General features: G+C 36.6%; 18 protein-coding genes, 1 long non-coding RNA gene and 4 pseudogenes across 25 annotated transcripts; 12 read left to right on the forward strand and 11 right to left on the reverse strand.

Annotated features, from left to right (window-relative positions):
• Window positions 1-20,716: 20,716 nt before the first annotated feature.
• On the reverse strand, window positions 20,717-23,314 carry LOC115979458 (plant intracellular Ras-group-related LRR protein 3-like). Its single transcript, XM_031101508.1, has 3 exons — window positions 22,629-23,314; window positions 21,785-21,951; window positions 20,717-21,660 (listed from the first exon to the last, which is right to left on the reverse strand). Exons 1-3 carry the CDS (start codon window positions 23,091-23,093, stop codon window positions 21,012-21,014), a joined length of 1,281 nt encoding a protein of 426 aa, XP_030957368.1. The 5' UTR covers window positions 23,094-23,314; the 3' UTR covers window positions 20,717-21,011.
• Window positions 23,315-25,383: 2,069 nt separating this feature from the next.
• Window positions 25,384-31,012, reverse strand: LOC115979406 (protein MAK16 homolog). Of its 3 annotated transcripts, none has more exons than XM_031101435.1 (10): window positions 30,680-31,012; window positions 30,405-30,514; window positions 29,851-29,969; window positions 29,650-29,747; window positions 28,317-28,404; window positions 28,093-28,227; window positions 27,871-27,979; window positions 27,303-27,442; window positions 26,341-26,420; window positions 25,384-25,702 (listed from the first exon to the last, which is right to left on the reverse strand). In XM_031101435.1, exons 1-9 carry the CDS (start codon window positions 30,739-30,741, stop codon window positions 26,361-26,363), a joined length of 921 nt encoding a protein of 306 aa, XP_030957295.1. In that variant the 5' UTR covers window positions 30,742-31,012; the 3' UTR covers window positions 25,384-25,702; window positions 26,341-26,360. The 3 variants fall into 3 exon arrangements, with proteins under 3 accessions (XP_030957295.1, XP_030957296.1, XP_030957293.1); XM_031101436.1 differs by lacking the exon at window positions 25,384-25,702 and adding an exon at window positions 25,808-25,828; XM_031101433.1 differs by lacking the exon at window positions 25,384-25,702 and having other exon boundaries at window positions 25,924-26,420.
• Window positions 31,013-35,684: 4,672 nt separating this feature from the next.
• On the reverse strand, window positions 35,685-39,200 carry LOC115982461 (pectinesterase inhibitor 10). Of its 2 annotated transcripts, XR_004089626.1 has the most exons (4): window positions 38,901-39,200; window positions 38,265-38,802; window positions 37,474-37,558; window positions 35,685-36,758 (listed from the first exon to the last, which is right to left on the reverse strand). XR_004089626.1 is itself a non-coding variant. In XM_031105069.1 (2 exons), exons 1-2 carry the CDS (start codon window positions 39,055-39,057, stop codon window positions 38,312-38,314), a joined length of 648 nt encoding a protein of 215 aa, XP_030960929.1. In that variant the 5' UTR covers window positions 39,058-39,200; the 3' UTR covers window positions 38,087-38,311. The 2 variants fall into 2 exon arrangements, 1 of the variants encoding a protein (XP_030960929.1); XM_031105069.1 differs by lacking the exons at window positions 35,685-36,758; window positions 37,474-37,558 and having other exon boundaries at window positions 38,087-38,802.
• A 28,385-nt stretch (window positions 39,201-67,585) lies between these two features.
• Window positions 67,586-68,554, forward strand: LOC115982417. The gene is made up of 3 exons (XR_004089615.1): window positions 67,586-67,833; window positions 67,927-67,995; window positions 68,212-68,554. It is a non-coding gene; the product is annotated as an uncharacterized LOC115982417 (long non-coding RNA).
• Window positions 68,555-73,347: 4,793 nt separating this feature from the next.
• Window positions 73,348-77,324, reverse strand: LOC115982184 (F-box/FBD/LRR-repeat protein At5g53840-like). 2 transcript variants are annotated; one of them, XM_031104718.1, is made up of 5 exons: window positions 77,258-77,324; window positions 76,840-76,937; window positions 75,857-76,711; window positions 75,600-75,743; window positions 73,348-73,879 (listed from the first exon to the last, which is right to left on the reverse strand). In XM_031104718.1, exons 2-5 carry the CDS (start codon window positions 76,903-76,905, stop codon window positions 73,571-73,573), a joined length of 1,374 nt encoding a protein of 457 aa, XP_030960578.1. In that variant the 5' UTR covers window positions 76,906-76,937; window positions 77,258-77,324; the 3' UTR covers window positions 73,348-73,570. The 2 variants fall into 2 exon arrangements, with proteins under 2 accessions (XP_030960578.1, XP_030960577.1); XM_031104717.1 differs by having other exon boundaries at window positions 73,459-73,879; window positions 75,576-75,743.
• Window positions 77,325-82,557: 5,233 nt separating this feature from the next.
• Window positions 82,558-86,794, reverse strand: LOC115981145 (annotated as a pseudogene).
• An 18,363-nt stretch (window positions 86,795-105,157) lies between these two features.
• LOC115982462 (inorganic phosphate transporter 2-1, chloroplastic) lies at window positions 105,158-109,556 on the forward strand. The gene is made up of 3 exons (XM_031105070.1): window positions 105,158-106,176; window positions 107,934-108,125; window positions 108,560-109,556. Exons 1-3 carry the CDS (start codon window positions 105,409-105,411, stop codon window positions 109,382-109,384), a joined length of 1,785 nt encoding a protein of 594 aa, XP_030960930.1. The 5' UTR covers window positions 105,158-105,408; the 3' UTR covers window positions 109,385-109,556.
• Window positions 109,557-111,296: 1,740 nt separating this feature from the next.
• Window positions 111,297-111,843, reverse strand: LOC115982463. Its single transcript, XM_031105071.1, has one exon. It carries the CDS (start codon window positions 111,815-111,817, stop codon window positions 111,314-111,316), a length of 504 nt encoding a protein of 167 aa, XP_030960931.1. The 5' UTR covers window positions 111,818-111,843; the 3' UTR covers window positions 111,297-111,313.
• Window positions 111,396-129,671, reverse strand: LOC115981147 (transcription elongation regulator 1-like). The gene is made up of 17 exons (XM_031103323.1): window positions 129,064-129,671; window positions 128,694-128,742; window positions 127,242-127,463; window positions 127,026-127,163; window positions 123,912-124,264; window positions 123,614-123,814; window positions 123,337-123,525; window positions 123,072-123,146; window positions 122,928-122,994; window positions 121,720-122,800; window positions 121,582-121,638; window positions 118,858-118,945; window positions 116,185-116,516; window positions 114,629-114,881; window positions 113,776-114,549; window positions 112,942-113,188; window positions 111,396-112,595 (listed from the first exon to the last, which is right to left on the reverse strand). The coding sequence occupies exons 1-17, from the start codon at window positions 129,475-129,477 to the stop codon at window positions 112,156-112,158; spliced, it is 4,980 nt and encodes a 1,659-aa protein (XP_030959183.1). The 5' UTR covers window positions 129,478-129,671; the 3' UTR covers window positions 111,396-112,155.
• A 1,871-nt stretch (window positions 129,672-131,542) lies between these two features.
• LOC115981148 lies at window positions 131,543-132,010 on the forward strand. Its single transcript, XM_031103324.1, has one exon. It carries the CDS (start codon window positions 131,543-131,545, stop codon window positions 132,008-132,010), a length of 468 nt encoding a protein of 155 aa, XP_030959184.1.
• An 825-nt stretch (window positions 132,011-132,835) lies between these two features.
• Window positions 132,836-142,981, reverse strand: LOC115982465 (ABC transporter B family member 26, chloroplastic). Of its 2 annotated transcripts, XM_031105072.1 has the most exons (18): window positions 142,201-142,981; window positions 141,968-142,095; window positions 141,138-141,180; window positions 140,855-140,899; window positions 140,637-140,759; window positions 140,444-140,547; window positions 139,977-140,031; window positions 139,815-139,885; window positions 139,550-139,652; window positions 138,795-139,005; window positions 137,544-137,617; window positions 136,899-136,955; window positions 136,733-136,807; window positions 134,648-134,722; window positions 134,292-134,573; window positions 134,081-134,145; window positions 133,947-134,007; window positions 132,836-133,493 (listed from the first exon to the last, which is right to left on the reverse strand). In XM_031105072.1, the coding sequence occupies exons 1-18, from the start codon at window positions 142,651-142,653 to the stop codon at window positions 133,413-133,415; spliced, it is 2,106 nt and encodes a 701-aa protein (XP_030960932.1). In that variant the 5' UTR covers window positions 142,654-142,981; the 3' UTR covers window positions 132,836-133,412. The 2 variants fall into 2 exon arrangements, with proteins under 2 accessions (XP_030960932.1, XP_030960933.1); XM_031105073.1 differs by lacking the exon at window positions 142,201-142,981 and having other exon boundaries at window positions 141,957-142,058.
• An 8,045-nt stretch (window positions 142,982-151,026) lies between these two features.
• LOC115982467 lies at window positions 151,027-157,796 on the forward strand. 2 transcript variants are annotated; one of them, XM_031105077.1, is made up of 4 exons: window positions 151,027-151,682; window positions 151,793-151,945; window positions 152,084-152,289; window positions 157,007-157,355. In XM_031105077.1, exons 1-4 carry the CDS (start codon window positions 151,197-151,199, stop codon window positions 157,023-157,025), a joined length of 864 nt encoding a protein of 287 aa, XP_030960937.1. In that variant the 5' UTR covers window positions 151,027-151,196; the 3' UTR covers window positions 157,026-157,355. The 2 variants fall into 2 exon arrangements, with proteins under 2 accessions (XP_030960937.1, XP_030960936.1); XM_031105076.1 differs by lacking the exon at window positions 157,007-157,355 and adding an exon at window positions 157,401-157,796 and having other exon boundaries at window positions 151,028-151,682.
• Window positions 157,797-159,160: 1,364 nt separating this feature from the next.
• Window positions 159,161-160,148, forward strand: LOC115981811. The gene is made up of 2 exons (XM_031104172.1): window positions 159,161-159,538; window positions 159,725-160,148. Exons 1-2 carry the CDS (start codon window positions 159,240-159,242, stop codon window positions 159,825-159,827), a joined length of 402 nt encoding a protein of 133 aa, XP_030960032.1. The 5' UTR covers window positions 159,161-159,239; the 3' UTR covers window positions 159,828-160,148.
• Window positions 160,149-181,459: 21,311 nt separating this feature from the next.
• On the forward strand, window positions 181,460-183,280 carry LOC115982399 (annotated as a pseudogene).
• A 1,262-nt stretch (window positions 183,281-184,542) lies between these two features.
• On the forward strand, window positions 184,543-185,634 carry LOC115981149. The gene has a single exon (XM_031103326.1). It carries the CDS (start codon window positions 184,543-184,545, stop codon window positions 185,632-185,634), a length of 1,092 nt encoding a protein of 363 aa, XP_030959186.1.
• A 1,093-nt stretch (window positions 185,635-186,727) lies between these two features.
• Window positions 186,728-188,920, forward strand: LOC115981150. The gene is made up of 3 exons (XM_031103327.1): window positions 186,728-187,087; window positions 187,193-188,004; window positions 188,236-188,920. Exons 1-3 carry the CDS (start codon window positions 186,728-186,730, stop codon window positions 188,918-188,920), a joined length of 1,857 nt encoding a protein of 618 aa, XP_030959187.1.
• Window positions 188,921-195,719: 6,799 nt separating this feature from the next.
• On the forward strand, window positions 195,720-197,084 carry LOC115982398 (peroxidase 5-like). Its single transcript, XM_031104985.1, has 2 exons — window positions 195,720-196,146; window positions 196,314-197,084. Exons 1-2 carry the CDS (start codon window positions 195,931-195,933, stop codon window positions 197,082-197,084), a joined length of 987 nt encoding a protein of 328 aa, XP_030960845.1. The 5' UTR covers window positions 195,720-195,930.
• A 9,355-nt stretch (window positions 197,085-206,439) lies between these two features.
• LOC115981151 lies at window positions 206,440-224,162 on the forward strand (annotated as a pseudogene).
• A 621-nt stretch (window positions 224,163-224,783) lies between these two features.
• On the reverse strand, window positions 224,784-226,037 carry LOC115981152 (NAC domain-containing protein 82-like). Its single transcript, XM_031103328.1, has one exon. The coding sequence runs from the start codon at window positions 226,035-226,037 to the stop codon at window positions 224,784-224,786; it is 1,254 nt and encodes a 417-aa protein (XP_030959188.1).
• Window positions 226,038-239,566: 13,529 nt separating this feature from the next.
• Window positions 239,567-243,407, forward strand: LOC115979442 (annotated as a pseudogene).
• A 656-nt stretch (window positions 243,408-244,063) lies between these two features.
• Window positions 244,064-245,272, reverse strand: LOC115981153 (NAC domain-containing protein 82-like). Its single transcript, XM_031103329.1, has one exon. The coding sequence runs from the start codon at window positions 245,270-245,272 to the stop codon at window positions 244,064-244,066; it is 1,209 nt and encodes a 402-aa protein (XP_030959189.1).
• Window positions 245,273-260,673: 15,401 nt separating this feature from the next.
• LOC115979143 (60S ribosomal protein L27a-3-like) lies at window positions 260,674-261,421 on the forward strand. The gene has a single exon (XM_031101107.1). It carries the CDS (start codon window positions 260,781-260,783, stop codon window positions 261,219-261,221), a length of 441 nt encoding a protein of 146 aa, XP_030956967.1. The 5' UTR covers window positions 260,674-260,780; the 3' UTR covers window positions 261,222-261,421.
• A 7,345-nt stretch (window positions 261,422-268,766) lies between these two features.
• Window positions 268,767-277,834, reverse strand: LOC115982391 (protein DETOXIFICATION 29-like). The gene is made up of 9 exons (XM_031104975.1): window positions 277,764-277,834; window positions 276,925-277,120; window positions 276,270-276,811; window positions 271,927-272,013; window positions 270,192-270,248; window positions 269,839-270,077; window positions 269,551-269,669; window positions 269,211-269,297; window positions 268,767-268,844 (listed from the first exon to the last, which is right to left on the reverse strand). The coding sequence occupies exons 1-9, from the start codon at window positions 277,832-277,834 to the stop codon at window positions 268,767-268,769; spliced, it is 1,476 nt and encodes a 491-aa protein (XP_030960835.1).
• Window positions 277,835-284,155: the final 6,321 nt, after the last annotated feature.

Raw genomic sequence — 284,155 nt, forward strand, 5'->3', positions numbered from 1 at the left:
AGGGTCAAGTTCTCGCCGATCTGGTAGCTGAATTCGCTGAGTGCCCTGAGGAAATTAGTAGGAATCAAGATCACATGGATGGAAAATCGGTTGGCGTGATATCCGCCCAAGGAGGGTCTGTGTGGAAAGTGTACGTGGATGGGGCCGCAAACCAACGGGGGGCCAGATTGGGATTGGTTTTGATATCCCCTGAAGAGGTCATCATCGAGAAATCGTTAAGGCTAGGGTTATCGGCTACTAACAATGAATCAGAGTACGAAGCTTTGATAATGGGAATGAGCATGATCCGTAAAATGGGTGGAAAGGCGGTGAAACTGTTCTCGGACTCGAGGCTGGTCGTCGGCCAGGTTACCAGAGAATTGGAGGCCAGAGACCCAAGGATGCAAGGGTACCTGGACCGAGTTAGGCAAATGCAAACTGAGTTCGAATCTTTCGACGTATTACATATTCCACGAGGGGAGAATACCCACGCTGACTCCTTGGCGACCCTTGCCACCTCCTCAATACGAAATTTCCCTCGGGTAATTATCGTCGAAGACTTGGGTGCTCCCACTTCACCAGAAAAGGAGGTTTGCCAAATCCGTCAAGTTAATTCGTCGCCAAGCTGGATCGACCATATATTAAAATTTCTCGAAAGTGACGCACTGCCCGAGGATAAGGTGGAAGCTGAGAAAGTACGAAGAAAAGCACCTCGGTACTAGTTATCCGAGGATAAAAAGCTGTACAGACGGTCTTTTTCTGGACCGTACTTGCTCTGCGTGCCTCCTGAGACAGCAGAATCAATCCTGGAAGAGTTGCATGAGGGCATTTGTGGGAGCCATACAGGAGGGAGGTCTCTATCATACCGAGCACTAACGCAGGGTTATTGGTGGCCGAATATGCACAGAGAAGCGCAGGAGTACGTTAAGAAATGCGACCAGTGTCAAAGATATGCTCCGAATATCCACCAACCAGAAGGAGTTCTTAACCCTCTCTCAAGCCCTTGGCCTTTTACGCAATGGGGGCTGGACATTGTCGGCCCTTTTCCTAAAGCTATAGGAAACAAGAAGTACTTGCTGGTAGGCACAGACTACTTCACTAAATGGGTTGAAGCTGAGCCCTTAGCGAATATCAGGGACGTAGATGTGAAGAAGTTTGTCTGGAAGAACATTGTTACGCGATTTGGAATCCCACGCGCTCTTGTTTCGGACAACGGGCTCCAGTTCGATAGCAATGCCTTTAGGAAATATTGTTCAGAACTGGGAATAAGAAACAGATATTCCACTCCAACTTATCCGCAAGGCAATGGGCAGGCTGAAGCTGTTAACAAAGTTATCGTCAATGGGCTTAAGAAGAGACTGGATGACGCGAAAGGGAAATGGGTGGAAGAACTGCCACATGTGCTTTGGACATATCGAACAACTCCCCGACGTTCGACGGGGGAAACTCCCTTTTCCATGACTTATGGGGCCGAGGCCATTATTCCCCTGAAAACTGGATTCCCAACGTTAAAGACCAGTGCATTCTCTTCGAGTGATAACGATGCAATGCTGGAAAAAAGTTTAGACCTGATTGAAGAACGAAGGGAAAGTGCGATGGTTCGGCTGGCTTACTACCAGCATAAACTCAAGCAGGGCTACGACAGCAATGTGAGGATGAGGCCGTTAGCCATAGGAGATCCGGTGTTGAGAAAAGTCCTGGGGGCCACTAAGAATCCAAATTGGGGAAAACTGGGACCCAATTGGGAGGGACCATATCGGATTACTTCTGTAGCAGGAATAGGGGCTTACTATCTAGAGGACCTAGACGAAAAACCTGTACTCCATCCTTGGAATGTAAATAATCTCAGAAGGTATTATTATTAGTAAAAAATTTCAGTTCAAATATTCTCTTTTAACTTATGTCAAATATGCATCCTATAAATTTTGCATCCTGTCATGTCATACTGAATTGTTAAACAGAAACTAAGTTATGCCAGGTCCTCGGATCGCAAACTTAGTGGAAATTAACATCCTATCATACTGAATTGTTAAACAGAAACTAAGTTATGCCAGGTCCTCGGATCGCAAACTTAGTGGAAATTAACATCCTATCATATTGAATTATTAAACAGAAACTAGGTTATGCCAGGTCCTCGGATTGCAAACTTAGTGGAAATTAACATCCTATCATACTGAATTGTTGAACAGAAACTAGGTTATGCCAGGTCCTCGGATCGCAAACTTAGTGGAAATTAACATCCTATCATAATTGAATTGTTAAACAGAAACTAAGTTATGCTAGATCCTCGGATCGCAAACTTAGTGGCAATTAACATCCTATCATATTGAATTGTTAAAACAGACACTAAGCTATGCCAGGTCCTCGGATCGCGAACTTAGTGGAAATTAACATCTTATCATTCATGCTGTATTGTTGAACAGAAATTAGGTTATGCCAGGTCCTCGGATCGCAAACTTAGTGGAAATTAACATCTTATGATTTATATTAAAACGTGGAACAAAGGCTAAGTTATGCCAAATCTTCGGACCACAAACTCGGTAGAAATTGATCTTCTAAGTTGTATATTGAAGTACTAAATGATAAATATAATTGTGATTGTGATGAATTTTTCTAAATCATAAACTTAATGAAAATAATGCCCTACGGACACTCGTTATGGAGTCAGAAAGAGAAAGTTTCGAATGCAAGATTGGTGTGCAATGAAAAAGGTGGTTAAAATGAGCCCATACAAAATTACAACGACAAAGCAAATGATTGTGAAGGTAACTTGGAGCTGTCAGAACGATAAAAAAGTAAGTGATAAAGCCCTCCATTAAGTGTCTATTTAAAGTTACAAATCTACTTTTCTACTTTCAATTAGTAATACCCCCGGTTGATAAAACCGTGGAGTCCAATTCTTGTTGAAAACCCTGTGAGGCCGTCTCTGCCTTCGAAGCAGGGGTGGATTTGTTTGGGGAAGCTCCTGGAGGGGAATTGCGAGGCAAAACCCCCTCGTTAGGATTAATAGCTGGTGGAGGAGTATCAGCCTGGTACGGTTGAGGAGCTGAGGGGCGTATCGCTTCGGGGTAATATACGTTCTCTGGCTTGCGTAGCTCAGACGAGGCTTCAACCCCAGCAACGTTAAGAGCCTCGCTCCAGGTTCTCGCGCAGTAGATACGACACACCTCCGAAACCTCGGCTCTTAAAGCTTTCTCCGTTTCAGCTACCCCAATTTCGTAGACCCTCTGCTCGGCTTCATTCGTTGCCTGTTCGAACTTGTTTTTCGCTTCCTCGGCTCGTTCTCTGAGCCTTTCAGCTTGCTCCCTTAGCTTCTGAGTTTATTCTAAATGCTTCTTAAGAACAAGAACTTGCTCCTGAGTCTTCTTCAGCTCGGCATTCGCCTCACGCAGAAGCTTTGCTTGTTCGTCGGCCTGCTTCTGGAAGCCTTCCGATGTCAATTCAGCACTCTTGCGAGCTTCTTCTTCGACCTGTAGTTTCTTCCTTGCGTCGACTAAATCCTGTTCAGATTTGGACAAGGTCTGTACAGCCGTTACCCTTCTTTTCCTTTCGCCGTCTAGCTGATTGGAGCAAGCATTGAGCATCTCGTCTAGTTTGAAAGTATTTTGAATGATCTGTAAAAAATGGAGGGGTGAGGCAGTATTATGGATTAATAAAAAGTGCGCATGTGTAAGTAACAGTTATAGAATAAGGCAGTATAAAAGACAGCTTCTCACCATGCCCAAGTATCGTTTGTTGTCAAGGATAATTTGATTCTTCCTCATATTCTTTATCTCAGCCATATCCTTTGGGAGCAATAAGGCCTCCTCTATGGCCGAGGCTACATGACACCCAATGCCACCATTATAGTCCCTTATAGAGGCATCGTCTCACAGGGGCTCCCCGCCGAGCATGGGAACTGACAGCCACGCTTGTGAATCAGGATGTGGGGGATCGGGTTTCTCATGGCCCCGCGTGGCGGGATGCCTAGTTTTCTGCTACTTTGCAGCTCGTTGGACATCTTCCTCTCGAATGGGATGAGACTTGCTCGCGTCTGCCACCTCCTTACCCTTCTGATCCCTACTTTTTTTCCTGCTCAGCAGCGCTGGGCAGCGCTGGTTGTGGAGATGATCGAGGGGGGTGGCGAGGAACGGGAGGGGGAGACCTGGCTGGGAGAGATGAAGCCGGGGATGGTACTGTTTTGGTAGGTGCAGACTTTCCCAGTGGACCTTCCATCAGCTCCATCAAGCTTTTCTGGGGTTTCCTTTGTATCCCCATCTCGTCAGGATTTTCCTCGGGGCTTACGGGCTGATCGAAAATCCCGAAATCGTCCGCGGATTCAGATACTGTTACGACGCTTTCCTTGTCTTTTCCCCTTTTCCTTCTCCTATTGGTTCCCTTTTTCTTAAGGGAAAATGAGGGTGAAGAAGGTCCCGCCGAGACGCTGGCCACGAAAAGAGGTTCTGTGAGAGGTGTGTATTTGGGAAGTGGAATACCCTCTGGAACAATAAACCCTTCGTAGGCAACGCTGATACGGTGAAGCCGAGAATCACGTGCCCTAATCACGCACTTCCGCGCCTGAAAGCCAAAAGAAAGGGGGGTATAGCCAAGAATTAAATGTGCTGCCCGTAACTGGCCATCAGCCTCGTTCACGTATATTTCAGCTTTCAATAACCTATCTAGGTTCGCCTTATTGACTAATTTGAGGTTGGGCTTCGTATAGTGTCTATCTGCAAAACCATTGATTCTAAAGTTAAAATTATGATACACGAGAATAATAAAGGTAAGTAAAATGCGTTCGTGAGCTAACTAGCATAAGTCTATAACTTCGCACCCACCTGGTGTTCCCTCTACTGTGGGGCAAGGTAGACCATCATGCCATTCTCCAGAAAAAATAAGGAAATCCTCTTTTAGGTTCTTATTTGAAGTGGGGAGGCACTGAATTAGCCTTACTTCAGGATATCTCGACTTGAGATAATAGTCCTGGTCAGCTAGGCGGTGAAGGCTGTACACCCAATTCACGTCGTGATGGGTTAGCTTTAGATCCATTCTCTGATTCAGAGCGTCTACACTTCCCAGAATCCTAAACATATTGGGAGCACATTGAGTAGGGGATAGCCTAAAAAAGTTAAGGTAACCCCTGGTGATACTACCCATGGGAATAGTCATCCCGCCCTCGATAAAGGCAATCATGGGGATAACTACTTCCCCGGTTTGCCTGGCATCAACCCACTCCCCTTGGGCTGCATACCTCAACCCCACTGTTGGAGGAATCTTGTACTTGGAGTGGAAGTTTCTAATACCCTCCTCGGAGTCAACGAGACGTCGAAATGGATTCTTCTGTTTCCCCATTTTTCTAAAAAACTTAGTAGAAAAGACTTTTTGGCTATAAACAAAAGTGGTAGAAGCTTCAGGAGGACTTACAGGTTCAAGAGAAGGATCTCGGACAACGTACGATTATTTGCAATCGCCAGGAAAATAGCGAAGATTGGAAGAAGGCAGATTCGATGTATAAGCTCTGGAACCACGTAATCATCAAAGGTAAGGAGCAGGTTTAATTAGGGAACGCCTTTATAGTCATGAAAGGACTGTGAGCGGTAAAATTCCCGCTCACAAGATAAGAGGAATCCCTTGCCATTCGATTTAGATCTCACCGTCGAATGTGGGAGACAAGGGTGTTGTCAGAATTTAATGCTGCCAAAATCGAGGTACTGAAGCGTCAGGGGCATGCCCCAAAACGCGCTCAGGCGCAGGCTTATGACGTCAAAATCCATATTTTCTCCCGAGGAGTCAAAAAGTAGGATTTTGAGGGGCTATTGTGGGGACCGGTCGATTAATGGGCTCGTAGGGTTCGGAATTGATTCAGGGTTGTGGGGCCTGAGGCCCATCCAAGGATGCGTACCCATCCGAGCACGCCATACTCCTCGGCAGTATACGTCCGAGGATGATCGCGTCCGAGGACGATTAGGACGTGGTCTTACTGCAATCCGATCCCAGAATTAGGACACCGTAAAGGATAAGAGTAACCGACTACGGATGAAAGAGATAAGGTCAACAAATATCTGTAACAACAGCTGCCTCCGCATTAATGACCTCTCAACCAACTCTCTGGCCGCATTAATGTGGAGATGATACCTGAACAGTAAGGAAGCAGCCTTACAGCTGCCCATAGGAAGTTCCCAGGGGTGCGAGATGGGACAGAAAGAAATCCTCCGGACCCAACCTACACTGTGCGGTAAGGATGGAACGCAAAGGGGAGTATATAAACTAAAAGGAGAACATGAAAGAGGGGATCGAAATAGAAAAAGAAAGAAGAACAAGAGACGTAAACAAGAGAGAAAAAAGGGAAAAGAGAAAAAAAGGAGTTGTACAAGTCACCAGGGAAAAAAGATCCATTGTACCAACTGAAAAACTTTGAACGTTCATGAAAGTGAATCTTTGGAGGATAGACCACGGTTAACCTAGTTCTTTACACCCACGCTCTACAAATCATATTGTCTGGGCCCTTTACGTGCGAACCCAACACTGTTTTGGTTCGGTACTAAATCGTGTCCTTACACAACCTAATTAGTATTTGAGTTAAGAGATGTAAATCTTTTTTAGAGAGTGAGCACATAATTCTTCGAATGACATGTAGAAAAATTAAAAAAAAAATTAAAAAAAAAAAAATCGAATGCTATATGTAAGGACTCAATTTGTAACGATCCCAAACTAGTATTGGGTTCGTATGTTGAATGCCCAAACAATAAAATTTGTAGAGCGTGGGTGTCTAAGAACAAGGTTAACTCTAAAAGAAAAACGATTAAACCTCACGTTTATAGATAGATTAGCACAAATATAACGATCAATTTTTTCTTGAAACAAGTTTAGTTCTTTGGTTCATAAGGTTTTCTTCTGAGTATTCTCTATTTTTTTGATGTTCTGATCCCCTCCCTCAATGCTTTCTTTCATGTTATATACTGCCCTCTTGATATCATCTTCACCACACATGTGTAAGTTGGGTTCGGGGGATTTCTTTCTGTCCCATTTAACACCTTCTGGAACCTCCAACTAGCAGCTGTAAGGTTGCTTCATCACTATTCAGGCATCACCTCCACATTAATGCAGTCAGAGAGTTGGTTGAGAGGCAATTAATGCGAAGGCAGCTGTTGTTATAGATATTTATTTGCCTTTTCTTTCTTACCCTTGGTCCCATGTCCAACTTTTAGTGGTAACGTAGCTCCGAAGTACGTTTGTGACAAGGTGGCGTTCTGGTCGTTCTCGGACTCATATTGCCGAGAAGGATTTTGTCCTCGGACGAATACTGAACTCACCTTACGTGATATCTATTCTTCCTTTCGTTTGGTTACCCTTACAACCTGATATGAGCCTCCTTAGACAGCTTTACGTCCTCAGATGGGCCACAAGCCCAATTAACTAGACTTTAATAATTTATTGATTAACCGGCCCCCACACTATATTTGGAGAGTCACCATCCTAGCCCTCCCTTACCCATGTTTGAGAAGTTGTTGATCCATCAGCGTTTACTAATTTTTCGTGAATAGTACCTTTTTTTAGTCTCATTGATTCATGTGCGAGCAATTATGAGAGAAGTGATCCACATGGCCACAAAAATATTCATCTAGGCAATGAGGTACAAATGTCAAATAGACATACTTTTATAAGCAACCCTCTTTTGTTTCTCAAATATAAAAAAATAGGGTAAGTTGATATCTTTGGTAATCTTTGTTATTGACCTGGTTAATTAATTTAATTATCCAAATTGATTAATTAGGTCAAATTGTATGTAAATTATGGAGACACAACAAATCACCAAATAAACTAAGTGTAGTGGAAATTAAATAGACACAGTGATTTGTTGATGAATGGGAAAAATCTCTTGCAAAACAAAAACCCCACCAGGTGAATTTCAAGTCACCACTCCCAAGAATCCACTAATCAAGAACAAGCGGTTACAAGTATAAGGAATCTTACCACTACTAAGTCTATCCCAAAATATTAACCTACAGTTGAACATTTGCTCCAATCCCAAATTGGACTTGATCTTATAGAAAACTTCTTCCTTTGCACGGATCCCAGTACGTGATTAACTTTTTGCACGAATTCCAATACGTGACTAATTGCTTTGCACGAATCTTAGTATGTGACTAACTTCACAACAACCCTTTGATTGTTGTAATTCATTTGCAACTGCTTCATATAGAAACACTAATAAAATCTTCAATATTGATGCTAGAGACCTTGCTTGGTTACCAAACCCAAAGACGTACGAGAAACGTAGCAATATCTCTTTCTTCTGTAGGAGGAAGCTAAGGTTTCAAAAAGAAAACCTTATGAAACTTTCTAGGGTTAGGGGTTTCTTTCTCCACCTCCATATTTAAATAGGAGCTTAACAGGCATTTTAAAAGGGTTCGCTTATTCCTATTAGGTTTACACAAACCTTGGGCTCTCCTAATCCTATTAGAATTATACAAACCCATAAACAAGTAACCTCTTAGAATAAAATGTTTTGCTAGCTATATTCTGAAATCTGTCACCTTGATAGATCGAGAGGTGTCAAGCTTGTGTCGAGAATTCTTCATTAAGTCTTGATAGATGCTAGCATCGAGCTTATGTCGAAACTAGTGTTGAGCTTCACTTGTTTCTTGGTTCAATCTTCATGTCTTTAATGAGACTTGTTGATACATTAAACCAAATTTAGATCTACCCAGTTACAAGTAAAGTGCATTTTGTCAAAAGATATGCAAATATATAGAAAATATGACCCTAATAATCTATCCATTTCGCAATCCGTGACAAAACCACAAAAACAATCATGAGAGAATATGACCCTAACAATCTCCCCAATTGATTCATATAGAAAATAAGCCTAGTCTAAAAGATTTGAATCTTGGAAGTTGTTGCAAGAAGAAGGATCAGAATCTTGACTTGGCTTTAACCTATCTTCCCTAAAAGGCACTAAATAAGATGCATCAAGGTACCATGTGAAAAATATTGCCAAGTTAAATAAATAAGGTCAAGAAAACTTTTATTCACAATGCTAGCAAAATAGACAACAAGAATATCTCAATCATAGCATGTGAACCAAAGCATATAGATACACATCTACAAAATATATCATTATCAAGTGTATCAAACTAACTCTCCCCCTAAGTTAGTTACATCAAAAAATTTCTTCTCCCCTTTAACATGAAGTTCTCCCCCTAAATCTATTACTCCCCTAAGGAATAACATTCAAAATTCAAATTTCTCCTCATTTTTGACACAATTGTCAAAGGGCATAGAAAGCCAAAAAAAACTTGACCGGAGACAAACATAAAACTGACATAAAGAGTTATAAGAATAAAGATCTTGAAATAGAGCTCTTTTTTAGTTTTTATAAACTATAACAATCACAAGGTGACTTTCCTTGAATTCTGTTATGCCTGAAAGCCCATAGCTAAATTAAGGCCTAATGATCCCTTTTTGTGTCTTGGATGTGTGTGGTGGGCCTTTTTTGCAACTCTAGGTTGAACTGTCTCCTGCCACGTTATGGCCCAATGGTTTGGGTAGGAGAGTCGTGACTAGCTTGACTGCAACACACCCCAAGCCAGCTTGTGCATAAGCTAGAACCCTTTTGTTAGGACCTTGGACACGTGCCCACAACAGAGGATGCTATTACAAAAAAGTTATGGCAGGCAGGTGTAATATGAAAATAAGAAGAATATGCTTACTGTCAGCCAAAAGACAAAAAAACTAAATCATTTTCTTAGTAAAGGAGGATATAATACAGCGATATAAATGCAGCAGAAATGAGTTAATAACAACAATAAAAAGAAAATGAAATAATATTAATGCTTGATCAATGAAAAGAAGAAAGATTAGTCTGTCGTGCTTGATTTTTCAACGAAGTCAAGTCTAGGAAGGGAACCACTCTTCAATATGGGCAATCTCACAGGGAAGTCCTGCCACAGAAATTGCCCACTTTGAGAGAATGGGCCTAGATGGCTTATCCTCAAATTTCTTAATCCTCACTAGAGAATAGGCTATTAGAGGGAGAGAAGGGAAAAGTCTATTGGTCCATGCCTACTATCACACTCTTGCTCGCTCTCTGTTTTTCTTTTCTGATTCCTTTTTCCTTTCTAAGTTTCCTGTTTTCTCTCTTATCTTTCACTCCCTTTCTTACTTGTTTTTCTCTTGTTTTATCTCTCGTGTTTTCCTTCCCCTTTCCTCTGTTCTCCTTCATTGCCCTTACTATGCACAGCTAAGGCCCTTTTTATACTATCTACCATGATGGGTTTTTACTGTTTTACCCATTAACTGCTTTTATCTTGGTATAAGTGTCCTTCCCATATCACTCATTAGTCTGTCAGCTGCCTAGCCATCACCACTTACTTGTGCTGGCCATGCCCCATTCCATTCCCAAACAAAAGAATTTTATTTTGTTTTCTTGCTCTCCGTGGCATTCCCATTCGGATAAGGGTAGGCATTCTCTCTTACTAACCCCTATGGCATGCATCTAGTGATTCCAGCTCATCTTTCCATCTTTTGGGTGATGTGTCATTCTAGCAAGACATTTTCCCCAAAAGAGCTTGAGCAGAAACCCCAAAATAGACTTCCCCCCTCTCCCTACCGCTAAACCATACCCTTTCTTACCTTTGACTCATGGCCTACCACTCCTATATTGGTTGAGTACAAGTGGGTGGTGCTTGAGCCTTATGCATGCTCCACTTCCATATGTGTCCATGGCTTGTTTGCTGCTCATGCATTTTCCATGACCTGGGGGCTTGTCTAGTCTTTGCTGCACATTCTGCTACTCATTCTTGACCTCTTGTGGCGTGGATGAGTCACTAGGTTTTCATTCTTTATATATTGCTTCCTCCCTAGGTTGGGTCTTGCTTAGACATGGGCATTTCCTTCTTCGATCCAACCTTACCTTCTTTGTGGGTTGGCTAACACCTTTGCCATGTCGCCTTGTTTTTTCTACCATGTTATCATTTGACTTGTGCTTGCTAGGCCTTTTTTGGGCCTATTGTACACTTTCCTTCTCCTCAGTTCCGGTAGCCCAGTACTATCGTTAGGCTTGTACTATTTTGGGCTTCCTTGGCCCATTTCATCCGTTTGAGGATTCCTTGACCCATTTTATTCCTTTAGGCATCCTCGGCCTGTTTCATTTCCTCGGGCATCCCCAGCCCGTTCCAATCCTTCATTCCCATGGATTTTTGCTAAGTCTTTTGGGCTTCCTCGGACCAAATTACCATATCATTTACTTTTGGGGTTTGTAGGCTTTTCCACCAACCCCATTTACTTAGTTCCTTCCTTTGGGCTCCTTCGGCCCATTTTTGTTTTCTTTCTATTTCTCATAATGCCCATGGGTTTACTACTTCTTTTTTCGGGCTCCTTTGGGCCCGCTTGCTTTCTTTAAGGCCCTTTTACTATTTTGCAAGCCTATAGACCATTATTCCTGCCATTCGGGCCTAATGATTTTCTTCTCAATTTGCTAATTCTTCTTCTTTATTCCCTCCCATATTGTTGGGTTTTTTCCTATTATTGGGCCTCCTTACCAAAGTGGGCATCACCAATGTGGACCTGACCATGGTAGGTTTGGCATGTTGCCTTGAGGTAGAGAGGTACCAAGGCCACACATGCACGCATAAATAACCAAAGGTTAAAAAAAAAACAATTCCAACCCCAATGGGCCAACCTATTACTTTGGGTTTTAAGTTTTTGTTTCTGTGCTTAATCCATTGGCAATATTCACAGTAGTTTGCTTTGTTGTAGAGATTAGATGTAGTAAAGAACTATGTTATAACAAAAAACAAAACAAAACAACACCAATTCCAAACCCAATGGAGCTATAAACTAAAGACTAGATGTAGTAGAGAACTATGTTATAAAATTTGCTTTGTTGTGCTTTTACGGTTGTAGACTCAGTAGTTGTGAGACTATTTGAGGATGTATTTGGAGTCTTTATTTTCTCATAGTTTAGTTTAATGAATTGTTGAGAGATTTGATATTTAAATGTTGTGTTGATGATTTGGTTTAGTATATTTGGATATTTAGTTTTGACATGTTCCATTTTTAGATGTTAGTGCCTCAAAATCTACAAGTTTGTAAAGAAATGTTGTAACTCTTATCCAAGTTTGATATTTTGTTATGTATATTATGTGTCACTAAGTCAAAGTAGGACTTTTCTTTGTCGGTTATCACTGTAAATTTGCTGTGTTTTCAACAATTATGTGCTTATTTAATTGTTCATGACAAGCCTTGCTTGCTAAGCAAATATTAGTCATATGCTAAGTGCATGCTCAATGATTTTTTTTTTTTTTCTCAATTATGCATTTTCCAGTCACCGAAACACTTACGAGTATAATAAGATACAATAAAAATAATGAGATAACACACCCACAAACTCATTTCATTCCACTCCTAGGTATTTCAATGATTGGAAATTTCATAAATCCCATCAACAAAATAGAAATTATTTATATTATTTATATATGTAATTTTATTTTTATTTTATTTATAATTTATTTATTTTTATTGATACTATATTATCATTCCAAACATTTTTCCCCCCTCTTTTAGCACCATCATTGTTGACCCATCCTTTTCCTCTCTCTTTTTATCTAATCATTGAAGAAACTATCTGATTAAAAATAGCAAAGTAACTTCAACTTGCCCCGCACTCGCAATAAGGGTCAGAATTCAAAAGCCTATCAAACTCTATCCCACCCTATTGCCATCGAAGTTTGAATCTCTCATTTCTCTTCTTTTGGACAAAAGTTCCTTAGGCCCAGTTTACAAAATCAGCTACGCCCAATCTTAGCCCAAATTAATGCAGCCTTTACAATAATGGCTAGAATTCAAAAGGCTGTTGGTCTAAAAAAACGAACATGCGCCACGGGTTCTTTACAGAATATTCTTTTGAGCCAACATAATTAAAAGACTTCACAATATTTTTGTAATTAAGAAAGACATAAAGAAACTGTACCCAAACAGTCCCAAGATAAAAATTGGCCAAATTAGTTGAACTCAAACGGATTGAGAATATACTAGCTTGAAAAAAAGATGGGTTTATGATATATAGAAATGGAAATTGATAATTTTACTAATTCTAATGCTGGTTTGGATGGAGGTGGAAGGAAGGGTAGAGTTAACGAAAAATTTTATTTTACTTTTAAGAAAAGAACTTGTATAAAAATTAATATGCTCTGTCCCATTTTTTTTTTTTTAATGTTTCAAGTAATTAGAATTTATTCAATGAAATAGAGAATTACAACACAGCACCACAGTAGACAACGTGGAATTCCAACTAATTAATGAGAAATGTTATTTTATGCATTGAAATAAATCTCTCATTCACATTTGTCATTACATCTTTGTGGGTTTTTGAAATATCTCTCTTTTGGCCTACAAACAAGTCCTACTAACTTTCCTTGTGTCTATTGCCGAGCTTATTCCATTTCTTACATGTCATTCATAGAAATCACAACTCCATGAGAACCTTATGCAACACCATTCTTCTTTAATCTAGCGCCAATGACAATATTATTTTGTTACGCCTTTTTTCAAGATTACCTCTGTGTGGGCTTCATAGTCTTGCTGTGTGAGATGAACGCTTGTGTAGATTCCAAGTACGCCCATTATGTCCCCGCTCCAACTATGAGAACGACAAATTATTTACCCGCATGAATAGATTTGAGAGGAGTACAGGAACTGCTTGGTGATCCCATGTCCACTATATTCACGTGGGAGATGTTAGAAATGCTGGCCTAGGCCAACCTTATAAGTACGCTCACTATAAATCCGATCTACTCCATAATTAAGAGTTATCTCACTTGGTTTCCTATAAGTAATTACGCATAACTATCAATGTCGTAGTCTATAATTACGAGTACTATAACCACGGGTAAATACGTGAGAAAAAATTAAAGTAAAGCAATTGTGGAAATGAATTCTGGGCCGTGGATTCATGATTTCATGTGTCTTGCTCTAGTAACCAACATTACCATAAATAAAGGTATGGAGAGCTTCATCAAATTTGTCCATATACACAGAGATCATTGTGGACTTGTGGGTCCTCGTTCTTCCAGGGATTTGAAAGATTTTGTTGGTGCAATCACAATAATAATAATAATAACACAAACAGAAACATTTTTTATACCTCCACCCTTCTTCTTCTCTTTGCGCACGTATCTAGCATAATATCTGAAACAATTTATGTTAACCCATTAACCACCACAATTAAAGGAATAAAATAATATCTCTCTTTTCCAATGTGAGATTAAACATTTTCACTAACTCCCCATCTTCTACATTCACTCTCACATCTTTACATTTATGTTGTAATATTTATTCATTTTAATTAATTAATATTAAAATGCTCCAAAAATCCCCCACTCATTTTAATATTAAATTTTTTAGTTAAAGAGAGATTACTAGGCAAAGACGGGTCACTATGCATCATGAAGATGTGCTCTGCATTGAACCTTCACTTAGTAAAACAGCGATCTCAACTCCAAAGTCGCAGTGGTCTCTGACTTGAACTAGGACTGATTTAGGGAAATTAAGCATCACTGCTTACACATAACAACTTAGGTGTTGACATAAGCTTTTATAGCTAACACTTTGCGGCCATGTGCTGATCCCAGTTTCATGAGTGTATTTGAGATTAAGTCCAAATCTCATAGGGAGTGGCCCCACCCCTACACTCACATAGGTGAAATTTTGTCAAGGGTGCTCCTGTAATTCTGACATCCCACTCATATGAGCTACAAATTTTACTAAGAGTTTTTTACTCAACCTCTCCACATTATAGGATAAATGCACTTACATCATAGGGATGAACAATAAAAAAAATTATTTACAAAATAAATAATTAAAAAATAAATAAATAGTGCATTTCTTACAACCATCATATGATTCGTTTTTCCCATTGAACCCAATTTTCAGGATCTTTGGTCCTCGGGTTGGGTATCCTCATACATGACTCATGATTCTATGGACTTTAATCCCATCCCCCTCGATGTACCGACTTTATCTTTTGTCAAGGCCTTGGTAAATGGATCTGCAAGATTATTATTAGATTTAATATAATCCATAATTATGATGCCATTACTCAAATAAGATCACACGGTATTGTGCTTTCTTCTTATAAGTCTGGATTTACCGTTGTAGTAACGGTTTTTAACTCTACCAATTGCAACAGTGCTATCACAATGAATTAATATAGGTGGAATTGGCTTTTCCCAAAGTGGAATTTCATATAACAAATCTCTAAGCCAATTCGCATCTTCACTAACTGAAGCTAATGCTATTAATTCAACTTCCATTGTCGAATTAGCAATTATTGTTTGCTTTTTAGATTTCCAACAAATAGCACCACTACCTAAGGTAAAAATATAACTAGTGGTATAGAGAGAATCACCTAACAAAGTATTCCAATCAGCATCACTAAAACCTTCAATTACACCAGGGTACTTTTTATAAAATAAGCCATAGTTTTTGGTACCAATTAAATATCTCATAACTCGCTCAATAGCTAGCCAATGATTTTTACTAGGCTTGCTAGTAAATCTGCTAAGCACTCCTACTGCATATACAATGTCAGGTCTTGCACAATCAATAGCATAACGCAAACTACCAATGATGCTAGCATAATCCTTCTGATTAAAAATCTCATCATCATTATTCACAGGAATCAAAAGGAGTAGCTACACTTTTGTGATCAAGAAAATTATATTTTCTCAACATAATGTGATTGATCAAGAAATATTCCATCACATGTTTTTGTAATTTTCATGCCCAAAATAAAATTGACCACACCAAGATCTTTCATATCAAAATAGCTTTTAAGCATATTTTTTGTCTCATTTATAACATGCATATTTGAGCCAAAAATCAACATATCATCCACATAGAGGCTAATAATAACATGTAAATTTTTCCATGATTTAGAATAAATACATTTAGCACATTCATTTGATTTACAACCATTCTCAATCATGCAGGAATCAAACTTTTCATGCCACTGTTTTGGTGCTTGTTTTAAGCTATATAGGGATTTAGTTAGCTTACATACCTTACTTTCTTGTCTAGGCTCTACAAAGCCTTCAGGTTGATCCATATAAATCTCTTCCTCTAGGTCCCCATTTAGAAAAGAAGTTTTTACATCCATTTGATGAATTTTCAAATCAAAAATTGCAGCAATAGCAATTAACAGTCTAATAGATATAATTCTTGTTACCGGAGAAAATGTATCAAAGAAATCAAGATCAACTATTTATTTAAAACCTTTTGCAACAAGTCTAGCTTTAAACTTATCTATTGATCCATCCGTTTTCAACTTTTTTCTAAGGACCCATTTACAACCTATGGTCTTACAACCCGGTGGAAAATCTACTAATTTCCATGTTCTATTAGAAATTAGAGATTCCATCTTATCATTTACAGCCTCTTTCCAAAATATAACAACAGGTGATGTTAAAGCCTCTTTTAAATTTTGGGGATTTTCCTCAATGTTAAAAACATAATAATCAAGACCAAAATCCTTTTCAACTCTAGCTCTTTTACTCCATCTAGGTTCCATTTCAAAATTTTCTTGATTTTGTAAATGTGAAGTACAAGAACTAGGTTGTGATAAAATATTTTCTTCACCTCCACTATTTTTCAATTTAAAAGGAAATTTTTGTTCATAAAAAATTGCATCACCAGATTCAAAAATTATTTTGTTTTCAAGATCAAAAAATCTATAAGTTACATTATTAATTGCATAACCAAGAAAAAGCACAAGTAGTAGCTCTTATACCTAATTTAGGTATTTTAGGGTCAATAAGCCTTATATAAGCAAGACAACCGCATACTCTCAAATATCCCAAATTTGGCTTATGTCCTTTCCACATTTCAAAATGTGTGATGTATGACTTTTTATGTGGCACCCTATTCAAAACATGACATGCAGTTAAAATAGTTTCACCCCAAAAATGTAAAGGTGCACTAGATTCAATTAACATGGCATTTTTGAACTCAATTTAAAGTCCTATTTTTTGTTTCAACCACACCCTTCGAAGCAAGTGAATATGGTGTAGTAGTTTCATGGATAATTCCCAAAGACTGAACAAATGAGTTGAATGCACTTGATTCATACTCACGGCCTCTATCACTTCTTATTCTTTTTATTTTTCTACCGAACTGATTTTCAACTTCTTCTAAAAAATCTTGAAATTTTTCAAAAGCATCTCTTATTTTTCAACAAATAAATAGTTGTATACTTTGAGAAATCATCAATAAAAATGATAATATATTTATTTCCTCCATGAGTTAAAATTCCCTCAAATTCACATAAATCGGAGTGAATTAACTCAAGTAATTTGGTATTTCTTACAACACTTTTATGAGACTATTTTGTAATCTTAGCTTGACTACAAGTTTCACAGTTTTCAAAATCTTTTGACAATCTTGGAATTAATCCTAAACTACTCATAATTCCCACATATCTACTATTTATATGACACAAACGAGCATGCCAAAAATTAATAGAAGAAAGCATATAAACTAAACTAGTAGATGCTTTATTATTCTCAACATTCAATTTAGACATTCCATCACAAGCATAACCCTTGCCCACAAATAATCCCTTTTTAGTGATTACATAATTATCATATTCCATTGTTTGCTTGAAGCCAACCTTGTTAAGCAAAAAACTTGAAATCAAATTCTTCCTCATGGATGGAGTGTAAAGTACATCTTTCACTGTTAGCACACGTCCAAAAGTGAATTTCAATTCAACCTCACCACTCCCAAGAGCCTTGGTTTTGCTAGAGTCACCAAGCATAACAGTTTTTTCTTCTTCAAAAAGAGTGTACAACTTGAACCAATGTTTGTCATAGCAGACGTGCCTATTAGCACTAGAATCTACCCACCACCCTTCAACATATTGCACCATATTAATGTCTATAATCATAGCCACTAAAGTGTCGTATGGCTAGAACAACCTCTGCACAAAGTGTTCAAACCCAAAACTCCACCAAAAAGAACACCCTTCTTTGCCAAGAACCTCTCTATATTTTTGCGTGTATATTGCATATTGCAATAACTTGGATTGAGTCTGAATAAGTCTATTTATAGATGCCACCCTCCTCTGCTCCACGAATTCCTGTTTCTACATCACCTGGCTCTCCACCACGCTCTTGTCCGACCGGGGCGGTATGAATAGCCCTCGGTACGACTCTGATAAGGAGTTCTTGAAACCGTTCTCGTCGCGACATTGCTTCTGGCACATCGAGTAGTACCATCAGAGCTTTTGGAGCCCTTTTGCTTTGATCCGATTCGCGATCGCTTTTGGGGTTAGGAACTCGTTCTTCCCCATTCAGATTTGTAGCTGTGTTGTACTGTGATGGATTTGATTTCTTTGCCCTCAATGGCGGAATCGAAAATCAACGAAGAAACCCTAAAATCCTAATCCAATTTCCCTAAATCTGGTTCCAAGAGAAGAAAAAAAAAATTCAGAACCCAAATTTCAGAAAAAAATTTGGGTTTGGGTTCTGAAATTTTGTCCATGTAATTGTGGGTTATGATTTTGCTAATTTGGGTTTCCACCTTGTTCAGATTTGGTTGTAATTGTTGTATTCATGGTTTGCTGTTAGATTCAAAGCCCAACTTTAGATTTGTTTTGTTTCTTTTTTGTGTTTGAGAGAGAGAGAGAGATGAAGATGGAGAAACCAACGAATTACCATATCTGAATTCAAGTTTTATTTATTTATTTATTTATTAATTTGGTTTATGTATATATGTGGATTGATTTTGTTTTGTGCAATATTCATTTATGATTTTTCTGAGTTTGATTTTCTTGTGTTCTTTGTGTTTGATATTCTGGGTTTGTATGATTTTTTCAAGGTTGTGCTCTTCTGTGTTCTTGATGAAGAGGATGTTAGATCTAAATTCATGTGTTTTTTATTTTTAATTCTATTTTTTATTTTTTTTAAATTGATCAATTAAAATGGATCTGAGGTGGCATTTATTATTATTTTATTACTATTTTATGCTGACTTGGCATTTATTAAATAATAAATAATTTTTTAATTATTATTTTATTCGCCACATCAGCATTTACTATGTCAACAGTACACTCTGTTTGCCACGTCAGCTTTTTCTGTTAGTTGAGTGACAGAAAGGACTAAAATAACAAGCGTTAATTGGATTAAGAACTAAAAATGGTAAAATAAAAATGTAGGGACCAAAATAGAAATGACCCCAAAATGTAGGGACAAAAAGAGCATTTACGCCTAAAATAAATGTCTTCTTCTCAACAACAAAAAAATTTCAAACTCAAAAGTGATAATACATGATATATAAGCCAAAATAATAATATTTTTCTCATCTTATTAATCATCTAGCCTAATCAACTTCATCTCCCTAGTCTTTCTCAAAAAAAAAAAAAACTTCATCTCCCTAGCATAAGTTAGTTTTATCATTATTTTCATCATCTTGCAAAACCATTTCTTCATTGATATCTTCTTCCTCATTATCTCCAAAATTTATTATCTCTTCTTATTCTTCTATTTCGATAACCATTATATATATATATATATATATATATATATTTCTTCTTGACATTCAAGTTTCTTTGATTTATAACATTTATAACAAAATTAAAATATAGTTATATGGTTATTTAATACTTTATTCATAATATAAAAAAGAAATTGGTAAATGTGAAGGCCAAAAAAGTGAGTCAAGTGTGTGGTCCAAATTTTGTATGAGAGAGAAGAAATCATGGTTGGACATGTTATTTTATTGGGTTCAACCAAGTAATTAAAAAAAACTATTTAAAAAATGACCAAAAACTTGTTGGACTTAACTCAAAGCACATGAAAAAAAAATCAATCAATCTAAACCCACATGGCTATGTATTGTTAATACATACAATAATATAATACAATTCAAACAATATGCATATATTCAAAAAATATGCATATATGTATCATACAGTTTATGGGTATCATCAATACATACTTATGATAAGATATTTTTTCACTCAATTTGATACATAACATGTATTCTACAATACTAACGACTATGACACAATAATTGGTAAGGACTAGAAGATCAATGTGTTGGGAAGAATAATTCACTTTCCATGCCATTGAAGATCAAATCAAAATTTTGATTGCTAGATAAAATCATAGGAATGAAGGGATTGAAGCACTCAAACTAGAATTCAAATTCAAATAATCATCGGCTTTTGTGTGTAATCCCTATTATAAATATGGGGAAATTACACTTTTTCCCTCCTAAAATATACATCATTTTACACTTACACCCCTAAACTTTGAGAATGCATTTTTACCCACATAAACTATTCATATGTAACACTTGCCCCCCTAAACTATGAAAATGCACATTTACCCTCCCTAAACTATTAATTGTGTTACACTTTACATTGCATTCCATGGGTTATAGTTTAAGGAATTAAGTGTGCATTGCCATAGTTTAGGGGGAAAAGTGTAAAATGAGTCATAGTTTAGGGGAGTAAAATGTGCATTCTCATTTATTTATGAAAACAAATTTTGAGTATGAAATAAAGATTCACACAAGAAAAGTGATCACAACATTTCCCTTGTTTGTGGTCTTTATTAATATGGTGGTGGGTTGCACACTCCTAGAAAGTCTCTCAGATGCAGTTAAGTGTAAAATGTGTCATACTTTAAGACGGTAAAGTGTAATTTTCTCTCTAAACATTGATATTATTGTAATGTACTTTAAAGAAAAAGTAAAATGAGAAAATATAGCCACTTAATCTTTTGTCTCGTGGATGTAATGTTACACTTACAACTGGGCATAACCAATGAAAAAATACAAACAAATAAACCAGTTAATTTGAGTGACCAGTAGTAAGCGGGTGTATCTAACTGTTTCAGAATGGAAAACTGCACACTATACACCATATTACTTTTATGTACATATATAACACCATTATATCATCTCGAATGGACCAATAACCCCATTCAACTACAAAATATATATACACACACAGAATATTCTATAAATCCCAGGTCAAGAAGATGATCAAATCATAATTGTTGATCCAACCAAGGGTCTCTCGAAGCTTTTCCAGTTCCCACATATCCTGCAACACTTTGTGAAACCCCAGAAACTAAGTTATTCAACAAGGAAGTTCCCCATGCTAGCCAACCAGTCTGAGCTTGCTGCTTGTTTTCTTCAATCATGCTCCTCTGTTGCTCCTCTGCTTTGATATCAAGCCACCTCTTTGCCATGTACTCCTTGACAGCTTCAACCCCTTTATTCACAATATCTATGGGAGGTATTATGAGCGGATTTTGGTCCAAATTAAGCTTAGTTAGATTTTTGAGCTGACCAAATGTGTCAGGAAGAGCTCGGATTTGGTTGTTGCTTAAGTCAAGCTCCCTTAGGTTCATAAGATCACCAATTGTTTCAGGAAGCTGTGTCAAATCACTGAAATTACTGCTAAGGTTCAGAACCTCAAGATTTGTTAATCTCCCAATAGCATGAGGTAGGCCACGTAGCTCATTGAAATGAACATCTACATATCTTAAAGACCTCATTTCACAAATTGATGCAGGAAGACAACGGATTCTATTCAGGTGGATTGAGAGCCTTTCAAGATTAACTAGTCCGTACCCAATATTTGATGGCAAACACATCAAATTGTTAAAGCTTGCATCTAACTCCACCAGTGAACTAAAAGGAAGTAGGAAACAGTTAATGAATAAAGGACCTAGTGAAGATGCTAAGAAAAGAATAGGAAAATGCAAATTTTCTAGGGAACAATAGAAAGTGAAACACTAGTAAATGATGTCTTTACCTGCAGCGAGCAATCGAGTCAGGAAGGGAACTAAGTTTATTTCCTGAGACATTGAGGACCCTCAGGTTAAGCAACAGTCCAATAGAACCTGGCAGGGATACTAAAAGATTGGAAGAAATATCAAGCTCCTCCAGTTTCTGAAGCCCTGCTATCGAATCAGGAAGGACCTGTTTCCCCAAACGAATAAAGAAAATATCAGGAACTGCATATAGAAATTCTATAATTCCGGTTACACTTTTGAACAAACGATCATAGGTAGGTTCTTCACCACTCAAAATCTCGCATGTACTCTATGTCATGATGGTTCATCAGGGTTTCATATTATGATTAGCTCTCATGTTGCAATTAGAGAATAGCAAATGACCAACATCTTTAAGTTCTGTACGGCAGAGTCAGAGACCAAGTTTGGAGTAGACAACTAATATAATCAGAAGTCAGAACTTTTTTTTATTTTTCATAAATCTAATCAGAACAATATACCTAAAGAAAGAAGCCAGAATAATTTCCTATCCAGGAAGCATGCACAAATAAGGTAGTTCTTCACCCTCCCTTCTTTTCTTTTTTCCTTTTTCTTTTTTTTCTTCTTATTTTTATTTTTGAAATAAGTCCTTTACTTTCCACCTACTTGTTCACTCCTAGAAACGGAGTTGAGTAAAAAATATATAATATTAATCATATGCGACATTTGATACAAAAACTCACTTTAATAGCTTAATTGATCACAAAGTAGGGTCCCTGAATTGGAATTTTTTTTTTGGTTCATTCTTGAATCTGAGATAGTTTAATTTCCTACTTTTTTCTTTGCAGCCTTTCAAATTTATCAACAACAAAAAAAAGCACTAACCTCTAGCTGATTACGGGACAAATTGAGCACGAGCAACCCATGAAGCATCCCAAATGCCTCAGGAAGAAACCTCAGCTGACGCCCACAAAGCTCAACCCTCTCCACAACAACCCCACCTGCTGCCTCCTTCAATATCCCAACTACCTCATCACACACTTCCTCTTCCTTAAACCCCTTCTCCAACTCTGACACAACTGATCCATAAACCTCGACCAACCTGTCCTCTGCTTCTCTCAGCTGTTTCTCATATTCCTCATGCATCTCTTCCAGCCTCACCGACTTGGTGATCTGGGTGATATCTGGGATGGCTTGGGCTAGTGAGGCTAGGACTTTAGGGTGGTTGAGATAAGGCAACTGGGTCAGCAGGGTTTGTTGAAGTTGTGGAGGGAGTCGTGGATGGGAATTGGGGTTGAGTTGGGATAGGACATAGGAGAGAATTGGCAAGTCTTTGGGGTTTTGATCCATAAAGCAATGAGAAAGTCTAAGAAGAGTGGACTACAGATAGAGAAGATGGTGATGAGCATGAGAATGAGAGACGAGGAGCGTTTGAGGAGAGAAATATAGTTGGTTGGTAGAGAACGTAGAAGAACATACTAGACTTTGATATTGTGGGCTGAGAAAAACTGTGTATTGGATGCTGTTTCAGTTTGATTGGAGTGAAAAAAACGCAAATGCAAGATTAGAAGTTGGCACTATGATTTGGGGCCAAAATAGGTAACTAACAATAAATTTTCAACTATCTAGTTAAGAGGCAATGTTTGCAAACTATATTATTTACTAGCATATCGAGTGTAAGAGACTCGATTTAGGGTCTATAAATTGACTCTTTGAGGGTCGATTTTCATGTTTTGATCGTGTCTGAGTTGGCACATTTTCCACATGGCGTGCACCTAGAAATCGAGTCTTACAGACTCAATTTCTAACAATATAAAATACCAACACCAACAAAGAAATCAGAACAACAACACAAACATCAAAGCCAGGAGCCAAAAAAAAAAAGAAAAAAGAAAGAAGCCAAAGAAGAAAAGAAACCCACCAGATGTCCAGGCCGCAACCACCAGATGCGTGACCCAGGGGCGGCGCGAGCCCTAGGCGGCTCGACCCAGGGGTTGCACGCGAGCCCCAGGCGGCGCGACCCAGGGGCCGCATGAGAGCCCCAAGCGGCACAACCCAGGGGCCGCGCGAGAGCCCCAGGCCGTGCGGGCCCCTACTTCATCGACGGAAAATGGGCTACTGAGCTTGACTGGGTTTTTGAGATTTGGGGTTTGGGTTGAAGATGAGTATTTGAGCTTGAGAGCTTTTGGGTCGCTCTTTCTCTCACTCTGAGACTTCAAATTTTTTTAAATTTTTTTGGTTTGTAAATTGAGTGTTAGAGACTCGATTTTCATGTGAATGCCAAGTGGCAAATAAGCCACATCAGATCTGACCCAAACATACAAACCGAGCCTTAAAGACTCGATTTTGAGGCCCAAAATCGAGTCTTTGAAGCTCAAGATGCTAGTAATTTATAATGTTTCCAAACTGAGTCTATTAACTATATACTTACGATTTTATGGCCATTTGGTCATGATTTGGAGTATTATAAGTGGATAAATAAAGAAAAGCCAATTTGACCGAACAGATTTCATTCATGTAAAGTTCAAAAAACATTATCTTGACCCTCATGATACATGGGAAGAGTCCCTGCAAGAACAATCTCAAATATATATTTCGACCCGAGGTGTGGTTTGATGGTAGAAGTCCTTATCCAGTACCTAAAGAGGAGCGGTTCAAGTAATAACCCAGCAAGACTCATGTGGTACATGTGGTATTATTCATTATCATCGCATGGCATGGGTCAATAAACCCACACCAGAAACACTCTTTTTTCGTTCAAGAAAAAAAAAAATCCCAAATATATATTGTTGACTAATGATCAATTTTAATTGAGTACTCATCTCTTTTAATATTTCTGTTTTATTGGGATATATATCTTATTGCCTAACCATTTGGTTTTGATAAGATACTCTCCAAAACTTATGTTGATTGCTTATTTGAAAAGTATTGTAGGAAATGAGGGGGAAATTTTTCGCATGAGGAGCCTCACCAAAATAAGCTCTAAAAATCCAATTAAGATTTTTTTTTTTTTTTTTTTTTGGGGGGGGGGGGGGGGGTTTTAGCTTGCCAAACTTGCCAAACTAACTAGTTCGATTAAGGAATAAAATTCTGTTTTTCCCAACTCTTAATCTTCTATTTCATGCTCCACAAATGCAAATTCTATGTCTCACTTCTTGTATTACACTTTATATTTTATTAATCTAAACATATTACACTTACTCTTTTTTCCCTTATAAGGTAACCAAAATTTAAAAAGGGAAAAAAAATATTCTCACACGTGACATCTCGCTAATAAACCATAAAGTGGAACACTAAAAATTAAATAAACTTCAACAAAGCAAAAACACAATATCAAAATATAACACTATATTCAAATTATGGAATAAAAAATCATTTGTCCTACTCCTAGTATTTGATTTTATGATTCATTAATCGCAACATGTCACGACTCACGTATACGTTTTTTTTTATATAAAGTAACTAAAATAAAATCTAAAACTCTGTTTTGCAACCACAACTTCTCATAGGATTTTTCACAAGCTTCCATTTTAAATTCAAAACATCTTTTCTAACAGCTTATACATGTGATACACCCAATGAATGGTTAGATATCATGTCAATGAATTAAATCAATATATAACTTAAAATTTTTTTATTTTTTTAAAGCAAATCTTATCAACTTTAAAATCACATCTTAATCATCTATGTCTACGTGGAAATTGATATATGACCCACTGATCTGGTCTGATTTCCCATTATCTTCAAGAATCTTCTGGGGCCAAAAAGCCATTAAAATAAGTCAATGGGAAAGAGACCTTGATCCAACAGGGATTAAAAAATATATTCGAACAATCTCGGGCCACTGCTTACGGCCTCCTGTAGTATGGCGACGTTGCTACCTACTCTCTACTCTCTAGAGCTTGCCACAACCATCCACTAGAAAAGCTCGTATTATACGTCCAATTCAGTACATGTGGCTATTATTGGGACAGGTTAAGGGAATAAACTAAAGCAAGAACAAAGAAAGGTTCAATTTCAGTAATGATACAAAAGTTGAAGTAAACAAGTGTGACTAATAAATACGTCCAATTCAGTACATGTGGCTATTATTGGGACGGGTTAAGGGAATAAACTAAAGCAAGAACAAAGAAAGGTTCAATTTCAGTAATGATACAAAAGTTGAAGTAAACAGTGTGACTAATAAATAATCCATTTTCAATGGCCTCATTCAAAAGCAAATAACTCAGGTACAAGATTCATTCATTTCTGAGAAGAGGTAACATAAACGAAAACTCCAAGACTAGAAAAGACTCAAGAATGCTACTCTTGTACAGCCCCTTCTCCCACAAAGAGGAAGAGAACCAAAAGCTATAAGAAAACTATATAAAATCAAGGGAAACTACTATGATTAAGAAAATATGTCAACTACAATCATGAGATATCTATCAAAATTTCGTCTCCTTTAGTGACTTTCTTTCTTTGCCCACTGAGATTTGAAACATACTCTACACCCACAAAAATTTCATCAGTGTGGTTCACACACTATGAGAGGGAGGATGCATGCATCCAATGCATAAGATACCTTCTCTTACATCTGACCCCATAAAAAGGATACTTTACAAGTGAAGCAATATGCTACAAGCACTCAGTGCATACGATAGCCTTTTCTCTTTCATCAACATCTCCATGCTCAACCTGACAAATAAAAGAACAGATTTGAATTGTCTAGGATCTTGATTGAATGTAGCTACTGACAATTTACAGAAGTAGGAGGCAAGCAACTGCAAATTATTTGTATCTAAAGTGCCCATCTCCAGAAACAAGTTAAATCTATGAGAATTCATTCTCAAGAAATTTGAAGAAAATTGCAAATAAGAATTGCCTAAAAATTATGCGAGTGAATTTATTAGTTTACATAATCATCAAGAAAATGTGGTAAGATACCATTATCTTACTTCACTGTATCCACTTTTGATCTATTACTTTCTTATTATAATATCCATTTTTGATCTATTACTTTCTTTTTATAAGGGGACACCGGACACCACCAAAGTACACAATGAATTTAATAGTTCACAGTAGGAAAGAGTTTGGCTCCATAATAGTTCACATTAGGAAAGAGTTACCAATTCAGAATGATATTTGCAATTATCGTGTGCAATGCACATGACTCACTTAACCTAACCAGCCAAGTGAGTCACGTACATTGCACATAACAAGGCACGTGTCATCTTTCTATTGGTGGCTGGAGCCCAATAGAAAGATGTGGTAAGATAACATATCATCAAGAAAATGTGGTAAGATAACATATCTTCACTGTATACAAAGTAATGCTAGAACTGATTTAACTTTGTTCATCTATGTCCTACATCAGGTTTCCCCACCAAAATCAACTAAAAATATTTCAGTTTTTTACACATCAAAAAAAAAAAAAGAAAAAAAAAAGGGGTCTATGTTCTTTATGAATTTAGAATCAACCGAAGCATAAGAACAGTCTTTGTATGAATGGAAGGTACTATACATATCACTAACAATGTAAGAAACCTGTAAACAAACCAAAATGTCATTGACCATTACCTCAACAAGCACCCTTGCTCTCTTCTTCGATTTGGCATCAGGTTCATCTTTCACAAGCTTTCTTGAAGCTGGGGCAGTTTCCTTCCCCACTCTCTTACCAGCAAATGGCTCAACGTCTTCATCATCTCCAACCATTTCAACTGCATCATGAAACTCATTTTCTTATTCCATTTAAGAAACACATCTGAGAATCTGGTCACGTCTTGTCCCATTATTTTATAAAGCAAAGCCCCACAACTTATAATTTAATTCCATTATTCAATATGCATGTAAACTAAAAATGAACTACTTGGGATCTGCTTGTTGTAGTTTATTTTGTTTTTCAGCTAGGGCAGCTTTTTTAAGCTTCAGTTTTTTCTAGGTACAGTTGCACTTGTTCACAGCTTAGTTTTTAAATTTTAAAACAAGATATGATAATGAAAATAAGCTCATCCAAATATACTCTTACTTGATGCAAGTAAATATATGAGCTAGATGTGCACGCAAAGCCAGGCATAAGATCAACAAAAATTTATAATCAACTTTAAAAGAAAATGCTTGACACAGAGTAATCTAGTGACTGCTATACCATTGCCATCGTCCATCTGAGACCGAGCGATGGCAAGACCACCAAAATCTTCTATATCATCTTCTAGTTCGAGTTCTTCATAACCCTCAACATATTCTATCTCAGGCTCCTGCTTGTTACAAGAACAGATACAAGGGTATTGAATAATCCTAAAAGTAGAACCCTCAGCAAACATAAAAACAAATAATCCATATTTAAAACAATAAACCAGGAAGTTCATACCAGCTCTTCTTCATCTTCACTAGCAGCCTGCCCCTCTTCTATATCAAGAACTTTATTGTATTCTTTAACAGGATAGTTGTATATGTCACCATAAACTCCTTTCTGAAGACGTTCTAACAATTCTTTTTCAATGCTCTGCAGAAAAACTATAAAGGCTTAATGAGAGCTGTAGAGACAACACATAGTCGATGTACACCAGTAGCATAAGGCTCATGTATAATAACCTTATCCAGTGCTGCTGCCCTTTCAGCCTTTTCCTCTCTTCTAGCTTCTCTTTTTTTCTCCTTCCTTGGTGTTGTCATTATCTTCTCCCTGTTAGGCAACAGAAACAATTTCCATCATAATAAAGCACGCCAATGTGTGAGGACGCCATTTAACATATTAGGGTTAAAGCTGATGAGCTCTAGCACAATTGGCACTCCCTTTTCCCGTGATAATGGGTTAGAGGGTGAGGTCATGAGATCAATACCTAGTTTACCAATTATAGAAAAAACAGGTTACAACTAGACCCCTTTCAGCATCACCACACAATGTCTGAGTTGTCAATTCTGTGCATAACACCAACAAAGTTTTCACATTTTCTTCTTTCTTTTTTTGCTTTTAAACTAAATATCTTTCTTTTTTTGATAAGTACTTTTAAAAGGTAGCTTTTTGCTTAAATTATCTACTGTTTGTGGGTCCAACGCTACTTTTTTACTCAACTTTATTTCAAATAATTTAACTTTCAACTTTTTGAAAATAAGCTAGCTTTTACCTTTTTGTCTCACATTATGCAAATAAGCTATAAAAAATAAGCAATTCGCAAACAAACATTTAAATATCTCACAATGAATAAAAGATTTTCTCAATTAAAACATCCAACCCTCACTTCAATGAATTCCAGTCCGGAGCAAATTAAAGTATTGAACACCTACAATGCATTACCGACCCAATATCTAGATCTTTGCTGATCTAATTGATTTGTCCCATAAGCAAACCTAATTTTTCTGCTGATTAATTACCATTTTCTCATTACATACAAGGGATCTTATAGTGCATCTACCTTCATTTATCAAATGAATTATACTAATATTTTTTATGAAAGAAAAAATTGATTTATTGAAACCTGTAGACATATCTGAATAAGGCTATGCTTTACTGTATGCTTGCAGTTGAGAAGTATGGAAAATATAGCTTTAAGATAACAACAAACATCGCCAAAAAATTCTTACGGGGAGAGGAAATGCATTTGAGCCAAAGTTCATTGGGAAAAAAAATTGTTATTTAGGATATGATAGTGAGACTCAAACATTTGAAGATCTGCATTACTCCAAACCTTAAAATTTGGCCCATGTCAACTTAAAGGTTTATATATGTGTGTGTGTGTGTGTGTGTGTGTAACATCTTTTCTTGAAAACACAACTAGTAATGGTTCATTATAACATCAATTATTTTCCCAGAGAAACCAAGTAAAGTACCCAAGACAATCTTGTGGCACATTACAAAACAATATTGTCACATGAGTAAACATTTCTGGTAGTGAATTGAAATCAATTGCAAGCATGAGAAAAAGTGAACCTTGTTTTCAAAGCAAGCTTCCTCATGCGTATCCGCATTTGAGTCATCTTGGTCAACCGTTGCTTTGTTTTGTGCACAAGAGTCTTTGGCCAATACATCTGTCAACCCAAAAAGGTTAGATCAAATTAGCCTCTTCCAGAACTGATACTGAAAATCACATTACATATTCCAAATTTTCAAAAGCAATCTAACATTCAATACCAGATGTTTGTCTACAATCTCAAGTGCCTTCTCATAATTTCTGGGCAACTTAACTCTCTCCCACAATTTGTTTGGCATATGAGCTCTCTCTATGGATTTCATATAAAGATAGAACACTCCTGCAGCATACCAACACCACCACATAAAAATGCCACACAAGTCGTTTGTTAATACACACACACTAATCAATGTGGAAAAGCAAATCAGTCCACAGACCACCTACACATATAAACAACCCCGAATCCACTAAGATCAACTAAAAAGGCCACATATAGCATACATTTCCATACTGTTCAGTTTATACAAAAAGAAAGAATAAGGCTCAATTCAACAAATCCAAATAATCTTATTGAATTCAATTGGGTGTAAATTTCTGTTTTCTCAATTTTCATGACAAACACAATTCAACAGGTTGTTTCTCCTAAAAAAACCAAACAAACAATATACAATATTATAATGATTCAACTGCCTATATGTAAAAATCACCACCCAAAAAATAAAAAAGACCCAAATGACAGAACAAGCAGGAGGGTAAGAAAATAGTGAAAAAATACCATCATGGTCACGAATGGTGGCATAGCGACTATTAGCGAGCGGGCACGAGCTCCGGTTACAAATCCCGGTCACATTATAGGGATTTCTACAGAAATTTCCAGTGGCAATTCTACCAAAAAAAAAAACATACAAAAACCCAACCAAGTTTCAAAACCCACTGCAATACTAGCCAGCCACCATAAACAAATGGATAAAAAACAAAATTGATAAACTTTATAAGGAAGCCAAATAAGCAATGGTTTTTCAAAGCTTAAGAAAGAAAAAGAAGACTTACTTGGACATGAAACTGCAATGGTTGTGCCTGATAACCTGCCATATGACCTCGTCGTGCTGCATCTTTAACCAAAACTTTCAGTTTCTATTAGGGTTTTAGTCCTTTTAGCGCTTAGGATAAATATGAAAAAAAAAAAAAAAAAAAAAGAGGTATGGGGTTTAGGGTTTTAGGATTCAGGGGTTGTTCTTGTTAGATAAAAGTCATAAAACACTACAAACTACAAAGAGCTATAACGATGAGTCGGTTGCTGCTGTTTTTAACCATAATGCCTGTTTGGAAGTTCAAAGATGGTGGAGAGTAGAGGGGTACCGTTCCTCTATCTTATTTGGAAGTTTTTAAAATTAGTAAAGGGAAGAAAGTAATTAGCTTTTTCCTTTATTTAAGTGTTTTAAAAATTATAATAGAGAAGAGAGGAAATAATTAAAATAAACAAATTTATTCCTATTTAAAAATGAACTTGCAACATTGGTCTATTATTAATTTAGAAATGGTAAATTGAAAAATTTATCTAGATAATAATTTATCTACTCTACTTTTTCTATCTAAATCTCTCCAATTTGGAGAATTAAAAATGAGGGGTTAAAGGTGACTGAAACCCCTCCAAACTCCTCCCCTTCTTTCTTAAAAAATCTCCAAACAAAGTAATTGAATTACTCTCTCTCCCTCTACACTACTCTCCCTCCTTTTTAAAACTTCCAAACATGCTATAAGTCTATAACACTTTCTCGCCCTAAACTTTTAGACTATTTACAATATTCCCAAAAATTTTTTTTTTTTTGGGAGAAACAATAACCCCAAACTATAATGTGATTTATAATTTATAATCTCAAAAAATATAATAATGTGATTGAATCTTAAAGGATCCGAAAATTATGTGTAATTATTATATTCTCACATCGATTGTAATTAAAAACTCAATTTTCATGATACAAATTTTGAGAATTGAGGTGATAATCAATGCAAATTGATAATTTAAGAGGACATTATAAATTAGGTGAAATTTTAGAACGGAAAATAGTAATTTGTGATAAATAGTAATATCGAAATTGTTGATTAGCAACTTTTTTAAAATGAGAATACAATAATTTAAACTTTATAATTTTCGAGTGTAACAAATTCAACCATATAGTTTTACAAGAAACAAGTTAAATCCTTAAGTTTAAAAAAAGTAACAAATCAAACCCTATAGTTTCAAAAGTAATAACTTACACTATGAGTTTCAAAAAGAAACAAATTAAACCTAAGCTCATTGTGTTGGAGGTTTAATTAGAGTTGTCCAACTATAACTGCACCTGATCAAACTACTCGACCCAAGCCATCTGATTGGAAAAATGTTTTATCCAAGTAACACAATGGTTAATGTTGTTTATGTATCATGGAAATCCAATAGTCGCAAATTGAGTGGCGATTCTATGTCACAGAGATCCAATTCAACCAATTTGATTGAAAAGCTCCACCTCTCCTCCTTCTCCCCTCGTCACAAGCCATTTGTTTCCCTTTCTTATTGTTGACCTTTGCAAAATTTTGTGAGATTTTTGCCAAATCTAAAGAGATCTTCTCCAAAATTTGTTCCGCAATAGTGGGTAATGGCAAATTCACCATGACACATTGGCTCAACAATGCATAAGGCGATTTCAATTAATCCAACTAGATGAAATAAAAAACTATGGCAGTCGATTTCAATTAAAGTGGCGATCAACAACAATTCTTCCAATCTCCCACTAAACATTGTCAGGTCAGGCGAGGGTTTAACACCAAAACCGATATTTTTGACCAGTAAACAATTTTAAATTTAATTTTGACCCAAGGGTTTAATCTGTTACATTTAAAGTTAGATGATTTAGTTTTTATTAATTTTAAATATCAGTATTTAATTTGTTATTTTTGAAATTATAAGACTTAATTTGTTACACTCCTTAAACAATTAAACTACAGAGTTTAAAATGTATTTATTTTTATTTTTACAACTTGGTAAAACAGGCCTTGACCCAACCTAACCCAATTGAAATTTAACAAGAAATTTGGACCATTGTTGGGTGGTCAACCACAAAACACAGTATGGGGATAAGTTTGTTTGGGCCTAGACTGTCAACTATGCAACCTTAGCAGCTAGCATTCGACCTCTTGGTTTGCTTAAAATCTGACGTATTTGTTTGTGATGACCCATGAAGGCAACTTTGTTAAATTAATAACTGGGGAACGCAGGGCAAGTACATGGACCACTGTCTAAAATCTATAAAACTAGACAAATATGGACCCCCAAATAGGCTGGGCCACATTTACAGATGGTTACCCATCCCACCGACATTTGTTTGGAGAATCTCTAACAGAAATATAGCATGCAGATTCTCAATTGAAAAAGTGAAAAGTTCTCTTACCCGTAAAAAGAAAAAAATCTGCACTGAGTGGCTACTACAGCTTTGAGGTGCGGGACTTGTGATATGCACTAGAGTTACTGGCCTACAGAAGTGAGAAAGTACTAAATCATAACAGAATCTTGTGAGGCTTCTCATTCTTCGATACTCTTTTGTATCCTCTTTTTAGAGACACAGTTTTGGCTTATTCTAGTGATTGATTCATGGTGATGGTGGTATTAGAAGCACTTACGTTTGATGTGCCCTCCCATATCCATTGTCCCTCATCGATTGGTTAGGTGACATGGACCAATTCTTTGATCAAATAGGTTTATCAAATATCAAGAAGGTTAGGTTTGTCAACATGAAACGGATAGATGGAAGGGATTATTGGTACGGTATTGAAAACTTTCACCTTAGAAGGGACAAACCCGCCATAATACATTGGAACAAATGAAAGAAAAACTTTGTTCTCAAATCCTGTTAAGAGAAATATTTGACCAAATCCCATTAACGTCATTAACGTGACTTCATAGATTAAAGAAACAACATGAATAAGTGGGATAGACCCACTACTAGCGATACGGCACAATTGGAAGAAGATGACATTAGTGTTCGCACAATTTCTAATCTAAAGTCCACCCCAATAACAATGAAATCCATACAAAAGGTCATCCAAGAACTAAAAATTGCTAGTAATAATACATGACTAGACAAAATAATGGCTTCCGTCCAAAAATTATACAATAATCTCAAGTAGGAGTGTCCATGGGTCGGGTTTGTGCCCAACCAGACTCAACTTGACCACTTCAAGTGGGGGAGATTAAAACCCACTGCCGACTGTAAAGGGATGTTGGATCGGACTAATCATGCCCCATCAGATGTTAAGGGAGTGTCAGTTGGAGTTGAGTTTGTAATAAAAGACTAGGGAGTACATTTTGCCTAATCTGGCCAAAATCTGGCTAGATTTTTTGAGATCTTGTTGGATTTGGACAAGATTTCATTATATTGGCAGAAAGAGTTAAATCTTATCAAATTTTGGTCAAAATCAACGACTTGTGATGAAAAACTCACTGAAAAATGGTGGAATATCGGATGGGTCGGGTCCATCGGGTTTTGAAATTACTCACTAGTCACTCGAAACGACTTCATTGTATCTAGACATTCTAGAACTGCTGCCAACCGCCATGCCTATTGGAACTGTCAAAGTCCAAGTCAATTGACAATGGGTCTGTTGGTTCCATTTGGTTCGATCGGTCTTAGACACCCCTAATCTTGAGGGTAAAGCTTCACACATGAGAGACAATAATATTGAGGCACCAAAATGTTGTGTTGAATACAAGTAACAACAAATGTACACTTAATACAGCCTAAACCATGTGTAGTAGACCTAATTTAGCTTGTTGGAGGGCCACTCTTTGATGAGGCGAAAATTCAGCAAAAGAACGAAAAGGCAAAGGGTGCACATGATCTGAAAATTGAGTTTGATGCCTACTCTAATCAACCCTCCATGCTTGATGAGGTGGAACAGCTTGATATATGATGGTACTTCCTATAATAGAAGATAAGGTTGTATGATTTATTCCACCAAGTAATTTTGTCATTCCAAACGCAAGAATTCTTATCAACAATTCAAGACTCAAGAGTTGCTACAATTATCAAGTGCAAGAATTCTTATCAATCAACACTTCAAGACTCAGAGGTTGAATTTTCTCCAATTGGGAGAGTATGATGCAAGAAGCAAAACCAAAATTATTTAAAATTGAGAAATAATATGTCTACAACATTTTCACACTAAATTCTAAGTGGCAAGTTCTTACTAGTTGTTATTGTTGGGGCAAAAAAATAATCTTAATGGTAGGTTCAAATTTGAACCAATAACAACTAATCATTTATGATTTGTTATAAAAATATTTCAGATGTAACATTTCTCTTTTATTCTTTTGAGGTACTAGGTTTTAATTTTTTTTTTTTAATTATTATTATTATTAAACTTGACTTTTATTATGATTGAGGAACCATTAATGTAATCCCTAAATCCTAGTAAAAAGAGGCTTCAGAAATGGTTTGAACATTGCATTTAGAATAACTATGTTTTTATATAGAATTTTTCTCACCTTGGTGGTGAAACCTAAGGTTTTCCTTTTATTTCTTGCTTCCCTTCACTACATTTTGCATTAAAGTTCATCCTTTTTTGAGTCCCTTTAGTAGATGATTACATGTGTTTTTGTCGCGGGAAGAAATGTCAAACCTCTAGAAGTTAAATTTGTATTCAAGGAAGCAAATAACTGTGCATACGCCTTACCTACTCTGGGAAGAGGACCTCTGTCTTCCTGCCTGCTAGTTTCTTTGTATTCCTTAACTACCTCAAAAAGAAGAGGAAGAAGAATCCGTATTTTCTTTTTTTTAATGAATATATCCCTATTTCGAACATTAGTCTGAAAAACAAGTGAATAACAAGCACACAAGACTAACTGTACTATAGATTTTGTATGCCTATCAGAACTACATTCCTAATTGGAGAGGGGTGTCAGTCCAAACCAAGAAACCTTCCTCCACATTAAATTATTGTCATTTTGTTTAATGTGAAAGGACCATGATCATTCACATCATTTGGCAAAGCAGATTCACCATGGCACGGCACCATGCTATGCTATCACACCACATCCTTCCAAAACAATGAAGGCTGTGGCTTTTGCACTGAATATTCCCAATATATATATTTTAATACACATTTCGTTCGTTCCAACCATGTGTACTACTAGTCCAATGGTCCCAATCTCTCTCTTATCTTAAACATCCTGTAGTTGCTTTCAGTAGCACTCACACGCTGTGTGACCCATTACTAGCCTATATAGTTCTTGCCCGCTCACATAACAGCGACCTCACATTACATATAATCTTGAACGCCGATTAGACATTGGTAGTCATCGTGGGATCCATGGCATTGCCAACCTTTCCATACAGGATTTCATTACAGCCTGCCTCTCTCTATCTCTCTCTCACAGGTTAACCCTTTGTGAAAAGAAATGAATTCTTTTTGTTTAAAAGGATCAAAGAAGACACCTAAGGATCATGATTTTGGTGGCATTATTAATTTATATTATCAAAGAACTAATAGAAATTACATAAGGTGGGACAGGATAAATCTTAAACCACTTTTTCCTTTGTCTCAGAAGATAACAATGATTAAACTCACTTTAAATCTTGTTTGGCTCTTTTGATTAATTGGGGGTAATAAGATCTCATATAATCTCTCCAAAGTTGAAACAACAATGGGAATCTACCTTCTGAAGGCTACATGAGTGGAGAGCCTATCTTTGATTCTTTCCGCCAAAAAATCCCTTCTCTCAAAACGAAATAGGTCTCATTCCGATCCGACTATTTATTTATTTTTTTATTTTTTTATTTTTAGAGTGCTCTTACTTTATAATTTTATTTAGCAATTTATTTTAATTTTTATGGCTCAATCACTTTGTTCAATAAATTGGGATATAGAGGGCCTAGATGATTCCCAAATGGTCCCATCTCCCAACCGGGCCAACTCCAATACTTCCATCTTTATCTCCGTCGCTATTGGAATTATATATATATATATTTTTTTTAAATGTGAAAAGAACTATTTTGCTCCAGTGCCTTCGCAGCGTCAGTTGGTGGAATCTGGTCAAAATGTACACACCATACATCGTCACCAGTTTAGTCATGGCCCATCTAGCACACACATCCTGAAAAGGATAATAAGCATTAAATTTTGGAAACAGGAAAGACAATGTGGAAAATAAATATCATGATTTTTTAGTTTTCAGAAATCTATAGATATCGCTTAACCGTTTTTATTTTTTATTTTTTTTGGGAGAAAAATGGTGCCTTAATTTCTTTGAAGGCCCCATGATAAACCTCTTACTTTTTGAAGTCAATATTTCTATGAAGATTAATGTAATTTTTGTGATACTGTAAAGTCTAGACATATTATTTTACATGGCTCAAATTTTCTCCACAATATATGATAATTTTTGAAATCTTAAGAAGACGCTCATTATGAAAATTGTAATGACATTTGAAATGAATCAAATCTTCAAAGCAAGGATTTAAATACCAAACCTCACCAAATCATCTTGAAATCTTGCTATTTTTTCAGTTAAAAAAAAAAAAAGTCAAAGAGAAATTGAACGACAAATAAGCTAATACAATTAATATTCATACATGATCTTCCATCTTTGTACTGTTTTTAATCTCACCATTTCATAGTGAAATTTTCATATTTTTCAGGAAAATAAGATAACGATTCTCAAATATTTATTTAATCATGTTATCAGCAATCATATTTTTATTTCAGTTAAGGGCAACAATAGTTTATTTTTTCCTAATTAATACTGTATAATGTATAGTAAAAGATTACTGTAATTGAAGAAATAAATAAAGATAAAGTATAATGCATACCATCATCTAGAAGTTGAAATCACGTGATTTTACTGCCAAATCTTAATCATCCTCCCACTTGTTTCATTCCACTCTCTTCGTTAACCTGCAAAGCCAAAAATGCCACAAATGTCAACCCTTAATTAAAGCACCCTAGAAATTAAAATTAAAATTAAAATTAAGGCACCCTAAAACCCAAAAAAAAAAAAAAAAAAAAAATTGAAGGAGAAAAATGAAAGAAATCCAAAAATTTAAATAAATAAAACCCCTAAGACCCTGTAAAAAAATAATAATAATTGAATAAGGATGAAAATGAAAGAAATACAAAAAATCAAAATAAAAAAAATAAATAAAACGGAGAAATGACAAGGATGACACAGAACAGAACAAACGTAATGAACACGGATGACTGGATGAGAGGATGAGGATAAAGCCTCTGTACGTGCCACACAAAACATACACACATGCACGAACAACAACACATACGTGTGCATTCAGAGCAACGGTGACAACGTGGCACGTAGCACAAACACGCAAAAAACGGCACCTTATATTGTGGGCTACGGCGCTTAACGGAAGTTAATGAAGAAAGCTGCTTTGCAACAATAATGGCTTATCCGCTTATGGACTTAACTATGGAAATCCAAAACGAAATTGGACTGAAATTCATTAATAGCGATGGATCAAAAGCAATCCATCTCCACGATTTTACAGTCCGATTACATCACACATATATAAAATATGAAAAAATATATATTAATAAAAATAAAAACTCCCATAGTAATTTTGCTTTAGAGATTTGCTTCCCATACGTTTTTTTTTTTTGGATTTGTTGGATTTTAGTCCATCTGATTTGGTGCTATTGCCAGTGATTCCCGTTGTGGATGAGGTAGATGTTGCTAGGGTTTCCATGAGCACGGTAAGCACAGTGAGGCTTGATCTTCGCCGCGGATCTCTGAAACGGAACGACCGGCGGCGAGATCTGGCGGAGGCACACGTCGGCCACCGGCGCCGAAAACCTCGGGTTGGTGCCGGTGGGACTGTGAGACGGGGACGAAGTGGAACACGACGACGACGACGACGACGATTTCGATGAAGACGTCGAGGATTTAGGGATTGGAGGAGGAAGAGGAGGAGAAGAGATTGATTTTCTGGGAGGTTTCGGCGGCGAGAGAAACGCTCTTATCTTCAGAGACGAAGGCGGCGACGCGGCTTTGTCGTACTCCTCGATGAGATTCGCGAGGTCCTCATCGGAGGTGATCGATACCAGAGCGTCTAGATCCTCCGACGGCAACTGGCAACGAAGGCTCACAGGTGTACCACACAACTCTCCGAGCTTCAACAATAGCTCTGTACCATAAATCGAATTCAATTTCTAGCTAAAAATTTAAAAATTTTAAGAATTTTTTTTTAAAAAAAAATTCAAATTAAAACGGAGTCGGACTAACCGGAAAAGGAAATGGAGCGGTCAACGGCGAGGACACGGGTTTCGCCGCCGAGGTAACGGAGTTTACCGTCGGGATAACGGGGGAGGATTTTTCCGCCGTAGCTACAGAGGAATTTGATGGTGGTGGCGGTGGGTTTGATTGCGGTGTTGAGTACCATGCTTTTTTCGGGTTTGGGTAAATAGGAAGTCGGGTCCAGTTTTTTTTTTTTTTTTTTTTTTTGGGAAAAAGAGAGAAAGGAGTTTCTAGAGAAAAGAGAGGAGTTTGAAGAAGCTTGTGGAGGGGCGTCTTCAAGCCTACGTATTGTAGCCTTGGCCCGTTATTTATAGCTGTTTTTTTCACTCTACTGGAGAGTGGGAAGAATTGCGAGAAGGTCCGGTGAAATTTTTTTATTTTTAAGTGTTTTTGTCTGCTTACGTTACTTAGATTCTTTTGCACTCCAATGATAATCCTCCTAAAACGGTTGCTTTTGTTTGTATCTCAATTTTTTCTTTAATTTACATAAAAATATCCCCAAGTTTTTGATAATTCCATAGTTACACGGGCCAGTGGCGGAGCCAGGAATTTAGGCCAGGGGGGGCAAGATTAAAAGAGAAGATTAAAAGTAAAAAACTAATCTAAAAAAATTTAAATGTGAATATTAAGAGTATGTAATATACTTGTGAATATTTAAAAGTGACTCAATGACTTGAATGTTTTTAAAAACTCACCTTGAATGCTTTTAAAAACTCAACAGAAACTCTAATAGCTTATTTGAAAGGAGGGAGAGTAGAAGAGAGTAAAGTAGAGGGAGCGATAGTAAGTTTTTTTTTTTTTTTTTTTGATAAATAAGTTAAATTATCTTATTTGGATTTTTTTTTAAGGGAGGAGGGGGAAGGACTTGGAGGGATTCTATCTACTTCTAACCCCTCATTTTTAATTCCCCAAAATTAGAGAAATTTAGAGTGAGAGTAGAGTATAGAAATATTTGACCAAATGAATTACTAAATTTAACTTTACCATATTAACAAAATTACAAACTATGAAAAAACTAATTAATTTCTTTCCCTTGTTTAATTTTAAAAACATACAAAAAAAAATTTTATTTTTTATTTCTTATGGAAGGTGTGCTTTATACTGTATTATATATACACTGTTTTTTTCAGAGTTCTATTAGTATTAGGCTGCTGTGATTCCTATTCCGTATAGGCATATAGCATTAGCAGTAGGTTTTTTATTTTTTAATCATTACTAGATGGGACCCATAGTTTTATATTAGAGTTATAGTAGTCTTAGAGTTTATTAGTTAAGGCCGTGAGTTCTGAAACATGTAGCAGTAAATAGAAAAGTTTTTTTGTCTTTTGTGTAGAGGGGCAAAGAATACATTTCAATGCAATGTACTGTCATTATTAGTAAAAACTTTGGGAAGTTCAGGGGGGGCACCTGCCCCCCCCCCCCCCCCCCCTCCCTCCGCCCCTGACACGGGCTGATGTTGAGATATGAGACTCTTACCCCAAGTTTAATTAAAGTTTTAAATTTATGAAAAAATTTTATTCATTTTAGTTGGTTATTTTTGTTATTCTAAGCAATTATTGAGCATATAAAGTTAGAAATTATTACAAAATTATGCTTTCACCTTGAACTTGTTTATGAATTAATGTGGTAGCTACTAAACAAAGAGGCTATAGAGCGCAGCTTCTCTTAGAGTGATAAACTGATTGCCAGAAGGTGAAAAGATTGAAATTGAAATCAAAATAGTTTCATAAATTTGAGGCGTTGATTGATAAAATTATAAACATGTGATTTTATTTGAAACAAGGTACAAACTCTAAGTTTTATCCTTTATACTCCATATTGCTCTATAAAGATTTAAATAAATCTCTTTTATATATATATATATATAAAAGATTGTGAATAAGGAGATGGAATAGATTTTCAAATTCAAATAATTTCATAAATTCAACACTTTAAATGACAAAATTAAAAACATGTGACATAATCTGAAACAAGGTAGAAACTTTCTATTTCTCCTTTTGCCATGCTCCAATATTGCTTAGAAAGTTAGAATAACGTAAATGAGTAATTAAAACGGACCAAATTGAAATAGTTTCATGAGTTTAACTTTTTAATTGACAAAATAAAAAATATGTGACCTAATTTGAAACATAGAATAATCTTGGGGCCATTTTATGTAATTCCTTACCCCTTTTGTCCCTCTTTTGGGTGGTATTTTGATTTGAGATCGAGCTACTAATGATTCTTTTAAGTTTTTTTTTTTTTCTTTTTTTTTTTTAAGATTTTTTTACACTCTTAAGTGGCCAAAATTTCAAAAGAATATTGGTAAATTTATATTTTAAACATAGTAATTTAGGATGTAAAACTTAAATGTGATTTGCCCATGCGTAGTTTACTATACTATAATTAACGGTTTATCTCACATTTGCAAATAAGCTAGCCAAATGCACACAAATCTTAACTAATGTAAGAATATTATTAATTTTATTATATATTGTGGGGTCAGAGAACTTATGACCCGGTCCACTTTCCATTAAGATCCAGGGCCCGTGTCGAGGAGAGTAGTTGCCGAGAACCAGTAGTGAAAGACCAAATGGCCTAGAGATGCAGTCGAGGATGACCCTGTCCTCGACATCCCAAGACTTTAAAGGGAAGAGCGACATGTCGTCAAAGGCAGCCTCCAAAGCGCCCCCAGAAGAAAAGGCGAGTAGAATGGGACTCACATAGGGGTACGGAATGGGAGTGGTTCAAGGAAAAGACGTTACTTCCGCATTGAATGCGCCCACAAATGTCCTAGCCATATTAATGGGAAAAGACTCCTGAACAGTGTGGCTTCGGTTATTGCAACTAACAGAAAGTAGGGGGAGGCGGCTGATGGGATAGGTACTCGAATAGGTACCTGCCTGATCAACAGATGGAGGGTCAGGATCAACCGAAAAGGGTTATATAATGTAAAGGCTTATGCGCCAAGAAAAAGGGGGCCAAAAACCAGGGTACCCAAAAAAGGGAGAGGAAGAATAAGAACATTAAGCTTCATAGACAAGATCCACGGACAACCTTAGCTCGTCTCTACGCGTCCATCATGAGTACCATGGCTAACCACCGTCCGGTGACCAAGACCTAGTCTTTCAAGCCCACGCTCTACAAATTATATTGTTTGGGCCCTTAACATGCGAACCCAATACCAGTTTGGGGTCGTCGCAAATTGAGTCCTTACAATTGGCGCCGTCTGTGGGAAAGGCTTGTGCGTTGGTATAGGCGGTGGATCGAGAAAGTCCCTTCATCATTTCTAGCAGCCCGTTGTAGTGCCCTAACATAAAGTTCCACTAGGGGCTACACTTCAAAGCGTCAGTAGCGCGGATGGTTCTAGGGGCTTCCAACGTCAAATCAACGTCTCACACCTTGGCCGAGGGGCTAATCCTCGAAATTTAAAGAAATTATAAGTTTTGGACAGAACCAAGGTATTGCATGGTCCTCGGACTCAAACCTATGGGGAAACCAACTACTTAAAGAAAACCTAAGTTTTGGACAAAACCAAGGTATTGCATGGTCCTCGGACTCAAACCTATGGAGAAACCAACTACTTAAAGAAAACCTAAGTTTTGGACAGAACCAAGGTATTGCATGGTCCTCGGACTCAAACCTATGGGGAAACCAACTACTTAAAGAAAACCTAAGTTTTGGACAGAACCAAGGTATTACATGGTCTTCGGACTCAAACATATGGGGAAACCAACTACTTAAAGAAAACCTAAGTTTTGGACAGAACCAAGGTATTGCATGGTTCTCGGACTTAAACCTATGGGGAAATCAACTACTTAAAGAAGATTATGAGTTTTGGATAGAACCAAGGTATTGCATGGTCCTCGGACTCAAACCTTTGGGGAAACCAACTACTTAAAGAAAATTTAAGTTTTGGACAGAACCAAGGTATTGCATGGTCCTCGGACTCAAACCTATGGGGAAACCAACTATTTAAAGAAAACCTAAGTTTTGGACAGAACTAAGGTATTGCATGGTCCTCGGACTCAAACTTATGGGGGAACCAACTACTTAAAGAAAATCTAAGTTTTGGACAGAACCAAGGTATTGCATGGTCCTCGGACTCAAACTTATGGAGAAACCAACTACTTAAAGAAAATTATGAGTTTTGGATAGAACCAAGGTATTGCATAGTCCTCGGACTCAAACCTATGGGGAAACCAACTACTTAAAGAAAATTCTAAGTTTTGGACAGAACCAAGGTATTGCATGGTCCTCGGACTCAAACCTATGGGGAACCAACTACTTAAAGGAAATCTAAGCTTTGGACAGAACCAAGGTATTGCATAGTTCTCGGACTCAAACCTATGGAGAAACTAACTACTTAAAGGAAATATAAGTTTTGGACAAAACCAAGGTATTGCATGGTCCTCGGACTCAAACCTATGGGGAAACCAACTATTTAAAAGAAATCTAAGTTTTGGACAGAACCAAAGTATTGCATGGTCCTCGGATTCAAGCCTATGGAGAAACCGACTACTTAAAGGAAATCTAGATACCAGGCTCGGCCTAACAATACACATGACATCTCGGATGATGCCTATATCTCTCCAGAAGTATGTTCAGACATAAGTTCAACGCCCTATGGGCACGGGTAAGTTAGAATTCCGGGATATGATCCCAAATATATCATATGCACAACCATTCACACATGTTAAGATAACTAGTTCAAAAATCATGAGATTCGCAATAATAGTAAATATTGGCAAGGGCAACTAACATATAATTTAAAGGAAAAAGGAAGAAAAGAATTTCACATATGTGGTCAATAAGTTCAACTACAAGCAAACTATAAAGTTTTCAAAACAAAAGGGAAACTAGTTAATAATTAAGCTAGAAACAAATACAAAGGTTGGCCAGGGCTCCTACTTCTTCAATTTCGTTTTGGCCACATCCTGGGAAGGCCGAGCAGGACTAGCTTCGAGGCCTTGGGGGACATCCCCTTCTCAAGAAGGCTGAGCAAGATCAGTTTCGATGCTCTTGGGGACATCAGTGAGGGGAATGGTCTGTAGAGGCTGAACAAAGATGGCTGGCTCCTCAGCACCAGAGATCTGAGCACTGACCGTAGGCTCGGCACCCTCTTTAGGCATCTCGGGATTCAGACCTCCAGGTGCTTCCGTCGCATCATGAGGCTCTCCTCCTTCAGTCGACTCGCTAGGAGGGACAGTGATTTGAGCAGCTTCTGACTGAGCAGCTCCTGCCTCGTGTGGATCGCTCATAGCCTTAAAGCTGGCGGAGGTGGTCTCACGGATGGTTGGAGGATAAAATATGCTCTCCACCTTCCACAAGTCGGACGAAACTTCCACCCCAACTCGTTTGAGGGCCTCTTCCCAAACCTGGGAGCAGTATAGCCTGCATACTTTAGGGATTTGATCTTTAAGGGAGGCCTGGGTTTCAGCCACCCCTACCTCGTAACCCTCCTCATCGGCCTTGTCCCTAACAACTTCGGCCTCAGTTCTGGCAAACTCAGCCTCCTGCTTGGCTCTCACGGCTTCGTTCTTGGCAAATTCTGCCACGCCCTTAGCATTACTTGCCTCGATCAGTTGCTTCTTTAAATCGCTGATCTGCTCCTTAGCAATTTGCAATTGCTCCTCGACAGCAAGTAGGCGCTTTGTCTGTTCCTCGGCTTGATTTTGGGCACCAGTCAAACCTGCCGCGGCACTATCCCTAGCTCGGGCAGCCTCCTTTAAGTCCTCCCTAGCTTTCGCGAGGTCAGCCTCGGACTTTTTAAGGGTTCGCGCAGCATCAATGCATTTATCGCGCTCAAGCTCTACGGTCTTGCTCTGCCCCTTAACTTCTTCCTCCATCCTATAGGTGGCCTGGATAGCCTGTTAAGTGAGACAAATACATTGTGAATGAAAATCTGGGAGCAAGAGTTGATAGAGTCTTAGGTTTCAAGAGTCTTACCATACCCAAGTACCTCTTCACACTGAGGAAAGCCTTCTGCATTCTCATATTCTTCAACTCTTCCACATCAATGGGAATCAGCATGGTTTTCCCTAACGCGTTGGCCACATAGCCACCATCACCGTCTCCAAGGTCCCTCATGGACGCGTTTTCCAGCAATGGCTCCTCGTGGAGCATTGGGACGAGAAGCCAAGCACTCGGCGCGGATTGGGCTTCGGTCCCTTTCCCTTTGCTTTGGACGAATTGGGCTTCGATCCCTTTCCCCTTACTTTAGTGCCCAAGCTTTAACTGTTTCTGAGCTTGCAGGGCTTTGTCCCTCTCCTGAGAGAATTGGGACTTTCCCCCATCCATGGGCTCCTTACCCTTGGGACTCCTCTTTCTCTTTGAGTCAGTGGGGTTCGGCCGAAAAGGCAGAGCTAATTGGGGAGGAGCAGGAAGTTTAGGACGGGGAGATTGTGGTTGCAACTTAGTAGAGGAGGACCTAGTTTGGACGGGCTGGGGCTGAGGTGGCGGAGTTGGAGCGTTGGATTGCGGTTTTCCCTGTGCACCCTTCCCCGGCTGACCCTCGATGAGGTCGAACAAGCTGGTCGGGGGCTTTCTCTTAAGACCCATCTCGGTTTGGGAGGATATTCCCACTGACAACAGTTCCGCTTCGGACAAGTCAGGGTCACCCAGATCACTAGAAGGATCCTCGGATGGGTCAGCTTGGTCAAATGCTCCAAAACCCTCCTCGGACAGGCCCAAATTACCTTCGTCCTCCGCTGCCTGATGAGACGACGAATAGTCCACCAATGGGATGCCCTCTGGGATAGAAGATCCTTCGGAGATCAAAAACCCTTGTTCGACTACGGTAATTTTCGGAAGCCGACGATGGTTAGCACTGACCACGTGCTTTGGGTCGGCAAATGATTTCTGAATGGGATCGTACCCTAAGATTTTGTGAACGGCTTTGACTTGACCATCCTCGTCATTTACAAAAACTGCCGCTTGAAGAACAGCCTCCAAATCAACCCGGTTAACCAGATGAAAGTGTCAGTGAAAGGCGTTTGGATCTGCAAAAAGAGGCATGTACATGGTTAGTAACCGAACCACACCAAATTAAAATGGCGCAAAGGATTGGCACCCGTCTACTCTCTATACCCCACCTGGTTCTCCCTCCACCATTGGGCATGGAAGGCCATCATGCTATTCCCCGGATACGATAAGAAAGTCCTTGTTCAACCCCTTGTTGGAGTCAGGGAGGTACTGGATTAGTTAAACCCTATTGTCTCTCGTCTTCATGTAGTAGGATTTGCCCTTCAAATTTTGGAGATTGTAGCACCAATTTACGTCATGATGGGTTAGTCTTAGCCCCATTTTTTTTGTTTAAGGCATCCACACAACCCAGAATCCTAAACATATTGGCAGCGCACTAGGTGGGAACTAATCGGAAATGCCTAAACTAACTCTTCATTATCGGCCCCATGGGGATTCTCATACCCCCATCTATGAAGGCAAGAATGGGAATTACCACCTCGCCTGTCCTTCTCAGAAGATGCCACTCCCCCATCTTACAGTGCCTTAGACTTACGTTGGGAGGAATCCTATAATCGGCGATGAACTTTTCCATCGCCTCTTCAGTATCAACCAATTTTCTTAATTTAACCATCTCTAAGAGCTACTAAACAAACTCAGTAGATGATGGGAGAAGGAGAGGAACAAGAGAAAAATAAACCCAGAAAAGAAAAAGCACTAGTTAGTGAAGGCAAAGAACTTACAAAAAAGAGGAAAGGTGCCTCGGACAGGTTTTTTGTGCTGGAGATAGACTTGAATTTGGATGAAAGTTTGAATGAACCCAGGATATATGCGCTAGAACTCTTAAGTGCAAAAGTGAAGAGACAAATCAGTTCCAAAAATCATTTATACCTCCCATCGAAAGTAATTGCACGAATTTTCCCGCCCATAAAGGCAAGGAAATCTCCACCGTTAGATCACCATCGCGCCGTTGAACGTGGGAAGCACAGAGCCGCCTGCATTTAATGAAGACATGTTTCACCTTCCAAAGGCTCCAAGAATCTCGGGCAGACGAAAAATCTCGGGAACCGATAGGTGACAAGGATTGACAAGCTTTGATAAAGGCCTGATGTCATCAAAACCCTCCTATCCGTCCGAGGATTCGGACAGCATGATTTTGAGGGGCTATTGTGGGGCCAGAGAACTTATGACCCGGCCCACTTTCCATTAGGACCCAGGGTCCGTGCCAAGGAGAGTAGTTGCCGAGAACCAGTAGTGAAAGACCAAATGGCCTAGAGATGCAGCCGAGGATGACCCTATCCTCGGCATCCCAGGACTTCAAAGGGAAGAGCGACATGTCGTCAAAGGCAACCTCCAAAGCGCCCCCAGAAGAAAAGGCGAGTAGAATGGTACTCACATAGGGGTATGGAGTGGGAGTGGTTCAAGGAAAAGATGTCACCTCCGCATTGAATACGCCCACAAACCTCCTAGCCATATTAATGGGAAAAGACTCCTGAACAGTGTGGCTTCGGTGATTGTAACTAACAAAAAGTAAGGGGAGGTGGCTGATGGGACAGGTACTCGAATAGGTACCTGCCTGATCAACAGATGGAGGGTCAGGATCAATCGAGAAGAGCTATATAATATAAAGGCTTATGCGCCAAGAAAAGGGGGGCCAAAAACCAGGTACCCAAAAAAGGGAAAGGAAGAATAAGAACATTAAGTTTCATGGACAAGATCCATGGACAACCTTAGCTTGTCTCTACGCGTCCATCATGAGTACCATGGCTAACCACCGTCCGGTGACCAAGGCCTAACCTTTCAAGACCACGCTCTACAAATTATATTGTTTGGGCCCTTAACGTGCGAACCCAATACCAGTTTGGGGTCGTCGCAAATTGAGTCCTTACATATATATTAAACAAATTGATGTGTCACTTTTTAAACACATTTGTTAATATAAAACCAATTACATTCATTGTCATATCAATATTTAAAAAAATTTGTCATAAAATTAGAAATAACTTTAACAGTATCCTTCAAATTTAAATTTAAATTATATAAAAAAAAAATTACTTGTCCACTAGGGAAAAAAAAGAAATAAATTTAGTATTCGTTGAAACAAAAATCTTCAATAGGTTACTTGTCCACCTAGACTCATCTAAGGAATTTCCTGATTGACTAGCAAGAAAGAGAGATTAGATCGGAGTGGTATAGTCTAGTACCAACCTAGGAATCTCTAATGCTTAATTCAAAATTTTGTAGAATAATGATCAATTAGAGGATGAGAATTGTAATCTTTTGTTGTTTTGTTGCGTACTTTGGTCATATTAGTGGGTGAGTGTTATATACAGGCCTTTCGGGGTGATCATTGAAGGTTTCATTAATGGGGTGATCATGGCTTTGTTTGTAACATTTGGTGTCTTGATGACTAGTCGACGGCCATTGGGCAATGGTCGTCTATTATGGCCACTATTCTTCCATTAATGTGGGTTTTTAATGCTGAATAAAATTGTCCACTCACCGGGAAGATCTTATTTTTCTTGTACCTATTAGTTTTTAAAATTTAAAGTTGAAACCCAAATATTGAAAAAATTTTAAAAATTGAAAAGTTACTTTTATTTTTTAGTCATACCCACCAATGATGGATGGGGTTGGCTTATTAAAACATATGGATCAGGGTTTTCGACTCTAAACAATACCAACACTGGCCAACCACATCCCAAAGATCCTAGTCCTACCTTGAGAAATTCGATATGGATCCCATCACTTTTGATGACAATCCTATCTTACCAGGCTCAACGAAAATTCTTAAACTACTCAAAGAGAAAGAAATAAAAAAAGGAAAATAAAATAAAATACAATCTAAGAGTTTTCACTTATTCTATACGTTGAACACAATTGGAATCTAACGCATGCCTTCCAAAAAGGAATCTGAATCTTAACATATGATACATTGCACTTGGTACATTCACAAATAGTTGGCTAACTTTAATTTATTACCTGATTTTTTTTCTTCTTTTGAGCTGTTATTTCATAATAAGAACACAATTATCATGCTTCCTTCTTTCATAATAATGGAATTATAGACAAATTCATTCATTGAATTCCTATAATTTAATGATTTAAAAATTAAAATCTTTTTGAACATTTTTAAAAAAAAATTAAAAGCTTAAATGAAAAAAAAAAAAAAAGTTGTCTCCAATCTTTTGGATTTTCCTTGGGTCAATCTATCAAAAGGAGTCAAGCACATACATTTTCTACCCCGACCACACGGCAAGACTGGCAAGTAATTAGAGGGTTACCATAAAAAAAAAAAAATAAAATAAAAAATAAAAAAAATTAAAAAAAAAAAAAAAAAAGGGTGTACTCCATAGGGCCACACGGGTTTTGAATAGAACTTAAATTCCAAACCATCTTTTTCTTTTTTTTGGTGAGTAAATATGAGTAAATATTTAATAAAATGATAATTAATTTCACTTGTATAATTTCTTATAGACTTATATGACATGAGTTTTATGCAGCAAAGTAAAAATCATATATTGTGAGGAACCGATAATGTTTAACATTTATATTTTTCGAGCCTATTTACACTCGTGGCCCAAAGGAAACAAAAATGAAAAATGTAGACTCCGAGAAGCAAAGAAAAACATAACATTTATCTTCAAACGACCCTCAGCTGTAACTTTTTGTCTCTTCCCATCACAAAGCTTTATATAGGTCTAGAAAGTACCCCAGGTCTCTCGTCAGATTTATCCATACTTTGGTGCCGATCAGTATTACAGGGCATGGGCCCTATGACTAGTTTTACATATGATATTAAAAAGAATAAAGAAAGTAATGTTAATATTTATAGTCTGTTTGAATATCATTTATTGTTGAAAATTAAAAATTTATTACTGAAAATATTGTAGCAAAATAATTTTTAAATATGTGAATAGTACCGTGAGACCCGATTTTAAAACAAAATTTATGTTTTTTTATACTTGTGGGTCCCCTGAACAGTGCACAAGACTTAAGAAAAAAAATGCTAAGAGTAGATGTGGGTTGTTTTCAGTACAATCCAAACTCAACTTTAATAGGAATTAGAGCCATTAAAAACTTGTTAACCAAACTGTGATTAAAAAAAAAATTTATTGTGAATTTCTTTTATATTTGTAGCATTGCTTAAAATATAGAGGAATAATGTGAAAGAATATGAAGAGAGTTATACTACGTGAAACAATCAAAGGGGGTCCTATGGGACTCTTGTACTTTGTAGTTCCTTTTGTTTAAAAAATATATAAATTTTACTCATCAATAAAACCCATTAGAAAAATTGAAACTCCCTGCTACCAGAAAAAATATATCATGTTTCGGATATGAGTTTTCCTCTTCACAAGAGGATAGATTCCAAAAATACATCTTGTTTTGAATATTTGAATCCTGCTCTTCACATGAAAGTGGATCTCAAAGTCCATCTTCATGTGAGGGAAAAGATTTATACATTCGAAACATGATGTATCTCTTCCTGAGACTACCTTGTATCCATGTAAAATATCATGACATGATTGGATAGCCTGTGAAAAGTCCAAATCTTCTGTTCCATAATTGGATTCGCCTGGGAACCCCGAACCCGAACAAAATTAAACTTCATCTTATTGGTGTGAGTGAATTTTCGCTGCTTGTCATTGGGTAAACTGAGCATGTGGTCCTGTGATGGCCACGGTTTACCCATTTTATGGAGAAGTGCAATATAGATATCGGTTCCCTTGAGATACTAAATACTCATATAACAACAAAAATATGAAAATTTGGGAGAAACTGCAATCAGTTATTGCCAACCAACGTTATCCCAAACTATCTTTATTTATTTATTTTCAACAACCAAAACTGGTCAAATGTTAGTGTTCAAACTTCAAACTTCCAAGTTCCAACCCAACTACCTTGTGCTAGCTTAGTAGTATAAGCCATTGAATAACAATTTTTGTCCATTGTAAACAAATTATCATAATTTCATATGAAATCATGCAAACATCCACATGGCTTACTTGTGATTGGTGACAGCTGTTAATTAAAATATTTGGCTCGCTAAAGCTGGATGAAAACAAGGCTTAATTAAGGGAGGTTTTTATCAAGCTTTGGTAAGGTTCTTTGCTATGCATCCAATTAAACCACATGCTTCACCGCTTGTGCGGGCCGCTTGATATCTTTTATTAATTAATTAATAGGTCTGGTCTGGATGTTTTAAGACATTTTTTAATAAATTATTTTTGAAAAATTTTGATATTATTTTTATGGAAAATATTAAAACAATGCAAAAAAAAAAAATGTTTTTTTTTAAAATAAAATAAAATGTTTTTGTAAGTATTTCCTAAACGAATGTCCTTAGGGTATCTTTTATCAAAATCCTTAATTTATATATTTAAATTTTGGTACAATTTATTAGGGTTGTAAATGAGCTGAGCTAAGCTGAGTATTAAAAATTCAGACTCGTTTATTTAATTTTATTTTGAATACAAGCAGAACTTGAGTTCATTACTAAACAAGATTATATGTCCAAGCTTGGTTATTTATTACTCGTTGAGCAAGTTCAAGCTTGTTCACAAGCTACTTGTTTAACTTATTATTTTCCTATGTATAGTAAAATCATGACTAAAATATTTTACCACTTAAAAAATTTTGGATGAGCTCTTTGATAGTGACTTCTTTTGTTTGGTAAAGTGACAAAAGGTTACTTCAATCATGAATTTTTATTACAAATGGATTGTTCATGTTATGAATAAATTACAAATAATAATTTTATATCATATGAACCAATTTACAAACTTATACCACCTAGTTTCAAATCTATAAAAATATAATTTTAGACAATATATAGTATTATATATAGTTAATTCGAGAGCTTATGTTTACGAACACATTATTATGTTTGAGCTTAACTTATTTAATAATCGAATCTAAAATTGGGCTTGAGCTTAAACAAGTTCTTTTTTGAAGCTAAGCTTGAACGTTCATAAACAACTTATTTCATTTATAGTCCTACAAATTATTAGGTAGAGGTACACTGCGCAAAACAAGTCCCAATTAAGTTGTCTTTAAATCGTTGCATTCCAACTTTAAGATTTTAACATTCTCAAAAAAAAAAAAAAAAAAAAAAAAAAAAACTTTAAGATTTTATCATAATGACAAACTAGATGGAGATACATTATGGTGTACGTGGAGAGTGGCCAAAGGTCCCCTTAAGATTTTATCATAACGACAAACTAGCTGGAGATTAATTATGGTGTACGTGGAGAGTGGCCAAAGGTCCCCTACAGTCATTAGCAGCCTGAAGATGTCCATTATAGCAATGTCCAATTCTTGATCATTTCGAAACAATTCAAAATATGTGTTGCTAAAAATCTAGTTTATGGTCATCCTAAGTATTATTGTACGTAGCATTTATTACAAAAGTCCAAAGTTTGCCTCTATACGCATCATTGTTTCGTATAACACCGAAAGGTGTAACATCATGTTTAACTCTTCAAGATCACCACCATCACATTAAATTTCAAATTTTATAATAAATGACCAAAGTGAAATCAAACTGGTTTACTCGTTAGCATTAATTTCCCTTAATTATGTGCTCAAAAATGTCAACAATAATGTCATTTCGTCACATTGTTTTGATGAGGAGGTTGGCTGCTTTTTAAGGATAAGTTCTGAAGCTTTTAAAAACTAATATTCTGCTAATCTTTGCCTACTTGCCATGATTATGTTTATGTCATACAATAATTCAAGATCGCAGCTCCTTCAAACATGCCAAGGGTCCTACATCAGCTAGAGAACTGTATTTTCCTAACCAACATATCTCTCCATCAATTTGTATTATTGTATTAGCGTATTTTTCAAAAGGTAGTGAGCATATCCAGCTTTATCTTCTTATCCTTTAGGAGAAAGAATCATGCACTTTGCTAGGTTCATTCACATACATGTGGGTACCTTTTTTTTTTTTGTTTGATGAAGCACTTGAAACTATTATACTGTGTAGGTCCCAAATATAAGCTACAAAAGTGGAAAAAAAAAATTTTGCTACTTCCAATTATAACTATTCCATGCTCGAAGGTTCTTGCATCATATATCAAAACAAAAAATACTTAAATATTTTTTGAGTATAGTAAAATGATATTCATTTTTCTTATATACATTGTAGATCACACTATAAATTTAATAAATGAATCTATTGTGAATATGATGTTAGAGAAATGCGCATTATTTGGTGTACTCTAAGAATATCTAAAAATTATTCCATCAAATCAGCCAAAAAAAAAAAAAAAAGGGGGTTTCTAGTGGATTTATTAGAGAATAACTTTGTCCCTTCTTAAAGATTCGTGATGCTCAATTTGATCTTTGTATCTGTTTATTCTGTTAATAATATACACTAAGCTTTAGTATATTTTGGGATTGGATATGCGGTTTTAAAATCCTGACCTTACAATCTCTTCTTCAACGTGGCATGGGCCCACTGGGGACACTTGTGAATGAGATGCTGATTAGTGTTTGCTCGTCAAGGAAGCAAGCAACTATCCAAGTTGGAGGTGGTGGTAACCCTTACCCAGTTATGAGAGAGAGTCGGTTGTCATTTAGTGGGGTTTTTCAAATGCGTGTAAGGAGGTCACTCTCACACGTGTCAGCACCAAGGCCAAGATATCTTCAAATTTGACTTTTGTGAATATGGGATGTCGAACCCCAACTTGTTGTGGAAATATCATGTGCGCACCATTTGTACCAAAATATTTGATAGGCCACAGTTATGCACCACTCAAGGAGGTGGGTCAATTGTAAAAAGCCACTGTTTTTGTGAGTTTGAATAGTGATAAGTGCCACTATTAAAGATCGGGGTGATTTCACACAATGTTAAAGATTGGGTTTAGATAGGCCGAGCAATGACCACATAGTCCACACCTATGAATTGTTTATGTTTCAGGGAGTTCAAATGAACCTCCAACTTGATAAAAAAATATATTATATGCATAAAATAGTATTTTGTTAGTTTAATTTACCTTTAAAAATATTTTTTGCGCACTATGACTTAGATCTTGCACACATTAACATAGATTAATTTAGCCCAAAACTAAACAACAAGTCCATCCCAAAACTAACCAACAACATAAATCACAAATCTCTCTCTCATGAATCTCTTTTTTCTATGCCCATGGCAACTCCGTGTGGGCACACAACTAAGGTCATGGCACGTTTGCATGCACACTGCTTAGGCCACGGCAACCCAGCGTGGACACACAGCCAAGGCTATGACATGCTCGCATACACGCTATCTAGACTATTGATATTTCTAACTTTAAGAGTAAAGAGTGAGTTTTTGAGAGTTGTAAGTGTATCTCTTTTTGTTATAAATTTATATATTATTTATGTGAGTGTTTGTTTGATATTGCTTGTGTACTTTATTTTTGTGAATGTAATATAACTTTTTAATAATTTAATAAAGTTAATTTAATAAATATAATATAACTTTATATAATTTAATAATTATGAAATATAGATGATTTGTTATATGTGTGTGTATAGGTATCATGTTATAATAATATTTTGTTATAAAGTTAGTGATTAAAAAAAATAGTAAAGTTAGTGATTCTTCAACCATTTGATTGGTTAAGTAAATACATAATGTATTATTTATATATGTATGGATTTTTTTTGAGACTATTATATATGTATAGATGAGTGTGTTTTTTGGTCAATAATTAATACAATGCATGTGGGTTGAGTTTTGTCATTCAATTTAAAATATTTTTATAAAAACAATGTTAAATAGATAATGAAAATTGATAAAAAAAAAAAAAAATGTTATACAAATTTTACAAAATAAAATGGTTATACTTACCATATTGACAAAAAATAATGAAAATTCATAAAGATGTCAGAATATGAAAACTTGTAAAAGAAAATAGTAAAATGTAATGTATTTGCATGACTTTTTTTTAAATAACTCAATATATTCAAGTTTTATTTTACTTTTATTAAATTTAAATTTTTTAATAATCCCTGAAAAAAGAAAATTCCTCAGGCTGCCACAGGTTGAAGGTTCCATGACCGTTTGATTAGAATCATGGTACAAGGGACCCACAGATCAAGGGAAATGTCTCTGGTGCTGCCCAATTTTCTGACCTCATGACTTGTTCCAATTTTCCTGTATTTTGTTTACTAAAAAGTGGGCCAATGTGCATGGGTCCTAGAAAAATTATGTTCCGCACAATGCCAAGGTGGTAGGGAGAAATCAATGGGAACATTGACATTGATTCTTTTTGCATGGATTGACTGCATGCCACATGTTGATAATGAAGCTTATTAACATACATGGACCATTATTTTGATAAAGAATCCTAAGGAGTTAGAATTGATGGAGGGTAGGCAAGACCTAGATTTTTTTTTTTTTTTTTTTTGGGGTCAAATTCCCAAATGTGGCTCATCTTCATTGGCTACAGTTTGTAAGCGGGTTTGGCACGCTCTCTTTGATGTGAAATTGGTATGGGAATTGAAGAATTTGGTCTAGGATTTAGTCGACCAAACTTCAGCGAGTAGAGCCTTATTATTGTCACTAAGTGAAATACGCTGTCATCATTTTTACCCATTTTTTTTTCATAGAAAAATATTAGTAGACCAAACCTCTCTTCCTTGAAGACCAGGTCTAGTTAACGTTGAATTGTTTATCCAAGAGATTTAAAAATTTTGTGGGTTTTTACTATTTTCATTCCCATTTGGCTACAAATGGACTCGTCAATATTTGCGCTTTTAAGGTTCAAACTTCAAAGTTTTGAATTAAAATAATAGGAAACCAAAAAAGTCAAGAAGACATTTTGTGAAACTTTGAAACGTTTTAGTTTCCACACTTCTTTCTAGAGTGTTGATTAAGAACTCTTTGGATTTAAGAAATGTATAGAATAAAAGTATACAACCATTAAACCTGGGTTTATTCTGAATTTTCTTTTTGCACAATTTATTGGATTGATGTGTGTGAACAAGCATTCTTTCCAGTGTTCTATGTTAAAAAAAAGAAAGAAAAAGAAAGATGCTACAGCCTTAAAGAATCCCATGTTCCATAGCCATATTAAAAACACCTTCATAGTGAGAATCCCAGAATCCCACGAGTTAATTGTGCTTTCCAACTTCCAAACCCACATAAAAAAATACCTTCATCCAATCTAAGAGAGACAACTGAATTGTTAGTGGCTTCCAAATAGGAGGAATTTTATTCTAAGAATATTAATATTTTTGTAAAACTGAACCATGGCTTCATTGGCGGAGCCTTTTTTTTTTTTTTTTTTTTTTTTTTTTTGTGGGATGGGGTACGTGGAATTTTATATATTTGTTTTTAGGTATACAGCCTCATTTTTTTTTTTTTAATTTATATATATATATATATAAATCTTAACAAGAATTTGAATTAAGATATTAAACAGAACAACCTTCTAAGATGGATTGGATATAATTAAAAAAATTAATTACTAAATATCCTTGTTAATTATTAAGCGAAGAATTCAATCAACATTCATATTTATTAGTAAATATTCATTGTTATTTTCTGTAAAAGAAAAATTCATAACTTTTAGTAAAATTACTTAGATACTAAAGTCAAGAAAATCAAATTCTATGAGTATGACTTGATTTTAAAAATTTTATCGTGAATTACATTTGCACCGATGGCTACGTGAAGCAAATCTGAAGGTGGACAAACGTCTATTCGGTCCAAATCCAATTCAGTTTCTGGGCCCACTAAGTAAAAATATGGGCTAAATTTCAAGTCCATACTCTATACTGATACAAGGCCTAACACACACTCTCTGTGGCTGAATTCAGAAACAGACTCATTGGACTTGTGCTAGCAATATCCGCTTAAACTCATGAACCTCACTTATTTATTTATTTATTTATTTTTAATTATAGCTTCTTCTTATTATTTTTTATACAATATATAAATTCTACTCTAATCTAATTTAAGTATATATGTATGTGAAGCTCCCTCCTATAGACTTGAACCCAGACCCTTACGCCCCCCACCCCATAAGTACTTATACTTGTAAAATGACCATCATGCCAAAGGTACGCAGTGATAATTATAACTTTTTCTATTTCCCAAAAAAGTAGTATCAAAAATTTCTTTAAAAAAACGATATAAGACTCTAGGAGGATGCTTGGCTGAAGACTGTTACTTGGAATGCCCCTATAAGAGCATCATTATTGGTGGAGGCATATAGCTATAATGCTATTTTTGCCTCCTCAAACTACAAAATATTGTGCACATTGGTAGTGCCATAGCCAAAAAAAAATTGGTTACATGCTGCAGTAAACAAGTACTAGTACCTATTTGCTATAGTAAGAAGCCAAATGCCTTTAATATTTTTTTATTCTTTTCTCCACTTTTTCTTTTCTCTCTCTCTCTCTCTCTCTCTCTCTCTCTCTCTCTCTCTCTCTCATCACATACCATATCAAATCTCCTTTGTCTCTCATCCCTCTCTGCCTAGCTACGCCAACCTAAGCCCCAAGTTTCGCTGACCCAAGCCCTAAACTATCACTATTGCCCGTCTCTCTTCTCTCTTTGCTGTGATTGAGTTTTTGTGTGTGTTTTCATATGGGTTTGGTGACTGTGGTGGTGGTGGTAGTTGATTTTGGTTATGGTTGTGGTGGTGGATGATTTTGGCTTTGGTAGTGGGTTTTGTGGATTTTGGCTATGGGTTTTTGTGGTTGTGGTTGTGATGGTTGGTTGTCATGGCTGGTGGTTGTGGTGGCTGGTGGTGATGGGGTTTGTGATTGTGGTTGTGGTCTTTTTTTTTTTTTTTTTTTTTTTTTTTTGGGGGGGGGGGTGGGGGGGGCTTAAATGCACTTTAGTCCCTACATTTTGGCTTTTTTTTCCATTTTGGTCCCTACATTTTAATTTTACCACTTTTAGTCCTTAAACCAATTAACGCATGTTATTTTCGTTCTTTCCGCCAATCAACTGATGAAAATATATGACATGTCTAACGAAGGAATTAAAATATCATAAAAATATATGTTACTACTCAGCTTGTGCTTGCTGGGCCTCTTTTGGGCATGCCATGCACTTTTCTTTTATTCAATTCACGTTGCCCAGTGTTTTCTGCTGGGTTAATTCTTATACCATCTTAGGCTTCCTTGGTCCATTTTATTCCTTTGGGCATCCTTAACTCATTCTATTCTTACATTCCCATGTGCTTTTACTACGTCTTTTGGGCTTTTCCGGCCCAATTACCATATTCTTTACTTTTGAGACTTATTGGCCTTTGTACTAACCCCATTTACTAATTCCTTTCTTTGTGCTCCTCCAGTCCATTTTTCCTTGCTTTCCACTTCTTATAATCCCCATGGGCTTACTACTTCCTTCTTTGATCTTCCTTGGGCTCGTTTGCTTCCTCTGGGCCTTTTTACTATTTTACAGGCCTATGGACTATTATTCCTGTCATTCGGGCTTAATGGTTTTCTTCTCACTTTACTAACTCTTCTTTCTTACTCCCTTCTATATTGTTGGGCTTCTTGTTATTGGGTCTTCTTGCCAAAGTGGGCATCAACAATGTCAAATAAATGAAAGAGGATGAATTTCCCTAAATGATATTTTTAAACAAAATATTTAAAAATTCATGTGAAAAAATACAATTCACCCATAACTCGATTGACTCGAACTTTTTTTTTTTTTTTTACCTGAATAAATTGATCCATTTTTTACCCAAACCCCTTTTTAACCTGACTAGAAACCAACCCATTTGCCAAGTCTATGTATATTACATACTCTCTTCATCCCATTTTGTTTGGCTTGCATATAAAGGAACGTCATTTAATGCATTGTCTTTTATATAAAAATATGCAAGTTTTCAAAATGGGTTTGGCTTACTTCTAGTAATTTTTTTAAATGGAGGTGTCATTTTGTTTTAAATATACAATAGCAAGTGGTAGTAAGTTTCAATCTCCACATTTTATTTAGTTAGTGAGTGATGCGGCAATTTCTCATTAAAACAAAAAGAAATTCCAATTAAAAAAGTACTGGAGGTAAACCATACCCTTTTAAAACTACCCTCATTAATTTAAACTTTAAGGTCCATTTAGTTAGGGTGAAAATAGGGAGGATAGCAAAAAGGGGAAGAAAAATAGGAGAGAAAAGAGTTTTTGGGGTTGTTTGGTTTGGTGGAAAATTAGAGGAATTTTGGTGGCACCTAGGTATTTTCTCCCCAAACTTACCAAAATATTTTTTTTCTCCAATCCGAAGAGAAAACTCAATTGATTTTGCTGCAGCCATTCCAACGACTTTTCTACCCCTTAGTTAAGGTTAATTAGACATCTCTCTCACTCTCTTTGATTTTTTTTTAATTGTTTTTTTCCCTTCTACTCTCTCTCTCTCTCTCTCTCTCTCTCTCTCTCTCTCTCTCTCTCTCTCTCTCTCTCTCTCTCTCTCTCTCTCTCTCTCTCTCTTTGTTTAGTTTTTGTTGATGTCATTTACTTATTTTCCCTTTTTTTTCTTTCTTTTTCTACTTGTTCAATATCAATCAATCTCTGTACTCTATTTTTTTTTTCTATTTTTCTCATAAAAAAATTTAATAAATATAATAAAAAAGAGAAAAAAAAGTGTGGGGCCCAATAATTTAAGGACCAAGCCCGATTGCTCTTGGAAAATCCGAAGGCCCAGTCCGAGGAGAGCTGTGGCCCAAGCTCTACAGTACAGAGCACAAAACAATTTTGGAAGGCAGCCGAGGACAGTTTGGTCCTCGGCAGATCCTGAATCCCACCGAAATAAAGGGGTAAAACTGGTATAGGGACGAATTTGTAAGGAGATCCAAAATATCTTGGGGAAGTTATCCTTACTACCCTTCCAGATAAGACCCAACACATGACAGAGCCGTACTCTGCAGCCTTATCAACCATACCCAACAATTCTGGGATTAGACTGATGGGACAAATATCAGTCTTGTAAAGATTGACCCTACACGTGGACGAAGGACAATTAACACAGACGAGTATAAAAGAAGAAAGCAAGTAAATCTAAAGGGGGATCCCATCCCACCTCCGAAAAAGGAGGATCACATGGGAGAGAACATCTCAACAACACCGGACTTCACTGAAGAAAGTCCGTCTTTGGATAACCGGGGTTAGGCCTCAATGGTCCTCGGATCAACTCCGAGGAGTCCCATCCCATATGGTGCGACGTCTTAGGGCTTAAATGTTCAGGCCCAACACCTTTTTCTACCTGAATTCCTCTAAAACCAGGATCGGACATCGCCCCGCGACCAGCGGCTAGCTTTTTAAGCCCACTCTCTACAAATTATATTGTGAGGGATCTTCCGTGCGCGAGCCCAACATCCTTATTGGGCCGCCAGAGAATCGTGTCCTTACAATTGGCGCCGTCTGTGGGAAAGCTTGCGCGTTGGCGCAGGTGGCGGTGGAATCAACTCATTGGCAAGCAGAAATTTCTGGGATCTCCTCCGTCTCCGGCGACATATAGTTGTTGCTCCGACGTAAACTTCTGCTAGGGGCTACGCCTCGCAGTGCTAAGGGCGCGGGCGTCTCTAGGGGCTTCCAGCCCCAGGCCAACTGTCCCCGCCTTGGTGTAGGGGCTGGTGGTTGAAAAATAAAACAAATAAAAAGATCGTAAGTTTTGGACAGAACCAAGGCCTTGCATGGTCCTCGGACTCAAGCCTATGGGGAAACCAAGTACATAAAAGATCATAAGTTTTGGACAGAACCAAGGCCTTGCATGGTCCTCGGACTCAAGCCTATGGGGAAACCAAGTACATAAAAAGATCATAAGTTTTGGCAGATTCATGGACTCAAGATGGGGAAACCAAGTACAAAAGGATCATAGTTTTGGACAGAACCAAGGCTTGCATCTCGGACTCAAGCTATGGGGAACCAAGTGATCATAAGTGTATGGGGACTCAAGCTATGGGGAAACCAAGTACATAAAAGGATCATAAGTTTTGGACAGAACCAAGGCCTTGCATGGTCCTCGGACTCAAGCCTATGGGGAAACCAAGTACATAAAAGGATCATAAGTTTTGGACAGAACCAAGGCCTTGCATGGTCCTCAGGGCCTTGCATGGTCCTCGGACTCAGCCTATGGGGAAACCAAGTACATAAAAGATCATAAGTTTTGGACAGAACCAAGGCCTTGCATGGTCCACGGACTCAAGCCTATGGGGAAACCAAGTACATTCATAAGTTTTGGACAGAACCAAGGCCTTGCATGGTCCTCGGACTCAAGCCTATGGGGAAACCAAGTACATAAAAGATCATAAGTTTTGGACAGAACCAAGGCCTTGCATGGTCCTCGGACTCAAGCCTATGGGGAAACCAAGTACATAAAAGATCATAAGTTTTGGACAGAACCAAGGCCTTGCATGGTCCTCGGACTCAAGCCTATGGGAAACCAAGTACATAAAAGATCATAAGTTTTGGACAGAACCAAGGCCTTGCATGGTCCTCGGACTCAAGCCTATGGGGAAACCAAGTACATTAAAAGATCATAAGTTTTGGACAGAACCAAGGCCTTGCATGGTCCTCGGACTCAAGCCTATGGGGAAACCAAGTACATTAAAAGATCATAAGTTTTGGACAGAACCAAGGCCTTGCATGGTCCACGGACTCAAGCCTATGGGGAAACCAAGTACATAAAAAAGACCACAAGTTTTGGACAGAACCAAGGCCTCGCATGGTCCACGGACTCAAGCCTATGGTAAAAAAAAAGAGAATAGAAACTACTATCAAGCCTATGGGGAAACCAAGTACATAAAAAAGACCTTTTGGACAGAACCAAGGCCTCGCATGGTCCACGGACTCAAGCCTATGGGGAAACCAACTAAAAAAAAAAGAGAAAGAAACTACTATGGCATATAAACCTCAAAATCCATCCGAAGAGAACTTCTCGTTAACAGTTGGGTCAATCTTTAATTGCACGGGTTCCCCGGTCTACCCTCAGATCCCCAGTGCCAAAGGGGCTAATACGATACGGCACAGTATGTTACCCCAAGGGCACGATCCAAATCCATCACTGCTCGGCTACCCTCTCGGATATTCGTCTAGCGTGCATCACGCAGCGCTCAGCAGCTATCTCGGTTAGTTCCATGAATTCAATCTATTGAGGATTGCCATTGTTATACTTGATAATATTTGCGAGTTTAAACTAATAAGGGTTTGTATTAAAGTGTTCTTCCGTCCAGAATATTGTTAAAGGCAGGCTTAGACTTAATATTCAGACCCAAAGTGGTAGTTGCAAAAAAAAAGTATGTATAAAGAAATAAACACATCTTTTATTAAGACAAAAGAACAGTACAGTGTACAATAAAAGCTGAAACCAGCTTACATTAGAGTTAACTGCGTAAGCGAAAGAAAAGTACAAAAGAGTGAAGATGGTGCCGAGGAGATATCTCAGAGGAGAGGTTGGCTACTGTTCCAAGATGTCGTCTAAGGAAACTATTCCTCGACGCTTCTACATGCCCATAACTCAGGCAGCCAAAGAACCTGACCTCAGGCTAACACCATCTACGGAAAAGATGCAGGGAGCCGGAAGTTGGGAAGCCCCCGCAGAAATTTGCCTGCTACAAGGCAGACGGCGCTGATGGCGGAAATTCCTTCTTCGGGCATACCAAAAATCTGGCATGACCAGAACCTGCTTCGGATTTTGACTAAAAGAGGGAGAAACATCCTTTCCCCTCTCTCGAACTGAAATATTCTCTTGAGTCTACGCCTCCCTGGCCCGCACCTCACTATCTGGAGTCGCAGGAAGACACGACGCTTTCGTGGCGGAGAGAGCTCCTTTGCCCCAATCCTCGCCTCAAACATGATGTACTAAGAGGGGAGACTGAAGAATTCGTGTGAAAGTAAAGCAACCTTCTCTCCTATTTATTTAAAAGATGAGGTGATGGCATTTAATTCACGCAGCGTCCCAAGGAACGCTACAGACAAAATGTCTCCGGCTCGATTTCCAATGCCGTCTGCAACCCTGAGATTAAAGGAGCCTCGTGAAGACGCACCTCGAATACTGGGACGCCAAAAAGTACCGCGTGACCAAAGACTACGGAAATGCCTCTAAATCTGTGGGCCTAATAAATTCGCGGCCCAGGCCCGTTCTGCATGGAAGCCCGCGGACTATGGCCCACACCAAGGAATAACCGTTACCGAGGACAACTTCCTGCTCGGCAACTTATGAGACACCTGAGGAAAGACAGGTGCAAAGAGAAAAAGGGAAGGGCATAAAGTTTTGGACAGAACCAAGGCCTTGTATGGTCCTCGGACTCAAGCCTATGGGGAAACCAAGTACGAAAAGTTATTACTATTACAAGTTTTGGACAGAACCAAGGCCTTGTATGGTCCTCGGACTCAAGCCTATGGGGAAACCAAGTACGAAAAGTTATTACTATTACAAGTTTTGGACAGAACCAAGGCCTTGTATGGTCCTCGGACTCAAGCCTATGGGGAAACACAAGTTTTGGACAGAACCAAGGCCTTGTATGGTCCTCGGACTCAAGCCTATGGGGAAACCAAATACAAAAAATTATTATTATTACAAGTTTTGGACAGAACCAAGGCCTTGTATGGTCCTCGGACTCAAACCTATGGGGAAACCAAGTACAAAAATTATTATTATTACAAGTTCTGGACATAACCGAGGCCTTGTATGGTCCTCGGACCCAAGCCAAGGTGGTAAGTACTACTTTTTATTGGTCTGCCCTATTGTGCCAAGCACTCCTATTAAGATTATGGCAACATCTTTTTATTATTAAGTATTTTGGTCTTAGTCGTCATTGATTTAGATGCGGTATTATTGAGCCGAGCAGCACTTGCAAATTTATAAAAACAAAGAGACAGAACATGTAAAGTGAAATAGAAACAACTTTTATTAATATGAAAAATTATTACAATGTACAAAAAGAGGCTTCAACAAGCCTATACAAAAGAGGGGCTGCCGAAGCAATACTAACATCCACAGTACAGATAAGCAAACGATCAAGCGCCTTTTTGAACTTGTCTTCAAAGTCTCTCCAATCTCTGCCTCAGTGTTGCTCATACTAAAAGAAGAACTCACTTCAAAAAAAAAAAAGAGAACGAAGAAGAAGGAAATAGTAAGGAAGAAATCAATGAAGAAGATGGAGGACATGAGTAAGAGAAGGAGGAGAAGAAGAGTGGGAGAAATGAAAAGACAAAGAGAGGAGCAAAAGAGGGAGAAGGACAGCACCAAGGCGGAATTGGTGCTGGGAAGACTATAAGAGGAAGACGGAGGAGGGCACTAGTGAGCAAGGAAAGGGAGAAGCAGAAGCACTTCGCCCCTGCCTCAACCCTGACTCCTAACACACTGGTGCCATGTTAGGTACGCTCGTGAGGAGCCGAGTGGTGCTGATATTGGGTGTTCTCGACTCAGTCACGCCAAGAGTTTGACATGACGAGCCCCTGCTTCGGATTTTGGCTGAAAGAGAGGCGGGACAGATCTTAAGTCTACGCCACCCTTGCCCCGATCGAGCCATTTCAAGCTTTATCGGAACATGGTGTTTTGAGGAAGGGCATGGTTCCTTCATCGTTCGTTATGGTAGGCGTGTGCTGATATGGCGTATAACAAACGGGCTAAGCAGGCACTAAAGGAGGCTACGGGTTTCAGATCTCAGAGGGAAGGAGAGGAGTCTGCACGAAAGTGATGGCCTCCTGCTTGCCTTCTTATAGGAAGGGCAGAACGGAGGGTATTAAATGCATTCAAGTTTCCCAAAGGAATCTGAAGAAAAAAGAGGCGTCCGTTCCACTTCCCCACCTTATCAAATGAGCCGCCGGACATAAATGAGCCTCGTAAAGGGGATTCATTAAGGGCGCGTCTGGGACAGCCAAGCGGCAGGAGTAGATCACGAGCAAATTAAACGGAATCCCTAGAAAACCGGCTAACCTCCTGGACAGGTGGAAAACCGCTCACATAAATGCGGGGTTGAACTAAACAAACCGTATTAAGGGCCCGGGTTTGCCAAAACCCTCCCTTCCAACCCGGAAGTCGGATAGAAGGGTTTTGAGGGGCTATTGTGGGGCCCAATAATTTAAGGACCAAGCCCGATTGCTCCTGGAAAATCCGAAGGCCCAGTCCGAGGAGAGCTGTGGCCCAAGCTCTACAGTACAGAGCACAAAACAATTTTGGAAGGCAGCCGAGGACAGTTTGGTCCTCGGCAGATCCTGAATCCCACCGAAATAAAGGGGTAAAACTGGTATAGGGACGAATTTGTAAGGAGATCCAAAATATCTTGGGGAAGTTATCCTTACTACCCTTCCAGATAAGACCCAACACATGACAGAGCCGTACTCTGCAGCCTTATCAACCATACCCAACAATTCTGGGATTAGACTGATGGGACAAATATCAGTCTTGTAAAGATTGACCCTACACGTGGACGAAGGACAATTAACACAGACGAGTATAAAAGAAGAAAGCAAGTAAATCTAAAGGGGATCCCATCCCACCTCCGAAAAAGGAGGATCACATGGGAGAGAACATCTCAACAACACCGGACTTCACTGAAGAAAGTCCGTCTTTGGATAACCGGGGTTAGGCCTCAATGGTCCTCGGATCAACTCCGAGGAGTCCCATCCCATATGGTGCGACGTCTTAGGGCTTAAATGTTCAGGCCCAACACCTTTTTCTACCTGAATTCCTCTAAAACCAGGATCGGACATCACCCCGCGACCAGCGGCTAGCTTTTTAAGCCCACTCTCTACAAATTATATTGTGAGGGATCTTCCGTGCGCGAGCCCAACATCCTTATTGGGCCGCTAGAGAATCGTGTCCTTACAAAAAGTAATATGTATAATGATTTAATTTTTATAAAATGTTATTTTATTAATTCTAAATAATAAATAAATAATATTTTATTACAAATAAATTACTTCTTATATGAAATGAAATAAAGATATAAGTGTAGATTTATATAAACTACTTTTTTTTTTATCTTCCCACTTTTCTCCCCAACCAAACAAATTTTTTTCCATTTCTCCAACTCAACACACAGGAGGAAAAATTAAATCTTATCTATCCTCTCATCATTTTCTATCATTCTACTTTTTCATTTTCCCAACCAAACAACATCTTAAGTGAAATAAGGGTATTGAATTTTTAAATAAAGTAAGGAGTATGTTAAAAAATTTATTTGTTGACTTTTTAAATAGGATTTCATATTGACCCCTTTTCAATCGTCCCCCCTAGGTGAACTAAAGATCGAGACTAATATTTCGCTCATTTATTTTTGAAATTATCATGAGCAAAACTTGATCCCCAACCCCAACATTACATGATTCGTCATGCTAAATTTCTAATCCCAAAACTCTTAAGAATTCAACTCTACTCTCCTCTTATTTTATTGATTACATAACCTTAGGCCAATTTCTCATCCAACTAATACCATCCTAATCAAATTACCAGCAAACAGCCACAAATCTCTTGCAAGACATTTAGGCACTATGCAAGCTCATAGCAAAATGTGAAATGCACACATTATGAAAACATGTATGCATTGTCATTTATGCCATAAAATCGAGAAGAGCCCAAGAGCAACGCTCCTAAAACAGGAGGGACATAACAGATTTAACAAAAACATTACCCATATCAACTCGCTCCTCCTTGCTACTCCCATTCGTCTAGAACAAGACCACTGCATGACTGAGTCCTACCTAGCCATTTACACCCAAAGTGACTAGACCTACGTGTTACTATCTTTTTTTCTTTCTTGTCAAACATGCAAAAGCTTTAGAAGAATCATATAAATTTAAGCCTAACCATGCATCCATAATTTATGTTAATTTCATTGATATATTTTGAATTCACTTTTTTCACACTTTTGAATGCTTCTAATAAATGTTTATAATTTAAAATATATGTTTTTAACTCTACTGCAGCCAAATTATTTTGACGTATACTTTGTTATTTGATATCTTCAAATCTTTACTTATTGCGTTATTCAAGTAAGAAATTGTCTCAACCATTCATCTTTCATTTTGTTTGCATTTAGTTTTCTTAAAATCATTGTATTTAAATGACATTATATATATGACTTATCCAAAAAAAAAAAAATTTAATTGATTTAGAAATAATAATAATAATAACGTGCATTATTTTTGTCAATTGAGTTTGAGTTGTGCACGGTAAAGCCCACAACTAACAATTAAACCAATAATTACTAAATTTAAATTGAGTATATATAATTTTTTTTTAAAAAAAAAAAAAAAGGGGTTGGGTCACAACTCACGAGTTACCCAGGTCGGTTTGAATTGATCTAGAAAAAAAAAAGAAAAAAGAAAAAAGAAATTAGGCTCAGGTTGGGTCAAGTTAGGATAATTAGGATCTTATTGAAATTTGAATTCCTTCATATTCCATGTTATTTAGCGTTCAGATTGTGCATGTTTTTGTTGTATAACTTATCAAATCCATCCTTAAAAGTTATTATAGTTATTTTTTAGTGAAGATTGTAATGTACTTTTGTTTCTAAAAATAAAAAGAAGCCCAAAAATATGGTATCTTTTCAATAAGAGAAATTTTACGTTCATAACATTTTCACAACAAATCTTAAGTGGCAGGTTGTTACAAGTTGTTATTGTTGGAATAAAAAAATAATCTTAATGTTAGGTTCAAGTTTGAACCAATAACAACCAACTACCTATAATTTGTTGTAAAAATATTATTAAAATATTATAGATATAACATCTCTCCAAACAAATAAATAGTAAATAGATGGGATTCTCAAAGTCACAGACACTCTCGGTCTCTCACACATTCAGTCTCCAGCTTGCTTGAGAAGCAAGATCTCACCCACGTGCGAGACGGTTATATTCCATTCCCGCCAAGCACCAAGCTTAAATTGAACATCACACCCATTTTTCCATTCTCCAAATCAAAAAAACACCCAAACCTCTCTCCGATAACCTCACAATATGCCGAGTATCACCGCTGTGATTCAAGAAAACCTGCACTGGACTCTTGCAATGTCGAGGATGAACGGCGGTGAGTTTCTGAGGAAACTTTTCAATTTCTTCTTCTTTTTCTTTTTCTTTTTCCTTGGTTCTAAGATACCTGTTGCTGTTGCTGCTTTTCCAGTTCAAGTTCCAAATGGAACTTCACCTGAAGATCTGTTAGCATATTGCCAAAGCAGAGCACACATATTTGGTATATATTTTCCTTTTTTGTTTCCATGTTCTCTTTAATTATCAATTCACAATTGTCTGTTATCTAGGGTTTGTTTGTTTGTTTGTATGTGCTCTGATCCATACAGAATTTGGTTTGTAGATTCAATTGTCTTTTAATATGTCTATGTTGAGAATTGTTTCCTTATATATAGACATATTCATAATAATGTGATTTATTTATGAATATGCCAATCAGAGAGAGATGATTGGGCCGATGAACGTTTTACCCCTGGGAGAGCGATGTTGCTGAACCTTGACCTCTTTTATTGATGATGCTTTAGGGAGATGGAGCTTTGTAGGAGGACTTTAGAGCGACAATGAGTTGTAGTGTAGGTTTTAGTACATATTTCAGTTGTATGTGGATGCAAATATGTTTTTGTAAGTAAGAGCTGAATTGCTTCAATTGCATCTGCTTTTTGTGATTACAAGGTCTTCTGACCATTCACTTGTGAATTGTGATGGGATGCTTCCACTTGTTCTCCACCAGTAGGTTTGGAAGTTGGAACCTACTTTAATAAATACCATAACTATCTTGTTCTTTCACTGCCTTTTGGGATTTGGGTGTTTAAAATTTTTGGATTTAGGTTCCCTTTTGCAACATCCTCTGTCATGACATGGAATGGCATGATGGGTGCAGGATACAGCAGCTGTCTTTGGTTTTCGTTTTTAAGATTTCACTTCAATTGCATTTTATGTTGCCTATTGTGGGAGCATAAATCATAGCCAAGCTCAGTTTTCAATATATGAGCTCTGAATTCCTCGATTTAATTATGACATGTCACACTTATACATACTATGTATATTCTACAACTTCTCCTGAATTTCTTTTTGGATTTATGTGTATGCTGCAAGTTGTTCTTGTATTATAGGTTTGCTTTCATGTCAGAGATTATACCAGTTGCACTATTTATGGGGAAAAAAAAAAGTCTATAAGCATCTTGAAGAAATAGGTTATGTTTTTATTTCTGGTCAATTCGAACTATTTATTTCCTTATTTATGGGGAAAAAAAAAAGTCTATAAGCATCTTGAAGAAATAGGTTATGTTTTTATTTCTGGTCAATTCAAACTATTTATTTCCTTATTTCACATTGCTGCAAAAAATGGAGTATACATAACCTTAGTGAAGGAAGTCCACTAGTGAAAACTGATTGAAAGGGATGCACGCAAGTGATTGCAAGAAGCTAGGTTCTAAGCTTAAGGTCTGTAACATTTATGTTCCTCTTAACTCTCTGGTGTTAATAATGTCGCTCAATCTTAGATAAGAATGTGGTACATTAATAGGAATTAAATTTAAGAGCAGAATTTGTTCACAAATTGGAAAGAAGATATATACAATGTTAAAATAAGGAATGCTCTGGCACTACATATTAAACAGGAGTTTGTGTAATAAAATGTAGGTATCTAATGGGCTATATGAAACATGAACTTCAGATTATTCTATGAAGGCCTGAGTCTCAGTTCCCCAAATAGTTCAGATGGGGTTTGAAGTTGATATGATTGCTGGCAAAGGAAGTCTGTGTATTTGCCTCTCTTCATTACATTTTTTAAATTGATTGTGGTAGATTAAGTTTTCTCTTTTCTAAATTGCTTTGATAGTTGTCTTCTTCTGTTTTTCTTTTCCCTGAAAAGTAATAAAATTATATATATTGAAGACAAGGAGAGCTGAAATGGTAGAGCCTCCTAAAGAATTTTAAGGTAAGCCCAAATCCTAGTACAACATTCAAAACAGAAATACTAGAAAGTAGACTTGATCTTAATATATCTCTTCTAGCCTTCTTCTTGTAAGAAAAAAGAAAAAGGATTAAAAACCTATCCATGCCTTCTAAAATTTGGTTATTCTACAACAATAGCAATAACAACACCTTAGTCCCAAAATTTGGGGTTGGCTGTTGCTATGTTAACCGAAATTGTAACTGCTGTCAATTGTAAAAGTATTCTATGAAGCTTGTGTCCTAGTTTTGAACTACAAAGTACAAGATGCTACTTCAATGAAAATTTTTTAGTTTGTACAATCATTTCTGGACAAAGAGGGTTTTTTGCATTCACTTGAACCTGTGATTAATTGGTACACAAATAAAGCCTGGCCAGCCAAGCTACGTATAAGCAGAACTTCGTGACAGGCTTGCCTCAATCATTCTGTATGCCATTCTGTTCTGATTTCTAATCTTTCTCATCTGCATTTGAGACAGGAAATTGGAATTGGTTCCTTGTGTGTAATCTTCTGACAATGAACAAATATTGATGTGGAGGGGATTGGAAATCAATGCATGAAAAAGCTCCTTCAGCTACAACCCCCCCTGAAATCAGCATTGCAGGTGGTTCTGAAAGTTCAGCTATGCGATAGAAAGAGGGAATGGGACAAGTCACATTGCATTCACACAAATTTCTTTGAAACCATACTGTGCAATAATTGTTTGTTATAATGATGGGTATAATATGTGGCGCACTCCTGAGGCGAAATTGGATGACATTACAGGTTTCTGTACATTGTGTTTTCTTAACTGGGTTTTAGGTTCCTAAGGAAGTTATGCAAGTAACCCAAATGCACGCCATATAATTGGGTTTTGAAAGGTGATTCTGTTATGGATTGTTGAAATTATTCCTTATATTAGCAATTTAGCTTTCTCAAAACATTTTCCCCAGAAAAAAAAAAAAAAAAAAAAAAAAAAAAAAAAAAAAAAAAATCTCAAAACATATTTTGCAAACCGGCCTCTATTATTGTCTTTATTTGAATATTGCTCATTGCAGATTGTCTTGGGCACTAAAGCCTTTGGTCACGTCTGCAGACTTACAGCATTAGAGGTAATTATGCAGAGTTAATGGAATTATTTCTTTACACACAGGTAGGTTACTTTTGCCTTACCAAGTGCAGTACAAGTTACAACCACTGATTCTATGCATACACAGACACTTGTCACATTAGGGTGAGGAGTTTCTAAGCTTCCCACTATATATTAAACATTATGAAATTATTATCTTAGGTTTATTAAATAAAAAATCATAAGGAGCCTTTTGGTTTGGTTTCATTTACATATCTTGCTCTAGAATTTGAGGAGGAAGGTATTATTTTTTGTACTTATGGATGTCTATGAATTTGGCATTATTTTCTTACAGCTGATATCAAGAAGCATCCTCACTACCATACACTACCTAACACTCCATTTGATTTGTTGTAAAACATTTTCATGAAAATATTTTCAGATGTTTTGTGTGATATGTAATTTTTCAAACACAACCCATCAAACCGATGAACCCCGAATGGGTGGGGAGAGCCACAATGTGTTTTTGTAAAATATTTTACAAAGGATTTTACAATCAACTAAAAACGTTTTTAAATTTGATCAAATTTTACAATAAAACAAACACGATAAAAAGTTAAAAATATTTTCTGTAAAATATTTTATAGTGAAAAAAGCAAGGCATTCACCTGATGTACCTAGTTTGAAGGCTTTTTTTGAAAAGTCTTCTTTGGAAAAACCAGTCTTCCAATCTTATGGAAAAAAGTTCAACCTCATGGAAACAATTTTCAATTGAGCCTTGAAAGGATTTTGGAAACCCACTAAAGGGCCAACTTCCCTTGAAAACAACTTAAAAGCCCAACGAGTCTTTCAAAAACTTTAAAGGTTCCTATGGTTTTTTTTTTTTTTTTTTTTGATAGAAGATTAAGTTCAAGTTACCCCTAGTGTAACTTTAATGGCCTGTTTGGAAGTTTAGAGAGGGAGGAGAGTAAAGGGGAGTAGATGGGAGGAAAGTAGTGGAGAAAAAAGTAGAGGAGAATGGTTATCTTCTATCTTGTTTGGATGTTTTTAAAATTAATAAGGGAGAATGGAGTAATTAGCCCTTCCTCTGTTTTAAAAATTAGGATAAAAAGAAGAGGAAATGATTTAAATAGACAAATTTATCCCTATTTGAAAATAGACTTGCAAAATTGGTCTATTATTAATTTGTTATATTAAATAATTATGTAATCAACATTCTCATTTCATCAAATACCACTAATAAAAGTATAAAACTATTATTAACTATTATAAAATAATTTTTATTACCTCAAAAAAAATTATAATAAGTATTCTGATTAATTAGCTAGGTCGAGAAAGTGAAAATTTCAGAATTAGCGTTAATAGAAACGTGAATAAACGTTAAGTTCCTTTTCCCTCTCTTTCTCAGCTAATTTTCTCAAGAACCAAAACAAAATATCAACAAAATATACAAAGAAACGAAACCTGGATATGATTGAGAAATGATCTCGCAGAGTTAAGCTAGATTCAAAATCCAACAGATATTATCGAGAACCGATCTCGTTGAGTTAATCGAAATTTCACGCTCCGCCGAGGGACCACCGCAAACAATACTGATTCTAAAAACTCTACGTTTCTCCACCGCTTACTCTTCCTTCTCCGCAATCCGGTCATCCACAACCTCCAGGGAGGCGCGTGGAACTCCAACGCTCCACGAACAGCTTATAATTCTGTAATCGCATGAAATTCAGAGAACCAGAAAAGAAAGCGTTCGGTGAAGAAGTTCCAACGCTGGACCTCCAACGAGTCCTTCGACGTCATCCTCGACGACTCGTCCTCGTTCTCGTCAGTAACAAAGGTAAATAGCATGGCTACATATTACTCTGTTTGGTTGTCCAGAAAGTTGGAGCAATAAAATTAAAAAATTTCAAGTTATTAATTGATTTTTTATTAATTATTTTTTCATTTTCGTGGTCTTTCAATGGTTTTTAGCGAAAATGGCATGCTTAAGTGTGTAAAAAAAGTGGGTTGTTTAGCTTTAGTGTCAGTGAAATAGTGAGATTCAATTTTTTTTTTTTTTTTTTTTTTTTTTCATTCACCTAAAATTTTCTCAAGAAACAAACAAAGATTATTTATATAATCGGTTTGTAATTTTGTTAATTTAGAAAGGATAAATTGGGAAATTCATTTGGTCAATAATTTATCTACTTTACTCTCCTTCTAAATTTCTCTAATTTTGGAGAATTAAAAATGAGAGGTTAGAAGTAGTTGAAATCCCTCCAAACCCCTCCACCTCCTTCTTTAAAAAAAACTTCTAAATAAGGTAATTGAATTACTCTCCCTCCCTTTACTCTACTCCCTTTCCTTTTTTAAACTTCCAAATAGGCCATAAGTAATGCTACACATATAAACATCTAGTGCATGAATCAACTTAGTTCTTGATTCAAACAAAAAGAAAATTGAAACCCCCTATAGATGAATAAAGTTAAGAGAGTAAAGAGTGTTGTGCTGTTTTAGCATAATGAAATTTAATGTTAATGTTATCAAAATAAATAAATCCTATAAGATTCCTACCAATAACCCAAACATATGAATCTCAGATCCTTGGAAATATGAGTAGATTCATAATCAAGCCAAACATAGAGATAATTATATTTTTAGGGATCACATTCCAAGAAATTTGAATGTCATTGGATAATGTCAATTCCCTAAACCAAACGCTGTCTAAAGTTATGTACAAATAAACAAAACAAACAAAATAATTCCAAATTACAGTGTTGTAATGCTTACCATATTACATCGAAATAAATGCCCCCTTATAGTATCAACAATTCCACCCCTGGGGCTAAGCTTGTTTCTAATTTCTTCGCACAAGCTGTAGCTGCTGCTAATTTCTTCTTGATATAGCTAGAATCATGTAATATTTCTCCCAGACTTAGCCTTTGTGTATAAACAATTATCTTCTCCAATGACGTAGCTTTATTGATTAAATACAAGGCAAGCTGCATGTCAGCAAAACAGCCAACAAAACCAATCAATTCAACCACCTTGAGGCATTGGTGTGGACATGTATCCCTCCACACATTTATTTCTCCATCCATTTGGGGATCATTTAGCCCAACAAACTGTCACAGGGAAGAAGTAAAGGTGTTATGCTAGTTAAAAGATAGGCACACCATTGTTATTAACAATGTCATCAACAAAAGACTAGAAGTTTAGACTTTGCGTAGCCACAACTAATAGGTTGTCTACTTTATTATATTTTCATATTTGTTGAATATAAGTAGGCCATCACCTATGCAATGCCAACTGAGACCATTGCATGTTCCATAAGGCTAGAAATCAAGCTTATTTGCAAGGAAAAATTTTACCACCACACCAGTTTTGGGGAAATTTTCTCCAGCCCACTACGTGGCAGTCAAAGAGACTATCAACATTACTTTTAGTCACATGAATTGCTTAATTAATACAAGTGGATGGTCTTATAAATTACGAAAACCCTGTCCTATTTGCAAATAAACTTCAAAATATCATTACAATAAAAAGAAACATAAGCATAATACAACAAAAATACAAATCTTTAAAATATCATTACAATAGAAAGAAAACATAAGCATGCTACAACAAAAAATAAACCCCATTATGCTGACGCAATTTGGATGTAGGTGCTAACCAATTCCAGCTTCCATCCGTAAAGCCAAGTACTAGAGCTATTAATATGAACAGGGTAACTTTCCTAATCCATGGGCTAGAAACTATGCTGCATTCAACCAAACAAAAGTTGCAAAAAACTATATAAAAAAACACCACTTGAAATAGGCATATCATTTTTATCCTATGAATTGAATGCTATGCAATAAAGAATGGACTGATTTTATTTGCAACGAACACTCAAAAAAAAAAAAAAAAAAAACAATTTTAAGAGAGAATGATCCACAACTTGCAAGTTCCTTGAGGACTGATTCAATTTGCTAAAAAAATTAAAACATGATATTTGCTTTCAATAAAGGAAAGAAAAATTCTCACACAACAAACAAGTTGAGTGAGAGCCATAGCAATTCCACACCAAATTCATGACTGAATCTAACCAACAAAACATGAGTTAGATAGTTGTACTTCCACTAGACATGGTTCACAATACACAATAAGGGTGGAACAAATACACCAACATAGAAATGATTAGGACGAAGCAACATAGAATGTAACCCTTTATCAATGTTATGCAAGCCATGATAATTGTCTTCTATTTATTATCTAATCCATTAAAACATGTTCTATATATTTTTTTTATTTTTTTATTTTTTATATAATCGATAGTTGAGAGATGGGGGATTTGAACCTTGGACATCACTGTTGGAAAAACCATGAGGTAATAATTGAGCTACAATGCCCTTGGCATGTTCAAGGTATAATTTATATATAGTTAACTCTAATCACTTTGATATTGCAAGCATGCAGCATGATGATGTAATCAAACAATGCCAACAATGGATTAGTCAACAAACACATTCATTTAAAAGTTAGTGATATTACAATGATAAATGTTATACCAGGTGTGACTTAAACCAAGCCAATAACCTCTATAGACAGCAAAAAAAACACATAATAAAAATGACATCGTAAGGGCTGTTCAAGTAAATGACAGAAGGAGTTTGATAAACAATTGAGACAACAATAAAACATTACGTGGGACTTATCTACAATTGATACTTGATAGCAAAGCAAATATGTGGCTACATAACACATATGCATACTAAGATAATAAAATATACAGCTTAAGTGAAGATGTAGATAATAAAATGTCAGCACAATAAAACTTACCAACTCTAAATTTATAAGAGTTACCTTGAGCACAATTCTTTGCAACATAGGGGATGCCGTAAGAAAGGAAGTGCAACAAGGAATGCCATCCATGAAAAGTCGATGTATATCCAATTTCAGTAGCCTAAGATTTCTTAACTTTGGTAATTTGGGGAACCTGAAAAATCTCTGAAAAATTGAACCAAGAAAAAATAGCAAATTCATAAACAAACATTATCAGCATAAGAAAAATAAAATTATATATATATAAAGTTAACAATCATGAAATTTTTTTGACTAACCAAAATCATTAATTCAAGTGTCTCCAGCTGAGAGAAATAATGTGAAATTGGGCAACGATTTTTAAATGAATAGCCAACATAGCTATCCATCACAGACAGAGAAACAAAATTGGGAATATCACCTAGAAGGATCCTTGTTGTCTCACAACCAAAATATTTGAAAGAAACCAGATTTATAGCATGAATCTGAATGTGTTTGAGATTTTGGCAGTATATTATCTTTAAATGCTTTAGCTTGGGCAAAGGGCAAGAAGTCTTTAAATTCATTAGAGACCTTGATATCTCCACATGTAATATTTCAATGAATGGGCAATTAGATAAAATATAGTCGAGAACTTCCCCAGTCACTTCCACAGAAGTCAAAGAGAGGTCTGTTAAGGATTCAAGACTGTAACTCTGAAAAGGCTGACTAGTAAGAGAATATTTATGACGCCCAAGCGACAACAAATTCAATGAAAGCTTTTTAACTTTTTTTCTCCTTGAAAAGCTTATCCAATTGTCAAGTACCGCCGAGAATGTCCCATCCATGTCAAAGAAAATTCTAAACTCATCTATAGTATCACCTTGATGCAATTCCAATACACCATTCACCCAAACAATAAACTTAGATCTTTCAGAATACAATGCCGTCCTAAAGTCAGCAATAGAAATCTCATGACACTTATATTTCTCCCACACAGGTTGCAACCTTGATTTATCGAAAACCAAGTTACAAGTCACAAATGTCCACAAATATCTCCACCTTCTAGACAGGATACTTGTTCTCTGCCTTTCTTCCAACTTCAATAATGACAGAATCGAGACAAGAATTTCATCTGGCAAGTCACTTAACCGATCTTGGGACAAATTGATTCTCTGAATATTAGAGGCAGTGAATATTAGCAAAGAATATAACATATTTTTGTAACTTTTTAATCAAATACCACCAAAAAAAAAAAGAGAGAGTCAACAAAATTTTGACTTCGGGTAACGAAATTTATCACCTTTTGGTTTGTAATTTTTGAGCTGGGATGAACTATCTTTGCCAGGTTAGTCTGTCTCTTCGCCATCTAGTATAGGACTTTAATAAATATAATAAAAACTGCAGCACAAAGAAAGATCAAAACTTTAGTCGATATTCGCTGAGACCAGAGTCTATCAGCACATCCAATGTTTAAAATTAAGTAATGAAAAAATAGCTATCAAAATATAATAGAGAAAATAAAAAGGCAGGATTTTTAAGAACTACGAAAGTTATGAGAAGAACAAAGAAGGCATAGAAATAAATAAATAAAAAAAATCAAAAGACACCAATGTCGGAACCTAGATTCACATAAAAGCAGATACAACGAAGACAAAAAAAAATTAAATTTAAAAAAACAAATAAATAAAAGAAAAAATTTTATATAGAGACTCAGTCACCGGAGGTGGCGGAGTGCGACAGAGAGTCTATCGGCCTTGGACCAAGTGCCGCGCTGAACAACAACAGGGAATTTGGTGTTAGTGTTTACTATTTCTGAACTTGCTTATGCGTAGTGGACTGGATATGTTAAGACGGGCTTTAATTATATTTCTTTTTTTTTTGGGCCATAATGGGATGAGCCACTTAAATTGTTACTTCTCTAGAAGATCTGAGTCTAAATATTAATAGGTTTATTTAAGGGTATGTTTAGATATAGTTTATTTTGTTAAAATTGAAAATTTATCGCTGAAAGTACTGTAAATAAATGTAAAAGTTAGTTGAAATAGTATAATAGGACTCATAAATAGTATCAAAAAGTGTAATGAGGCCTAAGGGTGTGCAAGGGAGCCAAGAAACCACTACAACCAACCGGAGCCAAGAAACCGCACCACACCTGAAGTCGACCACAGGAGCCGAGGTCGGCAAGCGGAGACTAGTGGTCTTTCCGACGTCGGTGCGGTGATGCAATCAGAAATCAATTCCGATTACCGATATTTGTACCGAACTAATATGTTAATGCTCCAGTCCAGTTCTATAAGATGATGATGCTATGAATCTATGATTCCTATTTCCTAATATAGTAATATATGACTTAATGAAATAGAACGTTTCAGTTTAATAAGGCTATTTAAAAAATAAAATAAAACAACGTCGTTTTAGTTTAGGGTTACAAATTTTAACAAGCATATAAATTGTTCTTTTCACATAACCTACCTCAGAACTCTCTCTTTCTCTCTCACCTCTCTACTGCTGCAACACTGAAGCTACTGCTCAGTGCTCACCCCCTACCAGTCCACTGCAACACCACTGGTGAGTTTCATAGTCACAAACAATTAATCTATTTCTTCTCTCTCTATACTCTAAGTCCACGAGTACTGACATCTTCTTCTTTTTTCTTTTTTTCTTTTTTCCAGCAATTTGATTTTGAGGGAGACTACGAGAGTTATCACTCTTCAATCATTCACAGAGAGAGTTTTGAGCTTTTTCACTTTCTGGGATTTTAAGGGTTTTTGTTGTTGGAGGCTGTCACCTTTTGATAAGGTTGAAGTGATACGTGGAGGCCTAAGAACCTTACATTTGTGGATTGTACTAATATGGGAGTTTCTAGTACATTTGGGTCTTTTTCTTTCTTTATTTATTTTTTCTTTTTTATTGGATAAGAGTTTTCTGAAAATTTGTGATTTTTTTTTTTTTTTTTGTGTAATTTGAGAAAGAGTCCCAAACTTGGCAAGCAAGTTTCTATTTGGCATATTTTTTGACTTGGGGATTTGGAGCTACTTAGTGGAACTACTGTGGTACTACCATATTACCTATTAGGCATTGGATTTTGTTTATTTGTTATAGTATATGTTCATTGTAAAGCATTTCTTTGGTCAAAAAAATTATTTTTTTATTTATTTTTACATGGAAGTCGATATTAATTTTATTTGCATTACATTCTGATTTTAGTTGTTTAGGTTCTGCCTCTCTATTGAGTTGATATATGTTGAGATTGAGTAATGTATATTTTTAGTGTCTAATTGAGTAATGAGTAATTATGGTATAAGTATGAGTTGGAATATGCTTTTGTGCGTTGTCTGGATGTAGAAAAATATTATTTGGCATTTTTACTTTTTTTTTTTTTTTTAATTTGACTTTTCTTTTGCTTCTTATGCGTGACTAGATTTTTGATGGCTTGCTAAATGATAAAAAAACAGTATGTATTTACTTGAAATCTTGAACAAGTTGGTATGTTGACATTGGGCTTGAAAGCCCAATTTTTTTTTTATTAAAAAAAACTTTTTTTTTTTAATATTTCAAGCCGAGTAAACCAACTAAACCGACAACAAAAAACTGCACTGCTATAGATCGGCTAACCAACTCTAGGCGGTGTGCATCGGTTCCAATTATGAAAAAACCGATCTCTATCGATTCGGTAATAAATTTGGAAAAAAACCACACTGACCAAACCACGCACACCCCTAGTATGGCCCATGAATAGTAACAAAAATAAGCTGAATAATGAATAATTTATAATTTTCATTGGTTCCCAAACGCATACTAAATTGTTAGAGTGATAGCATCTAGTTTTTAGAAAATATCTCATTTTATTATCTCAAAAACTACTTTATCTATAATATAATATCATCTTACAATACACCTAACATTTCAACTTTTATTTTACCATATAATGCATTAAAATAATTGTAGGGACACGTTTTTCAACCCAAGCCCAAAATGTATGGGACCTTTGGCTAGTGAACCCGGTACAATGAATTTGTAGAGAGTGGGTCAAAGAGCTAGACTTTAGTGTATGAACAATAGTTAACATGGTGTTTTTCATGATCAAGCTAAGGTGAACTGGGTTTATCAAAGAGGGTTGGTCCTTGGCACGGTCCGAGGAACCTTTTCTGGCGCCTCTTGTTTGATAGGGGTTTCAGCCCCCCTTTCTGTCTCCCTCCACCCTCTTTTATAGTAGTTTCCTTCCTCCTAAATTGGGTTCTTAGTGCTGATACTTGTCCCATCAGCCCTTCCCTCCAGTTGTTGGGAGTGGTTGTAAAGGCAAAAAAACATGACTATGTCAGGTTCAAGGCACTGAATGCAATAATGGCAGCATTTCCCTCAAACATTTCTATTTTCTCTGTTGTCCTTTTCTGTTTTAGTACTTTTCCTGTTCCGTGGAATGACCACCAGTAGCAGGTTGCTCCCTTTGTCCTCGGCTACATCCATGGCCGAGAAGGGTTCTTCCTATGACCGAGGAGGGATTTTTCCTTGAATTGGGCCTTTGGCCCAACGTAGACATTGGCATGGTCTTCTCGATCTTGTACCTCCCACAATAATATATCTACATAATAAAATAATATAATCCAAAATCATCTCTATTTTCTCCCATTTCTCTCCTCTTACTAATTTTTGTCTCTCTTCCTCTGTCTCTCTCTTTCTTTCTCTCAACCACCTATCACCGCCAAGCAGCCCAATAGCATAGCACCACCCACCGGCACAACTACTGATTCAAACCATAACAGAAACACAAAGCCAAATAAATCCCTAAACAAAAACTTAATTAGCCAAGCAGAAACTCAAAACCAGTACCTAAATAAATCTCAAAACCCAAATTGCCACTGCAGCCACCTACTACCAACACCACGACAAAGAACAAACCCAAAAAAAAGCTACCAAAACTCAAACAAGCTACTACTAAATTAAACATTTAAACAAAAACCCTTCAACCCATTAAGCAAAAACTCAATCTTAAAATCAAAAAACTCCAACAACTAAATTAAACACTTAAAAACAAAAACCCATTAAAAGCAAAGCAAAAAAAATCATAAACTTCAAATAAATACCCCAAAATCCAATAATCGGCGAGGTTGAGCATCCCATCATTGGAGGAGAGGTTGAGCAACCCATCATCAGAGGTAAGCTTGACCGCCTCCATCATAGGACCATGTCGTCGAAACCACCAAACCTACGCTAGACCCACGACCCACACCAAGAAAAAACGACCACCATGAGAGAGATGTAAGAGAGAGAAGCCATGTTCTGGAGAGAGAGACAGATAGAGAAAATGAGACAATGAAGAGAGAGAAAGAGGCAGATATTTATAGGTGGGGATAAAAAAAATATTATTTGGGTTTTAGAACGTTGCTACAATACCATCATAAATTTATGATGGTACTATAGCACAATTGTAAATTTTTTTTAGAATTAGAAGACTGGGTATTGATGCTCTTACTCTCCCTCTCTTCATCAATACCAAAAAGCAATTTGGTGTTTTGGTCTGATGATAAAGAACTATCATTAGGAGCAGATGTCATAGGTTGAAACTCTCTAAAAAAAAGTAGTTTTCTCCTTCACACCCCCTACCCCAAAACACACACTCGAACACTCTCTTTTCTATTTAAAAAAAAAAAAATCTCGGACGCTACTTGTAGGCCACCAACATTTAAGCAATAAAGGGTTCTCTTTCAATATTCAATAGAGTGCACATAATCAAAGGATTTACAAAGTAGAGCTTTGAATAAATAAATAAATAAGTGATATGTTACTCCTTTTTTATGAACAAAACATTCATGAGAGAGAAAGAGAGGGAACTCAAATATGGTATTAAGGGTCAGCTTGGAGGTGAAAGGGTTGAGCTTCATCGGCAAAGCCAAAGACTGTCCAATCCAACCACCATGACTCTCAGCTCATTCGTCGTTTGCTGCCACTGCCACTGTCACCTTACCATTTCATTGAACTACCTTGACTTCTCCACCACTTGCTTTAACTTAAAAGGGAGGCTAGGGTTATCTTTGGTGTCTTTGGATTTGGGTTTTGTGTTATGGTAAGTCACGGCAACGAGAGAGAGGATGCATGGGTTTGTTGGGATTTTTATTTGGTGGTTTGGATTTTATTGGGTGGTTTTGCTGTTTGTGTTTGTGTTTTGATTTGGTATGGTGAAATTGAAAGAAACTTAGTTACACAAACCTTAGTTGCACAAACGAACTTTTATCTCTCTAAAAAGCCTCACAATATATGGATTATAGCGTCCTTTAAATATCAAATCAAATGGATCTCAAATTTGACTATGAAACATGTTGAGTAACGATGCAGCAGATTATCCTGCATGTTTCCTACGTTGCACAATTGCTGGCACATAAAATAGTGTGTTTGGTAGAGAAAAAATAGTGTGTTCATGTGAAAATCAAAAAATGTCAAGCAACTAATCATAGTTTGCCACATAAAATAGTTGTGATAAAAGTTGTAGCTTAGCTTGTCATACTAGATTTACTCTTACTACTTTATTGCTTCACACATGCATGCAACTGTTAGCTGCGGCATTTAGCCACACCAAAGTATCGTTTTTATTCTCCATGTGAATATGGTTGATCTCTTTTCTTAAACAGATTTATCTAATTGCTTGTTATACAATACAATATCACACCATATCCAAAATTCTTGTTCCACCATTAAATTTGAAATGATGAATTAATACAAGTTCTCCAAAAATGCATATATTATTCATTATTTAAGAAGAAAGCATATTAAATCAGTCCACATGCAAAGGCCTTCCCTTTAAACTTCAAAACATAAGGAGGACTACAAAGAAAGGGAAACTTATTAGCCAACAAAGTTTTGATTCTTCTATGGCAAAACATTATAATTAATTAAGGGACTAATTATAGGTTTAAATTGTACTAGCAATGTAAATCTTATATTATACAGAATTTGTTGAGTCTATAATGTAAGATTTACATTGCAAGTATAATGTAAACCTATAATTACCTTAAATAAGGAGTCACTTTGGTTCTCTAGGACTAATAAAAGATAGTTTCACGTGAGAATTAAGTAACTTAAGAGCTCCTTCAGACCTAATGCACCTTGGTGTTTTATATTGGCTGATCGAGGCCCCTTGATTGATGAAAAAGTCCATCAATTCTTCAAACGTGCCTGGTTCCACCACTCGAATCTCAAGGGGCCCTACAGACTTGTTATGTGTACGGCATATTCGATATGTGTAATCAAGCTCTTCTTCCACAATAATGCAACATTCTTGTAGCACCTTGTCATCGAGTGCTGCAATATTTACCAACTGATCATCTGCCTTTGATGATTCATGAAATCAAATTTCCCAATACAATACATAATGTCCTAGGCCTCCTGGCATAGTTGATGCATCCACATAGCAAGTGTAGTCCATGAGTAGAGCACTATAAGGCTCTAGCAATTTCTTGGCCACATTGATGCTCTTTTGCAAATCCTCTTCGTTGGTTTTGTCGTCATCTACACTGAGAATGATGTCTCTCCTACATATGTATCGAAATTGTGGGGCTCAATTGTGGAATCCGATCACTTGTAGCACGTCACCAACACAGTGACGATATAGTCCTAATGAGACATGTTGAAATTAAAAAGCTTAGTGTTAATGAAAATATGACACCAATGTATATATTAGTGCATAAATAACAAAATTGGTATTAAGAGAAGCTTTGAATTTGAATCTTTTTTTTTTAATTTAAATTAAGAAAAGGACTTTCATATCGTGATAATAGTGTCACACTATTTATAAGTAGGGTTTAAGCAAGTCAGGGGAAGTGAATTTATTTGCGAGTTCCTTTTTCTTTTTCTTTTTTTTCTTTTTTTTTTTTTCTTTTTTTTTTTTTTTTTTTTTTTTTTTTTTTTTTTTTTTTTTTTTTTTTTTTTTTTTTTTTTTTTTTTTTTTTGGCTTAGTCTGAAAACAAAAGAATATATTCAACCTTAAAATCAAAGTAAGGAAATAAGAATAAAAACATTTGTCCCACTTTCAATGTTTTGATTACATGTAATTCTTCAATTAGTTAAGTGTCCCTTTTTTTTTCTTATATAAGGTTGGTGTTGTATTTAGAGATCAGGCTGGGCAAGTCATTGCTGCTCTATGTCAGAATCTGGGCCAGGTTCAATCGGTGGATATGGCTGAAGCTTTGGCAGCTCGGAGGGCAGTGATTTTTGCAAGGGAGCTAAGTTTGTTTAATATTATAATTGAAGGTGATTGTCTTCATGTTATTCAGGCTTTGCAGCGTACAGATCCTTGTAATATGTTGTTTGGGCATATCATTGATGAGACTAAGAGGATGGGTCAGTTGTTGAAAGGTTGTAGGTTTCAGCATGTTAGGCGGGAAGGGAATAGCTTAGCGCATAGTGTAGCTAAAGAAGCAGTTTTAACTGCAGATACGGAGGTTTGGGTAGAGGCTCTACCTGAGGAGGTGGCTGATGTCTTTCAGTCTGATTACTCCTGAGTTTGCTGGTTGTATTTTTTGCAGTTTGTTTTTTTAATAAAATTTCGCTTACCTTTTTCTCAAAAAAAAAAAAAAAAAAAAAAAAAAAAAAAAAAAAGACTCACCACCAATTCATAATAACATCCAAGCCTAACTTGTACAAGGTCGACAAGCTTATCATTGGGTACTTCATCTTCTTCACCTACGTTCATCAACATTGTCCCATTCTCTCCCAAGGGTATAAATTCAAAATAACCCATATTGGGCAAGAGGGTATATGCTACATCAAAAGGGTCACATAAGGGCTTCAAGTTAACCCCAAAGAGACATTCTGATGAGGTATACATGTTTGACACCAATGGCAATTTCCCATCACTATAATACTCTAGGGCCGGTATATATTGTACCATTGAGCCAGTGATCGCAGCCTCAATGAACTTAGCTCTAGGCCAAAGTTGGCAAAAAATTCCCTTCCATGGCACACGGCTACAAATGTCCTCAATCTCATTAGCAAGACATGGGTCAGGAGATGAAAGCAAGGTAGACATTCATGAACGACACTCAAGGTCTGTGATGATGGGGTCTAGTTGGCCAGTACGGATATCATTGCAGAAGCGAACCCAATTGCGTTCAAGGGCAGAGATGACTTGGAGGAGAACTGAGGCAAACGCAGCTCCTAGCCTTTGGACTTGGTGGCGGTAGATTAGACCAGCTAGAATTTGGCAATACATGCTTTGACTGATATCACTGCACAAAAGGGCTTGGTATGGGCTTGTGTTGTTGTCATTGGAAGGGTCTTGTGCTAGGCGTTTGAAGTGTTTGCTCTTTAAGAGCCTGGAGATCGCAGTCCGAGCTGGTAAACCACAAGGAGTGGATATGTCTTTCTTGACAAAGTAGAAGTACATGCCCTTGCCCCCGTTAACACCAGGGACATACCTGGAATTAGAATGTCACACATGCTTAATTTTAAACAAGATGTATTCTTGTATAGCTAACCTGACCTTAATTAGTTGTGCGGGTTATAACTAATAACTTGTTATGAAATCTAATTCAATGCAAGCTTGTGATTATGGTTTTATGATTGTAATGATTTAAAGTCAAAACTTAGAAAAAATCTAAGTGGATTTTAATTGGAGTTTAATTTTGTGCCAACTGTTAAGTGTCCAATTTTTTTTTTTTTTTTTTGAGAAATAAGTGTCCAATTGAACTATTAAAATTTTGGTGAACCACAATAATGTCATTGCTTCAATCTCAATACAATACTTATTACTCAACTATTCTGGAGATGAGCACCCTACAAAAATGTGAGTCCCATTTATTATTCATAGATATTTATTTGTATTCCATTCATTGTTTATATATGTTTTACATAAGAAAATGAACTGGTGTAATAGTTCTTTAAAGAATAACCCAAATGTCATTATATACTTGTAATTGATGCTAGTCTACTTTTAACTTTATATCTTCGACTAATAGTTGTGCATGCTTCAAATCCAAAGTTAGATGTACGTTTCAATTTCATTACTACTAGGCAAAATTCTAAGGTATTTTTTCATTTTTTCATCTCTTATTTTCATTCTTTAAAATGTTATGTTGTCTACATGAACATGAAGTGGATATATATATATATATAACATCAATAGTACCATTATAATTGAACATGTCTATGTGCAATTACAAGGTAAATAGTAAGTGAAAGTCAATTTTCTTAACAACTTTTAAAAGAAACATTAATAAAAACATAAAAACAAAAAAGGAAATATTAAACAATGCCCTTAGGGGCAGGAAAATTATTAGGTATTTCCTGAGTACTATAAATGTGTACTCCCTCATCTCACATGAATGGTGGGTCGCACTAGACCTACCATTCACCCACCATTCATGTGAGTGGGACCCACCATTCATGTGAGAGGGTGAGAGGAGAAATTATGCATTTATGGTATTCCGGGAGTACGCATTAATTTCCCCTTAGCGCATTGGTTTAAGAGGTATTTTTAGAAACATTTTATTAGGAAAATGATAAAACAATAAATGTTATTGATAGATTTTTATATTTCTTATGAAAGTTGTGTTAAAACTTTTCTATTATAGTTTATTAACAATTACCTTAAAGGTATCGGTTAACACGACCCAAACAAAAATTATATTAGCAATTTTTATATCCCAAAAAGCAAGGAAAAAGGGTTATTAACCAAAAGAAATATAAAAATTTGAATAGGTATGCTTAAACATTAAAAATCTATTAAAATTTTTGGGCTTAGCCCCAAAAATGTATTGAGACCCCGTGAAAAATGGAGATGGAATTATCTAACTGATTCATGATTGGCGTGATGAGGCTAACGAAAAACATGATCCCATAAAGATCTTCTTCGATTGAGGGCATCAACTTTGGCTTTCCTTCTGAAGTCCCTGTACTGCAAGTACCATGACACAAATTAATTACTTCACAAAACAAAATACTATTGAAAACCCACAAAAAATGAGGAATTCATGAGAAAGAGTGTAAGACCTCATTATCATTTCAGTTATAGGGTGGCTAGTAATGAGAGAGGAATCTTCACCATTAGCAATTCTTTGGATGTAAGGACGAATAGCCTTGTAAGTAACGACAGGGACACTTTGCTTGAACTCCAACATATTTTTTGATCCTTTCATATACTTAATAAGATACGCGGTTGCACTATTTTGAGTTAAGATCTCTCTCAAAATGTTCTCTTGTACTTCATCAACCGTAGTAAGTCTCTCAATCTCCTTTAATGCCTCCTTGTTCTTCCCATCCATGTTATCAGATAGAGATGAGCAGAAAAGTTTGCAGCAAAAGGGCAATTTGAGTCTCAATATTCAGTATTGGTTTATATAATGAGTTTGGTTAAGTAAAATGCCTCTCTCTCTCTCTCTCTCCTAATTTTTTTTTAAATATATCAAAATTTGCCCCAAAATTCGGGAGCCTTTCTCTAGTAGGAGGCCCTAGACTCCTAGACAATGGTGTAAGTCTAGGGCCGACCCTGATTACTACTATTTCTTTTTGGATCATATTAATAGATGCCACAATTGTTAATAAAACATAATAGAAAAGTTTTGACACTACTTTCATAAGAAATATAAAAAATTGTTAACAATATTTATTATTTTATCATTCTCTTAATAAAATGTTTTAAAAAAAATGGTTCCTAAACCTTGGTTAACTTTTCTCTTTCTTTTTTGTTTGGAGGCTACATTAATTGCCCTAACAAGTTAAACATCTTTTTTCAAATAACCATTTTTGTTAGGAATGAACCATAACATTTAACAGCACATTTCGCCAGCTAAATGGCGTGCAAATTATGTAAGAAATGGCAATAACTAACTATTCTATCTTCAAATTTGACTTTTGTGAATTTGGGATGTCGAACACCAATTTGTGGTTGAAATATTATGCGTGCACCACTTGCACCTAAATATTTGATAAAAAAAATTTGTATCAGCATTACTCATGCTTCAGGGGGTTCAACGACTTGATAAAAAAGCATTATAGGTATAAAATATTAGTTTATTAGTTTAATTGACTTTTAAAAATATGGAAATATGGAGGGTTTATTATATGTGTGTGTAAAGTTATCATGTTATAATAACATATAAAGTTAGTGTTAAAATTCACAAGCTTAACAAGAAATCTCAGATCAGAAAAGAAAAGTTGCAGAAAGCTCAAGAAAGTTTGAGAAACAAAGAGAAAATTTTAGAGAGAAGAAAGAAAATTCATTGCTCTAAGTTTTTGTGTAATTATAGAGACTACTTATCTTACACACTAAGCTAGTATTTATACAGCAGTTGCCAAACCAAATGCGCGGGAAAGCTTAACTAACTCCTAACAGATTCCCTAATAAGGCTCCTCCAATAAGATTAGGCCAAGTGGCATTCCCTCTAACTACATAATTAACCAACTTCACTCACGTGCAGTGCACATGATATTTAACCACTTAATGCCTTAAGTAACTTCTTCAGCCACGCTTCAAGCCTCTTGTGATGCTTCCTGTGATGCTTTGCCTGTGCACTACCTGTCTTCAAAGTGGATTTACCTCCTTCCTTCAATCCTATTTTACTCGTTTGTTAATGATCATTTTCGGAAGCCTAATAAAAAGAAGAAGCCCTACAACATGGGCAGAAAAGAGTTAGTAAGTGGATAGAAAAACCATTAAGCCCAAGCGACAGGAATAATGGATTGCAGGCCTGTGAAATAAACAAATGGGCCTTGAGGAAGTAGACGGGCCTAAAGGAGCTCGGAAAGAGAGAAGAAGCAAACTCATGAGCAGTATGTGATGTAGAAAAGTAAGAATGGGCCACAGTAGGCCTGAAGTAATGAAAATAAGGAGAGTAAAGGGTTGATGGAAAGTCTATGAGCCCCAAAGATGAAGAATAAGGTAATTAGACCAGGGAAGCCCAAATGAGTTAGTAAAGACCCATGAGAATGCAGAGCTAGGAAAAGGGCCCAAGGAAAGTAAATGGGCCAAGGATGTCCAACGTAACTAAAAAGCCCAAATGACTATACTGAGTCATTGAGGGAAGAATAAGCAATAAGCCCAAAGAGGCTTAGCAGGCTTGGGTCAAATAACGTCACAGCAAGAATGGCAAAGCAGTACGGCAGGACATGCAAAACTGTAGAAAAGAGCAAGAGAATAGGTTGAAGGAAGAAAAGCCCACTGCCAAGCAAAAGCCCAACCCCGAAAGGAGCAGGCTTTAAAGAATGAGAAGCCAAAAAATGGCTCACGCCATAAAAAGCCAAGAATGGGCGGCAGGATGTGCAAACAAACCTCCAAACCACGGCAGACGCATGAATAGCAGGCAAATTTCTGATATAGATGGAAGTGAAGCACACGCAAAGCCCAAACATCACCAGCCTGTACCCAACCAATACAGGAAGTGGTGAGGTCATGGGTTAGAGGTAAGAGGGCATGGTCTGGCAATGGGGAGAGGGGAAAACCTATTCTAGGGTTTCTACTCAGGCTCTTTTGGGGGAAACGTCCTGCTAGGATGACATACCACCCAAAGGAAGTAAGGATGAGCTGGGACCACTAGGTGCATGCCATAAGGGATAAGAAAAAAGAGAGAGAGTACTCACACTATAGCATAACAGGTAAACAAACAAAATAGCATTCTTTGTCTGGTGTCACAGCCAACACAGGTAAGTGGTAGTGGCTGAGCGACCGGCAAACTAGTAAGTGGTCATCAAAGACACCCAGACTAAACAAATGTTGTTAAAGGCTAAAATAGTAAAATTTAGTCATGGCGGGCACTATAAAAAGGGGCCTTATCATGCACAGTTGGGAGATCACAATCACAAACACTGTAATAGCAACCTTTGGGAGAGAATTGCAACAAAATAAGTAAACACTGAGAAAGAAAAGGAAGAAAGAAAGAAAGAAAGGAAAAACTAGGAAGGATAAAGAATAGGGAGTATAGAATGGCAGGCATACACCAATAGGTTGATCTCCTCTCTCCCTCTAAAGCCCTGCTCTCTATCAAAAAAGACAGTGGATCCTCATTCAACATAAACCATTCAGATCCATTCCTTCAAAGCAATTAATTTCTTTCCCCTGAGAAATTAGTCGCATTGAGGAAGTGGTTTACCTTCTTGGTTTCAGCTCCGCAGCATTACTTGGCATGGCAAATTGATTTTTCCCTCTTTAATTCAATAACCCCATTATTATTATTCCTCATTTATTTCTCTACTTTCGGCCTACAAGGTTCCCCTTGTCGCTTCCTTTTATTCATTTTGTCTATTATTTCTTGTGTTATCTTTATTTTATCTGTCTGCCATAACTTACCCACAGTAGCTCTACCTACCAGGGGCCTGTGATCAAACCCTGGCAAACAGGGCATAGTTTGTGCACAAGTCAGACCAAAGTGAATTGCAGTTGGACCGATCCCGACTCCCTTACTTAGAACACTTGGGCATAATACCGCAAGAGGCAGCTCAACCCAACATTGTAAAAAAGACCCACAACACCGTCTTCAATTTACTTTTATCTTTAATTTCAGGCTTCTTCTTAACAGTTAGTAATTTAAAAATTAGTAAAGTTAATGATTCTTCAAGTATTTAATTGGCTAAGTAGACATATAGTGTATTATTTATATATGTATGGATGAGTGCGGTTATTTGGGTCAATAATTAATACAATACACATGGGTTGAGTTTTATCATTCAGTTTAAATATTTTATAAAAACAATGACAAATAGATAATGACAGCTGCATAAAAATAAATAATGTTATTCAAAATTTATAAAATAAAATGGTCATATCTACCTTAGCTAAACACGTTGAATTGCTTAACAAAAGATTAAAAAAAAAATATGTGGGTTTTTTACTTTTTTGCTCATTTCATTCCGATTTGGCTACAAATGGACTTGTCAATATTTGAGCTTTCATGGCTCAAAGTTTTGAATTAAAATGATAGGAAAGCAATAAAGTCAAGAAGACCTTGTGAAACTTTATAATGTTTTAGTTTCCACGCTTCTACGCGTTGATAAAGAACTCTTTGTTTGAAGAAATGGATAGAATAAAAGTGCAAAACCATAGGGTTTATTCGGCATTTTCTTTATGCACAATTTATTGGCATGTTCATACTTACTTTACAGTATGAACATGCATTCTTGCCAAAGTTTAATGTTTAAAGATGCTTCTGCCTTCTCGGCAAAAAAATAAATTAATATATATATATATATATATATATATATATATATGCTACAGCCTTAAAGCCCATGTTCCATAGCCATATTAAAAACACCCTCATAGTGAGAATCCTACGAGTTAATTGAGTGTTCCGAACCCGCATTAAAAAAAATACCCTCATCCAATCTAATAAGAGAGTCAACTGAATTGTCAGTGGCTTGCAATATCATTATTATAATATTTTGTAAAAATGAACCATGGGCTTCATTGGCTGAGTGTTTACTTTGGGTGGGTGGGGAGTGGCTTTTGAAAATCATCTGCCTTTATAATTTATATAGTTGTTTTCATAGGTATATTGTCTCAATTTTAATAAAGTTTAACTACAAAATTGGTTATGACCTATAATCTTGTTCAATATTATTTTATTAGAGGTAAATTTTGATAAATCCACCATTAGATTACATTTTCTTCTTATATCATCCATGCTTGCAAAATTTTTAGAAAATTAAAGATCAATAACTATATCATCAATAAATTTTTTAAATTGTAGGTTTTTGTAATTTAAAATTATGCATAAAATATAAGTTTATAAATCATATAGTAAATAATATTCAACTGACACAAAATTTGACATATGTATTAAAAGCATAAAGAACATGCAATCCAATGATTAAAATTTTAAAATATATAGCAGTTTTAATGATATTAAGTAAGGTTGTAACCTTAGACTAACCAATTTTGTAGCTAAACTTTTTTTTTTTGAACTTTTAAGTGTTATTCATACTTTGTGGGGTGGGCCTTTTTGTGTATTGGGCTGAGTTGCTCCTGTTGTACCACGACTCTGTGATTCTGGAGTAGGAAAGTCGAGACTGGCCTAACTAAGACACACCTTAGACCAACTTGTGCGCAAGTTGGGCCCTTCTTATTGTGTTGATGCGTCCTGGCAGGAATCTTGAGCATATTCATGTGCTCATGGCAGGAAAAATTGTTACAAGTGTTATAGTAAGTGTTGATGCTCATTTTGAGGGCCAATAGTAGGAAGAAGCCTAACAATATGGGCAAAGAAGAGTTAGTGGATGGTTAGAAGAACCATTAAGCCTGGATGGTAGGAGCAATGGTTCATAGGCCCATAAAGTACATAAATGGGCCCAAAGAAGCCCAGAAAGAGAAGTAGAAAACTCATGGGCATCATGTGATGTGGCAAAGTAAGAATGGGCCACAGCAGGCTTGAAGTAATGAAGTAAAAAAGTAAAGAGTTGATGAGAAGCTCATGAGCCCCAAGGATGAGGAATAAGGTAATTGGGCCAGGGAAGCCTAAGGGAGTTAGTAAAAGCCCATGGATATGCAGAATTAGAAAACGGGCCAAGGATGCCCAAGGAAAGCAAATGGGCCAAGGATACTTAAGAAGAAAGAAATGGGACAAAAAAGTCCACAAGCAATGAAATGGGTCAGGAAAAGCCTAAAGTAGCATGAGTATAAAACCAATGACCATATTAAGTCATTGGGAGAAGAATAGGTAATAGGTAACAGGCCCAAAGAGACCCAGCAGGCACAAGTCAAACAATACCACAACAAGAACAGCAAAGTGGTATGGCAGAAAATGGAAACAGGATTACAGAAGGAGTAAAGAATAGGCTGAAGGAAGAAAAGCCCATAATCAAGCAAGGCCTAGTCTTTGAAAGAAGCAAGCTGTAAGAAATGAGAAATAAGAAAGCAGTTCATGCCATAAAGGGTCAAGGGTAAGCGGCAGAATGCATAGACGAGCCTTCAGACCACGGCAAACGTTTAAGCAGCGAACAAGTTTTGAACGTACACAGAAGTGAAGCACATGCAAGGCCCAGACATCACCAGCTTGTACCCAACTAATACAAGAAGTGGTGGGTCATGGGTCAAAGATAAGAGAGAGTATGGTTTGGCAGTGGGGAGAGGGGAAAGCTTATTCTGGGGTTCCCACTCAGGTTTTTTTGGGGGAAATATTCTGCTAGGATAACATACTACCCAAAAAAAGTAAAGATGAGCTAGAACCACTACGTGCATGCCATGAGAGATAGAAAGAAAGAACACTCACACCGTGGCGGATAAGAATGTCACGGTGAGCAAGCGAACAAAATAATCTTCTTTGTCTGATGATGGGGAGTGGCGCAGCCAACATAGGTAAGTGGTGGTGGCTAGACAACTAACAAACCAGTAGTGGTTGACAAGGACACCCAGACTAGACAAAGGTAGTTAAAAGCTAAAATAGTAAAAACCAGTCACGACAGGTAGTATATAAAGGACTCTTGCTGTGCACAGTAGAGGGATCATCATCACGACAATAGTAACCACTAGGAGAGAATCACAACATTACTAGATAGGTAAGCATTGAGAAAAGGAAAGAGGAGAAAAAGAATTAGAAATAACAAAAACAGAGAAGAAAGAGAGAATCAAGAAGAGAAAAATGAGAGTGTAGAATGGCAAGCATGCACCAATAGGCTAATCCCTTCTCTCTCTCTAAAAGCCTACTCTTTGTTAGGAAAAATGACTCATTTGGGCACAAGCCATTCAGGCCCATTCCCTCAGAGTGGGTAATTTCTATGGCAGGATCATCCTGTGAAGTTACCCACGTTGAGGAAGTGGTTTCCTCCTTGGCCTTAGCCCCGTAGCACAATCAAACGTGGCAGACTGATCTTTCATTCTTCAAGTTTCTCACTTATTGTTATTGCTTCTCATCTCGTCTTTGTAACCTCACTCAGAATGTGTTTTTCTTTCCCTGTTTTGACTAAGGATTTCTCGTTTGTCTTGCCTTAACAGCAACTTATTTATTTAATCATTATTTTATCATATTTGTCTGTCATGACTCTTCTATAGCAACTGTGTCTGCTATGGGCACGTGATTAAAGTTTCGACAAACGGGGCATAGTTTGCGCACAAGCTAGTTCAAGGTAGGTTACAATTAGACCGGTCCCGACTCTCCTATCTAGAATACTTAGACCACAATACAGTAGGAGATAGTCCAGCCCAAAATCACAAAAGGCCCACCACAGTAGGAAAACACAATACAGCAGGATATCTGAAACACTTAAACTAAAATATTTTCTGCTAACAACAATAGTACATGAACAGTTCCACGAAAGAAAGAAAAAAAGATATCACAATGTGATTATGACAGAAATAGATTAATAGCAAGATGTCAGGTTAGTCATTAATCAACCATGACAAAGGAAAGAAGATTAGTCTTTTAAAGGAATGGGCTTGGCTCTATGGCAGATTTAAGTCCAAAAAGGGAACCAATTTCCAATGTGGGTAACCTCAGAGAGGAGTCTTATTGTAAAAGTTACTCACTTTAGAAAATGGACCTAGATGGCTTAATCTCAGATTCTTAACTCATTAAAGAGTGGGCTATTGAGAGGGAGAGAAGTGGGTAGCCTATTGATGCATGCTTTTACTCCTATCACTCATGTTTTTCTTCATTACTCTTGGTTTATTGTGTTCTTTCTTCCTCTTACTCATTTTCTCTGTTTTCTTCCTTTTCCTTCTCCACCTTTTTTTTCCTTCCCTTTACTGTGCATGTCTATGACCTTTTATATTGCCTATCATGACAAGATTTGTCATTTTTACCCCTTAACCACTTTTGGCCTATTGTGGGTGTCCTTCTAGGACTGCCCACTAGTCTGCTGGTTACCTAGCCACCACTACTACACTGTGTTGGCCGTGCCATGCCTCATTCCCAAACAAAGTGGTTTTGTTTTATTTTTTTACTTCCCCTTGATACCCTCATCTGGATAAAGGTTAAACTTCTCCATTACCAACCTTTATAGCATACACCTAGTGATTCCAACTCATGTTTACCTCTTTTGGATGAGATGTCATTCCAGCAGAACATTTCCCCTAAAAGAGTTTGAGCAGGAACCCCAAAATAGGCTCCCTCTTTCTCCCCACCGCCAAACCACACCCTATCTTACCTCTGACCCGTGGCCCACCTCCCCTGTATTTACTGGATACAAATAGGTAGTGCCTGAGCCATGTGTGCATGCTCCACTTCCATATGAATCCATTGCTTTTTGGCTCTCACGCGTTTACCATTGCCTCCAAGTTTATCTGATTATGCTGCAAGCTTTAGTGTTTGTTTAACTCTTGCAACATGAATGGGTTTTTGGGTTTTCATTCTATGCATCCCATTTCTTCTTCGAGATGGGCATTACTTGGGTGTGAGCTTTCTCTTCTTTAGTTTGGCCCATATTCTCTTTTTATCCTTTATCCGTGGGCTGGCTAGTGCTCTTGCCACGCCACTGCATTGTTCTTGCTGTGATGTCATTCACCCATTTTTTGTCTTGTTATTACTTCTAGGCTTGCAGGCTGAAGTGTCTGCCATACCAATTTCTCATATTATTTCTTCCTTTAGTCTTTACTGCCCAGCATTCCTGTTGGGCCAGTCCATTCAACACCTCGGGCTTCCTCGGCCAATTTCATTCTTTGGGTATCCTCAGCTCATTTCATTCTTTGGGCATCCATGGCTCATTTTATTCTTTCCTACCTCTTTCATTCCCATAGACTTTTGCTAAATCCCTTGGGCTTCCCTGGCCCAATTATCATGTCCTTTGCCTTTGAGTTTATTGGCCTCCAAACCAATCTCATTTACTAATTCCTTTCTTTGGGCTCCTCTAGCCCCTTTTTGCTTTTTTTCCATTTCTTACTTCTTATGATTCCCATGGGCTTACCACTTCATTCTTTGGAACTTCTTTGGCATGTTTGCTTTCTTTGAAGCCATTTATTATTTTGTGAGCTTGTGGATCATTATTCATGCCATTCTGGCCTAATGGTTTTATTTTATTGCTTTCTTTCTCTACCTTTTTCATATTGTCAGGCTCTATCTACCATTGGGCTCTTTTGTCAAAAAATAGGTATCAGCACTTTAATCCTTTATATTTTAGTAAAAAAAAAATAGGCATCAGCCCTTTTCAGAAAAGAAAAAAAAATATATATATATATATATATATATATAAATTTTAGTAAAATTACTTAGATATATATTTCTTTTGACTGATTTTTAGAATTTTATCGAATTACATTTGCTCCGGTGGCTATGTGAAGCAAATCTGAATGTGGACAAACGTTAATTTGGTGCAAATCCAATTCAGTTTCTTCATTTCTGCCCACTACGTAAAAATATGGGCTAAATTTCAAGTCCAAACTCTATTCTGATACAAGGCCTAATGCGCACTTTCTGTGGCTGAATTCAGAAACAGTCTCATTGGAAAGCCAGTAATATCAGACCTCACTTATGATTGTTTTTTTAAAGACCAAGTCTGGCATCAAATTTGGTGGTGGATTAAGATTATAAGTTTATTCAATATCTTTTTATTGGATATGAATTTTGAAAAATCTATCATTAGATTATATTTTCTTCTTATATTCTTCATGCTTATAATATTTTTAAATAATCAAAGATCAATAGTTATATTATCTAAATTACAAGTTTTTGTAATCTAAAATTATGTATAAAAAAATAAGTTTATTGATTGTATAGTAAATAATATCTGATTGATACAAAATTTGATATGTGTGTTAAGAGCATAATATAACATGCAATCCAACAATTTGATTTTCAAAATATGTAACAATGTTAATATTTTTAAAGGAAGTTGTAATCTTAGGCTACATTCAAATTTGTGCCCCCTTTTTTTATAACTTTTTTTTTTAAATTTCTTATAAAAATAGTTTCAAAACTTCCTAAAATAGTTCTTTAACAAATGCCCAAAAGGCACCTATTAATTGTACCTGTGGGGCCCAAATGATTTATGGGCCAGGCCCATCTACCCGGGGAGAATCCAAAGGCTCAAGCCAAGGAGGGCTATGGCCCAAACTCGACAAGATAGCCTTTGGATACCACCGAGGGCAGTTCAGTCCTCGGCAGACCCAAAGTACCCCCAGAAAGAAGGGTAAAAACGGTATAGGACTGAAACTTGGAAGAAAGATCTAAAATATCCAAGGAAAGCTGCTGTTACTGCCATTTAATGCTCTGAACCTGACAGAGCCGCATTCTTTGGCTTTTACAACCATCCCCAACGACTTTGGGTATGGACTGACGGGACAAGTATCAGCCTTGGAAAGGTTGACCCTATACGTGGATGAAGGATAGTGGACGCAGGCGAGTATAAAAGGAAAGATAAGGAACCTAGAGAAGGGTTGGGAAAAATGGCCAAAAACCAGAGCCTCCTAGCCCACCTCCAGGAGAAAGACTCCAGGGGTGAAGGAAAACTTAAACTTGTACGAACACCACGAAAAACCCACCGCCTGTCGATCAAGGCCTAGCCTTCCAAACCCACGCTCTACAAATGATATTGTTAGGGCCTTTTCACGTGCGAACCCGACACTGTTACGGTCCGCCACGAATCGTGTCCTTACAATTGGCGCCGTCTGTGGGGAAGGCTTGTGTGTTGGTATAGGATGTGGGTCGATAGAGTTTCTTCGTTATTTCTAACCGTTGGTTATAGAGTTCTAGTATAAAGTTCTGCTAGGGGCTACGTTTCTTGACTAGGGGCTTGGCTGAGGAGCTAACTCCCTTAAAGCCAAGGTCCCCCGTAAAGAGCAAACTAGGCACTTGATAGCGTTAATCATATGGATAAACTCTAGGGGCTTGGCTGAGGAGCTAACTCCCCTAAAGCCAAGATCCCACACAAAGAGAAAACTAGGTTTTGGACAGAACCAGGGCATTGCATGGTCCACGGACTCAAGCCTATGGGGAAACCAACTACTTGGATGAGGAAAACTAGGTTTTGGACAGAACCAGGGTATTGCATAGTCCTCGGACTCAAGCCTATGGGGAAACCAACTACTTGGATGAGGAAAACTAGGTTTTGGACAGAACCAGGGCATTGCATAGTCCTCGGACTCAAGCCTATGGGGAAACCAACTACCTGAATGAGGAAAACTAGGTTTTGGATAGAACCAGGGCATTGCATAGTCCTCGGACTCAAGCCCATGGGGAAACCAACTACCTGGATGAGGAAAACTAGGTTTTGGACAGAATCAGGGCATTGCATAGTCCTCGGACTCAAGCCTATGGGGAAACCAACTACTTGGATGAAGAACCAACTATTTAAAAAAAAAAAAAAAAACTATGGCCCATAAACCTCGAAATCCGTCCGAAGAGAACTCCGCGTTAACAGATGGGTTAATACCTTGATTGCGCGGATTACTCGGTCTACCCTCGGATCCCCAGTATCAAAGGGGTTGATGCGATACAGCGCAACATATTACCCAAAAGCACAACCAAAGTCCCTCGCTACTCGGCTACCCTCTCGGACGAATTATTTAGAGTTTATCGTTCTCGGACATCGCTCTAGCATGCATCGCGCAGCACTCAGCGGTTATCCCGGTTAGTTCCAAGAGTTTAATTTATTGAGGATTAACCTTGTTATGCTTGATAATATTTGTAAGTTTAAACTAGTAGGAATCTGTGTTAAGGCATTTTTCTGCCTGGAATATCATTAAGGGCAAGCTTATATTTAATATTCATGCATAAAGTAGTTGTTACGGAGAAGAAAGATATGTATAGAGAAATAGACACATATTTTATTAAGACAAAGGAACAGTACAGTGTACAATGAAAAGCTGAAACAAAACTTACATTGAAGCTAACTACGTAAGTAACGAAAAATACAAGAGAGTGAAGATAAAGCCGAGGAGGTAGCACAGAGGAGAAGTTGGCTACTGCCTCGAGACCTTATTCCTCCTCAATGCTTTTGCACGCCCATAACTCAGGCAGCAAAAGAACCCAACTTGGGGCCTGCACCGGTGAAGAAAAGGTGCAGGGAACCTGACCTCAGGCTAACACCATCTACAGAAAAGGTGCAGGGAGCCGGAAGTTGGGGAGCCCCCGCAAAAATTTGCCTGCTACAAAGCAGACGGCGCTGATGGCGGAAATTCCTTCTTCTGACATACCAAAAATCTGGCATGACCAGAACCTGCTTCGGATTTTGACTAAAAGAAGGAGGAATACCATCTTCCTCCTGTCAAGACGGAGGACTGGCTTGAATCTGTGCCATCCTTGTCCATACCATATCACCTTGAGGATTCGGTGCCTCTGAAGCGTGCGGAGACCTTTCATCCCCATCCACGCCTCAAACATCTTGCTTTGAGGCAGTGGCACTAGAAAGAGAGATCGCGGATATGGAAGAAATATGGTTCTGAAGGGAACAGGAGAGTTCATGTGCAAGTGAAGTGATCCCCTATCCCATTTATACCCAGAAGTAAACCGGTGGCATTTAATTCACGCAGCGTCCCAAGGAACGCTACAGACAAAACGTCTCTGGCTCGATTTCCAACGTCGTCTGCAACCCTGAGGTTAAAGGAGTCTCGAGAAGGCGCACCTCGAACACTGGGACGCCAAAAAGTACCGCGTGATCAAAGACTACGGAAATACCTCTTAATTTGTGGCCCAGTAAATTCGCGGCCCAGGCCCGTTCAGCATAGGAGCCCAGGGACAGAACCAAGGCCTTGCATGGTCCTCGGACTCAAGCCTATGGGAAAACCAAGTACAAAAAATTATAGTTATTACAAGTTTTGGACAGAACCAAGGCCTTGCATGGTCCTCGGACCCAAGCCTATGGGAAAACCAAGTACAAAAAATTATAAAATTACAAGTTTTGGACAGAACCAAGGCCTTGCATGGTCCTCGGACTCAAGCCTATGGGGAAACCAAGTACATAAAAAATTACAAGTTTTGGACAGAACCAAGGCCTTGCATGGTCCTCGGACCCAAGCCTATGGGAAAACCAAGTACAAAAAATTATAGTTATTACAAGTTTTGGACAGAACCAAGACCTTGCATGGTCCTCGGACCCAAGCCTATGGGAAAACCAAGTACAAAAAATTATAGTTATTACAAGTTTTGGACAGAACCAAGGCCTTGTATGGTCCTCGGACCCAAGCCAATGGGGAAACCAAATACTTGGATAAGAAAAGGTTTGAATTTCGTAAGATGGGTTACTTGATAAAAATGTCAGGTCACTTCATCCACGGCTTAAACACCATAAAAGGTTAAGGCCAATAAAGGTGTAAGGAAGGTGGTGGAACGCCCCAGCATTTAGTCGTATAAGAAGGCTGTTCATTTGGTGGGTGATATATCTTCAAATGGTTATTCCTCACACGGCATCAAACCTTCGTTTTTCTCCTCGGCTAGCATGGGGTAAGTATTACTTTTCACTGGTCGGCCTTATTGTGCCAAGCATTTCTATTAAAGTTATGGCGACATCTTTTTATTATCAAGTATTTTGGTCTTAGTCGTCATTGATTTAGATGCTATATTATTGTGCCGAGCAGCGTTTGTAAATTTAAAAAAAAAAGGCATAGAGACAAAACATGCGAAATAAAATAACAACAATTTTTATTAATACGAAAAATTATTACAACGTACAAAGAGGGGCTCAAACGAGCCTATACAAAATGTGAACTGCCTAAGCAACAATTACATCCGTAGTACAGATAAGTAAACTGTCAGGCGTCTTTTAAACTCGTCTTCAAAGTCTCTCCAATCTCTGCCTCAATACTGCTCATATTATGATAAGAACCTTCTTTGGGAAAAAATGAAGGAGAAGGAAATAGTAAGGAAGAAATCAATGAAGAAGATGGAGGAGATGAATGAAGAAGATGGAGGACATGAGTAAAGAAGGAGGAGAAGAAGAGAGAAGAGATGAAAAGAAAGAAAAAGGAGCAAAAGAGGGAGAAGTGAAAGCACCAGGATGGATCTGGTGCTGGGAAGACTAAGAAAGGGAGACGGAGGATAGCACCAGTGAAGGAAGAGAGGAAGAAGTAGAGACACTTAGTCCCTGCCTCGATCCTGACTCCCAACACACTGGAGCCATACTAGGTATGCTCATAGGAGAGCGGTTGGTACTGATGATGGGTGTTCTCGACTCAGTCACGCCGAAAGTTTGACGTGACAAGTCCCTGCTTCGGATTTTGACTGAAAGAAGGGTGAGGTTGATTTTGAGTCTTCGCCATCCCTGTCCCGATCGAGCCATAATGAGTTTTATTGGAACATGGCATTTATGGGAGGGGTTTGGCTCCTGCATCATTCGTTGTTATGGTAAAGTGTATCACGATTTAGTTTATAAACCAATGGGTAAAATGAACCCTAGGGGAGGCCAAGTATTTCAAATCTCAGAAGGATGAAAAGGGATTCTTTACAAAAACAATAACCTCCTCCCTTCCTTCTTATACAGAGGGTGGAGCGGGAGACATTTAATAGGTTCAGATCTCCAAAGGAATCTGCCAACACAAACATGCCGGTTCCGTTTCTCCACCCCATCAAAACAAACCGCCGAATTAAAGTAGTCTCGTAAATAGTGGTCATTAAAAGCACGTTTTGGATACCCAAACGATAAGAACGCATCAAGCGCGAAATCAAAAAACTGTCTCATAGACCGGTGCATTTCTTGGACAGATGAAGAGCCGCCAGCATTATTAATAGGCCAAATTGATTGGGCCGTAGGAAGAGGTTCGGCATCACCAAAACCCCCATTTCCAACCAAGAGGTTGGACAGCCGGGTTTTGAGGGGCTATTGTGGGGCCCAAATGATTTATGGGCCAGGCCCATCTACCCGGGGAGAATCCAAAGGCCCAAGCCGAGGAGGGCTATGGCCCAAACTCGACAAGATAGCCTTTGGATACCGCCGAGGGCAGTTCAGTCCTCGGCAGACCCAAAGTACCCCCAGAAAGAAGGGTAAAAACGGTATAGGACTGAAACTTGGAAGAAAGATCTAAAATATCCAGGGAAAGCTGCTGTTACTGCCATTTAATGCTCTGAACCTGACAGAGCCGCATTCTTTGGCTTTTACAACCATCCCCAACGACTTTGGGTATGGACTGACGGAACAAGTATCAGCCTTGGAAAGGTTGACCCTATACGTGGATGAAGGATAGTGGACGCAGGCGAGTATAAAAGGAAAGATAAGGAACCTAGAGAAGGGTTGGGAAAAATGGCCAAAAACCAGAGCCTCCCAGCCCACCTCCAGGAGAAAGACTCCAAGGGTGAAGGAAAACTTAAACTTGTACGAACACCACGAAAAACCCACCGCCTGTCGATCAAGGCCTAACTTTCCAAACCCACGCTCTACAAATGATATTGTTAGGGCCTTTTCACGTGCGAACCCGACACCGTTACGGTCCGCCACGAATCGTGTCCTTACAGTACCCTACATTAATGATTTTATTAATCATACCTAACTGAATTTTTTGAATAGTTTTTTTTTCTGTTTTTCAAAAAAGTAGTATCTAAACTTTCTTAAAATGGTGTTTTAACAAATGTTTTAAGGGTACCTGTTAACCAAACCCTACATGAAGTTATATAGATTTGTTGTTGCATGATTGAATTTATGTTTTTTCCTTTGAGCTAGCTAAATTTACAAAGTTTAGAATCCTTTGAATATAGATTTCCTATTGTCTTAAATGTGATTTTCCAACATGATTTTCTAAATAATTATTGTCTTTATTTTTATGTTCTCAATTTTTAGCTTATTATTGCTACACTAATTAGGCTCTTATTGAAATTTGATTTCCTTTAAGCTCATATTCCATGTTAATAAGTATTTAGATAGTGCATGCTTTTGTAATACAACTTACCTTATCCTTCCTTAAAAGTTATCATGACTTAATGTTTACCCTAAGTTTCGCTTATTAAGCCAATCTTGTAATGTTTACCATATTAAAACGAAATAAACGATCTCTTATAGTATCACCAATTCCACCCCTGGGGCTATTCTTGTTCCTATTTCTTTCGCACTATTTATAGCTGTTAAATTCTTCGTACATTCAGAAAATATTTTTCCCAGACTTAGCTTTTTCGTATGAATAATTGTTGATTATATACAAGGCAAGCTGCATGTCAGTAAAACAGCCAATGTCTTTATTATATTTCCATATATATTTGTTGAATATAAACTTCATCACCCATGCAATGACAACTGAGACCATTGTAGGTTCCATAAGTCTCGTAATCGGGTTTATTTGCAAATGAACATCAAAATATCATTACAACAGAAGGAAAACATAAGCATAAGCTACACCCAAAAACCTTGCTTCCATGGCCAAGTAGTAATACAATCTAATCACACATTGACACAAGTTGTGTCAAAGTACGTGAACAAGTGTGCATCGATAGAAGAGACTATTAAAGAATTTTCACTTAAGGATGAGTAGCTCTGTCTAAAATGATGGGTGTTGTAGAACCCTTTCTCTAGGTTTTCTTTTTTCTTTTTTCTGATTAATATCCTTACAATTTTATGAGTAATGAGGATATATATAGTATGGGTGAAGGGTATAAGAGTCACACTTAAAATTCCAGCTATTAGTGCATCTCGCGGGTCATCTCGCAAGTTTGCCAAGTTGCGAGATTACTAGTGAGATATACTGATTCTTCAGTTTTTGACATGCGCTCCTCATGTGACCTTCAACTGTCTTGATCAAATTTTCACCACTTAAAATTAAACTCATTACAATTAAATCCCACAAAATACAAGGAAATAAATTAATGAAATTACAACATTTTTTGTCACGGAATAAAGCCAACATAAATGTTATGTAAAAACTATAACTTAACATATTGTATAAACAATAATGACTCTTTTCATATGGTGTTCTTTTTTTCTTTTCTTTTCTTTTTTCTTTGCATTTAAATAAAATAAGTGATAAATCCATGTAAAACCCTCAATCTAGGGGAAAATATAATTATTTGAACTGCTATTTTGAGGGGTACCAACATGATCTCACAAATTCAAGTCAGTTTGGCTAGAAAGGAACCACCAAACCAAAGTTGCGGCCTCTCACGTGGGGTTACAACATACCTCTCATTTGAAGTCCCATTAAAGTTTAAATATTGTCACCCTTAAGAAAAAAAAAAGAAAAAAAATTAAAGATTATGAATCATAATTATCATTTCTCATCAATTTTAACTTTTGAGAGAAAATGATAGTTTAACTTTGATATTGGACCATGTACTATTTCGACTTATTCTTATTCTTGGTTTGAAAAAAAAAAGTTTGTGGATTCTGTAACATGGTGCACATTGGAAAAGAACTCTAAAACAAGGACGGGGCAGGCTCAATGAATTCTCTAGCAGAATGTGCATGCGAGGGATGCGACGATGGCCATTACAATCATTAAGTGCCTTGGCGATGCAACTTGGCATTCACTAAACCTTACCATCGAAATGAGAAGAAGATGCACTAGTCTGAGATCTCTTGGGGTCGACCATGATCCTGAAACGAATTGAAATCAAATGCAAAGGATCATCAACATAAGACTCAATGGAATGAGTGTGTTCATGAGGCTTCCCATGGATACATGCATGCCCAATAACAATGTAACAAAGTCAATCATGTCACTTGGACAATGATTTCACTCTCTCTGAGGAAGTAAGAGCTTATTTTTCAAAAAGTTCATCAAAAAATTAATAATAAAAATGAAATTTTATATAATAAATTTTATGTTCCATATTATAATTGTGTTAAAAAGACCTCAATTCTTCTTCTATTTTTCAGCAATTTTTTTACATTATTTATTTATTTTATAGAAAACAATAAACTCGGTACATTATAAGAATATAAGTTTTAAGTACATTAAAATTATTAACAAAGTTGTTTTTCAAAATGAAACTCTATTATCAAATTTCTAGAAGTTTGAAAATGATTATTCCAATTTAAATTATTTTATTAATCTTCATAAGTTTTGTGTTAATAGTAAAAGTTTGGTCTCACATGTCATGTTTTCATTTTAATTAATGTTTGATTTCATATTCATATGCCCTTTATGTTTCAAATTTTTTTTCATTTTTTAGCCTTTTACATTTGATTTAGTTTTTTTGTTTGTTCATTCACAAAAATGAAAATTTTAAAACATAAAATGTCAAACGTAAAACTAAACCGAATATAAAGAGCCAAAATGGAAATTTTGAAACATTAATGGCTAAATTGAAAATGAATAAGATATAAAGAGTTAAAATAAAAATTTTGAAACGTAAAGGGCTAAAATGAAAATAACTCCAAACTTTAAGAGCCAAAAGTTTACTTCGTCTTAAAATATTTTATATTGTTCACATGCATTTTTTTTTTTTTTGGGTTATTTTTTTCTCAAAAGTTTTATTTCATATTTTTATAAATCAATTGTTACACTAAGTGGAGATGAAAGATTCGAACCTTGATTTCCCTCAAAAGTTATACCATGCTTAAACACCTATATAAAGTATATTTTCATGCAAATCATCTTACTTTCTTAACTTTTAATTAATAGTCAACTAATCACTTAATTTTAAGCAATAAAAGTAACGAAAATAGTATGTAACTATGGATAAAGCAGTTTTTCTCTCTCTCTCTCTCTCTCTCTAGTCACAGTGGATATTGTATCTAAATTATCTAATAGACTAATATCCAGTTCTCAATTTTCTTTTATAATTTTTCAGAATATGGACGTGTGGATTGTGGTGGTGATTGGTTGAGGGGCTCTCAAGAAAAATAACCACCACTCGTTCCAATCGACCAAATGCAAGCAGCCAAATCCACTCACTTCTACCTCTCTTTCCCCACACACACACACACACACACACACAAAGAGAATCAAAATGGAAAAAAGAAAGAAATCCAATTCAAAATGTACAGTCCTCCATTCCTATTCCACCACCTAACCCTTCACCAAACTCCATGGCCAAGAATCTACCTGAATAATAAAACCTTCCATAATATTCCACTCTCTCATCCACTTATCTTTTGAGAAATGACTCCCTCTTATTGCTTATCTTCAACCAGAAACACTAATACATCTGGAGCAGCAGCATTCTTTCTGCATAATTCTCATCTCTACCTTCCCAAACATCGGTCTCTCTTGGTTCCCAATGAAACCCAACTCCCCAAGAGGGAGACTTTATTTCTCAAGCCTCAAGCACTATCACCCAAGTCTTGCTTTCCCACCTTGAGGCTAAAAAACTCTAAATTCATACACCCTTTTGCAAGCATATCGTCTTTTGCTGAAGCTGAAGGAGAAGAAGAACAAAAAGAAGAAATCAAAGTTAATGATCATCGTCATGAAGTTGCGAAAAGTACAAAGGAAGATGAGGATGACTTGCCTGGAATGGCTCAGGCCTTTCATATATCTTCAAGCACTGCTTCTGCTATAGCTATATGTATAGCATTTATGGCTCTAAGTCTTCCACTGTTCATGAAATCTTTGGGGGAGGGTTTGTCCCTGAAGATCAAGCTGTTATCTTATGTAACTCTGCTATCTGGGTTTTACATGGCTTGGAACATTGGAGCCAATGATGTGGCCAATGCTATGGGGACCTCGGTGGGTTCAGGGGCATTGACACTTCGGCAGGCTGTGATGACAGCTGCGGTGTTGGAGTTCTCTGGGGCATTGTTGATGGGCACACATGTGACAAGTACAATGCAGAAAGGTATTCTTGTTGCTACTATGTTTCAAGGAAAGGATACTCTACTTTTCGCTGGCTTGCTGTCTTCTTTGGCTGCCGCTGGTACTTGGTTACAGGTACATCGATATATATTGTGGTTTTTTAAGTATGTTACTCTGTTTTGCAATTTAGTTTTGAAGTTCTGTTGGTTGTTAATTACTTACTTTCTGGGATGATACATGGCTATCACCAAACAAACATGGCAATGGAAATTTAGTTAATCCAATGCTATATTTTCAGGTTATAAATGCTTATAAACGATTATGGGAGTCTAATGTCTACAGTATATGATTGTAAACACATAACTACATTGAATTTAAACTTATTGGAAATGTAATACTTATCATGTTTCATTGGTCAATGCAACTATGTTTGAATTTAATTGAAAAATCTAATGAATGAACCTAAATTTTATCCTAGTAATACGAATATATTTGTCCAAATCATTGAAAGTGCTTGCACACGTGCAGTCATGCTATATCATATTAGTATCTTGTTCAAATTAGTATGATATATTGTATTAGGTGGTTGAAATTCTATCGTATATTAGTATTTTGTTCATTACAATTCCCTGCATTGTTGTTGTTTATGTTAATCGTTAGATACTTATTAACAGTTTGGTTAGGTTGATTCTATCTTAGGCCATTTCGTTTGCTCTTAACTTAATGGAACTAATCACTCAACGAGACAAAAAGTGAATATAATATCAATAAGTCATTGTGGATAGGGCACAGATCTAAATGGGAACAAAAACTATGCGTGACTAAGAACATTTTGTTATATAAAAACTGTTCTCTATGGGACTAAACACAGTAGTTGAATGCTAGATATTCGTTTCTATTTATATGTGTGTGCACAGGAGTTTATTATACCGAAGGTAATGTGGTGCTAGTCTTCCAGCTATGTCTGAAATTCCTTAAATGAGCATTTCCTTTCAATTTCCATTAAAAAAATGTATCTACCTTTAAAGATATTTGGATCTTAAGAATATAAAGTTTCTTTAGTAACAGACTAAAATAGTTTACAATTTCTTTCATCTGAGGGCATTTGTATATATTTTTAGTATACTATTTATAGGCAAAGACCATAGAAAGGAGCATCCTGATACTAAGATGCATTTTTCTTCCCTTGAAATCATCAGCATGAAAAATTCCTTGAGATCTACATCTGAAGACAGACAGAAATAACAATGAAATTTGGTTAAATGATCTAAACAAGTTGCTTAGTACAGCTTGTTTTTCTTAGCAAGATATGTCCCTATTCAAAATTCCTCCAAGGGAGCTAGGAGTTTCATAATCTCATCGTGGCCTTGCAAGTCACTATTTTGGATATGAATTGCAGATTGATTTCTCCAAAGCTGCATGTATGATATCTTTAAGAAATGGAGAAAAAAGAAAATATATCTTTGAACTTTATGAAAGTAGAATATAATTTTCAACATTCAACACTGGCATTTGTACCAGAGACCCCGGGTTTGAATAACATTCTACTAAATTCTTGATTAAACTTGTATTCCTTTCTATAGTTCCTTTTCCATAGAATGAATATCCAGAACTAATGGCAACGAAGGAGGATGAACATCCTAAAATTTCATGATAAATAGTTATTGCAACTGCATAATAGTCAATCGCTTCCTGACTCACAAAACATTATAAAATTTGTACATTTCAGCATTACTCACCAGATCAACATAGAGACTTCTCTAAATTAGAAATTTTGCTCTTAGGTTTACTTGCTTGTTAGGTCACATGGGATATGCTAAATACGACTTCTCTTTAGTTTTACAGTTGAACTCTAGTCTTTGATTTATAATTATTTATCGGGTGTTATGCAGGTTGCATCATATTACGGATGGCCGGTCTCTACCACACATTGTATTGTAGGATCAATGGTCGGATTTGGACTTGCATATGGAGGAGTTGGTGCCGTTTTCTGGAGTTCACTGGCAAGGGTGATTTCTTCATGGGTGATCTCACCGATAATGGGAGCACTGGTGTCATTTCTTGTCTACAAATGCATCCGTAGGGTATGTTCTCAATCTCTGGGACTTAGATAATAAGAAGCTCACTGCCTTACACCCTATGTGGATTTACCTTGACTAACCTGCTGACAGCGCTTCTGTAAGGAAGCATAAATCCTGCTCCTTAGTTTGCTGACTTTGAAACCTGGAGTCATTTTAGGCATTGTATGGAGATACTTTGTCAACAACAAAAAAATTATATATCAAATGACAAGAGGCTTGAATCTTAAGACTCCTAAAAAAAATCATAATCCATAAGCATTGTGGGTGACTTGTTGTACCTTATGCTTCCTCGTTATAACTTTCAACAAGCGGCACAAGCCAAACATAAAGAAGATACTCCTTAATCATAAAGTATGTATAAGCAGCTATTAGCTTTCATTGAAACATGAGTTATTGACAAAATAATTACATTCTTACAATCCTAATTTCTTTTCCAGTTTGTGTACAGTGCTCCAAATCCAGGACAAGCTGCAGCTGCAGCTGCACCAGTTGCTGTGTTTGCTGGTGTAACTGGAATCTCTTTTGCAGCCTTCCCTCTTAGCAAGAGCTTGCCTTTGGCAACGACTCAGGCTTTAGCCTTCGGAACTGCTGGGGCAGTCCTTGTAAACAGGATTATCCGAAAACAGCTAGGCCATCTCCTTCTTCAGCCAACTACATCACTAGCAGAGCCAAAAGAGGAAACCATCCCCAGCAAAAATATAGGGTTTCTCTCTGATATTGCAGGTCCAAAGGGTACCCAGCTAGAGATAGTATATGGGGTCTTTGGGTACATGCAGGTACTATCAGCCTGCTTCATGTCATTTGCCCATGGAGGAAATGATGTCTCCAATGCAATAGGTCCTCTGGCTGCTGCATTATCCATACTTCAAGGAGGTGCCAGTGGAACTGAGATTGTTATTCCACTTGATGTTCTTGCATGGGGAGGATTTGGTATTGTTGCAGGGCTTGCAATATGGGGGTATAGAGTGATTGCAACAATTGGGAAGAAAATAACAGAACTCACACCAACTAGGGGATTTGCAGCGGAGTTTGCTGCAGCCTCTGTGGTTCTATTTGCATCAAAGCTGGGACTACCCATCTCAGCAACCCATACTCTAGTGGGTGCAGTCATGGGGGTGGGGTTTGCAAGAGGACTTAACAGTGTTAGAGCGGAAACAGTGAGGGAGATTGTGGTTTCTTGGGCTGTGACAATTCCGGTTGGTGCTATTCTTTCTGTTCTCTATACATGGATCTTGACCAAGCTTTTGTCTTATATTTTGTGAGCGTACATTCAAAAGATTTTAAGCTACCTGTGTGATTAATTAAATTACAAAAACTTTTTTTTCCAGTGATTTGTAGAATAATGTCCTTGTCTGAGCTAACATGCTTTCCTCCATATGGAAGTCAAGTGTCGCTATATATTTGGAACTGAGTAACAAATTTGGTTTTCTTGCATAATGTGTTCAAAAACCGTTCTTAATATCCTACACTGTGTGATATACCTATATATCGAGCACCTTTTAAAGGACCACACACACACACACACACACCCATATATATATATATATATGAAAGCTACCAATATATAGTAGCTATAACTGTCTAAAATTGTCATTCGAAACATTACATATGTTGGAAATTAAGGACTAAGAAGATATGACATCCATAAATGTTACATGGTATGTTATCAATCTAGCAAGGAATATGTTCAAGTATCTGATAGGTAAGATGAGGTATCTATTTATTTCTGTTTTAGCCTCCAAATACTGTGTTAAAGTCAAGAGGAATGACTGTCAGACAGCATCTAAGTTTCATTCATTCCTGTTTAGACAATCCTCTTTGTTTTCTATTCGACTTATGTACAACTATGACATAGTCACATAAAGGGTTTCAGCAGCAGTATGGTGCTTTGCGGATAACTGTTGTTATCAGAGACAGTAGTAATCTCTAAACTACAAGTTGATTTCATCAAGCTCATGCTCTATATACGGTGCAGAGCAAGCGGGTTCAATGGCCAGTAGAGCTAAGAATGTAGTTTTTGAAGTTTTATTTTGAAGACACTGGGAGCAGTTAAATAAGTACCATCTCAACATTGTTATCATTGCTAAAACCCTACTTTATTCACAAAGAGAAACCATTGTGATCACTGTTGCTAAGCATCTTTAAACTGCATGTCATTAAAATCCAGTAAAACTTGGTATTAAATAATGATCTAAATTCTTAACAAAATTTCCGTATATTTGGACTACTTTTACGTTTCTTGGAACTCAGATAAATTAATATAGGCAGACCTTGGAGCCATGCTGCAGGACCATATTTCAAACTATGGTACAAGAGAACAATTCCTAAATGAGATGAGCTAGTTAGTAGAAGCTAGTACACTAGGAAGCCAAGTCATAGCCACTAGGCTTTCATCCTAGGCAGAAATTTAATTTTACTAGATAAACTACCTCTTGGTCCAAAAATTTAAGCTCCTACTTTAATACTATGATAAAATACCACTAATCTCAAAAGCTTAAGCTAATAAGAATTGATGAATTTCACTGCATAACAATTTTTGTTAAATACTCCATTTTATATTTTTTGCAACAAGCAGGATAAGAAGACAAGGAATAACACTAGTAATATGTGTTATATAAGAACTACAATAGGAACAAAATGAAACCAAATAGAGGAAAATTAAACAAAAAGAAAAAGAATAAACACTTAGAGATCCAGTGAAATTTTGGGATACCAGAAGATTTTGACAAAATTTATCCGTAGTGTCTAGAAATATAGTAATAAATATTATAAATAAATAAAGAGTTTAGAAATATACTGATGAATCCTATAATCTAGGGTACAGAACCTTAAGCATATTATAGCACCGAAAATAATGAACTTTCAATTCATCATAGTGAGTACATTTCCCTCTCAGGTTTCTCCATGCATTTTTTTAAAAATCTGTATAAATAATCAGAATTTTATTCAAAAGAGGAGACTCCTTATGTACACAAAGCACATATAAAAGCTCTTGTAACCTTCTCCATGCAATCAACACATTTATATGAGCAATTCACTTGCTCGGCAAGACCACATACCACATGTGGAGAAGCATCTCATAGAACTAAGTCATGGAGAGAGCTCCTGTACAGAAGTTAGGCTGGGCTCCCATGGAAATCCTCTGAATGGTTTTGCCTTTGGGAGGGGGGGTACGAAAGGTGTTTTATTTCTTATACCTTTTCTCTTTGAACATTTTGACCACCTCTCCCTGGAGAGATAAAATTCTTTTGCGGAACAAACAGATTCCTCATACTTACTTCACCTGCATCAATGATGATCTTTGAATCCCACTCTTCTTCTTTGGAAATTTCTTTGACTTGGGCCTTCTCTGGGTATCTATGCTTCAGTTTCTGTACAGTCCTGGATGGGATTATATAATATTTCTGACCAGGCAAGAGATTCTCTTCTGGGTGTAAGTGGGACTTATGTGGATTTGTGAAAACTTCTGTCCTGGCAACAAACATCCCAGGATATTTTTCCATCAATCGAGATGCAGGAACCGCATCTTGATACCCTTCCTCTCGCCCACCTGCATGAACTATCCTCACAAAAATATTCTTTGATTGTAGGCTAATGTCCAATGATATGGAAACTCCCGATATTCTTCTAAATTCTGTGTCCTTGGAAGCTCCTTCCAAGTATTTCTTCCTTCTAGTTTCTCTATTGTAACCCATCCCCAGCAACTGAATACACCCCTTCATCATAGCCAGCAATCAAATGTCATATATCCAAATGTTTCATTATATTCCACTGGCAGGGAATACCAGAGGTATACTAGCACCAATGAGCATTGACAAATGTATATTCTATTTTATTTTTCATGGCCGGCTCTTATAATTAATAATTTCCAAATACGCAGCAGTGATGAAACCAAGGCTCAGCAAAGTCAAAAACATGGAAGAAGGAATGGCTTCATCTGTATCTCTTCTTGGAGTAATTTTTGTCTCTTCTTGGAAGTGAAAACCAAAAGTGAGCCTTGTATAAAGGATGATAAAGCATCACCTAGGCCCCATTAGCTTGTCAATTTGAAATTGTGCCAACTTTGCAAGCACATCCTTGTACTAGACTCATAATCCCATAAGCCTGACAATACCTGGCGTTCCAGCTTCTTCAGTCTCCCCCTAATCCAATTGTTGTGGAGAACAAGACAACCCTTCTTCACACAGGCAGCTTGAACATTTTTCTTCCTCCACAGATCTAGGTAAGCACCATTGGGGAAGAGGTCTCTGTCCAAAAAATAAACAGTCAGATTTGTTTCAGGTTCCACACATCTATTGTCACCCACACGATAGGATCCACCTTCCCCGCATAACGTGTCATAGAAGCTTGGCTGCTCAGAGAGGCCAGAAGTTGCTGCATGCTTCACCACCCTCTCCATAGCAACAATTGTTGAATCATCACAACGAGCAAAGTAGAAACCAGAGTTTAAGCGCCTAGGTAAGTTTATTGGTCCTGCATATTAGCAAAGAGGGATGAGCATGTCACACTAAATATAAATTAATCCTCATAATGGAAGAATCACTAAAAAGTGATCCCACTAAAAAATATTTCCGACTATGAAGAATAAAAATAAAAATAAATAAATAAAAAAACCTTCATGTATTTCTGTAAACCTACCAAACAATAGAAGAAAAAAAATAAGAAATTTGATTTGTAAGTGATCACACCAATGTCAACCAGATATTCAAGTTATCCAATAAATTATTATTTTCCTCCCTTAACAGTATTTTTGTATTCTGTACCTTTTACCAATCAGAATAGGAGTGATTATTTTAAGTTTGATATGCTTAGAGTATACCTGTTGTTTTGTATTCATCTGACTGTGCCACAAGAAAAGCAGGGCCAAAAGTGTAAAGCATTGGCAATGGATTTTCAAACCAATATACATCCACATCACTAAGCAGTACATTGTAACCAAGCTTCAGTATCGTCAAAACCATTCTGGACTTCACTTTGGTCACCCTTTGAAAGCATTTTGTTCCAAAGTGGCAATCATTGAAGCTGATGTTACTTGGAGCTAATGGATCCTTGAAAACTGGCAGGCCCTATCAGTAAATACAAAGTACTTAAATTTAGATTTCACACACCTTAGGGGCAATCTTCCAACAGAATGATGGAATGCAAGGCACAACTCAGCTATTCCATTTGGACCCATTAGAAGCTATTCCCCCCACCCCCAACCAGCTCCCCCCCACCAAAAAAAAAAAAAAAAAAAGAGAGAGAAGAAGAAGAGCAATTACTATGTGAAGATACAGCACTAAAGTAAGAACAGCTTTAACAATGATTACAAACATCAGATTCTATTAAAAATATGAAGACGTGGAGATTAGTCCCAAGCCCCAACAACACAAACAAGCTTCAAGATGTGAGATCAAGCAGAGTGTTCGTAGTAATATAGTACACAAGTTTCCCCAGACTTGGCTGCAATATGTTGTTCACCAAACTCACTCTGCTTGATGAATACACTAGATTCCTTATTTTATTTGCATGTGCATATGCATGTACATAAACACGTGCAACAAAAGAAGTTGGTTAGATAAAAAAGAAAGTCAATTAGCAAAATAATTAAATTTAATTATCAAAAAAGTGCATAAATAAATAAATAAAAAGAACAGCATTGAAGCAGAAATACCTGCAAGACAGAGAACTGATAGGTTTCCTGGTCAAGAGCACAAATCATAAAATTTGTAATCAGGAGGCGGCGTAACCTGCACACCCAACTCATTAACATGTCCTTGTAACTATATCCAGCAACTGCAAGAACAATTGTCTTGTTCTTGTCTGCAATAAAAGGAAGGAGAGACTCCAAGGAGAATGAAAATTCTAATGGTGTTGAGAGCTTCATATGATCCTTCAGAGAGCAATCCGGTATTTTTTCCAGTGAATTAATACCATCAATACAAGCCATGATCCTCCTTTTCCTCCAGGGATGCAAGATCCTTTCCTTCCATAATCTGAATGAACTCCGGTATCCATATGGATAAACAAAGTTTTCCGTTGGGTTGAAGAAAATATATTTTCTGTCACACTTCAATAGTTTTACAAGGCTAGAATAATTAGCTTCATGATACAACAAGGATCCATACAGTGCCCCAATATAGGAATTTCCAACATACTCCCAGCTTCTCATCTCAATACCTGAAACTTTGGAATTTCCGACTACTCCACTGGACCAAGGCTCTGGATCATATAGGTAGAAACTTGAGATGGTCCAACTGGAGTCAAACACAAACCTGAAATCAGATGACATGGCCTCATTAATAAGCCAATTGTTGTGAATCCCTTTCCCATACAAGAAAGGAGGAAGAACGCCAGTATGTAAGGGCAAATCCCCGCTGTTCCATGCCATAAGCATTCTCCCTTTACAATGATTCCACTGCCAACTTTGACATAGTATCTCCTGCAACTGAATGAACAGAGTACAATTAAATGGAGTTGTCTCACATGGCCCAGTAACTTTCAATCTGGAACAGGTTCTTTTGTACCTCCTGGGTTCTCATCCACTTGCCATCCCCTCTTCGCCAACGTTTCCCAGCCTCATCCAAGTAGAATGGGAAGTGGGAAATATTTCGTGAAGAAGCAACAAGGAGCCAATCACGGTCAAGTTCATAAGCATAGTTAAGAGTGGAAATGAAGTCATTGAGAAGAATGGTCTCAGGATCGATGAGAACAAAAATATCTGATGTGAATGACCGCGATCTTGCTATCATGGAATGGAAGAATGGAGTACCAAGAAACCTAGATACATACAGGCAGATCATAAGGCAATGTATTCAACGTTTTTCCTTGTAAATAAGGCAAGAAACAGTTCACTAACATGCAAGAGTACAAAATCATAACCATTATCTATCATATCTTCTCATATCTTCTTTAAAATGTTTTTTGTAAAGTTTAATTATAAAAATAAAAAATAATAATAATAAAAAATTGTAAAGAAAATCTCATAGGATGCTGTTCATTATTGTCTATAAGATTGTATAATATAAGAATCTGGACATTCAGTTCATACACCTGGTAGACTTGCTCACAGGATATATTGTTTTTAGACGTTTCATGTATTTGAAATCAAATTAAATAAATAACAAAATCTTTCCTAAAACAATACATATTTGTAGGAAAAAAAAAAAATTCTGGTATGTTGATTACATAATGGGGGAATTTTAGTTCAAAATGACACAAGGTTAAACTAATTGTGCAATAGAATCTGAACACCAACAGGCTTTTAAAATTATAACTATATAGTAATGTCATAATATTGAACAAAATCAAGTTTATTTTAAACATGCTACCTGCAGACATCTTCTCATGGACTACTTTGCCCGAGTATTATTATATAACCCATATTTGTTTATCCTTATATCAACACCAAATTGTTTTATGTATATACTAGGGTCTTTGAATGTAGAACCTAATACTGAAATTTCTATCAAACATATTTGTTTAACCATATTTGGACCACAGATTGATTCTGTTCCTGCTTTGTCTTTAATGAAACCTTAGAAACAATCTAAAGCAACCACAGCAGACTATCTGTGTCAAGCACATGTCTAATTCCTTTTCCACCAGGAATTATAGAAAACATAAAGGCTTTTTATCTTGAATCTTCTGATGTACTTAATATCAACTTCTATATTCATTGACAGAAAGAAAAAAAAAAGGTATCCAAAATCTTTTGCTGGAAAACAAATTACTTTCCCGTTTATAAAATATCAATTATCCTAAAAGTGGAAGCTGTTAAGAATTGGTAAATGTAATCATTTATAATACTAGAACAAATTACAAATTATCCCAAAAACTTAAGCAGTTAGGATGTAGTTAATTTAATCACCATTATGTTAACACTATACTGTTCCCAGTCAGATAGCAGTCTGCTATGTTAGCAACTAGAGGGAACTACATCCATATATAAACTCATCTAGTTGTTCTGAAGCCCAGCACAAGATACCAAATTGAAGCTCTATACATATAGCAATTGCCTTCAAATTAATGCAGTCAATCAACTTGATGGATAAAGAAATCAAAAACTAACTCATTTGCTTACGTGAAATCAATGTTGGGTTCAACCAAAACCCGTGAACCGAAATCACCAGCGAAGGAAACAACAGAAGGATGTTGGCTGAAGAGAACAACAGAAATTTGTGGGGACAGAGCAAGCCATGACCGAATAGCTAGACTCTGCCTAGCCCCAACAGAGCCATTAAATGGGCTAGGAGCTGAGAAAATGGTAATTCTGGGTTTTCCCAGATCACCAAGATTGAGTTTTGACACTTTGATCCGATCATTGAGAGAAGGTAACCTCTGAGTAACATAGAGGGAGAGAGCAATCAACACAAACCCAGATAGCCAAACTGAGCATAGTCCAACTTGGAATACCTGTGAAACAAAAACAAACTGCTTAGCAACAATGTATATGAACAAAAAAAAAAACGTAGAGAGAGAAGTGAAAAGAGAAAGAACCATGCCTTCATTGTTGTATTATGGAGAAGAATGAAATGAAGTTTGTGATGGGTTTGTTTTGTTTAGTTTATTTATGAAGCCGGTGCTGAGTTAGTGGGAGAGAGAGAGAAAGAGAGAGATACGGAAATGAAACTTTAACTGAAGCAAACAAAATGCACTAGTAACGAACTTGCCACTACTGTACTTTGACTATCAGCGCCAAGTCCGGGAAGACCATGAGCCATGTGAGGGCTTTGTCGTTGTGGACACGTCAGTTTCCACTTTCCATTGAAAAGTGAACCTTCTTTTTTTCCTTTCAATTGAATAATCGAACTGCATCAACTAAGTTAGAGACATACAGATTTTTTTGCCGACGGAAAAATGGTATAAAATACATCACTTTTATCACAACTCTGATACTCGTGAGTGATAAAGAAAAATTAGTAGGTCTATAACTCCACGCACAATTTGGCACATGAGTGAATAAAGCTGTGTATTATATTGTGATCCTAGCATTGTTTTTGTTTAAGGGATAGAGCGGATTTAAAATTCGGTAACGACCCTTGTTTTTTACTAAATAGCTCTTGTATTTGACAAAATAATGTGTTCGAATCTTCTCTACCTAAAAACTAATACTAAATCTTTTTACACCCAAAAAAAAAAATCTTTTTACATAGTTCCTAAAAAAAAAAAAATCTTTTTACACATTTCTTGTTGCACACTGTCTTACACTTTCTGTAAAATCATTTTAAAATTGTGAATTTTTGAACTTGTGTTTTAAAAACACAAATTTAATTGAAACACAGCAGTTTGTGTTCGGTGAATGCTAAAATATGTGCAATTTTGAGGCAATATCTTCATAGAGGTCATAGAAGAATAGAATGAATAAATTATTGATGAATGAAATGAGATGATATATTCAATTTTGTATGTGTAAGGGAATTTATAAAAGGAGATGGAAGGCAAATAAGTATATACTTTTTACTTTTACCATTATGCTCATTCTCAATGTGGATGCTTTTGAAGTCATTGTTCTTTGTATCTGCTACCAATGTTACTAGCCCAGTCTATTGTGGCTGATTGCAAGGCCATTGTCCAAGTTTTTAAGGAAGCCGAGACCAGCACTGCTACAGGGAAGTTAGAGGCCGCTGATGCCCTTGCCTGAATTGGTTTTAGGCAACCAGAATCTTTTATTGCCTATGATCACCCTCCTTTCGTGTTTATGGAGGCTTTACATTTGGATTTAAAAATACAAGGATAAAAGAATAATTTGATTACTTTCTCTCGAATAATGAGGGGGGAACGACAAAATTCTCATACAATGAAATATATGTAAACTATTTCCTAATAATTATTTCTCATTTCATTTTTAGGCCTTGTAGTGTTGCAGAGGTGGGTGAGGGGAGACTGGAGAAAATGAAAGTACAGGGACGTTGGGTCAAAGGGGTTTTGGGTAGGGCGTGGACCATGGGTCGCAAAAATGGATGTAGTAATTGCTACTGAAATTGAATGAAAAGACATTTTGAAGCCCAAAAAAATAATAAATGAAAAGATTATTATGATTGTGAATCAAAACAAATTTTGTGTTTTGTTCTTAAAAAAATGTCCTGTCCTAATCTCACACACACGCACACACATATAATGTTGGTTTTCTCCTTCAAGAACAATTTTTAAGAACATAACAAATCAAAATAAAATGGAAATACAATAACCAAAAACCTCTGGGAATGCCTTCCACGCTGTAGATACAGTTACAAATGATAAACACTAAAAAAAGTGCAATCCTAAAGACCACAAAACTGGAATACAAATTTCTCCAGAAGTAGGAAAGCTAAGAGATAGACATCTGCCTACCTTGATGCATCATTAACCTGTCTAAAATGTAATTTTCATGCAATTATACTACCAACTAAAGATTACAGGATACCAGGACTCATTCAAGTTCCCTCACATACACCCACATGATGTCAACCAAGTACATCATTTAACCCCTGATGCGCACCAGATTTACGAGTGCAACTCGAGCTTCAAGGCTGATCTAGAAAATATTTCCACCAGAAATTCCCATCAAAGCCCATAATCTTCCTTTTCTTCAATTATCTATGCCGTCGAACAGGAGATCTGGATCTTGACCTTCTTCCCCTGCATTTAAATTCATAGCATAAATAGACTAGATGATGTTAAGAGATAAAATTCAGAAGCCTAACACTTTCACCTGATTTGCTTATTGTTATGATGATGGGTGTGTGTGTCACAAAAATAACACAATCTTAATTTAAGAGACAACATACCTGGTGGTATCAAGAGAAGAGTAGGGAGAATGCCTGCGCTGAGAATGCTTGCTATGTGGGGACCGCGAAACTTGTCTAGAAATGAAAACACCCATCATACTGATTTGGTGAGTTAAACGTATTCAGAGGAGAAATGTTCAACCTTTTGCATAGTCAAACTTGATAAGCAGCTTCCAGTTAGCATAAAAATATTATGCTTCTAATTATATAAGACTGGAGATATATAATTAAAACACCAAAACGAAAAATGGGAGCATGTTGCCAAATCCAGGACAAGAATTGTAGATCCACCTACTGAGGATTTTTGGCTTAACAATCAAATGAAAACATGAGAAATTTGCTCCATAGAATCCAGCTTTCACATTTACTAAGAATTGCACTCACTTGCAACTGTCCATATATTTTAGCCTCAAGCACAAATGACACCTCCTTCCCTTGTAAGAGCAAGGTGAGGGTGACGTCATAAGTTTAAAACTCAAACGTGCGTGTATAATTACCAATAAAACAAATTGTCCATTTATTATCAGACAGAATAAACCACATACACGTGCCAGATGCATCAAAATGAAATGACGTAACTGTAGATATAATGTTGTCCATACCTGACCATATCACTAAATTTATGATGATCAATTTTTAAGTAGAAGAATGCAGTGAAAAGGTAAAACCATAATCAGTAGCACCAAGAGTGGTAGAAATTATAATAATAATAAGAGATTAATTGATTAAAGAAACACCCCAAATTCACCAAAAAATAAAGAGCGTCCTCTAAAATGATAAGGGGGAAACTGGCCTCATGCCTATAATGAGAAATTTTTTTATATTAAGTAAATTATTTCAGTAAAAAGTGCAAAAGGGGCATAACCATGGTTTCAATGACTGGACCCACCAGTTTGACCCGTTCAACTGTGAACCAGCTAGTATTCCAGTCCAATTATCAATAAAAATTGGAAATATCTCACAATCACTGAGAACCGTAGAATTTACAGTAGAATCATCAAAACCGAAAACTGGACAGGTCAAACAGGTTGACAAGGGAGAGTGATAACTAAGAAAATATCAGATAACCTAAAGTGAAGAGGATCCAGTGGAGAGTCAGTATAGTCTCGCCCTCCTTATCAAGAAAATCACAGTCAATCCCAACTGCATGGACTCTACCATCACTTGGAGAGTCGATCCAGAGGAGAATCAACTGCTATTACCAGAGATTTCTTGGATCTGTTAATTGGCAACACCTTTCTCAGTGGTGACAATCCCACAACTTCCATAGTGGTGGTGGCTTACCAGCATGCTTTGTGGAGTGCATCTGTGCACTGTGACGTTCAAAGAAACAATTGTGGCATCTCTAGAAATTAAAAAGAAGTTAACCTAAAGTCTTATTGTGGGTGGCTTTATATTGGCCATTGGAAAGGAGCGAGTGGGAATGGAGGGTGGAGACTAGGATGATACTGTATTTGTTTAATATTTTTTAAATATAACCATTTGTTATATATTTGTTTTTGGTTAAAATAAATGAGGATTTATTGTTGGCCACATTTTCTTTATTTGGACAGTTAGAATATATGTATTGAATTAAAAATATATATTATATTTCTAATGATAATTTGGTTATTTATAGTTAGTGTTTTGTTATTTCCACTCTCTTAAATTTAATAAGATTTAGGATTCACTTACAAAATTGTTTTTAAGTTTTTGAATTTTTTGGTAAATATTATTATTAATTGTTTAGTTAATATAGAATTATTTACTAATTATTAATTAAATTATTTTATTTTTGACATCACCAGTTCTATCACCAACCTTGGTTGAACCAGAAAACTGAGAGCCACTCTATTTTCCAGTTCTTTGTCCGGTCTATTTTTTAAAAACAGTCCACTCCATACAAGATATACACCAGAAACTAAGAAAAAAAATAACAAAGAACAAGCATTTCAAGTAAATTGAAGAAGAAAATTTTCCCTGAAGTGTTCATCCACTCAAATAAAGATTTGAATAATGAAAGTTTCAGGTCTATAATTGAACAGCTATAACAAGAATTTCAAGATTAATGTTGAGTGTTTATATATAAACAGAAGGGCATGGGTCACCACTTGCAACCAAATAAAAATAGAGAGGTAGGGGCGAGAGAATATGTATGGGAAAGAGAGAGATTTGACAACACCTTATGCAGAATTAACAAATATATAAGATATAAGAAAATGGTTAAGTCAACTCAACTAGGTCTTATTCATTTAAAACTAGGCATAAAGAAAGTGTTATAGCACAAACCTCACAACTCTCACAAATCAAATAACAAAAACTTCTTTTTTTATAAGTACAAATCGGATAACAAAAAACTGAGACCAATAATTCTGTTTTCATTATAATGTATCTCCATGCAAGATTGCACCACTAGCTGCCTCCACAGAAAACATGATTGATATCATAAATTAATGATAAATCTGGCTTTAAATAGAATTTAAAAAATAAACCTTTACTGAAAATTGAATGTGTATTACCACTAATAAATGTACCTTTAACTTCCCAATTTGAAACCACAAAAGAATTTGCACATAAATTAAGTAATATGCTGGATGTAAACATTGAACAGAGTTTTTAGTGCTACTTAAAATATGGGCTCAATTTGATATTCATAGGATGTCCAAACACTCCCTTGATGTTTCACAATGTAAACCTGGATAAAAAGTAAAGAGATCTTAATAAATACATACCTTCTCCTAGACCTGACAGGTGATGGTGATGAGTGACGTTTTCTCGATTGCTGCTTCCTGCAGTATATGATCATGTATAAGGACCATATAACAAAACAGAAAGAAGAGAGGCAGAATCAGAAGATTTTAATGGTGAACCTTTTAGAATTGTCTGAGGTGTCATCACTTGAATCATTGGCATGACTAACTGAGTTGTCTTTACTGTTTCTACCCTTACTGCTGATGGAAGAAGAACGCCTTCTTTTGTGCCTGCTTGAATCGCTTGCATTTTTATGTCTTGATCTATCTTCCTCCTCATCCTTTCTGCGTTCTTGTTTTCTTTTGGTATCTTCTTTAGCACTAGCTCTATGAAGCCTCTCTGTTTCTTTTCTGTCATCCTTGACCTCAAGACGGTCAGACCTTTTTCTTGACTCAGAATCCTTTGTTTTTTCCCTAGGCTTAGAACTTTGATCTTTCTTTCTCTCCTTTGACCCATCATCTTCTTTTTCCCTTCTTGAATGCCTTTCATCTTGTCTCCTGCGTTCATCTCCATTCTCATCTGACCTTATCTTACCACCATCTTTCCCAGAACTCTTTTTACTCTCATGTCGATCACTTTTATCTAACTTCCTTCTCATTTCACTGTGGTGGGGATCATCTGTTGATGCTCTCTTGACATTGACATACTCTTCAGGATGTTCAGATTCCATTACTCCTGCAGTGTTCTTCGATCTAGAGGAATTGGTTCCATCTAGCATTTTTCCACTAACATTAATTCCGTCATCAGTATCTTCAGAAACCACTTTGGAAGAATATGAGTGTCCCATATCTCTATCCACCCTATTATTATTCATCTCATTAACAGTATCACCATTGTTGCTCTCCTTTGTTTTCTGACTTCTATTGTCCTCTTTCAGTTCTACCTTAGAAATTCCATTCTCAGCGGCACCATGTGCATCTTCTGAAAGCTTTTCAATGCTTGACTGCTGAAGAACAGGATTAGAATTTGGTACACTGGAGCTCTTGATTTCATCATCTCCATCATCATCATCAGAAGCATAATTTGCAAGACCTAAAATATTTCCTGGGGAACTGGTACTAGATTTTTCACTGACACTTCTAGTGTCAGAATCCTTTGCTAGGGTGGGAATTAGAACTTTTGCAGATGGCTTAGGAACTGCGACTGCTGGGTGAGATGATGGCGATACCTTATGATTGGAAGTGACAGTGTTCTGGTCAACTATAACAACAAAAAATCACATCATAGTCATTTTTTTTTTTTAAATGGCAGAGTCAGAGAACTTCAAATCCAGCGTCAAAGATATATAGAAACTGACAGAAAAGTTAAGAGGTCATGATACAATTACCATCAGCTGTTAGATCATCTTCACTAAGAACTTTAGTTGCAATTTCCTCAAACAGCTCATCAGTAACCTAATAAAAAACATTAAAGTTAGCACTATGGTAGAAAGAAATTAAAAAAGACAAACGTCACTCTCAGCAGCTGTAACCTTTAAAAGAACTTCAGTTAGAACACGTTTTATTTCCTGGTTAATTGCTGCAGTTCTTGCTGCTTCCACGTAATCCTGCAGAGCAATTATGGAAAATCAATAACAAAAGACTAATGAGTGCAACCAATAACTATATTATAAAGGGGAAAAAAAAAAAAAACCCTAAACCAAAGAGGGAGGGAGGGAGGGAGGGGGAAAGCAAGGGAGTCTTTTTTAATATAAATAAACAACGGAGAATCACAAGGCAAAACAGGTAAAATAAAACCTCATCATCATCATCTTCTTCAGTTGACCTAGAAGAATCAACGCTTTTACTATCTGCCTGATCAGCCTTCCCAAAAGATTTATCAATGCCTTCATCCTCATTGGATTGTGTTTCCTCCTTAAGATGGTCTACAGAAGTTGTAATGACTGCTTTCTTTATTTCTTCTTTAATCCAATTAGGCACTGACGGCTGGCAATAATTCCAAAACATTTTAAATAGTGAAATAAATTCAATAACAGCTATGCCACTTTTAAAGCATTAACACTTACAAAATTACCTTTTTAGGGCGTTCAGGAATAGTTGAAATTCCATATGCATCAGCAGAGAAGGCTGTTGTAGGATGAAGTGCAGTTCCAGCACTTAGGGCAAAGGGTGCACCACCAGATGGAATTGTAGGCTGACCTGGTCCAGGGAATCTTCCAAATGGTGGTGCAGCATGTGCAGGAATGGAGGAATGCATGGCTATGGAAGGATCATGCTGCTACATGAAACAAATGTCAGCAAATTCTTTGATACGAAGGTTCTAGAGTCTAGAGTCTAGAATTGAAGGACAACTCAGAAAGCCAGAATAAGACCTGTGCCCCTGATGCAATATCTGGAGAAATTGAAGGATAAACCAAACCAGGTGTAACAGGGGGAGTCCAATTATTTAATTGCCCTGCTGCAACAGGGTCAACACCTCTTACAGGTCCAACTGAATCATGATGAGCATAACTGGATTGCATGTGTGAATCATAATCATGGTTAAACCTAGGCACAAAATCCAAAGGCTGATCAGCAGGATTAACTGTGGAATCAGCTGACTGATTGCCATACATGAAGGGTGCAGGCAGTGGATGCACATGGTGCTGTCCCTCCTGAGCTGAGGAATTTGGAGGAGGCAACAGTTTGTATGACTGCTGATTTTGATCTGCAGTATCTTCTTTACCTGCCAATTAAGTGAGTAGTCAAAAAGCAAACAAGAAAAAGTGTCAGTGTGTGCACGTGCCTGTATTGGGTGGAGTTATGGGGGATTGAAGTTCAAACGGCTATCAAGAATCACAAACATAAGGGTAATGCAGACAAATCTTGGCTTTTTTAGACTTCAAATTTTGATGTGATTGAAAGTCAAGTGAAGTAACCATCCTCTAATGAAATTCTCTTATGTAGGCCAATAGAAGCTTACACTGCTTCTCATCATAATTACAGCAAAAGTTGTAATTAAATTTGAAACATAAAATAATTTCTTTTATAAGTGTAAAGTCAAAGAATATAAAAAAATGGGACAGATGGAGTATATTAAATATATACCCAGAAGATCCCCTTAGGCCTCATTTGGAAGGAGGGAATGAAATAGAATAAAAAGAATAATTTTAAAATATTCTTCTCTTCCCTTGTTTGGGAGTTTAAATGGAGGGAATGGAAAGCTCATTCCCTTGTTTGGGAGTTTAAGTGGGAGGGAATGGAATGGTTAAAAAGGAACACTCATTCCTCTCTATTCCCTTAAAACCTCAAATTTTTATTCCCACCAAAATTGGAAGGAATGGGAGGGAATGGATTAATAATTTTTTTACTAAAACTCCCAAAATGCCCCTATATATTCAATCCTTTATTTTAAAATATAGGTTTAATAGTAATATTGTCATAAAATAATTCAATTCCATTCCCTCCACGATACTCTTAAACAAGATTACTTACATTCCATTCATTTTCATTCATTTCCATTCCTTTATTTTAAAACATCCAATCAAGGTTACTTAATTCCATTCCTTTCCTTTACTTAAGTACATTCCATTCCTTTCTATTCCCTTATAATTATTTCATTCCATTCTCTTATGAACTCAGAAACAGAGCCTTAGTAGTCAAGAGTACAAAAGAGTCAATAAAATCGTACAAAGTTGGAGGTCTACCCCTATCCAAAGATATCCAAAAGAAAGAGAACAAACAAACTGAGATTTCAATCTCTCTACAGACAACTCTTGCCCCTCAAAAATCCTCATTTTCCTCTTCCACCAAATATGCCACATCAAGCACAATGGCACCACATTGTATACTCGACTACTGAAAGATTTAGGACTACAACAAAAGCAATGAAGCAATTCAAAAACCAGTCTTCAGCATAACCCATTTCACTCCAAAAATTACAAAGACAAAGGCTCATAGCTCCCTTGCTATTGAGCAATGCAACAACAAATGATCAACAATCTCACCACATTACTTACACATACAACTATGATTCACTTTTTTTTTTTTTTTTAATTATGATTCACTAAAGGCATAACCCATTTTACAAGCTTGTTTATAGTTAAAATCTTCCCCAATGACGCAGTCCACAAAGCTACCCTCGAAGGAACCTTCACGCACCATATTGCCTTCCATGGAAAATCTAATAGGGTAAGACCCTCTTAGCAGCTCATACTATGATCAAACACTAAAACAGCCAATTTTGCTCAACTTTCACCACATATCTTTCCTCTCTATTCTTGCACAAGCTGAATACAACACCTAAAAAAAATTGGCACAAATCCACTTCCCAACAGGCCTCACAAACATAAAATAATTATAAAAGAAGGCAGGTCTCTATAATCTGTATGACCATTTACATTGCCATGCATCAAACACAGCAATTTTCCCTTTTTTTTTAAAAAAAAAAATTAATTTAAAATTTAAAATTTAAAATAAATAAATAAATAAAACACTAATGCACCATTATTCCATACATTCATAACTCTTCATCACTAGCTGAGTCAATTCCACATGGATAATTTTTTTCTAGGAACAAAGATCAGTCTTCACAACTTTGGATGTTCTAATATAATGCCAGTTAACAAACTCAATGCTTTTTACAAAATAAAAATTGTCAAATTATTAAATTTTTTTTTTTTTTAATAAGTAAAATTATTAAATTATTGTAACAAAAAGGAATCCACATATGGGATGTAGACCTGCAGAAGAGTATGTCAATGCAAAACATCACAATGCACTAGATAACATGATATCACTGGTATAAATTATTCTACAAGAATTTCCAATTGTAAAACTGCATGTAAAGAAGAGAGCATGAATCACACAGAGCACAAAGAGAACTAAAATTAATGCAAATCATTCAATAAAAGAAGGGCAGAACTTAAATACAGTATTTAGGTGCTATTACTTAGATTCCCTTTTTAAGATTCTGCCATGTGGATTTTTTCTCATAGGATAGAAGTGGATTTTTTAATTAAGTAGCTATATGGTCAAATCTTAAGAGAAGAACTTAACGAACAGCACCTAATGTATTGTACCTAAGTTTTGTCCATAAAAGAAAATGTCACAAGTGTTTAGGACAGTAACAGAGAACTATTATTTCAAACAAACTTTGAGAAAGAAACACTTCATACCACAGCTTAGATATCTGCTAAACAACCACTAGCCAATAACCATATTAAAAAAGGGACGGAGTGATAGAAGGAACTACAGCAGGAGAACCAACATCACCCCATCTCCAAAACCCACCAAAAATAAAGGTGAAAGGAAATTCCAATTAAATATAACATACATGCAGATAAGAGTCTTGAAAGTCAAAAAATTCATGCGCTTCAATGATTGCTCTATGAAAGTACCCAATTATGGATTAATGACAGAATTGGAAATATAGAATTAATTAGTAATAGCAGCATTTCTTCAAAACAAGTTTCACATGCAAGCTCAATATGCTAGTGAATTATTACCTGTAATAGAAGAATAACTAGAAGGTACCTCCTGCTGATGAACAGATGAACTTGCGGGCATATTTCCTTGTTGGTGAAACATAGCACTTGAATCTCCAGCCAAAGTCCCGTCTCTAACACTGTAAGGCAGATGTGCATCTGGAACATGAGAAAATGGTTCAGAACTGAATGCATTCTCCTGGGTATGAAGTACTGATGGCCAGAGTAGAGGCACACCTGATACTGGAAACTGTTGATAGCTTGATGCAGGATGAGCTTGATTTTGAATATCCGAATAATGAGAATCAACAGATTGTGGGTACTGATCATAATAATGACTTTGGTCTTCTATCCTGCCAGCTGGTGTAAATTGAGACTGTGAATGCTGATTGTCCATTGCAGTTTTAGCATCTGCCCATGCTCTAGCCCTAGCAGCCCAATCTTCTTCATTGCTAAGGACTGTCATTATAAAAATCATGAAAAGTTAAAGCCAATTTCATTGACATACAGAAGGGGATGCTCAATTTGAGATAAACTTAATAAAAGTATTACTAAAAAGGTAAGATATGGCTCACACTCAAACCATAAGTAGCAAAACTAGATAATTGTTTCACATTAAGAGTCTAACAAATTGCATGTCAAACCACTTATATGTATTGGTTATTGTGATTAGAAATTCTTTTTTGATAAATAGGATTCTCACTGTGAGAACCTATAAAAAGTAACGTGTATGATGACCATCACCACTTTAATAATCAAGCCCTCTCTTTTACCTATCAAAAAACTAAAACCCCACATACTTCCTTCTACCACATAAACATTAAAAAACTCATCAAACCACTTATTAATTCCTAACACAACCACGAAAACACAATCTTTCACAATACTAAACTTTAGACCCACAAGTTCTCCTAACCCTAATTCCACCCCAAGCACACAAAGACAAATTTCCCTTTCCCTATTTGTCCTACATCAAATCAGGGACATCTAGAAATTCTGATAACATTGGTGCAGTGCATATGCTCACCATCAACACCTTAAACACATTGCATACCCCTAAAACTTAAGAAAAGAAGGGGTACCAGAATATGTCAATCATTCATTTCTACGTAACCAATTACAAATTTAAAAACCACAGATATCAACCCAACTAAAGAGAAGCCAATTTAGCAGTCACGCATGTTATATACATCACTGACGCTCATCTCAAATGATGCAGCCTTCACCTTCTCAATTTCATTCAAAACAGAACAACTATCATTCAGTCATTTCAGAACAAGCTACCGACACATCAGTCCAGATGCAGAGTTAAGACTTGAGACAATCCAATAGTGAAGTTACTCAAAGGGCCCAAATTTGACACCAAAATTTATGTTTTCCATTAACTTGCAAGTTGGTCAAAGGAAAACATGGTGAACAATAACGAAGCAATGCATTTCCATGTGAACATGGTGAAACAACTTGTATACAACAAATTACCAGGATAATTCCACAATTTTTGGTCGAAGGAAAACATGACAGACAATAAAAAAAGCAATACATTTCCATGTGAAAATGACAAATAAACTTGTATGCAACAACTTACCAGGATAATTCCACAATTTTTGGTCGAAGGAACATGACAAACAATAAAAAAAGCAATACATTTCCATGTGAAAATGACGAATAAACTTGTATGCAACAACTTACCAGGATAATTATAAGTTTGTTGTTGACCCCAATTTGAAGTGCCCCATTCCTACAAAACAAGATTATGAGTTAAAAACCAGTCAATATGAGAAATTACTTACGATTCAACTAAAAGAACTAACAAATCTACCATCAAAAAAATGGCAACTAATCACAGCTCAATAAAGTTCATTATCAATTTATCTAACATGCAAGTATAGAGATTGATAGATATAAATGACAGACTCCTTAACATACATAGCATTATTAAAAAAAAAAATGGCAAAGAAAACTAAAACCCTAGAAAGAGAATCACAAAGGCAAGATTAGAATAAAACCAAAACGAAAGGCTAAACGACAAAAAGACTTTAAAAGAGAAAGCAGGAAGTACCTGATTGGCCTGAGGATAAGACTGAGGGACCTGGGAATGAGGTGGCAGAGGAGGAGGAGGAGGAGGGAGCTGTGGACGAGGAGGAGGAGGAGGAGGAGGGAACTGGCTGTGGTGGACGGGGGGGTGCGTAGGATAAGGGTTAGGTGGAGGTGGAGGATAAGAAGGAGGAGGAGGGAGGTGGTCGGAGTGAGGAGGAGGAGGAGGAGGAGGTGGTGGCCACTGTGGCGGAGGCGACGGGGACTGGGAAGGGTGGTGGTACTGGAATTGGTTGGGGAACCACGGGGCTTGTGGCCTTTGCGGCTGGAATTGTTGGTGGTGGTGGTGGTGGTGGTGGGGATCCGACGTGGATGGCGGAAGTGGTGGCTGTGGCGGCCTCATATTCATGTACATCTGAGACTGTTGGTACGCGTCCATGCGGTTTCAGGTTTTTTTTTTTTTATACTGGGATGGTATGGCTTGGAGGGAAGGGTTTACAGGAGTGGTAGTGAAGGTGGTGAATGGATGAATGAAATAACGAAGGTTAAGGCAAAAAGGGATATTAGAGGAAGTGAGGGAGCAGGGAAGTTTCCAGTAAGGTTTACGGTTTGGAATTACTACTCTTTTACAACTTCGGAGGACTTTTAGGCCTACCAGGTCAATGGACCAATTTTTTGGAATCCAATAATCACCTCTTGGATGTTAAGGATTGATTGATTGATTGATTGATTGAGTGAGTGAGAGGTCAAATTACTTTTTTCCGTGATAATCTTTCACCCCATTGCACCTAAGTTGCGTTTGGGCTCAGAGTTGAAAGTGAACTTATTTTACTATTCAGATTCGTTTGAATATTATTTATTTTATTGAAAATTGAAAATGAAAAATAATTAAAAAAAAGTTATTGATCACATGCAGCTACTCTTCATTGCCCTAAATGTAGTGTTCATGTCCCATGAACAGTGCAAGAGGCACAAGAAAATAATCTAAATCCAAACGCATACTTAGTTTATTTTTGTTATTATTCAACTTATTTTTACTACTGTTCATGACTTCCACTATACTTTTTGATATTATTCATGGATCTCACTGTACTATTTCAATTAGTTTTTACTTTTATCTACTATACTTTCAATAAAAAAAATTTAATTTCAGTTAAATAAACTATCCAGACAAACCCTTAACTTTCTAGAATTATCCACAATTCAACCAAAAAAAAAAAAAAGAATTATCCACGATAACCTTTTACCTCATCACACTTAACTTTCTAGAATTATATGAGTTCTAATTAGTTTAACTAATAAAGTATCTTGTTGTCCAATAAGAGATTTGGGATTCGATTCCTACTTACACCAAAACCAACTGGTGTCTTGATGTGATGATAGAAAGCAATCATTAAGAACAACATAAGTCAAAATTATATCTTTTAAAATAAAATTTATAGAATTAAAGTTATAACTCTATTTTGATGTTCCCTACATTTTTATTTTGATGTTAAATCTAACACAATTGATGTTAAATCTAACACAATTTAGTATCGAGAAACCAAATTACCCCTCTTTTCCTCTAAAAATTAAAAATAAAATTTACCCCTCTTTGTCTTAGTAAAAACGTGACTCATTAAAGACAAATGATGTTTTCATCAATTTATCACCTTAATTACAAGTCTTACAAAAATGCACGCGCATGCACGCGCGCGCACACACACACACATTTATATATATATATATATATATATATATATATATCCCTACAAACAAGCATGTTCATGTTACCAATTGCACTATGTGATGAGATGACTTCAATGGTTCGTAAATTCTGGTGGGGGCAAAATCAGAAGTGGTCTAAAATAGCATGGCTAAGTTGGGACAAGGTGTGTCTACCTAAGAAAGAAGGAGGTTTGGGGTTTCAAGATTTAAGGGCATTCAATATTGCCATAAAGCAAGGCTAGTGTTTACAAACATGCACAAATTCTTTGGTTCACCGAGTGTTTAAAGCTAGATACTTCCCTCATGGTGACTTCCTATCTGCTGAATTAGGTCACCACCCATCATATGCTTAGAGAAGCATTTTCTCGCCTCAGTCAGTTGTCCATAATGGTCACTGATGGCAGGTGGGGAATGGGGAATGTATTAGGGTTTGACATGATAGATGGCTTCCAAATCCATCCACTTTCAAGCTCACTTCACCACCGGTTGGACTCCCTTTGGATGCAAGGGTAAGCTCCCTCATTGACCCTTTGGATAAACGCTGGCATACAGACATGGTTAGACAAACTTTCTCTCCTGATGATGCCACCTCAATCTTAGGCATCCCCCTGAGTGCTAGATTATCAGCTAATCGATTAGTATGGGCTTATTCCACCAAAAAAAAAAAAAAAAAATTCACGGTTTGCAACGCATACAAGGTTGCTTTATCCTCTACTTTCGGTTCGATTCTCAGACCTTCTAATGGGCAGAACAGTGGAGCGTTCTAGAAATCTCTGTGGGGCCTTAATGTTCCTAACATGATTAAAAACATTGCATGGCATGCAAGCCGTAATATACTTCCAACCAAAGCCAACCTTTGTCATCATAAAGTCTTAGACAAACCAACATGTGAGGCTTGTGGAATGGAAGCAGAAAGCAGTGAGCACCTATTTTGGCAATGTGACAAAGCTCGAGAAATATGGACAACCTCTAGAATTCCGATTGACTCAAGTGGGGTACATTTCAATGAATTCGTTGATCTCTTATGGCATTTAAAGTTTGTGCAGCATTTTGGCGATGAAATCCTAGAATTAGTCATCACTATTGCTTGGAGCATTTGGTTCAATCAGAATCAAGTTTGGCAAGGGAAAGCTGATCAATCGGCTAATATGATTATTCACAAAGCCAGATCAATGATTGAGGAATTTCAGGTGGCAAACTTTCAGCCTTCAGGATCATCTATGAAAGAAGTGGAACTGTGGATCAACCCAAAACCTCCATGGTAGAAAATCAACATAGATGGAGCGGTTTTTCTTCAGCAGCATGCAAACGGGTGTGGCCGTAGTTATTCGTGATCATGAAGGCAGGGTGGTGGCTGCATTAAGCAAGAAGCTTCATTACCCTTTGGGGCCTTTAGAAGCTGAAGCGAAAGCAATGGAGGAAGCTGTGGAGTTTGCCTGGGATGTTGGTATTCAGGATGCGCACTTTGAGAGCGACTCACTTATACTCTCTAATGCTATTCAAGGCCTGTGAAATCCACCAGTAGCCATCTCTAATGTTGTCACTAGGATTTGTCATAGACTGCAAGTTTTTTGATTTGTGCTTGTTTCCCATGTTAGGCGTAGCTTTAATAAACCCACGCATATTTTAGCTCAAAATGCCAAAGGCATTAGTAGTTTTTTTAACTTGGTTGGAGGAGAATTCAATTGTCATTGAGTTGGCTTTGGCTGATATATTGAATTTCTTTTCATCTTAATAAAGTTATTAGTCTTTTCATAAATAAATAAAAACCATTTCCGGATCACCAAAGCGGCTTGACTATTGATGGGGTGATTCCACAAATAATTTCTTACGCACGCTCGCCGACTCATTCGGAAATTTTGGCTGTTGTAAAAGAAGAGAAAATGTTTGTGCTATGGGTATAGAAGCAACTGATCTATTCCAAGTGTTATACAAGAAAATTTCATAATTATCTGAAGTTGTAATAGCTAATTAAAAAATTTATCAAAATATGGCAAAGAATCATAGTGTGCTGATTCTGGAACATCTGACCAAAAAACTTGAGTCCACAAAATTATCAAATCATTCAAATTAAAACTGACAACAATATCTGAAAGAAAGAGACTATGAGCCAAAACCAGATTGCCACAATCAGCCAATCATATGAACTTTTAGCATTTGTATAATAACCACGTTAATTACTCAGACAAGCTTCCGCAGTGACTAGTGAGTCTTTGTAAAAAGCCTAATGGAAGTCGAAAGTATGATTATACAATTACAACAAAAAATGACAGTGCAATAAAATCAATGAAAGCATGATCCCGGGACCAAACTACATTTATCAGCACCCGTACGCCTGATACATATGCTGCTAATCAAGATTTGACTGTCATACTTGTCTTGCCTGGCTTTCTTACCTTGGCATCATAAATAATGAATTGAGAATATGATACTGCATATTCTGTTGAAGCTGCCTCCCATAATCTATGGAGGCTAAAAATGCATAGCTGCAACTGCTTCAGTAATACATTTGTATACACTCCTTTCCTCTTTTGCAAACCATGCCGAGTTTTTTCTTTTGGAATATTATGAATATATGTGTCAACAGTGAAAAAGATGCTTGAACCCTATGCCACATCAAAGAAGCCTGTGGAGAAATAAAAAGGGAACATCTAAAACAGTCCAAGATCATGCCACGGCATCAGCCTGTCTTCTAGTCAGTCTAGCATATATGCCATCTTGGAGGAGAAGATCCCTGTGACTGCCCATCTGAGCATTGGAATAGAGGTAGAAGTTACATTCACAGCTTACTTTTTTTAAAGTGGGTTTGGGGGAGAGAATGACAGGGGCACATTAAATTTAAAGCTTACACTACAGAACAGAATAGAATGTGCACAAAAGACAAGCCATCACAGTTTTTCAGTTATCTCACAGTAAAGCCATGTAGCTCGTGCTTATAACTCTTTCCACAATCTTATTATATTATAAGAGGGCAACCCTAATATGAGTTCTATATCCACTGAAAAAGGACTATGACACAAATTATTGGCTTCATTGTCCAGTTATATCTGTCTCATGTTTAGGAACGGGGGAGTGCAGGATCAATTCCCAATAAGGCTTTTTGAGCCTCAATGGACAGTAGTGATACCCTTTAAGCAAGGTTTCCCTTGGGTGAGCTCTGCTTTGTTTTAGAGATTCAAAATGAATGGACAGAAAACCAACCTCAACCACTTGACCACCATCCATTACCACAATCCGGTCAGCGGCTTGAATTGTAGAAAGCCTGTACAAAATGAGTAATAAAAAATCCAGGTTCAAAATTAAAACACTTGAAATGAGCACTTTTGAGAACGCACCTGTGTGCAATAACTATAACACTTCTCTTTGTCGATGAGTCACTTCTGATAGCACGAAGAACACCCTAGACACAAAGGTAAATGATAAATCAATATCTTGCTCCATTTTTTCATAGGTAATGATACAGAAATATCTCTCTTTATTTTTCCTCCATGTGAGAATCTGAGTGTGTGCATGTGTTGACATGGAGTTATTGCTAGATGCAGCTACCTTGACATTGTGCTCACTCTCTGCATCTAATGCACTAGTGGCTTCATCAAGGATCAATATGGTAGGGTCCCTAAGAATGGCCCGAGCAATAGCGATTCGCTGCTTTTGTCCCCCACTTAGCAAATCATCATCAACGAGTGTTTGGTAACCATTAGGCAGTGACGAGATAAAGTCATGGGCATATGCCTGCTTGGCAGCCCACTCAATATCCTCCTGCTTTATATCTCGAGTACATCCATATCTGATATTTGAACTAATATCCATACGGAAAAGTCTGGGTTCCTGTTCAAAATTCTTAGTAAGAAGAAAATATCTAAAATTAACTGAATTTATTTGTGTTGGAATTAGATCAGAACCTGTCCGACGAATCCAATTCTTTCCCTCCACCACATGACATCCAACTCTTTAAGAGGGAAACCATCTATCAAAATCTGCAATTAAAATCACAATTACAAATGAAAGAATCAACTGATGGGCATCTAGACACCAACTATTATAAAGAAAGATTAATAAATAGCTACCAACGATTATATCCTAAAACCCTCCAAGTAGAGCAGCAATCAAAATCTAGAATTACTAGTAACTGGTAATTAGGGGTTCAACTGATGGACATCCACACCCTGGTTACTTGAGTGTAAGTAAAAACAAAGAAATGTTGGAATTTGGGACTAGCAGAGGTGTATTCACACGAATAAGAAATTATAACATCCACATAAAACAAAAAAGTTTAACGCAGTTCATCCATGTCTGAATCCACGGTTAATACTAACAAAAAAAACAACTATCAACTATACGGATTAAAATTACACTCAACCAAACCTCAGAAGCTATACTCACAAACAATACTCATAGACCTCATAAACTTAAACACACTCAAAACCTCTCACAAACACAATCCAAATCCCAATTCACTGAAAACAAACTATCCATACCAACCGACAATCTCACAAAAAAGATACTCACAATCCCAAAACCCCAGTACACCCAATGATACTCTCTCATTCAAAAAGAATAGACAAAAAAGCATTGTTACAAACCTGATTAAAGCAAAGACGTGATGAAACTACTGAACTCTTTAGTTCAAGTGGTACCTCCCCGAGTACTAAGTGCTTGGGGACTAAAGGGTTCATGTAGTAGTAGGACATTTCTAACCAATATATAATTAAACAAAAAAAAAAAGACCATCATATGCAAAAAAGCCAAGCGCAATTAAATACAATAAGAAATACTTAGAAACCTGTTCTTCATTGCTGAAGTTGAGTCCAAGAATTTTATAAGTAATGACTTAGTTGAGAAGCTGACATTAATATGTTCGTGGCCAGGGGTAATCCTCAACAACTTACTCTTAAATTATTCAAGAAGTAATATTTAGCATAAATACCATATCTTCAGGTAATTTTTGTTTTCTTTTTAGACCTTTTCCTAAAAACAAAAAGCAATTGTTTAAACACAAAATCCTTCCAATTTGATATTATTAGAATTGTGGTCAAGTGATTAAATTCACCATTTCACAATAATTTAAGATTTTGGGACAATTAGTAATTTATCATGGTATCAGATTAGGTGATCTTGAGTTCAAAAAAAAAATTAATATCCCACATGTTGGGCGCAGTGTAGTCAAAGGCAAGCCGAGTGCTAGCCTAGATGCCCAGGTGAGGCAAGGCGCCACTAAGGAGCCTTAAAGGCTCTAAGGTGAGGCTCCTTTAATGAGGCCCTTGCCTTTTCAGCCTAGGCAAGCAAGGCCACTGCCTTAAGCCATAAAAAAGGTGCTAAGGCAAGAGCCTCAATGTTGTTTTTTTTATTTTTTTTTTAAGTTTTAAATTTTTAATAGAAGGTTGTTGTAAAACCTATCATTAGATTATTAATTTTAAAAAGCATGTTATAAAACCTATTGATAGATAAATTAATTTACAAGAGTTTGTTGTAAAACTTATTGTTAGATTAATTAATTTCGAGTAGAAGCTTGTTGAAAAACCTACTGTTAGAATAACTAATAGAGCCTAGACTATGTTAATCCTACTTTGAAATCATTTGATAGACCTAATTTTCACGCAACATACTCAAAAACACTTTATTATAATATTTCAATACACTAGAAGTTGTATGTGTATAATAAATATATTTAGAATTTGGTGTCTCACTTTTCTCAGGCTAGCACCTTTTTGTTGCCTCAAGCCTCGGGCAATAAAAGGCCTTGGCGCCTTAAGCTCGCCTTTCACTTTTGACTACCTTGTTTGGGCCCCATTTATTAAGGGGGAGTCTAAATTCACTCTTGAGGAAATGGCTAGAATTATGATTAAGTGATTCATTATTTCCTAATAGTTAAATCTTTTAGAACAATCCGTTATTCATCAAATATGCTAGTGATAAATAACTATCAAAAAATAAAAAATAAAAAATAATATGCTAGTGATAAATATTACTATGGCTAAAGAAATTACCTGACCATTTGTTGGCTCATAAAGACGGAGCAAAAGATTCACCAGTGTGCTTTTTCCACTGCCACTAAGACCAACCTAATCAATATTAAAACAAGTATAAGTTTATTTCTTATGATCATTGTGGGACACAAAGGATCAAATAAAGCAAATAGAAGCACTTTCTTACAATTGCAACTACTTCACTTGGATGCACTGAAATGTTTACATGTTGCAGCACTGGTACCTGTACAGATGTCTAATTATTAGTTCATTCTGAAGTAGCCACACTAGCAATTTTGAGCCAAAAGTCCAATCATAAATCCAATTAGGATCAGGTAGCCTAATCAAATAAAGCAAGAAGCATCAGAAGTGCTAGTGGAAGACTCTAATAGCCTGAATTTTTGGACTTAACCATCAGTTAGTTTGAACTAGGCTAGTGCCAGATGAACTATGTACTGTTTTGATAGGAATTTTTCCCACTAAATGCATTGCAACGAGAAGTAATGACATAGCATCCTAAAGCACTATTGGAAATGCCTTACAAGCTACATGAAAAGCTAATTAGCTCCTAGATAATTAAAGATAGTCCTCTTGATATTTTCTATAAATGCATGTTCCTAAGACAACCCACACATTGAGATACTCTACCATTTGACTAAAGTTTTTCCTGCACCATAGGGTAGGAAACATCTTCTGAATGCAAGTATTCTTTTCTACTCTAGCACCTCAAGCACAAAGATGTTGTAGAGCATAAGAAATGTTATTGAAAACAGGGGTTTTCAAAATTATAAGCTAGATGGAGTATTTATAATATTGAGCATGGGAAAAGTACCGTTGGCCTTGAAGGATAATGAAAAGAAACATTTACAAACTCAATATGTCCCAATATCCTATGCAACTTCAACCCTGTAAAAAAATGACATTAAAATTCACAATTTCACTATTAAAAAAAAAAATCTTATAAGTACAAAATAAGGATTTCTTTCAATTGATTAAATTAAAATTCTGATGCCTCTTTTTTTTCCCATATTTATGCCTCAATTTCCTATTAACAAGATATTAAGTACCCTACTAATAAGTCTTCTTACTGGAATCATCTTACTGAGATAAATATTCAAATTGTAATCTTAAGCATCATGTGCAAACATCAAATGAAGTATCCAGTCACCTCGAACATCCCATTATAAGTTAGCATCAAGTCTAAATGGCAGCAAAATTATTTTGTTTAAATACAGTTATATAATTAAATAAATAAATAAAGTTAATGTTATTCAGTGCACTAGGTCAATTAGAGAAATGGAGCTTTTTGAACATGAAATTAAAAAAAAATAATAATAATAATGTTCATTAGTAAGCTTATATTGTTTGAATTCACATGTTATCTTCTTCCTTCTTATATCTTTTATCAATTATTTTTAAATATTAGTTCCCTGCTTCATTCATGCAAGCGCCTTTATCATGTCCCGCCTTAGGCAATCTTGGGACCTATAGCCGTAGGGCTGCCTTCCATCTTTGAGTCTTTGATGTTCAAGAAATTATGTTGCCAAGGAACATGCAATGAGGAAATATTTCATGAGATGTACACATTCCAGCGGAAAAACAAAAAATGCAAAAGGAATATTCCAACCCAAAATATATAGGATAAGGCTATAATGGCATTTAACTAAGGCAGGACTATTACGTGATAGTCTACATTTAAATACTTGAAGAACTTCAGAAGAAACAACTTTATGACCATGAAAAAAAATGACTGTTTAAACTGAAAACTTAAATATAATTGACAGTTAAATAATAATTACATATTCCTAGTTGGAAAATACTTCAATCACCAATACTTCTTTCACAGTGGTCGTTAAGAAACATGTTAAACGAATGCATCAACGGAGCTCTTGTTCCTCAATTTGAAAAACCATTGCGATACAAAAGTTAAAGGCAGAATTAAGAATGCATGTGCAGTTTAACACTACAATTTCCTAAAAGATAGGTCAATAAATGAATTAAAGAAAGCATGGAAAATGGACTAATTCATCAAAAAACAATTTAATTATGTGAGACCTTCCATTTAACTCCATAAAATCCTTACCTTTTGATATGAATTGATTACTGGGCAAGAGATCCATCAATTGGAAGACTTTTTCACTTGCCCCAACCGATTGCATCAATGATGATAAATTGTCCCCCACCCACCATGTTGAATAAATTAGCCATTCGCTATACAATATAAACTTTGTAAGTTGCTCTGCTGTTAGATGACCAGCTAGAATAGATGTTCCTCCTAACAGTACAGCAATAACCTATAAATCAAATTCGCAAATGAAAGCATAAGTACCAAAACTTAAAATGGACCCAAAAACACATAGAAAATAAAATTCTCATCCAAGTCATCTGATTTTTAAAATAAGTAATATTCCAAAGTTGCTAAAGCTTTAGCATTTATCCATCAAACTATCCATTCATTCATAATATTTGATTTTTTATGCACTAATGGCGAATTACACATGCTTCTTTTTAAGTCCAAAAGATTGCAGCAGAAAATTATTTCTTGGATCCAAGAAACACTTTTCTTAAAACATGATTAGAGACAATAAAAACAAAAACGTATTAGTTGGTAAATACTGCAACATAGCTACCTCTATCTGTACCAATAAGAAAATCTGACTTGAAGCCAAAATTCAGAGCAGAAAGCAAAGACTTACATTTAAATCGCATAGATTATTGAGTATCAATTGAAATTTTCATTCAAGAATTTTGAAAAATTTGAGCAGGAAAAACATGCAGAAGTGATTATCTGAAACACTAAAAATCTTTTAATTTTGAAAATCACTCAGAAAACAAGACCTGTGTTGAGTGATAAAGAGTATTGAAGCTCGTGTTCCAAACACCATATGCAACACTTTGTCGCAAGCTTATATCAGCTAACTTCCCCAGCCAATGCTTGAACCTATACATGTGTTTGGATAATTATCTGTCAAAATCAGTTAACAATACAGCACATGCATGTTTCCATATGTTTCCAATTAAAACGTTTAAGTGCACTGTGGTACAGAAAATTAAGTTTGGAATCGCTATGGAAGAAAGACATGACCACTAATAGCAATTTTACCTTCCAAGTTCATCTTCCTCTGTTCCATAAACGCGAACAGTTCTCATCAGAGAGAATGTCTCTTGAGCAACCTGAAATAGATAATGAAATGCAGCTTTTATAGAAATCATTGAGGAAGCAGAATTTTGAATAACAAACTATAGACAAGGAGTCTTATTCTACTTCATTAGCAGAAGCAGTACATTCTTGGGTTAACTTTGCTGCCTTCTTCTGGTAACTACAAAAAGGACACATGAAAAGTCAACACAATTTCCGCAGAAACAGAAACAAAAAAAAAGGAGAGAGAAAGAGAGACATTGAAGGAAATAAACAACAGATAAGTGTGCGTGGATGTTTTGTGTCTCAGCATGTTCAATCAATATCTTCCATAAAGTCAATGGGCATCTTTTTCTCTTAAGCCTTCCCTTCCCATCTCTTTGGGAATCCTATAATTAGAAGAAAATTTACACCTTAAACTGGAACATTCTAGTGTCCTTTACACACATAGGTCATTTCTAATTTTGGCTTTTCTTATCTTGACATGCTCCCACCTAACTCATTCAGATCACACCATGTTATTTACAAGTACATTCTTTAAGGTAAGGTCACATTCAACTTAGAAAATCTCAAAAGAAAAAATAAAACCTTACCTGCCATAGAGCAGCATAATTGCTGCTAAAGTAGAGCATATCAACAATGTACATAAACCAAGTGGCCAAGACAGAATTATCAAGTAAATCAATGCACCCGCTCCCTAAAACAGAATAATGAGAAACAAAAAATTAATCCTCAAATTGAATGCAAAATCTGAAAGGCATTAATTTTTTGATCAGCGAAAAAAACCTGTAAGAGATTGCGTAATATCATATTAAGATCATTCCCAATAACCCGTGACACTTGCTGACAATCTGACCCAAGCCTACTTGTCAAATCACCAACCGTTTCAGTGTCAAAAAAGGATATATCCTACAACAAAGATACTGCCAAAATAAGTTAAACTACACCAACTCTAAACAGATCTAACTTGCTTGATAGGTGCAAATGACAGCGTATTTCAGAACCTGTAGGAGAAGGGAAGAATATAATGTTTCCCTCATTCGCTTGACCTGTGGAATGTTATAAAAACTCTGGTCACTATCGAGCCAATAATAAAAAATTAATGTTTGAACACAAGTAGCGAGTGATGGTAAGACAGAAAGTGAAACAAAACAGAAACTTAATTCATTTCACATCACCTTATACATGACTGCACTAAGAACAAATAAATGGCATAGCAATGTACAATGTTGAATATTTCTTGGATAAATAAAAAAAATATGGCAATTTTGGTTATAGTAGACTCACAAGAATCATATTTGCAATGCCAAAGCAGCAACCTCGGACACCACTGAAGTTCAAATAAACAGAGTATGGGGTCAGCAGCTCAGTCACATCGTTCATCAAGATGGCTCAAATTTCACGCATTGAGAGTGATAAGTATTATTATACACAGCACAAGTTCAAAGCAAACAACATAAAATAATATCAATAAATAGCCCATCATAGCACGTATATTCATGTTCAAAATCCAAAAAAAACTACAGAAATGTTCTTCGAAACACACTTATTTTTTTTGAATCATACTGACCTAATCTTAACTGTTAACATACTAAAATTTCTTATTTAATATATATTTCTTATATTATAAAAGAAATTAACAGATAAGAATAGGTAGGTATGGTATATAACTTCATGTTAAAAAAAAAATGTGTACCATAGAATGATGACATAAAGAATATTCCCATGCATCAAATCAAATCCTTAGTAGGGTTGTAAACTAGGAAGTATGTCTTATTCATATCGTACTAGTGTTATACCGATGTCATACTGGCCATTTCATGTTATAATTTTTCAGAAATTGCTTGTGTCACCATGTCATACCCGTATCCGTGTCCATGCTTCCTAGGTTGTAAATGAAGTGAGCTATTCATAAACAACTTAGGTTTGGCACAAAAAAACTTATTCATATTTGTTTAGCTACATTTTCTCAACAAGCTAAGTTCACAATGAAATGAAATAAAACAATACAGGATCCACCACAACTCAAAAAAAGTTAAGGTTTACCGGGAAAAAAAAAAAAACAGTAGTTTGACCAAACAAGGAAGAAGGGTACTTTGACCATACAAGATTTTGACCTGCATATTCCTGAAGTGATACACAGCACAATCAAGAGACGCACATTCCGATGGAACACCGCGACTTCACTACTCTGTGCCGTAAATATTGAGGCAGTCAAGTAATGCGGTATCGCAATCTGTGCAAGCTGAACCACCAAATGTTACACAAAATTCTAATTAGTAATTCAATTCCAACTTTCCAAACATGTTCTAACAGAAACGTTAACGATTTACACAAAAAAAACACTCACCGCTGCGACAATTAGGGTAGCAAAAGCCGTAAAAATAACCCAACGGTCTTGCGCGACGAGGTGCCACATTCGAACAAGAGCTTGCAACACGGTGACCGGTTTGGCCAATAACTTGACGTCGACGTCGTCGGAGAAGCTCCACCAGCTGCCGCCGGGGAGGACTGTCCTTACGGAGGCAATCCACCGCCGAACTCGCTCGAATAGCTCGGCATTCCGGCGGTCTCTGGAGACTTCCGGAGCGTTCTGGATGGAGAATCCGTTGATTGAAGAAGCCGATTTGAGAGGAGGCAGGAGAACGCGTTTTGGAGCAGAGGGATTGGGGGGGTTGGGAAGAGAGAGACGGGGTTTTAGGTTGTTGGTGGTCTTAAAACGGTGGCGTTTGTGGTGAGTTTTGAAGATAGGAAGAGAAGAATAAGGGGCGGCGAGGTTTATATTGCAGAGAAGCAGAGCCATAGCCGGCGAAATGTAAAGCAATAGAAATGGAAGTTAAGGTGGAGAGAGCGAAGAAAAGTGAGATATAATAGAAGAGAGGAGATTATTGGTGCAAGCGTGGCGGAGACGCAAGAAGAAGAAGAAGAAAATTGGGTTGTGGAATTTCTGGCGTGCAAGAATTGCTAGTTTGGTTGCTAGTTGCTACTATTTTCACGCGACAGTAGCTACAAAAGAAGAGAAGTGAAGAGAGGCAAGAGAGTGGGGGTTGGTTGGTCCTATATCCTGGGCCAATGTAGTGTGTTATTTGACGAAGGGAAGATGGAGTGACTTTTTTAAGGTTCGTTCGTTTTTTACAATTTTTTTTTCAGGAACGTTTATTTGTTTGCGATTACTTTTTGTTTCCAGAAAGATTTTCCCAAGGCGGCAAGGTTAAGTGGACTCCGTTTTTTTGGTTTTTTTATAAGAGAAATACGTGGCTACTTGGACTGTACTATTACATTTATAAATTATTTTCATTATTTTCACTATTCAGTGTATTTTTTTTCTTATTTAGAGTCGTACGGTTCTTTTTGACATTATTTATAGGTTCTATTATATTATTTTAACTAATTTTTATTTTTAACTATCGTATTTTTAGTAATAAGAACCAATTTAGTATGTGTGTTGAAATAACAGTTTTCAGTTTTTTTATAAATACATGTGAATAAAAAAGTATGTGAAAATATGTGTAATATTGTTTAAAAACTAAAAACATGTGTTTAAACACGTGTACCAAACGGGCCTTAAGTCTGCAGTTTCAGCAAAATAAACGGTATCCAAATAGACTCTTAATTAAGGAAAATTTAGGGGTTGTCTGGCAACATTATTTGAACAACAGTTTTCATTATTTAAATAACACAATACACATTTTTACTATACTTTTTTTACCTACATGTATTTCCACAACACTTAAACAACCTTACTAGAATAATATTACCAAACAGGCCCCTATTTTTTGGACTAATGTTGTGAGAAACATGTGGAGATTTGAGGTGAGGTTTCAAATCCTGAGGGAGAGGATTGGCGATGAGAGAGAGAGAGAGAGGGTGGATCAGTCACAAAAAATACCAGGTTGGTGACAGAGCTCAACAGATCGGCAGGAGAGAACTTCAATTTTGATACTTGTAAGTCTGATTTGCACAAATTGAGCTTTGGGGCTTTGTAGGTTCAAGAGAAAGAGAGGAAAAGAGAAAGAAAAAGAGTTGAGCAATTTTGGCAATGAGGATGTGGGCAACGATTGGCGGTGAGGATGAGGGTAATGTTCGGCCTGGAGGTGGGTGTCGGTTCAAGCTCTCCTCTCTACTTTCTCTCTCTCTCTTTGCTCCGAGTGTGTAAGAGTGTGAGTGTGAGTGTGAGTGTGATAAGTGATGCTAAAAATGAAATGTAGGAAAATAAAAATGTAATTCATTTCACACCAAAACCAACTCTATTTTACAATCAAAGAGAAAATGTTTCCAGGTTGACTAGATTTTCAATGCAACCAAACACCCATAAATGTGTAAAAATGTTTTTCGTGACTTTTTCAATCGTACCATACATAGCCTCATATGTGAAACAACAATTTTCTCAATTTTTAGACCTCAAAAGTCAAAAAGCCCAAATTTTACATTTCAATTGTCTTCCTAGTTCCCACCAACGAAGTAAGCAACAAACCAACCCCTTTTTTTTTTTTGGTAGAAAAAGGAATAACATTAAATAACTAAGGAACAAAACCAGGATCAACACAATGTCTGCTACTATACAGACTGCGGCTATCAGCCTCTAGGATAGGAATAAGGTCCACAGGCGGACCATTCCACAATACAAAATTTGAATCTAAGTTTAGCCCGAAACTTGCAAGCCAGTCAGCACTTTTGTTTGCTTCCCTATAGACATGTGATATAGTAGCTTGAGGGATTTGGCTCATCAAGAGCTTACAGTCATCCATTATTGAAGACACAATAGTGTTAGCTGCAGACTGATGAGTAAATGCATCAACTATGGCACTTGCATCTAACTCAATAGCCACAGCTTGAACATTCAACTACCGGCATAAGAGAAGGCCATCCCGCAACGCCCATAACTCAGCTGTGAAGCTGTTTGCTATGCCAATCCTTCTAGAAAACCCCCCAATCCAGCTACCATACTCATCTAGCAGAAGACCTCCACCACCAGCTAAGCCCGGGTTCCCCAAAGACGACCCATCAGTGTTTAATTTCAACCAGCCAATACAAGGTTTTTCCCAGCGCACCTGTTTCAAGATTTTCCGTTTTGTTACCAGCAGCTTGCTCGCACAGTGAAAGTATTCTAAAGCTTGGTAAAAGATGTCTTTGGCAATACTAGACTTTAAATTCTTGTTCTCAAATACCAGCTGGTTTCTACCCTTCCAAATAGTCCAAATAGCAAACATAAAAATTTGGTTCCAAGGAGCTTGACCTGAACTTCGAACACCTTTATCCCTACAATTAGACATGAGCCGGTCTTGCATGTTAGCCGAGAAGAAGCTTGTGTCCAAGCAGCTGATTCCTAGCTGATGCCAAATAGTCTTGAGGACATGGCAGTCCCAAAGGGCGTGAATGATGGATTCTGGCCTATTATGGCAGTGAGGACAAATATTATCAACTTGCAGCCCCCTAGCTTGTAAACAATCTCTTACCCCTATACTGTGGTGCATGCACTTCCAAATGAAAGTTTTAATTCTCGGCAAGGTATCTAGCTTCCAAATCCACTTCCCTTGAAAGGCCGGATCAGGGAGAGGTTCACTAGCAAGGAGATAAGCACTACTAAGATCAAAAGAACCTTTGGGAGGAGGTTTCCAAGCTAATTTGTCCTAATTTCTTGCAACACACGAGAAAGGGGTAGCTTGAATCTCTCTTTTAACATCCTCAGGAATCTCTAATTGCAGCAAGTTCCAATTCCATCCTTCCAAACTAGCAACATCCTTAACTTTTAACAAATTAGACTCGGTGGTTAGGGGGCCTTGGATGATATTTCTTAAGATGCCTACCTTGGTCCAATTGTCATGCCAGAAGCTGAGGTTGCTGTTATACCACGGAACCTAAGTGATTCCTTTCTTGAAAACAGGTTCCCCTTTCTTCATACTCCTCCAAGTACGAGAGCAAGGAAGCCTAGCTTCATCTTTGGAATTTAAACGCCGATTAGTACAATATTTCAGTCTCAACACTTTAGCCCATTGAGAATCTTTCTCCGTGTGAAACCTCCAATTTAATTTAGCAAGAAGAGCCATGTTCCTTCCCTTTGCAGCTTGGATACTCAACCCACCTACATCCTTAGGGGTAGTGACCTTTTTCCATCCTACCCAATGCATACTCTTCTTATTGGTTGAAGAGTTCCATAAGAAGTTTCGGTTTACTTGGTCTATGCCTTCTAAAATCTTTCCTGGGAGCTGGTTGCATTGCATAACATAAGCTGGGATGGTAGAAGTGGCTGCTTGGATCAGAACTGACCTCCCAACCATGAAGAGGAGGTTTGCTTTCCATCCTGCAAGTTTCTTCTTCACCCTTTCCAACACAAAGTTAAAATCCTGATTTGATGCACCACTATGCTTAATGGGAAAGCCAAGGTACTTCCCTAGATTAGGGGTAGACTAAAAACCGAGGATGTCACTCAAGGCTTCTCTATCACTACAGTCCACATTTGGAGCAAAGAAAACCCTGGATTTAGCTTCACTTAAGGTCTGACCGGATTGGCTACAAAAATCATCCAACACTTCTCTAATTACAAGACAATTTTCCATGTTTGCCTTGGCAAAGAGGACAAGATCGTCTGCAAAAAATAGATGCGAGAAGGTTGGCCCTCTTCGGGAAGCTTTAATAGGAATCCAAGAATTATCATCACACCTTTCCTGGATTAGTTGCCCCAAATAGTCCATACACATAATAAAGATATACGGAGATAACGGATCGCCTTGCCTAATCCCTCTAGTAGGATGAAAAGGCTCTAGAGCACCTCCATTAAAGAGTAAAGAGGTGGAGACCGAAGTGATGTGGCTCATAATAAGTTCAATTAAATTCCTTGGAAGATTAAACCAGATCAACATATCCCTAATGAAACTCCACTCCAATTTATCATAGGCTTTTTCTAAATCAATTTTCAAAGCCATATAACCTCCTTTGCCCTTAGCTTTACCCATGGTGTGGATCAATTCTTGAACAATAATAGCATTATCCACTCCTCTTCTTCCCGGAACAAAAGCCGATTGACAAGGACCTATTAATTTATCCAAATAAGGTCTCAACCTCCCCACTATAATTTTAGTGACGATTTTGTAAACCAAATTGCATAAGCTAATAGGTCTATAGCTACTAATGGATTCCGGGCTTTGGATCTTAGGAATAAGGACAATACTTGTGTTATTTAAATAGTCCGGAATTTTTCTGCATAGGAAAGCCTTCCTAATCTCCTCTTTAACAGAATCCCCCACTGTGGACCAGAATCTCTGGAAAAAACCAGCATGAAGTCCATCAGGACCTGGAGACTTGAAAGCCTTAAGAGACCACAAGGCAGTGACTATTTCAGCATCTATCATCGGTTGCTCTAAACTGTGCTTCTCCTCCTTCGTGAGACTACTTTGCCACCCCTGTCGGAGATTATGATTCCAAGCAACCTTGACTTGGCTGGTAGTATACAGCCTTATAAACCCCTCTCTAAAATGGTTCATTACTTCTCTTTCCTCCGTTAGCCAGTCCCCTATCTCGTTTTTAACCATGCTAATAGTGTTCCTTTTCCTCCTAGCAAGAGCAGAAACATGGTAGAAAGAAGTGTTAGTGCAACAAACCAACCCCATTTCATAAGCATCCATCCTTCCAAAACTCCTTCCATAGTGAATGCTTGCCATTATTTCATAGCCCTGCATATTTTGTTGGATCTGTGCGCATAATATTATCCATTTCAACTTCTATATATGCCGATGAGTATCTATCCATCAAAGATTTGGCCATTAATAACGTTTCTATAGTTGAACACGTTTTTCTCTTGTGGACAACTTGGTTTCTATTAAACCATAAAAGTTAAAATCCACATATTTAACAGAATGTTGTGCTGTGTAAGTGTAATCCTAGCCAGTCAAATTTTATCTGCCCAACTAGTTTTCCAGCCATGAATTTAAGGATCAATAGTGGAACATATCAATCCTTAATGCTAAATCAGATCCCACCATGTTGCTCTTGAGAAAAGCCATTTTAATAATAAATGCTCCTAGGATTTCTCTCCCATATGCAAGTTAAACACATAATACACTTACTGTTCTTACCATGTTAAATAAGTTGCAAACTATGTGGTCTAAAGTGGACCATTTAAAACACCACGTTTAATATTAAAACATAAACATCTTATATGTTCATCTAAAATACTTTTTGTTTGTTTAACTCGAAAAAATGCCAGTTTTTTTAATTTCTTTTAAATTAATAATGGCATGGCATTTTTATAATTTTTAAAAATGAGATTTAGCCTATGTTTGGATGGAAAGAGATGAAAGGAGCGTAGATAAGAAGAGAATAAAAATGACTAAAATGTACTCAATTTTAATATATTCTAACTAGATTCCTCTCTTCTCCCTTTTCCCTCTATCTCCTCCGATTTCAAAACATGCTACTGTTTATAGTTTGGACTTTGGATTCAAGGATATTACGGTTTAAGAGTTTTTCAATTTTCAACATTCATAATCTACTAATCTTATCCAAGACAAAAGTCCCTCTTTATATACAAAAACATTTTAAACCACAAGCTACTCATTTACAAATCAAATTTTTATATATGAATCCGGATAGTGAGTGCTGACTGCTGAGCAACTTTTAGTTAAAAAGGTATTTTTTTTTATGAACTTTTACAACCTTTCAATGCAATCTTTTCTTATCAAGTGCAATCAAATACCCGTTAACATATATTACTAGTATAAAGAGAGAGGTCCCTCTTCAGCAGTGGCTCTAGGATTATTTTCTAGGGGGTTCGATAAGAAACATAAATTATACAAAATTTCAAATAAAATATAAATTAAATATATTGACATCACAAAAAAAAAAAAAATCTTAATACATAAAGTTTTACAATTGTCTTCTACGATGTTTCGTATTCTGAAATTGTTGCATGATATCTTCATTATCAATTTTACTAGCTACATCTGTTTTAATGTACATAATCAAGCGATCATTCATCTACTAATTTCCTATTTGATTGATTTATTTAAAATTTGTTAAGATCTAAATGAGCTTTTTCTAAGGTTTAAGATTAGCAAATTCTAGTTTTGTTGTTGGGCTAATTAAATTTTTTTCCCAAATTTTAGATTAACTTGGTTTGTTCTTGAGATTTTTCTTTATGTTTAAAAAGGTTAAGATATTGTAAAGAATTAAGATGATCATATTTAAGATTATTCCAGTTGGGCTTAAGGTTAGGGTGTTCAAATTTTTATCTGAAATGTCAAAACAGGAAAAATAAGATAAAAAATATTATAATAAAATTTTTTGGGTCCAATTCAGGGGTTCACTTGAACCCCTGGGCTCCAAGTGGAGCCGCCCCTGTCCCTTTTACTTCTTTAAAAAATAGTCTCTCTGTGAGCATCCAGTAAAATTTGGAATGTGAGGAATAATCAAGGGGTAATTACACATAACCCACATGTGGTTTAAGCGAAAATCACTTTGCCTACTCGTGGTTAGAAAAGTGTCACTTAACCCACTTGTGGTATGTTTCGTTTGTTTTCCGTAACCCACCTCTGTTAAAATCAGGGGTAAATAAGTATTTTTACTCAAATTTTATGTCTCTCTCCTCCTAAAACAAAAAGAAGACACTAAAATAAGAGAAAATAAGATCAAAAGATGCTATTTGTAAGAATTTAGAAACTTGTCTCAAGAACTCCAATAAATCACAAACTATATTTTTGTAACACACTCAAAAGAAAATAACACAAAAGGAAAATTTTACTTAACCCATTAACTTATTTTCTTCTCTATACATTAATTTATTCCTCACGCTCTTTTTGCCCCTCTCTCTCTCTGTTCTGTCCATGTCTCTCTCATCTCTCACACTCCAGTTCAGATCGTCGGCAGCTTTGGGTCGTGGTGGCTTGGGTGATGACTGTGGAGGAGCACGAGTTGGCTGTGTTGGTTCGGTATGGGTTTTGAGGAGAAGCATAGTGTTGGATTGGGTCTGGGTTTTGAGGAGGAGCATGACGTTGGGTTGGATCTGGGTTTTGAGTTATGTTTTCTTCTTCTTTTTCACTTCCATTTCTTTCTTTTAGCTTTTCATTTTCTTTTCAACTTTACTACGGATGGGTTGGATCTTGTGCAGAATTATTTTTGTTTTTATTTAAATTCTTTCTCCAGCAAAAACAATCCCAGCAACCAAAACTCAAACAAAATTTCGTAAAAAAAAAAAATCTTAGCAATCACTGAAACTTAATGCAAACACATGAACCAAACCTAGCAACCACCACGACACAGATCGCATAACCAAACCACAATCCACCACTGTACCAAACCCAACAACCAACGCCACCATGAGACACTGATCTGCCACATCTCCACCACCCCACACACATCGATCTCAACACCATGATCTGCCAAACGCCCACGTCCCATGCCAGTAAACCCACTCTGGTGAAGAGTTCTGAGAATTGAGAGGGAGTTTGATTGAAAAGAGGAAAGAAATAGTGAGATAAATTTTCACAAAACCCTCCCTTTTCCACCACCCCATGCACGCCGATCTCAACACCACGATCTGCCAAATGCCCACGTCCCATGCTTGTATACCCACTCTAGTGAAGAGTTCTGAGAATTGAGAGGGAGTTTGACTGAGAAGAGGAAAGAAAGAGTGAGATAAATTTTCACAAAACCCTCCCTTTTGATCTTGTTTCTCTTTCATTTTTGTGTTATTTTTTGTTTTGGGAGGAGAGAGACATAAAATTTGAGTAAAAATACCTATTTACCCCTGATTTTAATAGAGGTGGGTTACAGAAAACAAACAAAACATATCTCAGGTAAGTAAAGTGATACTTTTTAAATCATGAATAGGCAAAGTAATTTTCACCAAAATCACAGGTGGGCTTAGTGTAATTACCCCCCAATAATCAAACACAGGAGGAACTGGAGCATCAATCACGGGACGGCGCACACACAAATAATTGGCGCGTCAAACTTGATCATTAAGACTATTCATTCCATGACACTTGAACGACGTCGATGTATCACTGTCTAAAACGGTGTCGTTTTGTCCGATTCGCAATTCCAGAGTGACGTGTTCATTCAACGTAATAGTAAAGCTTCCGTTTCCGTAAACACAAAAGCTCAAAGGCTGCAACTTGCCACACGGCTCTCTCTAGTCTCGCCTATATAACGCCACGTTCACATTCTTTTCAAGACAATAATCCCGTTATCAAATCCACAATTTCCAAAGCCATTGTAAGCCAAAAAAGGGGCCTTTTAGTCATTTCCAACTTCATCAACTAACCAAGTTATCTACCCCAACTGTCTTTTCAGCGGGAAACCCCATCTCTCTCCCTTCGCTCTTTCTCTCTCTCTCTCTCTTCTCAATCCATGGCCGTGGTTATCGGAAATCTAGCTCTGTTACTCGACGTGATTTCGCCTCGTACCGTAATACTAGACCGTAAGACTCGTCCGGTGTCGCTCGACGTCGTTTTGAATTTGCCGAAGAGAGACCCTCACCACCACCAAGCTTACAACGCTTCAATTGCGTCCAAGAGCTTCGATTCGGACGGCGAAGCTCGGCACCAGCGAGTGGTGGCGCGTGGGAAGTCGAAGTCGAAGGTGAACGGCGTGGACTTCGACGCGAGCTCGAGCGACGAGGAAGGGAATGGAAACGGGGAGGGAGACGAGGAGAGTTTCGATTGGGAGAAGGAAATGCGGAGGAGAGTGAAGGAGATCGAGGAGAGGAAGGAGTTGGAGAAGAAAGCCGAGGAGTTGCAGAGTCGAATGGAGGAGGAGGGCGGTGAAGGCGGCGACGAAGGTAAGGAAGAGACCGAGGAAGAGAAGAGAGCGAGAGTGAGAAAAGAGCTCGAAAAGGTTAGCTAGCTTGTAAATTAAATTCCTGCTTACGCTTTGTTTGGTTCCTCAGAAAAAATTGCGAGAAAAAAGAAAAGAAAGTAATTCCTCCTTATGTCTTTTCTTTGCAGGTGGCTAAGGAGCAGGCAGAGAGGAGAGCAACGGCACAGTTGATGTTCGAATTGGGCCAAAAGGCTTATGGGAAAGGGATGTACGGACGGGCAATTGAGTTTCTTGAAGGTGCCCTCACTATTATCCCTAGGCCCACACTATTTGGTGGTGAGGTTGGTTTGAATAATTTGATACCCACTACGGATCTTTTTTTTTTTTTTTTTGGGTTTCGAGATGTTTGATGATCACCTTACTGATAACCGAAAGACGTGTTTCGATTGCGGTTTTTTTCGTGTCTCTCCATTTTGCAGATTCAGATATGGCTTGCTATGGCTTATGAGGCCAATAATCGCCACGCGGATTGCATTGCACTTTACAAGCAATTGGAGAGGCATCACCCCAGTGTCAGCATCCGACGCCAAGCTTCGGAACTTCGCTACATTTTGCAGGCACCAAAGCTTAAGATAACTCAAGAGGAGATGGTTACCATTCCTCTGATTGGTTCTGCTTATGACAGGTAGATTTGGTTTTTTTATTTTTTTATTTGCTTTGTTGGTGCTAGAGAAATGGATCATGTGAGGCTAGAAGTGACGTTCGAGAGTTTTTCTAGAAATGAGAGGGATAAGAATGAATTGGTCATCTTGTACCCTTTCATGAAGAATTTCACTCTCATGAAGGTTTGCAACTTTAGGAACAAGTCAACCCTTTGTAAAGGTCACCTCCATTCAGTAGAGAAATAAACTACAATAGAAGTTATCACCACTTCTTTAAGAGACAGAGCAGGAAATCTAGTGTGAGGGGGTCCACTATTATTATGGTGTGATCGCTGATCAGTGATCACCCCTATAATACAAACGTCTCTCACTTGATCACACTATAACAATAGGTGATAAACTATTTTTGGTTGGCATGAATACGTTGATACCAACTAGGCGAAAATGCTAAATCTTATCTATGACTCATCATAGATCGGCATTGGATAGTGACAGAGGCCATACATGCGCATACTATTATCAGTTTTGATTGCAACCTTTCTAATATACTTATTTTACTAATAGCATACTTTGGATGTCTTACAATTCAGTATCATTCAAGTGATCAACATCGGTTTTCAGTCCTATTAAAAGCATGCAACCGATTACTGCACTTATAATAAGACTACAACAGAACACAGTCCACACACTTAGAAGAATAAAAAAAAGTTAGTCTTACACACTATGCAACCATCTATGTGTCTATTTCTGTTTTTCAAGAACTTCCTCTAATGCCCAATTGACAAAAGTTTTCTTTGAACACCTTTCCAATGACTGTGGCACAGCTTGGGCTTAGATATCATCCAGAATCATTATAATTTAATTAGTGGACTTTAAATCCATGTGATCTGTGAAATCTGTACTCCTTCAGTGTCCTTCTGCCTTTAACTGGCCAATTACGTCCCCCGGTATAAGTTGCATACAATCGTTCATCCAAGCATCCTTGGATCCCTCCAACTATGCAACCATCCATTAATCATTTGGAACATGTAAAATTCAGCCCTCACTCCCTTGTGCCATGTCACCATGCCACTTCATCATTAAACATGTTATGCATTATACTCCTGCATCAGATTCGATCTGTTCTATTTAGTATTCAAGTCTATTGTTTTTGTTTATTGCTGAATAGTATGCAACTCTATTAGATCAGAGTCTTTCTGCTCTCAAAGAGGGTCTTTTTTGATGCTGTGGAACCTCACCAAGGCAGGGCCCTTTGGACCCACCCTTGGGGACTAAACCACACACATGACCCCATCCACTATAACTGTGTATCAGGTAATCTAAGGAAACTCTTAGTGGGGATCAAACTTAGGATGTCTGGGTCTATAATTCATTCTAAGCTTCCAACTACTAGGCTGCACCATGACAGGTCTCCCAAAGCTGGTTATTAAAGACATGGAGCAGAATTTTTGTATTTTTCTTTTGAATGCTCGGATGGCATGACCACTAGTGTTAAGGTGGCTGGGAGTGCGGTTTGTTGCCCAAAGAAGGAAGTGGTTTAGGTTTATAATGATTGGGGGATTGGAACAAGGTGGCCATCATGACGCACATTTGTTTGCACAATCTGGAGCCTGAATCTATTTGAATTGTCTAGGTTAAAATTTGGTTGTTAGAAAACCAAATTTCTGGTGTGTTACCACAGAACTGTCATGGGGTTGGGAGGAAAATTCTAAAATCTCGGGGAGTAGGTTAGGACCTAGGTCCTTCCTAAAGTATCAGGTTGGTGATGGGGCCACATGATCACTGGCACCAAATGGTGTCCTATATTTCAGATATGACCATTGGGTGATCTATGCTGTGGCTAGCAGTTTTAATGCTAAGTTGTCAAGTGTCCTGCAGAACTGAGCTTGGATGTGGAGGCTAGTAAGTTCAGAAGCATTAGTAATGATACGAAGCAAGCTCCCAATGGTGCCAATCAGGGAATCTGATAGGACGATTTGTATGACTACCAAAACAGGAGATTTTTCTTTTGCAGAAGGTTGGGAGCAGATTCCTTTTAAAGCCCCTGTGGTTAATTGGTGGAAGATGGTCTAAATTTCCAAAACAATATCAAGGCATGTGTTTAGCTGTTGGCTTGCAGTGAGGAAAAAATTTATAACAAAGGGTAGATTGGCAGCCTGGGGCTATAAGGGTGACTTGCTGTGTGTATTTTACAGATTAAAGATGGAAAATAGAAACCATCTCTTCTTTTTGAGTGACCTTTTTCTAAGAGAATTCAGAAGACAGTTATGCATCTATGCCTTCATGAGGACCCTAAGGTTGATTGGGAGAAACTTGTTGAGTGGGGTGTTAACACCTGGAAGGGAAAAAACCACTTGAGATCTTTGGTCTGCAGGTTGAGATTAGGTGCTGTCATTTCTAATGTCTGGAAACAGAGAAGCACTATTAACTACCAAAGGTCTATGTGTTCTGAAGAGAGGGAGATAGCTGCTATTTAAGCAGGAAGTGTAGGCAAAGATAGAGGGAAGTGGTCCTTAGCCAAAGTCTCATCATAATAGGATTGTTTGTTGTAAATGGGGTTGCTGCATTTGTTATGTAAGAAATGGTAGATAGCCTTTGTAGCTGTGTTTGTTCCTCGCAGGATATCTAATGAGAACTTGTTTATAACTGTTTGTTTGTTTCTGGTTTCAGTGTATTAATAAAATCTTTCTTGCCAATTAAAATAAAAAGTTTGGGCTTAGAAAGAACTTTCATATTCAGAGTCAAATGTGCCCCCTTTATCAATGTTGATTGGATCCAATTTTGTAAGACTTCACAAACATGGCCCAATGACTTAAATGTTGACCCATGAATCAAAATAGCATGTCAAGCATCCAACCAATTCGGTTGTGTACTCTTGAGCATTTTCTTCTTTTCTTATGTATGTACTATTATGTCGTTCATCGCCAATACATCTTTTCCATCTGCCAGTCTTACCATCCTGCTCCCCATGCTTGCCTCCTTTCTTCAGCTTTAACTGGGCTTTCTACTTCATCAGTCCAGCATAATTCAAGACCGGTTTTTTGTTGGTCATCAGTTCTCAAGCATTGTCGTGTGTTCACCATCACTATGTAAGCGACTGTTAGGCCCTTCTCCATCGTGGTGTTCTTCCTGGCCTTTGCAAGTGCCATGCAGGATTCGTCACAAGCACTTCAACCTACATGATTGTGGTTTTCAGCATTTGAAATGGTTGCTTCCGTACTTGTTCCTCATTTTTCTACACTCTTCTTCATCATCTTCTCCAAACATTATTATCACACAACACTATCATGACATTGTTCTAGACGGTCCATAGGTTCCATTGGTTGTGGTCCACTTCTTTCCTTTCTCTATGTCTCATTGGACTTGAACCGCAGGCGGCACTTTGAGTCAAGGGCTGTTGTACTTCCACCAATGCCCATCAACCCCATGGATTTATGGTGCCTTTTGAATTCACAGATTAGGACAGCTGTTATTCACATGTTCTCCGTCATACAGTGCTGTCATGAGCACCATGCAAAAGTTTTGCAGTTGAGGTTTATGATATCTTCTTCCAATTGCCCCTCTCATCCATTTTTTCAGTACACATGCTTGATGGCATTACCAACACATGCACAGTCATGGTGACAAATTCATGGTTGCCACAATTCTTGTTAAGGACCTTGTATCTGAAACCTGATACTTAAGTCCACTGTTGATCCTAGAGAAATGGAAGTCTTGTGAGGGTGGAAATCACATGCAATGAGTTTCTCTATAAATGAGAGGGGTAAAAATAAAATCTCCTGAAGACTTGGGGTCTATTTATAGACACCCTTGTACCCTTTCATTAAGAGTTGCAACCCTTAAAGAGGGTGCAACTCTAGGAACAAATAAAACCCCTTGTAAGGGTCATCCATTTACTAAAGAAACTCACCGCATGGGAATTATCACCATTTCTTTAAGAGACGGAGTTGGAAATCTAGCATGAAAGGGGTGCAATATTGTTACAGTGTGATCACCCTCTATAATACCAAAACGTTCACATGCACTGTATGATACAATTGTTGGTTCTAGTTATGACAGGTAAGTTAGGTTCTGTATTTTGTTCCATATTTATTGGGCTATGGCCGTGCCTAAGTTGCCTACTGAAGGTTACTTGTCTTACCCAAAATTCCCTAGTGCCTGTGTCAGTGCTCTCATTTGTCTGTCTATTGCATTGTTGTTGATCAACCTGTCAATCATCAAGCGTGAAACAGAAATTTTGTGGTGCTAAAATAGCTAACTGAACACCCCCCCCCCCCTCTCTTTCTCTCTCTCCCCCTCTTCAATTTCCTCTGATTGACATGCCCATCTTGTCTCGATTGACTCTTATAGTATGTAGGTCCTTGACCAGTCAAAGTACTTAATATGTAACCAGTTTATTTCAGAGTCTTGCTCCATCAATTCTAGAACTGCTTATGAGAGATGCTGTTCCTTGTTGGTATTATTTTGTGAGAAGATATGCTGTATATGATATGTCTTTACTTGACTTGAACAGTGTTTGTAGGCAGCCACCATAACTGAACCAATGAGAAGTATCAAGGACTTCAAGTGGCTCCAAAAATGATATAAACTCATCTTAGGGTTACCCAGTTACTTGGATACTATAATGCCTTCTAGTGAAAAACAAATTCATTTTTATGGACCATCTGCAATTTATATCAAACTTTAAGACATGTGATGAATAAGTGAATACGACGTTCTTGGATTATTTACTGCAAACAGGAGGAGCAAATGGCGATGACTTCTAAGTTACTTTGTGTATGAGTTTTATTTCTCTGTGGAATGGGGTGGGGGTTGTCCTGGTGACTGGTGATCAAAGTTGCTGTAAGATTACTGAACTTAAACATTATTTTCTTTTTGGGTGAGTTTATTTATTAAATAGAGGATCTGTGTATATTACCTTTTGCAAATACTTTTCATCAGTTCTTTTGCTTGTTCATAAATTGAATGACATTGGCCTCAATTAATGCCATCCATGACTTTTTCCTTGTACTTTTTACATCTGAGAAGTATTTGAATGCACGTTCACTGACCGGACATATTTCAGATACTGATTTTTGTGACTTCGAGTACATTCCAAACTAATTGGATATGTTCTTTTGTGTGATTATTTTAGCTACGCTGGAACATGGACTGATAAATACAAGGACAAGGATGAAAGGAGAATTGGGTCAACAACCAATCAGCTTCCATCATCTAGAGATTATCTAGGTGACTTTCTGGTTTGGCGACCTCCTATTGGATTGGAGAAAAATGGAGCTTTCTGGGCAGCTTTGACATTATGGTTGGGCTTGGTTGGAGCTATCATCTTTCTCCAGAGATAGATCATACTTACATATGTCATTTGTATTTGTCAATTCATCATATGTGTCCAATCAAAATTATAGTAGTTGTTCTTAAGTTCTTTGTGTAATTTTATGCCCAAGTCTTTGTGAAAAAGTTGTATGTCTGAAATAGAAAGATTGTTTATATCTTACCTATCAAAAAAGAAAGAAAGATTGTTTATATCTTAGTTTTCTTATAACGTGTGTATTCTTTTCATCTACTCATAAAGTTCCTTCTTTACTAACACTAGCATCCCTGAAGCCTTTATTGATGCACGGCTGAACTTCTTCAAAGAGACTCTCCAATTTTGTGAAGGAATGCTTTAGGGCATTCACAACAGACTCCAGATCCCAAACCCAAAATTTGTGAAATTTACAGTCTCTCGCTCCATCGGGCAAAGTACGGTAGCTCAATATATATTTTTGTAATGATTTTTTCCCTCAAAATTTATTTATGCTAATGATTTGTTCTTCTCTTAATTGGTTAGGTATAGTATCACCGTAAAAATATGAAAAAAGCCCCATCCCCATGGATCCCCTTCGTTGCCTCTTTTGCCCTTTCCCATGGATCATCCAAATTTGGAGCCTCAAAATAATTAAGAGACTCAAATTCATTCTCTGGCTCCTCACTAGGGAAAATTTCCCAACCAACATGACATTAGGCAGTAAGTTCAATGTCTTCACTCTTCAATACACTTAGCACATGATGCATTGATCAGCCTAAGACTCATGAACACACTTTTTTCTTAACTGCTTATACACAAATCATTGTTTGGCACAACTTGGTAGTACGGTCCGTTAACCTGACCTCCTTCCAACCCAGACCAGTCAGTGAATGACTCACTTTCAATTAACCTTATGTGATTGCTTAAAATTCTAAAAAGCTCCCTTTCAATTTAAATATTGCCTCTCATAAAAAAAATAATAAAAAATTTAATACTGCCAAATTAATAGCAAATTGAAGAGAGTTTCTGTTACATCTTGTTTAATTGATTATTATTTTTGGAGTGTTAATTTTTTTAGTTATGATTTATTGTTTGTTTTTATTTTTGGATATAAGATATGAAAACTTAGTGGAAATTGTTTAAATTTGTTATTAGATAATTTTCAGTAAAAAATATTATTTGTATTATTGAATAAAACAGTAATTTACTTGTTTATGATGTTACGGATCGGTTCAACTGATCAGGCTAGAAAATCAAAAATCACTCCTTTTGATTAAAGATGGCCAAGTCCCTTTTGTCATCACCCTATTTTGAAGCTCTAATTTTCTTAAACTATTCGGTGTCATAAAAAATACCATTTCACCAAAAAAACCAAAAAACATTTTGAGTTTTAACTGAAAATTCAACTGTTTTATAATCGGAGTAAAAGTGATTCCATACCAAAAAGTATTAAAAATTTCTTTCGGATTTAATTATTCAAAGTTCAAAGTAGGATTTAAATATATAACTAAAATAAAGAAATTAGACAAATTAGCCAAATTTACAATATAAAAGACTGTAAAATGTGTTGTTCACTTCAGATATTATAAGACTCTGGTATGAGCGGTATAAAAAGTTGAAACATTAGCTTCTTTTGACAACCACATACAAAACATCCTATTTCTTTGACAAATAGATTTCCTGCTCATGGCAGCATTATCTCTATCATTTACTACCTCTATTCCATGCTCTAAGTTTCGTAGTTGTTCAACATCACAATTTGATAGCTTAAACAGTCAGATTCGCCGCCCAAGCGTGGTTACATTCACAACAGTGTGTGAATCGAAAGAGCCACCAGCTGAGGCAGGGCTGCCGGGAAGAAATTCAAAACTTGAAGTAGGGTCACCTGTTATTGTCATTGAGGCTCCCAAAATGATAAAGACTTTTGCATCAGTACCATGCCTTAGGGTGAATTCTGGTTTAGTCAAGCCTGGTGATGTGGGAAGGTACTCTTATATATATATCCATCTCTTCAATGTGTGAATTGTTGGCTTTTTTTGTGTTGTTTTGTGGGCTAGCATTGGGGTTCTTAGTTTAAGTTTTTTCAACATGAAGGTGAAAAACTACATCAATGTGTGAATATGATGCACGCTACATATTATTACATTCTTATTCAGGTAAGACTTTTGCAGGATTGTGTCAAGAAAGCCTAAAGATGTATGGGCAGTTCGTCTTACCATTGGTACGTATCTCATAGACGGGAAATATTTCAAGCCCTTGGAGCTTGATGAATGATTCGGTAGGCTATGAAAAAAGTGGAGTATTAGAGGACACCATCTTCAAGCATAAGCTGCGACAAACTTTATGGGGGAAAAAATGATTGATATTTTGGGATTGTTTTCTTTCTGCTCTAGATTTTAGGGGTTTTTTTTTTTTTTTTTTTTTTTTTGGAAATACTATATATTAGTTGTCCTCCTATTCATGCATTCGAGGCTCACGGCTGAGCCCTTTGTTTCCACAGAGGCACAGAGCATGTAATTGGTTTTATAAGACCTTGTTAACAATGATGCATTAATGGTGCAGATATATATGGATGTATACAAAAAATGCGAGATACTATAATGTTGATTATCAATAAATAAAATAAAAAAAAAAATAAAAAAAAATTAGTTGCTAGAGAGTGGCCTCAAAATATAAATTTATTGCGGTGATAATTCCATCATGCTGATTAGCCAACTAAAGTATACTCAATACAATTGTCAATAAACAGATTATTGTTTTTCTAGAGGCAACTGTTTTTGTATTAAAAGTGGCTTACCTTTGTTTTCTAAAACAAAAATACTCTTCTTCTAAACTTTCATGTAACTATATTTCTGAGTTTAATATGCATTTTAGATATATCAATATATTTTCACAGGCTTCTTCTCTCTTAACTCCATGCCAAGACCCAGCTAAGATGGGTGTGCATCATTAAGAATTTGTAAATTTCATGAAAGCATTCTTCAAAAGAGAAAATTTCATTGAGAATGTTTAAATTTCATGAAGATAAATTAACATGCTAACTATTGACTCCTTGACAAATATGCCAGAGTTCCAAAGATTGATCATCTGGTTACATCAATGATGTAAAGAACAAAAATAAAGAACTAAAACTGAGAAGAACAAAGAATCTGTGCAAGACCAAAAAAAGAATCTGTCCAAGGCCATAACAACTCATAAAGAAAATAACCAACTCAATGCTTCTTCAGGGATTTGAGATCAGCAAACCATGCAGCAAGTTATTCATCAGTATCAGCATTAGCAACAGGGTCAGATTTGGATTGACTGGATACTTCAACCAGGGGCAGTAGATCAGAAAATATTTGAGTCAATGCTTCATCTGGGGGTGTGAGATTAGCAATCCATGCATCAAAATCTTCATCAATATCAGCATCAAGAACATGGTCAGATTTTGATTGATGACATACTTCAACCGTGGGTGGTAGATCAGAAAATATTTGACTCAATGCTTCATCTAGGGGTGGGAGATTAGCCATCCATGCATCAAGCTCTTTATCAATGTCAGCATCAAGAACAGGGCCAGATTTTGATTGATGGCATACTTCAACCATGGGTGGCAGATCAGAAAATATTTGACTCAATGTTTCATCTGGGGATGGGAGATCAGCAGTCCATCCAGCAAACTCGTCATCATCAGCACCAGCATCCAAACTTGGCATCTCAGGCTCAAGGCGCAGCCTTTTTCTGTGTTCTTGGGCTTGGGCATCTACTTGTTCATGTGATATCACAGCAGTTGTATTGAAGCTTGAGGCCTCTCCAGCAGCAGCAGCAGCAGAATAAAAACATCTTTTGAACCCTCTTCCTCTGGCCTCCTCACAAACTGAACCTTTATTTTGTTGATCAGCAATATTCCATGCAACAAATTTTTCACAACTTGGGATTTCAAGCCATATTTTTCTATGTTCATCAAGTGACATCATAGCAGTTGTTCCGTAGTCGTCCTCACAAACCGACCCTTTATTTTGTTTATAAATGACGCAGAGGACTTTGTTGAGTCTTGCAGATCCTTGAACTGCTGTTTTGCCAGCAAGGGAGAACTCATGCATTATCCAGTTAGTCTTGTTGAATTTTCCCGAACCAACATCCTTGGCCTTAAAATAGAGCATCCTGTCGATCCCAATAAGATCGCCCTTAGAATCATGGATTCTTTTGGGCTTGCTTTTTTCAAGCCAGGTTCCACAAGAGGCAGCCCTGCACACACGATTGCCGGTTGTTTTGAGGTTGGTGAAGACGTAGAGCTTGCGTTGGTGAAGACGTAGAGCTTGCGTTGGAAGGTGTGTAAATGATAGTACGAATGAGAATCATATATTTCCCATGGAGGAATTTTGCCGTATACCTCACAATCATTGACAACACAATGATTTAGGCGACGGTGTTCTGTGCCGTCTACCTTGCTATTCAAAATGTTTATCTACTCCTCGTCCTGAGGATCAAATCTAAAACCCACACTCATCTTTCCACCAAACAAAAGAAAATTTCAAGAAACCAAGAAACCTTCTTTTTTCACTGATAAAATAAACAAAACACTCTCCTTGAATTCTTGCCTTGCGCAGGAAGTCTCAAACAAGAACTACGTTAGAAAAAGATATATCATATATATAGGAACTTAGGGCGGTTAAAAGTGATTAAAACTTAGTTTAAAAAAATAATTACTTTTAAATAATTATTTAATTTGTTTATTAATTGATTACGCTAGTATTATTTATGAGTGAGAAAATCAAACTTTAGTTTTCGAGTGGGACTATAGGAATAAAAACTTATCAGCTTAAGAAAAAAAAAAAAAAAAAAAAAAAAAAAAAAAAACTAAAAACGTGTCATTCAAGTAGAATGAATTTGAGTCAGTATAGCCGAAACCCCTCTTTTTGCTGAATTATAGTCTTATATTCTTCTGACTCTCGAATGAATAAAGAACTTGTAAAGCAGTCATTAGAGTGTGTTCTTCCTGGCACTATTGAAAAACATGAACGAACTCTTTTTCCTCCCAATTCTTCCTTTGAAATCCTATATGGGCTAAATTGTTTTTGTTTAATTGGATATTGGGCTATCAACTCCCTCTCAATCATATCAAATACATAAAATATTAAATAAAAACTCATAATTTAAAAGCTCCTACTAAACTCATATTCACACTCTATTTTCCCTGTGGATCTCAATAATTGTCCCTCTAAGTGTGCATTTGGTATTAGATTTTTTTTTTTTTTAAGAATAATAGTGCTAAATCGTATTTTAATTTGAAAAAAAAAATGAAATTTGAAAAATATTTAAATAAAAGCTAAATACTGAAATCTAAACATTTTTTTTTTTGTGTGAAATAGTTATAATATGCTGCTAAAATTAAAATGCATGAACACCAGTATTACTTTGGTTGGTCATTATGTCTCCTTTCCCAAAAAAGAAAAAAGAAAGAAAGAAATCCTTTATTTGATTATCAAAATGAGAGATCTTAATAACACTACTAATTCATGACATTTAAAGCTGCATAGCGCATTTCTGAACTGAGCTAATAAATTTGAACATGACATAGGATGTCAACAAATTTTCCAAAGATTGTGCTATGATCCATTCTATAGCCACTAAAAACCTTAAGTAATTTTCGTACCCCAATCTTATTTCTATGTTGTGGAGGGGCCAAATTGGGTGAGTTCTTATTCAATGTGATGGAGTAAAAAGTGAAATTTTATGTAAATTGTTCAGTGTTAATATTTTAAGGTTTATGCTCTACTCTAAATAAAGATAGACTCGATTTTCTTTCAGCAAAATAAGCGAATCCTAACAGACCATAAGTGGGTTCCAATTAATTTTGAAATGTAGCTACTTGATTAATGGGATATATTTAGCTGATTTGTCATGGATAATCACCAATGGCGGCTCTAGAATTATTTTTAGGACAGTCAATAAAAGATGAATTTTGGATAGGAAATGAATCTTGTAGCCCACCAGATTTCCTTACTGCAAATTTGACCATAGTACTAGCATACAAGAGAATAAAAAATAAACTATTACTTCATTTGACATATTGGTTCATAATACAATGAATATACTAATTATTGTTGTTAAGATGAAATCTTAAAAATCATCTATTGTTTATAAATACAATAAACGTATTAATTATTATTGTTAAGTGAACTTTAATTACTGATGGGATCGACGAGAACACGTTATAGTGACGAGGCCATAGTAATGACGAGGATATCCCCTGATGACGAACAAACCGTCAACGACGAGGAAAGGAAAGTCATTCAATGGTGCCAGTAAATAACCTGGGCGGTTACGAAACCAGTAGAGCAGACCATTGGGGACTAATAAAAGCCCCATAATTGGGCTTGAGGCGTTATGAAAGAAGAGCATTTACACTCCAACGGCCAGCAGTCAGGCTCACAGGTATAAAACTCTCACATTTCGTAGCATAAGGTACGATACTACAATTCTGAAAAGATACTTCTTACTGCTAGTTCTATAAACATCTTGATTGCTCTAACTTTGGCATCGGAGACGTTGTGGCAGGCACCACACCGGTGACCATCCTTCTTGAAGAGAACCAGACGCTAACGGGGAGTTCCATCTGCCTCCTGAGACTGACGAGTTTGCACCTCATCAGTTTGGCGCTGTCTGTGGGAAGATATTTTCAGATTCATATCTGAGAGCGTAGTTCCCATCAACCCTCTACATTCAGATGGAATCCAACCCAGACTCAGCAGCCTTGGCCCAGCAAGTCCAGGCCCTTGCAGCCACTATTGAAGAACTCACCAAACAGAACCAGGAAATGAAGCTACGGCTCCAGCAGGTTCAACAAGCTCAATAGGAAGAGAACCGGTCCAAAGATAACTTGGAGGAAGACGGGGATAGTCAACGGAGAGAGACCTCCCGAAGACTAGCTACTCCGGACGAATAGAACTCGGATCTTCTTCGAGAAATGAGGAAAGAGATGGACGAGCTAAGGAGTGCCATCAAAGAAAAGACGGACCGAAGCGTAGATAAAATGATAAGGGCTACGGATTCGCCATTCACCGCTGCGGTACTTGAATGCCCCGTGCCGTCAAAGTTTCGCTTGCCTCAATTGGAGCCATTCGACGGACTCAAGGACCCACAGGACCATCTTAATACCTTTAAGAAGACTCTGGGTCTTCAGCAACCACCTGACGAGATATTGTGTCGTTCCTTCCCGACGACTCTCAAAGGGGCTGCAAGAGAATGGTTTACTAAGTTGCCAAATTCGTCCATAGACAATTTCGATCAGCTGAGTAGTGCCTTCTTGCGCCACTTCATAGGGGGACAACGCCCAAGGAGGCCAGTAGATTACTTACTCACCATAAGACAGGGAGAGAAGGAGACCCTGAGGTCATATGTCAAGCGATTCACCCGGGAAACTCTAGAAGTAGACGAAGCTGATGACAAGGTACAGCTGACAACCTTCAAAGCAGGGTTGAAATCCAGAGACCTCGTGGCTTCTCTTGCAAAAAACCCCCCGAAGACGATGGCGGAGATGTTCCTGAAGGTACAAAAGTACATGAACGCGGAAGATGCTCTAGCTGCCATAAAAGATACCGAGAGGCCAGGAGACAAGTCCAAGCGGGAAGACGACCGTAGGGGGCAAAAGAGAGACAGACCGGAACGTCGGAACAATGACGGGAATAGAAGGAAGGACGACAGAAATCCTCGGATGGTAAAATTTACCCCTTTGGTTATGCCTGTTGACAAGATTTTCACGCAGATCAAGGACGAGCATTACCTCAAATGGCCCAGACCATTACACTCATCCCCCAACGTACGTGACAAGAACAAGTATTGCCGTTTCCATAGAGACCACGGCCACAACATGGAAGATTGCAGAGACCTGAAGGAGCAAATAGAGGAATTAATACGGAAAGGAAAATTACAAAAGTACGTAAAGAAAGGAGAATATGGCAAGTTCAGAGACGACAACAGGACCCAGCGTGAATCTTCCACTCGAAAGGACGACCATCTGTCCCAGCCCCCACGCAAGGTGATCGGGGAGATAAGCACGATCACAGGAAGGCCGTTTTCAGGAGGATCATTTAGATCACTCAAAAAAGCATATCATAGACAGGTGAATAGCGTCCACACCATGCCTCCGTCCAAGCATCGACGAACACACCAAGACATGTCCTTCAGCGAAGGAGACGCCAGGGGAGTAAAGCAGCCCTACAACGATCCCCTGGTCATAGTGCTGAATATAGAAGGATTCAATACCAGAAGGATCCTTGTTGATAACGGGAGCTCAGCGGATATCATCTACCTCCCAGCCTACCAGCAATTGAGATTAGATCCAAAAAGGCTTCGACCTTTTGACTCTCCACTCATCAGCTTTAGTGGAGACAGGGTCTACCCCAGGGGTATAGTGACTCTGACGGTGACAGCAGGGACCTACCCGTCGCAGTTGACCAAACAGGTGGACTTCCTGGTGGTAGACTGCCCCTCATCCTATAATGTCATTATTGGGAGGCCCACCCTTAACAAGTGGAAGGCGGCGACGTCAACCTACTGTTTGAAGGTGAAATTCCCAACAGACGATGGCATGGGCGAAGTAAAGGGTGATCAAGTCCTGGCAAGGGAATGTTATCAGGCCGTACTGGCAGGAAAGGAGAACCACACGTGGACGATTGAAGAAAAAGAGGAGGACGGGATGGAGACCTTGGAAACAGTGGAATTGGTGGAAGGAAATGCAGACAAGACGACCAAGATAGGGACGACGTTAGGCCCCGAGATGAGAACGAGACTCATAAAGTTCCTTAAAGGGAATCTAGATGTCTTTGCATGGAGTCACGAGGACATGCCGGGCATATCTCTAGAAGTCATCCAGCATAGGCTGAATGTGGATCCCAGCAGGAAGCCCGTTCAGCAGCGACGAAGAACCTTCGCTCCAGAGCGAGATCAAGCAGTGGCAGAGGAGGTAACCAAACTCTTGACGGCTGGATTCATCCGGGAAGTATATTATCCAGAATGGCTCGCCAATGTCGTCCTGGTAAAGAAAGCGAACGGAAAGTGGAGAATGTGTGTAGACTTCACCGACCTGAACAAAGCATGCCCAAAGGACAGCTTCCCTCTACCAAGGATAGACCAGCTTGTGGACTCCACCGCCGGACATAAGTTACTGACGTTCATGGACGCCTTCTCAGGGTACAACCAGATAAAGATGGCTGAAGAAGACCAGGAGAAAACAGCCTTCATCACAAGCCAAGGATTGTACTGTTACAAGGTGATGCCTTTTGAGTTGAAAAATGCTGGAGCTACGTATCAGAGAATGGTAAACAGAATGTTCAGCCAACAGATTGGTAGGAACATGGAGGTGTACGTGGACGACATGCTCGTCAAGAGTAAGGAAGAGCTCACACATCTGGACGACTTGGAGGAAACTTTTGCAACCCTTAAAAAACACCAGATGAAGTTGAACCCAAGCAAGTGTGTTTTTGGGGTAGCCTCAGGGAAGTTCTTGGGATTCATGGTGTCCCAAAGAGGAATAGAAGCAAACCCAGAGAAAGTACGAGCTATTATCGACATGGCCTCACCCAAAACCGTCAAGGATGTTCAAAAACTCACAGGGAGAATAGCAGCTTTAAACAGGTTCGTCTCTCGGGCCACAGACAAATGCCTGCCCTTCTTTAAGACACTGAAGCAGGCTTTTGCTTGGACCGACGAGTGCGAAGCGGCGTTTCAAGAGTTAAAGCAATACCTGAGCAGTCCGCCTCTCCTAAGCCCGTCCAAAGAAGGAGAAAACCTATACCTGTACCTGGCGGTGTCAGCCTCGACAGTAAGTGTAGCTTTGATTAGAGAAGAGGGCAAGAAACAACTCCCGGTTTACTACGTCAGCCAAGCTTTCCAAGGGGCTGAGTCCAGATACCCAAGGATCGAAAAGATTGCGTTTGCACTAATAGTGGCCTCGCGCAAGCTCAGGCAATATTTCCAGTCGAATACTATTCTCGTAATGACGGACCAACCAATCAAGAAGTCAATGAGCAAGCCAGAAGCAACAGGGAGAATGGTCTAGTGGGCAATTGAACTTAGTCAATTTGACATTGAATACCATCCAAGGACAGCAATCAGGGCACAAGCTCTGGCGGACTTCATTGTAGAATTCACGTTCCCTGACGAAGACAGGATTACCGACGAAACAAATAAACTAATAATACAGATTGATGGTTCGTCAGCCCAGAAAAAGGGGGGAGTAGGGGCCATCATAACCACCCCCGACGGAGAAGTGCTGAAATATGGGGTCCAGCTAAAGTTCCCAGCCACCAACAACGAAGCTGAATACGAAGGAATACTGACGGGACTCAGGCTTGGGAAAGCTCTTGGTGCCAAAAATTTGTTGATCCAAAGTGATTCAAAGCTAGTGATTGGAAAGATCAAGGGAGAATACGAGGCAAAAGAAGAAAGGATGCAGAAGTACCTCAAGTTGGCAAGACAGCTAGCACAGGAATTCGATACAGTGGAGTTCATGCAAATCCAAGAAGTCTGAATATGGGGGCTGACGAAGTGTCAAAGCTAGCGTCATCGAAAGAAGAAGGGACTAGCACGGACATGGCGATGGAAATCCAAAAACACCCTAGTATCGAGGAAGTTGCAACCTTCACCATCCAGAGCATCGACACCTGGATGACACCCATAATGTCCTTCCTCCAGGACGGGCACCTACCTCAAGACACTAAAGAAGCCAGAAAGATCAAGAAGAGGGCAGCCAGATTCACGATCCTGAATGACGTCTTGTACAAGAGAGGCTTCTCAATGCCCTACTTGAAGTGCGTCGACGAGGAAGAGGCCAGATACATCTTGGAGGAGGTACACGGAGGAATTTGTGGCGACCATGCCGGCTCCAAATCCCTAGTAAACAAAGTGGTAAGAGCAGGATACTTTTGGCCAACCATGCAGGTGGACGCTGCTAACATCGTCAGGAGGTGCGACAAATGCCAACGATACGGGAATGTGCAGCGGCTTCCAGCAGAGAAAATGACGACCACAGCTTCCCCATGGCCATTTGCACAATGGGGAATCGACATCGTCGGTCCTCTGCCCCAAGGTAAAGGTCAGGTAAAATTCCTTCTTGTTGCTATTGACTATTTTACAAAATGGGTTGAAGCAGAGGCCCTAGCAACGATCACTGAGGCTCGGATCCAGAACTTTGTGTGGAAGAACATAATATGCAGGTTCGGGATTCCCTCGACGATCATATCAGACAATGGAAGGCATTTCGACAGTCAAGGCTTCAGGGAATTCTGCTCAAGCCTTAGGATCAAGAATCAGTTCTCATCCCCAGGGCATCCTCAGGCAAACGGACAGACGGAAGTGACGAACCGGGCGCTGCTCAAGATTATCAAGACCAGACTGGACGATGCGAAAGGTGCCTGGCCAGAAGAACTACCAAATGTCCTGTGGGCTTACAGAGCCATCGCCAGAACCCCAACAGGAGAAACCCCCTTCAGGCTTACCTATGGTACATAAGCAGTAATCCCAGTCGAAGTAGGGGTCACAAGTATCAGGCGTGGAACCTTCAACAAAGAGATTAATGACGACGAACTACGACTGAACCTAGATTGTCTGGACGAAGTAAGAGTCAACGCATCCAGCAAGATGACGAAGTATCAAAGGAAAATGGCCGAATACTATGACAAACGGGTCAAACTGAGACGCCTGGACATAGGAGACCTCGTCCTACACAGGACCACCATGGCAACTAAAGACCCTACCCAGGGAAAGCTAGGTCCTACGTGGGAAGGTCCCTACCTAGTCGTTCACTACTCAAGACAAGGAAGTTATCACCTGGAAACCATGGACGGACAAAGGCTCCCTCGACCATGGAACATTGAGCATTTAAAAAAGTACCACCAGTAAATGTAATAGACAAAGGCAGTCGCTCTTGAATCCAATAAAAATTTCTTATCCCTTGATGTCTTTATGCAGACAGGTCCAGTCAATTGTAAGTCACCATAAAAAAGGGCTAAGTGATAAGATTCCGCCAAGACGGATGTAAATCACTGACGAAGCCCTAAGTGGCGAGATTCCATAATAGGATGGAAGTCACCATAAAAAAAAGCTAAGTGATAAGATTCCGTCAAGACGGATGTAAATCACTGACGAAGCCCTAAGTGACGAGATTCCATAATAGGATGTAAGTCACCATAAAAAAGGGCTAGGTGGTAAGATTCCGCCGAGATGGATGTAAATCACTGACGAATCCCTAAGTGAGAAGATTCCTTAATAGGATGAAAGTCACCATAAAAAAAGCTAAGTGATAAGATTCCGCCAAGACGGATGTAAATCACTGACGAAGCCCTAAGTGACGACGTCCCTTAATGGGACGCAAGTCAGCAAAAAAAAAAAGCTAAGTGATAAGATTCTGCCAGGACGGATGTAAATCACTGACGAGGGATACGCGAATAGCAAAGGCCCACTGAACGAACCAAGGACATTGGCGAACCAGCAAGGAAAAGAGCAAAAAGAAAAAGAAGAAGGATAGACATCTACAACAAAGGATAAAGGGTGACGAGCAAATCAAAAGAAATTTGCACTAAGTACCAGCCAAATACAAGGTACGCTAAGAAGTTTATGCTAAATCACGCACATATGCACAAACATAGATAACAGTGTAACAATAGAAGCAGATAAACATTAAATCATAGAAAAGCCCAAAAACATAGGGCAAGTATCCTTGTTCTCATAACAGGACCAAAAAGTATTGTTCTGAAAATGGAAATAAAAACAAAAAAAAAACAAAAAATTTATACATCACCAAAAAGGGCCTAAAACATAATAGGCAAATATAAGTGATAAACTTCCTAAGGATCAGGCTCGGGCGTCTGGGGCGTCAGTAACAGTGTCGTCAGCAGCCGGAGTGTTCTCAGCGATAGGAGCATCGTCAGCAGCAGGGGCATCACTGTCAGGAGCAGAAGGTTGGGCAGCCTCGTCAGCAGCCATCACTTGATCCACCACTTCTAGGTCTAGACTTGGCAGATCAACCCCTGTAGGGTACTTGACGAGGTACCGGCGGAGGAGTTCGAATCCCTTGAAATACCAACTGAAAAGTACGGTGGAATACTCCTCCGTCTGCTGAAAGGCCTCGACGGACCTGGCAGCAACTGTCTTCAATTTCTCCTTGGCCGCCTGAAGCTGGTCATCCTTCTCCAGATTCAGCTGACGCTCAACCCTTAAGTCAGAATTAAGAGCCTTGACCTTCTCCTTCAAGGTAGCAGACCCGTCCATCGACTGTACAAGGTCCTTCTTCAAAGCTGAGTTCTCCTTCTCCAGAGCCTCCATCCTAGAGGTCAAGGAGACCACCTTAGCCTCCTGAGTAAGACACTCAGAAGCCAGATGGAGGCTCTCCCCCAATACCTGACGAAGCAAGATAAGAACGTCAGTAAAAAAAAAAAAAAAAAGAAGAGACCAAGGAAAAAGTTATGAACAGCCTTACCTGCATTATCTTGTGGACGTGCTGACTCGCGACGACATTGACAGGAACCCCAGAAAAGACCTTCAGGTCCTCAGCTTTCACAATGTTGTGTGCCCGCTCTACAGCCACACCCTCGTCATCAAATATGGACGAGCCCGTTTTCTCCTTCTCTTTGTCCTTGGCTGACAGCCTCGGCCTTTTTGATGATGGAGTAGGGATTTCCTCGACAGAGGTGGCAGGCGAAGCTACTCGGACACCCTCTACCCCCGGGACAATCGGAGTAGCATCCACGGCGGATGGACCCTTCCCCGTCACGCGAACCACTTTCTTGCCGATGCTAGCCAAGGGCTCGTCCTTCTTGGCTCTCATTTTGGCATACATGTCCTTGTTGAATTTGGTAGTCATCTCTAAAAAAAAAAAAAAAAAAAAAAAGAGTTAAGAAATCCAAAAATACGCGATTAAAGGCTGGACGAAGCAAAACACTTACTCTTCTTCTCCTCGATGCTGATGCTGCGCAAAACGTAGGGAGACGGATCCGGGCCCAAGCAGTAGAAAGCAAGTGTCCGTGGGTCCAGGAGGTCGTCCCAACTCTCAATCGATTGGGAATATTTGATTGCCTTTTGAAGACGTTCCTGGTATTTGCTCTTCAACTTGGGACGCCTTTTTACTGCATAAAGAAATGAATAAGTGGTTAATGACGACCAAACATGCAAGACAAAAAATAAACAGACGAGAAGGAACATAGACGCACCTAAATTTGGGGTTCCCCACCGACGAAGTAACCTTGGGATATCACCCCAAGCCTCGCTGGAAGGGGTCTCAAAGTCATCCCCTGACACGAAAACGAAACGGGACTTCCAGTACCTGAATGACGAGGCTAGACCCTTAACGATTCTAGTCCTTCTCGTCCAAGGGACTAGTTCGTAATACCCGAACTCCTTTGATTCTTTCAAACGATAGATATGGACGAGCTCACTCACTTTGATCATATCCTCGTTGGCGGCCAGCCAAATCTCCATACAATTAATGACTATCCTCCAGGAGTTCGGCATGAGCTGCCCGGGGCCAATGCCAAAGTAATCCAATAGCTCCATCACCAAGGGATGGACGGGAAACCTAAGCCCGGAGGTAAAAGCAGCCTCGTAGAAGCACACTTCACCTGGGAAGAAATGGCAAGCCCGATCCTCAGGACCAGGCCGACGAACCCGGACCCGTGCAGGGAACTGGAACCTGTCTTTAAACCTGACCACTGTATCAACGTCCAGCCCACACTCTTCATTGAGAGCATAAAAAGCCCTAACTTGATGAAGGGTAGAGACGGCTGTATCACCCTCGATCGGGCCACCGCTAGACGACAACCCGGTGTCTAACTCACTAGATCTCACTTCCGACATTCTCCTCGTCTCTCTTTCAAACCAAGCCAATGACCGGCCTAAAATTGGAGATAGCTCCCCTAGAACCACACTCAACCCACTACCTTCGAAAAGAAAATCCCCTATCAAAGGAAAAAAGTCCCCGGAGACACCCAAGGCCGCCCCTAAGCGAGCAAAAAAGAAAGAAACTGAGGGGCAAGCTACCCAAACCTCAGAAGAACTAACCATGAAAAAGGAACCCAATCCTAAAACGCCCAAACCCAAAAACAGCAAAAGTAAAAGACAAAAGAAAAATCAGGAATTTATAAAGAGTTCGTGAAGAAAATAAACTGAGGAATCGAAGAAACAACGTACCTTGGAAAAAGGAACAGTCGAGGGCGGAAAAATGTGTCGCCGGAGAAATTTGTCGCCGGAGCAAAGTCAAAATCACCGGAAGGAGATCGGAATGATAGCAGAAACAAAACAAAAGGGAAAAATCAGAGTGAAGGAAAAGAAAAGTTTTTTAAAACCCAAAAACCCAAGGAAACTGAAAAGTAGCGGGAAACCCAAGAGGCATGCCATTAATACCCTCAATTAGCAGATGCCACGTGGCCACGTTCCATACCACGCCGCCATCCCTCATTAAATTCGAAGCGGAACCCCAAGCGTCACAGACAACTCAATGAACGAAACTTTTCACCTTCTGTGGTCCTCACGACACGTCACTGACGACCACAGAACCTGGGGGGCAATTGATGGGATCGACGAGAACACGTTATAGTGACGAGGCCATAGTAATGACGAGGATATCCCCTGATGACGAACAAACCGTCAACGACGAGGAAAGGAAAGTCATTCAATGGTGCCAATAAATAACCTGGGCGGTTATGAAACCAGTAGAGCAGACCGTTGGGGACTAATAAAAGCCCTATAATTGGGCTTGAGGCGTTATGAAAGAAGATCATTTACACTCCAACGGCTAGCAGTCAGGCTCACAGGTATAAAACTCTCACATTTCGCAGCATAAGGTACGATACTACAATTCTGAAAAGATACTTCTTACTGCTAGTTCTATAAACATCTTGATTGCTCTAACTTTGGCATCGGAGACGTTGTGGCAGGCACCACATCGGTGACCATCCTTCTTGAAGAGAACCAGACGCTAACGGGGAGTTCCATCTACCTCCTGAGACTGACGAGTTTGCACCTCATCAATTACTGTTGCTCAAAATTCTTTTATCTATTAGTTTGTCTTTACTCTTTACGATTCTTTTATTTAACAATTCAACTCAACTTTGACACTAATTGTTCTTTGTAATTTTATTAAGTGTGTGTTTGAGTTTTGATTATAAAGCGAGCTTATCGCTCTCTTTTTTGTCCTGCTATATGCGGGTTCCATGCGAGTCGCTACTTGTTCTATTTAGCTTTTAACTTTTATTTATGCTGCTTTCAGCAAAAGTAAGCTAAGTTGTTCCCAAGTGGACTAAGAAAATTTTTGTTCTGTTAACATTTGCTTTTGTCTTCATCCAATCACTCTCAACCTATCCCATTCCCCTAGTCCCTACTCAACAAATAACAAATTAAAAACACATTTATATTTAGCAACTATTTTTTTTTCAAGGTTTTAGATCAACTTGGTTTGTTGTTTGGGCTTTTTTCTTTCTTTAAAAATGCTAAGATATTGGTAAGAGGATCATATTCAATTTTATTTCAACTATACTTTGAAAAAAAATAAGGTCAGATTGTTGAAAATTTTATTTAAGGGTCAAAACAAAATAAAAATAAAAATATTATATATAATATATATATATTTTTTGCAAGTCAGCTAGCGCCAGCCCTGTTAATCACGGAAAATTACTAGATACTCTTAGAGTAGAGAAACATAGTACTCCTTTATCTTATATGAATGGTGAATATTATCATATAAATCTAATTAATGTGTGAGAGGAAATATCACATTGTAAAACTTTGAGAATATTGAATAACTACTTGTTTAGTAACCTATTTTCCCAATTGCAATAAATAATTTGTTCCTTCATAAATTAAATAGGAATTGTTCTATATGGCTGTCCACAAAGGCAAAATACAAGAAAAAGTGCCTCTAAGGCAGTAGCTCCTATGACACATTACAACTAGTTCAAACTTCCAAAGCTTGAAGCACAATACAAAGTGCTTTGAAGCACAATATAAAGCCATCGGATAAAAAAAAAAAAAATCAAGAAAGGAGGTGATATCATAGTCCCTATCCAACATCACCATCTTTGAGACATTGGCTTGCAATTACTCTCTTTTTTACTTTAAAGCTGCAAGCAAGAGACGGACCAAAAAATGTTCAAAGTTACTAATGGCAACCATGGTACCATCTATTGCAGCTCTATATTGTTATCCATAGCGGCTTCAACCTCAGAAAATGATGCATTGGTATTGGCCTCGAGAATGAAAGTCCCAACAATAGCACCACAATTGTCTAAGCCAAAGTCATCTTACAAGAAACCATAGTACAGCTCGCTCAATATACTATTATATGCAATCAAGAAAAGAAAACGGAGAAGAACTGTGACTTACTAAGTGAGTTACAAGTTCCAACTCAATAATGGTGTAGCCTTCTAAAGAACACTTATTCTACACAAAAGGGAAAAGTGGTGCACTCGACAACTCCTATTGATATGACAAGAAGGGGTGGTAGTGGGTTTTGACTTGTCACATCAAGTTTTCACTTGCCAAAGAAGTTGCGGCTTCGTTCTCAAACAAATGAAATTGCTATCCATGTATCATTTTCAGTATGTTACAACAATGTAGATAGAATAGTGGCTGTGACATTGCCACATGCAAAAGCATCTCGGCATAACGAGTCTCATTATATAATATACTATTATAGACGAGCATCAAAGAAGAACCTCCCACTTGCTTACAAGTTGCGTTATTCATCTCTTTAAGCATGTACAACATCCATCTTACAAGGCGTCTTCTCATGCTATTATGGTCAATTTTTCCCATCAAGGCCTAAGATGCGAAGGCTATTATGGATGGGTAGTACCATGATCAAACAATAGACACTCTATGGAAGTCATTAATCATGGCTTTGCCAACACTTTTCTCATCATTACAACAGGCATGAAGTGAAAACAACTTGTGACTCTACATTTTTATTCACATTCACCACAAGAACACAATACTAGGGACTGCCAGCACATATAGTAACTATGTCACGCCTTTATATTATATTGCCAAGTGATATCTTTGCCCTGTTCCATCTCAAATAAGCTGTCCTAAGGCGACTAGTGGTTGCTCATGGATATGGCTTCATCAAAACTAATCTTGGCAAACACAATCTCACCAAGTTGCCCAATAATAAAGCAACTAAAAAATTGAAGCATCGTTCATGTCTCATTCATCATCATCTCCTTATCTGGACCCAATTCGCCCATTCAAATTTACAGCAAACAATGGGGACAATTTACCTCCAACAAGATGGCCAACTCAAAGTCAAGCATAGTTGCATTGAAAACTAATTTCCAAGCCTTGCCACTATTGGAAATAATGGGTGTCGGGTTCGAAATGAGCTTCGACTTCAATGAGAATAACGGCTCAACCTTTTGAACCAGTATATCAACAATAGGATGTCGCTTACAACATCATCCTCCTATAACAAAGTGTCCATCCTTTTTGACGAAGGTTCCTTCCTCTTCGCCAAATAGCATTGCTAAGCCAAAATTAGTACAGATGGTCCTGCAGCCATGGGCGAGAACCTATCACAAACCTCCATTAACATCATCGACGGAACAACTCTACTCTTTGTTGATAGGTTTCCGCTTTCTTTAGCAATGGTACTTCGTCCCACATAAATCCTGACATTTTGAACAATGGACTGTGCTAAGCTCTTCAAATTTATGCCCTTCACCAATGAAGATCTCATCTTTTTCACCTCAACTATCTCATCTCCCCCCTTAGGTTTAGGTAGCATGAGTGATGAAGGCTTGGAGGTGGGCTTGTGAAAGCCAAATATATATATATATATATATATATTATGAAGACAAAATTCTAAAGCTACATGTGTGATGCAAACCTCAATCAATACGCTTTGAGACCTAACAAATAATATTGGAATACTTGCCTAAGAATGCTAAAATTCTAATTTTGATAGAAACCCTAACCTAATGTTCATAAGTGAAACGCAAACCAAAAGTACAAGTAATAGACTTCGACCCAATGATTATAACTGAATTATGAACCAAAGGTATAGAATTTGAATGCCACAAGGAAGAATCTCTGATAAATTCACAGTTCTTGAAAAACCAAAAGAAGAGGAAAACCTCACGTTTTTCTAATTTTTATTCAATAATCCTATATTACAATGAGTGCATACTATTTATAAGACATGACTGAAAATAGGAAAATATAAAAAATAAAAAGTACTAAATAATAAAAGCCTAAATTAAAGTTGATTTGGTCTAAAATTAGCAATTCTAAAATAGGAAAATAGCTTTAAAAAAAACGTTCTAAATAATAGAAGCCTAAAATTAAGGTAGATTTGGTTTGAAATTAGCAGCTCCAAAATAGGAAAAATATCTATTAATTGATATGGACTTGGAAAGTCAATCAGCCATTAATCCATACCATAAATCACGCCCAATTAAGATCAACCCTCAACAGCTTAGAATGTCCTGTGTTAGAATCAGCCCAAATCTCTTGAATCAGCCCATTAAGTGCTTCTTTGATCTTCTTGAATCTTACTCTAGCAATATGCCCAACTAAAACATGCAATGGATCCTTTAATGCTTGTTGATTCTATCAATGAGGACATAAAAATCAAGGAGCGTTACGGGTTGAAACTATCATTTGGACACAAGTCAATTTACTTGAACTTCACGATCCATGACATCTTGACATATATGAGCTTCTTTGACCCAAGAGTTTTCTACAGGTGGACTCCACGAGCCACGATATATTTACAAACGGGCTTCATAAACTCATATCTTCTCAACAAAAAATAAATCATTTGGGTAAACTAATTCCCAAACCCACAACATTTACAAGCAATGGGAAACCTCAATTACTCACACGCATGCCACAAGCGCCATGTGTGCTCAAGGGGCTAACATTGATACCCATTTTTGTGACAAATTTTATACAAGCCCAACTTCCTTTTGGGCTCAATTCATGGATTTTATTATATTTTATTCTTTTAAGCATGGCTCAAACCCATGTAACATATTGAGGGACATTGAGGAAGTGTGATTTTGAGGGTATGAGTTGGTTTCTTTCGGATCTTTTGCATGAGGCAACCCATGCGTGCTACTAAGCGGGTAAGAGACACTGGTTGCACCTTAGGCTCATGGAGAAGGATTTATACCTAAAATTTCCACCCCAAAAGAACTATTATACTTTGGATGTCTATTGCCCAAAGTTTCTGCCCTAACCATTTTTGCCTTTAAAACATAGTTGGCTCTCATTGGCCAACTCCAGCTACTAGTCCTCACTTAGGTGAGTATTCCAATAATCTGAAATGGTTGACAAAAGGTAGCTAATTAGAGCAAACTCCTTTATTTCCAAAATTATGTAAAAAGCAACCAACTTATTTCCTAAATATAAAGCAAACTACACCAAATCATGGAAATAGCACTTAGAAGGTCCAAAGCCTCTCTCTCTACCCAAAACCTAGTCATTAGCAACACTCCAAATTCAATATAAAACTCTCTCTTCAGCTCAAAAACCCACCAACCACGTTTTACCCACATAACTGAAACTTTAGAGCAAAAGCTCATTCAGCCCGCCAACATTCTTACCATTCTGAAGTTTAGGAGTGGAAATATGGGTATAGGGGAGTCTTTCCTCTCTTTCGCAAAAACTCTTTTGATTTCCTTTTCTTGCTGATTGTGGGTTGAAATTTTAGACTTGTGTACTTTTTCATCATTTTCTAGAATTTCAGTTATGGCATTTCAATTTCTCTCTTATTAAAGCACTATTAGCCTTTGTTCATTTTACATTTGGAATTTTGGGCTTGACTCTCCACAAATAAACACTTCTAAAGAACCCAAGGAGAGAATTGGGCTGTTCTGGCATTTTTTGGCCTTTGTCGCAAAACATCCCTTACATTAGGCTTTGAGGCCCAATACAGTGCCATGTTTTTTTTATTTCCATTGAACTTGCTCTATCTAATTATTTAATTATTAAAAAAAAAAAAGAAGAGTATTATCCTTTTCAATAGTCCATTAATTCAGTTATTCAATGGAAGATGGGGGATTTAAGCCCTAATTCTTCTTATAAAGGTAAGTAAACAATTTTGAACATCAGTTTTCTTTTAGTTAGTCATTACCCCTTCTCCCACCAAAAAAAGAAAAAAAAAATGAATGAATGAAAAAAATCCTTTATTTCATCATCGAAATCATAGCTCTTCTTAAATAACACAACAAATTCAAGACATTTACAACCACAAGATATCCATTATAGTGCATTTTCCTAGCTAATAATTTTAAACATGATGTGAACAAATAGCCCACGGATTTTCTTACGATCCATTAAACAATTGTCAAATGGAAAAAATATTATGATAAATTTTAATTACTTACCAAAAAATTTCAAAAAAATTGTCATACCCACTCTCTCATCCATGTGTTTTAGTGGCCCTATATCAAGTGAATGGTTGTTTACTACGAGTTTGGGAAGCGCATTTTGCACGTTTCTTAGTGCAGTTGCATTAAGTTCTTTGTGTGGGTCTCATGCACTGCGTTTCTTAGTACAGATTTCAGCAAATTTTTATTTAAAATTGGATCCTACGGCATTTTTCACACTTTTAAAAATTATTTTTCTATAGTGTTTTTAGTTTTTGGTAATAAGCGGTATCCAAATAAACCCTTAATATGACGGAATATGTGAATTTTTTATCTAGCAGAACTAAAAAAAATTATGAAGAAAGGTGTGAGAAATAGTGAGTGGTTGAACTAAACTACAAGTTATCTTTTCACAACTAATCATTTTGTTTTAGTCAACGAAATAAAAGTTGGGATTACTAAGCTAAGAAAGGCATTTCAAAGGAGTCTAAATCTTCTATCTCACTCTTTCTGCTCCACTATATACTCCACAAAAGAAAATATGCCACATGTTCATTTATTTAATTAAATACTAAATTTATGCCTTCTATTATTTCAATTTCCTAAATATGATGGGTTATATATATTTATATATATTAGGAAATTGAAATAATAGAATGCATAAATTTAGTATTTAATTAAATAGATGAACATGTGGCATGTTTTTGTTTGTGGAGTATATAGTGGAGTAGGAAGTGTCAGATAAAAGATTCGGACTCATTTCAAAGGATAGAGAATAGCCTTAGAATAATGTATAAATGATCATCTTAAATGAGTTCCAATTGATGATGAAATGCTAGCTACTTGGTCAATGGAAGACCTAGCTAATTATCATGCTTAATCATGGAAATTTTTAGGTATTCCCTCCTATAATATGTGAATGGCAAATTTAACTACAAATTTAATTAGTGTTAAATTACTGATTGTTCCAAAATATTGAATTATCAGGATATATATGGTAAATTTAATTATTTAACAACACAATTCTAACACTTTCTCTCACATGTGGGCCAAAATTACTTTTTAATAGGTGAGACCCAACACGTGGAATTTTAAATGAGAGGTAGAGTAGAGAAGATAAGGATTGAACTTAGGATTTTATACTCTAATACCAATATTAAACTAAGAGCATTCTAAATAAAATGTGAACTTTATTGATGAATCAAGAAAGAATAGAAAGCTTAATTAAGTTACACTAATGTTTTGATATATATATATATAGAGAGAGAGAGTATAAGTCACTCCATAAGTATTATGTACTTGTGGGGTGTGGGAGGTAAGGGTCAGGATTCAATTCTCCAGAAAGGAGCTTCACATACATATACATTTAGATTAAGTTAATGTAGAATTTCTATGTTGTATAAAAAAAGAGAGCATATCACTGTATTTTAAGAATATTGAATAATTACTTGGTTGGTCACTTGTTTTCTCAATATATTTGTATAGTGCATGCAAGAAGTGAGAAAAATAAATTTTAATAAAAATAAAATGGAATAGAAAGAGATAGATTAAAAAAAAATTCTAGTTTCCTAGTCTATTTGAAATCTATTAAATAAAATGAAAAATAAAATAGTTTTACTATTAATTTCTTACATTTTATTTATTTCCTTTTTAAATAGGGATGGCATCTATGGATCTTCTAACAAAGATATCCAATGTTCAAGTTTTTCTTTACCAACTATTGAATTATTAGCCAAAAGTCTTGTAACTGAAGTGACATCTCCCCATGTACAAAGTACTTGGGAGTTTAGGGGGGAAAGAGTTCGAGCTGCGAGATTAACAGTATGTTATAATTATTTCTAAAAAAAAAAAAAAATTGAATTATTAAATAAATAAAAAAGAGTGACGAAAAATTCATTTCTCTTAATTATTGAGGAAAATGATCTTCCCTATAACTTGTTCCAATACTCTCTCTTGAAAAACTCTCAAACAGAAGATAATGGTGGGATCCACTATTCCTTTCAGTTCTTTTCCTCCATTTCCTTGTCCTAATCAAAGTTGTTAAAATATCATGAAAAGCTAGAACCCCTAAACAATAAGTGAAAGATACTGAAAATTAAGCTCACTGACCTAGTATGCATAACATGCATGTATATATGTAGGGTATATACGTACGGTAATTTACCTTCTTACCCTCTCCATAGCCAAGTCGACATCCATGAAAGTCAAGGAAAATACATAACCACCCACACAAAAGCTAATAGTCTTTTGTATCAACTGTACGTTGGAGTGTGCCAAAGAGGGCTGTTTCCTCTTTGTTACCGTGGAAACTCTTAAACTTAGAAAGCTTCATACCTTTCTTCTATGCAGCTATACACGCTTTGGTTTACAAAGTAAAACTGACAATCCCATCTTCACTTAATTCTTTCCTATAAATACTTGGTTAACATCAACCTTCATCTTCATCTCCTTCTTGCTTATAATATTCTTCTTTATCTGTTCTTTCTTTGCTCTGTTCTCTGAGTCTTATTCTTTCACTCTTTACAGTATTGGGGTATTTCATATTTGGGTTGTAGCTTAACTATGGCAACCATCAAATTTTGCTTGGTTTTCTTTGTTACTATGTCTATGATGGTGTCAATGTCGCTGACAATGCCATCACTCAAAGTGGATTACTATCAATCAACTTGTCTTTCTGCAGAGACCATTGTGAGAAACACCGTGAACAAAGCTGTGTCAAGCAACCCTGGCCTAGCCGCTGGCCTCATCAGAATGCATTTTCGTTGATTGTTTTGTCAGGGTACGTTAGCTCTTTGTAACAGCAACTAACGTGTTATATGTTCAACAGAATCTGTACCTAAATTTATAGCCCCTTCTCCTTTTCCTTTTTTTTTTTCCTCCGCTAAAAGAATCTACCCTTATATTATACGTTAAAACTTAGAGACTGTTTGGTTTATCAATTTCTATAACTCAAATTTCTGTTTTTATAACTCATAACTCAAAAATAGTGGGACTCATAGCTAAAAGTCCGTTTGGCACTGCCGTAACTCTGTTTTCATAACTCAGTTCTCTGATTTTTGAGTTATGAGTTATGGAAACTGAAAACAAATTTTAGCTATTTTTAGTTTCCATAACTCTGTTTTCAATGATATTTTTGTAAATAACACTACATGGAAGGACTCATTGTCAAACTTAGCCGCAACTTTTGACCCCCTTTTTTTTTTCTTCACTGGGTTCGATGTGTGTGTTTCTTCATCTTTTTTTTTTTTTTTTTTTTTTTTTTTTTTTTTTTTTTTTTTTTCCCACTAGGTTCAGTTTTTGGGGTTTTTTTTTTCTTCTTTCACTGGGTTCAGTTTTTGGGGTTTTTTTTTTTTTTTTTTACTAGGTTCGGTGAGTTTGGGTGCTAAAAAAAAAAAATACATCTAATGACAGGTATGACGCCCACAAATAGTGTGAAAAATATTGAGTGATGACAAGTGAGTAATGGTGCCAAACGGGTAGGGTATTTTAAGTGATGAGTGATGAGTGACAAGTGACGAAAATTGAGTGATGAAAAAAAAGCATCCAAACAAGGCCTTAATTACCAAACTGTAAGAGTTAATTAACATTTTCTATGTTATCTATGGCAGGGTTGTTATGCCTTTGTCCTACTTGACTCAACTCTCGGAAATCCAGCGGAGAAAGACAGTCCAGTCAACAATCCAAGTTTAAGAGGTTTTGAAGTGATATTTGATGCAAAGGCTGAACTTGAAGCTCAATGCCCACAAACAGTCTCTTGTGCAAACATTATTGCATTTACTGCTCACGACAATACTTACAAATTAAGTTGGAGGCATAAGTTACAAAGTTCCATCAGGACGTCGGGATGGCAAGGTATCACGTGAAGAAGAGCCTATTCAAAACTTTCCACCACCTAACATCAATGCTCAGCAACTAGACCAAAGATTTGCACAAAAAGGACTTAGTCTTGATGAAATGGTGACACTTTCTGGGGCACATTCTGTAGGAAGGTCACATTGTTCTTCTTTCTCAAAGCATTTATACACTTTCAATGAAACAAATCCACAAGACCCTTCAATGGATCCCGTATTTGTAAGAGACTTAAAGACCAAGTGTCTATAAAATACTGGCAATGATGATCCTACTATGCCACTTGATGTACTTACACCATATAGGCTTGATAATAAGTATTATATAAATTTGAAAAATCACCATGGCTTATTGACCTTTGATCAATCTCTTTTGAGCAGACCTTCAACGGTTGGAATTGTCAGGAATAATACAAGGCAAGGTGAAACATGGGCTTATAAATTTGCTGCAGCTATGGTGAAAATGGGTTGCGTTGATTTGCTTACAAGAAGCAGTCAGGATGAGATTAGGAAAAATTGTAGGTTTGTGAACTAGATATTATAAGTTTATTGCTATGAGTCATGTGACAATTGAAATTATTTTGTATTATTTACTATTGATTCAAGAGTAAATTAAAGGAGATATTCTTACGTTCAAACTGCTGCATGGCATACAATTAACTAACATTCATTTCGTCAAGCCCTAGTTCTGTAACCCGCTCTCTACAAATTCATTGTCTAGGGTTCTTTGGGCCAGAATCACTTACTTGCTGGGCCTGTGCCTAAAAAACCGACCCTACAATTGGCTCCGTCTGTGGGAAGAACTTGTGTCTCGACAAGTGAGACTGTTAAGAAATGGAAGGATCAGGTCCGCGCCAAACCAGACACGCAGATTCCCAACGGCAGAACAACTTTTTGAATCTCCAACAAGAGAAAAATCAAGACAAACAGTGAGAGGGTAGTGTGAACACCTCCCACACGAGCAGAAGTCACTCAAAAGGGAAAGATCATGCATCCCATAAGAGAAACGATTGAAAGGCTTTACAGCAAGAAATTGATAACTTAAAGAAAAAGCTGAGCCGAGCAAAGTGAAAACGTCCTTCACCCGGCTCGGACATTAGCAGTGAGGAGGACAATGAATATAGGCAAAGATCAAGAACCCCTCCAAGCGAGACTTTTTCCTATGAGGAAGAGCAACCTCGCAAACGCAGTCACAAAAGCCCATCTTACCAAGGCCTAGCTAACGATGCTATGAGCAAAGCCCTGGATCGCATCTCCCAATCGCCTTTCACGCGTAGAATAGAAAGGGCAGAGCTTCCTCGGCGGTTCCATCAACCAACCTTTGCTATATACAATGGTCGGACAGACCCAGTAGAGCATGTAAGTCAGTTTAATCAGAGGATGGCCATCCATTCCAAGGACAAGGTGTTAATGTGTAAGGTGTTTCCGTCTAGCTTGGGACCTATGGCGATGAGATGGTTTGATGCCCTTAAGCCAAATTCCATAAATTCCTTTAAACAGCCAACACAGGCTTTTGGTTCCCACTTCATTACCAGTAGTAGAGTCCCTCGGTCCTTAGATTCCCTCCTATCCTTGTCCATGCGGGAATGAGAGACACCGAAGGCTTACTCAAACAGGTACTGGGAAATGTATAATGAGATAGAAGGAAATTACGATGACGTCGCCATTAGTACATTCAAGAGGGGCCTGCCGACAGAGCATGGCTTAAGAAAGTCCCTCACTAGGAAGCCAGTCACTAGTGTGCACCAACTGATGGACAGAATTGACAAGTACAAAAGGGTTGAGGAAGACTAGCAAATGGGGAAGGGCAAAACTAAGGTTGCCCCTCAGGAAAGGAGGGACTTCAGGTTGGACCGCATTATCAACAGTAATAGGCCGAGAAGAGATTACTCAGAACAGTCTGGTTCCACTGGGGCACTAGCGGTCTATGCTGTGTTCCGAGAACGACTACACAAGTTCCTAGAGAAGGTAAAGGGCGAGCCGTTCTTTCAATGGCCAAGCAGGATGGCAGGTGACCCCTCGAAACATAATCAGAATATGTATTGCACGTACCACCAAGAGCCAGGTCACACCGCCGATGATTGCAGGAATCTAAAAAACCATTTGGACCGGCTTGTCCGAGAAGGGAAGTTGAGGCATTTGTTACATCGCCCTGAGGGATGGCAGGAACAGTCAAATATCGAAACCAGACAAAGTACATTGAGGCCATCCATTGGCACAATAAATGTCATTCTTGCCGCACCTGGAAGGACCGGTTCTAACCCTTTTAGAGTAATGTCAGTGGGCAGGTTCCCGGTTGAACCGAACGACAGGGAATCCAAGAGAGCCAGAGTAATTGCTACGCCCTTAATCGCGTTCTCGGATAAGGACAAACAAGGAACCCTTCAACCCCACGATGATACCCTAGTCGTCACGCTCAGAATTGGAGGTTATGACATGAAAAGAGTGCTGGTTGATCAAGGCAGCGCCGTGGAAGTAATGTATCCTGACTTGTATAAAAGATTGAACCTGAAGCCAGAGGACCTATCGGCATACGACTCCCCTTTGGTCAGTTTTGAAGGAAAAACTGTCACCTCGAAAGGCATGATTAGGCTGCCTGTACAAACAGATTCAGACGTGGTGGAGGTAGATTTCATTGTAGTAGATGCTTACTCCCCCTATACAGCCATCGTGGCCCGACCGTGGCTTCATGCACTAGGGGCTGTGTCATCAACTTTACACAAAAAAGTGAAGTATCCATTGGGAGGTCGAGTGAAAGAAGTAGTTGGGAACCAAGGGATGGCCAGGCAATGCATGGTGTCGGCAATCTCACGTCGACCAAATAGTGAACCCCCCCTCAGCCGAGAAGAGCTTATAGCAATTAACAACCCAGGTCCCAGCAGCGGATAGCAGAGGACCAGCCATGGAGGTGAGTTGCGAGGATCTGGAGAAAGTACCTGTCGGATTAGACCTAGAGAGGTTTTTTCAGCTTGGCTCAGAATTACCGCCCTAAGAGAAGTCAACACTAGTTGATTTTCTCAGACAGAACGTGGATGTATTCGTTTGGGACACCTACGAGGCCCCTGGGGTCGACCCAGATTTAATCTGCCATCATCTTAATGTTAACCTGGCTATAACGCCTAAGAAGTAGCCTCCTCGGCGACCATCGAAAGAACACACAGACGCCGTGAGAGAGGAGGTCATAAAATTGAAGAAAGCAGGGGCTATCGAGGAGGTATTCTACCCCGAATGGTTAGCCAACACAGTTATGGTAAAAAAGAAGAATGGGAAATGGCGGGTCTGTGTAGATTTCACCGACCTAAACAAGGCCTGCCCGAAGGATCCCTTCCCCATGTCGCAGATAGACCGATCGGTGGATTCGACCGTCAGACACCCCCGAACGAGTTTTTTGGACGCCTTCCAAGGCTATCATCAAATACCCCTGGCTGCTGAGGACCAAGAGAAAACTGCTTTTGTCACCCCCATTGGAAATTATCATTATAAGGTGATGCCCTTTGGCTTAAAGAATGCTGGGTCGACCTATCAAAGGATGATGACCAGGATGTTTGAACAGCAGATGGGTAAGAACGTTGAAGTGTATATAGATGACATGGTGGTAAAAAGCAAATTAGTTGCCAACCACGTTAGAGATCTTGGGGACATCTTTCGAATTCTGAGAAAGTACAAGCTGCGACTAGACGCATCCAAATGTTCATTTGGGGTTGGATCAGGGAAATTCTTAGGTTACATGGTGACCCATAGAGGTATAGAAGTTAACCCTGACCAAATTAGAGCTATACATAGCCTGCAGCCTCCTCGGAATCCCAAAGAGGTCCAGAAGCTCACCGGTATGATTGCCGCTTTAAACCGTTTCATTTCCTGCTCAGCGGACAGATGTAGGCCTTTCTTCCTCCTATTGCACAAGCGGAAGGGCTTCAAGTGGACTGAGGAGTGTGCTTTAGCTTTCCAACAGCTCAAGGAATACCTCGCCTGACCACCAATTATGTCCAGTCCTGATGCCGACGAGGTGTTGCTTGCCTACATTGCAGTAGCCTCTCATGCAGTGAGCTTAGTGCTAATCCGAGAAGAGAATGGCATGCAACGACCCGTTTACTACATGAGCAAATCACTGCACGAGGCAGAGACTCGTTATCTCCCCATCGAAAAAGCCATCTTGGCCATCATACAAGCCACGGGAAAGCTCCCCCACTATTTCCAGGCACACACTGTAGTTGTGCTAACTCAACTTCCGTTGAGATCCATTCTCCGCGGCACTGACTACACAGGCAGAATTGCAAAATGGGGAACGATTTTGGGCGCCTTCGACATTTGGTACATGCCTCGCACCGCTGTGAAAGGTCAGGTCCTCACTGATCTAATAGCTGAATTTGCGGAGCCCACACTAGAAGGAAAGGAAGGGTCAGGATGACTAAGTCCTGATAGAAAACTGATCAGCACAATCTCTCAGCAAGAACACAATTGGTGGAAAGCACACATCGACGGTGCAGCCAACCAAAGGGGCTTAGTGGTGGGGCTCGTTCTGGTCTCCCCCGAAGGGATAACCATCGAAAAATCGTTGAGGCTTGGATTCTCCACCACGAATAACGAAGCCGAGTATGAGGCATTATTGGAAGGAATGTCAATGATCCGAAAACTGGGTGGAAAATTCGTGAACATGTTCTCAGATTCGAGACTCATCGTGGGACAAGTAAATGGGGAGCTGGAGGCGAAGGATGAAAGAATGCAAGAGTATCTCGTCCAAGTTAAGTACCTACAGACCCATTTCTATCACTTCCATCTGGTGCATGTATCCAGGAGCAAGAACACCCATGCTGATTCTGTTGCGATGCTCACCACCTCCTCGGCTCAGCCACTTCCTCGGGTTATTTTAGTAGAAGATCTCTACCGTCCAACAACAGAGAAGGCCAATGGAATACGGGTCCACAACATCAGGGCTGGACCTAGCTGGATGGATCCTCTGGTGCTATTCTTAAAGCAACCAGACGATAAGAATGAGGCCGACAAGATCAGGAGGAAAGCTTCTCGATTTTGGTTCTCCGAGGACTCCAAACTATACAGGCGCTCGTTCTCAGGGCCATACTTGCTGTGTGTGCACCTAGAGGCTACTGAACTCATCTTGGAGGAGTTACACGAAGGAATTTGCGGAAGTCATACGGGGGGTAGGTCCCTATCCCATAGGGCCATAACGTTGGGTTACTGGTGGTCGAGCATGCATAAAGAGGTGCAGGAATATGTGCAGAAATGCGACCAGTGCCAAAGGTTCGCCCCGAATATACACTAGTCAAGCGGAAAACTTAACCTGCTGTCCAACCCTTGGCCATTCGCACAATGGGGCCTAGACATCCTAGGACCTTTCCCCAAAGCGGCAGGGAACAAGAGATTTCTTCTCGTCGGCACTGATTATTTCACAAAATGGGTCGAATCTGAGGCACTAGCAAACATTAAGGACGTTGATGCCAAGAAGTTTATTTGGAAAAATATCATCACTAGGTTCGGGACCCCCCACACACTGATCTCGGACAACGGCCTCCAGTTTGACAGCAAAGCCTTCAGAAGATACTGTAACGAGCTGGAAATTACCAACAGATACTCCACGCCGGCTTACCCACAGGGTAATGGACAGGCGGAAGCCGTTAACAAAACTATAGTGAATGGGCTGAAAAAGAGGTTAGACGACGTGAAAAGTAGGTGGGTTGAAGAGTTAGCCCATGTCTTGTGGACATACCGCACCACACCTCGTAGGTCCACGGGAGAAACCCCCTTTTCGATGACCTACGGAGCCGAGGCTGTCATTCCACTGAAGATAAACTTCCCAACACAGAGGATCACGACCTTCTGCCCCATTGCCAACAACGGACTTCTGGAAAAAAGCTTGGACCTCATCGAAGAAAGAAGGGAAAGTGCAATGGTCCACCTAGCATACTATCAGCAAAAGCTTAAGCAAGGTTACGATGCCAAGGTGAAGCTAAGGCCCTTGGCGCTTGGGGATCTGGTATTGAGGAAGGTCCTGGGTACTGCGAGAAACCTCGCGTGGGGAAAACTCGGACCAAATTGGGAAGGCCCATATCGTATCACCTCCATAGCCGGCATAGGAGCCTACTTTTTGGAAGATTTGGATAAACATGTAGTGCCCCGCCTTTGGAATGTAAATAACCTGAAAATGTACTATTATTAATAAAAGACATAATTCTTGGCGCCACACTATTGTATAGCCATTTTCATTAGGTGTTAAACAGAACCTAAGTACTGCCTGGCTCCTCAGACCACAGGTTTGGGAGAAATTAACCTTGAAGCCATTTTCACTAAGTGTTAAACAGAACCCAAGTACTGCCTAGCTCCTCGAATCACAGGCTTGGGGGAAATTAACCTTGAAGCCATTTTCATTTTCGCTTAGTGTTAAACAGAACCCAAGTACTACCTGACTCCTCGGACCACAGGTTTAGGGGAAATTAACTTTGAAGCCATTTTTGCAAGTGTTAAACAGAACCCAAGTACTGTCTGGCTCCTCAGACCACAGGCTTGGGGAAAATTAACCTTGAAGCCATTTTCATTTTTGCTAAGTGTTAAATAGAACCCAAGTACTGCCTGTCTCCTCGGACCACAGGCTTGGGGGAAATTAACCTTGAAACCATTTTCGCTAAGTGTTAAACAGAACCTAAGTACTGCCTAGCTCCTCGGACTATAGGCTTGGAGGAAATTAACCTTGAAGCCATTTTCATTTTCTCTAATTGTTAAACAAAACCTAAGTACTGCCTGGCTCCTCGGACCACAGGCTTGGGGAAAATTAACGTTGAAGCCATTTTCGCTAAGTGTTAAACAGAACCCAAGTACTACCTGGTTCCTCGGACCACAGGCTTGGGGGAAATTAACCTTGAAGCCATTTTCGCTAAGTGTTAAACAGAACCCAAGTACTGCCTGGCTCCTCAGACCACAGGCTTGGGGGAAATTAACCTGGAAGCAGTTTTACCTAATCATTGACTATCACTTTTTACACATTGATTATCATTTTTTACACATTCACTCATTCATGCTTGGTTCTCAACAGTTAGTGGCAGAATAGATATTCATTTATGATGAAAGCAGAAAAGGTATCAGTGCAACAAAATTTAAAGGAAAATGACATCATTCATTGAAATCCAAAAGCGTTCTTTCACATACATTAACAGTACAAAATGTAAGGATTAAAGAAAATAGCTACAGATAAAGTCCTACACTACTTTCCTAAATCCTAACCCTGAGTAGGCTCAGGTTGATCATCTCCTGCTTGAGGTCCCGGAACAGCCTCCTTGGCTTACGCGACAACATCCCTGATTGAGAGACTGACCTCAGGCGATTTATCCTTCGCGGCCGGCTGCATCCCCTCAGCTTCAGGCATATGGGAGTCTGAAGTTAGGTCCTTCGTAGGAAGAGGTTCCTCAGGAGCAGCCGAATCGGGAATCTCTCGAATATCTTTCAGGAAAAAGATATTCTCAGCTTTCCGGAGATCGGAGTCCGCTAAAACTGCCGCCCGATCCAAGGCTACACCCCAAGACATAGTGATGTAATCCCTGCATACGGCGGCCACCTCTTCAGTCAGCCTAATCTCGGTGTCCCTAACACCACGATCATAAGAGGCTGACACCGCTTTCTTAGCCGCCTCCCTGGCCACGCGAGCCTCCTCCTTGACCTTTGCTAGCTCGGCCCTGAGATCTGAGACCACCTGCTTCTCTATCGCAAGCTTGCCTCGGACTGTTGGAGCTGTTGGCGCAGATCCTCAGTCTGCTTGGTGGTATTTTTAAGTCCGACCTCGGCGCTCGCGCGACCCTTCTGCGCCTCCTTTACCTCGCTGCTCAGGCGATCCTTTTCCTGCCTAAGGGCATCGGCAGCCTTCTCAGCAACGAGGTGGGACTGAGCCTCATTATGTAGGTCCTCGCGAGCCTTCTTGGCCCACTCCTCAGCAACAAAAATTTGTTGAGTGACCTACGCCAAAAAATAGAGGCCAAATTAAAAGAAAATGACGAACAAATAGGTACGGAATAAGAAAGCTAGATAAAAGAAGTCTTACTTACCATAGCCATGTCTCTCTTTAGTGACATGAAAAGGTCTGGTTGTCGAGTAGCCCGAAGACCCTCCATATCTTGAGGCAAAAAGAGGGGCTGTTGCAGGGCCTCGGCCAGGAATGACGCCTATCCTCACTGGGCTTCCCAGAGAGTTGCATCCCAAGAGATCGGAGCGCCATCTAACTCGAGCCGTGGCGACCAGGTTCGCTGTTCCCTCCGAATAGTAGCCTCGTCTCAGCTGTCAACGGACTTGGTCCTCTTCTCCTTGGGCTCTTTACCCTTCTTCTAATGCTTGGCCTTTTTAGGGCCGACCTCGCCCTCCTCCAATTCCTCCATGGGCCTTTTCTGCCTCAAATTGGGCATAGGCTGTAGCACTGGGTCGGACGTGGAAGGAAGGGGAGGAGGAGCTTTGGAGGTAGTTTGTTCCTTGGGGCATCCTTGGAAGATTGCCCTTTGTTCCTGTTGGAAAGGAGGCCCCTAAGACCAGACTTGGGTTTCAGATCCATGCCTTCTTCCTCGATTTCTTGGTTGGTATCAACTTATGCAATTACCAAACCAAGATTGGGGGCTGCCAAGGCTCGGTCTAGGTCTGAAACGGAGCCTGAGAGCTCTACTGGCCTGGCCGACACCTCTGGAACTGGTCTATCTGATCCTCCAAGGACGATTGTGAGGAACCAGCTTCTTCCCCAGGGACAACTGCAGCGGGAAGAACACGTTGAACAGGCAGCTGGAATGGAGGTAAGTCTCTCGAAGCGAGAAATCCTGGTATGGAGACGTCAATGCGTGCTAATCTTAGACTACCGGCCTTAATGGCTTGACTAGCGTCCACTAAAGATCGTGAGAGGAGCACGTAGTCCAAAATTAGAGGAGCGGCTCACAGTTGCCCGTCCGCACTCACGTAAATCTCAGACCTTAGAAGAAAATTGAGTGCCAGGACGTTGACCAAGCTTAGCCGAGGAGACGTTCGCTCCTTGTCTGCGAAGCCTAAAGAAAGGGTTACGTTAGTCCGAGGAGGCAAATAAACAAAACCAAAACTGAAAAAGGAAAAGAAAGCTTAAAACTAAGGTCCCCTCCAGGGGATCTAATTCTACGATGCCCCACCTGGTGTTCCTGCCCTGACCGGATAGTGAATACCGTCGTGCCATGGTTCGGAGACGATCAAAAGGTCGTCCTTCAAGCCTTTGTTGGACTTGGGAAGGCAGGATATCAACCTCACCTCGTCGGACCTGGACTTTAGGTAATATGAGTCGCCGAGGCTATGGCATTCATATAGATGAACCACGTCATGCCACGAAAGGCCGAGGTTCATCTGATCGTTCAAGGTATCTATGCACCCCAAGATCTGGAACATGTTCGCGGCGCACTAGTGGGGGGCCAACCTATGACCACGCAAATAATCCCTAGTTATCCTCCCCATTGGGATCGTCATTCCTCCTTCCACAAAGGCTATTATTGGAATGGTGACCTGCCACGTCTTTCTCTTGATCAAAATTTCCTCCAAAGGGCAATACTCTAGACCTACTTCCGGCGGAATACGGTACTTCACCCTGAAGCCTTCCATACCGGCCGGACAGTCTACCATTTTCTCAAGCTTACCCATCCCCCTAATCCTAGGCAATGCGAAGATGATTTACTTAAGGAAGAACGCCGGGAAAGGCAACGGAAAAGAAATGTGCACTTACGGGCGAGGAACTTGCCGGGAATCTTCAAGGGAATGACTGCGAAGGCTTGAACGCTTTGAAAGAGAAGGTACTGGAGTGCTCTGGGTGCTTGAGTGCTTGTCCAAAAAATGGAGAGTACATGCCTTTAAAAATCTTATATACCCAGGAGAAGCTAGACAGACATACTCCCGCCTAGAGAAATGGAAATAATATCAATCATTGATCTGGCACCCAATCGTCGGATTGAAAGGATATAAAACCGCTAAATGCAATAATTAGCACCTCAAGGGTCATTAAACGCCTTCAACATTAATGAGGCACGTGGGAAGCATATCTCCGCACGGGTGAAGCAGGAATCCACAATAAATGATCCTATGAATGTCAAAATCCCGCCTTTCCTCCTCAGACAAGAGAGAAAGAGTCGGAATTTTGAGGGGCTATTGTAGAGGTAAAATTCCCAATTCAAACAATGGGCCTTGGGCCCCATACGGAGTCCAGCCATGATCAAGGGGGAAAAGGGACACCAAAAGACTTCCAGCCCAACTTATTTAAAAGACGTCTGAGGAGGAATGTCTCCTCGGACGTACCAAATACGGGTCCAATGTGCGCTCTATCCATAGTGAAGAATCATCCCAAACGAATATGGGTAGTAAGGATGAGCCTCACAAAGCAGGAAGAAGGAAGAAAATGTAAGATGTCCAGGGGGAAACCACAACTGCTGCATTAAATGCAAGGAAGCTACTTTTCCAGCCGCATTAATGTAGAGAAGACAGGCGAACAGTGTTACATTGGCCAATGCAACTCACAGAAAGATAGGGTGGATGTCCGATGGGACAGGCACTCAAGTGAAGGTCTAGATGGTTAACAAGTGTAAGACTCTTATTAATTTAAGGAGGCTATATAAGAGAAGAAAATCCCCATGAAGAAGGGATTCGAAAAAAGGGAAGAAAAAGGAGATAGAGAGAGAGAGGATTGCTATAGTCTTTAATTAGAACTAGAGGTGCACCCATACGTCTTCTCGGACCGAACACCCTGTGGACATAAAGGAGATATTCTTACATTCAAACTGCTGCATGGCATACAATTAACTAACATTTACTTCGTCAAGCGCTAGTTCTATAACCCGCTCTCTACAAATTCATTGTTTAGGGTTCTTTAGGCCAGAATCACTTACTTACTGGGCTTGGGCCTCAAAAACCGACCCTACAATGAGTCTAATTAATTATAACTCAGTAGACTTTCTCTTTTTGCCAATGTTGGAATTAGGTATCTAACACTTAACCTTTTGAGAGTTTTATTTATTTGTTTTGGGTGGTGCTTGGGTCTTAGATTTAAGCCTTTGGCTTGTGCTAAAATAATTTCGGATAAAGTTGCCTAGGAATTTAGGCTTGAGGAGGCTTTAATGCATTGCTAAAAGACTTGAGCTGTGGCTGAAGTTGCTTCTTTTGAAAGTAGAAACCTAGAAGCCATTTGATTAATTTAGGACTATGTTATAGGCTTTTTGCTTGAAAGGCTGGATTTGGGAGTTATTTGTTAATTTGTTGGGTTGGTAGAAACCTTGGATCTCGTTGGGCTTTGAGGCCCAATACTGTGCATTTTTTTTTTCATTGAGGTTGCCTTAGCTAAATAAAACCAGAACAAAAAAGGGTCCTAAACCCCCCTTGAAACTACTATATTTTTCTAATTCAACTAACTAGATTATTATCTTGATAAATATTCCATTAATTCAGTTATTTAATTTTTTGGTTAATTGATGGTAGATGATAGATGGGGGATAGGAGTTTTGAACCTTAATTCTTTTTCTTTAAAAAAAAAGGGGGAACAGGCTATGTTAACATTATTTTTTCAAAAAAAAAAAAAAAAAAAAAAAGAATGAAGGAGAGAATAAATGAAAGAAACCCTTTATTTCATCAACACAATCAGAGCTCCTCTTAAATAACACAACAAATTTAGGACATTTATGACCACATGATGTATATAGTGCATTTTTCCAACTAATAATTATAAACATGATGTAGGATGTGAACAACTTGCCCATTGATTTTTCTGTGGTCCATTATATGTACAATTGTCAAATGGGAAAAATATTACTCTAAGTTTGTGCTCACGGAAATTTTCACACCCTCTCTAAACCAGGTGTTCTGGTGGTCTCATATCGAGTGAATGGTTATTCAATGTGATGGAGTATGTGACACTTTATGTGGAGTTTTTATCTAGCCGAACTAAAATAATTATGAAGAAAAGTGTGAGAAATGTTGAGGGGTTGAACTAAGCTAAAAGTTGTCTTTTTATAACTATTCATTTTGTCTTAGTCCACCAAATAAAAGTTTGGATTTGTAAGTTGAGAATGACATTTCACCAATCAAAGAGGACCTTTTCCTTAAGATGACTAATAAATGATCATCTAAAATGAGTTCCAACTGATAATGAAAATGCTGGCTACTTGGTCAATTAATGAGAGATCCAGGTAGTTTGTCATACTTAATCATGGAAATTATTAGGTACTCTCTCCTTTATTATGTGAATGGTAGATTAAGGTATAAATTTAATAAGTATGCCCTATTGCTATTATGTGAGCGGAGAGGGCATGTTATTATATTTTGAAAATACAGAATAATTACTCGGTTGATCACTTGTTTTCTCAATTATAATACTATACATAAAATGAGATAAATAGATTTTTATAAAAAATATAATGGAATAGAAAAGGATATATATATATATATATATTTTTAAAATTCTAGTTTCCTAGTCTATTTGAAAATCTATAAAATAAATTAGGAACAAAAAAAATTTATTTCTCTTAATTATTGAGGAAAATGATCATTTCCCTAATTTCTTACCTGCCACGCGCTTGAAAAACTATCAAACAGTAGAATAAATGAATAATGGTGGGATCCACTATCCCTTTCAGTACTTCTCTTCCATCCATTTCCTTTGTCCTAATCAAGATGTTAAAATATAATGAAAAACTATACAAAGATGCAGAAAATTAAGCTCATTGACCTAGTCTGCAGTAGGTGCATGTCTGTGGGGTATTTACGTACGTACATTATTGTACCTTCCTACCTTCCCCAAGTTGACATCCGGGATGTCACATCCCTAACTGTCAAAGAACATAAATGCATCACTACCTACTCAATTTCTAATGGGCTAATAGGATGGAAGATCTTGTAAAATAAGCTACTGCACGTTGGAGTGAGCCAAAGAGGACTGTTTCCTCTTTGTTACCATGGAAACCCTCAAACTTAGACAGCTTCAAGTCTCTCTTCTATGCCGCAATGCATGATTTGGTTTACAGAGTAAAACTGCCAGTCCCATCTTCACTAACTTCATTCCTATAAATACTTGGCTAACAACAACCTTTATCTTCATCTCCATCTTGCTTATAATATTCTTCTTTAGCTGTTCTTTCTCTGCTCTTTACTCTCAGTCTTATTCATTCCCTCATTAGAGTATTGCAGTGTTTGGGTTGTAGAGTAACTATGGTAACAATCAAATTTTGCTTGGTTTTCTTTGTTACTATGTCTATGATGGTGTCAATGTCACTGGCTATGCCATCACTCAAAGTGGGATTCTATCAATCAACTTGTCCTTCTGCAGAGACCATTGTGAGAAACACTGTGAACAAAGCTGTGTCAAGTAACCCTGGCCTAGCTGCTGGCCTCATCAGAATGCATTTTCATGATTGTTTCGTCAGGGTATGTTAATTAGCTCTTTGAAACACCAATTAACTTGTAATATGTTTAACCGAAACTGTACCTAAATCTGTAGTCCCTTTTGCTTCTTTTTTTTCTCCGAATATACCATATAAGCTACTTAATTACTAAGATGTGGAGTTTAATATTGTACATGTTATCTATGCCAGGGTTGTGATGCTTCTGTCCTACTTGATTCAACCCCTGGAAATCAAGCCGAGAAGGACAATCGAGCCAACAATCCAAGCTTAAGAGGCTTTGAAGTGATATTTGAAGCAAAGGCTAAACTTGAAGCTCAATGCCCACAAACAGTCTCATGCGCAGACATTGTTGCATTTGCTGCTCGTGACAGTGCTTACAAAGTTGGAGGCATAAGTTACATGGTGCCATCAGGACGCCGTGATGGCAGGGTATCACGTAAGGATGAGCCCGATCAAAACCTTCCACCACCTACCCTCAATGCTCAGGAACTAGAAGAAAGATTTGCACGAAAAGGACTTAGTCTTGATGAAATGGTGACACTTTCTGGGGCACATTCCATTGGAAGGTCACATTGTTCTTCTTTCTCAGAGCGATTATACAATTTCAGTGAAACAAATCTACAAGACACTTCAATGGATCCCATATTTGCTAGAGACTTAAAGACCAAGTGTCCGAAAAATGCTAATAATGGCAACGATCCAATAGTACCTCTTGATGTACTTACACCATATAGGCTTGATAATAAGTACTATAAAAATTTGAAGAACCACCATGGCTTATTGACCTCTGATCAATCTCTTTTGAGCAGCACTTCAACGGTTGAAATTGTTAGAAATAATGCAAGGCACGGTCAAGCATGGGCTTATAAGTTTGGGGCAGCTATGGTGAAAATGGGTTACATTGATGTGCTTACAGGAAGTCAGGGTGAGATAAGGAAAAATTGTAGGTTTGTGAACTAAATATATATTATAGGCTTATTTGTGTGACTGTTGAAACTTTTTTGTATGATTTACTTACGTATTTGTCTCATTTTTCTATGTTGATTCAAGTGTAAATTCGTTCTTTTGAAAGTTTGTGAGTGAATTTTGTTGAGACATTAATGGGATAAATTGGTATTTGTTAGATGTTACAAAATGTGCAAAGCATTCGTTTGTGGATCTTGAGGTTTATGTTCATTGCTTTATTTACGATCTTTTTTTTTTTTAATGATACCGAAATATGTGAAGTGATTGTAACACAAACAGACATAATTACTTGAAAGTGCTATTAACCAATTCGCCGACCCTAATTTAGATTTTGATTTTTTATTCAATATATTTTAATACATTAAATTCATAGTTGACCATCAACTTTATTTATTTATTTATTATTATTATAATTGGAGATATCTATCTTTTTATTATTATTAATTCTTCTAATAATAAATGGTTATTTAAAACTAAGTTCTCTGTATCGAGAGAAGTAGACAATACTATTGAGTTATAAGGCACTTAGGGCTTGTTTGGTTAAAAAAAATGGTCACTCATCACTTATCACTTAATTTTCGTCACTCATTACTTATCACTTAAAATACCCCAACTCCCTACACCTCACCCGTTTGGCACCATCACTTATTTGTCATCACTCAATATTTTTCAATTGTTTGTGGGCCCCATACCTATAATTTGGTGCAGCTTTTACTTTTTTTTTTTCTTCAACCCCAATACCCAAACTCACCGAACCCAGTTGAAAAAAAAAAAAAAAAAAAAAAAAAAAACCTCACCGAACCTAGTGAGGAAAAAAAAAAAAAGAGTCAAAAGTTGTGGCTTACTTGACTTGTGAGTCCCTCAATGTATGTTTAATTACAGAAATGTCATTAAAAAGAAAGTTATGGAAACTAAAAACACCTAAAATGTACTTTCAGTTTCCATAACTCATCACTCAAAAATCAGAGAATTGAGTGATGGAAACAATGATCCAAAACTCATCCAAACAAATGCTCATCCGTGGGACCCACACGATTTGGATGATGGAAATAGAAAATTAAGTGATATCACTTAAAACTCATCCATCCAAACAAGCTCTTATCTTTTTTACACACACTATTTTTTTTTCTTGCTTCTTTTACCTTTTTTTTTAATAATTTTTTTTTTAAGCATTTAGCAAACTCAAATTCACCTCAAAGATTTAAAGAGCCTCATTGCACAAAGTGCATGTGATGAGACTAGTATTATTTATGGTGTCATAGATAGTCGAACAAACAAAAAAAAAAGAAAAAAAAGGGACAAATTTACTTCTTATTCTAAACAAAAATAAAATCAATCACATAATTTTTAAAATAATTTTTTTGTGGTCTTTAAAATTCATGCAATCATAAATAAATTCAACAAAAAAATTATCTTACATATTTAATTATTAAGTTATATTCAATTTAAAGATTTTTTTTTTGAAAATGACGTAATTAATTTTTTTAGAATTTTTAAAAAGAATATCAAATCTAATTTAATAGGGTTTTATTTAATATTTGATTGTTTTATTGAAAAGAAGATGACAAAATTTAAATCAACATAGATTATGGATGGAGGCATGCATTGACTATGGGGGACAATGCCCCCCCCCCCCTCCCCCCCAATTAAAAAAAAAAAAGATATTAGTGTGTGTACATATATATATATATATATATATATATTTGTTCTATAAAATTATATTTTGTCCCCCTCAACAATATCATTAATTCTTTTTAGAGTAACAGTAAAGTTACAAATTCATCTACAACATTTTACAAACTATTGAGATACAAATTCTTATCAGTTCCAATTTGAGCTTATCACTCACATCACTTTTTTACTTACAAATAATTACTCACTATATCAACAATATACTTCTAGCATTTTTCTCAATTTAAAGGTCATTAAAAAATTTATAGATCTAAATTCTAAAAAAACATATACTAGCCCAAAAACATTTGTGCAACAACAAAAATCACCAATAGCAAAGCTAAAAAAAATTAAGTTTAATTAACCAATTTTACTCAAACAAACAACTGGCCTTTTAAAAAGTTTTAAACTGAATAATTTTGTCTTTATTCAGTAGATGCACACATCAAAAACTCAAAAAAAAAAAAAAAAACCTCAGCGACTAAGAATTTGTAGATCTAGAAGTTGAAGTCACCCCCCTTAACTCAAAATTGTGGCTCCATCCTTGACATACATTGACACTATTTCTAAGGCTAAAATGGTTAAATACCACTATTTGACAAAATATGTAAGGATCTACGATTGTTTTGGAAATATATATGGATGTACTACTCTTTTGGAACTTGAGTTTGCTGTGTAACTCGAGTTCCAGAAACTTGAGTTCTTTGAAAAAATAGTTTTCAAGTTTGCCATACTATTTTTTTTATAAAACTTGAGTTCCTAGAACTCGAGTTACATAAAAAATTGGTGGCTATTTTTCATGGAACTCGAGTTTGTGAAATACAAGTTATACGACAACTCGAGTTTTAAAAAAGTGGTAAATTCCTAATTATTTTGCAAACAATGATAGATCCCTATATATTTTGCCAAATAGTGGTATTTGGCCATTTTGGCCTTATTTCTAATCATAAATACTAAAAATATGTTATAATTAAAAAAAAATTAAATATTGATTTTTACCAAACAACTAAATATATTAGAATTAATAATAATGACGTGAAAAAAAATTTATACATATTACATATTTAGTCAAAAGTATTAATTCAGAATAAAATTAGTTGCATGGCTAACGTGGATGGTGGATGATTAAATGAACATCAGCCCTCTAATTCAACCATTTTTTTACATGATGGAACTTAGCCAATAATGTTGTTCTTTAGAGGAAATTGACTTGTGAATAGTTTGTCAAATATAATTAGACTTACTCATTGTTGAGGTGTAAATTGGATTTTAACTTGTTGCTATGTGGTCTAACATTGTCTACCTAACAGCTATTAGTCGAGATCATCCAAGAAAGGTCACTCATGCTTGGATTAATGTTGATGTTCAAGATGACTTTTTTTTTGAAGCTAAAGGGGGACTCCTTACTATTATTAGTTCTCTTTCTATGAGTTAGATCATAGGTGTGTTTGTATAAGCTATTCGAAAATTGTGTTTTGAGTTTAAGATGAATGTTTGTAAAAAAATTATAAAGAATTATGGTTGCAAAACAGAGTTTTTGGTTTTAAAAACACTATTTTAAACTCCCAAAACATCTAACCAAATCAAACCCATGTTATTTTTAGCACGTGTGTGAGCATATTATAATCTTGACTAAAAAAAAAAAAAAAACCCACTAGTTTCGTTACTCAAATTGTAAAAGCAACTCTTACTGATAATAATTCTTAATCTATGAGCCTAGTATCTGAAAGTAGTTATACTTTCCATGTTGTCATTCACCACCTATAATTAATCCACAATAATGGTATGGAAAAATAAACTATACTATTAATTAAGTAGCAATATAAGATATAATATCTAAAAAATTGTACCTAGTTTTAATTCCTTTGTAATTGTACACAAGCTCTTATACGAACTCTACATTGGGTGAAATGCATGTCATTTTTCCTGTAGATCAAGTGTAGGTGAGATGTTGTAATCATCTATATAACATTTAAAAAGTATTTATTGTTGACAAGCTCTTGATGAGTCATATTAGCATAGCATTTCAATTTAGTTCGACGTATTCAGTCTATTTTGATCCACTTCAGTCCACTTTAGTCATTAGGTCCAATTCAATGGTCCACTTTGGTCCATTTAGTCCACTTTGATGATTCTTTGGGAGGAGAGATTTGTGTAGAAAAAATTGCTACTTTATTGACAGTTATGTCTCATTTTTAGCTTAATGTTGGTAGGTTCTTAATCAGGGATAGACCCAGGTGCGGGTTCAGGCCCCCCTAGGTCCAATTTTTTTTTTAATCATTCTATATTTCATTTTTGTAGTTGGGCCCCATTCTCCCCGATCAGTCTAGTTAGCTTAACCCAAATAGCAACTATCCAATCCAAAAAGTTATAAAAAAAATAAAAATATTCATAATGGTGATTGTATTTTAGGGAAAAAAAAAAAACTATTTTACCTCCAAAGAATAAAAAAATGTGTTATTGGAGAAGATAAAGCTAAATTTTTTGCAATTACATACCAGTTTACTGTAGCAAGTTGTTAAAAATAAAATAAAATATTTTATTAAGATTATATCTCTTCATTTAATTAAAAAATTCAAATTCTATCTCTTCCTTATTATTTTAATGAGTTGTTTATATTATTTTAAATGAAGTGATAAAAAAAAAAAAATAGAACATTTGATTTTTGGTGTATTGTAAAGTGAAGTAGTAAAATAGATAAAGTAATTTTTTGAGGTATTAAAAGCTAAAATTTTAACACTACCACTGTGAATGCTCTAACTAAAAAAAAAAATTCCTAACCTGCCTAGTATTAAAAAAAAAAACATTATTTTTGTTTTTGTTTTTATCTTTGTTGGTAGATAATTGCATCTTAATGTATTTAAAAATAACAATTTTGTGTATTTATAATTTTTTAATACTATATGGATGTCTATATGAATATTTTTTTTTTAATACTCCGATCTCTACTAGTTTAAAATCCTGGGTCCATTCCTGTTCTTAATAAAATGACAATTTTCTTGTGTTATTAAAGTCTTTTATATATATATAAGTAGGAGATTTAGATATATCTACTCTCTCTGTAGGTCATTCAAGATTTATAGAGATGATGAATCATTTGTAAGAAGTATTAGAAACAAATTTCAACCACACATTAGATTATTTACAAAAATATCTTGTCATATATAATAATTAAAAGTAAAATGAATTATGTTTCCTTAAAAATAAAAATAAAAAATAAAAAAAACTTACTACATTTTAAAAATAACTTATTGCATTATGCCATATAATTTTTTTTTAGGAAAAAAATATATATTTTATCAACTATATACTTCGTTATAAAGTAATTACATGATTCTAAGAGCGGGTTCAAAACTAACATTTATAAGTCTTATTTACTATTTTCATTTTTTACTAACAAAAAACCAAATCGTCAAATTTTTCTTGCATTGTGTAGGTCTATGACTAATGTAGGTGAAACTCGAGCTCTTAATGTTGTTGGTCAAATGCATTTCATTTTTAAAAAACATTATTTAGACCCATTACAGTTTACTTATCAATTTTAATGAATTAGTTAAATTACGACTCAAGGTAGTTATTAGCACACATTCCAAAATAATCAAATAATGAACATATAAGCATAATCAAAATCACGCAAGAGGCAGTATTTGTCCATGAAGTGAAAGCCCTTGTAGAAATATTACCAATGTAAAAACACTTCAATGGTTTAGACTTCCACTAACACGACATTCTCATACATGTAGTTCGACACGGTACCTAATCTCCCCACTTTTTTTAGCAACTATAGACCCTAAGGGTCTATTTGGGATACGATTATTTTGCTGAAAATACTGTAGATAAAGGTAAAAGTTAACTGAAATAGTATAGTAAAACCCATGAATAGTACCAAAAAATGTAGTAGGACCTACGAATAGTAGTAAAAATAAGCTGAATAGTAAAATAAGTTGACAAAATTAATCATGCCAAACGGACATGATTTGTTACACGATTTGTTTCACAAATAATTGCTGCTTGCAGATTAATCTCTACACCACTCCAAGGGAATCTTGAAAATTTGGATTTGTCTATATTAATCTTTTTATCAAGCCCCAACACAATGTAGGTGAACTTATCGATAGAATAATACAACTATTAAGGATACTTTATGAAGAGTTGTTATAATGGATTTTCTCTATATTTTTCCAATTATCATCTTCTCTAATAATTAGGGTTAAAATAAGGTTTAAATGCAAGTAAAATGTGGGCTTGAGGCGGCTACAAAAACAACTGTGGGAAGCCAAGTTGGTTCTATCCATAATAGGGGTTCACTTGACTAAGTCTCAAGCAAACCACTGTTGACACTTTTTGTCCAAACTTCAATTTTGCTCAACAGATTACAAGTTTTTGCTTAATCAAGGTCTTGAATCTCACCTAGTGGATAGAATGTTTCAATGCTCAACCAATTAACATCCCTATCAATTACATTGTTCGTGACCTAAAAGGCTAAAATTTGTCATAAAATTAGCCAACACAAAATACGTAACTCATTTCAATTGTCAAAGTTGAATATTCTTCTATGAAAATTAAGGATCGTGCAGCAATGAAAACTACAACCACCATATATTGATTCCATAGATTCATAAAGACACAATTACCCATTTTTCATAGGTTTATGAATCTTTCTTGGTACATGGAAAAAATGGAGTATTGTGTTAGTCATTTTGTCAAACAACAATACTACATTGACAACATTTTTCATAAGTTATTTTAGAATGACAGATTATGAATGAATCAGAATCACTTTCAAATAAGCTCATTTGAAATCCTAATACTGTTTTATCTACAAATTAAAACAGGCTATATATTCCACTATATATATATATATATATAATATTAGTAAAAACATTTGTGACACTAGTCCAATTAGGAATTGCCTATTTTTGGTAACTTATTTTCATAATATGAGTCAAAAAGTTAAAAGTCAGCTTATTTTAAAAAAGCTGAAACTTAGTGTGCGTTTGGCATTGATGAAAGTGGCAAACTTATTTTACTATTCAGTTTATTTTTGCTATTATTCATGGGTATCACTATACTTTTTGATACTATTCATGAGTCTCACTATATTATTTCAGCTAATTTTTATCTTTATCTACAGTACTTTCATAAAAAAGTTTTCAGTTTCAGCAAAATAAGTAGATCCCAAACAGACCTTTAAATTATTTAAAATAAGGCTAAAACAAAAAGTAGTGTGAGATTCAAAAAATAGTACTTAAAATGAGAAAATAATAATTTTATTTCAAAGTGGACTTTCCTTAATTTTATTTAGGCTTTTTCTTGGGTCTTGAAAACTCAGGTCCAATATTAATTGGACCAACCAAAAATATCCAATACAGCCATTCTCAGGCCCAACTTAACACTCTCTCTCATATTCAACCTATTTGAAATTCCACACGTACAAAATGTCCTATTTCTTTGATAGATAGGGGCCATTTGGTATGATAGTTTAAGCAACACTTTTCATTTTTTAAACAACATTACTTGTATTTTTACACATTTTTTTACCTATACGTATTTCCAAAAAATACAAATAACGTTACTAGAATAACGTTACCAAACAGCCCCTAGATATCCTGCTCCTGGTATCATTATCTCTATCATTTACTACCTCTCTTCCATGCTCTAAGTTTTGTAGTTTTTCAACATCACAATTTGATAGCTTAAGCAATTAGATTCGCCGTACAAGTGTGGTTACATTTACAACTGTGCATGAATCGAAAGAGCCACCAGCTGAGGCAGGGCTGCTGAGAAAAGGTTCAAAAATTGAGATAGGGTCACCTGTTATTTGTTCAGAAATTACCTTAAATTCCAATTGTGACTTGGAAAGTCAATTAGGTTTCCTAGTTGAAGAAGAAAAAATTAATTTGGGTTCCTTGTTATAGAAGAAAAGACTATTCCTTGGTGTGGAAGGAAGTTTATTCCTTTTTAAAGATGTAATGTATACCTAGTTCAAGAGGAAATAAACTTTTTGTTAAAGAGGTGATATATTCCTAACTCAAGAGGGAATAGCAAAATAGTCTTATAAATAGACAATGCTACAAAGAATTTGTGAGCTTTGGCTTTGGCTTTGGCTTTGGCCCAAAGGTCCTTCCTATGGGGAGAGGGAAAATAAAGCGTGAAACCAAGAGAGATAAAAGGTATTTTTGATTGGGAGGAATGCAAGAGGAAGGAGAGAGTAAGGTGTTGCCACCTTCAAGAAGATAGCCAAAGAGAAGAGAGTAAATGGTTGCCGCCTTCAAGAAAATAGCTAAGGAGGAGAGAGTAAAGTGTTGCCGCCTTTGAAAGAGATAATTAACGTGTGTATGAGAGCAAAGAAAAATAAGAGAGATTTTTCTTTAACCATGAGATATACACAAGAATTATTGTAATTAATTTGATAATAGTGAAATTATTCGAAGTTTGTCCAGTGGTTTTTTCCTTTCAAAGAGAAAGAGTTTTCCACGTAAATATTTATGTTCTTGTGCATGATCGTTAGTTTGGATTGCTAATATTTTTGATAATATTATTTGGAACCCAAGATTATTGTCATTGAGGCTCTAAAAATGATATAGACTTTTGCATCAGTTCCATGCCTTAGGGTGAATTCTAGTTTAGTCAAGTCTAGTGATGTGGGAAGGTACTCTTATATATATATATATATCTTCAATGTGTGAATTGTTGGCTTTTTTGTGTTGTCTTCTGGGCTAGCATTGTGGTTCTTAAAGCAACTACATCAGTCAGTGCAAAATTTCCATCTATTTTGCAAGAAAAAACCTACTTTTTCAGTTTTACACACTTACTTTTACAAAATAACCACATCAGTTTATCTATTATACATATTTATTTAATAAAATATTCATTTCTTTAACATTGTCATCTCTCTCACAGACCTAACACAATCCACACAGTCACCATCATTAGCCACCATCATTAACCTAGCTATATGAAATCCAGAAACTCATTCAACCCAGCCATATGAAATCCCAAAACCCACTAATTAAACAAAGAATAAAAAATGGATCAAAACCCACTTATCAAGATCAACGCCTCACCCTGAGCAACAAGATTGACGCCTCTGGCCTCCCACTATGCAACAAGATCTACAGCTCCTTCCTCCCAGCCATATCAACCTAAAGGAAAACCAAATCAACCCCATTCAACCCGAAACTCACTGATCAAACAATGAGAAATAAAGGCAAGCAATCAATGATCCAAAAGGCTTCGATGAGAGATCGGAGATCGGGGTCGGCAATTGGTGATAGTGGATATACTAAATGGCGATGGTGATTGGTGGCAGTGTCAATCAGTGATCGTTGGAAGCTAGAGGAAGAAAGATTTATGAGATGAGAGAAAGAGAATTGTGAGCCTGAGTGAGTTGCGTTCTGTGATCGGATGAAATGAGAAAAATAGAGTGAGGTGAGGTACAGAGAAGAGAGAGAAACAAATACTAAAATTTTAAATGCAAGAGTTATGGTAACCGTGCATATATGCATGGTTACTGTAGCAGTGGTGCATATTTGCACACTTTTACACTGACTGATGTGGGCATTTTTTGGGGTTAAAATGTGCAAAATGATGCACTTTTAGTATTTTGCAAGATTTTGCAAGAGCTGATGCACTTTAGTTTAAGTTTTTTCAACATGAATGTGAAAAAACTACATCAATGTATGAATATGATGCTCACTACATGTTATTACATTCTTATTTAGGTAAGACTTATGTAGGATTGTGTCAAGAAAGCCTAAAGATGTATGGGCAGTTAGTCTTACCGTTGGTACGTATCTCATAGACCGGAAATATTTCAAGCCCTTCGAGCTTGATGAATGATTCGCTAGGCTATGAAAAAAGTGGAGTATTAGAGGACACCATCTTCAAGCCTAAGCAGCAACAAACTTTATGGGGGGAAAAATGATGATATTTTGGGATTGTTTTCTTTCTGCTCAAGATTTTAGTTTTTATTTATTTATTTAATATTTTTTTTTATGGAAATACTTTATACTAGTTGTCCTCTGATTCATGCATTCAAGGTTCATGGCTGATCCCTTTGTTTCCACAGAGGCACAGAGAATGTAATTGGTTTTATAAGACCTTGTTAACAATGATGCATTAATGGTGCATATATATATATATATATATATACATATATATATTGAGAAACAAACACACATACACAAGGGAGAGGGAAAGATGTTCTAATACAAAAGTATACCACAACTCTACTCAAAAGCTATAGTCATGCAAATATCTTTATTGATGTATACAAAAAATGCGACATACTATATGTTGACTTAAAAAAAAAAAAAAAAAAAAAAAAAAAAAAAAAAAACAAACAGAAACTAGTTGCAAGAGAGTGGCCTCAAAATATAAATCTATTAGGGTGATAATTCTATCATCTTAGGTGCGGTTTGGATAGGACTGAAATTGCGTTTACGTTTTCTACGTCTTTTTTTTTTTTTCCTCAAGTCGTGAATGTTGACTTTCTGCATGAACAATGCATTTGTGTACTGTTCACAGACCCACAAACATCACTTTTCAGTAACTTTTTTATTAAAAATGGGTCCCACGGCACTATTCACACATTTAAAAATTATTTTGCTACAGTGTTTTCAGTTTTCAGTTTTCAGTTTCAGTAAAATAAATTCTATCCAAATAGACCCTAATTAGCCAACTGAAGTATACTCAATTCAATTGTCAATAAACAAATTATTGTTTTTCTAGAGGCAACTGTTTTCGTATTTAAAGTGGCTTTACCCTTTTATGAACATTGTCTCAACTCTTAACTAACAATCAAATGAGATCTCAAACTCAAAGCTACAACAGTCCTTCACTTCCGGATTTTCCTCACTCTAAACGATTGTCTTCCACAACTCTCACACATACTCATATACCATGTATCAACCTAACAACAAAACCTCTCCACAAAACTTGTTCTCTTCCACGACCCCTCAGCACAATTGTCTTATATGGAAGTAATGGAACTATCCCTAAAGTTCTACGAGGCCATGAAAGCCTGTGCTTCCATCAAGTCCACACCCATTGGTCAAAAATTCCATGCACAGCTTATCTCCACTAGCCTTGACTCTTCCATTTTCCTTCAAAATCATCTCTTGCATTTGTACTCCAATTGCAATCTCATCAACGATGCTTGTTGGGTTTTCAACAACATTGAGTATTGGTGATGCCGTAAAATCACCAGTGAACTACACGATCCTTGCACGCTTTAAATAGCAACTTGCAAGAAGAAAGAAGTGATCTAACAGAGGGCATCGGTGTGGTGCCAGCCAAATACGCTCCGAAGGTCAAGTTAGAATTATTCTCAACTCTAGAGTGCTAGAGAGGGGTAAATTATGCGTACCTTGATTTATGAGGGTATTGGGGTTTTTATAGTAGTAGAAGGTTGGCTTCTCTTGCTTGATGTAGAAGTCTTTTCCTTGTAGGAATCCTCTTGAAGAATCCCAAACGTGATGGACAAGACATTTCCTTGTAGAGAGGTCTTTCATTAACGCGCGTATCTTCCAGAATTCTCCTTGTACTAGGATTCCTATTTCCTTTGGGATTCTACCAGATTTCAAGCGTGTGTAACAAGTATATCAAGTTAGGGTTCCTGCTATGCCCTGGGCTTACCCATTGTCAGCCCATGGGCTAGGATCTGTTAGGCCCAACATAATGAAGATCCGTTATGCTAATTTTTACCCCTTCAGTTGCCCCTTTCACCCTATGGTTCATCATGCTTGGGTGGATGGACCAATAGGGTGACGGTTCAATATTCTTTGGGTTTGACGGTTTAGGGTTCCCAGAGTTGACGGTTTAAGGTTCTTGAAGTTGACGGTTCTCAAAGAGGATGACACGAACTATGATCATTTGTTGACAGGTTATCAATCATTTATGAGGTACGACATATGTCACTTTTTGATTGGATTTTGTCCCGGATCGAAGCGTCACTTCGTCTTCCATGCATTTTACATATATATATATATATATATATATATATATTACACTTCTCCTTACTCATTTCTCCATTTTTTAGCTAAAACATATTGTCAAAGCGCCATTGTCAGCCTTGTCAGAGAGCTTTCCATCGAATATCTGTACCCGTCATCTATACAATAGTTGTCCTTCAGTTACTCAAACCTAGTGAGTATTATTATTATTATTATTTACAAGTCTTGCATTTGTGCTTTCATTTTGCTAGACTTTTATACACACCCGTCAACACTCCTAGATCCGTCAGTCTTTGGTTTTGTCGTCACTTATAGGCAATGTCTGGTGCGTCAAGTAATCAATCAGTAGTTCATGACGGGGTGGATTACGAGAAAATATACTCGTTCGGTCATAAAGACAAAGAGAGTCCAGGCGAAGAGAGGAGTCCGTCCGTCTCTTCCTCGTCCTCAACAAATGAGGATATGGGGATGGCTGAGCTAGAGGATATTTCTGATGACGACGAGGATCAACCATTGAGATCCGTCATTGGTGCTGATGGACTTAGGAAGTTCATAATGCTACCAGAGTGGACGGTGCATAAATTCACATCCGTCATCAAGGAGAAACATTTCAACACATTTATGGCCAATTTTCAAATTCCAGACTACATTTCAGTCCGTTTACCCTACATATTAGAGAAATGTTATTACGAGGGGGTAGAAGGTGTCAGAGTGTACGAACAGATGCTGAAGGTGGGACTTAGGTTTCTGTTAAGTACCCTGCATATAGAACTTCTAAATTATTTGGGTTTGTCCATCACCCAGATATCCTCGAATGCCTGAAGGGTCTTCATAGCAATGGAGATTCTTTATGGTGCTATGATAGATGGTGCCAAGAGGCTGACGGTGCGTGAATTCCTTCATTGCTACCATCCAAATGAAATTGACAAGTCAAGGGGAATGCATTGTTTTGCTAGTAGGAGTCCATTGTTGAAGGTCATCTTTGAAACACCTGACTCAAATAGAGACTAAAAGAGTCGTTACTTCTTCCTAAAGGGTGATGGGTGGATGGGTCGTTCAGGGGAGACGGAATATATGCCCGTCGACACAACCTGGGGAGTATTAAATCTATCTCATATGCATCCGTCCTAATTTGCAAAATCTTTTTATATTCGCTCAGTTATGATTTCTCTCTTTTAACCGTCCATTTCTTTTGCAGGTAGACGGCATCCACAAGATAGTGTTGAGGAGTTTAGTTTTCTCGAGAAGATTTTTCAAAAGACCAAGCCAGAGGAAAGGACTTGGGTGAAGTTAGTAAATCCAAATACCATCCACTTGTATTGTGACGGTCCTGAATCCACGTCGGAAGCCATCAGATATAACAACAAAATTCACAGACGTAAGTCTGTCAACCTTTATTTTGCATAAATGGCTTTAACTCTCAGTTAATAAATTCACCCGTCCTTCTTTACAGAGATGGACGATGCTAAGAGGAGGGCGCTGATAAAATCACAGGCTGTCAAAAGAAAAGAGTCCGACGAGGTAGTTCCTAAGGGGACGGCTTCGTCGATAAAAAGGAAACCTCCATCCAAATCTGATCGTCCTCTTAATAGCAAAAAGTCTCTCTGGAACCTGTTATCAGGTTGATGGTTGAGGGTGTGAAGACCATCACCCCAGTAAAGCATGGGTCAGGCAAGGGTTTAATGAAGGCCCCGTCCACAAGCCAAGAGAAGCCTCCTTATCTCTTTCGTGACGATTCCAAATATGCCCTGGAGAAGCTTTCATCTATTATCTCATCGGAGGACTATAAGGATTTGGGCAGTCACTCGACGGAGGCAATGGGGGAGACGGATCTCTTTGTTGTTGCACAGGTAATTTTTGTCCATTGATTTACGCCCGTCCACTCCACCTAGTTTTTGTCTTACACTCTTAACTTGTTTGTTCCAGTCCCTGGTCATGATGAAGGGCCTAATGGATCGGTGCCTTAACCATGAGGTGGCTCTGGAATGTGTGCGAGCAAAGGCAGAGCAGATGGAGGATGAGCTAGGTCAACTTAACAAGTGGAAATCCACTATGGAGAAGAAGTTTGACCTTTCTGAGCAGGTAAAAAAGGAGCTCGAGCAAAAGACGAATGAGGCGAGGAAGGCCTTGGAGGTGAAAGAAAAAGAGATCCAAGACTTAAAGGAAAAGCTCCGTCAGGCTAAGGAGGTAGCGGTTCGACAATACTGTGATTCCGACGCTTTATTGGCCGAGCTGGGGGACTCATTCCTGCAAGGTTTTGATGACGTGCTCTGTCAAGTTAAGAAAGCCTACCCTGAACTGGATGTGTCCATGATAATCGTTGAAGATTAAAGCCAGATGTCTGCCTTGCCCGTCGCCTCAGAGAACACAGATGACCTATTTGTTGAGGAGGTAGCTCAAGGCGACGGAGAGTCAGCTTAAGCAAAAAATGTCCAAGATGCCGACCCTAAAAAGTAGATTGTTTTTTTTTTTTTTTTTTGAGAACAATCCGTCCTTTATTTTGTGTATTAAACAATTACCCTTTGAGGGTTTTATCCGTCAATGTTGCTTTATTTCACAATTTTATGCCTACTTTATCAATATTTATCATTTGAAAGTTGTATAAATATCTGTCCTCTTGAGTTGTTCATTATACGGAGACTGGCCATCTTTATGGACTTGTATAGTTTTAGTTTTTGGACGAACCGTCCTTGAATACTTATGTAGTTTACCCGTCTTCCATTGTGGACTTGGAAATTTTCACCTAATGGGGTGATCCGTGCAGTTGACGGGCTTGTGTCCGTCCATTTAGAACTTGTTATTATCCATCCATTTTATGGGCTAGTCGTCACCCGTCTGGTGGATAAACGCTATTTTTACGGGCTTAGGGGATTCACCTGTCCGAGACTACCTTTCTAGTTTACGGATTTTGTTCTATCCGTCCATTTTTTTTAACTTATAGAGTTTTCTCCCGTCAGGGATGATCCGCATATTTAGTGTACTTTATTTTTCATCCATCTAGGATGATCCGTCAGTCTTGTGGAGTTTACAATCTATAGATGGTCCGTTAACGTTTTTGGGGTCATAGTAATAAATTTAACCTATTTGCGACCCGTCCACCTTGTGGACTTGACGATTATTTCTGCCCTATGGGTGGTCCGTCTACTTTGTAGACTACAATTTCCGTCCTTATGGGTTATCCATCCACTTTGTGGACTTTGTAAATATTTCCACCGTACGGGTGATCCGTCCACTTTGTGGACTTGGTAGACATTTCCACCCTATGGCTGATCTGTCCACTTTGTGGACTTTGTAAATATTTCCACCCTATGGATGATCCGTCCACTTTATGGACTTGGTAGTCATTTGCACCCTATAGCTGATCCGTCCACTTTGTGGACTTTGTAAATATTTCCACCCTATGGGTGATCCATCCACTTTGTGGACTTGGTAGTCATTTGCACCGATGGTGATCCGTCCACTTTGTGAGATTTTAAGTCGAAAAATACGGTTGTGTCTGAATAATTCCTCTTTAAAAAGAAAATGCATTTGTTGGGAAAAGTACTTGCCCCCTTGGGCTTAAAAAGGCATAAAATATTGTAGCAAAAATTATTAAAGAAAAACTAGTAATTGTAGCTAAAATTAAATAAACTGGGAATTTGGGGATCGTCACTGCTTTTCATATTATCTCTACTGGTAGTATTTCCATAGATTCTCCATGTTCCATGGGTGTTGCAGCTTTTGTCCGTCCATCGTCTCGAGGTGGTAGGTGCCCTTCCTTTGCCATGATGCGATCCTCTAGAGTCCTTCCCAGTTGGGGTCGAGCTTTCCTTGTGAAGGATCTCTAGTGGCACCCATTACCTTCTGTAGTACAAGATCACTGACCTGAAAGTCCCTATGTCTCACTTTGGTGTTGTAGTGTTTTGCCATGAGATTCTAATAACGCGCCAACCTCTGCTCTGTTGCCGCTTTGACTTCGTCCACTAGGTCGAGCTAAAGGCACATGGGCTCTTCGTTGTTATCCTCGTCGTAGCTTTCCACTCGGTAGCTTGTGAGCCGCACTTCTGCGGGAATGACAGTTTCACTTCCATATGCTAGTCAAAATGGTGTTTCTCTAGTGGGTGTTCTTGCCGTGGTCCTATATACCCATAGGACGCTTGGTAGTTCATCCTACCAGATACCTTTTGCCCCCTTGAACCGGGTCTTGATTATCTTGAGCAAGGACCTGTTCGTGACTTCGACTTGCCTATTTTCCTGTGGGTGTGCAGGCGACGAGTAGTGATTCTTGATCCCTAGCTCCGAGCAGAAGTCTCTAAACGCGCTATTGTCGAATTGCTTACCGTTGTCAAAGACTAGCACTCTGGATATCCCGTACCTGCATATGATATTTCTCCAGACAAAACTTCGGATGTTCTTCTCTGTGATGGTGGCTAAGGCTTTTGCTTCTACCCACTTAGTGAAGTAGTCTATGCCAACTACCAGGAATTTTAGCTATCTGACCACTATCAGGAATGGACCCATGATATCTAGGACCCATTGTGCGAACGGCTAGGGTGCCGTCATGGGGGTCAATTCTTCAAACGGTTGTCTGATGAAATTGCTGAACCTCTGGCATTTGTCATAGGATTTGACATAAGCTTGCACGTCCTTCAACATTGTAGGCTAGTAGTATCCTGCTTGAATCAACTTGTGTACTAATGATTGTGCGCTTGAGTGGTTTCTGCAGATACCCTCGTGGACTTCTCTCATTACGTAATTTTCTTCCTCGTGGCCTAAACACCTCAGGTATGGTCGAGAGAACCCTCTTTTATATAAGACATCTTTCATCAGCATAAACCGTGATGCATAGACCTTCAATTTTCTTGCAGCGCCCTTGTCGTCTGGTAACACGTCGGTTTTCAGGTAGGATATCAATGGCGTAGTCCAATTGCATTCAGAGTCTACTTCCTACATACTCATTCCGTCATCGATAAGTAAGGAGAGTTGAACGAATGATAATACCTGTTCGAGGACAAGCATAAATTCGGTTGAGGCAGATTTTGCTAGATGGTCAGCACATTCGTTTTCTTCCCTTCGGATTTGAACGAATTTGACTTCGAGGTCGCTGATTTGGTATTTTACTTCTTCTATATACCTCTTCATTCTATCGTTCTTGTACTCATAGTCACCATTGATCTGACTCGTTACCACCTATGAATCGCAGTGTATGACTATGTTTTTCGCACCCGCAGCCTTTGCGAGGTCTAGCCCGACCACCAAGACTTCATATTCTGCCTTGTTGTTGGTTGTGGGGAAATCTAATCAGATCATACATTGGATCTTTTCTCCCTCTAGGGTTTGGATCACTACACTGGCTCCTCCGGCTTATCTATTCGAAGATCCCTCTGTATAGATATTCCATTGTCTTTTCTCCTCCACCACCTGGCCGTTTCCGAGAGTGAATTCGGCGATGAAGTCAGCTACTACCTGCCCTTTCATAGCCGTCCACGGATGGTATTGGATGTCAAACTCGCTTAGCTCTACTACCCATAAAGCCATTCTTCTTACTGCTTCTAGACTACTCATGGCTTTTCTCAAGGGCTTGTCCATCAAGACAACGATGGTATGCTCTTGGAAGTATGGCTTAAGTCTTCGCGCTGTGATTATCAACGCAAAAGCCAACTTCTCCATTTGAGGGTACCTCTCTTTTGCCCCTCGGAGTGGTCGGGTAGTAAAGTAGACTGGTTTCTGAGATCCATCATCCTCTCTTACCAAAGTTGCGCTTACAACAGCTTGTGAAACGGCTAAATATAGGTAAAGCTCTTCTCCAGGCTTGGATGGATTGAGCAACAGTGGAGATGAGAGATATGCCTTTAAGTTGTTAAATGCCGTCTCGCATTCGTCCGTCCACTCGAATGATTTCCTTAGAGTGCGAAAGAAGGGTAGACACTTGTCCGTCGCTCTTGAGATGAACCTGTTTATGGCTGCATCTTTTCCGTTCAAACTTTGGATCTCCTTAACCGTCCTTGGTGGCTCTAACTCCATTATGGCCCGTACCTTCTCCGGGTTAACCTCTATACCTCTTTGGGATACCATGAAGCCCAAGAATTTCCCGGACGTCACTCCAAACGCGCACTTGTATGTATTTAGCTTCATGTTAAATGATCGGAGTGTGTTAAATGTCTCCCAAAGGTCGTCTAGGTGATCAACTTCACGCAGGCTTTTTACCAACTTGTCGTCAACATAAACTTGTACGTTCCTGCTAATCTGGTGCGCAAATATCTTGTTCATTAACCTTTGATATGTTGCCCCAGCATTTTTGAGTCTGAAAGGCATCACCTTGTAGCAAAATAATCCCTGGCTTGTAACAAAGGAGGTATTCTCTTAATCAGATTCGTCCATCCTAATTTGGTTGTAGCCCGAGAAAGCGTCCATGAAACTTTAGAGCAGGTGTCTTGCAGTTGAATCTACCAAGGTATCTATCCGTGGGAGTGGATAGCTATCTTTAGGGCAAGCCTTGTTGAGGTTCGTGAAATCCACACACATCCTCTAGTTTTCATTGACCTTTTTAACCATGACGATGTTTGCCAACTAGTCGGGGTAATATACTTCCCGGATGAAACCTGCCTCTAGTAATTTTCGAACTTCCTCAACTATGGCCTTGTTCACTCCTAGGCGAACACTCGTTTCTTTTGTCGGATCGGAGGGAATGAGGGTGACACATTTAGCTTGTGGACCATGACTGAAGGGTCAATTCCTAGCATGTCTTTGTGACTCCAAGTGAACACGTCTTGGTTATCTTTGAGGAAAGTCGTGAGTGTTTGGCGCATTGGCCAACTAGCTAATGTGCCAATTCTATTCGTCCGTTCCGGCCATGTGTCATCAAGGCTCACCTCTTCCAGTTCTTCAACTGGTTCTGCTAGTGCTCATTGCTCTCCAATACACATCGTTTGTTGTTGATCCTCCATTTCTAACATGACAATATAGCATTCCCATGCTGCTATTTGATTTCCTCGCAGTTCTCCTACCCGTACTCCGTTGGGAATTTAATCATCAAGTGGTATGTTGAAGTCGTCACCTTCTAGGAATTAAGAGTAAGCCGTCCGAGAATGGCATTGTAGGCGGACGAGCAGTCGATTACAAGAAATGTTACCTCCTTAGTGATCTGCTGAGGATAGTCACCTAAGGGGAACACCTTCGTTCCCCCAAATTGCACGAGTAGGGCATTCGTTGGGGTTAACCGTACCCTATCAATCCTCATTTGCTAGAATGCCGGGTAGTATAGGATGTCCGCTGAGCTGCCGTTGTTGATGAGAACCCGATGCATGTTATAATCCCCTATTTGAAAACTGACTACAAGTGCGTCGTCATGAGGATGGTGAAGTCTCCGAGCATCATCCTCTGAAAATCTGATAACGAGGTTATCTATTCGTGGCATCTTAGGTATGGATCCTGTAAGTTGGACGCTATGGACCATTCTAAGATAGGTTTTGCGGGCTTTTTTGGAAGATCCGACCGCAGCTGTGCCCCTTACGATCATTCTTATGTCCCCTATATGTGGTCTAGGGCGCTCGTTCTCCCGTCGTGGGGCCTGTTCCTGGAGTGGATCATTTCATTCTTTGTTGACAAACCTCTGTAGCTTCCCTTGTCTAATAAGGGCCTTAATCTACTATTTCTAATCGTAGCAGTTGGCTGTGTCGTGCCCGTGGTCACGGTGGAAGTGACAATACTTGTCCCTCGGCCTCTTGTTGGGATCTCCCTTTAGTTTACCAGGGAACGTCAGTGCTCCTTCATCTTTGATCTGCATTAAGACTTGATCTATCGGGTGGTTAATGGGGTGAAGTTGGTGAACTTTTCAGTAGGGGGTCTAGGGCGCCTTTCATCTCGTTGATCTCCGGTTCTAGCAATCTTTCACCTCCTATCTTGTCGTGTGTCCTCCTGTCTTTCCCTCTTCCCGGGCTTCTCCTCGCGGGCCAACAATGCATCTTCTACGTTCATGTATTTGGTGGCTCTATAGAGTACGTCTGACATGGTCTTTGGGTCATTCTTATATAAGGAAAACAAAAACTTATCCTTTCGCAATTCGTTAGTGAATGCAGCTACGAGTATCTTATCATCCGCTTCGTCAATTGAAAGGGCCTCCTTGTTGAAATGAGTTATGTAGGACCGTAGCATCTCCTCTTCTTGTTGCTTGATGCTCATTAAGCATGTGGTGGACCTTTTGTACCTATGTCCCCTAATGAAGTGCAAGGTGAACTGGGTGCTCAACTTCTTATGGAATTTTTGTGGCAGGGGGAATGAGTTGATGGACGTAGTGAACGGTGAGTCAATTCTGTTTACTAGGTCATCAAGATCATTGGACACTCGTCCCTTGAGGGCATTCATCATGACCTCCATTTGTTCCTTCATTGCCTGCATCTTTGTGACAATAGGTGGAGGGGCCAAATCCATGAGAGATGGAAGGCTCATGTTTTGCCGCTCTAGTCTGCTTGGGGTGTTGCTGCCCTCTAGCTTCTCTTGGTCCCTTTGTTCAGCACTAGTACCTTCTTGGTTTTCCTTCTGAACGTTATGTCTTGCGTCCCTTTGGCGTAGCTGCTCCTCTAGATCATGGTTCTGTTTTATGAGACGTTCTACTACTGCCATGAGTGTTTGGACCTGCCTCTCTAATTTAGTAGATCTTGGCGGCTCGTCTCCTTAAACGATGTTGGTGGTAGCCATAGAGCAAGTGAGTACCATGCAACTCTTATGTCCGGGAAGTGATAGTCTATTTAAACTCGACGTTTCCCACAGATGGCACCAACTGATGATGCCATAAAATCATCAGTAAGCTACACGATCCTCGCATGCTTAAAATAGCAACCTGCAAGAAGAAAGAAGTGATCTAACAGAGGGTACCGGTGTGGTGCCGGCCAAATACCCTCCGAAGTCAAGTTAGAATTATTCTCAACTCTAGAGTGCTAAAGAGGGGTAAATTATGCATACCTTGATTTGTGAGGGTATTTGGGCTTTTATAGTAGTAGAAGGTTGGCTTCTCTTCCTTGATGTAGAAGTCTTTTCCTTATAGGAATCCTCTTGAAGAATCCTAAACGTGATGGACAAGACATTTCCTTGTAGAGAGGTCTTTCATTAACGCGCATATCTTTTGGAATTCTCCTTGTAGTAGGATTCCTATTTCCTTTGGGATTCTACTAGATTTCAAGTGTGTGTGTAACAAGTATATCAAGTAAGGGTTCCTACTATACCCTGGGCTTACCCATTGTCGGCCCATGGGCTAGAATCCGTCAGGCCCAACATAATGAAGGTCCATCATGCTAATTTTTACCCTTTCAAGTATCGTAATGTTTTTAGTTGGAATACGATGATTAGTGGGTTTGTTGATTTGGCTCAAATGAGTGAAGCGGAGAAGGTGTTTGATAAATGCCTGAAAGAGAATCTGTTTCTTGGATACTTTAAATATGTTTGTTTCAATGGTACATGATGGTAATTGTGTTAATGATCCGTTTTCTTTCACTTATGCAATAAAGGCTTGTGGTAGTCTCGCATAAATGAAGTTGGCTCTACAATTACATGGTCTTGTGGAGAAGTTTGATTTTGGCTATTCAGAATTCAATAATGGATATGTATATTAAGTCTGGAAAAGTGAGTTTAAGCTGAGAGTGTTTTTGGGGATCCCAAATCCGAGTTTCTTTTGTTGGAACAGTATGATCTTTGGATATTCCAAATTGGATGCCTGAACGTTACTCTGTCTTGGAACACGATAATATCGATCTTCTCCGAACAGGGCTTTGGGGTTCAGGGCCTTAGTACTTTTGTTGAGATGTGGAGTCAAGGTGTTAGACTGAATTCCACGACACAGGGACGGACCCAAGTAGAAGGCTAATGGGGCCCGGCCGCCCCCAGGCCCAAAAAAACAAATTTTTAGCAAGTAAAATTTTTCCAAAAAAAAAAAAAAAAGGGCTTGTGCCCCCCTTCCCCTAGCCCATCATCCGGCCAGCTCAGAGCAGAGCCCATAACCCATGTCAATCCAAAAAAAAAAAAAATCTCAGCTCTCAGCAGTCCAAAACCAAATGGATAAACCAAAAAACAAAGGAGAAAAAAGAAAGGAAAGTGAGAGACTGAGAGGCGAGAGCTGCGAGCGAGACGGAGAGAGACAAAGAGCGGTGTCGCCGTGACGCCGTGACAGAGAGAGACAAAGAGCGAGACGAGAGTGAGAGAGTGCAAAGTGCGAACCCAGCTTCGAGCAAGACCCACACCGCCACGCGAGACGAGATCCACTTGCCGCCGCTACCACCGGTTGCCGTTGCCTGATCTACCCAGCCCAGCTTCGAGCCTTCACAGAATCACAGTTCACATGTATTTACTCTTTAACTCTTATCTTTTCCTTCAAATTTCAAAACCTTGTGATCTGAGATTCTGAGAATCAAAGAAACTGTGCTTGTGGTGTTTCTTTTTTGTGTTTTTACTGATGAACTGAACTGATTTGGACCATTTGGTGATTTGGTGCTTGTGCTGCGGCTGAACCAAACTGAACTGTTTGTGTTTCTTTTTTTTCTTTTCTTTTTTGGCTTTTTGGCTTTGTGACTCTGTGTTTGTGACTCTTGCATTATATAGATAAATGAGATAGATAGAGAGAGTAGAGATTGTAGTGATAGGCAGATGGTTTTTTCTTTGTTCATTGGTAGTTGGACATAATAATAGGGAATAGGGAAAAGTGGAGTTTCTATTGGGCAACAGACAAGTGACAGGGGGGGAAAAAAAAGGTAAAGTTAAGAAAAGTTTTTGTTAGTAGTGCTTGACTGTTTGTAGTGGGATTCATTGGGTATTTGGGTTAGTGGGTCAGAATTAGGAAGATGAAGACAAGAGACAACACAAAGATACAAAAAACATAAAAGACATAAATAAAGGAAGAGACAGCACAGAGACATAAATAAAGGCAGTCCAAACACAAAGACACTAAAGGTAGACCAAAGACAAAAAGAAAAAAAATAAATCATATAATATAAAAAATTATCACACAAATTTTAAAAAATAACGGTAATTCTTATATAATTTTTATTTTATTTGTAGATCATGAAAAAATCAACTACAATGCTTGATTTTTTCAAAAGAAAAGGTTCAATTTCAAATTCTTCTGAAGTCAACGTGGAATTGCCAACAACTAATGTTGCTATTCCAATTCCGGAAAATGTGGATGTTCCAATTCTGGAAAATGCGGATGTTCCAATCTCTCAAACACAATTTCAAAGAATTGACCTTGATTCTTTGGATTATGATCTCGGAACACGCAAACAAATATGGGAATATCATGTTAATCAGCGTGATGAAATTCGCGTGATGAAATTCGACAAGCTTACATTAAAAAAGGTCCGCACCAACCTCCTCTAGAGACATTCAAAAAAAAGTGGAAAGCACAATCGTAGCTTTTAAGCTTCTTGGTATAGAAATAATTCAAAATGGCTTGAATATTCTCCTACAACAGATGCAACTTATTGTCTACCCTGCTTTGTCTTTCATAATCCAAATGTGGTTGTGGGACAAAATACATTTATTGTTGGTGGATTTAGAAATTGGAAAAAGGTTGGGGGCAAAGCTTGTTCTTTTCAAGTTCATATAGGAAAAGATCCTAACTCAGCTTATAGAGTTGCTGAGCAAATGTGTAAGGATTTGATGAACCAATCGCAGCATTTGCAAAGGGTAGTTGATCATTTCACTACTGAACAAATTGCAAATAATCGGTTGCAACTGAAGGCCACAATTTTTAGTATGCGATATCTTGCCTTTCAAGCTATAGCTTTTAGAGGTCGAGATGAAAGTTTTAGTTCATTAAATCGTGGGAACTTTCATGAATCATTGGGTATTGTGACTTTTTGGAATGAGAAGGTTGCTGAAATAATAGAAAAAGCTCCAAAAAATGCAACCTACACATCACCTAGGATTCAAAAGAAAATTCTACATGTTTTCTCAGCCAAAGTGAAGAAGGCCATTCGGGAAGAAATTGGTGATGCAAAGTTTTGCATAATGGTTGATGAAGCTCGTGATGAGTCCATGAAAGAGCAAATGGCTATGGTGTTTAGATATGTTGATGCAGAAGGCTTTGTGAAAGAACGCTTTTTTGGGCTTATTCATGTTGTTGACACTGCAGCTTTGACTCTAAAGAAGGGGATATATTCTTTGTTATCTCAATATTGCTTAGATATACAAAAGATTCGAGGGCAAGGATATGATGGAGCAAGTAACATGCGAGGTTTGTGGAATGGATTACAAGCTTTGATTTTGAATGATTGCCCATGTGCTTACTATATCCATTGTTTTGCACATCGCTTACAATTGACATTAGTAAAAGCATTAAAACAAGTTGTTCCCATTATTTATTTTTTTCTTACATTGCTTTTTCTGATCAAAATTGTTAATGCTTCATGCAAGCGCAATGAGCAATTGAAAGTTGCCAATGCTAATGAAATATCACGTTTGATTGATCTTGAAGAGCTTGAGACTGGAAGTGGACTTAATTAAATTGGCACTTTACAACGACCTAGAGAAACACGTTGGAGTTCACATTTTAGATCAGTTTCTAGCTTATTAAGGATGTTTAGTTCAACTGTTGAAGTTTTACAAAATATAATTGATGGTGCAATTGATGGAGAAAATCGGGCAAAAGGAGAGTCAGCTTATGAAGGTTTAACTTCATTTGAATTTGTTTTCATCTTGCATCTTGAGAAGGAAACTATGGAGATCACTGATAAACTTTGTCAAGCTTTGCAAAGCCAATCTCAAGACATTTTAAATGCCATGCATTTAGTTTCATCTACTAAAGCACTTATCCAAAAATTTAGAGATGATGAATGGGATGGTTTACTCACCACTGTAATATCATTTTGTGAGAAGCATTGCATTGATGTCCTGGATATGAATGCTCGTTATGTTGCGAGGCGAGGTCGAGCTCGTAATCAACAAGATAACGTTACAAATGAGCATCATTATCGAGTAAATATTTTTTATGCTACAATAGATTCTCAACTACAGGAACTAAATTATCGGTTTAATGAAGATGCAATGGAGTTACTTAGGCTTAGCCCAGCTTTAGAACCTTGAGAGGCATTAAAATCTTTTAGAATTAGTGATCTTTGTTTGTTGGTAAAGAATTTCTATCCACAAGATTTCACAGATTATGACAAACAAGTGTTGGAGAAGGAGCTTTATCATTTTGAGTATAATGTAGTCCAAGATCCAGAGTTCAAAAAATTGAAAAGTTTATATGAGTTGTCTCAATGGTTAGTGAGAACTGGAAATTCAAAATACTACAAACTTGTTTATAGAATGGTGAGACTTGTGCTTACTCTTCCAGTTTCTATTGCTACTACAGAGCAAGCATTTTCAGCTATGAAACTTGTCAAAATTGAACTTCGAAACAAAATGGAAGATGACTTTTTGAATGACTCTTTGATGTTATACATTGAAAAGGATATAGTTTCGACATTTAGTTTGGATTCAATAGTAGATGATTTTGAAGATTTGAAAGAGCGTCGAGTTCCCTTTTCATAGATGATTGTATAAAGAAACAATAGTGTTTCATATCTTTTGTTTTCGTTAGTAGATTGTATCTTAATATATTAAGAAACAATGATTTTTGGGTATTTGTCTTGGTTGATAGTTTATTAATACTATATGGATGCGTATTTGAAATTTTTTTTTTTGCTTATCTTCGGCCCCTCCGGCTTAAAATCCTGCATTCGTCCCTTCCACGACATATGCCAGCGTACTTAGTGCTTGCACAAGTATATATGATCTTGCATGGGGTACCCATTTGCATGCTCGGATTGTTCGAATGGAACCAACTATTGATGTTCTAGTTGGTAGTGGTCTGGTTGATATGTATGCAAAATGTGGATGCTTAGAATTTGCTAGGCGGATCTTTGATGGCTTAACAGAACACAATGCAGTCTATTGGACTTCTTTAATCAGTGGACTTGCACATTTTGGGTTAGAGGAAGAGGCTTTGGAACTGTTTAATCAAATGAGAGAGGCTCCATTTTCCTTGGATGAGTTTACTCTGGCAACAATTCTTGGGGTTTGTTAAGGTCAAAAGTATGTTTCAATTGAGGAGCAGCTACATGGATATACAATCAAGACTGGAATGGATTCCTCTGTTGCTATAGGAAACGCTGTAGTTACGATGTACATAGTGTGGAAATGTACAGAAAGCGAATCATGCATTTGAACTGATGCCAATGAGAGACATAATATCATGGACAGCAATGATCACCACATTTTCTGAGATTGGTGATATTGAAAAAGCTCGACAATGTTTTGATCAAATGCCAGAGCAGAATGTCATAAAATGGAATTCAATGTTAGGCACATATACCCAACATGGTTTTTGGGAAGAATGTCTCAAATTGTTTACTTTGATGCAAAGGCAAGGAGTTAAGCATGATTGGGTCACTTTTGCAACTTCAATTAGTGCCTGTGCTGATCTAGCAATACTAAAACTTGATATCCAAATTGTATCTCAAGCTGAAAAAGGGTTTGGTTCTAATGTTTCAGTTGCAAATAATGTTGTTTCTATGTACTCACAAATCAAAAAATGTGATTTGTTGGAATGCGATAATGGCTGGATATGCTCAAAATGGTCAAGTTAGGAAAGTAATAGAGATTTTTGAGAATATGTTGGAGATGAAATGCTCACCTGATCATATAAGCTATGTATCTGTTCTATCAGCCTGTAGCCATGCAGGGCTTGTAACAGAAGGGAAGCAATGCTTCTATTCCATGACTGAGGATTTTGGCATCTCTCCAACATCTAAACATTTTTCTTGTATGGTGGATCTTCTTGGTCGGGCTGGGTTACTTTAGGAGGCCAAGAATTTGATTGGTGGAATGCCTTTTAAGCCAAATGATGCTATTTGGGGGGCTCTCCTTGGTGCCTGTCGGATCCATTGCGAATCTAAATTAGCCGAAGTTGCAGTGAAGAATTTGGTTGAGTTTGATGCCGAAGAATCTGGAAGTCACATCCTTCTAGCAAATATATATTTAGATTCTGGCAAGTTAGAAAGTGTTGCAGATATGAGAAAACTGATGAGAGAGAAAGGAATACGAAAGAATCCTGGTTGTAGTTGGATAGAGGTAGAAAACAGGGTACATGTATTCACTGTAGATGAGACTAATCACCCACAAATGAAGGATATTTACAGAAAGTTGGAGAAGATGATGAAGAAGATAGAAGATACAGGAAACTACAAAAATGCAATTAGGTCACTTCGTGGACAAGGCTACCACAGTGAGAAACTTGCAGTGGCATTTGGTTTGATTAATTTGCCTACTTGGATGCCAATCCATGTAATGAAGAATCTTCGAGTATTTATGCTATGATTGTCACCTGACAATAAAGCTGATTTCCCTTGTTACCTCAAGGAAACTTACAGTGCGAGATGGATACTGATTTCATCATTTCAAGAATGGATTTTGCTGTTGTGGAGATTACTGGTAATCTGAAGTTATTGATTTTGCTCTTGTGGAACCTAATGGTAATGTACTAATTTATTTTATTTAGAGGAATCAGTATATTAATTTTTTCCCCTTTCAATTGTGTCCGTGTGCCACTATATTTTTGTTATTTCAATTGAAGAGGGAAAAGAAAGTGAACGGAATAGATAAGTCTTGCAGAACTTATCCCTAAGTGGCTTACCTTTGTTTCCTAAAACAAAAATTCTATTCTTCTACAGTTTCATGTAACTATATATTTCTGAGTTTAATATGCATTTTAGATACATCAATATATTTTCACAGGCTTCTTCTCTCTTAACTCCATGCCAAGACCCAGCTGGGATGGGTGTGCATCATTAAGAATTTGTAAATTTCATGAAAGCATTCTTGAAAAGAGAAAATTTCATCAAGAATGTTTAAATTTCATGAAGATAAAAAGACATGCTAACTATTGACTCCTTGACAAATATGCCAGAGTTCCAAAGATTGATCATCTGGTTACATCAATGATGGAAAAAAATAAAAATAAAATAAAGAACTAAAACTGAGAAGAACAAAGAATCTGTGCAAGACCGTAAAAAGAATCTGTCCAAGACCATAACAACTCATAGAGAAAATAATCAACTCAATGCTTCATCCGGGATGTGGGATCAGCAAACCATGCAGCAAGTAATTCATCAGTATTAGCATTAACAACATGGTCAGATTTGGATTGACTGCATACTTCAACCGGGGGCAGTAGATCAGAAAATATTTGAGTCAATGCTTCATCTGGGGCTTTGAGATTAGCAATCCATGCATCAAAATCTTCATCAATGTCAGCGTCAAGAACATGGTCAGAATTTGATTGATGACATACTTCAACCATGGGTGGTAGATCAGAAAATATTTGACTCATTGCTTCATCTAGGGGTGGGAGATTAGCCATCCATGCATCAAGCTCTTTATCAATGTCAGCATCAAGAGCAAGGTCAGATTTTGATTGATGACATACTTCAACCATGGGTGGTAGATCAGAAAATATTTGACTCAATGTTTCATCTGGGTATGGGAGATCAGCAGTCCATCCAGCAAACTCGTCATCATCAGCACCAGCATCCAAACTTGGCATCTCAGGCTCAAGGCGCAGCCTTTTTCTGTGTTCTTGGGATTGGGCATCTACTTGTTCATGTGATATCACAGCAATTGTATTGAAGCTTGAGGCCTCTTCAGCAGCAGCAGCAGCAGAATAAAAACATCTTTTGAACCCTCTTCCTTTGGCCTCCTCACAAACTGAACCTTTATTTTGTTGATCAGCAATATTCCATGCAACAAATTTTTCACAACTTGGCATTTCAAGCCACATTTTTCTATGTTCATCAAGTGACATCATAGCAGTTGTTCCGTAGTCCTCACAAACCGACCCTTTATTTTGTTTATAAATGACGCAAAGGACTTTGTTGAGTCTTGCAGATCCTTGAACTGCTGTTTTGCCAGCAAGGGAGAACTCATGCATTATCCAATTAGTCTTGTTGAATTTTCCAGAACCAACATTCTTGGCCTTAAAAGAGAGCATCTTGTCGATCCCAATAAGATCGCCCTTAGAATCATGCATTCTTTTGGGCTTGCTTTTTTCAAGCCAGGTTCCACAAGAGGCAGCCCTGCAAACACGATTGCCGGTTATTTTGAGGTTGGTGAACACGTAAAGCTTGCGTTGGAAGGTGTGTAAATGATAGTACGAATGAGAATCATATATTTCCCATGGAGGAATTTTGCCGTATACCTCACAGTCATTGACAACATAATGATTTAGGCAACGGTGTTCTGTACCGTCTACCTTGCTATTCAAAATGTTTATCAACTCCTCGTCCTTAGGATCAAATCTAAAACCCACACTCATCTTTCCACCAAACAAAAGAAAATTTCAAGAAACCAAAGAAACCTTCTTTTCACTGATAAAATAAACAAAACACTCTTCTTGAATTCTTGCCTTGGGCAGAAAGTCTCAAACAAGAACTACGTTAGAAAAAGAAATATCATACATATAGGACCTTAGGGCGGTTGGGATAAAGGGCGGTTAAAAGTGATTAAAACTTAGTTTAAAAAATAAAAACTTTTTAAATAATTATTTAATTTGTTTATTAACTGATTAGGCTAGTATTATTTATAAGTGAGAAAATCGAACTTTAGTTTTCGAGTAGGACTAGGAATAAAAATTTATCAGCTTAAGGAAAAAAAAAAAAAAAGTATCATTCAAGTAGAATGAATTTATAGCCGAAACCCCTCTTTTTTGCTGAATTATAGTCCTATATTCTTTTGACTCTCGAATGAGTAAAGAACTTGTAACAACTTCTCCAAAAATAAAAGGTCTTAAACCACCCAAAACACTGACGCAGTCATTAAAGTGTGCTCTTCATGGCACTTAAGATCTATCATGAACGAACTCTTTTTCCTCCTATTCTTCCTCTGAAATCCTATATGGGTTCAGTCCCTCTCCAGTCTAGTTAAACTATTTCTGTTTATTTTCTCAAAAAAAAAAAAAAAAAAAACTGTTTCTATTTAATTGGATATTATTGGGCCGTCAACTCCCTCTCAATCATATCAAATACATAAAATATTAAATAAAATCTCACAATTTAAAAGATCCTACCATATTCACACTCTATTTTCCTCGTGCATCTCTTATCTTTTTTATACACCCTATATATTTTTTTCTTGCTTCTTTTACTTTTTTTTTTTAAATACAAATTTTTTTAAGCATTCAGCAAACTCAATTTCACCACAGAGATTTTAGTGCATGAAAAGAGATGAATGAATGAAAAATTACGATACTAAAAAAAAAAAAAAAAAAAAAAAAGCCTCATTGCACAAAGTGCATGTGATGTTGCTAGTATTATTTAAGGTGTCATAGATAGTCGAACAAACAAAAAAAAAAGGACAAATTCACTTCTTATTCTAAACGAAAATAAAATCAATCACATAATATTTAAAATATATTTTTTTTGTGGTCAATAAAATCCATGCAGTCATAAGTAAATTCAACAAAAAAAATTATCTTACATATTTAATTATTAAGTTAAATTCAATTTAAAGAATTTTTTTTTTTTGAAAATAACATACCTAATTTTGTTATATTTTTTTAAAAAAAAAATATGAAATCTATTTTAATAGGGTTTTGTTTAATATTTGATTGTTTTATTGAAAAGAAGATAACAAAATTAAAATCAACATAGTAGTTTGACACCATTTCTAAGGTCAAAATGGTCAAATACCATTATTTGGCAAAATATGTAAGGATCTATCATTGTTTTGGAAATATATATGGATGTATTACTCTTTTGGAACTTGAATTTGTTGTGTAACTCGAGTTTCAGAAACTCGAGTTCTTTAAAAAAAATATTTTTCAAATTTGCCGTGCTATTTTTATGAAATTCAAGTTCTTGAAACTCTAGTTACATAAAAAATTAGTGGCTATTTTACACAAAACTCGAGTTTGTGAAACTTGAGTTTTAAAAAAAGTGGTAGATGTTTAATTATTTTGCAAACAGTGATACATCCCCACATATTTTGCCAAATAATAGTACTTGGCCATTTTGGCCCTATTCCTAATAGTCAATACTAAAAGTATGTTTTAAATAAAAAAATTAAATATTGATTTTTACCAGACAACTAAATATATTAGAATTAATAATAATGACATGAAAAAATATTTATACATATTACATATTTAATCAAAAGTATTAATACGAAATAGAATAAGTTGCATGGCTAACGTGGATAGTGAATGATTAAATGAACATCAGCCCTCCAATTCAACCATGTTTTTACATGATGGAACTTAGCCAATAATGTTGTTCCTTAGAGGAAATTGACTTGTGAATTGTTTGTCAAATATAATTAGACTTACTCATTGTTGAGGTGTAAATTGGATTTTAACTTGTTGCTATGAGGTCTAACATTGTCTACCTAACAGCTATTAGTCGAGATGAACCAAGTAAGATCACTCATGCTTGGATTATTGTTGATGTTCAAGATGACTCCTTTTTTTTTTTTTTTGAAGGTAAAGTGGGACTCCTTACTATTATTAGTGCTCTTCATACGAGTTTACAACATAGGTGTGTTTGTATAAGCTATTCAAAAATTGTGTTTAGAGTTCAAGATGAATGTTTGTAAAAAATTTATAAGGAATTATGGTTGCAAAACAGAGTTTTTAATTTTCAAAACACTATTTTAAACTCTCAAAACACCTGACCAAACCAAACCAAACCAAACCCATATTATTTTGAAGCACGTTTGTGAGCATATTATAATCTTGACTATCCAAAAAAAAAAAAAAAATTCCAACGGTAATTTCATTACTCAAATCGTAAAAGCAACTCTTACTGATAATAATTCTTAATCTATGAGCCTAGTATCTGAAAGTTGTTATACTTTCCACGTTATCATTCACCACCTATAATTAATTCACAATAATGAAAGGGGAAAACTAACTATACTATTAATTAAGTAGCAACGTAAGATATAACATCTAAAAAATTGTACTTTATTTTTATTCCTTTGTAATTCTACACAAGCTCTTATACAAACTCTACATTTGGTGAAATGCATGTCATTCTTCCTATAGATCAAGTGTAGATGAGACGTTGTAATTATCTATTTAATATTTAAAAAGTATTTATTATTGACACGCTTCTGATTAGTCATATTATTGTAGCATTTCAATTTAGTTTGATGAATTCAGTCTATTTTAATCCACTTCAGTCCACTTTTGCAATTTAGTCCACTTCTTTCATTTAGTCCAATTCAATGGTCCACTTTGATGATGCTTTGCGAGGAGAGATTTGTGTAGAAAAAATAGCTACTTTATTGACAATTATGTCTCGTTTTCAACTTAATGTTGGTAGGTTGTTAATCAGGAACAGACTCAGGTGGGGGCTCAGGCCCCACTAGATCCCTTTTTTTTTTTTTTTTTTGAAGTCATTCTATATTTCACTTTTGTAGTTGAGCCCCCTTCTCCCTAATCAGTCTAGCTAGCCTAACTCAAAGAGCAACTATTCAATCCAAAAACTTACAAAAACAATAAAAATATTTACAATGGTGATTGTATTTTAGTAAAAAAAAAAAAAAAAACAATTTTACCACCAAAGAACAAAAAAATCATGTATTATTGGAGAAGCTACAGCTAAATTTTTTGCAATTATAGTAAACTAGTATAAATACTAGTTGACTGTAGCAAGTTGTTAAAAATAAAATAAAATATTTTATTAAGATTATATCTTTTCCTTTAATTAAAAAACTCAAATTCTCTCTCTTTCTTATTATTTTAATGAGTTGTTTATATTATTTTAAATGAACTGATAAAAAAATAGAACATTTAATATTTGGTGTGTTGTAAACTTCTGTCATTCAGTCCAGTTCAATGGTCCACTTTAATGATACTTTGGGAGGAGAGATTTTTGTACAAAAAATAGCTGTTTTATTGACAGTTATGTCTCATTTTAAGCTTAATGTTGGTCGGTTCTTAATCAGGATCAAACCCAGGTGGGGGCCTGGCCCCCCTTAGTTCCAATCTAATTTTTTTTTTTACTCATTCTATGTTTCACTTTTGTAGTTAAGCACTATTCTCCCCAATCAGTCTAACTAGTCTAACCCAAATAGCAACTATTTAACCCAAAAACTTATGAAAACAATAAAAATATTCACAATGGTGATTGTATTTTAGCAAAAAAAAAAAAAAAAAGACCTATTTGATCACCTGTAGGGATAAGGGTCCAAAATCATATATTGAGCCTTGGGCTTTGTTCGAAGACGTTGAATAGTCCGAAGAGGGACAAATAGTTATGATGGGTTCCAATTTAAAGTCTCATGAGTAAGGAATGAATGGAAGGTGATCCGAGGAGGAACTCCTCCTCAGATATGATGAATGTAGCTCAAATATGTATTCCAGCAATTAAAGTGACCCTCCAAGAGGCTCCAGGGATAAGGATGTGTCTCATGAATATACGAGAATGAAAGAAACCCAAAAATATCTAAGGAAAAGTTGCTACCACTGCATTAAATGCACTGCAACTACTTTTTTGGCCGCATTTATGTGGAGAAGACTCCTGAATACTACTGTCTTGGTTACCACCACTCACAGGAAGCCAAAGAGGGTGTCTGATGGGACAGACACTCAATTAAGGGCTCAAATGATCAACAAGTATAGGATTAAGATAATCCCAAGGGAGCTACATAATGTGGGAGACCCTTTATGAGAAAAGATTGAAAAATTCATCAAAGAGAACATTGTAGCAATCTAAATTGCACTTGTACCCAATTGTGATCAATTTATAAAAGTAAGACCTCCTCTAACTGTAAGTCCATTGATATCAGAATCTCTTATTTGTGTTTGATTGTCATTCAATTTAGTACTAGCCGTTGTCTAACTCATTAAGGCCTAGTTCTTTGATCCACTTTTTACAAATTCATTGTACTGCGTTCATTGGGCCAAGATCATACAACTTGGGCTAGGGCTGCAACATGGGTTCTTACACCACCAAAGAACAAAAAAATCATGTGTTATTAGAGAAGCTAGAGCTAAATTTTTTGCAACTATAGAAAATTGGTATAGATACTAGTTGACTGTAGCAAATTGTTTAAAATAAAATAAAATATTTTATTAAGATTATATCTCTTCATTAAATTATAAAACTCAAATTCTCTTTATTCCTTATTATTTTAATGAGTTGTGTATATTATTTTAAATGAAGTTATGAAAAAATAGAATATCTGATATTTGGTGTATTGTAAACTTTTGTCATTTAGTCCACATCTGTGATTTAGTCCAGTTCAATGGTCCACTTTGATGATGCTTTGGGAGGAGAGATTTGTGTAGAAAAATTGCTGCTTTATTGACAATTATGTCTCATTTTTAACTTAGTGTTGGTAGGTTCTTAATCAGGAACAAACTCAGGTGGGGGCCTTGGCCCCCCTAGTTCCAATCTTTATTTTTTTAGTCATTCTATGTTTCACTTTTGTAGTTGGGCCTCCTTCTCTCCAATCAATTTAGTTAGACTAGCCCAAATAGCAACTATTTAACCTAAAAACTTATAAAAACAATAAAAATAGGCGTAAATGCATTTTTAGTCCCTACATTTTGACGTTTTTTCATTTTAGTCCCTACATTTTATTTTTTCCACTTTTAGTCCCTAAATCAATTAACGCGTTCCATTTTGGTTCTTTTCGTTAGCCCACTACCGGAAATTACTTACGTGGCAGCCGGAGGGATTAAAATAATAACAAAAATGCCACATCACCAATGACACATCAGCATATAAATTTAAAAAATTAATTTATTAATTTTAACAAATTTAGAAAACATAAAAACAAAATTTAAAACATAAAAATACATCAATTTGAATCAAACACACAAAAAACCCAGAATTGTGGTGACTTATTTTCTCTCTCTTCATTCTCTCTCTCTCTCTCTCTCTCTCTCTCTCTCATGTTGCTCTCTTTTCTCTTCAAACCCATTCTCTTCAAGGTTGAAACCCATGGTCATGAACACCATCACTAGAGCCACCCATGGCCGGACCCACTATCACAGTCCACTGCAAGCCACCACCCACTCTTATTATTTCTCTTCCCTCTCTTCCTTCTCTCTCTCATTACAGATCAACGGATGGTGTCGAGATTGGTGTTTAGGGTTTGGTTGTTTGAAGGTCGGCATTTGGGGTGTGGAGATTGGCCTTTGCCGTAGTGGAGATCGGCATTTAGGGTTTCTATAGGGCATGCAGATCAGTGTCGACATGGTGGAGATCTGCGGGTTGTGGAGGTTATGGGCCGTGTGGGTCGTGTGGTGGAAGTTTTGGGATGTGTGGGTCATATGGTAGAGGTGGGTTGTGTGGCGGTGGCGTGGTGGCAGTTTCTGGGTTTGGTTGGCAGTTTCTGAAAAAGCAACCCATGGTCTCCACTAAGCAAAACTCAAACCCACAACAAACAAAATCCATACCCACGGCGAGCAAACCCAGACCCACGGCGAGCAAACCCACGACAAACCAACAGCAAGCAAACGACGAGCAAAATACATGCAAACGACGAGCAAACCGAAAACCACCAACCCAGATCACAGCCATCGAAACACAAGACCAACACACCGAAACCAAAATCACAAACCGAAAATCACCAACCCAACTACCACCCAAATCGGCCAGCCACCACCATTGAAACCCAAATCGCTACCCACTGACCAAAATCTTAACCCACCGGCCAAAATCTTAACCCACTACACCCAAATCACAAGACCCACTGATCCACAGCCCCTCCAATCCACTGCCAAAAAATCGAGAGAGAGAGTCCAAGAAAGAATAAAGAAGAAAGAAGAGTGAGAGAAGATGATTTTCTGGGTAGTAAGCTGATGACTGATGACAGATGTTCTTGGGTTTAATTTGATTCAATGGGTTTAATTTTGAATTCGTGTTTTTGGTTTGATTTTCTGATGTATTTTTATGTTTTAAATTTTGTTTTTATGTTTTTTAATTTTGTTAAAATTAATATATTAATTTTTTAAATTTATATGCTGATGTGTCATTGGTGATATGGCATTTTTATTATTATTTTAATCCCTCCGACTGCCACCTAAGCAATTTTCGGTAGTGGGTTGACGGAAATGACCAAAATGGAACGCGTTGATTGATTTAGGGACTAAAAGTGGAAAAAATAAAATGTAGAGACTAAAATGGAAAAACATCAAAATGTAGGGACTAAAAGTGCATTTACACCAAAAAAATATTCACAATGGTGATTATATTTTAGCAAAAAAAAAACTATTTTACCACTAAAGAACAAAAAAATCATATGTTATTGGAGAAGTTAAAGCTAATTTTTTTGCAACTACAATAAACAAGTATAAATACCAGTTGATTGTAGCAAGTTGTTAAAAATAAAATAAAATATTTTATTAAGATTATATTTCTTCCTTCAATTAAAAAACTCAAATCCTTATTATTTTAATGAGTTTTTTATATTATTTTAAATGAAAAGATTAAAAAATAGAACATTTGATATTTGGTGTATTGTAAAGTGAGGTGATAAAATAGATAAAATAACTTTTTGAAATATTAAAAGTTAAAATTTTTAGCACTACTATTGTGAATGCTCTAACTTCAAAGAAAAAAAAAATCATAGCTAGCCTAGTATTAAAAAAAACATTATTTTGTTTTTATTTTTATCCTTTTGGGTAGATAATTGCATCTTAATATATTTAAAAACAACAATTTTGTGTATTTATAATTTTTTACAACCATATGGATGTTTATATGGAGTTATTTTATTTTATTTTTTGTTTATTTTATTTTTTTATTTTTATACTTTGGTCTCCACTAATTTAAAATCCTAGGCCCATTCCTGTTCTTAATAAAATTATAATTTTCTTGTTTTATTAAAGTCTTTTATATATGTACATGTGTGTGTGTGTGTGTGTGTGTGTGTGTGTGTGTGTGTATAAGTAATAGATTTACGTATATCTACTCTCTCTTTAGGTCATTCAAGATTTATAGAGAGGCTGAATCATTTTAAGAAGTACTAGAAACAAATTTCGACCACACATTACATTATTTATAAAAATATCTCGCCATATATAATAATTAAAAGTAAAATGAATTATGTTTCTTAAAAAAAAAAAAAAAAAAAAAAAAAAAAACTTACTACATTTTAAAAAAACCTTATTGCATTATGCCATATAGTTTTTTTTTTTTTTTTTGAGGAAAAAAATACTTGGTATCAACTATATACTTTGTTATAAAGTAATTACATCATTTTAAGAACTGGTTTAGAACTAACATTATAAGTCTCATCTACTATTTTTATTTTTTACTAACCAAAAAACAAATATTCAAATTTTTCTTGCTTTGCATAGGTTTATGATTAGCATAGGTGAAACTCAAGCCCTTTATGTTGTTGGTCAAATGCATTTCATTTTCAAAAAACATTGTTTAGACCCATTATAGTTCACTAATCAATTTTAATGAATTAGTTAAATTACGACTCAAGGTAGTTATTAGCACACATTCCAAAATAATCAAATAATGAACAAATAAGCATAATCAAAATCACACAAGAGGCATTATTTGTCCATGAAGTGAAAACCCTTGTAGAAATATTACCAACATAAAAACACTTCAGTGCCCAAGCCTAAGAAGCAAATTCACTAGTAAGGGGTTGTTATGGTTTAGACTTCTACTAACATGACATTTCGGCCAAAATTGGAAATTATCACCGTTTGCCAAATAATATAATTAGTAAGTACTGTTTTCAAATTATATTTTTTACTAACATCTAGAGACTCGATTTATATGCCCGCCCTTTGACCCTAAAGACTATTTATAAAACCTTACTATTACAGCCATACCACATTAAGCATATTAATAAGCTTTGTCTTCTTCATATGAATTTCTTGTCTCTCGACCGTGGATAGCTCGGCGGCCCGCTTACCGCTCCCTTCACCACCAACTGAGCCGTTAGGCCATGCGACCCAGACCAGCGCAACCCAAGCGATGGTCAGAGTGAATTTTTTTGATTTTTGGGTTTGGGTTTCTGATTCGATCAGTTTTTATTTTAGATTTTGATCTTGGATTTTTTCGGGCTTTGGAAGTTTGAGAAAGGAGAGTGGGAGAAGAAGAGGACGAGAGGAAGATGGGGAAAGAATGACTTTTGTTTGTTTTGTTGAAGAATAAGGAGAAGGACAATCTGGTCTGGGTACCAATACCACTCTAGACACTTGAAAATATTTGCACTGTAAATGTTGCAGATGTAAATCAAGTCTTAGAGACTCAATTTCCAGATGGACACCACGTGGAAAAAGTGCCAACTCAGACTTGATCAGAACATGAAAACCGACCCTCAAAGACTCGATTTATAGTCCAAAATTAAGCCTTTTAGACTTGAGATGTTAATAAAAAATATAGTTCGAAAACAATGCTTACTAATTATATTGTTTGGCAAACAGTGATAATTTCCAATTTTGGCTTGACATTTCTCATACATTCAATTTGACACTGTACCTAATCTCCCCACTTTTGTTAGCAACTATAGACTCTTATTTTGTGTCTTTTACACGATTTGTTTCAAAAATAATTGTTGCTTGGAGATTAATCTCTACACCACTCTAAGAGTTTCTTGAAAATTTGGATTTGTCTCTATTGTTCTTTTAATCAAGCCCAAACACAATGTAGGTGATCTTATTGCTAGAATAATAAAGCTCTTAAGGATACTCTATGAAGAGTTGTTATAATGGATTTTCTCTATATTTTTCCAATTGTCATCTTCTCTAATAATTAGGGTTTAAATAAGGTTTAAATGCAAGCAGGCTTTGGGCCTGAGGTGGCTACAAAAACAACCGTGGGAAGCCAAGTTTGTTCTTTCCGCTCACTTGACTAAGTGTCGAGCAAACCATTGATGATACTTTTTGTCCAAACTTCAATTTTGCTATCCAGATTACAAGTTTGTGCTTAACCGAGGTCTTTAGTCTCACCTAGTGGATAGAATGTTTCAATGCTCAACCAAATAACACCCTTATCAATTACATTGTTCATGACCTAAAAGGCTAAAATTTGTCATAAAATTAGCCAACACTCAAATACTTCACTCATTTCAATTGTCAAAATTGAATATTCTTCTATGAAAATTAAGAATCGTGCAGCAATGAAAACTACAACCACCATATATTGATTCCATAGATTCATAAAGACACAATTACCCCTTTTTCATAGGTTTATGAATCTTTCTTGGTACATGGACAAAATGGAGTATTGTGTTAGTCATTTTGTTAAACAACAATACTACATTGACAATATTTTTCATAAGTTATTTTAGAATGACTGATTATGAATGAAATATAATCCCTTTCAAATAAGCTCATTTGAAGTCCTAACACTATTTTGTATATGTTTGGATTGGGCTGATGCGTCTTGCATTGCGTTTTTGGCTTTTATTTTTTATTTTTTATTTTTTACCAGTGCCTCTTGCACTGTTCATGTCCCATGAACAGTGCATCAAGACAAATGAACAGTATTTTCATTTGTGAACAGTAACCAAAAATTATTATTTTTATTGTTTTCAGTATAATAAGCGGTATCAAAATGCACCATTTATCTACAAATTAAAACAAACTATATATTCCACTACACACACATACATATATAATATTAGTAAAAACATTTGTGACACTAGTCCGATTAGGAATTGCCTATTTCTCGTGACTTGTTTTCATAATATGAGTCAAAAAATTAAAATTCAGCTTATTTTCAAAAAGCTAAAACTTAAATTATTTAAAATAAAGTTAAAATAAAAAGTGGTGTGAGATCCTAAAATATTACGTAAAATAAGGAAATGATAATTTTATTCGGAAGTGGACTTTCCTCCATTTTACCTGGGTTTTTTCTTGGGTCTTGAAAACTCAGGTCCAATATTATTTGGACCAACCAAAAAAATCTAATGCGGCCATTATCAGGCCCAACCCAACACTCTTTCTCCATGTTAAACCCATTCCAAATTCCACACGTACAAAATGTCCTATTTCCTTGACAGATAGATTTCCTGCTCATGGCAGCATTATCTCTATCTTTTACTACGTCTATTCCATGTAGGGGCGGAGGTAAGTAATAGGGTGGGGCCAATGGCCCTAAAAATTTTTAATTTTTTTTTAATACATACAATTATTTTTATATTTTTAAAATTTAGTATTCAAAAATAAGAGTTGGCCTCGCATAATTGAATCAGTCCAATGATGCTCTTAAAAAAAATTGGTCTAATAGTTATAGAGATATAACTTTATTTTTCTCAATTCTATTTTTTATTGTAAAATGTGCTCTTATATCTATAAAATATTTGATAAAGTTTGACACCAAACATGTTTAAATTTATCTCTTTCAACCCGTTATGTGGCGATTAACAAGTTACTGACTCATTAAAAAAATCTTGTCACTAAAACAACACATGAAATGTCTCTCCACATAAAATGTTAGAGCAAGATAGCTTCCAATATGTTCATAGCTTAACTTATTCCTCCAAGTTTTGGATTAGTTTTTGAAAATTACATTAGTTCAATTGAAAGATTTTTTTTACTAACTTTATTATAAAATTTGATAATTTGTATCAAAAATAATACTTTTTTTGAATTTCACTATGAAAATAGTAAAAATGAATTTTATTTTATAAAAGATCGCCATCAAATATAATTTTGATTAAAAATACTAAGTTTTTGTTGTTGTTGTTGGGTGTGTTTGTGTGTGTATATATATAACTTATCAAATGAAAAATGTGTATATATAATAAAAAAGCATGTGTGTATATATGTGTGTGTGTGTGTGCGGAGTTATCTTAATAAATATATTAGTACTATAACTTGGCTCCCCAAACAAAATTTTTTGGCTCCACCCCTGATTCCATGCTTTAAGTTTCGTAGTTTTTCAACATCACAATTTGATAGCTTAAGCAGTTAGACTCACCGTCCAAGTGTGGTTACATTTACAACAGTTTGTGAATTGAAAGAGCCACTAGTTGAGGCAAGGCTGCCGGGAAAAGGTTCAAAACTTGAGATGGTGTCACCTGTTATTGTCATTGAGGCTCCCAAAATGATAAAGAATTTTGCATAAATTCCATGCCTTAGAGTGAATTCTGGTTTAGTCAAGCCTGGTGAAAAAACTACATCAATGTATGAATATGATGCTCACTACATGTTATTACATTCTTATTCAGGTAAGACTTTTGCAGGATTGTGTCAAGAAAGCCTAAAGATGTATGGGCAGTTCGTCTTACCATTGGTACGTATCTAAGAGCATCCACATCAGTGGATGTAAACCTTGGTAAAATACAAAAAGCTACCATTTTTACACATTTTACCCTAAAAATATTCCACATCAGTCATTCTAAAATTGTGCATATTTACACATTTCTACAGTAATCGTGCATATATGCATGGCCACTGTAGCTCGTGTATACCATATTTTATTAATTTCACGTTTTGTGCCTTTTTTTTCTCTCTCTTCTTTGTGCAAAACAAATTGACTTCTCTCTTGAATCCTCATCATCTTTTTCCTCAGATACACACAAACACAAACACCCCCACACACAAACACAAACACAAACACATAGACAAATCATCATAGAGGGTGCCTCGTCTTGGTCCTGTGTCCAAGACAAGCTCTTCGAGTTGAGTTGCCGAGTTACGAGGATGAGTTTGACTCGGTGGGTCAGGGCTTCAAGTATTCGAAGGGTGCTGTGGATTTTGGGTCCAAGTCTAAAGAGACACAGAGGAGGAGAGGTGTCTCGTAGACAGAAGAAGAGCACAGGTATAAGATTCTCATTGTTTTTTTTTTTTTTTTTTTTTTTTTGGGGGGAGGTGATGTGGGTTTTGATGGTTGATCGGTGATGTGGGCTTGAATGTTTGATCGGTGATGTGGATTTTGATTGTTGATTGGTAATGTGGGTTTTGACAGTGGATCGGTGATGTGGATTTTGAGAGAAAGAGGAAGAAAAGAAAGAGGAAACAGCAGAGACAAGAAAAAAGAAAGAAAAAGAAAGAAGAAGAAGAATAGGTTAATGGATGTGTAAAATAATATTAAAAAAAGAATATAAAAATATTATTTATATAAAATATAGTGGATAATAGATGAATTGATGTGGGTGTTTTGTAAAAATGGATGTGTAAAATAGAAAAAGTAGCTTTTTCTGTATAAAATAGATGATAAGTTTACATCTATTGATGTGGATGCTCTCATAAACGGGAAATATTTCAAGCCCTTGGCGCTTGATGAATGATTCGGTAGGCTATGAAAAAAGTGGAGTATTAGAGGACACCATCTTCAAGCCTAATCTTTGAGTCTGTGACAAACTTTATGGGGGGGGGGGGGCAAAATGATGATATTTTGAGATTGTTTTCTTTCTACTCTAGATTTTAGTTATTTATTTATGGAAATACTTTATACTAGTTGTCCTCCGATTCATGCATTCAAGGCTCACATGTAATTGGTTTTATGAGACCTTGTTAACAATGATGCATTAATAGTGCAAATATCTTTATTGATGGATACAAAAAATGTGACATACTATATGTTGACTAAAAAAAATAAAAAACAAAAACAAACATAAACTAGTTGCAAGAGAGTGGTCTCAAAATATAAATATATTACGGTGATAATTCTATCATCTTAATAAGCCAGCTGAAGTATACTCAATTCATTTTCAAAAAAAAAAAAAAAGTATACTCAATTCAATTGTCAATAAACGAATTATTGTTTTTCTAGATGCAACTGTTTTTTTTTTTTTTTTTTTTTGCTGAATAGATGCAACTGTTTTTGTATTTAAAGTGGCTTACCTTTTTATGAACATTGTCTCAACTCTCAACTAACAATCAAATGAGATCTCAAAGCTACAACAGTCCTTCACTTCCAAATGTTCCTCACTCTAAACCATTTTCTTCCACAACTCTCACGCATACTCATACGCCATGTCTCAACCCAACAACAAAACCTCTCCACAAAACTTGTTCTCTTCCACGACCCCTCAGCACAATTGTCTTATATGGAACTATCCCAAAAGCTCTACGGGGCCATGAAAGCCTGTGCTTCCATCAAGTCCACACCCATTGCTCAAAAACTCCATGCACAGCTTATCTCCACTGGCCTTGACTCTTCCGTTTTCCTTCAAAATCATCTTTTGCATTTGTACTCCAATTGCAATTGTTGTCAATTGTTGTCATTTTGTGGGTTTTGGGGGTATTTTGGTTATTTTTTGGGTTTTGGGGAAATTTTGGTCATTTTTTGGATTTCAAGGGTATTTTTGTCATTTTTTGGGTTTTGGAGGTATTTTGGTCATTTTTAGGTTTTAGGGGTATTTTGGTCATTTTTTGGGTTTCAGAGGTATTTTGGTCATTTTTTGGGTTTTGGGAGTATTTTGGTCATTTTTAGGTTTCGGGGGTATTTTGGTCAGTTTTTGGGTTTTGGTGGTACTTTAGTAATTTTTAGGTTTTAGGGGTATTTTGGTCATTTTTTGGGTTTCAGATGTATTTTGGTTGTTTTTTGGATTTTGGAGGTATTTTGGTCATTTTGTGGGTTTTGGGGGTATTTTGGTCATTTTTTGGGTTTTGGGGGAATTTTGTTATTTTTTGGGTTTTGGAGGTATTTTGGTCATTTTTAGGTTTTAGGGGTATTTTGGTCATTTTGTGGGTTTCAGAGGTATTTTGGTCGTTTTTTGGGTTTTTGGAGTATTTTGGTTATTTTGGTTATTTTTTGGGTTTTGGAGGTATTTTAATCATTTTTAGGTTTCGGGGGTATTTTGGTCAGTTTTTGGGTTTTGGTGGTATTTTAGTAATTTTTAGGTTTTAGGGGAATTTTGGTCATTTTTTGGATTTTGGGGGTATTTTGGTCATTTTTAGGTTTCGGGGGGTATTTTGGTCATTTGATGGTTTTTGAGGGTATTTTGGTCATTTTTTGGGTTTCAATGATATTTTGGTCATTTTTTTGGTTTTGGGGGGTATTTTGGTAATTTTTATGTTTTGGAGGGTATTTTGGTCATTTTTGAGGTTTGGGGGTATTTTGGTCATTTTTTGAGTTTTGGTAGTATTTTGGTCATTTTTTAAGTTTCAGGGATATTTTAGTCATTTTCTAGAAATTTAGATTTTATGTTGTTTGTTTAAATTTTAAATGAGTTTAGTGGGTATTAGTGGGATTATCTATTTAGACCCATCTAATTAAATAACCAAATGGGTCTTTACCCATTTAACCCAAATATTCAAATGGGTTGGGTTAAGACTTATCCAAATAAGGTGGGTAATGGGTGGGTTCATGGATATGGATAAAAATTGCCACCCCTAGTATCATAATGTTTTTAGTTGGAATACGATGATTAGTGGGTTCGTTGTTATGGGTCAGATGAGTGAAGCGGAGAAGGTGTTTGATAAATGCCTGAAAGAGACTCTGTTTCTTGGAAACTTTAAATATGTTTGTTTCAATGGTACAGGATGGTCACCCAGAGAAAACTTTAAATACGTTTGTTTCAATAGTACAGGATGGTAATTGTGTTAATGATCCGTTTTCTTTCACTTGTGCAATGAAGGCTTGTGGCAGTCTCGCATACAAGAAGTTGGCTCTACAATTACATGGTCTTGTGGAGAAGTTTGATTTTGGAAGCAATGCGTATATGGCTATTCAGAATTCAATAATGGATATGTATATTAAGTCTGGAAAAGTGAGTTATGCTGAGAGAGTGTTTTTGAGGATCCCAAATCCAAGTTTGTTTCGTTGGAACAGTATGATCTATGGATAATCCAAATTGTATGGGGTTGGAAGGGCTTTTGACTTGTTCAACCGGATGCCTGAATGTGACTCTGTCTTGGAACACGATAATATCGATCTTATCTGAACACGGCTTTGGGGTTCAGAGCCTTAGTACTTTTGTTGATATTGATGTGGAGTCAAGGTGTTACACCGAATTCCACGACATATGCCAGCGTACTTAGCGCTTGCACAAGTATATATGATCTTGAATGGGGTACCCATTTGCATGCTTGGATTGTTCGAATGGAACCAACTATTGATGTTCTAGTTGGTAGTGGTCTGGTTGATATGTATGCAAAATGTGGATGCTTAGAATTTGCTAGGCGGATCTTTGATGGCATAACAGAACACAATGCAGTCTGTTGGACTCTTTAATCAGTGGACTTGCACATTTTGCGTTAGAGGAAGAGGCTTTGGAACTGTTTAATCAAATGAGAGAGGCTCCTTTTTCCTTGGATGAGTTTACTCTTGCAACAATTCTTGGGGTTTGTTAAGGTCAAAAGTATGTTTCAATTGAGGAGCAGCAACATGGATATACAATCAAGACTGGAATGGATTCCTCTGTTGCTATAGGAAACGCTGTAGTTACGATGTACACAAAGTGTGGAAATGTCCAGAAAGAAAATCATGCATTTAAACTGATGCCAATGAGAGATATAATATCATGGACAGCAATGATCACCGCATTTTCTAAGATTGGTGATATTGAAAAACCTCGACAATGTTTTGATCAAATGCCAGAGCAGAATGTCATAACTTGGAATTCAATGTTAGGCACATATACCCAACATGGTTTTTGGGAAGAAGGTCTCAAATTGTTTACTTTGATGCAAAGGCAAGGAGTTAAGCCTGATTGGGTCACTTTTGCAACTTCAAGTAGTGCCTGTGCTGATCTAGCAATACTAAAACTTGGTATCCATATTGTATCTCAAGCTGAAAAATTAGGGTTTGGTTCTAATGTTTCAGTTGCAAATAATGTTGTTTCTATGTATTCAAGGTGTGGACGAATTGAAGAAGCACAAAAAGTCTTTGATTTGATACACAAAAAAAAAAAAATGTGATTTGTTGGAATGCGATAATGGCTAGATATGCTCAAAATGGTCAAGGTAGGAAAGTAATAGAGATTTTTGAGAATATGTTGGAGATGAAATGCTCACCTGATCATATAAGCTATGTATCTGTTCTATCAGGTTGTAGCCATGCAGGGCTTGTAACAGAAGGGAAGCAATACTTCTATTCCATGACTGAGGATTTTGGCATCTCTCCAACATCTGAACGTTTTTCTTGTATGGTGGATCTGCTTGGTCGGGCTGGGTTACTTGAGGAGGCCAAGAATTTGATTGATGGAATGCCTTTTAAGCCAAATGATGCTATTTGGGGGGCTCTCCTTGGTGCTTGTCAGATCCATTGCGAATCTAAATTAGCAGACGTTGCAATGAAGAATTCGCTTGAGTTTGATGTGGAAGAATCTGAAGTTACATCCTTCTAGCAAATATATATTTAGATTCTGGCAAGTTAGAAAGTGTTGCAGATGTGAGAAAACTGATGAGAGAGAAAGGAATATGAAAGAATCCTGGTTGTAGTTGGATATGGGTAGAAAACAGGGTACATGTATTCACTGTAGATGAGACTAATCACCCACAAATCAAGGATATTTATAGAAAGTTGGAGGAGATGATGAAGAAGATAGAAGATAGAACATACAGGAAACTACAAAAATGCAATTAGGTCACTTCGTGGACAAGGCTACTACATTGAGAAACTTGCTGTGGTATTTGGTTTGATTAATTTGCCAACTTGGATGCCTATCCATGTAATGAATAATCTTCAAGTATGCAATGATTGTCACCTGACAATAAATCCGATTTCCCTTGTTACAGCAAGGGAACTTATAGTGCGTGATGGATACCGATTTCATCATTTCAAGAATGGATTTTGCTCGTGGAGATTACTGGTAATCTGAAGGTATCAATTTTGCTCGTGGAACCTACTGGTAATGTACTAGTTTATTTTATTTAGAGGAATCAGTACATTAATTTTTCCCCCTTTCAGTTGTGTCCGTGTGCCACTATATTTTTGTTATTTCAATTGAAGAGGGAAAAGAAAGTGAACTGAATAGGTAAGTCTTGCAGAACTTATCCCAAAGTGGCTTACCTTTGTTTCCTAAAACAAAAATTCTCTTCTTCTACAGTTTCATGTAACTATATATTTCTGAGTTTAATATGCATTTTAGATATATCAATATATTTTCACAGGCTTCTTCTCCCTTAACTCCATGCCAAGACCCAGCTAAGATGGATGTGCATCATTAAGAATTTGTAAATTTCATGAAAGCATTCTTAAAAAGAGAAAATTTCATTGAGTGTTTAAATTTCATGAAGATAAATCAACATGCTAACTATTGACTCCTTGACAAATATGCCAGAGTTCCAAAGATTGATCATCTGATTACATCAATGATGGAAAGAAAAAAAATAAAGAACTAAAACTGAGAAGAACAAAGAATCTGTGCAAGACCAAAAAAAGAATCTGTCCAAGGCCATAGCGACTCATAAAGAAAATAATCAACTCAATGCTTCATCAGGGATTTGAGATCAGCAAACCATGAAGCAAGTTATTCATCAGTATCAGCATTAGCAACAGGGTCAGATTTGGATTGACTGCATACTTCAACCAGGGGCAGTAGATCAGAAAATATTTGAGTCAATGCTTCATCTGGGGGTGTGAGATTAGCAATCCATGCATCAAAATCTTCATCAATGTTAGCATCAAGAACATGGTCAGATTTTGATTGATGACATACTTCAACCATGGGTGGTAGATCAGAAAATATTTGACTCAATGCTTCGTCTAGGGGTGGGAGATTAGCCATCCATGCATCAAGCTCTTTATCAATGTCAGCATCAAGAGCAAGGTCAGATTTTGATTGATGACATACTTCAACCATGGGTGGTAGATCAGAAAATATTTGACTCAATGTTTCATCTGGGGATGGGAGATCAGTAGTCCATCCAGCAAACTCGTCATCATCAGCACCAGCATCCAAACTTGGCATCTCAGGCTCAAGGCGCAGCCTTTTGTGTTCTTGGGCGTGGGCATCTACTTGTTCATGTGATATCACAGCAGTTGTATTGAAGCTTGATGCCTCTTCAGCAGCAGCAGCAGCAGAATAAAAACATCTTTTGAACCCTCTTCCTTTGGCCTCCTCACAAACTGAACCTTTATTTTGTTGATCAGCAATATTCCATGCAACAAATTTTTCACAACTTGGGATTTCAAGCCATATTTTTCTATGTTCATCAAGTGACATCATAGCAGTTGTTCCGTAGTCCTCCTCACAAACCGACCCTTTATTTTGTTTATAAATGACGCAGAGGACTTTGTTGAGTCTTGCAGATCCTTGAACTGCTGTTTTGCCAGCAAGGGAGAACTCATGCATTATCCAATTAGTCTTGTTGAATTTTCCCGAACCAACATCCTTGGCCTTAAAAGAGAGCATCCTGTCGATCCCAATAAGATCGCCCTTAGAATCATGGATTCTTTTGGGCTTGCTTTTTTCAAGCCAGGTTCCACAAGAGGCAGCCCTGCACACACGATTGCCGGTTGTTTTGAGGTTGGTGAAGACGTAAAGCTTGCGTTGGAAGGTGTGTAAATGATAGTACGAATGAGAATCATATATTTCCCATGGAGGAATTTTGCCGTATACCTCACAATCATTGACAACACAATGATTTAGGCGACGGTGTTCTGTGCCGTCTACCTTGTTATTCAAAATGTTTATCAAATCCTCGTCCTTAGGATCAAATCTAAAACCCACACTCATCTTTCCACCAAACAAAAGAAAATTTCAAGAAACCAAAGAAACCTTTTCACTGATAAAATAAACAAAACACTCTTCTTGAATTCTTGTCTTGCGCAGAAAGTCTCAAACAAGTACTACGTTAGAAAAAGATATATCATATATATAGAACTTAGGGCGGCTGGGATAAAGGGCGGTTAAAAGTGATTAAAACTTAGTTTAAAAAAAATAACTTTTTAAATAATTATTTAATTTGTTTATTAACTGATTAGGCTAGTATTATTTATGAGTGCGAAAATCGAACTTTAGTTTTCGAGTGGGACTATAGGAATAAAAACTTATCAGCTTAAGGAAAAAAAAAAAAAACTAAAAACGTGTCATTCAAGTAGAATGAATTTGAGTCAGTATAGCTAAAACCCCTCTTTTTGCTGAATTATAGTCTTATATTCTTCTGACTCTTGAATGTATTAAGAACTTGTAACGTAGTCATTAGAATGTGTTCTTCATGGCACTATTGAAAAACATGAACGAACACTTTTTCCTCCCAATTCTTCCTCTGAAATCCTATATGGGTTAAACTGTTTCTGTTTAATTGGATATTGGACCGTCAACTCCCTCTCAATCATATCAAATACATAAAATATAAATAAAAACTCATAATTTAAAAGCTCCTACTAAACTCATATTCACACTCTATTTTCCCTATGTATTTCTTATCCTTTTCACAAACCCTATTTTTTTTTTTTTTTTTTGAATAGAAATTTTCTTAAGCATTCAGCAAACTTAAATTCACCACAGAGATTTCAGTACACAAAAAGAGATGAATGAATGAAAAATTATGATACTAAAAAAAAAAGAAAAAAAACCTCATTGCACAAAGTGCATGTGCTGAGGCTAGTATTATTTACGGTGTTATAGATAGTCGACCCAAAAAAAAAAAAAAAAAAAGGAAAAATTTACTTCTTATTCTAAACAAAAATAAAATCAATCACATAATTTTTAAAATAATTTTTTGTGGTTGTTAAAATCCATGCAATCATAAATAAATTCAACAAAAAAAATTATCTTACATATTTAATTATTAAGTTATATTCAATTTAAAGATTTTTTTTAAAAAAATACCTAATTTTTTTAGATTTTTTTTAAAAAAATCAAATCTAATTGAATAGGGTTTTGTTCAATATTTGATTGTTTTGTTGAAAAGAGGATAACAAAATTTAAATCAACATAGTTCATGGACGGAGGCATGTATTGACTATGGGGGCAATCCCCCCCCCCCCCCCCCAAATTTTTTTAAAAAGATATTAGTGTCTGAACTTATCACTCACATCACTTTTTTACTTACAAATAATCACTCACTATATCAGTAATATACTTCTAGCATTTTCCTCAATTTAAAGGCCATTAAAAATTTTATAGAACTAAATTCTAAAAAAAATATATACTAGCCCAAAAACATTTGTGCAACAACAAAAATCACCAATAGCAAAGCTAATAAAAATTAAGTTTAATTAACCAATTTTACTTAAATAAACAATTGGCCCTTTAAACAGTTTTAAACAGAACAATTTTGTCTTTATTCAGTAAACGCACACATCAAAAACTCAAAAAAAAAAAAAAGAACCTCAGTGGCTAAGAAGCTGTCGAGTTAGAGGCCAGAGTCACCCCCCTTAACTTAAAATCGTGGCTCCATCCCTGACATACTTTGACACTATTTCTAAGGCTAAAATGGTCAAATACCACTATTTGACAAAATATGTAAAGATCTACCTTTGTTTTGAAAATTTATATGGATGTACTACTCTTTTGGAACTTGAGTTTGCTATGCAACTCGAGTTCCAGAAACTTGAGTTCTTTGAAAAAATAGTTTTCAAGTTTGCCATACTATTTTTTTATGAACCTCGAGTTCTTGGAACTCGAGTTACATAAAAAATTGGTGGCTATTTTTCGTGGAACTCGAGTTTGTGAAACTCGAATTGCCAAATAGTGGTATTTGGCCATTTTGGCTTTGTTTCTAATCATAAATACTAAAAATATGTTATAATTAAAAAAATTAAATATTGATTTTTACCAGACAACTAAATATATTAGGATTAATAATAATGACATGAAAAAATATTTATACATATTACATATTACATATTACATATTTAGTCAAAAGTATTAATACAAAATAAAATTAGTTGCATGGCTAACGTGGATGGTGGATGATTAAACGAACATCAGCTCTCTAATTCAACCATTTTTTTACATGATGGAACTTAGCCAATAATGTTGTTCTTTAGAGGAAATTGACTTGTGAATAGTTTGTCAAATTTAATTAGACTTACTCATTTTTGAGGTGTAAATTGGATTTTAACTTGTTGCTATGTGGTCTAACATTGTCTACCTAACAGATATTAGTCGAGATCATCCAAGAAAGGTCACTCATGCTTGGATTAATGTTGATGTTCACGATGACTCTCCTTTTTTTTTTTTTTGGAAGCTAAAGCGGGACTCCTTACTATTATTAGCGCTCTTTCTACAAGTTTAGATCATAGGTGTGTGGGAAATTATTTTGTACTCCCAGAGTACCATAAATGCGTACTCTCTCCTCTCACATGAGTGATGGGTCCCACTAATTAAATTCATGGTTGGACCCACCATTCATATGAGAGAAGGGTGTACGCATTTATGATATTCCGAGAGTACCTAAAAATTTTCCTAGGTGTGTTTGTATAAGCTATTCGAAAATTGTGTTTTGAGTTTAAGATGAACGTTTGTAAAAAAATTATAAGGAATTATGGTTGCAAAACAGAGTTTTTGGTTTTAAAAACGCTATTTTAAACTCCCAAAACACCTAACCAAACCAAGTCCATGTTATTTTTAGCACGTGTGTGAGCATATTATAATCTTGACTATCAAAAAAAAAAAAAAAAAAAAATCCACTGGTTTCATTACTCAAATTGTCAAAGCAACTCTTACTGATAATAATTCTTAATCTATGAGCCTAGTATCTTAAAGTAGTTATACTTTCCATGTTATCATTCACCACCTATAATTAATCCACAATAATGATATGGAAAAATTAACTATACTATTAATTAAGTAGCAACATAAGATATAACATCTAAAAAATTGTACCTAGTTTTCTTTCCTTTGTAATTGTACACAAGCTATCATACGAACTCTACATTGGGGGAAATGCATGTCATTTTTCCTGTAGATCAAGTGTAGGTGGGATGTTGTAATCATCTATATAATATTTAAAAAGTATTTATTGTTGACAAGCTCTTGATGAGTCATATTAGCATAGCATTTCGATTTAGTTCAATGTATTCAATCTATTTTGATCCACTTCAGTCATTTGGTCCAATTCAATGGTCCACTTTGATGATACTTTGGGAGGAGAGATTTGTGTAGAAAGAATAGCTGCTTTATTGACAGTTATGTCTCATTTTTAGCTTAATGTAGGTAGGTTCTTAATCAGGGACAGACCCAGGTGAGGACCCGGGCCCCCCTAGGTCCAAATTTTTTTTTTAGTCATTCTATATTTCATTTTTGTAGTCGGGCCCCATTCTCCCAAATCAGTTTAGTTAGCCTAACCCAAATAACAACTGTCCAACCCAAAAAGTTACAAAAATAATAAAAATATTCACAATGATGATTGAAGTTAAAGCTAAATTTTTTACAATTACAATAAACTGGTATAAATATCGGTTGACTGCAGCAAGTTGTTAAAAATAAAATAAAATATTTTATTAAGATTATATCTCTTCATTCAATTAAAAAACTCAAATTCTCTCTCTTCCTTATTATTTTAATGAGTTATTTATATTATTTTAAATGAAGTGATAAAAAAAATAAAACATTTGATATTTGGTGTATTGTAAACTTTTGTCATTTAGTCCAGTTCAATGGCCCACTTTAATGATGCATTGGGTGGAGAGATTTTTGTAGAAAAAATAGTTGCTTTATTGACAGTTATGTCTCATTTTAAGCTTAATGTTGGTAGGTTTTTAATCAGGATCAAACCCAGGTGGGGCCTGGGCCCCCTTAGTTCCAATCTTTATTTTTAGTCATTCTATATTTCACTTTTGTAGTTAGGCCCCCTTCTCCCTAATCAATCTATCTAGCCTAACCCAAATAACAATTATTTAACCCAAAAACTTATAAAAAAAATAAAAATATTCATAATGATGATTGTATTTTAGCAAAAAAAAAAAAACTATTTTACCACCTGTAGGGATAAGGGCCCAAAATCATATATTGGGCCTTGGGCTTTGTCTGAGGAAGTTGAATGGTCCGAAGAGGGACAAATAGTTATGAGGGGTTCCTTAGTCTCATGAGTAAGGAATGAATGGAAGGTGGTCCGAGGAGGAACTCCTCCTCGGATATGATGAATGCAGCTCAAATATGTATTTTAGCAATTAGAGTGACCCTCCAGGAGGCTCCAGGGATAGGGCCGTGCCTCATGAACATACGAGAATGAAGGAAACCCAAAAATATCTAAGGGAAAGCTGCTGCCACCGCATTAAATGCATTGCAGCTACTTTTCTGACCGCATATATGTGAAGAAGACCCCTGAACAGTGCTGTCTTGGTTACCACCACCCACAGGAAGCCAAAGAGGGTGTCTGATGGGACAGACACTCAAGTAAGGGCTCAAATGATCAACAAGTGTAGGATCAAGATGATCCCAAGGGAGCTATATAATGTGGGAGACCCTCTATGAGAAAAGATCGAAAAATTCATCAGAGAGAATATTGTAGCAATCTAAATTGCACTTGTACACAATTGTGATCAATTTATAAAAGTAAAACCTCCTCAAACTGTAAGTTCATTGATATCATAATCTCTTATTTGTGTTTGATTGTCATTCAATTCAGTACTAGCCGTTGTCCAACTCACCAAGGCTTAGTTCTTTGACTCACTCTCTACAAATTCATTGTACTGGGCTCACTGGGCCAAGATCATATAACTTGGGCTTGGGCTGCAACACGAGTCCTTAAACCACCAAAGAACAAAAAAATTATGTGTTATTAGAGAAGCTAAAGCTAAATTTTTTGTAACTATAGAAAACTGGTATAAATACCAATTGACTGTAGCAAGTTGTTAAAAATAAAATAAAATATTTTATTAAGATTATATCTCTTCATTCAATTATAAAACTCAAATTCTCTCTATTCCTTATTATTTTTTGTGTATATTATTTTAAATGAAATTATAAAATAAAATAAAAAAAGAATATTTGATATTTGGTGTATTGTAAACTTTTTTCATTTAGTCCACTCCAATGGTCCACTTTGATGATGCTTTGGGAGGAGAGATTAGTGTGGAAAAAATTGCTGCTTTATTGACAATTATGTCTCATTTTTAGCTTAGCGTTCGTAGGTTCTTAATCAGGAACAGACTCAGGTAGGAGCTTGGGCCCCCCTAGTTCCAATCTTTTTTTTTAGTCATTCTATGTTTCACTTTTGTAGTTGGGCCCCCTTCTCCCCAATTAGTTTAGTTAGATTAGCCCAAATAGCAACTATTTAACCTAAAAACTTATAAAAACAATAAAAATATTCACAATGGTGATTGTATTTTAGCAAAAAAAAGAAACTATTTTACCACCAAAGAACAAAAAAATCATATGTTATTGGAGAAGTTAAATCTAATTTTTTTGCAACTACAATAAACTAGTATAAATACCAGTTGACTGTAGCAAGTTGTTAAAAATAAAATAAAATATTTTATTAAGATTATATTTCTTCCTTCAATTAAAAAACTCAAATTCTCTCTCTTCCTTATTATTTTAATGAGCTGTTTATATTATTTTAAATGAAGTGATAAAAAAATAGAACATTTGATATTTGATGTATTATAAAGTGAGGTGATAAAATAGATAAAATAACTTTTTGAGGTATTAAAAGCTAAAATTTTTAGCATTACTACTGTGAATGCTCTAACTTCAAAGGGAAAAAAAAAAATCATAGCCAGCCTAGTATTAAAAGAAACATTATTTTATTTTTATTTTTATCTTTTTAGGTAGACAATTGCATCTTAATATATTTAAAAACAACAATTTTGTGTATTTATAATTTTTTTAATATTATATGGATGTCTATATAGAGTTTTTTTTATATTTTATTTTATTTTATATATATATACTCTGGTCCCCACTAGTTTAAAATCCTGGGTCCATTCCTATTCTTAATAAAATTATAATTTTCTTGTGTTATTAAAGTCTTTTATATATGTACATGTGTGTGTGTGTATAAGTAATAGATTTACGTATATCTACTCTCTCTTTAGGTCATTCAAGATTTATAGAAAGGATGAATCATTTTAAGAAGTACTGGAAACAAATTTCGACCACACATTACATTATTTATAAAAATATCTAGCCATATATAATTGTAGGGTCACAATTTGGGGCCCAAGCCCAAGAGGTATGGGGTCTTGGTCCAAAGAGCCCAGAAATAATGAATTTGTAGAGAGTGGGCTATAGAACTAGGCCTTAGCAAAGTGGACAGTGATTAATATTGGGCTATACAACAGTTGAATACAAGTGAAGCACATTAATATCCATAGATTCTAAGTCCAAGGAGATGAGATGAATATATACTGGTCCCTGTTTGAAGATTACGATTGTTTGTACTGTTCCTTCGTTCTCCTTCCTTTTTCTGTCCCCCTTTCCTCATGGGGACTCCCTTTCTTATAAAGTCTTCTTGAAGCCATCGTGGCCTTACACTTGTTGATCATCTAGACCCTTACTTAAGTACTTATCCCATCGGACACCCCCTTTCAGCCTTCTGTGAGTTGTGGTGGCCAAGACAGCATTATTCACAGGTCCTTTATGCGGCCAGAAAAGTAGTTGCAACGCATTTAATGCGGCAGCAACTGCCCCTCCTTGGACACCTTACGTTTCCTTCTTTCCTACGGGTCTATGGGACTTATCCTTGCTACTAATGTCTGTGGGGTGGGTCCTTCTAGTAGACAGAGTGCATATTTGAGTCATACTCATCACGTCCGAGGAGGCGTTTCTCCTCGGACCGTCCTTTAAATGTCTCCCTATCCATGAGAGCTGGGCTGTGAGCCCTTTTGGCATCCACTTCCTCTCCTCGAACATGGCTAATCTTCCCGTATGGGGCCCAAGACCCATTTCATGATTTTGGGCCTTTGCCCCTACAATAATAATAAAAAGTAAAATGAATTATGTTTCCTTATTAAAAAAAAAAAAAAAAAAAAAAAAAAACCTTATTGCATTATGCCATATAATTTTTTTTTTTTTTTTTGAGAAAAAAAATTATAATACTTGGTATCAACTATATACTTTGTTATAAAGTAATTACATCATTTTAAGAACGGGTTTAGAACTAACATTATAAGTCTTATCTACTATTTTTATTTTTTACTAACCAAAAAACAATTATTCAAAATTTTCTTGCTTTGCGTAGGTTTATGATTAGCATAGGTGAAACTCAAGCCCTTTATGTTGTTCATCAAATGCATTTCATTTTCAAAAAACATTGTTTAGACCCATTATAGTTCACTTATCAATTTTAATGAATTAGTTAAATTATGACTCAAGGTAGTTATTAGCACACATTCCAAAATAATCAAATAATGAACAAATAAGCATAATCAAAATCACACGAGGCAATATTTGTCCATGAAGTGAAAACCGTTGAAGAAATATTACCAACGTAAAAACACTTCAATGGCCAAGCCTAAAAAGCAAATTCACTAGTAAGGGGTTGCTATGGTTTAGACTTCTACTAACATGACATTTCGGCCAAAATTGGAAATTATCACTATTTGCCAAACAATATAATTAGTAAACACTGTTTTCAAACTATATTTTTTACTAACATCTCGAGTCTAAAAGGCTCGATTTAGGACCTATAAATCGAGTTTCAAAGACTCGATTTCCATGGTTTGATCACGTCTGATGTGGCATTTTATCCACGTGGTGACCACCTGGAAATCGAGTCCCTAAAACTGTTAATAAGCTTTGTCTTCTTCATATGAATTTCTTGTCTCTCAATTGTGGATAGCTCAGCGGCCCACTTATCGCTCCCTTCACCGCCAACTAAGCCGTTAGGCTATGCAACCCAGGCGAGCACGACCCAGGCGGTGGTCAGAGTGTATTTTTTTGATTTTTGGGTTTGGGTTTCCAATTCGATTAGTTTTTATTTTGGATTTTGTTCTTGGGTTTTTTGGGGCTTTGGAAGTTTGAGAAAGGAGAGTGGGAGAAGAAGAGGATGAGAGGAAGATGGGGAAAGAATGACTTTTGTTTGTTTTGTTGAAGAATAAGGAGAAGGACAATCTGGGTCTGGGTCTGGGTCTGGGTACCAATACCACTCCGGACACTTGAAAATATTTGCACTATAAATGTTGCAGATGTAAATTTCCAAGTGGATGCCACGTGGAAAAAGTGCCAACTTAGACCCGATCAAAACATGAAAACTGACCCTCAAAGACTCAATTTATAGTCTAAAATCGAGCCTTTTAGACTCCAGATGTTAGTAAAAAATATAGATTGAAAACAATGCCTACTAATTATATTGTTTGGCAAACGGTGATAATTTCCAATTTTGGCCTGACATTTCTCATACATTTAGTTTGACACTGTACCTGATCTCCCCACTTTTGTTAGCAACTATAGACTCTTATTTTGTGTCTTTTACACAATTTGTTTCACAAATAATTGCTGCTTGGAGATTAATCTCTACACCACTCTAACAGCGTCTCGAAAATTTGGATTTGTCTCTATTGTTCTTTTAATCAAGCGCCAACACAATGTAGGTGATCTTATTGCTAGAATAATAAAACTCTTAAGGATACTCTATGAAGAGTTGTTATAATGGATTTTCTCTATATTTTTCCAATTGTCATCTTCTCTAATAATTAGGGCTTAAATAAGGTTTAAATGCAAGTAGGGTTTGGGCCTGAGGTGGCTACAAAAACAACCGTGGGAAGCCAAGTTGGTTCTTTCCAAAATAGGGGTTCACTTGACTATGTATCGAGCAAATCACTGATGATACTTTTTGTCCAAACTTCAATTTTGCTTAACAGATTACAAGTTTTTGCTTAACCGAGGTCTTCAGTCTCACCTAGTGGATAGAATGTTTCAATGCTCAACCAAATAACACCCCTTCAATAACATTGTTCGTGCCCTAAAAGGCTAAAATTTGTCATAAAATTAGCCAACACTCAAATACTCAACTCATTGCAATTGTCAAAGTTGAATATTCTTCTATGAAAATTAAGAATTGTGCAACAATGAAAACTACAACCACCATATATTGATTCTATAGATTCATAAAGACACAATTACCCCTTTTTCATAGGTTTATGAATCTTTCTTGGTACATGGACAAAACATTTTATCTTTTACTTCTTTCTTGTCCTCATTGTGAATCTGTGATCAATTGCGGTAACTATTTCAATCAATATTTTATTATTCTTGTCCCATTAAGGTGAATTTTGATTTGTGTCATTCTTCTTTCATTTTTGTCCCAAAAAAATCTAAATTATTATTTGCTAAGGTCCTAATTATGTAGTTACAATCGAAATAGTTGAACCTTACAACAGCAGCAATTTCTTTGTTCTGCAAGATCATTCCTCACAATAGCAGTTTCTACAGAAACAGCATCTAGTCTGTCACACACAGAAAGTTGTTCCCCCTCTCTAGGAACTCCAAGAATGTTCTCCAAGATAGTCACCCTTGCCTTGGTGTCCGAAGACATTGCAATCTGGCTCTGATACCAATTGTCACAGGGTCAATTTTTCTCTTAAATTTTCTGCCTATGATGGCACTAAGCCCACTGACTTAGTGTGGGTTTGGATTCAGCGTTTTCACTGAATCCCGCGTCACGTTTTCTTTTTTTTTTTTTGCTTTCTCGCGTTTAAGGGAGAGACAAATATCACTGTTCATGCACTGTTCGTCACTGTAGCAGCACTGTTCATACATTAAAAAATATTAAAAATGAGTTGCACGACACTATTCACACATTTAGAAATTATTTTGCTACGGTGTTTTCAGTTTTCAGTTTTCAGTTTCAGCAACAATAAGCTCAATCCAAACGGACCCTTAGTCTCAGCCAACACTCCACACACACACACTGTAGGAACACTCAGAACAGAATTATCAAGGGAATTCACACACACACACACACACACACACATACAGCACACACAGTATTTACAGGGTACCAACCCCAACCTTTATTACTCAATATCAAGTGCAAAGGAAGTCTGGAGAATACACACGAAATTCTCTAAGCAAAATTACACACTCCGCTGTTGGTAATCCCAACAGCCTAGGATAAATATACAGAATTAACTGTCACAGCAGTTATTGCCAAGTAACTACCCCTTGTACAGGACTTGCTACCACATATGGTCTAACTTAGGACACCTTAAACTGATGCTGTCTTGACCTGCTTTCCACGTTTCCAGCCCCTACATAGTAGGTTTGAACATCCACAAAGCCAAGAATTGCTTGGTAACTGCCGATAACTGCTACTGCAAACTTTGCACATGCCAGCCCATTACTCAGCACATCATCATGGGGCTTCTGTCCATGCTCCAGAAGCCCACAAATAATATTTCCATCACATTTTAGAAGTCTTGACTCTCTGCTCAAGCCCTTCTCATCAGCATCACAACCCACACAACATGTCCATGTGCAACACACCAAGTAATTGCCATCAGCATACTCATACAAGTCCATGCATTATGCTACCAACCAACCCAATGCCTTGCACAGCATATCATCATCGCAGCAACCCAGCACTGCCTTGCACCCAGGCCACTAAGCCTACATACAAAGCAACCACTAGCCAAGCCACCATGCCATGCACTATCACATAGGGTGAGCACCACCTGTTGCTGCCCATCATCACCAAAACCATCTCTGCCCACCATGCCCCTCTTCTGCCATGGCCTTGGGGCATCATGTAGAGAAAGGTGCCTCCACATGTTACCCCTCATCATGCTCATCAATCTGAATCCAGCAGGGAGACTAGGCTTGTCCCCCTCAAAGAGCAATTAGGAGCTTCACTAGATAGGCACGAGGAGCCATTAGTGTCTTGAGAAAACATTGAGCCATGTGACTGGCCTGATGTTGTCTAAGCACTTCAATTCCTCATGCCATCATCAGCATTTTGTAAAGCTCCTAACATTGTGTCAAGTTATGTAGTCAACGACACAAAGGTGGAATAGGAGATTGCTCTGTTTTCCCTCCACCTGGAATTCCTAGTCAACGTGTTTGCAACTTTAACGCCTCGATTTGTCCTCCTAATTGATTCTCTTGGCAACATGCACTACTATATATGTTAGAATAATGTGGCCTAACATTATGTTATACATTAAAGTTGTAAAATATTGCTATATTCAAATAAGTCTACTTGATTTAGTAGACTAAGATTATGAATAAATTTATTGTAGTCCTTGACTTATCCATATCTATTATGATGTAGCCTATTCTTATAGATAAATTGTTGGGCCATAATAGAAAGGAGATGCAAGTTAAAATTGCTCAAACAATAAGAGACAAAAAGGACCAATATCTTAATGGTTAGCGCATAATAATCTTAACATTCCTACGATAATGAAATTCATGCATGTTGAATATTGGCCTTAATAACTTGTCATTGTCAAATGCCAATAACTTGACAATAATAAGAAAAGGGAAATGTGAACAAGTGCCCTTAGGACATTGGTTAAGAATCCAATTAAAAAAAGTTTTGATATCACTTTTATAGGAAATGAAAAAAGCTATCAAAATATTAATTGTTTTTTTTTTTCCCCATAAAGACTTTCTTTAACTGGATTTTTAATCAGTGCCCTAAGAGCATTCGTTAGCATTTCCCATAAGAAAAATGTTTGCATACCAATAATTTGGCATTTTGAAAAAAAAAAAAATTCAATATATATGAGATGAGTTCAAGTTACACATTTTACAACTTTAAAAGAGTTTTATCTTTTCTGGGCTATTAATTCTTTAGATCTAATTAGTTGTTAAGCTATGCTTCGCATGGTTTTTATTTTATTTTATTTTATTTATAAATTTGTAATTATTAAAAATATAATGTAAATTTCTTAAGAAATATAATGAGTGTTATATATATATATATATATATATATATATATATTTTTTTACAGATAATAACTTTTAAACCTTATGGTGTCTATTTCAAAAATTTCATTGCTTAATAAAAATTTATATAAAAGCTTTACATATGAATCAAGTTAAATGAAAACTAAAAAGAAGATTTCAACTGTTAATCTACACGAAGGTAATATTCTACAATTATATATCCACCATCTCCTATTTAGCAAATTAAGGGAGATTTGAGAAGATTTATTTATATTTAAATGGGATATATAGTAATATTTTAGATGCTACATGTTTTTCTTGTTAATTATGAGTATTTTTTCTCTAACTTGGACTTCCCAAAATGTCTAAGAAAAATTTGACATAAGAACATACTTTTATATCCAATGTTACTTTTTTCAATCTTTTATTCTTACTTAGACGATCAATAATAAATTTGGCAGAAAAAATAATTTCCTTCATCATTGGAATCTATAGTTATATTTTATATTTCCATATTTATTTTTTTAGAAACATATTCATTGTCTCTCTCTCTTTTTTTTTTTTTTTTTTTTTTTTCATACATATACACACACAAATATTTGTACTACCAATAACGTATATGAGAATAAATGAATTTTCTTCATCATTGACTCACTGTGGGATATAATTATAAAAAAAAAAATTGAGACAGTAATTTAAAAAAAAAATTAAAGATTAAATGAAAATTAAGGAAAATAATACTTATTAATCATAAGGTTTTGGATTTCAACTTTGTATGACTTATCATTTGAAAAGTTTACTATCTTAGATCTATAATTTGAAAATAAATTAAAAAACCCCAAAAAAATTAGTACAGCAACAAAAATTACCAATAGCGATGCTAAAAAAGACAAAATCCCTATTAACCAATTTTACCCAAAATAAACAACCCAACACTTAAAAATTTTTAAATAAAATAATTTTGCCCTTACCCTGTAGCAGATGCACACATCAAAGACACACACAAAAAATTGAATGCGTCTAAGCAACCTAAACGAGAGAAGACAGAGTAAAATCTACAATATGAGAATTTTCAGTAATGAATATCATCAAAACTAACTTTCATAACAAAAAGGAAGATGAGGGTTTTTTTTATAGATGCTATGATGTTATTCATTGAAATGGGACATCATTGCGACAATTATTACATGTTCAATTGTAGATGACTTTGAAATTTTTTTTAAAAGTACTAAGTTCTCTTTTCATAAATGATTACATTGTAATCTATTACAAAATAATGATTTAGTGTCTTGGTTTTGTTGACAGTTTCTTAATACAAAATAAATCATGTTTGCACAACATCTAACCAAATGTCAACAATTTTTTTTTGTTGGCTTTGTAATAACTATAAAAAACCTAGCAGACTTCAATCACCACTCACACATTATAGATATTGTAGCTTATACGTGTTATTATGTGATATTCAAAATTAGGGCAATAGATGTGGCTGCCAAAATTTCAATTGGAGAGACTTCTTTGACATAATGATGCAGCAGCCAACCAATATATAAATATATTGTTTAACAACAATTAAGAAGAACAAAATTTTATAATAAAAAAAAATGTACACATTGTTTTGAACTGTCTGAATTTTGAATCAAAATACAACTAACTAAATTTAGTAAAATGGTTTTCATATTGATGGTGTTATGAAATAAACCAACTCCTGAAATTCGTCCATATGGCTCGTCCTAAGGAAGAGTTGACTAGCTTAGATCATGTTCGTCCAAGGATAAGCTCGTCCGTCTGTGAAGTAGGTTGGACGAGCACCTTGCATCTTGAACGTGATCCTTGAATATGTACTCAAGACGACCTCTGTTTTCCTGTCAAGCTACAAAACTACTTCCCCAGTAAGTGGTTGTGGAAAACAGAGGCCAAATAAGGTAACTTCCATGACGGTTATGGAAGTTACCACCGAGTCTTCTGAACTCCACAACGGGAGGAGAAGTAACTGCCTTAGACAGCACTATATAAGGGCTCTTCTACGGGAAGGTAAGGCATTTAGACACTTCCACACAAATTGGAATTCCAAGAAATACTGTCTTTACCATCGGAGGATTCTCGACCGGTCCTCCCTGGTCTCCTCTGATTTTTATCTTTTCAGGATATTCCAAGTAACACAGAGATTATCAACGCCCGAGACATTCAGCCTTACTGATTTCCTTGTGTTCATCACATATAAATACAGCTTTATATGTAAAATGTGAGTTGAATTCTAATTCAAACTGCCTAAATGCAATGCAAATCAATTTAAAAAGTCAAATGCAAATCAATTGTAGAGATCTAGGATTTAGGGGTTATTTAAGGTGATAAGCATAAATTTTCAATTATTTAAAGTAAAAATTAAGCTAATCAAACAATTAAAATTCACTGTAAATTTTAATTGGTGAAAACAAGCAAGAAGCACTTAAATGAGAGTGGAAGTGCACTAACAAATTCCCTTCACAAACACAGTAAATCTTTGAATTAAAAACCTCAAATTTTCACCACAAACACACAAAACTCATAAAACCCAATTAAATACTAAACCCATAAAGCCACAAGTTCACTAAAAAAAACTCAACTTGGTGAGTAGAGGTTGGCCGGAGTAGTGAGGAGAAGGAGGAGTAGTTTGATGGTTTTGTGGGAAGAAAATAAGAGAGAGAGAGAGGCAAATCGTTGTGCGTACATTGAGGCTTTGGTTGAAAGGTTGAGATATTGTAAAATAGTCAGGCTGTTTTTTTTTTTTTTTTTTAAATTAAATTAAATCTTAGGTAGCACAATATAAGAAGATCAACAAAAAGTTAAAGGTTTCAGTTTCATAGTATATATAGATAATTTAAACTTTGACATTTGTAAATAAATTAGGGTAAATTGCAAATTACATTTTTAAAGTTTGAGAGTATTTGGATTTTACATCTTAAAATTTCAATATTTGGTCTTTAACCCCTACAGTTTGGGAGTGTTTGAATTTTACACCCCCAAATTCTAAAACTTTAAAGAGATACTTCCAAACTTTAAGGGGTAAAATCTAAATTCTGAAACGTCGAAATGTAAAATATAAATACTCCCAAACTTCAGTTAGGTTTTATAGTATATATAGATGAGCAATGAGCAAAAAGCTAGCCTACCTTCCATCATTTTATCTGGGCTTTTTATTGGGTCTAGGAAACTCAGAGCCGAATATTAATTGGACCAACCAAAAAGATCCAATGCGGCCATTCTCAGGCCCAACCCAACACTCTCTCCATTTTCAACCCATTCAAAATTCCACCACTACCCCCACGCACCCCCAAACCCTAAGGGCAAATCCGTCACCCCGAAAAACCAATCCCCTCATTTCTCACATAAAATCCCCAAACCCTATCCCTCTTCTCTCTCTCACCCCTCTCTGAGGCGCGCCGAAAACCCTACCGCACAGAGAGACCGAGAGATCCCAACAATGGCGACACGTTTCAAGAAGAACAGGAAGAAGCGCGGACACGTGAGCGCCGGACACGGCCGTATCGGCAAGCACAGGAAGCATCCTGGAGGTCGCGGAAACGCCGGAGGCATGCACCACCACCGGATCTTGTTCGACAAGTACCATCCTGGGTTCTTCGGCAAAGTCGGTATGCGCTATTTCCATAAGCTTCGCAACAAGTTCTATTGCCCAATCGTTAACGTCGACAAGCTCTGGTCTCTCCTCCCCAACGAGGTCAAGGACAAGGCCTCCAACGACAGCGCTCCTGTGATCGATGTCACTCAGTTCGGGTACTTCAAGGTTTTGGGCAAGGGTGTTCTTCCCGAGAACAAGCCTGTCGTTGTTAAAGCCAAGCTCATCTCGAAGATCGCAGAGAAGAAGATCAAGGAGGCTGGTGGTGCTGTGGTACTCACTGCTTAGGTTTCGGTACTTTTTTAGGTTCTTATATGAAAATTTTGGTTTGTTCGCGAACCCTTTTCAGACGTGTTTGGTATTATTATTGTTATCTGTTTAATGAAAGTTTTGAATCATGGGATTATTGTTATATGTTTTTTTATTTTTAAAAAATGGTAGATTCAATCGGTTTATTATGCATGATATATGATATTTTATTGTTGTTATGGATTATTGGCTTGGTGATTTTATGTTATGAGATTTCATTTTGCTTTGTATTAGCTGTTTTGAGTTGCTAGAAATTGATGAATACGGTAGTTTTTTTAGGATTCTTAATGTTCCATATCTGATTTTGGTAGATTGATGATGATTATGGTTTGGTGAGTGTGAGTGTGAGTACTGAGTAGAGATATTAAGATGGTTTGTGATATTGTACTGGTGGATTTTGTTGGGCTCTTAATGTTTCACATCTGATTCAGGTTGATTGATGCGATGATGATGACGCATTGGTGAGTGGGGATTTTATTTTCCTGTGAGAGTATATGCTTTAGGGTACATGGGTCATGGTGTTTCAGATTTGTGGAGAAATATATTAATATAGAGTTTGTTTAATTGGGATTGGGCACTTAAAAAGTTCTAAGGATTGTTGTGTAATGAGTTTGGTTTTACAAGTGTTGTGCTGCAGTTTTTGTTAGAATGATGGATTTATGAAATTGCATTTATCCATAGAAAGCTCTTTTAGCCAGTCAATTGTTTCTTCCGTATAACTCGGGGGAATTGTTCCCATTTGTCTCTTTATTTCTGTGTCTTAAATTCTTATTTCAATCTTTTTTGTCTTGTTTTTACTCTGAAACTGTTGCTCATGTGCACTTTGTGTATTCTGACTCTTATTTTATTAACATGCCATTCTTAAAGACCTTCTCTACATTTTTTCAATGAGCCCTTTATTAAATGTTACCTCCTTTTTCAAGAATGTGAGTGGGAGGTGAGGTTGCGGGTTCAAAACCAATTAGGTATTTGTGTAACTTTCCAATGGGAGAAGGCATGTTATGTTGACTTGCTGACAGTTCTTTTGGATTAGGGTGTGATACTGTTATGTGATGGATTCAATATCCTGCATCAATTAGTGTAAGTTCCATGTAGTGACATGAGTTCTGATGCATTGTCATGCCATTGAAGGTTGTAATTTTTTGTATTGCATTTCTTGTGGGATAGAACTAAAAGATATGAAGTTCATTGTTGCCATAGTTACATACTCAAATTCATTTCTCAACCTCTTGTTTTGTGCTCTTTATATTTTTTTTCCTTGGATTACTTTTTGCTCTCTCTTTTCTTTTGGCCATTTTTAAGTTTTGCTTTAATAGGAATTCTCTGCTTTCTTGTGGCCTTTAGTTGTATCCATCAGCCAGAATTTGCACCTATTTGTATCTATTTAGTGATTAGTCCGCAAGTTTCATTGATCCCTCTCACTTCTCCTTTTCCACTTGCTTCCATTAGGTCAACCTACCCTGAAAAATTGTCAGCCTACACAGTATACCGAGGCCTATCAACCATGGGCTTCTTTTTTCAACTAATGAATTTTTTTGCCATTCTCGTCATTTTCATTCTAAAATTTGTGCTTCACTTAAGATCATTGTTGGTATGCTTAGTTCAAAGCACGAAGCCGGCTTGAACGCTTTTTGCCTTAAAAGCTAGGCTCATTTAAAGCACACTTTGGTGGCGCTTTTTCAAAAAAGCTCGAAGCACACTTTTTGGCTCTTTTTTATATTTTTCAAAAAACAAAAAAAACAAAATCAAAAACTGAATTAAAACTATAAGATTTTGACATTATTGTTATAAACCATTTATTTGACATATTTTTAGTGTAACTTGTCTTGAAACCCACAACCTTTAAGTTCTTATCTATATTTAATTTTCTTTTTCCTTGATTTTTTTTCTCTTTGAAATTGTAACCCACTGTTTGGATAAGTGGGTTTTTGGATCTTATCACTCCGTTTTCACAATTAAGTTCTCAAAACATGGGGTCTCACAAAAAATTTTGTGTTTGGCTTGGTTTTCAACACTTATTTCTATCACCCAAAACTCAAAATTTTGAGTTAGAGTGATGGAAACAGAAAAAGCAAATAGGTGTTTTCAAAAACTGAGAACTAAGTTATGAGTTTTGAAAACTGAGTTATGAAAACTGAGATATAAAAACTGAGCTATCTCTAAACCAAACGGGCTCTCAGCTTCTCCTTATTCTATTTTTCCCCTTTTGGATATTTGCTTGGAATCAATTACCATATTACTATGTCCTCATATTCTTAGCTCAATCATGAAAAAAAAGTATGATATAATATATTTGTGCTAATTGTTTAGTTACTTTAGTGGTTGATGTTGAACATATAGACTAATTCTTATAAACTTATAGTCATTAAGTGATTAAATTATTAACTAATATTACTAATTTGTCATAGGGCATTATGGATATTGGAGATTTAAGAAATGATATGACTCATATCTAGTTGAACAAAGTTTATTGTCAAACTAGTTTGGAGAGAAACTTTTTACACTTCTCATATATTTTTTTCTTTTTTAATTATTATATATGTAAATTTTGAAAATCTAACTGTTGAATTTCATGTTTCTTATGTTCTTAATATGCATATTAAATTTCGTTCAAATTGAATGTTATTTACTATTCGATAAATAAACTTATTTTTTATACACAATTTTAGATCATAAAAATTTGAAATTTTAACATTTGCTTGATAAGATAGCAATTGATTTTTGATCTTCTTGAAATTTTACGTACATAAAAAATATTATAAAAAACATGCAATCTAACAGTTAGATTTTCAAAATTTACAATTAATATAAACTTTTTTCAATCAAGCACTAACTTGCACTTAGGCTCCAAGAGGTATTTGCGCACAAGTGCGCCCTTCCTTTTAACCAACACTGCTTAAGATGTTTTATTACTAGCATTTGGTAAACAGTGACCATGTGACTGTATACAAGTAATTTTTTCCAACTGTGTAAAGTTGGAAAAATTACTTGTGGCTTTTTCCACCATTATTCTTGCGTTCTTGGTGATATTAAGAAATCATGTCACGGGGATGAGGCATGATTGGATTGATATCATTCTGTATTTTTAGATTTGGATTGGTATAGTTCTGTACTTTTAGATAATGGACTCGTGAAGTTATTGTGTTTGTGATGTTGGAATGGGCAATAGGGCATTGGTAATTTGCCGTTGCTTGTGTGGAGGTGTCCAATCAGAAAAGTGGGGAAAAAGTAATGCAGGATATAACATAACCTGCCTAAAAGAACCAAACAATCTTAAGTTGGCCTAAGCAAAATTTTAGTCAAATTATAGAACCAAACACGTGATGGGATGCCATCTTGAACATGCTATTTAGATCATTCATGTTGGGCTGAGCTAGAGTTGTAAAGGAACCAAGTCATTCATGAATAACTCGGTCTTGGCTCCATAAAAAGGTCGTTCATATTCGTTTGTTTATAAATAAGCCAAGTTTGAACCTTAGTTTTAGGCTTGTTTGATAAATAAGCCGTGCCCAAGCAAAAAAAAAATTGTTCGTGAACAAGCTTGTGAACAATAGCGATTGATACAAAACATGTTGAGCTTTGGCTCGTTTATAGCTTGATATATGTTTACTAAATAAACTCATTATTATGACATTACACATGTTTTGGAATGTTAATTTATAACTTGTTTATTCATATATATTTTGAAATGTTAATTTATTTAGATTTGTGAAAATTATAGCACAAATTTGGATATAAAAATTGTATTTTGAACAATTACTCAAGTTATAGATAATGAATGATAAATGGATGGATTTAATTATGTAAAGTTGTAATTTGAATAATTTCTAATTATGGGTGGAATTCGAAGCATGATAAAATGAGTGTATTATTTATTTATTTTTTTTTTTATTTTTTTTTTTGTTTACTTGATTTTTGGTGATATAAGCATTTGATGATGCAAATTTTTTGAATCCCAAGCTAAAAAGCTTAACTTGAGCTTGAGTTTAAGCTTGATATTAAGCTCGAGCTTGGCTTGGCTTAATTAAGCTTGGTTTGGCTAATTAATTAAGTCAAGCCAAGCCGAGCCAAGCTTAAACTTTTTGGCATTCTCACAAGCTTGAGTTCAAACATTGTTTTAAGGCTTGTCTTAAACTCGAGCCAAACTTGAGCATTTGATTTTTATTGATGAGCCAAGCTCAAACACGCACTATTCGACAAAGTTTGGCTCATTTATAGCCCTAGCCCTGAGCAAAATTATAGTCAAATTTAACGAAAAAACTCACTTTTCTACTTAATGCAGTTTGTTTTTCACTTCCATTTGCGTTGAGCTCTTTTTTTTTTACTACTCTATTTAAGTACTACTTTTTTTTTTTTAATATATATATTTTATTCACAAACTCTTGTACCTCTTCTTCATCAACTCTGCCAAGCTAGGCACCATTTTGTTTCCTTGCCATTTACCTCAACATTCTTGTCCCTCTTGATCTGAGTCCAACCCTAATCCTAACCTCGCGAAATTAAGTTAATTGGTGTAGATCTTGTTGAAGATACAGTGCTAGTTAGGTTTAACCATGTGCTGTATGTTAAGGTTTATGCCCTAAAATCCAATTTATTGGCATGTTATAAATAATTAAATTGTTTAATTATTTAAAACTATTTGTAAATGAACTAATTGGACATTATCATAGTCCTTGAGATGCATTGTATGTGATTTAGTTATAGAAGATACAAATTACAAATTCCTTGTAAACTCAAAATGTAGTTTGTAGTCAATGATGAAATTATGCATTTCATTTGCGAAGACTATAACACATCAGTTAAGATGGTTTGTCTTGATCATGGAAGTGAAGACTTTTAGTTGATGTATTTATGTGTCTTAAGTGTGTAAGATATATTAAATTGGACCGCTGTAAGATTAATTATTCAATTAACAACTGTCACTTGAATAATAAATCTCACGACTTCTAATTTCATAGATTCTCAATCATGAGAAGATAGTGAACCCAATCATGAAGTGTAGGTTACTTTGATATATCAGAAGTAAGATATAATTTAATGGTCAAAACCTCAATATATTAGGTAAACGCATGTAGTGTTGAGGGAATACATATTCTCAAGATAGAATCCATAATCTCTTTCTATAAAGATATGAAGTATCCCCTTAAGATAAGTTTAATAGGGACTGATTATTCAGGGCCTGCCACTTTAGTAAGGAGTTACTAAAGTTTATATTTAATGAAATTAAATTTCATAAATATGAATAACTAAAAGATTAAATCGGGGACCCATTGATATATCAGGAGTAAGATATAATTTAATGGTCAAAACCTCAGTATATTAGGTAAACGCATGTAGTGTTGAGGGAATACATATTCTTAAGATGGAATCCATAATCTCTTTCTATAAAGATATGAAGTAACCCCTTAAGATAAGTTTAATAGGAACTGATTATTCAGGGCCTGCCACTTTAGTAAGGAGTTACTAAAGTTTATATTTAATGAAATTAAATTTCATAAATATGAATAACTAAAAGATTAAACCGGGGACCCATTGATATATCAAGAGTAAGATATAATTTAATGGTCAAAACCTCAGTATATTAGGTAAACACATGTAGTGTTGAGGGAATACATATTCTTAAGATGGAATCCATAATCTCTTTCTATAAAGATATGAAGTAATCCCTTAAGACAAGTTTAATAGGAACTGATTATTCAGGGCCTGCCACTTTAGTAAGGAGTTACTAAAGTTTATATTTAATGAAATTAAATTTCATAAATATGAATAACTAAAAGATTAAACCGGGGACCCAATGAGTAAAATAGTTGTTTACAAAGTGACAATTTATTATAACTTTGTTCACTATGGATATTTCATGGAGGGGTCAAATGATACCATATTAGAGTTTCGGGATATAATTTATTAATAAGGCCTAGAGTGCAATTATATTTCTATAATAGTACTTGTTATATAATTAATGGTAATTTTGGACTTATCAAGAGTTGACAGATAAGCCTGAAACCCACTGGAGCTAGAGCTTTATTTGTCCCTTTGGTCCCATCCTAAGCCATATACTAAAACCCAATTAGGCTGGTCCAAAAGGCTAACCCAATTAGATAATCAGTTTTTATTTAATAAAAGTTACTAAATAAAATAACTGCCCCGACAGTTAAAAATGTACGTATGATTAAAAGAAGAGAAAAATAGTTTTTCTCTACAAGATCTTTTGAGTACATTTTTTCAAAGAAAATTCAACGTACTTAAGAACTGATTGAGAGACTATTCATCTTAGGCACCATGTGGAATTGGGGTGAAGATTTAAGATCTTCTCAAGTCATGTTTTTGAATTTCACTGTATTAAGGTACGCTTTCTGTTTTTTGTTCTAAAATTCAAGGTTATATGTTATCTCTCATGATTGAAATAAATCATTGTGTTGCTTCTGCTGCTAGTTTTGTATGAGATGCAAAACTAGTTTTTCCAACACTATATGTAACAATTTTCTTAGTGTTGACCTTTCTTCAATTGTATGGTGTAATTTGCCTGGATTAGGAGGATGTCTAATCTATTTCCAATGCTCTTGCATTTTGTTGATCTCTCTCTCTCTCTCTCTCTCTTCTTTTGCCTTGTATTTTGTTGATCTCATTGTCTCCATAGCAGTAGCCAGTAGGATTTGAGTGCAGTGTGTTGTGCAATGTCGATTGTTGCCTTAGCTAGCTAGACATCACTTAAGTTTTTGATGATACTGTTTTGGTTACTGGGTGTTCAAAAATTCTAAAACCACATAATAAATCACAACTTTTGTCATAATTGTCCACGTGACAAACTGTGAATAGTAGATAAAAACTTGTGGGACCATGTAAAAGTGACATTATGTAGTTAGTCACAGTCTACCACATAAGATAGTTGTGGCAAAAGTTGTGACTTTTTATGTGGCACTAGAATTACTCTTGGGTGATAGATGGGTGGTTTGGTTTTTGAGGATATATATTTTGTTGAATGAGTAATAATGGGACATTGTTCTATATCTTGATTTAATGATTTATAGTCTAATTAGATTAATTAATGCTAAATACATTTTTGATTTATAGTCTAATTGGACTAGTGCTAAATACGGAAATATAATTTGAAGAATATTTGCATGAGTGTGCTCCAGTTTTGTAATTTAGTACATGTTTATGAATTTATGCTGCTTTTGTCATGTTTGCCAGAAAGAGGAAGGAGGAGGGGGTTGAATTGACAACCCAGATTAACCAAACACTAGCAGTTGGAAAAAGGTATAGGCTAACAAAAACCCAACCCCTTTTAGCTTAGCTTCACTAGAAATTAGCCGATCTTAAAATTGATCTAGATCGTCAGGCAATACGAAGAAAATTTATTACTTCTAGCAAGGAAAGTGAAATCATGAGTTCTTCGGCCCAGACCAAAAAAGTGGAATAAAATTAGGCTAATTAGCTTTAAACTGCTGATGTCAAATACTCATTAGCTGAACAATGATAATCTTATTATTCTGTAAAAAAAAACTCAGGCATGTTTCCTTGAACTCAGCTCTCGTTTGTTTTCTCTACATCACTCTCTTTCGGCCCTCCCCATTTCCTTATTCTGTCTTCAGCAATTGATGCCTGCATTTCACACCAATTAAGTCAATCCTTCCATTCTTAACACGGGCAATTTGTTGAGCATTTTTTGTATAATGTAACTATTTAATATGGGCAGTGTTAATTACACAAATCATTTTGCACAGGTCTATTCATGAAGATTTCAGTTCAAATTCACTTGTGTATAGATGAATGCGCAAAATGGCATGTGTAATAGATTTTACTGATTTAAGATTATCATTCCAGTTAGAAAGATTGAAGACAACTGTCTTTCGTTTTTCGTTTTTTGCTTTGTTTTTGTTTTTTGTTTTTTTGTTTTTTTTTTTTTTTGAGTAAAATGAATTTCATTAGAAGCCACATATACATAAGATAAATGTGAAAAAAGTATACCTCTTTGTTCCAGTTGGTCCTATAAACTATAAAGAAAAGGACACAAGTTTGTACAATTGTTCCTGCTATCATACCGTACCAAATCCCCTGCAAAATTGAGAATGACACAAAGTTCATGTTTCACATTAAAAAAAGGGACAAGAAGTTCATTTACATGGTGATGCATGGCTTATCTGATGCAATAAGATCCTATTGAGTATTGCACGTTTGTGATTGTTTTCACTTTTCATAATTTTATCTCATAATTATTAAAGATTACTAGTAGGCTTGCTTGCTACTTCCATCATTTTCACTTGGAAATAGAAATGAAATAAACAAAAAATAGTAGAGGAAGACTTACCGTGACACCCCAATCAAGCTTGTAACCGAGAATGAGACCCAAAGGGATCCCAAAAACGTAGTAACATGCAATGTTCACATAAGCAACAATACCTTGCCATCCTGCTCCAATAGCCACCCCTGTGAAAAAAACATTATTCACCCAATTAATTAAAATCTATTTCCATTTCCCTCAAGAATCTGAATTTTTATTTAAATGAAGAAGATAATATGATATAAAGACTAAAGAGGACGTATTATAAAACAAAAGATCGAAAAAATTTTAACTAGAAAATTCTAAGTTTCTAACCAGAGAGAACAGGTTGAACATTGTCAATGACGATGCAAAGAGCCAATATTGGTGTAAGCTGTTTAACGAGAGTTTCAACACTTGCATCACTTGAAAACAAGGATGGGTACAGGTTTCGTGTCAGGATTAGAATAACAGAGATGATAACACCGATCAAGAATGAGGTTATCATGGCCACTACTAATGAAAATTTAGCTGTTCTTGGATGAGATGCTCCCAATTCATTTGACACTCTCACACTGCAAAAAATATATTTTGGTTTTAATTTTTCAGACATTTTGCAATCGAGTACAGAAATATATATATATATATATATATATCTCTTTATTGAGGTGTGTTTATCTGTCACTAACCTTATAGCTGCATTCATTCCAACAGATTCCATAATTGTCCAGACCAATATGTTCATGCTACGACAAACATTGGCATTGCAGGAAATCGTTAATAAAAAATAAATTATATTCAATGCACAATAATGATAGAATAGCTTTAGGCCCATGTATTGCACTGGCTTCATATATTCAAAGCACAATAATATTATAACGATTATATAACTTTTTCTGCTCGCAAAAATTGTTATTCCAAATACAAATAAAATTTTCTTAGACTTTATTAAAAAGATCCCATTAAGAAAACATAACTAATATTTTTCTTACACTTCATACAAATGATATTGCAAGGACTAATAAAGTTGATACAAAACAATTAGAACAAGATCTCATTAAGAAAACATAAATAACAATTGGTTTAAATAAACGAAATCAAACAATCTATGACATTCTACTCATTGAATGCACATATTTGAAAACGCCAAGAGCAAGAATTAAAGATTGAAATTTTGTCACCAATTGATAAAAAATATATATTAGCACAAATTGATAAAAAAAAAGACATGCGTGATTAGCACAAATTATAAGACATAGACAGATCCAACTGCATAACATGTGGATGTGGTAATCATTTCATAAGAAAAAAAAAAAAAAAAAGAATGTGGTAGTCATCTTTTTGCGTATAGAGAGAGTATTCAAATTACTAAAGGGTGCTTTTGTTTTGGCTTCAAACCACTTCTGGAAATGTTTTTCCGTAAAAGTGGGTGTTTGGTTGTTACTGAAAATTGGGTTAAACTGAAAATATTTTCAGTGTTGACCACAAAATAAGAGCAATGGGGCATAAAATATTTTCCATTGTTATTTTCACTTCAAATCATTTCCGGAGACGTGCAAAGAGAGAAAGAGGGAGAGAAAGAAGGACTCACAGACGCGCAAACACAGAGAGAGAGAGAGAGAGAGAGATCGTGCCGTCGAACCCACGATCGTGCCGGTTAGATCGCTGTCCTCGTCCCCTCCACGCGACGGTGAGTGCTCTGTTCATCCAAGCACCACCAAGATCGCACACCAGCACCCTAGCACCGGCGAGATTGATCCACATCCAAGAGCTCCGATCCCTCCTCCATGAGCTTCGATCCACATGAGCTCCGATCCACATGACCCACCCATGCCCGACCTCTCCCTTTCCCTCACTTGTCGATCACTCTCTCTTCCTCCTCTCCGTTTGACCAAGATTTTGGTGTTAACAAATGTTTTGTTCTGATTTTCGTTTGGTTTTGTTTTGATTTTTGTTTGTTTTAAGTTTGTATATTGAAATTTTCAATTATGAAATTTGTTTGGAAGTTGAGAAAATGGTTGAGAAAATATGAGAAACTAGTAGAAAAATAGTATTTTTAGAACACAACCAAACACTAAAAAATATTTTCCAAAATATTTTTTGGAATGCAACCAAACACTTGAAAATATTTTCCTTTCTCGAAAACATTTTCACCTGAAAATATTTTATACTCGAAAAATATTTTACATCCAACCAAACGCAGCCTAATTTAGAAAGTTTTGCTTAGAAAAAGATTGAATGCAGTGAGACAAGAGTCGTCCTATTCTAATTTATGTCACTGCATATGTCACAGGCGATTTGACCGTTGACATATTAGAATTTGACGCTCATTGTGGGTGCTTGGGGTATATATAGAAATGTATGATATATTGGATGCATTGAAAAATTTAATATGATTAATTAGGGGGAGAGAGAGAGAGTTACCATATGGACAAGGCATCTACTGAAACTTCCGCATTTTGTAGATATCCAGCGAAAAGAATTAGTGCCATGAAGTACCACACTTCCAAGCTGCACAAGATTAATTTAAATTTATATTCATCATTTCAAGAATTAGATTTAAAATTGAAAGATGTGAATCCCACAAATCAAAGTATAACCGTATATTAAAAAAAAGGTATGAACCAATTGAAAAAGGGAGATCTCATTGGGTGCATGTGACCCATCATGGATTTTTTTTTTTTTTTTTTTTTTTTTTTTTTTTTTTTTTTTTTTTTCTGCTGAATACTCCTCTAGTAGTAATATAATCATATAGGGTTATTGTTTAATGATAAAATTATATGCGTAGGTTCCAGTTAACTCAACTGGTAAAGTCTCTGATGGTTGTAAAAGAGATCTGAAATTCAATTCCTACCTACACCAAAAATTGATTGGTGTCTTAGTTTGATAATAAAAAGCTATCATCAAGAGCAAACGTCATAGGTTTAAACTCTTTAAAAAAATGATAAGATTATAAGCAAAGTAAAAGTACTAATAATTTTGAAAAGTACAGTAATAAACTACTAAATCATTTCTAACCTTTCAGTAAAATAGAAAAGAGAAGAGAAAAAGAGTAATAATAATAAGGTCAGACATGAAACAACTTTGTTCAATAATAGACCGGAAAGAATAGAGCATTTTATACTAAATAGTAGAAATTTTACTACAAACTTTATTCAGCAAGATATAAATATATATATATATATATATATGGGTTCAGTTAATAGATACTCTTAAAGTATTTGCAAATAAGTCATTTGAAAAAAAAAAAAAAAGAAACATTAATACTTAATACTACTTTTATGGAGAATATAAAGAATTGTCAAAAAAATCAACTGATTTTTTCTTTTCCTATAAAAAGTTTCTAAAAATATTTTCTAACCAATTCCCTTAGATCAAGAAACTTTCAAGTTTCAATAATGTGAATTCCCTTAGATCAAGAAACTTTCAAGTTTCAATAATGTGACAACAATTTGACCAATAATAATAATAATAATAATAATGTGACAACAGGCATTCAATAATTGGGTACACAAGTCAACTCAATTGGAGTCTAGGAAAATTTTCTTTTTTTAACGAGTTGTGTTAATGGGTATCATAAGGTGCACATTAACAATAATTTTTTTAAAATTTTTCTGACAATTTTTGTCTTTTTTACAGCTTTATCTTTTTTTTCTTTTTTCTTTTTTTAAATTTTATAAGTACCGTTTGATGTCTTTTTTGACTTTTTTCAGACATTTTTTTTTTTTTTTTTTGCATAAGTGCTTGTTAAAATTTCCCATTTTAAAATTTATGTGGGAAGGAAAGTGTGCACCCAGATTGACCAGAAAGAACAAATAACTAAGCATTTTAATGCTACTGCTGGATCAAGATTCGATTTATTTTTTTGAGAGCGTCTAAGGAATTTTAAATAATTATGAACTACAATACAGACAAACAGGTTCTTTAAAAAAAATTACTATAAAAAATAAAATTAAAAATAAATATTTATTTTTATAGGTGCAAATTCAAGATAATATATATGGGTTTTCATTCGTATACAATTAGATTGTTTATCTGTAAAAATTATTTGATGTTATATTAGATACAGGTTCTAAAAAACAAAAATAAATGTAGATACATTTAACATGTATCCAATGTACTTGATTAAACGTAGTGTAACTGATGCTTAATTATGACATGATTAAACAAAGGGAAATTCATTCTGCTTGAGTTTGAATTTGTGTCTTGTTAATTTCGTGTCTAACAAAGCAGATGAAATTAAGTGAGTTTGATATCTCATATTTTCATTAGCATATTTAGTATTTACTGAAAGGGAAGACCTAAAAAAAAAAAAGTTAGCTTATTTTTCAAAATAATTAGTCTATTTGTAAAGTTGAAATAAAAACTGAAAATAAACACAAAATTGGTTAAAAACTTTTTCTGCGAAAAACAGCCACTGAATTGATAGTTCATACTTAATACATTCATGTCGCAAAATGGCATCCATGGACCAATGCCACCTAGTTTTCCTTTAAAGTTAGAATTTTCCAAACGTATCTTCACAAAATTCTACAATGTGTTACTTATAAGGTCACCCAAAATTTTTGAACATATAGTATATTTTCTCAAATAAAACATAGCATTTTATAAAGGCCATTTTTATAGGATATCCAAACATGATTAGAAGAGATAATCAATGTTAAAAACTGAAGGAAGAAGCGGAGGACTCAAGAGTCAGTAGTAAGTAATGAAATTGTATAGACAGCCTACACGTACATTAAATTGTCTTTGTGAACTAGTGCCCTACACATATAAGATCAGTTTTTTTTTTTTTTTTTTTTTTTTTTTTTTTTTTGTGGGGGTGGGGGGGATGGGGGCGGCGTGGTGGGGGGGGATAAAGTTCAGGTATATTTAATAATATACTAAATGATGTTTTTGATATTTATATTTTTAAAAAAGTTAAATTCTACACGTATTGAAAAAAACATGCGAAAAACTTGCAATTTAGGGGGTGTTTGGTTTGTATTTTCAAACAACAATTTTCAATTTTTAAACAACATTTCACGTATTTCTATACACTTTTTTACCCACACGTATTTCCACAAAAATTTTCAAACAACAATTTTCAGTTTTTAAACACATGTACCAAACGGGCCCTTAATGACTCGTTGACAAGTGACAACTCATGTTTTCGATGTAAGCTATAGGGCAGGTCAGAAATTATTCAATGTAAGCTAGTTAGGTTAAAATGCAAAATTGACTTTCTAACTTTCTTTAGATTTCATTTCAGTCCTCTAATTTTACATTCGTTCATTTTAATCCTCTAAGTTTCAGATTTATTTAATTAAGGCATTTTTATTAACTTTTATTAAAAATTTTTGAAAAAAAAAATTGGAAATTTTTTTAATAAAAGTTAACAGAAATGCCTTAATTGAATAAATCTGAAACTTAGAGGATTAAAATGAACGAATGTAAAATTAGAGGACTGAAATGAAATCTAAAGAAAGTTTTCAATCATTAATTGAATTTTTTCAATTTAAAAAATTTGAAGAAAACTTTATAAAATTGAAAAATTAACCACAACATATAACAAAAGTTGATGGAAAAGCCTTAATTGAATAAACTTAAAAGTTAAAAAACTGAAATGAACATACACAAAGTTAGAGGACTAAAATGAAATCTGAAGAAACTTAAAAAGTCAATTTTGCATTTTACTTTTTTTTTTTTTTTTAGATATAAAGTCCTAAAATAGTTGTGTCTAACGTCTCCTTCAGTCCATAGGATTAATGGATAAAACCTATAACCATAATTATTTCACATCAAAAAAATTTATACCGTGTACATACTATATGTTATAGGCTTGGAAACACAAACATGAGTACCAGTACGGAGCTAAGCTTGGACTTTGGAGGGCAATGGCACCCCTAATTTTTATATAAAAAATATTAGTATATATATGGGTATAATTTTAGCAATTTTATTTTATAAAATTGCACTTTGTCCCCCCTAACAAAATCGTTTATTATTTTAAGACAAATACTATAGTTACAAACTTTTCTATAATATTTGTACGAAGTGTTGAGATAGCAAATTTTTATTAGTTTATATCTGGATCCACCACTTATATTATTTTTTTACTTACTAATACCACTCACCACATCATTAACTTATAATTTAAAAAAAAAAAAAAACATTTGTATCTTTAACATTTTTCTCCTTCTAAAGACCATAAAAAATGTATAGGTCTAAAATCTAAAACAAAATATACAAGCCCAAAAAGAATTAGCTCAACAACAAAAATTACCAATAACAAAACTAAAAAAATAAAAATAAAAATTAAGTGTAACCAATAAATTTTACCCAAAACAAACAACCTAGCCTTCTAAAAAATTTGTAGCAAAATAATTTTGTCCTTACCTAGCAACAAACACACACATCAAAGACCAAAAAAAAAAACCCTCAGTGTCTAAGTAGCAAAGCTGTAGGCTGGAGTTATAGTACGTAGCAAGTAGCAAGTAGCAAAACCACCCTCCTAACTCTAAGTTCTTGCTTCATCTCTGAATACGGGTATAATACGATAACATGAGCATTTTCTGAAAAATTATAACATAAAACGACTAGCCATACAATATTGGTATGACATGGATACGAAACAAATTAATACAACATGGGTGCCGCATTTTAAATGAAATGTACATGATTCTTAGGTTACATATAAAATGTAGATACTTGGATGTTCCTAAATGTGAAGTAATAATTTTCCTAAACAAAATAGTGTTAACAGTGACATTACATGAGTTTCTTACCAGATCATTACTGCGGAGGCCAGAGATAACTTAACGAATCCCCAAAGATTATGAAACGCCTTCAATGAGAACCCAGACCAAGCTCGACCACAACTCCCACTTAAAATATACAACAGCTGCACTATCACTATGACCCACCAGGCCGAGTCCAACACCACCGCCGCACCCACCAGACCCCAACCTAACTTCAAGATCAAAAGCCAGCTAAACACTGTGTGCAGAACCAATGTCACAGCCGCAATCAAAGCTATCACAAAGATCTTGCTCTGTGATTGCAGAAACTTAACCATCGGAAAATTTAGAGCGTAAGCAAATAGCTGCGGAAGCATATAAAGTGCGAACATTCCCGCTGCGTCCGATATTGCTTCAGTCTGTCCAATCAGTTTCAACAGTGGCGCCGCGAAGATGTACAAAAGACTGAGAAATAAACCTGTGGTGGTCAGGATCACCCATGACCTTTGCATGTAAATTCCTAGCATATCAATCTGTCCTGCTCCAAACGCTTGCCCACATAGTGTTTCGAGTGCGCTTCCCATTCCGAGCTATTGAAATTCAATTTTGTTAAGAGTAGATATATACACAAAAAAAACCAATTGAGATACAAAGAATCAATATTGTTAACTGTGTGTATTGTAATATTAACAGTAGAGGGTACCATGATGCCCAGCGAAAAGCCGGCGATGACAGAGTTTTCGATGGAGAAAGCGGCGAGGTCGAGTGTGCCGACCTGGCCCAGAAAGACTTGAGTGACGGCACCAAGAGAGTATTGGCATAAGGAGGTGAAGATGGCTGGGCCGGCGAGGTACCAGAGCTTCTTTGATTCAGTAAGGAACAAGGATGCACGGACGCGGCTCCCAGGCAGCCGCACCCGCGTCCGACGCGGCGGGACACGGCGACGCGGGAGGGACGCCGCAGACCGCGCGTCCGTCCCGCGTCGTGCCGCGTCGCGCCACGTGGCGGATCCCGACTCGGGCCGACGCGGGCCGACGCGGCCAAAATCGGGCCGACTCGGCCGAAATCGGGCCGACTCGGTCCGTATCGGCCGTATCGGCCATATCGGCCGGCGACCGATACGGCCGAAATAGGCCGGAATCGGCCGAAACAGGCCGAAATCGGCCGTGAAAATCGCCGGAGAGGCCGAAATTCTGGCCTCAGATGCGTTTCTTGCCTTATTCTTTCTTTGTTTTGTGAATCAAGTATATTAATGTGTTTTTTAAGAATATTTTAATAGTAAAAATATATAGAAAATATAAATAAAAATATTTTTAATAATTTTTTAATCGCCGAGTCCCGCCGCACCCGCACCCTATTTTTTCAAAAATTGCCGAGTCCCGCACCCGCACCCGCACCCGCACCCGAGTCCCGAAACGCACCCGTGCTTCATAGGTAAGGAACGCTCTGTAGAAATCGACAGGACTATTAATGGGAGGGATGTCAGCAGCATCGGCGTTAAAGGTAGCAGTAGAGGAAGTGTGTATTGCTACTGGAAGGGACTGTAGCTGGTGATCTTGCTCTTGGTTCACTTCTCTGGAGGACGAGAGAAGTGGTTGATTACCATTCTCCATGAGAGAGAGAGAGAGAGAGAGAGAGAGAGGGATAGGACTTATAAGATGGAGAGAAGGACTTATTACTAGTAAATTGTAGTAGGAAATGATTTGATGTGAACTGCATTAATTCAGACAAGTATATATAGTATTTAAGCTCCATACTTTTAGGTTATTATTATTATTATTATTATTTATTTTTAAGGGGTTTTTAATAGATTTCTTGTTATGTTATGTGCACAATATATTCATTGTTGAAGTGTCATTGTTAGAACCACCCAATTATTGTTAAGCAACATGTGAAGTGATATGAAGACTCATATTACTGAACCAAACCCTTTTAGTTTGTTTTTATTGACAGAGATAAGATTTATTGGAACATGAATTTATTGTAAGATAGCTTTTGTTTAGTTATCATAAAAGGAATTGGTATGAGGTTGTTTACTTATATAAAAAAATTAGTAAGATTGTTTGCTTTTTAAAAAAAATTCTATGACCACCGTCTTTCTCACAATTATTCTATTTGGCAAACTACGAGTGATGGAGAAAAAATGGTTAGTTCATATGAAAATAAAAGACGATCAATCACAGTTTACCACATACGCTAATTGCGGGAAAGAGTGTGGTAAAGGTTTTGGTCTTGGAATAACTATTACTCTACTAACTTATTTCATTACCTATGTAATGCACAAATGGTTTTTGTACCGAAAGAAAACTTCTTTCTATAGCGCATCAAGTCCACCTATAGACGACAATTCACACATCCAATTTCACAATTTGTTGAGTTGTGAGAATGTGAGTGGTCTACGTAAAGTGGTAGGTTGCAAAAAGTATAAAATGTCCACCACTTATAGTTACATGATACAACAAGTTGAGAAATTCTGTGTTTGCAATGCACTCAATGCTTTACACTTTGAATTAAGTTTGATTGAATTTTTTTTGTTAAACCAATCATCCACTATCAATTATACTTGTTAGCTGTGACATATTAAAAATTTCATAGTCACTATTTCTCTCTCTCTCTCTCTCTCACATATATATTAATAGCCAAAGTTGAGAGAAAATTCAATTAAATTCTAAATCGGAGTCTAATTTTGCATCACGTGTCTCATCTAATCTATATATATAATAATAGGTAAAGCTGAGAGAAAATCCAATTAGATTTCAAATTGGAATTTAATTAGAGTCTAATTTTGCATTATGTGTCTCATCTAATCTAAATTTTAAATTTTTGTGTCAAGCGAGTTAATTTAGTGTAAAAATTGGATTTCAATTAGAGTTTAATTTTACGCCACGTGTCCCATCTAATCTAAATTTTTTAATTTTTGTGCTAAATGAGTTAATTTAGTGTAGAAAACGGAGAGCCCAATATAAATAAACCTTAAAAAACCTAATCATATAGCTAAAAAAAATTCAAATTTATAAGTCATTTATGTAATATACTATGACTATGTAATATATATATATATATATATTTTTTTTTTTTAACCAAAGTTTAGAGAAAATTCAGTTAGAATCAAAATTGGATTTTGCTTTTGTTAGCTTTCCACACAAATTAAGTTGTTTAGATTTTTGTTTTTTTTTTTTTTTTTTGTTTTTGTTTTTGTTTTTGTTTTTTTTTTTTTTTTTTGTTTTCCCCTAAACTAATGAGCATATTTTTTATACAATTTCTATTCAGATATTTTGTATGTGAATACATTGAATGTAAAAAATTGTAATTGTGCAGAACGATCACATACACCTATCCTATTTCAATTTAGGAGATACTATTTGACCAGTTTATTATTTTAGTTTGTGTTGTATTTAGTAGAATTTCGCAGACAATAATTATGAATTGATATTGTATATGTAGTATCCAATAATGATTTTCAAAGTCATATACGTAATAACAATGTAACAAGAAACTTGACGTAATCAATATCATGAATATTGTAAGGAAAAACTATTTTAATATCTTCAAATGTCATGGTCAAACTATGTCTTATATGTCTAATAACACAAGCTAACATCAACAGCACAACTACAATTAATCATTCCCGTGCATAAGCATAGGTTACATACTAGTTTTTAAATTTATGTGTCAAGTGAGTTATTAAATACAAAAATCAAAGGGTTAAAATTCAATTAGATTCTAGATTGAATTTTAATTGAAGTTCAATTTTGTGCCATGTGTCCCATCTAATTTTTTAATTTTTGTAGCAAGTGAATTTTTGAATGCAAAAACCGAAAAGTCTATATCCAATTAGATTCTAAATCATGTCTAATTTTGCACCATATGTCTCATAGAATTTTTAAATTTTTATGTCAAGTGAATTATTAGGTGCAAAAATCAAAGAGTCTAAATTCAATTAGATTTTAAATTGAATTTTAATTAAAGTTCAATTTTGTCCCATGTGTCCCATCTAATTTTTTAAATTTTTGTGGCAAGTGAATTATTGGGTGCAAAAACCAAGGAGTCTAGATCTAATTAGATTCAAAATCATATATATATATATATATATGTATGTATGTATGTATGTATGTAAAGTTGAATTTATTCAACTATATGTTGGCTTTATTCCATGCCAAATTTGCTTGTAATTCAGTATTTAGAAACTTTGTATCTAGGTGGGAATAATGTAAGGGTTGTATGTGAGAGAGTGTGAAGATTTGATCAAGAGTGTGCAACAAGAAGGTCACTCACGACTTGACTCGCAACTAACTTGCGAGTGGTGACTCACCAAAATGAAGCACATGTGTGAAGCATGCAGGAAGATGAAAAGTCAGGCTAGCTGGATCACTACAGGACAAAAAGTACAGTCTGGCCTAATCTGGTAACTTGCGACTCATCCCAGTCGCGAGAGTGACTCGCCAATGCACCCTGTTTTGCTGAAAAATGACTTTTCATATTCCATCTCATACCCTACTATAAATACCCTTATACCCATGAAATGTAGAGAGCTTCCAAAGAGAATTTTGAGAGAGAAACCCTAGAGAAAAACAAGATTGATTCATCCACAATTTTATACATTTGATTCTCCAAATTCCTCTACTCTTACCATCTCCATTGTCATACCCATGAGAGGATTATAAACCAAATCCTTACCTCACCAAATTCAAAGTAGTGAGAAGGTTCTTGGTGTTTGGGAAGCAGTTCAAGAGAGAACCAATTCATATTGGTTGATGTAATAGACTACTTGTGGGATCCGAAAAGTAAGAGAAGACACGGTGTAAACACAAATTTTTTGCAATTGTAGAAAATTAAACAATTGAAAAGAAATATGGTTTGCAAATAATAATTTGTATTGATGAATAATTAGTACAATCTTTATTTCAATTCTTTTACAAAAGAATACCCTCTGATTCTATCTTCATTGAACTTGACTCGAACAAGGAATCTTCTTAACTTTAGTTGAAAGATGGATTGAATGGTCTTCACAACAAATCTCTAGCTTTGAGCTTATTAGAGATTTATTGTTCTTCAAGTCTTTGAATATCAAGGTTTTTAGGTTGAAGTTCTTTGGGGCTTTAGAGGCTTGATTCATTGAGCTTCAAGGATTTGAGGTTTGTTGAAGTTTATGGAGGCTTTTTCAGCTTAATTCTAATAGAACTTTAAAGAACTTATTTGAATATTCTTCATGTGTTCTTGAGGCAGAATTTCTCCAGAACTTTGACGTCTTAGAAAAATTGTGTCAATGAGAGGAGGTATGCCCTCTATTTATAATGGTTTCAAAAGATAAGTCCCACTTGGGATTGACTTCCTTGTAGATAATTATCTCTATTTTTATTTATTTATTTTAATAGAGATAATGACTAACTATTATCATTCCAATTTAATTGAGATATTTATCTCTATTTAATTAGAATAATTATCATCAAGATATTTATGCCTATATAAATATCATCTTAAATGACACATGTCAACACTTGATTTATCTAATTTAATGACATATTAATTTAAATTTTGTCTCTAAATTTTGATGTGGCATTTTATGATTGGCTTAAAATTTTGCCTCCTACACACGGTTCGGCGTAACCTTATTGGAGTAAGAAGCTTGGAGGGTTTAGGTGCATTGGGTATATTAGGCTTGGAGGATCTATTGCTATTCATGTATCCCAACTGATTTTCTAGTGGATCATTTACTATTTGGAGGGCGGCGGAGAGGTTTTTCACCGAGTTCTTTGGTTTCCTCTTCGATAACACGTGCCGGTGTTATCTTGTATTTGCATATCTCTTTCCCTTACTCTTATCTTTTAATTTCTGCTGGTTGTGATTAATTAATGGCTTAGAGTAGTTTACTTATTTGGGTATTGCTTATATTTCATATTCCGCACATATATCATTTGAATATAAGCTTATATTAGAATATTTGTTTTTAGGGGTCTAAACATTCACAAGTGTTTATACACTAAGTGAGTTTTCAATATATATATATATATATATATAGTCAAAGTTGAGAGAAAATCCAATAAAATTTCAAATTGAAGTCTAATTTGAAGCCATGTGCCTCATCTAATTTTTGCAAAAATCAAAGAGTCTAGATCCAATTAGATTCTAAATTATATATATATATATATATATATAATTGTGATTGGTTTTAAATGTGCTCGTGTATATGCATGGGGTTGCACACTAGTGATTACTAAAGGTTAAGACTTGTTTTTTAACATAATTAAAATGATAGGATTTTGACATTATTGATATAAACCATTGATTTGACATATTTTTAGTGCAACATATTAAAAAAAAAAAAAAAAATTGAGTGTAACTTGTCTTGAAACCCACAACCTTTAAGTTCTTCTCTATTTTTATTTTTATTTTTTCTTGATTTTTTCTCCTTGAAACTATACCCACCCAGCTTCGTCTTCTTATTCAATTTTTTCCCATTTGGATATTTGCTCGGTATCAATTACAATATTGCTATGTCCTCATATTCTTAGCTCATTCATGAAAAAAAAAAAGCATGGTATAATATATTTGTGCTAATTGTTTAGTTATTTCAGTGGTTGATGTTGAACATAACAAACTAATTCTTATAAACTTATAGTCATTAAGTGATTAAATTAATAACTAATATTACTAATTAGTCATAGGGCATTATGGATACTGGAGATTGAAGAAAGGATATTATTCATATCTAGCTAATCCAAAAAAATAAAATGACTTGACTTGTAACTTTTTTGTTAAAATTGCAAAAATAGGGTTTCTCTAAATGTGATATGAATTATATAAAAATTTTTATTTCAATTTATATGATAATTTGTTTGTTGTATTTCTCGTTAATAATAATTATAAATTATTTCTTAAAAATTTGAGCTTCACTCCAGTAATTAGATTCCAAGAGGTCTTTGCGCTTAAGTGCAACCCTCGCTATTACCAACACTAGTAAGATATTTTATGGCTAGCATTTGGTAAACAGTGGCCATGTGACTGTATAAAAGTAATTTTTCCAACTGTTCAAAGCTGGACTTGTGGCTTCTTCCACAGTTCCACCATTATTCTTGCGTTCTTGGTGATATTAAGAAATCATGTCACGGGGATGAGGCTAACCAAACAAGTTGTTAACACGTGATGGGATGCTATCCTGAACATGGTATTTAGATCATTCACGTTGTCCTAAGCAAAATTTTAGTCAAATTTAACGGAAAAAGCTCACTTTTCTACTTAATGCAGCTTGTTTTTCACTTCCATTCGCGTTGAGCTCTTTTTTTTCTACTCTATTTAAGTAGCGCTTTTTTTTCTTAATTTATATTTTATTCACAAACTCTTGTACCTCTTCTTCGTCAACTCAGCCAAGCTAGGCACCATTTTGTTTCCTTGCCTTTTTCCTCATAGATCTTGTTGAAGATACGGTACTGCTAGTTAGGTTTGACCATGTGCTGTATGTAACAATCTTTTTAGTGTTGACCTTTCTTGAGTTGTATGGTGTAATTTGCCTGGATTAGGAGGATGGCTAATCTATTTCTAATGCTCTTGCATTTTGTTGATCTCTCTCTCTCTTCTTTTCCCTTGTATTTTTTGATCTCATTGACTTCATAGTAGTAGCCAGTAGGATTTGAGTGCAGTGTGTTGTGCAATGTCTTGGTTACTGGGTGATCAAAAATTCTAAAATCCATATAATAAACTACAACTTTTGTCATAATTGTCCATGTGTTAAACAGTAAGTGGTAAAGGAAATATGGGGAGACCATGTACAAGTTATATGTTGATGCCACTAGTCACAGTTTTCTATGTAAGATAGTTGTGACAAAAGTTGTGACTTTTTATGTAGCACTAGAATTACACTTGGGTGATGAATAGGTGGTTTGGTTTTTGAGGATATATATTTTGTTGAATGTGTAATAATGGGACATTGTTCTTCA

The sequence above is a fragment of the Quercus lobata genome, chromosome 3 (genome assembly GCF_001633185.2).
Source record: "Quercus lobata isolate SW786 chromosome 3, ValleyOak3.0 Primary Assembly, whole genome shotgun sequence".
Lineage (NCBI taxonomy): Eukaryota > Viridiplantae > Streptophyta > Magnoliopsida > Fagales > Fagaceae > Quercus > Quercus lobata.

Coding starts and splice junctions, on each gene's coding strand:
- LOC115979458 (XM_031101508.1), bottom strand. CDS start 23,093: ATGGATCAAAACCCCAAAGACTTGCCAATTCTCTCCTATGTCCTATCC. Junction 21,952..22,628: donor TGTCCCGTAATCAGCTAGAG/GTTAGTGCTTTT, acceptor TTGGGGAAACAG/GTCCTTCCTGATTCGATAGC. Junction 21,661..21,784: donor GACTCGATTGCTCGCTGCAG/GTAAAGACATCA, acceptor ACTTCCTTTTAG/TTCACTGGTGGAGTTAGATG.
- LOC115979406 (XM_031101435.1), bottom strand. CDS start 30,741: ATGCAGCACGACGAGGTCATATGGCAGGTTATCAGGCACAACCATTGC. Junction 28,405..29,649: donor AAGCTTGCTTTGAAAACAAG/GTTCACTTTTTC, acceptor GTTGCCTAACAG/GGAGAAGATAATGACAACAC. Junction 26,421..27,302: donor GAGCAAGGGTGCTTGTTGAG/GTAATGGTCAAT, acceptor TTTATTTGTCAG/GTTGAGCATGGAGATGTTGA.
- LOC115982461 (XM_031105069.1), bottom strand. CDS start 39,057: ATGGTACTCAACACCGCAATCAAACCCACCGCCACCACCATCAAATTC. Junction 38,803..38,900: donor CCGCTCCATTTCCTTTTCCG/GTTAGTCCGACT, acceptor TTTATGGTACAG/AGCTATTGTTGAAGCTCGGA.
- LOC115982184 (XM_031104717.1), bottom strand. CDS start 76,905: ATGGCGAAGAGACAGACTAACCTGGCAAAGATAGTTCATCCCAGCTCA. Junction 75,744..75,856: donor CACTTGAATTAATGATTTTG/GTTAGTCAAAAA, acceptor TCAATTTTTCAG/AGATTTTTCAGGTTCCCCAA. Junction 73,880..75,575: donor CTCTTATAAATTTAGAGTTG/GTAAGTTTTATT, acceptor TCCCTGTGACAG/TTTGTTGGGCTAAATGATCC.
- LOC115982462 (XM_031105070.1), top strand. CDS start 105,409: ATGACTCCCTCTTATTGCTTATCTTCAACCAGAAACACTAATACATCT. Junction 106,177..107,933: donor CCGCTGGTACTTGGTTACAG/GTACATCGATAT, acceptor GGTGTTATGCAG/GTTGCATCATATTACGGATG. Junction 108,126..108,559: donor TCTACAAATGCATCCGTAGG/GTATGTTCTCAA, acceptor TTTCTTTTCCAG/TTTGTGTACAGTGCTCCAAA.
- LOC115982463 (XM_031105071.1), bottom strand. CDS start 111,817: ATGGGTTACAATAGAGAAACTAGAAGGAAGAAATACTTGGAAGGAGCT.
- LOC115981147 (XM_031103323.1), bottom strand. CDS start 129,477: ATGGACGCGTACCAACAGTCTCAGATGTACATGAATATGAGGCCGCCA. Junction 122,995..123,071: donor TAACTGAAGTTCTTTTAAAG/GTTACAGCTGCT, acceptor GTTTTTTATTAG/GTTACTGATGAGCTGTTTGA. Junction 114,550..114,628: donor AGTGGATGAGAACCCAGGAG/GTACAAAAGAAC, acceptor CTGTTCATTCAG/TTGCAGGAGATACTATGTCA.
- LOC115981148 (XM_031103324.1), top strand. CDS start 131,543: ATGATTAAAAACATTGCATGGCATGCAAGCCGTAATATACTTCCAACC.
- LOC115982465 (XM_031105072.1), bottom strand. CDS start 142,653: ATGGCTCTGCTTCTCTGCAATATAAACCTCGCCGCCCCTTATTCTTCT. Junction 140,032..140,443: donor ATTATGCTGCTCTATGGCAG/GTAAGGTTTTAT, acceptor TCCTTTTTGTAG/TTACCAGAAGAAGGCAGCAA. Junction 134,574..134,647: donor GAATTGGATTCGTCGGACAG/GTTCTGATCTAA, acceptor AATTTTGAACAG/GAACCCAGACTTTTCCGTAT.
- LOC115982467 (XM_031105076.1), top strand. CDS start 151,197: ATGGCCGTGGTTATCGGAAATCTAGCTCTGTTACTCGACGTGATTTCG. Junction 151,946..152,083: donor CCACACTATTTGGTGGTGAG/GTTGGTTTGAAT, acceptor TCCATTTTGCAG/ATTCAGATATGGCTTGCTAT. Junction 152,290..157,400: donor ATTGGTTCTGCTTATGACAG/GTAGATTTGGTT, acceptor TGATTATTTTAG/CTACGCTGGAACATGGACTG.
- LOC115981811 (XM_031104172.1), top strand. CDS start 159,240: ATGGCAGCATTATCTCTATCATTTACTACCTCTATTCCATGCTCTAAG. Junction 159,539..159,724: donor AAGCCTGGTGATGTGGGAAG/GTACTCTTATAT, acceptor AGACTTTTGCAG/GATTGTGTCAAGAAAGCCTA.
- LOC115981149 (XM_031103326.1), top strand. CDS start 184,543: ATGGGGAAGGGCAAAACTAAGGTTGCCCCTCAGGAAAGGAGGGACTTC.
- LOC115981150 (XM_031103327.1), top strand. CDS start 186,728: ATGTCCAGTCCTGATGCCGACGAGGTGTTGCTTGCCTACATTGCAGTA. Junction 187,088..187,192: donor GCACCGCTGTGAAAGGTCAG/GTCCTCACTGAT, acceptor ACAATCTCTCAG/CAAGAACACAATTGGTGGAA. Junction 188,005..188,235: donor AAATGCGACCAGTGCCAAAG/GTTCGCCCCGAA, acceptor TATCATCACTAG/GTTCGGGACCCCCCACACAC.
- LOC115982398 (XM_031104985.1), top strand. CDS start 195,931: ATGGTAACAATCAAATTTTGCTTGGTTTTCTTTGTTACTATGTCTATG. Junction 196,147..196,313: donor TTCATGATTGTTTCGTCAGG/GTATGTTAATTA, acceptor TATCTATGCCAG/GGTTGTGATGCTTCTGTCCT.
- LOC115981152 (XM_031103328.1), bottom strand. CDS start 226,037: ATGAGTGTGGGTTTTAGATTTGATCCTAAGGACGAGGAGTTGATAAAC.
- LOC115981153 (XM_031103329.1), bottom strand. CDS start 245,272: ATGAGTGTGGGTTTTAGATTTGATCCTAAGGACGAGGATTTGATAAAC.
- LOC115979143 (XM_031101107.1), top strand. CDS start 260,781: ATGGCGACACGTTTCAAGAAGAACAGGAAGAAGCGCGGACACGTGAGC.
- LOC115982391 (XM_031104975.1), bottom strand. CDS start 277,834: ATGGAGAATGGTAATCAACCACTTCTCTCGTCCTCCAGAGAAGTGAAC. Junction 277,121..277,763: donor GAGCAAGATCACCAGCTACA/GTCCCTTCCAGT, acceptor GCTGCCTGGGAG/CCGCGTCCGTGCATCCTTGT. Junction 268,845..269,210: donor GGACCAACTGGAACAAAGAG/GTATACTTTTTT, acceptor TGTGAAATGCAG/GCATCAATTGCTGAAGACAG.